This window comes from Neolamprologus multifasciatus, chromosome 7 (genome assembly GCF_963576455.1).
Source record: "Neolamprologus multifasciatus chromosome 7, fNeoMul1.2, whole genome shotgun sequence".
Classification (NCBI taxonomy): domain Eukaryota; kingdom Metazoa; phylum Chordata; class Actinopteri; order Cichliformes; family Cichlidae; genus Neolamprologus; species Neolamprologus multifasciatus.
Window position 1 is genome coordinate 39,335,266 of NC_140445.1, and position 288,358 is coordinate 39,623,623.

The 288,358-nt window shown below is 43.5% G+C and overlaps 3 protein-coding genes, 5 long non-coding RNA genes and 1 pseudogene across 8 annotated transcripts in view; 4 read left to right on the plus strand and 5 right to left on the minus strand.

Annotated features, from left to right (window-relative positions):
- The first annotated feature begins 9,570 nt into the window (after positions 1–9,570).
- Positions 9,571–14,946, plus strand: LOC146514850 (E3 ubiquitin-protein ligase TRIM21-like; annotated as a pseudogene).
- Positions 14,947–24,299: 9,353 nt separating this feature from the next.
- Positions 24,300–160,281, plus strand: gfra2b (GDNF family receptor alpha 2b). Its single transcript, XM_085168821.1, has 10 exons — positions 24,300–24,832; positions 28,484–28,783; positions 91,665–91,742; positions 112,993–113,192; positions 116,194–116,381; positions 139,992–140,101; positions 141,263–141,403; positions 146,000–146,184; positions 157,586–157,633; positions 159,967–160,281. Exons 1-10 carry the CDS (start codon positions 24,760–24,762, stop codon positions 160,108–160,110), a joined length of 1,467 nt encoding a protein of 488 aa, XP_085024947.1. The 5' UTR covers positions 24,300–24,759; the 3' UTR covers positions 160,111–160,281.
- Positions 45,994–48,472, minus strand: LOC146514852 (uncharacterized). Its single transcript, XM_085167830.1, has 3 exons — positions 47,992–48,472; positions 46,918–47,852; positions 45,994–46,209 (listed from the first exon to the last, which is right to left on the minus strand). Exons 1-3 carry the CDS (start codon positions 48,470–48,472, stop codon positions 46,009–46,011), a joined length of 1,617 nt encoding a protein of 538 aa, XP_085023956.1. The 3' UTR covers positions 45,994–46,008.
- Positions 81,298–88,511, plus strand: LOC146514853 (uncharacterized). The gene is made up of 3 exons (XR_014875415.1): positions 81,298–81,555; positions 81,827–81,898; positions 86,725–88,511. It is a non-coding gene; the product is annotated as an uncharacterized LOC146514853 (long non-coding RNA).
- A 7,480-nt stretch (positions 160,282–167,761) lies between the features above and the next one.
- Positions 167,762–171,809, minus strand: LOC146514854 (uncharacterized). Its single transcript, XM_085168824.1, has 11 exons — positions 171,674–171,809; positions 170,554–170,640; positions 170,071–170,211; positions 169,811–169,950; positions 169,558–169,694; positions 169,359–169,452; positions 169,119–169,218; positions 168,742–169,001; positions 168,465–168,651; positions 168,166–168,293; positions 167,762–168,079 (listed from the first exon to the last, which is right to left on the minus strand). Exons 1-11 carry the CDS (start codon positions 171,792–171,794, stop codon positions 167,762–167,764), a joined length of 1,713 nt encoding a protein of 570 aa, XP_085024950.1. The 5' UTR covers positions 171,795–171,809.
- Positions 171,810–184,144: 12,335 nt separating this feature from the next.
- Positions 184,145–288,358, minus strand: part of LOC146514855 (uncharacterized) — a 133,847-nt gene continuing 29,633 nt past the window's right edge. Inside the window, exon 2 of the long non-coding RNA XR_014875417.1 lies at positions 184,145–184,209. This is a non-coding gene — a long non-coding RNA (uncharacterized LOC146514855). The remainder of the gene's footprint in view (positions 184,210–288,358) is intronic.
- LOC146514856 (uncharacterized) lies at positions 192,059–195,617 on the plus strand. Its single transcript, XR_014875418.1, has 2 exons — positions 192,059–194,186; positions 195,137–195,617. It is a non-coding gene; the product is annotated as an uncharacterized LOC146514856 (long non-coding RNA).
- On the minus strand, positions 207,136–211,663 carry LOC146514857 (uncharacterized). The gene is made up of 3 exons (XR_014875416.1): positions 211,077–211,663; positions 210,212–210,364; positions 207,136–210,072 (listed from the first exon to the last, which is right to left on the minus strand). It is a non-coding gene; the product is annotated as an uncharacterized LOC146514857 (long non-coding RNA).
- Positions 217,199–219,964, minus strand: LOC146514858 (uncharacterized). Its single transcript, XR_014875419.1, has 2 exons — positions 218,846–219,964; positions 217,199–218,714 (listed from the first exon to the last, which is right to left on the minus strand). It is a non-coding gene; the product is annotated as an uncharacterized LOC146514858 (long non-coding RNA).

Genomic DNA, 288,358 nt, shown 5'->3' on the forward strand with positions numbered 1-288,358 from the left:
CCCAACACTGCACACTGCTGTTGAATTACTGAGTTTTTTTGTTTTATAGCCGGAGATGGTCACTATACACTATTAATGCTCTCCCTGTTTCAGAGTACTAATCTGTCATTTACAGTCTCATTCCACCGGTAAAAATAAGAGACGTCATTAAAACAAAGGCAACTTTTCCAAGTGCAAAACACTTTCAAGCAAACTTTCAAGCAATCCCTCAGCACTTAATGATGCTCTGAAAATGTATCCACGGATGAACAAACAAAGTTAAGACAGTTAAGACAAATCAATCTCAACATCATACATATTCCTCTGGAGGAAGCAGTTTATACACAACAGCAGAGGAAGAAGTTATCTTTACTTTTTAAAACTTACACAGCAGCTCAAATTGATATATTTTTGAACATCATTCTTTATAAATATTTATGATTCAAAACCTTCTGGTGACTGATAAATTCATGAGTTTATGTAATTATAGACTACATAAATGATGATATCAGAAGGCAGGTTACTGATGAAGAAGCCATAGGTGGGTTTAAACCTATATTAATCTCCCTTTGAGTCTTTTAAAGGATTCTCTTCATTCTTACATTGAGTGTAACGATAAGTAAATAACTAGGCACAGGAAACTTAAAAGAAGATAGGAGGATGCAATAGAGACAACAAGGAAGACAGGGCTATTTATACAAAAAAATGGCAAAACCAAAAAAATGAAACCCAGCTGAAAGTAATGTAGTTAAGTAGATTTTGGGGTAGGCTTTTACGTGATGTCCGTGAATGCAGCTTTCCAGCTGATAATTAGAGGCCTTATAAGAAACAGCTGCGCTTCACTACCACACGGAGGCATTTGGCAGTCCTTTCCCATCCAAAGTGGTGAAGAGCGTTAAGCGGTTAAGCATTGTAGAGCGGTTTGATTTCTCCAGGAAAGCTGCTCATTTTAGTATTGTCCTTTAGAGAGTGGATTGTGCCACACTGATGTAGCCATGTTGTCATTTTGCAAACGTTTATGGACTGGCCTTAACTGACTCCTGGTTTTATGGTCTTTTACTCTGAATTGTTTGATATATTTTAATCATGTTTTTATAAACTATAACTGTACCTTAGGGAGTATTTGTTTTGTTTATATCTCTTTTACTGATTTGTTTAATGTTTTATATGTTTTGTTGTTTTGTTGCTTTAGTGGAGGTCATTTATGTCCACTGTGAGCGACCATCTTTGAACAGAGGCGGTGGCCTACGACATCAACTATCCATCTATAATCCAGTTTTGAGATCCCTTCCCAGACGCCTTAACGGCCACTCACATCCTGGGCCATCTGACCTCAGGAAATCACATTATAGGGTGGGGCCAGGCTTCACAATGAGCTCATCCAAAACCCTGGCTGATTGTGACCTACTCCCGTTTTCACACCATGGCTCATGTGATTAGGTAGAGGATCATCAGGAGTCCTTTTGTCCCTCTTTGGGGGGAAACTCCCACGGGGTTTAAATCTGGGATTCTTCACCATTTGACCATTTGAAGAAGCTTCTTGGATGAGAGGTGAAATGTCTTCAAGCAACTTAAAAAAGTCCAGATGCTTTTCTTTCCAAGCTCCTTAGACTACGATGACCTAGATGACTGAAAACCTTCACAGACATATTTCCTGGGGTGTAACTCCCTCCCCAGGTGGCATTGTCAACATCCCTTAGTCACCTTCACTGGTTATCCCTCCTTCGCGCCACCACAGTAATAATGACAATCACAGCAGGGGTCTAAAGCTCAAAGAAAAACCTAAAGGGCAAATATGAAACGCAGAGGCAAGAAACTCACACTAAGCCATGATACAGCCAAGACAGTAAGCATAGTTGTATAGTTCAGTATGAAATGAAATCAAAGGAAACAGAAATCCAAACCCAACCAGCCAAATGTAAGAATTAAAACCTAACCAGACCCATAACTCATGCAGACAAATTGGAATCCAGAAGTTCCATAAACATCATCAGCCCCAGAGATCATGAAGCATTCTGCTTTTGGTCAGTAAGCTGATTTATTTGAGTTGGCAATGTAGATAATATAACTGGCTATCATCTGCATAGAATAGAAATTATTTGGCTTTAACACTGGCAAGCTGCAGTACAGTTATACCTATATGTATCATGAACTTGGGTGCTTGCATTGTTTTTCCCAGGCACCACTTTAGATCATTTTACATACCGTATTTTCCGCACTGTAATGTGCACTCTACATCATTTAATTTTCTCAAAAATCAACAGTGCACCTTATAATCTTGTGCGCCTCATGTATGAGTTCTAGTGCTTACTGCCCTCGAACTGATTTTTACTTGGGCTAGCTGGTATATAATGATGTGCTATGTGATCACTAGCAACACAGCTATGTTAGCATCACATAAACACAGTGAAGCTGGAGGAGGAACGCTAACTTTTTTCCACTCCATAAAAGTTAATGTGAGGGTTCCCTATGGTTAGGGACAAATGCAATCGCATGGCAGGATGCTGTAAACGGACCAAACTTCAGTCAGGAGAACAACTGAGATAATCCATCAACAATATGAGGTTAGTCGTTATTATACTGCAACAACATCGGAATAGAGCAGCTGCGAGAGAATTCAACATTAATGAATCGGAAGTGGAGGAAGCAAGAAGAAGGAGTTGAGTAAAGTTTGACTTATCTGATTTTGTTTCGCTTAATGCGCTTTATAATCCAGTGTGCCTTATGTATGAAAACGGACCTGTTCGTGGACAGTGCGCCTTATAATCCGGTGCATCTTATGGACCGAAAATTATGGTATTTAAATTGTGTTCTCACTACATCTTCCAGAAAGTAGTGTAAGCAATCCCAGCCAGGTTTATCTGAAAACAGCCTAAGAGCCATGTTTCGGGTTTAAATAGATAAAGTATTATCAGTGTCATGAAAACCTGTTGTTCCTGTTCTGACAGCACTAAGAATCAACATGTCAGTAAGACAACACTGATACACCATTAGCTGCTTTTCTGCTCCACTTCCTCACTGATTTTGTTGTATGGCACCATAAGTGACTCCTCATAAAAAGCTGATGACTATGTGCAGGCAAAAGCATTCAGACAGTTTAATTACAGAGTAACGTGCAGCTACAATACATTCTGTATGTCTTCAGCCTGAAAAAGGTAAGACTCAATGAAGCTTTTAAAAGAGTGATGATGCTGAGTGTCTGGCTCTACAGTGGTCCACAAGCACTGCACAGCAGACATTAAAGAGACACGATGCCTTTTCTTATCTGGACGGCTAATATAGGAGAGGGTTGATGAAACTCTGAGTGAAATTTTAACTTCAGGAGGGGATGACCAATACCGCTCATTCAGTGTTGATATGCTGCACACACTGGGGACATTTACAGCTCAGGGAAGCTGTGAGGATGAGTTGAAGCTCCAAGTCTGGTCCTCATCCATGACTCTGGAATCTAAGAGTCTTCTTCACAAGTGAGGGAAGAAAGGAGGTGGGGCATCTACAGTTACGTGATAAAGAGAGAGTTGAGCGTGAAGGTGAAGCTGTTGATTTACCCTCACTGATGGAGCTCTGGGTAATGACCAAAAGAATGTATCTGAAGACACAAGTGGCAGAAATGAGTTTCCTCTGATGGGTGAAGGCAATCGAGTACGGCTGCTACTCCTCCACATCAAAAGTGGTTCCACATCTGGAAGCAGCAGGATGCCTTCTTGGACTTTATTCGTATTTCAGCAGACATAGTCACCATATATTAGGTAACAATACAACACAACAGTCTGTTATCAACATTGATGTAGTTTTTCTGTTTTCAGAGTCACCTTTGGCCTGGAGTCACACAGCTTCTGATGAGGGGAGAGTGATTTGGGCCGGATTTGGATTCCTGTTGATCACATTGTAAACCTCTGGCCTTGCTTTCCCCACAGCGAGCGCTGATTCCTCCTCTAATGACTGTGGGTGTGATTCACTTCATAGCTCGCCTCCGTAATTGTCCCCCACTAATGTTGTCCAATCACTCTATCTCGGATGTATCCTCTGACTTCACCTCATTAATCAGTGTTAATTATAAATGCCTTTTCTAGTGGCTGTTGTAATTGAATTAGTGCCAGGAGACCAAGGTAAAAGAGGTCAGCGTTGCAGCAAGTTCGGGTTTGTGCTGCTGCACAAGAGGGAAAAAAGAGCAACAAAAGAGAGAGAGAGGCAGAGAAGAGCAATCAGAGAGATGAAGTTTTAACGAGAAATAGGAATGAAGGCGTGGAGTAGAGGGCATGTAACAGGGAGGGAGATGAGAATGGAAATCATGGCAGACTAATCCTGAGAGCTTGTTGTAAAAGTGATTTCCCAGCAGACTGCATCTGGTTTGAATTGTCACACTTTCTCCACTTAATTTTCACACACAGGAATATTTCTTTTTACCATCCAATATTTGCCTCTTGCTTGAGTCTGCGGCACAGAGCAGTTCCTGTTCAGACATCATGATATAGATTCTGTGGGTTTCGTCTTAGTTTATTTCAGTCTGTTGTAGAAAGAAAATGCAAAGCTTCTTTGTAGGAGCTGTTATCTCAAACGCCTCTTGTGCCTTGTGATGTGAGGGTAATTGTGTTGCAGCCAAGCCAGTGCCACTGCAGAAACTCCTCCACTGTTTGTGAAATCTGGCGTTGGCCAGCATTCTGCTGCAGGCTGCGATTTCAAGCACATCCAGACAGCATGCTCAGAGAACTTCTAATGAACCCAGCTCACTACTTTAATGTCGCAACAAGTCAATGAGATCTCTGATAATAGACTGTTAATGGCTGCTAATCAACACAAACACCTATTTATATATGCATCTGTCCACCTCTCTGTGGTCATGGTACTCCAGTCATGCCTCTGCCTAACAAAACCCAGGACATTTCAAGTACAAACAAAAAGGATAATCTCCTCACTGTGTTCTGGGTCCAGACGATGCCTGGAAAAGCATCAATGAAGGGGACTCAGGAGTACCTGAACCATCTCAGAAGGGTCCTTTTAACACAAAGAGACTCAGCTCTGAACTCCCCTCTGGACATCCGAATGATTACACTCAGACCTCAAAGAAACAGAAAGTTCAAAGCTGCAACACGTTGTCCTGGAGCAAGAGCTCACATGGAAAGATAGACAGAAAAAAAAAAGTAACCTCCAGGGTTAAAAATTAAGCCAACTTGGAAGTGCACTCTGTCAAATTACCTGTTGTGGCTGGCTCCAAAACGGAGTAACGTACTTGGATTTAGAAATGATCAGATTAGATTTTATGGTCACAGGTCAACGTGACTGCAGGGGCCTCTTTCAGCATGATAATCAGGAGTGTTTTAGACATTTTTAGCAACATTTTAAGAAATCAGATCCTTCAAATTTCTTCAGATCTTAATCTTATCTGGGCATCTGTGGAGTGTGCTGGAAAACAAGCCCAAGCCACAGAGCACCAACCATGAAACTTCACATCCAGCAGATTCCACTCCCTCTGGTTCCGATCTTTGACTTGCTGCCCTCAACAGATGAGACTGTCTTACTCTGAGCAAATTCCACTGGAGGCAGAGTTTTTACAGTTCTGTGACTAATTACTTTCCCTGATGAGATTCATATTTTGTGACAGAAGTCTGCTAATTGCTGTAATCCTCCCTGCAGGTTTCAGAGTAAAATTATAAATGCAGAGTCTTCGTGTTTTGATCCATGTCACCTGAGGTTCACAAAAACCAGGACAGCAGCTTCAGCTCCTGCTCTGAAGGAAAGGCCAACCGAGGGCTAGTCTGAGGAAGCGATACTGGTTGTTTGCTCCTTTTCCATCTAAATGAGTTGTATTTTTACCGGCTGATGCAGAGCTCCGTGTTCCCTCTGCAGCTCCTTTGATCTGTTTTGGCAAATTTGACATAATGAGGGGGCTGCATGCTGCCCTTTGTGGCAGTGTGCTGGTTGGGTGAACACATCACAAATTGAATGCATTATTTAGTTTATTATAAAGAAGAAGAAGCTGGACATATCCTTAGCTCAGGCTTCATACTGCTGCTTGGTCCAGTGTTTACATGCACTTCATACTAAAGCACAAATTACCCAGTAGTCTGTAACTTTACTATGAAGAGAGCATCCTGGAGGAAGAAACCTGCATAATTTCACTCGAGATTACAGGGAAACTAATATGAATGTTTTTGAAGAAAAACAAGCAAAAAGGGAGTTTGATCATGTAAATCTTTTTGATCTAGATTTTTGATTCACTACAATTAAATCTGGATGCTTTTTATTATTGATAGTTAATTTTTTTTTTTAAGTGAGCTGTGACTTGTGAACTTTGTTTAGATTCTGAAGTGATGCACTAAAAATGCGAGAACCATTGACTCAAACCACTGACTATGGACAGGAGCTAAAATACCTTTTTACAGATAATTGTGTTCTCACTGAGAACCATTTGCTGGGAGTAAGGGCGCCCTCCGTTTGCGAGGTGCGCCTGCTGCTCGCGGCACAGGGAGGAGAGGGCGGGGCGGCGGGGGATTCTCTGGCTGGCTGGAGCAGCATCTAATAACCTCCAGGGTTTGATGTTTGATGATTTAACGTCTCACACACAACCTGTCGAAAGGGGAGGGGGGCCGGCTGCTTCCAAATAGAGCACATTTCCTTCATAATGTTATAAATCCAAGCCCATTATGTATTCATGATTTGAATCCTGGGTTGTGCGAAATCCCAGAAATAAACCCTAGACAAAGCATATCTGTGAACTAAGGTGTAGGTCTATTAGGTTATGTTGTGGTGATCCTCAAGTTGGGGGATTTGGGTTCATACTGGAGTGCAAAATTAAAACCAATGGAAGATGGACAAGAAAAGTTCAAAGCCGTCAGGTGATCAGTTTAGAAAAAATAGAAAAGAAGAGGGAGGGAGTGTTTGCCCAGGGCGCCAAACAGGCTAGGACCGCCACTGATTCTGAGCTATCTTAATGTAATCTGACATTGCATATTTACCTTATATGTTTAATATATATGTTTTATACATTTAGCTGTTGAATAGAAACTAGAAAAAGTTGCATTTACTGCAAAAATACTGTGTGAATGCCTTGTTGTGGAATCTGAAAAAAGCAGAAGAAGAACTATCTGCTGAAAACACTGTGTGGAAGCTTATGTCTTTGTTGAAAACTGCTTTATTTGAAAGGGTAGAGTGAGTGCAAGAGGAGAAGACGTAGGGCATCAGCTACAGGTAGGATTTGAACCTGCGCCACTTGGTCTCAAGGCGGCTGCTTATCTCAACGAGCCAAACTGGTTCTCAGGTGACGGAAACGATATGAAACTGAAAATTGTCCTTAAAAGAGGTGAAGATTCTTAAAATTCTGTTGAAAAGAGCAGAAGAGGCTGAGATTTGTGCTGAGAACAGGTGCAAAAGCTGAAGGTTCTGCTGAAAAAAAGTGAACTTGTTGAATTTTATGGTAAAAAGAGTTGAAGAAACTGAGAATTCTGCTGTAAACAGGCCAAGAAGCTAAAAATTCTGCTGAAAAGACTTGAACTTTCACTGCGATTTTCATAGCTCTTTGTACCTCCGTCGCGGAGATATGACGAGAGAAGAAACTGCTTCATTTCCAGAGTTTGAAAACTGAGAGAAGGACAGATTTCCGCCCCTCAAACAAACGTAATTCATCGCTCAAGGGTAAGATAATTGTATAAACTGCTTCCACTGTGAGTGTCAGCAGTGTCTGGAGATATATTGGCACAAGCCTCATGTCTTAACTTTGCTTTGTTAAGGAGATATGACGATTTGAAAAATGCCTCCTGTTACAGAACTTCAGCTCTGAGTTTCACAACCTCCTCATAGAATTTGAATGGGGAGTTTTCAGACCTTTTTTCACTTTGAGGCAAATTGTGAAAAAAACGTAACTCACACAATAATGATAGTGACACTGTCTTAAAGCCAACAAAAATACCTACGTTTTGATGTATAATTTGTGTGGGTTCAGCGAAAATTGAGTAAGCAACAGGAGTTTGTTCCTACATGAAGAAGGGTTTCAGAGCTTAGAGTGCACGCACTCTAACTCTCAGTCCATAGCAACGATAGCAACCCATGCAAATCCTCATAATTCATACAAAAGTTAAAAATTAATTTAAGGGAAATGGTAGAACTTATGGAAAAGCTGAATTAGACTGTACAAAAACTTAATGTTTCATTGTATTTCATAATACAATATATAATTGCATTATCTTATTGTAATAATAATATAATAATATAGCTTCATAATGATTACAGGACATCAGACTACTTGTTCTTATTGCTTAATGATGCAGAATTATCATATAGAAATAAAAAACCTGAAGTTGTGCACTATTTGAGCATGTTCCCTGCCTGCAGCACTAAAGGACTCCGCGAGAGACGTCTGTCTTGCCCTAGCAGTACCTACCCCTCTCCTCCTCTTCAGTTCACCTCAACATAAGCTCGTCATATTCTGTGATATGATTTACTCTGAGGTCTTTGACGAGGTCAGTGGTGTTGCCACAACACCTCACTGTCTTGCCACATGTATCACAAACTACGTCTCGGCCGTTTGTGGAAGTAAAATACGTCCGCACATGACTCCATTTATGCTCAGCCATTGTTGTGAGTGCGCACACCAAGCGGCTGCAATGCATTTCGCACATGACTACGACAGGCAGAAGAGGAAGTAGTTCCTTCCAATGTAGACAATCCAAATAATATAGTTTCTTACCACTGTGTTCCTGTTAATGATAAACTACAAATTTTCCCTAAATTACTAAAATATCAATATTTTAATATGAGAATTGATTCTAGAACATAAATGACTGGTATCGGAGGAATCGATATTTCAGTATCAATCTGCACATCACTAGTCCAAACTGCAAATGAATCGCGCATGAGTGAAGCCGCTGCTCCCGCACTGACTGTAACGCAATCAGTTCTTCTTTTACTGTTATGTTGTTTTGTGGATCACAAGGTTTAAAAATACTTAAACACACACACACACAAAGTGCCTATTTCGGGTCACTTTTGCCGGTCCAACCCAGATAAAGGAGTAGGGATGGAATTGTGACATAAAAAAACCCAATAATTGCTAAAAGAAATGTAATTTGTAGTTCTAAATAAATTCTAAATGCATTTAGGACATTTTTTTTGCTCACTTTATCTCTCTTCTTTTTTTCTCTCCTACAACGTGGGTTACAATTACATTAGCATGACCAATTATGCAAATTAGGCGATGCCGTCATTTAGCGACTTCTAGAGACTTTTAGGATAGCCAATAGCGATTTTCCTTACTGAGGAGTTGGCAACACTGGCCAGGGGCTGCGACCCATTTATACAGCCGTATTTCGCATATGACTATGAAAGGCGTAAGAGGAAGTAGTTCCTTCCAATTTAGACGATCCGAATGATATAGTTTCTTTCCACTGTGTTCCTGTTAATGATAAACTACAAATTTACCCCAAAATACTAAAATATTGATATTTTAATATGAGAATCGATTCTAGAACATAAATGACTGGTATCAGAAGAATCGATATTTCAATATCGATCCGCACACCACCAGTGATTTGTTTGGAAGCGTGGGTTCGGCGCTGACATCCGTCGGCTTTCCGGCCTGTGGCCCGTTTCGGAGCAATGTGAGAGGAGCGGAGAGTTCTGCTGGCGGGCAAACCCGCTGGTTTTCGCTAAAGTGGTGGGCGGCCAGAGTTACTTCATAACTGGATTTAGCGGAGATAAGACGACTAGATGGATGGACATAGCAAACCGTATGTCAGGTGTCGAGAAAACTGCTAGGAGGTCGTCAGCATTCGGTTTCTCGAAAGCGCCGCTGTGACGTTCGGTGTGTTTCTGGGATTGCCGGAGGAAAAGTGATGGATGCTGAGCCTGAGTAGTTGTTAGTCTGACGTGACGTCTGACTGAGAATGGACCCTGTTTGCACATAAACGAGAATGAACAGATGATAGAACTGGGGGAACCTATATAGATGACAACCGGAAGGAGATTTTTGGAGGTGTGGTCCCGCTCCTGAAATTCCAATACATAATCTCCAAAAAATGAAATTTAAAGTGAATTTTAAATTAAATGTGTTTCTTGTCTTTCTCCGTCAGAGTGCAGACATTTCTGCTGTCAGCAATCTACGATCTGAAGATCGGTTTCTGTGCTGCATCTGTCTGGATGTGTTCACTGATCCAGTCAGTATACCATGTGGACACAACTTCTGCAAAAACTGCATCACTCAGCACTGGGACATGAATGTTGTGTGTCAGTGTTTCATGTGTAAAGAGACTTTCTACATTAGACCTCAGCTGAGGGTCAACACTTTGCTCTCTGAGGTGGTCGCTCAGTTCACACGTGAAGTTCAGCAGAAAGTCAGCAGCAGCAGCTCAGAGCAACAAGCTGCCAAACCAGGAGAAGTTCCCTGTGACATCTGCACTGGAACCAGACTGAAGGCCCTGAAGTCCTGCCTGGTGTGTCAGGAGTCCTACTGTCAGACTCACCTCAAAGAAAGGTCTGAAAAGACATCAGCTGATTGATGCTGTGGAGAACCTGGAGGGCAGAATGTGTAACAAGCACGATAAACCTCTGGAGCTGTTCTGTAAGACTGACCAGACATGTGTCTGCGTGCTCTGCTCTGTTTTAGACCACAAGAACCACGAGTTTGGTCCTCTGAAGGACGAATATGAAGGAAAGAAGGCAGAGCTGGAGAAGACAGAGGCTGAAATTTAGCAGATGATCCAGAAGAGACGACTGAAGATTCAGCAGATCAAAAAGTCAGTGAAGATGAGTAAAGGTGCTGCAGACAGACAGAAAGCAGAAGGTGCTCAGGTCTTTACAGCTCTAAAGAAGTCTGTCAATAGAGGCCTGAAGGAGCTCATAAAGGAGATCAAAGACAAACAGGAAACAACAGAGAAACACGCTGAAGGTCTGATCAAAGATCAGGAACAGGAAATCTCTGAGCTGATGAAGAGAAGATCTGAGGTGGAGCAGCTCTCACGCTCTGAAGACCACCTCCACCTACTCCAAAGCTTCTCGTCTCTGAATGCTTCTCCACCCTTGGTGGGTGGTGGGGACTGTGGTGAGAGCTGTGGCTCAGCTGGAGGAGACACTCAGGAAACTCAGGAAGAAGAAGCTGTTTAAGGCTGAGCTGAAGAGGGGCCAGCAGTATGCAGTGGATGTGACTCTGGATCCTGATACAGCAAATTCTAAACTCATCCTGTCTGATGATAGAAAACAAGTGCATCATAGTGATGTGAAGAAGAAACTTCCAAACAACCCAGAGAGATTTACACGTTATTGTAATGTTTACAAACTCTGTTTTTAATCAGAGTTTCTCTTCAGGCAGATTTTACTTTGAGGTTCAGGTTAAATCCCACTGTGTTCTCGGGATGGTTTCTGGACTGTGTGGCTGAGAAATGGAAATGAATACAGAGCTCTTGCTGGTCCTCCAGTCCCCCTCTGTCTTCAGTCTGGTCCTGAGATGGTGGGGGTGTTCGTGGATTATGAGGAGGGTCTGGTCTCCTTTTATGATGTAGGTGCTGCAGGTCTTATCCACTCCTTTACTGGCTGCTCCTTCAATCACGAACTCCACCCATATTTCAGTCCCTGTGACAAAGATGGTGGTAAAAACTCTGCACCTCTGATCATCTGTCCTGTCAATCAAACTGAGTCGATCAACGACTGATTTTATTTGATGAACTGATTGATTTTTATTGAAGGGAACAAATGAATATATCCAGTGTAAATACTCTACAGTCTCCATGTTTTCTAATAAAATATGATTATCAGGACTCTGATTAACACTTTGATTTGACTTTCATGGAATTTGATGCAAACAGAAGAAAAGTTAAATCAGGAAATGTTCCCAATAATGGAGACTGAAGCTGAAAACCAAATAACAGAGAATAAATGTCAAAAAGCTTCATCAAGTTTGTTAAATGCTTTGACTGAATATAGAAACATGTGTCTGTGTTATACAGAGCAGTCAGGGTTCAGCTGAGGGGGAGTTATGCTGTATAAAAAGTGGTTTGGTTATTTTGGGTCTGTTAGGATTTTTGATCTGTTCACTGAAAACTGATAAGACAGGATAATATTAAAAAAAAAAACTTTGTAAATATTCATACATCCATGTTCTCTACCTCTTCCTATTAAATTCAGAATTTAATTCAAAATCCTGCTCCTCACATACAAGGTCTTAAATAATCAGACCCCATCTTATCTTAATGACCTTATAGTACCGTATCACCCTATCAGAGCACTTCACTCTTACACTGCAGGCTTACTTGTTGTTCCTAAAGTATTTGAAAGTATAGGGTGGGCCATTTATATGGATACACCGTAATAACATGGGAATGATTGGTGATATTAAAGTCCTGCTTGTGGCACATTAGTATATGTGAGGGGGCAAACTCTTCAAGATGGGTGGTGACCAGTGTTGGGACTAACGCGTTATTAAGTAACGCGTTACAGTAACTACGTTATTATTGTGGTAACGAGCACGGTAACTAGTTATTATGCCAAAATCAGGAACGCGTTAGTCGTTACTGGGATTTAGATAGGGTCGTTACTCGTTACTTCGTGTGGTGGCTATCGCGGAGCTTCCGCCACAGATTCTGTAACATTAGCAAGTGGTGGAGGCAGCAGGTGGATGAGGGAAAGGGGACGCAGAAGGAAAAGAGACCCGAGGCGGCCGCCAGTCCAAGTGTGAACTGAACTTCAGGTAAGAAGTTGTGACCTGCAGTCTATCTGGGTCAGATATAAACCAAGTTTAGGTGCAGTTTATTTTCGTTATTCTGACTTTTTCCATACTGCGTACTAGCTAGCATGACGGAGTTTCTATACAGCTGGGTGGGTGCTATGAAGTTAATGATGTTGAACTTTATTTTGTTCATAAGTTATTAGAGTTGCCAACCGTCCCGTCTGGTATTCAGAGAAAATATTACGCGTTTCTTATTGAGGCGAAAAGGAACAGTTTGTCCCGTAATTCAGCTACAATGAAAAAGGCACAAAGCTGGAGTTATTCTGTCTTTACGCTGCACAGCTGCCTCTTCTTCTTTCATTCTCCCCCCCTCCCTCTCCCGTTTCTACTTCAATCATGAAAACTGATCAATGATCAGCTGATCGGCTCTCTTGTTTGTTTATCGCCCACTTTGCGCCAGAAAGAGGAAACCAGCCGATGTCACGCTAAACAACAGCAGCACTTTTAAGCTTGATCAGCTGTTGTTAGAATTGATTTAATATTAATTTCTAGTATCAGCTGATGTTTGTTGGAGCCACAGCTGCAAAAAAGCTGCTGGTCATGATATCGGTTTGGTTTTCTGGTGAGAGGGAAACATGAAGATGAAACCAGGAGATGTCCTTACTGAATTATCAGAGCTGAACAGGTGATGGAGAAACAGGTTTACCTTTTAGGTGACATAAATGAGTTGAAGGGAAGTTATGAACTGTTTCTGAGAGACAGATAACCCCAGGATCCTTTTTTAGGTAGTTGACAGCTGGTAACTGTGCAGGTGCGGATCTAGCAAAGTTTTGCCAGGGGGGCCAGGTAGGGCATTAACAGGGAGAGGTGGGCACAAAGAAATACTTTTCTTTCTTATTCTCATTTAAAATGTCTACCTTTTAAAAAATAATTATCTCAATCTTACAACAAACGATTGATGCATATATACCATCAAAACAGTGAACATCACTGTCACAACAGCGTTTGTTTTCATTCAAAGGCTTTATGATTTTTCCTATAATGGTGGGCCAGTCTCTAGTCAAAATGCCCGGGCCGATTTTTTGTCCCCGTCCAGCCCTGTATGCAGCTCATCTGCAGTCTGGTGTTACCTACATCTTCCTATTCAGAAGGCAGAATTTCCGAGTTACAGTACAGTAAGTTGAGTATAATCAAAGCATCACGACTGCAGTTTTTGTGTTGGATGTAAAAGGCGCACATGACGCTGTGACGTAGGCTAGAATCATGGCAGCAGTCAATGACGGTCCAGGCGTGGGATTTCTCTCGTGGAAATATGCACATTATCTTTTCCTTTCTATTGGTAGGTGGCACAGTGCACTTGTGGCAAGTAAGCAAGCTAGAAGACTGACAAAGTTATGGAAGCAACACATTAACAAGAGAATTCTGAATAAAAAAGTTACTTTCCCTAGTAACTAGTTACTTTGAAAGTAACGAGTAACTTGAAGTAACTGAGTTACTTTTGATAGAAGTAACTAGTAATGTAACTAAGTTACTATTTTAAAGTAACTTACCCAACACTGGTGGTGACCATGGTGGCCATTCAGAAGTTGGCCATCTTGGATACAACTTTTGTTTTTTAAATAGGAAGAGGGCCATGTGACACATCAAACTTATTGGTAATGTCACAAGAAAAACAATGGTGTGCTTGGTTTCAACGTAACTTTATTCTTTCATGAGTTATTTACATGTTTCTCTTTGTTCACAGCCATTGGCATGTCGAAGAGGTTAACACATGAGGAGCGGATCAAAATTGTGTTGATATCTGGTGAAAGCAGTAACCGGGTCATTGCAGCAGATTTCAATGCAAGACACCCTACAAGACCACCCATCTCCCATGCTACAGTCAGCAAACGGCTTGCTAAGTTTCGTGAAACTGGTTCAGTGTTGGATTTGCCAAAATGTGGACGCAAGAAAACCGTCACTAATGAAGAAACATCAGTGGCTGTCCTAGCTTCATTCAACAAGAGCCCACAGCGTAGCACTCGCCGCATGTCACTGGAGAGTGGCATTAGTCGAACATCCCTTGGCGGATATTAGCTACTCACAAATGGCACCCTTACAAACTCCAGCTGCTGCAGCATCTCAACGAGGATAACCCAGATCGGTGCACAGAATTTGCAGAATGGGCAAACCAAAAATTGGAACAGGACCCTCAGTTCACGCAGAAGATTTTGTTCAGTGATGAGGCAAACTTTTATGTGAATGGTGACGTTAACAAACAAAACCACTGCTATTGGTCTGACACTAACCCACATTGCATGGATTCCTCCAAGACTGTTGGACCCAACAAAAGTGATGGTTTGGTGTGGTATATGGGGTACAACGATAGTGGGTCCATTCTTCATCAGTGGAAACCTCAAGGCCACTGGATATTTGAAATTGCTACATGATGATGTGTTTCCCTCTTTATGCACTGAAGCTGGCACGTTCCTTGAGTTTTTCCAGCAAGATGGTGCACCACCACATTATGGGTGCCAGGTCATTCCTAGATGAACAGTTTCCTGGAAAGTGGATTGGTCGTCGTGGGCCAGTTGAATGGCCCCCAAGGTCTCCCGATCTGACCCCCTTAGACTTTCATCTTTGGGGTCATCTGAAGGCAATTGTCTATGGTGTGAAGATATGAGATGTGCAGCACCTGAAACTACAGATACTGGATGCCTGTGTTGGCATTTCTCCTGCGGTGTTGCTATCAGTGTGTGAAGAGTGGGAGAAGAGGGTTGCATTGACAATCCAACACAATGGGCAGCACATTGAACACATTTTATAAGTGGTCAGAAACTTGTAAATAACTCATGAAAGAATAAAGTTACGTTTAAACCAAGCACACCATTGTTTTTCTTGTGACATTACCAATAAGTTTGATGTGTCACATGGCCCTCTTCCTATTGAAAAAACAAAAGTTGTATCCAAGATGGCCGACTTCTAAATGGCCACCATGGTCACCACCCATCTTGAAGAGTTTGCCCCCTCACATATACTAATGTGCCACAAACAGGACTTTAATATCACCAACCATTCAAATGTTATTACGGTGTATCCATATAAATGGCCCACCCTGTAGAATGGGAGGGAGAGCCTTCAGCTTTCAGGCCCCTCTTCTGTGGAACCAGCTTCCAGTTTGGATTCAGGAGACAGACAATATCTCTACTTTTCAGATTAGGCTTAAAACTTTCCTTTTTAAAAAAGCATATAGTTAGGGCTGGATCAGGTGACCCTGAATCCTCCCTTAGTTATGCTGCAATAGACGTAGGCTGCCGGGAGATTCCCATGATGCATTGAGTTTTTCTTCTTCACTCAGTACGTGTTTATACATCTCTGCATTTAATCATTAGTTATTATTAATCTCTGGCTCTCTTCCACAGTGTGTCTTCGTCCTGTCTTCCTTCTCTCTCCCCAATCGGTCGCAGCAGATGGCCACCCCTCCCTGAGCCTGGTTCTGCTGGAGGTTTCTTCCTGTTAAATGGAAGTTTTTCCTTCTCAATGTCACCAAAGTGCTTGCTCAGAGTCTGATTGTTGGGTTTTCTCTGTATTATTATAGTGTCTTTATCTCACAACAGAAAGCATCTAGAGGTGACTGCTGTTGTGATTTGGTGTTGTATAAATAAAGTTTAATTATGTTAATAGAGGTGAGGATAAGTGAGATTCATATACCAGGACATGTGAGTGTATTTCATTATCCTGCCATGGTCTCACTCTGGATGTTTTATAGTTAGAAACAACACGTAACTCTGCCACTGATCTCACACAACACTATGATTACATGTATGAGTGAGTTTTTCCTTTCCAGTCACCTTTCTCACTCACTATGTGTTAATAGACCTCTCTGCATTGAATCGTACCTGCTATTAATCTCTGTCTCTCTTCCACAGCATGTCTTTATCCTGTTTTTCTTCTCTCACCCCAACCGGTCGCAGTAGATGGCCGCCCCTCCCTGAGCCTGGTTCTGCCGGAGGTTTCTTCCTGTTAAAAGGGAGTTTTTCCTTCCCACTGTCGCCAAAGTTCTTGCTCATAGGGGGTCATATGATTGTTGGGTTTTTCTCTTTATCTATTATTGTAAGATCAACTGTACAATATAAAGTGCCTTGAGGCGACTGTTGTTGTGATTTGGCGCTATATAAATAAAATTTAATTTAACTTAATTGAAATTCTCCGGCTAAGCCCCTCAAAGTGTCCACTATGGAAATAAGCTGACTGTCATGAATGCTTTTTGATGCTGCATGCTCTTCATTTTTAGATGTATTAAGCGTATTGTGCTGCAGTGGTTTGAATCATTTTCATCCAACAGGGTATAATTCTTTGTTAATATAAAGAGTCTTCTTCACACTGGAGTTCGTTGGGGTTGTGTACTCAGACTCTGAAAACTGAAGATGTTTAAGGCTTTAAGAGCAGGCTGTTTGAACAGGCTGTTAGAAATGATAGACTAACCCTTATGACCAAAATTCTGAGTTTCCAACCTCACCTTTACAGGTTAACCACATCTACAGTTCTTCGCTTGCCTGGTCATGTCTTATTGCTGTCTGGCTTTTCAGTCATCAAATCAATAGTCACTTCAAAGTGTATTATACTTTAAGATAAAGACCCTACTATAATAAAGAGAACACCCAACATTCAGACAGAGGACAATGAACTGGAGGCTGAAATGTTTCCATCTGTGAGACTCTCAGCACATGAAGAGGAACCTCTGCTTGTGGTGCATGAATCAACCTGCTGTTGCAGAGAGAGCAGAACCCCTTATAACAGGGGTGGGGGAACTCCAGGCCTCAAGGGTCGGTGTCCTGCAGGTTTAGATGTGTCCTTGATCCAACACAGCTGATTTAAATGGCTAAATTACTTCTTTAAATTGTCTTGAAGTTCTCCAGAGGCCTGATAATGAAGTAATCATTATCACCTAGGGTGATATCTAAAACGTGCAGGACCCTAGCGCTTGAGGCCTGGAGTTCCCCACCCCTGTCTTATAGCATAAATGATGGGAAAAAGCCAGAAGAGTTATCCAATAAATGATTTTCAGAAAGTTTGTTTGATGATAAACATAGCTCACACACACCTGTTGATTGCGCATTGAGCCCCACTAGTTTCACTATGTTTAACATAGGGAAGGAATTCCTTATGTTCTGTCACTAGATGTGTGAAAAGTGATGGACAGACTTCCTCAATTTGGGGGAGTCTGTCCATGCTTTTTAAAGATAAAGCAAAATTTTACACCTGTGTTTGCTCACCATGTGTCATTTGGTATTTCTCCCACAAGAAAGCGATGACCATATTAAAGGCCCACGATTAACAGCAACTGACAGGGACATTCGAAAACAGTAAACAGTTAGTTAATCTTTTAAATGTCATTTAAAAAATCTTTTAAAAAAATATGAACCTATCACTATAAAATTATTTTTGTTTCTCGGGTACTTATAAAGATGTTTGTTTCCTATCACTAGTTGGATGTGTTTTTGACCCCCCCTCTTATTTCATGATTTTGTTTGTTCCACGTGCACGTGCTCCTGGACTGCAGTAGGACGACTCCATTAAAAGTGAAGGCTGGGTTTGAAAAAATGAAAGAGGGAAAGGTGGAACTTTAACTAGTGGTGAAGTGAAAGAAACTGCCGCGTGTCCCAGTGCTAGCTAGCTTACTTCATCACTAACAGGAAGCATGTGGTCGGTGAAGCCTGACCCTTTGTACACGTGTGCACTACGTTACTTACGTGGTGCCACACAGATCACACCTCTAGCTCAGGCTCAGCTGTACCACTCACATCTCCCTACAGCCACACTGCTAACACTGAACCAGCCCACTGACACCTGAAGAAACAGGGGAGCTCTTTTAACTAAAAACGTGTGTCTGACTGCAGGAAGACCTGTGGGAAATGTATTTTTATTCTACACGCTATTTATTTCATAATAATAATACATTATCCCTATAACCCACATAAACAGAGCAGTTATGGAGATGTGTGTGTTGCTCTGCACATATTTTGCACACAGATTTACTTTGTTTGAACACTAAGATCCAAAGTATTATTTAAGTTATATTTCCCAATACTTAATATTACAAATACAATGTTTTAGCAGTAAAAATACTTTACACCATTTTATAGATGAGAATGAAAAATTATTTCTGTTCAAAGGTTTATGTATATTTAATTTGTATTTTGTGTAAGGTACCAATCAATGGAAATAAAATTTTAAAAAATTAATAAAATTATGGTATGGTTATCAATAAAATGATTAAAAGCATATATCTCATCAACCTTGCATGAAATCATTAATTCTATTTATCCATTTTTCATGTCTGCACAGTGTTTGTATTAATGGGTGGTGCCCAAAGTGATATTATTATTTATGTCCCATATCTCTGGTGGCACCCCTGGTGCTAAATGACAGAAAACAGACACAAAATGACTCATACTCAAATTTATTCAGTTACTCATAAAACACTCATATATCAGAAAATATCTGGACCTAGTTATGTCAGTCAGCGTGACCTAAAATTCTTGATCCGGGCTCGGTTAAAACATGTTTTTACGGTATTGACTCACTGAACAACACCCTCAGTCCAAATAGAAATATGACAACAACAAAAAAAGAGAATAAATGATGCACTGAATATTCACACAATAAAACGTGTTTGATACTCTTGTATAGTCTGGTCCAGGGGTAGGCAACCTTTCTGATGGCGAGTGCCATTTAAAATTTCCTCAGAAGTCAGTGTGCCATATGATTGCATTAGCAATAAATTTAATAACGCTCTATATTAACAGTTACACACTATATAGAACCACTTTATAGAATTATATTTGTTCGCAGATGTTCGCAGATGTTGGCAGCTATCAGCGAATAGTTATCAGCTATTTTGAAACAAAAAAAGACACTTTTTATCCATAACAGCAAATGAACTGCACAACAGAAAATACAAATGCTATTTATGGTCTCCTCAAAACAATGATAAGAAAAATAAACTGGGCCAATATGGCATGTCTCTTAATACAGAGACACACATGTTAATGTGATCTCTGGTCTCCCACTCAGAAACGCAGGTCTCCAAGTGTCCAGCATTCAGATGGCTACCTGAGGACACTCATGTGAGAGAAAATCTGCTCACACAGATATGTAGAGCCAAATACTGTCAATAAGGCCTCAGCAATGTTCTGAAGACAGTTAAACTTGACAGGTAGTGATGTCCAGCAGGTGAAAATGCAAGCTCCATGAACACGCACAGCTATGGATTCCAGCTGCTTTGATGTTGCATTAACTGGCATTAACTCAGCCAGTTAATGCGAGACAAATCCAGCTGCTCATTAAAGATTTCTGGTTTGATCAGAAAATAGAACATTGGTCCATACACCTGAAAGTCCCAAAAATGCATTGTGTCTCGAGTCTACGGATGTATCGGTGTGTTTCCGTGGTGCTGATGCTGTGCTGAGCGGACAGCTCCTGAAGCTTTTGAAGTGTCAGAATGTGGAAAGTTAACAACGTCCCTCTCACCAGTAGGCTAAGTTATTTTTAGCCAATTACAAGTTGAATCTGGTAGTTGGGTTTGTTAGCTAAGATACCGTCATTAAGAAGAGGCACAACTAATGTGTCTATGCGAGCTGATTTGCGATGTGCACCGCTGGCGCGGCCATTTATTTTTTGATGCACCTTCTCAGATTAATTCACTGCGTGTCGTGCCCAGGGCTGGACTGAGACAAAAAATCGCCCTGGGCATTTTGACTAAAGACCGGCCCACCAGGTATTAAAGCCATAAAGCCTTTGAATGAAAACAAATGCTGTTGTGACAGTGATGTTCATTCTTGTTGGTATGTATGATTTCTATACATTTTATGTCAGATAAAAACTTTGGTTGTAAGCTTCAGATAATTATTTAATGACAGCCAGACATTTTAAATGAGAATAAGAAAGAAAAGTATTTCTTTGTGCCCCCTTTTCCCTGTTAATGCCTGGCCCCCTGGCAAAACTTTGCTAGACCCGCCCCTGCACAGTTACCAGCTGTAAGCTACTTAGAAAAGGATCCTGGTGTTATTTCTCAGAAACAGTTCATAACTTCCCTTCAACTCATTCATGTCACCTAAAAGGTAAACCTGTTTCTCCATCACCTGTTCAGCTCTGATGATTCAGTAAGGACATCTCCTGGTTTCATCTTCATGTTTCCCTCTCACCACATATCCAAACCGACATCATGACCAGCAGCTTTTACAGCTGTGGCTCCAGCAAACATCAGCTGATACTAGAAATTAATATTAAATAAATTCTAACAACAGCTGATCAAGCTTAAACGTGCTGCTGTTGTTTAGCGCGCCATCTGGCGGTTTCCTCTTTCTGGCGCAAAGTGGGCGATAAACAAACGAGAGAAAAGCCCATATTCAGAGAAATTATTACACGTTTCGTGTTGCGCTGAGAAAAGCAGTTTCTCAGCGAGAAAAATCAGTTTCATGATTGAAGTAGAAACAGGAGAGGGGAGAGAATGAGAAAAGAAGAAGAGGCAGTTGTGCAGCGTAATGGTAAATGGCCCACTTTTCTAGTCCCTAAGGACCCCAAAGCGCTTCACACTACATTCAGTCATTCACACACAAGCGATGGCAAGCTACATTGTGGGCGCACTGACAGAGACGAGGCTGCCGGACACTGGCGCCACTGGGCCCTCTGACCACCACCAGTAGGCAAACATGGGGTTAGTATCTTGCCCAAGGATATTTGGCATGCAGCCAGGAGGCAGCCTGGGATCGAACCACCGACCTTCTGATTAGTGGCTGACCTGCTCTGCCACCTGAGCTACAGCCACCCCGTAGTAATGACAGAATAAATCCACCTTTGTGTCTTTTTCCATTCTAGCTGAAGTACGGGACAAACTGCGTCCCTTCTCAGCTCAACACGAAACGTGTAATAATTTCTCTGAATACGGGACGATTCCGTTTTTTACGGGACGGTTGGCAACTCTACTAACCTTATGAATAACATAAAGTTCATTATCAGTAACATCATAGCACTCACCCAGCTGTATAGAAACTCCGTCATGCTAGCTAGTACGTAATACGAGTTATTGTAACTGACTGTAAAACGTCAGCATAACGAAAATAAACTCCACCTAAACTTGGTTTATATCTGACCCAGATAGACTGCAGGTCATAACGTCTTACCTGAAGTTCAGTTCACCTGACACTCGGACCGGCGGCTGCCTCGGGTCTGTCCTCCTCCTGCCTCCCTTCTCCCTCATCCACCTGCTGGTCTCCACCACTTGTTAATTTTACTGAATCTGTGGAAGCTCCGCCATAGCCACCACCAAACAACTGAGTTATTTTTACACACCGGCCAGGATCTGGCCAATCCACCACCTTTCATTGTTTATACCGTTACAAGGAAAAAAAAAGGTCACCGGGCCACCGAGCAAATGCCCAGTATGCCCGATGTCCAGTCCAGCTATGGTCGTGCCATCAGTTAACCAGGGGTCGGCCTAGGGTTGCCGACCCCTGGTCTGGTCTAACCAAGTGACCTAAGTGACCCAGCATTAGGTGATATTTTAGCATTTGTCACTTCTGGCTCCAAAAAAACCCAAAACAAATGAAAAACAACATGGTGGTTGCCACAAGTCCAGAAGCTTTGTTGTTTATGTCACAGAGACCACATCTGTCTGTGTATAACATCTGGATGCCAGCAGCCTCCAGGCTGTACTCAGGGTTTAGACCGAAAATAGGTTTTTAATTGATTTTGTCTACAGAAAGTAAAATTAAAATGATTTTTTATAAGAATGAACTCTTAAGTTTGCCCTGTGTTTTCTTTGTTACACTTCCTCATCTCTGGAAGCACAAAAACACATTTTATCATTTGTTGTTTGTTAAAGTCATGCTGACCTCACGCTTCTACAGCCAAATAATCTGAGATCAACAATGAGCTGGAGTTAGGAGTGAGCCCTGTGATGCTGCTCATTGGGAGTGTATTTCAGCTCCTGCTGATATGACTGATCACAGTGCACGCTCTGAGAACTCAGTCTGTGTATTGATAAGTCTTCTTGAGCTCTGAGCCTCTCTGTTTTTTTCTTCCTGGGAGACCTACACCTACAGGCGGTGAATTTAAATGTGTCGGCCAGGGATGATAAAGGCCGACTGTCCATCCATCTTCACTGCTCAGCAGGACGAGTGCTGCTGCTGCTGCTGCTGCTGCTGCTGCTGGTGCTGTTGCTCGACCACAATCAGAAGCACATCCTGAACCAGTATCAGAGCGACGTCTGTGAGCTGAGACACAGAGTCCACAATCTGCAACTATCAGTCAGCCACACACACACACACACACACCTCTCACACACACACGCACACACCCACACACCTCTCACACACACACGCACACACCTCACACACACACACACACCTCACACACACACCCACACAACTCACACACGCACACACGCACACACCTCACACACACACACACCCACACACCTCTCTCTCTCACACACACACACACCCACACACCTCTCTCACACACACGCACACACCTCACACACACACACACACACACACCTCTCTCTCTCTCACACACACACACACATACACACATGCACACACCTGACACACGCACACACCTCACACACACACACACACGCACCTCTCACACACACGCACACACACACACCCATACACCTCACACACACACACACCTCACACACACACACACGCACACACACCTCTCACACACACGCACACACACACACCTCTCACACACACACACACACACACACACACATGATTATTTAAAAAAATTAAGGCAAATGGATTATCGGGATAAAAACTATAATTAAAATAAATGTATTATGTAAAAACATTTTACTAAATGCTTCAAGACCACATAAAAATAACTCTCTAAATCAAAAGTCCAGAAAATAATAAATGTATATATATAAATAAATTATATCTGATTACTCCCCCTAAAAAACCCGAATATTAAAACAATATTAAATAATTACGTACACAGATTAAAAATATTTTTTTAAAAAGCAATAATTAGAACAAGAATCCTGAGAAAGAAATAAAATTACAACAGCATTATGGAGTTGGAGAGGAATTAGAAATTAAAGACATAATAAATCTATGTGATATATTCTAAAATAATAAAGGTAGATCAAAAAAATATGTTAAGATGAAATCATAATAAAAAATGTATTATAGTTATATGATTCTAAGTTTAATTTAATTTAATTATAAGTTTAACAAAGGGAAATAAGGAAAAATATAACTACAGCACAAAAAGGTAAATAATAAAACGAAGAATAAAAATAAATTAATAATTAACAATGGCAATAATTAAAATGTAAAATAACAAAATAATTACACTAAAACTATACATTCATATGTAAATAAAAAATGAATATAAATAAAATGTATGATTAAAATATAAAATACCTGGGACATTTTCAATAATAAAAGATAAATAAATAAACAGTCATTACAGTAATAGCAGACCGTGTCTTTCAGTCAGATGACGTTGCTCTGAGGTCACACTCCGGGTCAATGTAAGGAGTAAACGCGCGTGCGTGGCGCTTGTTTGACGCCCGGAGAAAGGGAGAAAGAGAGAGAGAGAGCGAAAGAGAGTCTGAGTTTCGGGTGAGGAGGGGGTGAGGAGGAGGAGAAGGAAGTTTCGAGGTTTTCCTCAGTGCTCGCACGCGCTGGGCTTGCTGAAAGACGCACGAGGCTGCTACTGGAGTGGATCTAACCGGCGGGAGACGCGCGTGCCGTTACGCACCGGGCAGCTCCGGTGTGTGTCTGTGTGTGTGTGTGACAAAGAGGAGGAAGAGTAGCGGACAGAGTCACATTGAGCTCGGAAAGTTGGAGTACAGCTGCGGAGTGATCGGGGGCAGCTGATGTTCTTCACCGAGGACAGAGCTCCATCTCCGGGAGAGCCGCTCCGGAGCATGCGCTCCTGCCCGGACTCCCAGTCTTCTTCGTCTTCTTCTGCGTCCCTGCCGGGGCTGCTGTGAGCCCAGGACGGCGGGGTGGGAAGGGGGGTCCCACCGTGTCCGGGGTTCGTGCTCGCGCCACTATGTCGGTGGCAGTCCGCGCGATGTGCGGAGAGAGAGAGTGAGAGACCCCGACGCTCAGAGCGAGAGAACCATGACTTCCTGTGGGATTACAGCAGCACGCGACATGATCCTAATCGGCGTCGTCTGCCTGCTGCTCGTGCTCGGTGAGTACACCTCCGCTGCCCGCGTGCACGCGCACAGGTGAGGGCAGAGGCTCGGTTTGCGCCTCTGTCAGTCAGCTGGGTCTAAAGATGCTCTCGTGCTCTGAAACACCGAGTAACCGTCAGCAGGAGTACTCGGATACTCACTGAGATACTCCATTACAAGTGAAAATGTTGCAGTGCATGAAGTTAACTTTTAAATCTACGCAGACAAACAGCGCGCGCCCTTACCCTCAGACCCATGTACCACCCGTGACGTGTTAGAATAGTACAGAGTACTGTGTTTACAGTACTTGGTGTACAGAGTACTGTGTGTACTCTGCTGTACTTTCTGTTTGGATTTCTATTATGTTTCTATTCAGTGTTTATTGTTCATCAGAGCCATAAAGAGCATCTTTGTTATGTTGAGTAAATGAAGTATCTTCAGGTGCAGGTGCTCTCTGAGGTACTGCCATTTTGTCCCTGACAGGGTGTAGTTATTTGTACTCCCAGGGGTTTGACTACTTCTACACCTCTGCCTTACTGTGAGCTTCTACTAAAAGATGCTGTTACCGTGCTTGATACCAGGACTGAGGACAGCAGGTCTCGGGAACCTTTGTTCTGATCCTGAATATTTTAATCTGAACTTTTTACTGCTGCACAAACATCCACGTACCCCTGAAAGGTCACATCGTTACCCCGAGGTCCAGTAATTAGCTCTTTGTGTGGCCCTCACCTGTGGGAGCTGTTCCTCTGCCCCTGGTTCTGAGCGCTGGTCTGATGTGTTGCAGCTTGTTGAGGTGGAGCTGTGGGGTGGGTGACACAAGCTCGTGGTGCTGGAGCATTTCTGTCTGCAGTGGAGCAAACAGAGTGCGGAGCCGTGTTTTTTCGTGCCACCTTTTTTTTTGTGTCTCTGCAGACTGTAAATGCACGTTTCATGAGAGCAGCACAGGATTTTGTCCCACTGTTCCAGCAGGGGGCGCCTGGTGCCCTACTGACCTAGCACTAACCACAAGAAAGTCTGGAGAGTCACCCAGGTTATTTTTTACAGATACAATGTGCAGATGTCCCCTGCAAGCATTGCGTCAGGCGCTGATAAAGTGTCAGATGAGGGGAGCCTGCAGAGTGTCCCACAGCTTCCATCAGTTACTCATCATAGGAGACTCAGTGAAGGCCAGCTCAGGTCTCAGGCGTCAGTCCCGGTCCAGTCAGCTTAAAGGTGTAGCATTGTCCAGCAGCTCCAGCAGCTCCACTAGCTCCGGTTCTGAGGTGGCTATGTTCCACAGTGCTCTCCTTAGACCAGGTGGACAGGAAGAGCCTCCTCGAGTGATTGTGAGGGTTAAGGAGGACTTCAGGGACCACAGCCTGTGTGGGACATGAGTATTCACTGCAGACCATAGAAAGCATATAAAGATGTGGATGAACCCACAGTAACAGCCTCGTTCATGAATTTTTTCACACGGATTACAAAGAGGTTAGGTTCATGGTTAGTTGAGAGTAACGGGTTAACGGTCCACCTGGCTGTAACAGTCAGCTCACCTGTAAGAAACAGCTGCCTCTTCGAGAGGTGGGCTTTGCTTTGGTTTTTGCACTGCTCTTCACGTCATCATTGCTGATCTCACCACCTCAAACTCTGGGACGGCCGTCAGCTTTATGAACTGTAAAGCCTTTCAGATGAGAGCTCAAACATCTGCAAGGACAAAAACAATTTCAGCTCAAGCACCTGATGGTCTTCTTCAAATCCCAGAATCAGGAAGCTCTGAGACACATCTGACAGTTAGAAATGGTCCAAAGATGTTCTCCAGATGTTCTGACCGAAGGATTTTCCTGCTAGAACTTTAGACAGAAAGAAAAAACTGAACAGCAGCAATATTTGGAGGGCAGGTTGAGGTATATCAGTCGTTACCTGCAGAGCTGTGGTTAGGCTCGTATGAACACAGAGAAGATGGAGGATAAGGGTGAAAATCTTCCTAAATGAAAGTTCACTTTGAGGTCCCTCAATGGGCAGAAGGCACAAAGAAGATGCCAAACGAACCAAACTTCAGCCGAGAGAATGGGTGAGATGATCCGTCCACAGCATGAGGTCAACCATTCATAGTCTGGATTACTCGCTGTGAAAGCCATGATCCCCGGCTTCTGGTCCACATGTGAGGTTTCAGGAGCCAGGGATGAGGAAAATGGAAGGAGGAGCGTGCTGCAGCGCTTCCACTTTTACTTTGAAGGAGAACTACAGCTCTTTGCACTTTTATTTTGAAGAACCGCAGCTCTTTGCACTTTTACTTTGAAGGAGAACTACAGCGTTTTGCACTTTTATTTTGAAGAACTGCAGCTCTTTGCACTTTTATTTTGAAGAACCGCAGCTCTTTGCACTTTTACTTTGAAGGAGAACTACAGCGTTTTGCACTTTTATTTTGAAGAACTGCAGCTCTTTGCACTTTTATATTGAAGGAGAACTACAGCGCTTTACATTTTTAATTTCAAAGAAGGACTATGGTGCTTTGCGCACTGAAGGACAAAGATCTGAATGTGTGTTTGTTCCACATCGTGTTTCCTCTCTATAACACAGCCTTTATATTCATTCACAGAGTTATTATATGATAATGCTTCTGGTTATCATAGGTAATTTTTGGGACTGTGAAATGTCAGCGGCATGTAACGTAATAGTTTACTTTTACCCTCTTGCCTGGTTTTGTGCCGGTTAACCGTCAGATCATGTTGTTTGTTGGGTTCAGCATGTTATGTCTCTAAAATAATGACTCCAGCAGCTCACACACACTTCCTGTTTCTGAAAACCCTCAAAATCCCACGAAATGCACACACCTGCTATCTGCGGCTGCCGACAGGTAAACATTCATTTATCTGGTCCCTGTGATGCTCGCTTAATTGGATTCACCCGCATGTTATTGTCTCTGCTGGATGGAAGCTGTTGAACTGCCTGACAAAGGCCACGCTCGGCACAGATGGAGCTGAGTCTGTGCGCCCTGGAGGAGATGTGGAGCCGGATTAGTGTGGGATATTTTCTTGAGGACATCCGCGCAATGCCTTCTAATGTTTCCTATTTCAGTTTCATATGTTTCTGTCACAGCTAACGGCCGCTGGAACAACAATAACCTACAACAGGAAGACATATATGATATGATGCTCTATGAACACGTGCTGGCTTTATTCTCAGCTTCTTATCAGGAGATCACCTCATCTCGATCCGAGATCCATCACTGAGCCTTCAATCTGCAATCCTGAGTCACAGCCGAGAAACTGAGGCAAAGCATACAGACACACCTCCACCTGCACCAGAGGAAAAGCCTGCCTGAGTCTGCAGAGACACACATTTATCTGACCAACAGTCCCATTAATATTTTGACATTTAGTTTTAAACGAGCTCTGTTTGAACTGATTAGTTTGCTATGTTAAAGAGATGGAAAAAGATCACAAAGAAGCAATAAGTGACAGTAAACAGGCGCCAAAAACTACAAAGCGACAAAAATATTGGAAAAATATTTAAAAAGACCATAAGCACACACAAAAATTTAACAAAAAGCAGAGCAGAGACACATGGTGACTCTAATGAGACACAAAATGACTGCAAATAGATAAAATGATCACAAAAGTAAACAGGAAGTGAGTGAAGCTAACACCTCTGTGTCTAACTCCCGCCTTCTCCCTGTTTTCCTGCAGATGTGTGCGTTTGTGACTCGGAGCTTGGCACCCCCGGCTGGAGGGAACCTCTAGACTGTGTCCGAGCCTCTGAGCTGTGCAACCAGAACAGCCAGTGCAGCTCGCGTTACCGGATCATGCGCCAGTGCCTGTCGGGCGGGGACAAGGAGCGCAGCGCCATGCTGGCCTCCAAGGAGTGCCAGGGGGCGCTGGAGGTGCTGCAGGACTCGCCGCTCTACGACTGCCGCTGCAAGAGAGGCATGAAGAAGGAGCTGCAGTGCCTGCAGAACTACTGGAGCATCCACATGGGCCTGACTGAGGGTAAGCCTCCTATGCTGGGCCCTGTCCAGAGCTAATAAAGCCTCCTGCTGCCGCTGATGGAGCACAGCAGCTTGCTGGTGTTTTTATGTCAGGTCTTCTCTTCACACGCTGAGGTCGTCTGTTGGCCTGGAGGGCAGACAGAAAGTAGAGAAAGTTTTACTCAGTGAGCACTTGCAAACAGTAGGTAAAGACGTGAGAGAGTGCAGGGGAGCAGCCTGAAGTCTGATGTGACAGGAAGTGTGTTTATTCAGGAGAAGCTCAGACATCATCACCAGAGTATGAAGAGATTTGACAGGAATGGGGAATGGATGAGTTACACTGTGTCTGCAGTGCGAGCCCTGCTGTTTTTCATCAGTATAATTTGAATTGGCTGGATTCTTCATGCTCCTCTGGATTGTCAGGGAAGCATCACTGATCCCTCAATCTCTGCAGGTTCTGCGTCCTGGGCAGAGTTGTTTTTCTGGCTGTTTATGTGTGATGGACAGTAGACGTAGTGAAATTCTCAGCAGCACGAGCCACCCTGAATCTAATGACAATGGGATCGTGTCTGTGCAGTCAGGTTTGAGGGAGTTATTACTGATTGTTTGACAAAATTGCTGCAATCATGTTGATTAGTGGGTGACCTTTAACCTGGGCCAGCTGCTGGTTCAGATCGACTCATGTTTGTGCTATATTTTTAAGATTACTCTTATTTCACCAAACTATTATTTCATTATTGATGCTGGAGTTTTAAGGCCGATATTGATAACCATCCCACCATCTATCTGTCCGTCCATCCAACCATGTGTTCATCAATCTTTGAAGGCGAGCGCCTGGTTTTGGGTCCATTAGGCTTGATTGGACACCTCCTGAATAACATGGATCTGCTGCTCAGTGAGCCCACTGCCCCAGAGGGCCTGGGGTTGGGTGGAGTGTAAGCTGGGCTGTTGACAAAAGTGCGATTGGTGTTTATGGACCCCCAGACTGGACTCAGTGAATGAGTTTTAAAATCCAGATGGTAGTTAGCTGTAAATACATGAAGTCAAAGAGTATTGATTTCATCTATCGGTAAATCTCGTGTAAAGGCTCAGAGTAAAGATGCTTTACTACCATTTAGTTTCTATAATAACAGACAGCTAGCTGTAGCATAGCTTCACAGCATGTATTCGACATGTGACTTCATCACATCCAGGTCAGGTGTATATGAAACACAGTTCATACAGCAGAGCACTGTACCCCAGGCGGCCTGCAGACCTCCGTCAGGCGTCCCTTCCTCTGCCATGTTTCACTGAAATCTGCAAAACCCAAAAACTCTCAGTCCAAATAAACCTGCAGCCACGCTGAGGTTCACCCGGGGCTGTGTTCCAAACTTTGTCAGCTCTGACTTTGTGATTTTACAAAGGGAGGGCGGCGTGTTTGTTTAGCTGTTTGGTTTTCTGCAGAGGAACCTAAAAATGATTTTGATCCTTTTAAAGTGTCCATCGTGAGCGCTCCAGCGGTGCGCCGACAGACGAGCCTCTGACGAGCCTCTGACGAGCCTCTGACGGCTTTCCGAGATGCTTCTTTGGGAATTTTAGCACAACAAACGAGCCGCTCACATGAAACGCTCGCTTGCTGCAGAGCTGCTGTGTTCTCAGTCACCTGGATAACGTCCGTGGCTCATTCACATCCCACTGCCACACACACACACGTGCACACAGCCCGTTGGCTGGCCTAGTTTAGGTCTCGGCAGTGGCAGAGCTCATTAAGAGCCTTTGTCTTTGTTCTCCTTTCCATTGAGGATGTCTCTGTAGTGCCAGCAAAGCTAGCAAAGCCTCCACATCACACACACACAGACGCTCACACACACACTCAATGCTGTGCGGCCACACACAGGCCGTGTGTTTAAGCCTGACAAAGTTGTAATGTACAGAAACACAAACATGCTGTCTGACACGCAGCAGAACAAATATCTATACCCACTAACACTGCACGTGCTCACACGGCTTTCCTTCGTGCTGTGTTCGTGCGTCTGAGCTCTGCAGTGTGTTTCAGAGTCTTTTTGCATTAAAGCGTCACATCTTAACCTGGCGATCAAACATCTCGGTCGCACACAGCTGAAGGTGGACCAGTGAGAAACGCTTTGACATCCAGAGACAGAGTCATGTGCAGTTCTTAATGATCTTCCAAACCTTTATTATTTCCTCTGCACTGATCTTGTTCACTAAAATCTCTCTTTTAGTGACTTTTAGCTCAAGCTAAACCAACAGTGAATGACTTTTAGGGAGGGGCAACGGGAGCGTTTCGTTTATTAGACAAAATCAAATGAGCTTGCCTTGTTTCCATCGTCTCTAAAAGCCAAATTATAATCTGATCAATCCTCCAGCCCTGCTAGAGGCTGATGACCAGAAACACTGAGTTTATTCAAAGGCAGGACCTGAGCGTGAAAATTACGATGCTAGCTGTCACAGAATATGTCCAGTTTTGACCCTGAGAGGAGGTGGAACTGAAAGTCAGTCCTCAACTGGGCCCAACTTGCACAAAAGCAGAGGAAAAGGAAACAGGAGCCATGACTTCACACTTAAAGGTAAAGCTTGCAGAGTTCAGAAACCATCAAGCTCCCAACACGGAGCCTCAGTAGAGGTGACTGTGCATCTGAATGACTTGAAAGTATTTGGCAGAAGTTGCTGTCCTCTTTCAGAAGAGCTGGAAGCCTCTTGGGGAGGTACTGAAGATGGGTGTCCAGGTTTGGTGAGATGTTTGAGGATTACCTGGTTACTTAGCCTGATGATGGACACCTGGATGAATTAGGGTTGGGCGATTGGACGAATATATTGACTATCGTTTTTACAGGGGAGATTTATTTGCCCATCAGTAAGTTTGCTAATAATGATGGAACTAATAGAAGCAATCAACAGAAAAAAAAAATAATAGCGCTGTTTTAACAGCACCCTCTTTCATCTGTGAGCAAATGCACCCTCCTCAGACTGCACCCAAATGCTTGTTGATGGAGCTGCAGAAGCTAGTGATCGCCACATACTCAGCCGGATGGTGGACACGTACATGCTCATGCAAATTAGTTGTGTTTGAGTACTTTGCTCGCACTATACGTCTGCACAAGCGGCACACCACTTTGGTTACATCCTTAGGTTTACCTCTTTCATCTGGTTTAAAGCCAAAGAAATCCCAAATTGGCAACTTTATATTTCTTTAGTGCTGTCAGCGCTAACTAACGCGATTAACAATTAACCCATCTGGAGGGTTAATTGTTAATCCAACGCTACTGAGTCAAAATCCATGAAATGTCTCTGTCAATGCATTTCGGGCAGTTTGTCCAAAGTTTGTTCATTCTGCGCTCCAGATGGGTTGAGAGTGTTAAAAATTTTAATCGTGATGACCACGTTAACACTGCATTAACGCGTTTCTTCCTGTCAAAAGGGAGTTTTTCCTTCATGTTGTTGCCAAAGTACTTCCTCACATGGGGTCATGTGATTGTTGGGATTTTTCTGTAATCCTGTAGGGTCTTTACCTTACAGTATTAAAACACCTTGAGGTGGCTGTTTTTATTGGTGCTATATATAAAATTGAAAATAAAATTGAATTGAATCAATATGTTTTTTTAGTGGCTATGAGGGATGATGATCAGTGCTACAAAGCTGTCGCATCAGAGACTACAGTCCTTTCCAAACCTTGAACAAGGTGACAACTCAAAGTTAAAAACTCAAACAGTGTTTGTGCACTTTCAGCTAATGAGCAGGATTTCAAGGGTGCAGGTAAATGGCTTGATGTGGCGCGCAGCCTTGAGTCACGAATCTTAAAAATGATTTGAACATGGCAGCAGTCTGTGCAGATTGCTACGAACATCAGCGTGACTACAAAGAAGCTTTAAAAGGTTTCTCACAGGAAAGTTCATCTGCTGCTCGTTTAATTACATCCTGCTTCTGATGGGTTTATAGAAATTGTGCTCCTGTAGTTTTGGCTTCCAGCTATATTTTTCTTTCATGTGACACTGAACAAAAGATTTTCTCTTGCACTGTTTGTCTCGTTCATGCATGACGGGCAGGAGGGGATGTGTTGGCTTTTCAGCTTAAAACTTATAATAGAAGTCAGGAGGAAGAACAGGTGAGACTGAAAAGACTCCGAAGTTTCTCCCAGTACGAGTTCAGCCTGTGTTTATGTGCCTGGAGAGCCTGGATTTAGGAGACAGGTTCAAAACTCAGAGCTGTGGTCATCAGAGGAGCCAGTCTTTAACTACATAATGATAATAATAATAAGAACAACAACAACAACAACAAAAATGTCACTAAGAAATAATGATAATAATGATAGTAATAATAATAATACAAATTTTTCAATGACTGTTACATCACACACACAGAAAATCTACAAACACAGGAGTGAAACTAAAGTGTGCAGCAGACGTCCAGTTTGAGATCTTTAATCTACTTTTAGGTTTTTAATCTGATTCATGTTAAAATTAGTTCTCGGTCTCAAACTTGGTCTTTAGTCTGATTTTCATTCTTACATGTTTAATCCAGTCTAAAGTTTTTAGCCAAGTCTTTATGTGTTATTCTGGCCTAAATCATCATCAGTAAATTCCAACCTAATCAGGATTAGTCCTGTCAGATTATTGGATTTTTGGCTGCTAATAAAAAATAAACCTTGAAACTAACACACAACGAAATGTCTTTTGTTTTGGAAATGAGCGGTTGGGGTCGCTAAGGGCCTCACATAGATCATCTAGTCCTTAGTGTTACATTTAGACCTGAGTCTTGTCTTTAGGCCTAATTTTGTAAATTTCAGTCTAATCTCTGCTCACTGCTGGGCTCAGCGCTGTGTTCAGGAGACCGTCCAGACATTTCTACATATTTCCGTGAAGAGTTTTCCTCTCGAGACTGCAATGCTTCCACCACGGAGGTTATTTCTGTGTTTTTAGTCAAAGATTTACTTTAATTGTTATTAAATTTTATTTGTTGCCTCACTGTGGTTTTGGTTTCTGTAACGTGCCCACCTGCATTCCAGCAACAGCCAGTAATCGTTTCTTTTCTTGCAAATATTTTGTCGATCCTTTTGTTCAGAGCACAGAAAGAGAAAAGAGTCACAAGTGAAATGGTCTCTGAAATACCAGCATGCTCTGGAAATGTGTTTAAATTGCTAATTACGCGTAGTTCACTCCTGCGTGACGCTGCTTTTATAGTCTGATACAGAGTCTTTCACTTAGTCTTAAATATGGTCTTTGTGAGTCACTTGAGTAAATCAGCAGCCTGTGGCTTAATTAGGAGAGCTGTGATTGACGGCAGCATCCAGGTTTCATTTTGCAGACTCTCCAGTGAGTCTCTCTGCCCGGCAGATCCTCCGAGAGCTGCTGGGAAGGTGTTGAAGGGAAGGGTGGAAATGAGTAATGAGCTGAGGGACAGAAAATTGGTTGTGGGTGGAGAGTGCTGAGTCCAGAGACGGAGGACTGGAGTCTTTCCTGAAAGCTTTTCCTCTGGCATTCTTTTCATTATTCGTTCTTTGAGGGCTGCAGAGGAAACACTCACCCAGGAGGAACAAAGTGGGGTGACACAGACTCTCAGAGGTTTCCTCCCACCTGTTATTATGTTCACTGTGAATGTGAAGGAGGTGAGTGGAAGCACCTTAATAGGAGAAGGAAACTTACAAATTATCAGAAAGTGAGGCACAGAATAAAAACCTGGATATGGTTAGAGATGCTGAATAAATCTATTACCACAGTAGCTATGATGATGACGACTGTGATGTCACCATGACTCACCTGTGGAAAGACCTGCATCATCTGTTGGTTTAACATTTTGCCTGTCATTTTGTTAATATATTTCTTTATTTTATTTACACTGACTTAAGGTGGACTGATGATTGAGGATTTCATCACTTGGCCTGCAACACACATCTGTTCGCAAGACATAGCTATAGTTGCACACATTACAAAACCATGGCAAAGCTAATCCCATTACCAGGAATGGGTTTGGGGGTTGGGGTCACAAATCCATCTGTGAGCTCTTGCTTGTCAGGTGAACGTGTAAAGCACTAATCTACGGAGGCCTGATGGTATCAGATTTTTGAGTAGGATTATTTCAGGTAGTTAGGTATGACTAGAAGGTGAAATGTGATTTAATTCTCTGAGAGCTACAAGAGCATCCTCTTGGTGGGTACCTGTGAGTGGACCCACAGTTGTTCTATCATAAAGGTAATATAGAATGGTAAACAATCATCACGTCTTTAAACAGAAAACACCATTCAGCTTTTCCATCTGAGATGCAGTGATGATGACTGTAAGCCGGGGCCCGAGGGCAGAAGGATAAACACCATCGAGGGCCTTAAGAGCAGCTGCAGAGGCATGGCCATAAATCATATCGCCATAATCCAGAACAGAGAGAAAAATGGCCTTAGCTACTTTTTTCTGTAAAACACAAGGAGGTTAGTTCTTTACAAAACAACACACGTCTGAGCTCCATCATTTTATTTTGTTTGCTTCCCTCATTGCTCTTATGGCACTTTTGCCTTGGACCAGACATTCACAGATTTCTTTCTTGCAGACCTTTGCTTGACCCAGAATAATGTCCTGCTCATTGGTAGTAGCTTGAACCGGATTGGCTAAAGCATTGGTTCCCAAGGTGTGGGGCCCGCCCCCTGGGGGGTCGCAGAGCTATTGCGGCGGGGGGGGGGGGGGGGGGCGGTATGAAAAGAGAGAGAAAAAAAACAATGCTTGGACACTACTAGCATAATGAACAGATTTTTGACGGGGCTCCCACACAAACGCAAAGCAGGAGACGAAGCATTGCCAAATATGTTTCTAAACCAACCTCCTTCCAAGCCAAAGACTAGAAAATATGATGAAGCATATCTTCCCTTTGGCTTCACCTGTACAAGTGCCAAGGTAGGTCTCTGCGATAGAATTAGTTTTCCCTGCATTGGAAGCACGCGCTGGGCTCTCCAAATCACAGACAAACAGTATCCCACATTTTGTATTTTTAGTTCACAAACACCATCCATCCATCCATCCATCCATCTTCATCCGCTTTATCCGAGGCCAGGTCGCGGGGGCAGCAGCCTAAGCAGAGAATCCCAGACCTCCCTCTCCCCAGCCACCTCCAGCTTATCCGGGGGAACACCAAGGCGTTCCCAGGCCAGCTGAGAGATATAATCTCTCCAGCGTGTCCTGGGTCTGTCCCGAGGCCTACTCCCGGTGGGACATGCCCGGAACACCAGCCCCAGGAGACGCCCAGGAGGCATCCTTGTCAGATGTCCGAACCACCTCAGCTGGCTCCTTTCGATGTGGAGGAGCAGCGGCTCTACTCTGAGCCCCTCCCGGATGGCTGAACCTCTCACCCTATCTCTAAGGGAGAGGTCAGCCACCCTTCGGAGGAAGCTCATTTCCGCCGCTTGTATCCGCGATCTCGTTCTTTCGGTCACTACCAACAGCTCGTGGCCATAGGTGAGGGTAGGGATGTAAATCGACCGGTAAATTGAGAGCTTTGCTTTTACACTCAGCTCCCTCTTCACCACGACGGACCGGTGCAGCGTCCGCATCACTGCAGCCGCCGCATCAATCCGTCTGTCGATCTCCGGCTCCCTTCTCCCATCACTTGCAAACAAGACCCCGAGATCAACCACATCATCTGCAAAAAGCAGAGACGAGATTCTGAGGCCACCGAAGTGAAAGCCCTCCGCCACTTGGCTGTGCCTAGATATCCTGTCCATAAAAATTATGAACAGAATCGGTGACAAAGGGCAGCTCTGGCGGAGCCCATCACCCACCGGGAACGAGTCCGACTTATTGTCGGCAATGCGAACCAAGCTCTTGCAACAGTTGTATAGGGATTGAATGGCCCGTAGCAATGGGCCAGACACCCCATACTCCCGCAGCACCTCCCACAGGACACCTCGAGGGACACGGTCGAATGCCTTCTCTAAGTCCACAAAACACATGTAGACTGGTTGGGCAAACTCCCATGCACCCTCAAGTATCCTTGAGAGGATGAAGAGCTGGTCCAGTGTTCCGCGACCAGGATGAAAACCGCATTGTTCCTCCTGTATCACACTTCTTGTAATAAATAACTACTCCTGACATTTTGGAGATGTTCACTCTTTATACAGTAAAGTTACAGTGGGATACAAATAATATCAGGGCGACCCTGCCACAATTTGTTCTCCCTGTCCAAATCACAGTATCCCACAGTTGTTTATGTTTTTAAACCGATTTTGCACAGAGAGGCATTTTTGAAAAATTTATTGATAGCAATGTTGAATATTATCACACAGGAAAAAACAACTACACGTAAAATAATGACACCGTGATGCCTCTGCCTTTCTAAATGGAGGGACAGTAACTGTGTGTGTGTATTTGTAAGCATGTAAAAACTGAAGATAGTAAGATTAACAGTAACAGTTTTTTGTCTCTATCTGTCATTGTAGAAATTCATCTCATGCAAACAATAATGTGGCGCACAGCGTGACGTGATAAAAGGCACATACCTTTGACGTTTGCGTGACGAACTCTGTATTCCTCGTCCACACGTAACGCAAAAACTGAGTTTTAAAACATCGCCGTTTTCGTTTATTCAAAACGCCGTTTACGTGTGGACGAAAGGCCCAAACGCATAGAACCAGCTGCAATACCATGTAGGTGTGGACGTAGTGTAAAAGAATTAGTAGTTTATTTCATTGCTACGTGTAATTTATTGCAGTTTACTTGTATTTGCTACTTTTTGACGAGAGGAGCAATGTAATCATGCACGGACTGATTTCTGTGTTTGGACAAACTAATTGCCAAATTGCACACTGGAGGAAAAGGCTCAGATAGAAATGAACCGTTATCTCAGTGAGGAGGTCATAAACGGAGAAGACGATCCACTGGCTTGGTGGAAAAGGCATGAAAAATGTTTCCCATTGATGTCACACATGGTTCGGAAATGTCTGCATATACCAGCCACAAGCAAACCTTCAGAACGGGTCTTTCAATACCACCTATTGTTAACCACCTGCACACACTGCCAAAACCTGATAAAGTAAACATGCTCGTTTTCCTGTCAAATATGTCACAAACGGTTGCGGGGACACAACGGGCTGGAGAGCACTGGCTTGACCTGGGACACATGAAACACGTTATGAATGCGCATGTTGTGCGGTAACTTGAGGCGAACAGACACAGGGTTAACAATGGTGTCTATGGCAAAAGGGCCAATGAACTGGGTTGACAGTTTTTTAGATTCGACCCATAGTGGCACAAAGCAAGTAGACAGCCATACCTGTTGTCTCACAGCATACGCCGGGGCTGGCGTCCGACGGTGGTCAGCGAGCGCCTTGTTCCATTCTTTAGTGCGGAGTAGGGCGGCTCGAGTCGCACGCCAGGCACGGCGGCACCTACGGCCTGTGAGCCTGCACAGAAGGAACGGTGTGCTCACCTTCGATAGCAGGAAGCAAAGGCGGTTGAAAAAACTTGCAGCTACTAACAAAACTGGAGGAAACATTGAGTGAGGAAACCAGTGCATTTATGAAGTTCTCCAGAAAAAGCTCTAGGTGTAGGGAGAAATCTATCTAATAGAACAGGTGTAGGAGCTGGTGGTGTGGCACTTACAACTGGTGCTGGCGTCTCCTGTGGGGGTGCGGCAGGTGGATTCACCGCCAGAGGTGTTTGCTGGGCCACAGCCTCCGTGAGGTTTGCAAGCTCACCTCGAATGTGGATAAACATTTGCTCCTGACGCTCCAGCATCGCTGCCAATGTGGCAAGAGTGGGGGTCGAGGTCGCTGAATCTGCTGAGTCCATTTTTGTGGCTGGATGATTCTGTCACAAACTGTTGCAGGGACTCAAGCGCAGAGCGGGTTGTCAGTTCCAAACATTTATTTTATTCATTTATTTACAAACACCAAGTGCAGAATATATACAGTGGGGGGAAATCCGGGGTTCTCAGGGTCCAAGGGAAAGGTCCAGGGGAAAACTCTCTTGCACTCGTTCTCTTCTCCTATACTCCAACACACACACGTCCACACAGCGGGGAGGTCACGGGTCCGGGGGGGGGGGGGGGGGGACTATCACACAGGAAAGGCAGGTTACACAAAGTCACGAATCTTACACAAGCTAACGTTCACAAGAGCTAGAGAGGATTACTAACGTGTATCACACAATCATCCAGCGACGAGAAGTCTGTGTCCCAGCCTTAAATGGTAGACACATAATGGCAACATAATAGTGAACAGGTGTGTGGGCCAAGAGCGGGAGACCGCAGTGAGCTCTGCCCAGGCAGAGCGGCGAAGGAGAGAGAGAAAGAGTAGTCAGTCAAGTGTTTGTGAACTAAAAATCAAGAATGTGGGATACTGTTTGTCCATGATTTGAAGAGCCCAGCGGTGCTCCCGACTAAGGGAAAACCAATTTTGCAGGGGAGACCTACCTCTGCACTTGTGCAGGTGAAACCAAAGGGAAGATATGCTTCACTATATTTTCTAGTCTTTGGCTTAGAATGAAGTTGGTTTGGAAACATATTCAGCTATGCTCCATCTCCTGCTTTGCGTTTGTGTAGGCGCCCCATGCTAGCAGCATTGTTTTTTTGTTTTTTTTTCCCTTTTCATGCCGCGCCCCCCCTGCAATGGCTCTGCGCCCCCCCTAGGGGGTGGGCCCCACCCCGGAAGGTCTGGTCTATGTATCACTTTCATCTTACTAGTGACATGGACAAGATGACAAACAGAATCTCATGCTTAAGATCATTGACTGTAGAAAACATGGACGACGCGACAGCTCCCCCAAAATGAAGCCAAAACATCTCTATCGCCCCCTGGTGTCTGGCTGCAGTATAGGTCATAAACCCCGCCTCCTCCATGTTAGCTTTTGGGACTGGGGTCAGACTAAAATAAATTAATTCTCCTTAGATAATTTTTTTTCCAAAGATTCTTTCTTTTGTTTTCAATAGTTCTCATCACGCTGATTGATGTTCAGTGGGTCTCCTTTCCCATAAGTTTGATTCTAATTCCTACCGTGGTGATGTTAAATTGGGGTGAAACGTCATCATAAGAGCTTTGACTGACAGCTGCAGTCACGGAGAAACTTGCGTATCTCTGTCCGGGAATAGCAGTTAGAGCGTAGGCTCTGAGAGGACGCCCAGCGTTTAAGCTACGAAAACACGACCGAGTGATTTAACCTGACAGCCTGAGGTGTTCTTCAGTAAACTGGACTACCCGATAGAAGTACCCGAGGCCCCGCTGCACTTTTTCGGTAAGTTAAACGTGTTTGTAAGCTAATCCGTAACTACCGTCCTTAGCTAGCTCCTGAGACCTAGCTAGCTAAAATGAGGTGAATGAATTTACTAAAGAAATCAAGAGAAACGCCCCGGGCTGAACAGTCACTAATTACTGTTACTGTACTTTTATTACAAGTATTATACTGTAAAAGCAACAGGCTGCACCCTGCTTCAGCTCCTGTGCAGAGCTGAATATTAAATATGTGCAAAGAACAGCATGTTTTCAGTCTCTTGCCACATCTGTAAAGACAGTAACATTTTTTTAAAACCTTGTACTTCAGTAACTCCTCTTTAATCAGGAACTATGGATTAAAGTACTGTAGTGTACTGTAATACTGAAAAAAATGTAAGAGAAGAACTTAAGATCCTGAGTGTGTTAGGACAGAAGAATCAGCTTTATTTCAATATTGAGGGATAAAATTTATATCTGAATTTGATGGTTCTGTTGTCTTTGTGATTACAGGAGCTGCCCTCGGATTCAGACCTCAGACCTCAGTTAACATGTTCACATGTTAACTGCAAAATGAACTGATGAAAACAGTACAAAGGTTAAAGTACCACATGTGCTGTAGTGAAAGCTGCAGCTGTTTTATTGATAAAGTTAAAGACAAAAAACAAAAGGATTAATCACTCATGTAACTGTGTCACTATATATCAGCATTAACAGAACCTCAGTTTGGTGTTTCACAAAGCTGCTGATCTCAGACCTGCACAGCTTCCGTTTTAAACACTTGATGTACTCAGCTGCATGAAGAGCCCGTTTGAGTTTCTCTAACACAATTAAATAAAACCAGATGAAGGTCAAAGGTCGTCACTTGTATGTTGAACTACAAACTTGTCATCTGGAATTCTTTCACAGTTTTTTGCAGATAGTGTGTTATTTACCATAAAGTGATTCAGAGTTATTCATACCGGAGTAACCAGAGAGGATCACATATTTTTAAATATATAACTTTCTACAGGACTGAATATAATATCTTTATGTAAAAGTCCGGAGCCTCTGGGGAGTATCCGAGTATTTATAACATTACACAAACCAAAGGTCTCATCACAGTGTTCATGAAATGCTGGGTTTATCCATCTCCTGGGGCGGGCCTATGGAGGAGTGCTGAAGATTTCCCTGTGAGGGAGCTGCTGGTGAAGATCATGAGTCCTGCTCGATCAATGCGATGAGCTTCAGTGTTCCTGGTGTTTCTTAAATGATGCCTCTTACAGCGGGTCAACAGAACTTATGGCACAGGACAGCTGTGATGAAAGAATAGGAAGAAGTTTCTCCAAACCTCTGGACCCAGGAAACCCAGCTTGGTCCTGATGGTCTCCCTCACTAGTTTCTCTCCAGGGTGAATGTAGTTGTTGATATAATATGAACTCTATTATTAAATGAAAAGAACAAATTAGACTACACTACTGAAACGTTCTGCTGATGTTTTTAAAGTCTCCATGTTACCAGGCTGTAGAGATTTAAACAGTTTTAGATCCATTACACTCAGTCTTATGTTAAAATCTCAAAGGACAGCATTATATTTTTGATATTAACAGTAACTCTGGGCCTCTGTAGAGTGTGCAGCTGATCCCATCGCTGTCTAAAAATGGATTAAAAAAAAACATAAGTGTTGAAGACTATTAAGAGTAGCAGGTGTGTAGCATCGCTAACTAGCTAGCAACAAGCCTCCAACACAGTGCGTATGCTAGCGGCTAATCTAGCAAACGAATTAACAACAGAGTGATTTTAGAACTATAAGATGATAAGCTGTGTGTCTTTTTTATAACAGTGACATGGTTGTATTTACCTTAATTAAACAAGTCGTCAGTCGCGGTAAACCAGCAAAAAAACTCGACCAGCCGGGCTACGTAAAAAGTGTAGGGGGGCGTGTTTGCGGTCACGTCCAGCGGGTGTGTGGGCGGGAGCGTTACACAGTCGCTCCACCTCAAGTCACTACTGCGCAGACTCTGGCTCCAAATTTGCAAGATGGCAGCCTCCACAAGCGGGGTATTTTGGCTTCATTTTTGCACAATGGTAGGAGGCGGGGTCGCGTCGTCCGTGTTTTCTACAGTCAATGCTTAAGATGCTGTCTGGTCTTCACGAGTTTCATTGTATGTGTATATGCATGTAGGGTTAGTATAGTTAATGCATTTTCTGTTTGTGTGTGTTTTATGTACCTCTCTCATCACGTTTTCATTATTCTTATCACTGCTTAAAACAACACACATCTCTCTGTTTTTTTAACCCTCCTTTCTTAAAAAAAAAGAAAGTGGGGTTGCAGTTGTTTCAGGCTGAGAAACACCAAACACTCTTCATGTTATCATTCATATTTCATCCACACAAATATTTTATTTCTTTTGTCCACTGGGCAGGTGACCTGCAGTATCACGTCTGCCCCAGCTGGATACCTTTTCACACACACTGTGACGTCAGACACATTCACCCTCACTTTTGCTTTGCACACAATTTCACTTCATTCTTCAATGGTCTACACACCACGTGCTGCCCAATAAATACTTTACAGTGTATTTCATCCTCTTTCAAGACAGACTTAGTTTATTCTCCATTACAAGACAACAATCAGCCACACTCACGCAGACCACGTCTGGCCCGCACACACACAAAATAGACACATACAAGAGCTCTGACCTCCTTTCGGTGGAGAAAACCAACACTCAACGCCCTCAGCGGCGGAAAAAATCGTTTTTAATTCTCCTTCTATTCGGTGGAGAAACCTGCTTAGACCTCCTTACAACTGGTGGAGAAACCATCTTAAATCTCCTTACAAAAATTAAAAACACTGGCGGAGAAGCCAGACCTCCTTGAAACTGGCGGAGAAGCCAGACCTCCTTAAAAAAATTAAAGAAAAAACTGGTGGAGAAACCAGGTAGCTTGCGTCTACACGCACAGCTTGCGCACTCATGTACCTGCGTTTAACCACACGGTCACGTAGCCGCTCTCTATTGTTTTAGGTTTGCGTGAAACTGCGCAACCAGCGCTCCCCCGGACCCGTGTCTGCACGCGCAGTCTCAGTGACGCATAAGGCCTTTTCTACTCACTGTTCGTGTTGTTTTCGTTCATCGGAAAAGTTTCTGGTTTCAATCGCCATCCAACCCAAGGGGAGTTCAGACCCAAACTGTTCGGCCTGGTGACAAATTTAAGCACCAGAGCTTTCGTCAGGCGCTGGCTGCTAGCAGACTATGGCGGCGTCATCTCCCTCTCCTCGGTGGATGCGATGTGTTGGGTTCCAGCTCGGAAGGACCAAATAAATGTTGGGTCAGTGTTTCCACAAGCCCCGCTAGTTTAGAGACTTATTCATCATGAAGAAAACAAGACAGTCAGCGATCGATCGATTTACTTGCAAGGGAGGCCTTGTCGGTATCTCAGGAACGCACTTCGAATCCTACCACAGAATGACCCCAAATCCGGCCTCCGCTTGCTGCCTTTTATTGGGAAAACAGTTCACACAATACACATCACAGCAAAAGCACCTCCCACCGTAAAACCCCCAAATGGTTCTAAGACAAGGCACTATGTGTGTGTATGTGTAAACATCTGTATGCATGTGCAAGAACGTGTGTGTGTGTGTGTATGCATGTGAGAATGTGTGTGTATGTGTAGCCGCTAAACTGGTGGACCTAAATCTTAACCACCACGTCCGTATATATACAAGCGGAAAGGGAGGGAGTGGGTCAGCGCTCGGAGAACAGAAACTAAGCCAGCTTTAAACCCACCATTTATTTTTAGGATAAAACACAGTCCGAACCCCCAAATACAGGCTAAAATCCCCGCTATACAATAAAAATAATGTTCGCATCCCGCTAAAAAGCCCTGCCGGCAGGAATAACTATACACTAAAAGCCAAAACTAAATGAATGTTGTTTGTATGGTAAAAACTTCCCCCCCAGAGTCCTATATTCCCTCTTGTCCAGCCACACACATGCGGGCAAATGTTCCTTAGCTGGAAGAGACAGGAGAGGAACTCCTCTTCCGGGATGGTAAAACTCGCCAGCAGCAGACCAGGGAGGAGGCTCCTATCTCCGCCTGACGGTACGCGGCCGTGCAGTCCAGCCACTCTCCGCGCCTGCACACGGCCTCCCTCGCAGCCCCGCCCTGAAACAACAGACACGGGCCAGCAACGTTGTCGGCGCAGCCGCTGTTACCCTCCCCCGGCAAAGCTACGCCTAGCGCCCAACAGTGGGAAAGCGATACTCACAAATGCAGGCAGAGGCGTCCCCCTGCCCTACTGTGGATTTCACGCGTCGCCTCCCACTGTTGCTATTTTGTCCGTCTGGACTGGATCGCCGGGTTATCCTGGCCGATCGTCGGATATCTCGTGACGCCCCACAGGCAGGCCGGTCTTTCTTTGCAGGTGCTGGGCTGCACACGTTTGGTTTCCTGCTCCTTGCTTATCGCGTGTCTCTCCTCTGCCGTCTTTGTGCTCACTATCTCCCTTAAGTCCGTTTGGCGGCTGATAGGCCACCTCGGGGAACTCCCCCACCTCACAGGTGCCTACAATTGTCCGCTTAATACACAGTGGAATAAAAATACTATACAACAACACCAAACACACACTATAAATATGGGGATAAAATCATGCAATAGGAATATCAATAAAGAAACATGCAATATCACTATTACAATAAAAACATGCAAATAAAATCGACACTATGTACCAACACACAGTCTGATCCAAAAATATAAAAACACAATTTTCCACTGTGTGACACCCCCTCACATTTTACCTGTGACAGTCCCTGTCACACTAGTCAAGCGACCTGTAACGGGCGGGTGGCTGACCAAAATTAGGCCTCGTCGAGCGGCGCACCTCTGACAACTCTCCCGGCTGCTGGGCTGGAGCGCTAGGCGCAACACCATAAAATGGAGGCTCAACTAGCATCTCTCCCTCAAGGCTGACTTCCTGCTCCTCTGAGTGGTAGTCTGCTGCCGGGGTAATGCACAACTTTAGTGCATTCCGATGGAGGACCTTCTCCTCCCCCCCTTTCTCCGGCTGCACCCTATACACTACACCTGTATTGCCAACCTCTTCCACTACCACATACGGCTCTGAGCTCCAACCTGGGTGCAACTTGCCTTGTCCCTGCCTATTCCTGTCCCTTATCTAAACTCTCTCGCCTGGCACCAATGTCAGGGCCCGCGCACTTCGGTCATAAGCCCTCTTGTTTTGGGTGGCTGCTGCCTTCATCTTCTTCCTAGCCATCTCATAGGCAAAAGATAGTTTCTGGTGATGGTCCTTAACCCACCCTCCCAGGTCGTGGCATGGGGATTCCCGCTCAACACCTAGGTTTAAATCCATCGGCTGTCTCAAATGCCGCCCAAACATCAGGTACGACGGCGCATACCCTGTGGCACTATGGACAGTATTATTGTATGCTTGTAAGAGCTCTGGGAGATATTCTGGCCACCTCTGTTGTCTCTCCGACTCTAGGGACCGAAGCATGTGCAGCAATGTCTGGTTCATCCTCTCAACCCCACCATTTCCAGCCGGATGGTATGGGGTGGTCTTGCTTTTTGTAATGCCATAGCACTTACACAGCTGGTACATCAGGGCAGACTCAAAACTACCACCTCTATCTGAGTGTAGCCTGGTCGGGCAACCGAAGGTCTGAATCACGTGAGCCCGAAGACCATGCACCGCAGTCTGAGCAGTCTGGTCTTTGGTAGGAACTGCCCAGGCGTACCGTGTGAAAAGATCAGTCATCACCAGAATATTCTGGTACCTGTCTGTGGGCCTCCCCAATGTAAGAAAGTCCAGGGCCACAACCTCAAGGGGATATGACACAATAATGGGATGCAAAGGGGCTCTAGGCCTATTTCTATCTCGCAGGCTACACACAGCACACCCTAGCTGGAATTCACGCACCTCCTCTTCCATGCTGGGCCAATAAAAGAAGCGACATATCCTGGACAGTGTCTTTTCCACTCCCGCATGTGCTGCTGCCTCATGATACTTTTCCCACACCTCCTTGTGTCTCTCTGCAGGGCATAGGATCTGAAGGTACATTTTGTTAGTGTTAGGGTCCCTTACCTCTCTGCGTACCCTCACAAACCTGCAGCCTTCTCCATTGCTGTAATAACTTCTGTACAGGGCTAGGCAGGGCTCTCCTCGTTGGTGCATCAGGGGGAATTCCCTGTCCCACGTACTCCCTCAGGATGCGCAGATCCATGTCCTTTTCCTGCGCCTCCTTCCAGTCATTCATCTGCGGCACCAGCCCCTGTGGATCCAGACGTGGAGCACTCGTGACGTTTATGTAGGCTGTTTGACAGTCTGTGGGAAACCTAGAGAGAGCATCAGCATTAGCATTCTCTTTTCCAGCCCTGTACTTAACCTCGAAGTCAAAGGATGCCAGCTGTGCCACCCAGCGTTGCTCTGTTGCCCAAAGTCTAGCATTCTGTAAGTGGGCCACGGGATTGTTGTTGGTATACACGACAAACTTGGCACCTGTCAAGTAATCCTTGAACTTCTCAGTAATGGCCCATTTTAGAGCTAAAAGTTCCAGTTTGAAGGAACTATAGTTTTTGTCATTTTGCTCGGTAGGGTGTAGGCTCCTGCTGGCATATGCAATCACCCGTTCCTTGCCATCTTGCACCTGGGCTAACACAGCACCTAAGCCTTGATTACTGGCATCAGTATAAAGTGCAAAGGGCTCCAGGAAATCTGCATAAGCCAGAATAGGGGGCTCGGTAAGAGCATGTTTCAAACTGTCGAAGGCTTCCTGACATTCAGCAGACCACTGGACCTGCATGCTTGACCTGCTAGAAATTCCCACGAGCAGAGCATTTAAAGGTCGAGCCAACCTAGCAAACCCTGGGACGAATCGCCTGTAATAACCTGCCAGGCCAAGGAAGGCTCTGACCTGACGGGTGGTAGAGGGAACAGGCCAGTTCTGGACAGCTTGGATTTTCTCAGGGTCTGGTCTTACCCCTTGTTGGTCGACAAGATGCCCCAGGAACTTCACCTGACGGTGAAACAGCTTACATTTGTCCAGCCTCAGCTTCAGCCCATGTTGCCACAGCTTCTGCAGGACATTCTCCAACTGCTGTAGATGAGTAGAGAAGTCAGGTGAGTAGATTATTATATCATCCAGATATACCAAAACAGATTCAGAAAGGTGACTACTTAGACACCGCTGCATCAGGCGCTGGAAGGTGGCAGGGGCATTACAGAGTCCAAAAGGCATGCGATCAAACTCAAACAAACCCAGAGGAGTGGTAAATGCAGTCTTCTCCCGATCCTTAGGATCCATTTCCACTTGCCAGTATCCACTGGCAAGATCTAGTGTGGAAAACCACTCAGCTCTGGTCAGACATGTTAAAGTCTCTTCAATTCGGGGGAGTGGGAACGCATCTTTATGAGTTACTGTGTTTAATTTTCTGTAGTCTACACAAAATCGCCAACTGCCATCCTTTTTCCTCACCAACACAATGGGGGCTGCCCAGGGACTGCTACTCTCCCGAATGACACCTTTTTTCAGCATATCTGCTAGAAGTATCTTAATCTCTTTGTACATCAGTGGTGGTAAAGGGCGATATTTTTGTTTAATGGGTGGTGCATCACCTGTGTGGATCTGGTGTTGGACCAAATCAGTTCTGCCGTAATCCTCCTCATTCACAGCAAACACCTTTCGCCACCTCTGCAGCAGGGTCTGGAGCTCGGCCTTCTGTTGGGGGGTCAAGTCTATGCTGTTAATCAGTTGACTCACCTCCTCTTCCGGGATCGCAGGCTCTTCGGGCCCAGCTGCTTCAACTACGCCCACCTCGATCACACCATCGGATCCCATTGTCAGGCTAAGATCACTGTCCAACTCCACATCTGACACCTCCACCTGATACAACTGGCCCATTTCCTGGTAGCGTCCTATTAGTCACTTCGTATGGATTAGGGTTACAGACCCGGATAGGGAGCCTCCCTCCTTTGACTACTGACAGGGTTCGGGCTACCCCCCAGGGTCCAGCATCAGGTAATGCTTCCACTAGTGCCAAGCGTTCTGTCCCACCCTTGCCTTTACACGTCTGGCCCCAGACCATCACTTCACAGTTTGGGGGCACCTTGACTCCTCTGCGGCTAGCAGGTCGAACATAGCCTAGGAAGCCATCAGTCTTGGTGGTAACAGTCTGTTGACAGACCTCAAACGCCTCTTTCCATGCTCTGCGGGACTTCAGCTTTTGAGGGTGAAAAGCAGACTTGCCTTTGGCAAAAACATCATTCCAGCATGCACTAATAACATTCATACCAATAATTAAAGGGTGCGTGGAACAGTCATTTCTCACAACCACAACCCCTTTTCCTAGCATCTCCACCCCTTCTACCTCAAAATCCATAACCGCATAGCCTGAGTATGGTATCTCAAGTCCATTGGCTGCCTTTAAGGCGAACAACAGGGGTGTGTCAGTTTTATTCACTTCAGGGAAATGGAGATCCATTACCTGCTGCTGCACCAGTGTAACCTGAGAGCCTGTGTCTAAGAATGCCGTCATTTTAACTCCTCCCATACACACCTCAATAAGTGGACATTCTCCCACAAAAGCTGTACTGGCCCCCTGATTGTTTGAAATGTCCCTTGTCCCCACCGCCTGGGCCTCAGCAGTGGGGTTTATTAGTTTAAAGGTGGTTGCTGGTCTAGTGTGCTCGGACAGAATCTAGCAATATGCCCAGGTTGTTTACAACGATGGCAAATGGGTTCTCCCTCTCGGGTCCAGTTATTAGCATACCCAGAACGCTTTGGCTTAAACCTTGATTTATTAAAAGCTGAGCCGGCTGGGCTTTGCTGTGGCAAGAGCGGTTTAATTTCATTAACAACATCTTTGACAAGATCTCGCATTTGACCCTTGACAGCCTCCATATTTTCTTTTTTAAATGTCTCTTTCCAGTCTGGTTCATAAGGTGGTTTAGCACACCTGGACTCACCCACTGCCAAGCACGTAGTTTGTAATCCCTGGTGTCCCAACTGTTCCTCCTCTAGGAGCAACGCCTCCCGATGGACTGCGACCTCAGAACCGCTAGGGAGGTATTGTCACCATATAGAGAATCTAGATATGCGAATATTTTCCTAATCTGGTCTCTATCTTTTTCTTCTAACATGCTTACTTGACACTTTGCCTCACCGCTTAAAGCCCCAATTAAAATTTCTACTTTCCGGGCCTTAGCTATTTCTTGAGCATTCAATAAACCTTGTATTTGTTCTTTCCAGTCTCCATATGAAAGATCTGCTCCCGGACCCTTGTATTTTGGTACCCAAGGGGCACCCGGATACACTGGCATCATCATCTCTATATCTGCACTCCAGGCGCTGAACACTGCTCCCCAAACTTGTATCCTGTCGACAAACGCCAAAATTATGTAGCCGCTAAACTGGTGGACCTAAATCTTAACCACCACGTCCATATATATACAAGCGGAAAGGGAGGGAGTGGGTCAGCGCTCGGAGAACAGAAACTTAAGCCAGCTTTAAACACACCATTTATTTTTAGGATAAAACACAGTCCGAACCCCCAAATACAGGCTAAAATCCCCGCTATACAATAAAAATAATGTTCGCAACCCGCTAAAAAGCCCTGCCGGCAGGAATAACTATACACTGTTGTGGAAGTTTTCCACTTAAATAAAGCCTGCAGACGAGCGGTGAGCGGTAGCTAACATTCTTTAATCCATGCACACAAAGACAACATACAAACAAGCTTGTGGAGCCCCCATGGCCGCGGGACAGACGGTCAGCAGAGTCTCCCTGAGCCTAGCATGGCTCTCAGTTAAATACCTTCTCCGGGAACAAAAGGCAGTACACAGCTGTTTCACACCTCAAGGTTCACACTCCCTAAGAGACAAAAGACTGGTCCTCTGGAGTTCCTGTTTTCCCCCCAACATCCTTGCTACACCCCCTACCATTTGTCTTACAGTATGAGTGTCAGACATGTTAATACAATAAAATAATGTCATTAATACCTTAGTGAAAGAAATTCCTATACAACACTAAAAGCCAAAACTAAATGAATGTTGTTTGTATGGTAAAAACTTCCCCCCCCAGAGTCCTATATTCCCTCTTGTCCAGCCACACACATGCGGGCAAATGTTCCTTAGCTGGAAGAGACAGGAGAGGAACTCCTCTTCCGGGATAGTAAAACTCGCCAGCAGCAGACCAGGGAGGAGGCTCCTATCTCCGCCTGACGGTACGCGGCCGTGCAGTCCAGCCACTCTCCGCGCCTGCACACGGCCTCCCTCGCAGCCCCGCCCTGAAACAACAGACACGGGCCAGCAACGTTGTCGGCGCAGCCGCTGTTACCCTCCCCCGGCAAAGCTACGCCTAGCGCCCAACAGTGGGAAAGCGATACTCACAAATGCAGGCAGAGGCGTCCCCCTGCCCTACTGTGGATTTCACGCGTCGCCTCCCACTGTTGCTATTTTGTCCGTCTGGACTGGATCACCGGGTTATGCTGGCTGATCGTCGGATATCTCGTGACGCCCCACAGGCAGGCCGGTCTTTCTTTGCATGTGCTGGGCTGCACACGTTTGGTTTCCTGCTCCTCGCTTCTCGTGTGTCTCTCCTCTGCCGTCTTTGTGCTCACTATCTCCCTTAAGTCCGTTTGGCGGCTGATAGGCCACCTCGGGGAACGCCCCCACCTCACAGGTGCCTACAATTGTCCGCTTAATACACAGTGGAATAAAAATACTATACAACAACACCAAACACACACTATAAATATGGGGATAAAATCATGCAATAGGAATATCAATAAAGAAACATGCAATATCACTATTACAAAAAAAACATGCAAATAAAATCGACACTATGTACCAACACACAGTCTGATCCAAAAATATAAAAACACAATTTTCCACTGTGTGACATCTGTGTTTGAGTGAGTGTGTGAGAATGTGTGTCTCTCTGTATGCGTGATTTCCAACTGTTTCTAACAACATCCTTAGTCATAAAATGGTAATCTCCCCCACACCCAATATATGGTTCAGTTCCTGTATTGGTTCACCATGCACAACACATTTGAGCCACAGAAGGGCAGGAAGCTTACCACACAAGAATCAGATCTTTCAGATAGGATGTATCTGCAATAAAACCTCCCCCAGTACAGAGTGGCTGGAGAGGTGGTCAGAAACAAAGGAATGACTTTGATCCTACTGCTTGAACTAAGACAAATTTAAGAACCACAATGACACATTCACCAATTTGACTTAACAATGGGGACCATGACAGTACCTACCCCTCAACTGGAGCATCCTGGCGACCCACCAGGCTTACCTGGATGCCTAGGATGGAATAATTTAATTTAAAGTTTTGTTTGGAGGGAATATTTTACCTTCTTTTCTTGTTTGTTTCAGTATTAACATAGCTACTTTTTGGATTATTCTTTTATTTGTTTGATATGCGCCAAATTGCACAAAAGACTTAACTTTATATCAGAGATATTTTTTTATGTTCACTGGAAGAGACATTTTGACTTTTAACATAGTTTTTATTTAATTTTGTATTTGTTGTTTGGCAGAGTGTGTAAGACAGATAAACAATGGAACAGCCTGTAAACACAGTTATAGTGGAAAAACAAGCCAGTTTCTATTTGTTTCCTTCACCACCATTGTGTTTTTTTATTTAAAAAATTGGTTTTGTTCTTTCTTAACATAGGCCACTGCCGTTCTTTCTTTCTGTTATGAGTTTGAGTAAATGAATTGCTGCTGCATTTGGGCGCAGTCTGAGGAGGGTGCGTTTGCTCGCAGCTGAAGGAGGGTGCCGTTAAATCAGCGCTGTTAATAATTTCTGATGATTGCTTCTGTTAGCTTCAAGCAACAATAATAGCAAACTAACTAATTAGTAAACTAACTAACTAATAGCAAACGGCAAATAAATAAATAAATTGCCCTTGTAAAAACAATCCTATTGTCTATAGTGGATATATTTGTCCAATTGCTCAACCCTAGGTCCCACCCACTTTGCGCCACCAGCGGCTGTTTTGCCCAGAATCACATGATGTTGTTGAATATGGCTCACTTTCTAGGTTCAAGGGTTACTGCATGGCTGTGAATCACTTCCAGTTTTACAGCCACAAAGACCGCACCGCATCCCAGCCAGACGGGCCGTGGTTCACATCTCCACCCCTTACAGTAAGATTCGCCTGTTTGGCAAGCCCGAATGTTTTTACAGGAGAACCACACGAGAACTGATGTGAATGCTAACGTCCTGGAGTTTCTGAGACATTGTTAGTTCAACATGTGGCTAAAAAGCAACTAAGTGGTTCATGATGACTTGATGGATCTTGAGAAGCACTGGTAGAAGGGACATCCTTTGACTTTGTTGGGAAACCCAACATGTCCTGGGTCTGCCCTGGACATGCCCAGAACATCTCCACCAAAGAGCCCTCTTTGGTGGAGATGCCTGAGCCAGTCAAATGAAGTTTCATTCATTCTGACCTCTCAGTTTTCCTTCCATAGCTTTTTTATTTGGCTTTTCCAAATAAGCAGAAATTCTACAAACACAGGTGGACTGTGACCAACCCCAAACCCCAAAGATTACAGCTTTCATTGGCTGAAACATGGACAACACCTGGCTGGAGGGTCTGTGTGAATGCAGCCTCTGACCTGCAGTTCAGAGTGTGCTGCGTTTTTAATTTACTGCAGTGTGAAGATGAAAACAGTGCAGACTCTCTCACACCTCTCTGCTGTGAGACAGTGATCAAGATCAGAACCTAAAGTTTGAGCTCTGGCTGGTCTGTAGAGCTGATATCTGAAACATGCAGTGCACCGTCTTCAGGACCAGACGTCTATGCTGTTTGTCTGATGGATCTATTAAACATGTTGCTGTTCAGCAGACATTTTATTTTGGTCCTAATTCTGGATTCACGGCCTCCTGTGTGCCAGAGAGATTTTCCGCCCTCCTGCAGCACGCGCTCACTGAGGTAAACAGGCCGAATCTGTGACATCTCAATTAGGAGGCGTGAGGCGCTCTGCTCTCCTCTCCACTGGCCTACTTTAGACTTCACACTGATAAAACGGCTGTGTTTGAATACCGCTCGCAATTCGGGTGGCTCAGAAAGCTCATCATCCATCCTAATTTGTGTTGTTTGTGGACTTGATGATTTCAGACATTATTCAGCAGCCTGCAGGTGAGGGCAGCAGCAGTCATGTTATTTATCACGTCAGCACAGACCACTGTGCTTGTATTTATTTTACCCTACTCAAATTCAATTTATGATACATTTTATTTTGAAAGATTTGATAAAAGATAAAATGGTTCTTTAAAGAACCACTTAAAAAAGGTTCTTTAAAATGTTTTTTTAAAGAACCATTTGAGGGACCTTTTTAAAAATGGTTCTTTAAAGAACCATTTTAAATCTTTCAAAATAAAATGTATCATAAATTGAATTTGAGTAGGGTAAAATAAATAAGAGCACAGCATAGACATATATTAATGGTTTATTGTCATTTTGTAGTATACCAAAAGACAAAAAGGCATTTTAACCCTCAGCACAACATCACTACTAATACATGTCACATATTAGTCATTTAAACAGTAATAATTAAATATATTTGCTATACTATAAATAAATATATATAAATACTATATCTACAGATAACACAACAATTAATACATGTATTGTTTAATTAATAAAACATCAGAAAGTGATAAAACACATTAGAAATAGCAATTGCTTCATAACAGACCAATAAATCAACACATTTTCATCAGCAGATGTTTGCATGTTCAGTAAAAATATTTCAAGTTTATGATTAAAATTATCAATGAACTTCAGCCTTACGCTATGTAATGTACATTTCATGTTGTACTCACGGTCCTTTGTTAGTCCAGTTTAGGACAATGTCTCTGACATATGTATCATATCAAATATATGTCATATCAAAACAAGCCCACACCTGCAGTTGTTTCAGTTTTTCACAGGTGTTTCCTATCAGCTGGTCAACCTCACTCAGGTGGACATCCATATCAGCCAACCAAACGACAAGCTCCTCCCTTTGTGCTTCAAATCCCTCCCACTCTGAGACAAGGAGCTGAGAGAGAGAGGAAAGAGTCAATTATAAAGAAGAGAGAAAAGTGAAACCGTCCTCAGAAGGTCTGACTCGCCGGCTCACTGGCGTTCAAGTCATCCCTCGCCGATGCCAGCAGCTGAGTCTGCAGGGTGCCCTGGAAGATGAAGAAGTTAATGTTCGACTCCTCCTGGTCAGGCTCTCCAGCTGGATGAGCTGAGGTCTCCCCTCTCGCTGCTGCCTCTGAACACAGAAACACAAATTGCATCTGAAGCAGGAGGTGCAGATTTTTTTTGCTATTCTTTTCTAAATCCAGGCTAGATCACGTGGAGGTATTTGGAAAACGTTTTTGGCCAGCGGACGACTGTTATCTTGCAGAAAGTCAAATCAAACATACGCGATACACAATCAATTCACAAGAACACATTATAAAAAACAAGTCCAGTTCTTGCCTGATTTCAAGTGAATTCTTCATCAAACAGGGTAAAACGAGTGTTTGCAGCAAATGTGAGCACAAAGCCTTACTTTGTACAAGCCTGCTATTAAAGTTCTCCTCTATGCAGACGACTTTCCTGTTTTCAAGGCACAACTTGGATCTGCTGTACGAATCTTATAGATACACACTAAATGAAACAATAGTGTGCACGACTCCAGATTCTAATATGGTCCCAAAAGGCTCACAAAAACCAACATAGCAATAGCAATAAAGCAAATGTTGAGGCTTCAAAATACTAAGTCCATAAACCAATGGCTGACATGGGTTTTATCATAAGGGTGATAAATACACAGATTTCAGTCTGTCTTAGAGATTTGATGTTCATTTACCTGCAGATGCACTATACGTGCTATAGCATAGCACTATACGTGCTATGCTATAGCACTATACGTGCTATATAGTATATACTATACTATACCATTTGACGTTAGAACTGAAGAAGCTTCTCGGATGAGAGGTGAAACGTCTTCAAGCAACTTAAAGAAGTCCAGACGCTTTTCTTTGCAAGCTCCTTTGAATACTGCTGGGTGGTTTGTAAAGTTTACAATAACTAGTTGTATGCTATATTTTCAAAAATATATAATAATCTCAAAAGTAATGGCTTGAAGCAGAAATTAGAAGAAAGAAAGAAAGTATACTTTATGGATCCCCGTAGGGAAATTCCTCTCTGCATTTAGCCCATTCACTCAGTGAAGCAGTGGGCAGCCATTGGAGCAGTGTGTATGGACGGTACCTTGCTCAGGGGTACCTCAGGGTAGCTGTTCAGGGGAATCGAACCCCCGACCTTCCGATCATGGGGCCACCACTATACCTACTGAGCTATCCCTGCCCCAAATTAGTAATACTTTATTTATTTATTTATTTAAATATTTATGCCATTTTACACCATCAAACTTAGATAGCTAAGGATGAAGAACGTTTTGTTCTTTAAAGAACCATTTGTAATAGCTGAAGAAACATCCACAAAATAAAAATGTTCTTTGACGTATGATGGTTCTTTAAAGAACCATGAAGACATTTGAAGAACCATTTAAGAACCATAATTTTTCTGAGAGTGTGTCCCAAAACGTCGGCTGCATCCTCCGGAGGCCGCACTTGAATGTCACAGCCAGGCGACGAAGGCTGTCCCAATTCGTCGACTCCTTCAAATGTGGCCGACAAATCTGTCCTTAATTTCCCCAAATTTGAAGGATGGGTCGGGTGTGTCCTTCGTGGCCCACCATATCCCAGAATTCATAGCGCGGCCCAGCCAAATTTCAGCTGCCAACAATGGCGGCCGCTACTAAGTTTTAAAATTACTCTTATTAATCTTTCTGGGTCACAAAATAAACTTTTAACATATTTAACGAGAAAGTAGCTGTGTAAACTTTAAATATCTACTTGGTTTATCAAGACATCGCATATTTGCAAAAGTGCGCCAACGTTTTCTGAGACGTCTGTTACCCACCCGCTCGATAGCTAGCCGGGGGGTTCAATGGTCACTTGAGCCGGCGAGAGCAGCGGACTCGCTACTCAGGTTAAACATGATATATCACTCGGATAACTTAAAAATGTAATTGTTTGGCTTTTGTTTTATTTGTTCCGGAGTAAATTGTTTTGGCTGAGATCAATGTTATTAGATTATTAGATTAAATAAAACTTTATTAATCCATTGGGTGGGTTCCTCCGGGATTTTCACACAGCTGAATAAACGTCAAACAGAAAACTGATTAAACAGAAGTGTGAGACTGTCGAGAATTTATGCCAGTGTCCTGTTATATTTTAGATAGCAAGTAGCAGACGGCTGAATTTATTAAACTCCACCGACACAGCAGTGACGCAAATCTGAAGGCTAGACCGTCCCATTTCACAGCCTCGCACTTCCGGCCGCCTCGGCCTTCGAAGGACCCAGCCCATGTAGACTGTGAAGGCCGGGTCCTTCTACTATAGTCTCTCTTTCACACACACACACACACACACACACACACACTATAAGGAGATTGCTGTTTTATGTTTCTGTGTATTTTATATTTTTGTGTTCCAAGTTCTGTATGTTCAATTCAATTCAATTCAATTTTATTTATATAGCGCCAAATCACAACAAATGTCGCCTCAAGGCGCTTCATAGATACAGAGAAAAGCCCAACAATCATATGACCCCCTATGAGCAAGCACTTTGGCGACAGTGGGAAGGAAAAACTCCCTTTTAACAGGAAGAAACCTCCGGCAGAACCAGGCTCAGGGAGGGGCGGCCATCTGCTGCGACCGGTTGGGGTGAGAGAAGGAAGACAGGATAAAGACATGCTGTGGAAGAGAGACAGAGATTAATAACAGATACGATTCAATACAGAGAGGTCTGTTAATACATAGTGAGTGAGAAAGGTGACTGGAAAGGAAAAACTCAATCCATCATGGGAATCCCCCGGCAGCCTACATCTATTGCAGCATAACTAAGGGAGGATTCAGGGTCACCTGGTCCAGCCCTAACTATATGCTTTAGCAAAAAGGAAAGTTTTAAGCCTAATCTTAAAAGTAGAGATAGTGTCTGTCTCCCGAATCCAAACTGGAAGCTGGTTCCACAGAAGAGGGGCCTGAAAACTGAAGGCTCTCCCTCCCATTCTACTTTTAAATACTCTAGGAACAACAAGTAGGCCTGCAGAGCGAGAGCGAAGTGCTCTAATAGGGTGATATGGTACTACAAGGTCATTAAGATAAGATGGGGCCTGATTATTTAAGACCTTGTATGTGAGGAGCAGGATTTTGAATTCAATTCTGGATTTAACAGGAAGCCAATGAAGGGAAGCCAAAACAGGAGAAATATGCTCTCTCTTTCTAGTCCCTGTCAGTACTCTTGCTGCAGCATTTTGGATTAACTGAAGGCTTTTCAGTGAGTTTTTTGGACATCCTGATAATAATGAATTGCAGTAGTCCAGCCTGGAAGTAATAAATGCATGAACTAGTTTTTCAGCGTCACTCTGAGACAGGATATTTCTAATTTTAGAGATGTTGCGCAAATGGAAGAACGCAGTCTTACATATTTGTTTAATATGTGCGTTGAAGGACATATCCTGGTCAAAAATGACTCCAAGGTTCCTCACAGTGTTACTGGAGGCCAAGGTAATGCCATCCAGAGTAAGAATCTGGTTAGATACCAAATTTCTAAGCTTTTCAGCGCCGAGTACAATGACCTCAGTTTTATCTGAGTTGAGAAGCAGAAAGTTAGTGGCCATCCAAGTCTTTATGTCTTTAAGACATTCCTGCAGTTTAACTAATTGGTGTGTGTTATCTGGCTTCATGGACAGATAGAGCTGGGTGTCATCTGCATAGCAGTGAAAATGTATGCTATGTCTTCTAATGATGCTGCCTAGGGGAAGCATGTATAATGTAAACAGAATTGGTCCTAGCACTGAACCCTGTGGAACTCCATAATTAACCTCAGTGTGTGAAGAGGACTCTCCATTTACATGCACAAATTGGAGTCTATTAGATAGATATGATACAAACCACTGCAGTGCAATACCTGTAATACCTACAGCATGTTCTAATCGCTCTAATAGAATATTATGGTCAACAGTATCGAATGCTGCACTAAGGTCAAGAAGGACAAGCACAGAGATGAGTCCACTGTCAGAGGCCATAAGAAGATCATTTGTAACCTTCACTAAAGCTGTTTCTGTGCTGTGATGAGCTCTGAAACCTGACTGAAACTCTTCAAATAAACCATTCCTCTGCAGATGATCTGTTAGCTGTTTGACAACTACTCTTTCAAGGATTTTTGATATGAAAGGAAGGTTGGAGATTGGCCTATAATTAGCTAAGACTGCTGGGTCTAGAGATGGCTTTTTGAGTAAAGGTTTAACTGCAGCCACCTTGAAGGCCTGTGGTACATAGCCGATTATTAGAGATAGGTTGATCATATATAAGATCGAAGAATTAATCAATGGCAGAACTTCTTTGAGCAGTTTTGTAGGAATGGGGTCTAAAAGACACGTTGATGGTTTGGAGGAAGTAATTATTGACGTTAACTCAGAAAGATCGATTGGAAAAAAAGAGTCTAACTTAACATCAATGGAACTACAAGTAGCTGTAGATAATATTACATCTATGGGATGATTATTGGTAATTTTTTCTCTAATGATAAAAATTTTATTTGTGAAGAAGTTCATGAAGTCATCACTAGTTAACGTTAAAGGGATGGTTGGCTCAAAAGAGCTCTGGCTTTTTGTCAGCCTGGCTACAGTGCTGAAGAGAAACCTGGGGTTGTTCTTATTTTCTTCAATCAGTGACGAATAGTAAGCTGTTCTGGCTTTGCGGAGGGCTTTCTTATAAAGCAACAAACTATTTCTCCAGGCTAAATGATGATCCTCTAAATTTGTGACACGCCATTTCCTCTCCAGATTACGAGTCGTCTGCTTGAGGGTACGTGTTTGAGAATTATACCACGGGGTCATGTACTTCAATGTTTGTTTCTGTTACTGGAGCAACAGTCAGTGATATGTTATACATTTCTATTTGTACTGTATCCTTTTATCATGCCCCCCCCCCGTTTTTGTTTTTTTCAATCTGGCTCCAATTACAGAGCCAGCCCTCCTCACCAGTTTTTCCACTCTGCTTGCATCCGTTTTTTGAACACAGTGGGTGTGAAAGGGTGAATGTGGCATGTTGTATAAAGCGCTATATAAGACTCCGACCATTTGCCATTTTTGATGGCCCTTGATATTGATAAAATGTCACCAAGCAAAATATTGGATGGATTTCCCCCACCCCTGTCTCTTCAGCAGCGTGCACAGATCCTTTGCATATGAAACTGCAGCGGGTATTGCAGGTATCTGTCATGATCAGGCTGTGTGCAGGCAGGAGAGGACCCAAACGCAAACTCACGGGAAAACAGGACTGAACTCAAAATACAGCTTTATTGCTGACAGAGGATAAAGGCGATACAAAATAATATGAAACTAAACTGGGAAGTACTAAGGAACTGACTCACGAGGAAACACACGGAGGGGCACACAGTCATGAGGGAGAACGCGACACTGAACTGAGGGAGACGTGGACATAAATGCACAGAGGGTAAACGAGGGAAGTGGGAGCACATGGGGAACACAGCTGACACAGATAATCGTAACAAGACAGGGCAGGAGTGAACACAACATGACACAGACTGTCAAAGTAAAACAGGAAGTACACAGAGGTTCAGACAGGAGGAGAGAGAGCACGGGACAGAGGGGCACACAGGGGGTTACTGAATAAGGAACATCTAAAGTAAACAACCTAGGAACCAAGGCATAAATAACAAAATACAAGAAAACATGAAAACTAAGAATAGGACTACCAGGACCATGACAGCCCCCCCCCCCCCTCCCCCCCCACAAAAACAGATCAAAACATGGAAGCAATGTCCAAAGAGGTCAGAAGGTTAACCCGGGGGACGATAATAGACACAAAAGTTCACAGTTCAGCTATTCTGGGGGCCGGCCACGTGAGAAGTGGCAGCAGAACAGGTCTGGAGGCCGGCCGCGTGGAAGACGGCGGCGGCTACAGAGCGGGTCCGTAGGCCGGCCGCGTGGAAGATGGCGGCGGCTCTCAAGTGTCGGGTGTACTGGTCGAGACTTGGTGGGCATAGGATCAAACGAGGCAGGACCAGGCGGTGGCGTGGCAGCTACAGGCGACGGAGCTGGACCAGACGGTGGCGTGGCAGCCAAAGGACCAGGCGACGTTGAAGGCGAGGCATAGGCTGGACCAGGCGGTGGCGTCTTGGACCATCCAGCGGAGACGAGGAGCTAGCCGGGCTGACCAGAGCCGCCAGTGGAGATGAGGAGGTGCTGGCCGGGCTGACCAGAGCCGCCAGCGGAGACAAGGAGCGGCTGGAGAGGTCCTCCTGAACCCCCAGCGGAGACGAAGAGCGGCCGGAGAGGTTCGACTGAACCCCCAGCGAGAACAGACGCAGAGCCAGCAGGTGCGGAGACTTCTGGCTTAGGGGACTCTAACTGTAGCTGCACAGGGCACGCAGTCGGCTTGGGATGCAACGGCTGGGGCTGTGCAGGGCAAACAGTCTGTCCAAAGTTTGTCAGTACCACGCAGTCCTCAGCTGGCGGAGAAAGCTCACAAAGGCTTCCAGCTGAGGTTGGCAGTATCTGAGTGGGTTGCTGAGCTATTAACTGGGCTGGTGATTGAGCTAACAACTGAACTAGAGACTGAGCTGGTGACAAAACAGGGAACTGGGCTAATAACTGAGCTAAGGACTGCGCTATGGACAGAAGTGCAAGTTGTAGTGGTGGTTGTAGTGATGGTGGATCAGCAGGTAGTTGAACTTGTGATTGAGCAGGTGACTGACTCTTGGCTGCTCTCCTCTGGGGAACAGGAACGGGTGTTGGGCCTGGCCGAACACCAGCCGTCCCCACCCGAGGAACAGATACGGGTGCAGGGACGAGCTGGGCTCTGGCTGCCTTAACTCTGTGGGCCAGTGTAGGTGCAGGAGCTAGCTGGACCTCTGCCGCTCCCACCCGAGGAACTGAGACGGTTGCAGGAGTCGGCAGGGTCACAGCTGACCTCACCCGGGGAACCGGAACAGGTGCAGGCAATGGCTGGGTGTCAATCAACCCCACCCGAGGAGCAGGTACGGGTGCCGGGATGAACGGAGCCTCTGCCAGGCTGGGGACAGAAGCAGGGACCAGCTGGACCTCAGCCACCCTCACCCGAGGAACTGATACGGGTGCAAGGGAAAGCTGGGCCCGCGCTGCCCTGGGTACAGGAACTGGAGGTGGCGAGCGGAGCACAGGAGCAATAACAGTCACTGGGTAAACAAGTTTAATGGTGCCAAACACGGTTTCAGCAAACCGCGACTTATGGTGGGCTGGTTCTAGCAACTCTGCTGTACTTAAGTTGTCCATGTCATAATTAGCAGTCTTAGGAAGAGTGAGTTTAGGAGCAGTCACAGGTACTGGAGAACTCATACAAGCAGCGTCTGGATAACCTGGATGTGAAACAACACTACACACAGTTGTACAGGATGTAGCCCGAGACGTAGTACACACAGAGTCCATGAAACTTGGCCGAAAAGCATGGCGCACAGAGTTAAACCGACATGACCGGGGAACAGAAAAGTTAACCTGTGCAACCAGCTCTGCAGTGCTCAAACTACAGTCTTTTGCCAGTCTATGTATAGCAGACGAACCCTTGCGGCTCTTAACCTTAGCAGGCATTGCATACACAGTTTCAAGGAGTCCACGAGGAAAAACAGAAACGGTCTCCTGCTTAGCAGGCACGGGAGAAGGTGAGGTTACACAGGTAGCGTCCGAGTTAGCACTTTCAAGTTGTGGCACAGAAAAAACCACAGCCTGAGAAACTAACGGAGCAACACTGGGAGTCACAGATACAAGAGCTGGTTTAAAGATTAAACTGTTCATAGCAGAGGAATGGCTAATAGTCTCTGTGTCACCTGGCTCAGGCAGAACGATGGGAGTAGACGTTAAATTGGCTTGCTTAGCAACACAGGTCTCATTCTCAGTAACTCTTTGAGGAGCTGAGAAAGCAATGGCTGGTTGAGGGGTTGGCTGAGAAATATCAGAAATGTCTAAAGACAAAACAGGCTGGAACATGAGACAGTCACTAGAAGGAGCATCACCTAGAGAACACTCAGTCTCAGATGGTTTGTGCTCCTCAGCATGCACTGTTACGTCTAGAGCTGATGATGGTGGTGGTGTGTGGCTGAGCTCAGACTGGGAAACCTCAGAATGTACAGGCTGATTAAAACAGTTCTGCGGGGCTACCATGCTGGTAGCAGTATGTAGGTGAGTCTGGTGTAGGATAACAGTCTTTGGTTCAGCTAACTCTACAGGTGAAGCATTCATACTGGCTAACTCAGAGGAAACACTGCGAGCATTACAAAAATCTGAGGGCTCAAAAACACAAACATCACTAGTGAGAGCAACTTGTGAATAATCTGACACTGAGGTACCTCGCTGAATACTGTCTTTAGAGTCAAAACACAAAATGGCAGAATTGTCTGAGTTAGGCAGCACAATATCCACGGAGGGCCAAACAGTGCTACTCACAGTGGGGGATAAGTCATGAAGTCTGGGATCAGAAAGCTTGGGCTGAGTGTGTGAAGCACAGTCACTCTCTCCCACGGGTGCAGCCTGCTCAGCTGTACTGAAGCGACCACGTCGCCGAGAAGGGGGAGGAGACAAGCCAGGCCGCGAATCCTCCAGCGGACCGGGCTGAACATCCTCCGACTCTTCATACTGGAGAGGCAGCTCCGGGCGGATACGTACGGTGGAGACGAGGAAGTCCTGAATGAGGGGGCGTAGCGTGCCGAATAGCCAGGGGAGTCCGGAAACCATCCTCTGTAAGTGAGTGGCTAACAACTCCTGGTATTCTGGAACTGGCAGCGCTACCCACTGTTGGCAATGATATTCCACCGTGTAAATTAAATCTGCCCGGAGCTCGGCGGAGGCATTGTGAGCTGCTGGGTCCATGTCGTGGTCGCGTTCTTCTGTCATGATCAGGCTGTGTGCAGGCAGGAGAGGACCCAAACACAAACTCACGGGAAAACAGGACTGAACTCAAAATACAGCTTTATTGCTGACAGAGGATAAAGGCGATACAAAATAATATGAAATTAAACTGTGTAGTCATAAAGGAACTGACTCACGAGGAAACACACGGAGGGGCATACAGGCATGAGGGAGAACGCGACACTGAACTGAGGGAGACGTGGACATAAATGCACAGAGGGTAAATGAGGGAAGTACACAGAGGTTCAGACAGGAGGAGAGAGAGCACGGGGAGAGCACGGACATAACGGGCTGGGGAAAACATGGAATAAAACACAAGGAGGGGAAACAAGGGTTCACAGATAGACAGAGGGGCACACAGGGGGTTACTGAATAAGGAACATCTAAAGTAAACAACCTAGGAACCAAGGCATAAATAACAAAATACAAGAACACACGAAAACTAAGAATACTGGGCCAACATGGCCCAGGACCATGACAGTATTACTTCCTGTTGATCTCTTTAACGTTATGATTTTTGCGATTCCTTTCACTGGATGCTTCTCTCTGTTTAATTGGTTGCTAGTTCACGATCATTAGAAGATGAATTCCAACTCTTACTGTGGATCTTATGCAGCTACATTATTAAGTGTTATTTAATTGCTTACACAATGCATACAAATATTGTTTGACAGCAGATTAATGTGCACAGCTGTCTGCAGTCATGGAGTTAAAAGAATGAGTCTGCAGGCTGTTTGAAAGGAACAAGCTGCTGATTAAACTGCAGCGTTTGTGTGAACAGCAGCGAGACGGCGGGGCTGAGGGTAACTCAGAGGATCAGCAGATCAAAGACTGATACCCCGGGAATCAGATCAAAGTGTGATGACAGCAGATGACAGACAAAGATGCAATTTGAGGACAGGGAACAGAAAGAGGAGGAAATGGTGCAGAGCAGGGAGAGATCAGAAGGAGGAGTTCAGATAGACAAGAAGGTGGGCGACACAAACCTCTATTTCTCTGCTGCTGGTCGTTAAAGGAGTCGGACCGGCAGCTTGGGTGCAGGTTAAGTCTCCCTGTTTACACGGCTCACTCTGAGGAGGGTTTGCTGTTTTTTGGTGGCAGGAGCTGTAAAACGCTCCATGAATCAGTGGCTGGCTGTTTGATTACGGCGTGTCGAGCTGCTGAGGTGATGTATGGAGACTTGATTTCTGATTGGCCTGCGCAGATCCATCACCGTGGCACCGATGCGTGGTGCCTGCCCGCCGTATGGTGACGTGTTTGTGCCGCTTGCCGGTCCATTAAACGATACTGAGAGTGACGACCATCACAGCGTTTCTGTGTCCTTGAGCACAAACAAAGAGAAGAGAAGCACTTAAAGGCAGAAGCAGAGAAAAATGGAAATATTCACAAACATCTGCAGCTGATGAAGAGCTGCAGAGGGCCTGGATATCCAATGCTAATAAAGAAAGATTATTTGGTGCACTAATGTCTGTACGCTGGAAGACAAATAGCTTGGGTGGTTTTTTTTTGTGTTTTTATCTCAGCCCGTTCTCACTCCCAGGGCGTAGCATACCAACGTTTTGTCATGTCCCGCGGTGTTCCTGAGGAACGCGAAAGGTGACCTTCGGCGTGAACAAACATGCATAGGTTGAGTCCAAACGGTTCGTGTTTTCTCATTTTTCCGATCTCGTCATTTAGGAACGTGTTGGGTACCCAAAAGCGTAAAATGTTGACGATTTGTCACCTAGCATAAAATATTACGCTTAAGGAGTGAGAACGTGTTGTTTATCTTCATGGCAAGCATTCATGTTACAGTTCTGTGATGAATGTGGGGTTAAAGGGCAGAGGCTAAGCTGCAGTTTGAGGGGTAGAATAAAAAATGCTGCATTAATCACTGCAGAGAAACCACAGCCATTTCTATACACAGATCTTATTGTCCTCACAGATGATTATTATTGGTGCCCTTCCACTTGGGAGTAGGGATGGATTTTATCCGATACCGGTGCCAAACTGCTACTTTTGAAACGGTGCCGGTGCTTAAACGGTGCTCAAACCGCTGCTTAAAGAATGGAGAACACAAAATTGGTCCAAAAACAACACGTTCTCACTCCCAAAGCGTAACATTTTACGCTAGGTGACAAATCGTCAACATATTACGTTTTCGGCTACCCACCACGTTCCTAAAAACCTCTCATGTTCAGCTGTTTTTTTTGTAAAAAGATAACAATGTTAGCCTTTTCTGCAGCTATGGGGTATATATGGTATCACTTTTGGCTGGAAGCAGTGCTTAAACAATGGAAAAAACACAAACTTTGTCCAAAAACCTCTCATGTTTAGCTGTTTTCCACTTTTTCTTTGGTCATTTTAGCCTTTTTGGCCAGGGTGAAGGGAATATCTGCCATCAAACAAGAAGACAGCCGCATGTAGCTATGATGATGTTTGCTAGTTCACCTTACATGCATTAATTTAATAACGTGGTTAGCCTACTCAACGTAAATTATACACGAACAACATTAAGCTACTCACGCAGAGAAGAACGGCTGCTGCTGCCATCATCATCCATCATCATTTCTGCTACACTGGCAGGGCTAGGGGCCAGGACTCTACTCTTCGGGTTTTTGGGGGATGTTGCTAACTCTGGGTCCGATAACAGGCACCACACCTGCGGTAGATGCGCTTGGTGTGAGGTCTCGCAGCAAGCTATCAAATACGGCGCATTTTTCGGCTTTTAACAAAAAACGCTATGCGTCGCCAGGTGTTTCATCGGATTTGAGGTGTTACATCCTTTGACAGTATCACCTTAAAGCACTTGTTGCAGGCTGCTGAGTTTGCATCTTTTGCTGTGAAGTACAGCCAGACTTTTGACCGCTTTGCCTTGGGTGTTTTTAATCTGTAGCTCTGCTCTAAAAGAACGTACGTACCTGGACCTGCCTACTATCCTCGGAAACGTAAAATGATTGGCTAGAATTCAAAGTGTATCACATCTCAGGAAAAAAAAAGCACCGAAATAAAGCACCGAAATGTGCGCTGCTTTTCGGTCTGGTTACTACCGTTTATGTCAGATGGCACCGGATACCGGTACCCATCCCTACTTGGGAGTAAAGCTGATTTGACCTTAAATAGTCTTACTGATGGCAGACTGGTCACTGATGACCTGCTGTATTAGTCTAATGGTGAATGAGCGACTTGTCGTCCAGTCTTGGTGCTTTTGGCTTTTTTGCTCTGGATCGATTGGAAAATGGAAAATGATTGTCATAATGGATCGCTTTATCACAGAGTGTGAAGATAAAATAAGACAAACAACACAATACTAACACATCTAAATCATTTAATTATTGTAGAAGAGGATGATTATGGAAACGTTCAAATGTCCTTTGGATAAAGTACAAAGCAGATATAAAAACAGTTCTAACTGTGAAAGATTGAACTAATCACAAAAAATAAAGCAGCCTCTGCTGACTGGCTGCTTTGGTCCAGGTTTGACTCTTCATTTGCTCCGGACTCTCTGCTCTGTTCAGCTGTGTTATCCCCGCTGCTCTGCACAGCAGGATCTCGCTTGCTTCATATATCCGCAGTCCACTCTGTTACAGTTCAGTATTCCATCTATGACTCATTAAGCCTCTATAATTAGTCATCTTTATCTAACTACAGTTTGCTAGCAGCTACGTTAATCGGGTAACCTCTAATAGTTAAACAGCTAACGCGTTCACTGGCCAGGTTAACATTTCTGTTTAATATTTCAGTGCTGTTGAAACAGGAGCTCACTGCCTCTCATCCATGTTGAGTGTGGCCTGCATAGACTCTTCTCCATTTAAAGGGATTCAGTGCCTTGCAAAAGTATTGGGCCCCCTTGAACTTTTCCACATTTTGTCACATTACAGCCACAAACATGAATCAATTTTATTGGAATTCCACGTGAACGACCAATACAAAGTGGTGTACACGTGAGAAGTGGAATGAAAATCATACACGATTCCAAACATTTTTTACAAATAAATAACTGAAAAGTGGGTTGTGCGTAATTATTCAGCCCCCTGAGTCAATACTTTGTAGAACCACCTTTTGCTGCAATTACAGCTGCCAGTCTTTTAGGGTATGTCTCTACCAGCTTTGCACATCTAGAGACAGAAATCCTTGCCCTGAACTCATTTTGTAGAGCTCAGGACTACTTTATCCAGAGGAGAGCGTTATGTTCATCTGCACTGATTCATATTTGGTGGATGTGGTGTGATCTCGAATAATCCTCCTCTCTTTAATGACCAAAATCAGAACTACTGTGAGACTCGAAGGGTCCACGGTGACCCCCAGCTGTGGGGATTGCTTTTATCTGACACAGGAGCTGCTGGTCCACAGCTGCCACGCTCTGTGACTTTGGTGTTTTGCCTTCTAAGATATTAAAGATGAAACGTGTTCTGCTGTGTGGATGGATGCGATTGGATTCAGGTAGCAACATGTCTCAGGTCCAGTTCTAACCCACTGGATGCTGAGCTGCCATTAAAAGAACAAATCACCTTCTTCTGCCTGAAAATATACAGAGACATAAATGCCAACAAAGCTGAGTGGGTAGTAACAACAGATGGCCACCTTTACAGAAAATAAAAGCATGAAGCCAGTGACAGAAGCACAAACAGCTGTTAGAGGTGTGATTCAGCCTTTTGTTCTCACAGAGTCGCAGCAGATCGGGGTGAAATCAACACGTCTGGCGTTTCTCGCGCCTCGGAGGAGCACATCCAGGCGAAAGTACAGCGAAAGAATAACTCACTTTGTCAGACTGAACCAAGAGCTGAAGATGAGCTTTGAATCCAGTCTTCTTCCACACATTTCTAGTCCCTGAGAGATGAAGCACATTGGGACTCGTCACACTGTGACAGACTAGCACACAGAAACATAAATGGATATGAGAGGATATGAGTGGACCAAAAGAACAGAGTTATTGTTTTATCTGAGCGAGTGTGGCTGGGAGTGGAGTCAGGGTGGAGGGTGGAGGGTTTGGGCCAGACTAAGCTGTCCCCAGAGGGAGTTGGATAGAGGAGGGGAGGCATTAGTCAGCTCTCTGCATTGTCAGTTGATTCCTTCAGCTCCGCTCCGAGCTCCCACTGCAACTGATCACCTCCATCTCCTGCAGCTGAAACATGCAGAGGGGGCGGAGGTAGGTGAGGCGAAGCCACCCGTGGAGGTAGCAGGTGCTCTATTGGAGCAGGTTTGGATGCGTCATACCTGAACCACACCTCCACACTGCCACCATTGCCATGGTTGCCAGATAGAAACAAGGACTGACACCTCATCAAAGAATGGTATTGGCCAGATGTTTCCTTGTGACATCACTATCAGTTCTTAACGGTGAAGCTTGAGGCTTCAAGACTGAACCCATGGGTGCGGTCACAGCTGTAGTAGTCTGAAGTAGTCTGACCACAAATGTTACACACGGGGCTCAGCATGCACTCTGCTTGAAATAAGCCAGTCTGAGGCTTATTTCCTCTGTTATAATCGTGGAACACTGTGACCACAACAGCCTCTGAGAGCGCTGCTTCCTCTGTCTTTGTTCTGTCTTTCTGTGATCTTCACAGTTTACATGGAAATGCAATTAAAAAGTCATTAAGAGAGTAATGTGGGAACGGCAGAGCTCGAGTAAACAGCGCTCTCATTATGTTAATGTGATCAGAGGAGGCAGAAACACTGAGGATATACAGATATTCTCCCCTCAGCCATCTTTCTCAAATGTATCAGCTGACTGTGAGTTTTACCTTTGTGCACAAAGGTAAAACGCATGTGCAGCTTTAATGGTTTTATGTCTTTTGTGTTTGCCTCAGTCTCACTGCTTTCTTACGATTACAAGAAAGTAACCCATAAGTCATAAAGAGTGACAGATGTGCGTCAAATCCAGATGTTTTTAGAGTTGAACACATGGTGCAGGTTCTTTCACTGCCTGGCAGTGCTGCATAAACCATACACTTTAAATTAGACTTTCAGATAAAGAGATGCTGTTTTTAACATTCTTTGAATTTTACCCAAATTTGTTTTCATCTTTTTTTTGTGCCCATCTGCCTGCGAACATTAATGATATTCAGATTTACGGAGCTCTTCTGTCCTGGAAACAATTTAAAGGACTCACATTTAAAGGATGTGAGTGCCTCAGCTTCCCGTGATTCTCACCCAGCGGTGCTGTAATCCCAGAGGACGGCTCAGCGGTTTCCTGCAGGCACGAGGAGCTAATGTGGAAATATGGAAATTATGATTTAATATTAAAAATATGTCCATACTGAGTTTAGGAAGAAAGTAATGGATCCAAATAAACTTAAAACAATGTGCTGCCTCAGAGAGGCGGCCATGAAAACTCATTAACAAGCAGCCAGAAAATCCCCAAAATAAGAATCTTTCAAACAGCAGATCATTATGAAAAGTAACGTATAGCTAAACACAGGGCATGCAATATGAACAGTCACCTGAATAATGGAGGATAAAAAGGATGTGTTTTTATATTGTACACATACTGTATAATATACATTTGAAAAGGCTGCCAAAAAAAACTATTAAATATTCAAAATGCTGAAATAAGATTCAGAGCGGTTATTCAAAACTAAAGAACAAAGCTGAATTTGTTTAGAGTCAGATGTTTGGTAGAAATTGTTTTTGCTTAATAAATAAATGATAACTGGTACTTATATACTTATATAGTTCCTCTATACTCAGTTTGAGCACTCAAAGTGCTATCTTACTACAAGTCTCATTTACTAAATCATGCATCCACTGGAACACTATTGATATAATGTCGTTCTCAGACCTGAGCTGGTTAGTCTGTTTTATCATCCTGTTATGTTCTCCTGAAAGTCCGGGGACGTGGGAAAGTAACAAAAAGGAAAATGCTATCACTTCCATCCAGTCTGCAGGGCATGAAGGCTGTGCTGCTGAGCAGGACAAAAAGAGCGAAGGCAGGCCCCTCAGGGCGAGTGTGAATGAGCAAAAACCAACTGCAGAAGGCACATAACAGAATCAAAATACTACAATACTACTACAACACTACCACAAGAGGCATGAGTTTCTCAAAATGGGCTCATTGAGTCAGCACAGATAAGATCTTGGAGAGGCTACGGCCGCTGTGAATACTCAGAATAAGATCTCTGACTGCAGACTGGATACATCTCGGAAGGGCTAGCTCGGAATAACATCTCTGGGCGCAAAATTGGATGACATCTCGGGGAGGCACACTGCCGTGAGTTCTCAGAAATTGGCTCCTTGAGCACAAGAAATGACAACATCACAGAACGCAAGGATGGCGAAGCTCGCGGCTCTCCAACGGGAGATTGAGAGACCAGTGTTGGACTGTAGAACTGCTTTGAAATTCATATGAGCTGTTCGCCCTAAAGTAAAAACACCATCACTTATGCGGATACCCCTTTGGCGCCAGCTGCGGTCGCAAGGCTGGAGCCGACAAAAACACCCTGATAACGACTGTGTTTAGTCTGTTCCTTCCCATTCCCTACAAGGCCACCTGGGTTGGCTGGAAGACTGTTTACTTAGCCTAGCAGGGCGAAGGACACTGTCTCAGCTGAACTCTGGACACGCACACACATACATATACACTGATATGCACACACTCATCCCCCCTCCCTTTCCAAACGCCTTTGATGCTTATTCCCTTCTGATGCTGCACCCTTTACCCACCCCTGTTGCTTGTCATGTGTTTCTTTGGTGTATTAAGAGTTTTTTCATGTGCTATGTGCAGAGGTGTTTTTTTCTGTTCTCAAACTGATCTCCCTGTTGGAGCTCAGTCTGGTGGGGAGTTATTTTTTCTCCTTATCTTTCCTCATGTGGTGCATTTTCCATTGTTATACCTCTCTGACCTGTCTTCCCCATGTGATGTTTTGTGTAATGTATGTATGGTAAGATGGCGCCGCCATTGCGTGCAATAGGTCGGCAGCCTTATGAAATTTCCCCTTGTGGGTATATCAAATTTGTCACGGTTCTGGGTCAGTTTCTACCCAGTATTTTGAGTTTATAATGTTTTGGTTTAATTTTCCATCAGGGATTGTTTTCTTGTTCTCTTGTTGTGTTGATGATGACGATTATGATGTTTATTATTAGAGTTTCATGTTTCTGTTTATTTGTGTTTAGGATTTGTTCTTCGGTTGTGTCTGCTTAGTATATGTCTAGTTCCATGTGTCATTTTCTGTCTGTCTCTCAATGTCGAGTCTGCGTCTTAGTGTGATGGTTTCTTCTTCCCGTTTTATTGTGAAGGTCTGCGTCTCATGTGAGTGTGTTCAGTTTTACCTCTCGTCTCGTTTACTCTCCCAGCTGTGTCTCCCACCTGTGTGTAATCTCCCTGTGATTTTCTGAGTGTATTTAAGTCGTGTCTTCTGTGTTTGTAGTTGCTGGTCCGTCTGTGTTTCCACCCTGCTTCATCTGTGTGTTTCCCTGCAGTCTACCGTCATCTGTTTCCGCCCGCTCTCATTCATGTCCAGGTTCGTGTTCTGTAGTCAGTTTGTTCCCAGTTTAGTTTAGTCTTTGCTCCGTTCGCCGTTTGTCCATTTCCTTTTTGTGTTTAATAAACCACCCTCACACCTGTACAAGTGCCTGCATTTGGATCCTCCTTTATTTTCCACACGGCTCATCTCACTCGCCGTGACAAAATCAAATCAATACTGCTGAGGCTTTCAGTAGAAGAGCTAACGAGGGAAACTTGAAATGACTCGATATCAGCCATGTACACAGACTGAGGTCATCAGGTAATCTCATATTTCGGACAGATCATGTTCCTCAGTTGTAGGTGATCTTATATAAGCTGGATGAAGCCAAACATCAGGATCATGTTTAACCTTTTCACACAAACAGAAGAAGCTGATTGTTTCACAATAAAGTTGTAAAGTTCATTTTGGGAGCAGACTGAGGCTGAGTGACTGATGTAACCCACAGTGCTGTGGAACAAGGCTGAGAACCTTCACTGTGGAGTTTACACATTGTCCTTGTTCAACTAAGGTTCATTTAAATATGACACTGAGGCCTCCAGGCTGTTCACCTTCCGTCTAAAGCCCTAAAGTAATGTCCTTCAGTGACACAGGTGGTGTCCTCCGGTGCTATTTAATGTAGGGTAAAGAGCGTACAATAACACTTTATATAGAAGTCTGTTAATAAGGGTGTAATTTCCCTGTAAGTACATGTCATGTCAGCATATTTTATTTTAAATCACAGTGTAATTATATTTACCTACAAATACTTAAAGCCAGGCACACTGGAATAAGGAGTTATCAAGTCAAGTTCTTACCGACCCTACAGTATTAGAAAGAAAACCCGATAATTACATGACCCCTAAAAGCAGCACTTGGTGACAGTGGGAAGGAAAAACTAATGTTTAACAGGAAGAAACCTAGGCAGAACTAGGCTCTCTCTTTCTACTCTTTCTACCCTTGATTAATTTGGCTCAGATACTGAGCCAAATTAATCAAGGGTTAATGTCACGGCCGGCATGCTGACACAGGCGGAAGGACTCAAGTGCAGACACCACTCGGAGGCACAAATAAAGTTTCGGATATTTGCATTCGCTTCAGAATGCAAATATACGAAACTTTATTTACAACATATAACAGAACCGACAGGGTGACAACTCAAATAAACACGACACCTGGTGTGATTTATGCCGGGCTCACACTGTGCGATTTTGTCAGTCGCGCGATTCAGCTCCTGCTCAAACTGTACGATTGACTCGCAGGGGTTAGAAGTTCATAGGTCATGATGCAGGGTCTCACACTATACGACCCGATGCTCTGATGGGACCCGAGTGCTCACACTGTGCGTCCATAAAATGAAGGTTATAACAGAAATTCTGTCGCTCGCTCTCCCTCTCTGTCTTTCACTCACACAGACACGCACACCACCACCATCAACTTTGCTAAATTGCTAATGAAAAACATTGATCAGGCAGCTGTGATTGAGCAGCAATGTCTATCCAACTATTTTCACGGTTGTTGTGGTGGTGATAATTTTGTGAGGCCACATCGAAAAGGCTCGGATGAGCTTTCCAAAGTTCTACAAGTGCCTCCATCGCTTGTGTCAAGATCACACGCTGCACTGCCGTGCTGCGCCGTCTTTTTTGCTGACATTATTGTTTGCGCATGCGCAGTGTGAGAAACTGCGGTGACACCCTCACGAGAGCTTTTGAGTCGATTTCAAACAGGTTTGAAATCCTCGCGACCAAGCGACTCAAAAATTGGCTCAAAATGGGCCAAAAATCGCACAGTGTGAGCCCGGCATTACTAAACCCTGGGGATTAATTAAATTCAGACCAGTCACTGTAAGTTCAGATTTAGCTATGACTTCAAATAATGAAAACACAACTAGTTCATCTGATTGATTATCATCACAACAAGCTAATAAATCCCTGCAGCAGAGAACAGAATGCCACTAGTCACACTATGAAGGTTAAACTAAGATTCCCTGGAATCTAGGGAAGTTACACAAGCTCAATACAAAAACACTCCAGGTGAATACTATACAGGGCTTACTGTGCTGGTTGTTTCTTTACACGACAGTGAGGAATAAACAGTCTGCAGGCTTGGACTGGGATGTTTTACACTGTATAACCTCCTTCAGTTTTTCTAATGATTTTAATGGTTTGATGTCTTTGTGTCTGCATTCAGAGTGAGTGAATTGTCCATAAAGACGAGAGTTTTGTTGGCCACAGTAAAAATCCTTTTAGTTGTAGCAGGGACCTCCTGTGGAGCTGCCTCTGCTGCCTTTGTGTAGATATGAATAAAAGCGTTTGGGAGTCGTGCAGCTTGCTGCAGCCCGAGCTGCTGAAAGTGCAGGATTTCCTGCGGCTCAGGCACACAGTGACCTGACAGTATTTAAGTAATTGCTCGGAGTAGATTGCCAAATCCTTTAGCTAATAGATCAGGGCACTTAGTATTGACCGAAGCCATTTAGCATGCATGCTAATGTGCCGGGCTTTAAGTATTCTGTCCAGTGACTGGCTCGTAGCAGCAGCTAATCACAGAGGTGCTTGGAGTTCAGCCTGCTAAATGACACATTTAACACTGACGTTGGTATTTAGCATGTAGTCAATAAATGGCTAATTTACCAGTCTGACTAATGACTGATGTGTTTAGCATGCAGGCTAATGAGCGAGGTATTTAGCATGCGGGCTAATGAGTAAGCTGGAGGCTGATTAGTATTGCTCCGCAGAGAGACACCACTGTTCGCTGTTTACTCATCTCATTCTCAGCTGCGTGTCACACACACACACACACACACACAGAGTCGGAGTGTGTGTGTGTGTGGCGAGCGTGAGCAGGGAACGACTGCAGACGAGGTTTTTACTCAGATTAAATCCACACCCATTCCTTCTCCTCACAGGAACCGTGAGAAAAAACCAGGGCTGGGCAGTTAATCGGAATTTAATTTGATTTTAACTTTCACCAATTATGAGACCATAAAGAGGATAAATCATCCATTTTTCCAAGGTAATTTTCCACAGATTTCTTGTGCTGTAAATGAAGTCCACCTCTTTTCTGTATAGCTGTGCATTTCCACCTCTGCCTAAAAGCCGAGTTTAGTATTGAGAAGACAAAATCATGACAGGTATTTGTAGGTGAACCTATGCAGGGCGACCCTCCCAGCCCAAGAAGTTAAAAGTGCATGGAGAGCTAATGCTAACATGCTGGGATGGCAGTAATCTGAATCCTGGTGATCGAGCAGCATGAGTAAAAAAAGCCTGTCAGTAATCTGTAATGTCTGCAGGAGATTGAGGGCTCCGGTCAGTGTCTCAGCAGAAAATGTCCCTGTTTGTGTGCAACAACATAAACCCTCCTGACGTTGTGTTTCACATCTCAGCAGAAGTTTCAGCAGGGACGCCGCAAACAAAACAGCTTTTTCTAGCTTCATTTCCTCAACTTAACACTAACTCTGAGTCGTACTCTGAACTTCACACCATCACTCAAAGAGAGTGCTGCAGAACGACCGTGTGCAGTGGAGCTGCGATCTCATTGGCTTTTAAATGGTCACTTTGAAGGCGGGGACAGGTGACACTGGTTTGTCTAAGGCTGAGTCGGTCTGTCATCATTCTGTAAACAGGGTTACGTTGGTAACTGCATGCAGTCTGTTCTTAATGACACTGTGATCAGCTGTCGTGGATTGAACACAGAAAGAGTCCAGCCAAACGGTGCAGACACGGTGACGCAGTGTCTACACAGCGATATGGGCACGGCAGCAGAATATGACGCTGAGCCGAGCGCTACAAACACAGATGAACTGAGCTCATCGCTGCAGACCAGCTCAGTGTGGTCCTGTTGTGTTGGCATTCTGTGCGTGTTTAAATGATTTAATCTTCAGCAAACAGAGAGCGACCACAGTCGGTCCAAGTCACACTGTGATCGTCAGACACGGGTTGCCTTCCACCAGGTTCCTCAGAGGTTGTGGGAGTTGCATGCTTGAAGTCTGGGTAACCAGTAAAGATCGAAGCAGCAAGTTGCAAGCTGCAGTTTCACAACAGAAGACAGTTTAGTGGAGCTTTATAGCAACAGCAGAGCTCTTTGGAAGCTTAATTATTTATGAGTAGATGGTCCGGCTCTAATGCCACACAGCGGTACCAGACACGGCACGCCATCGATTATCTGAAAGCACAGAAAGTTAAGAAGGAGTGTGCCTGCGTTTATCGGCTGCTTTGGGATGCTGCTGACTGCACAACTTCCCCAATCGGCAACTAACGTGTGTGTGTGTTTTAGTGTGTGTGTGTGTGGGGGGGGGCATCAAGCAACTACGCTTCACAGCACACACAGAGTGAACAAAGAACCACAGAATATTTTAGAGATCTCGTAGTTTTAACTAGACTTACTGGCTTTAGCTCAGCTTTGACAAAAAAGTGTCATTTGTCTTTAATGTTGGGCAGAAAAAGTTCAGGTGCTGAAGATAAACTGAATAAAAGTGAAGCTGAAGCTGGATCTGAGCACGCTTCTCTGGTGTTAGATGAAGCCTGACTGTATGGACGTCTTTGAGAAACCAGAGCCCTGCACTGCAAGCCAGGATTTAGCCCTATCCAGGTAACTTCAGGTTAACCCTGGGCTCTGGGCACTAAAGGTAGTTCACTGAGGTATATCACCATGGTAACTCATGCTGCAGGTTAGAGTCCAACATCATCATCTTGATGTTTTCAAGAAAATATCCCAAACTAATCCAGAACCCTTCTGGCTGCAGGCACTCCTGTCCATGTTGAGGTCTGAAGTCTCTGATTTGCGTGAAATTTGTCTAAGAGCAGCGTGAACAGACCAATCACAGCTGTTCGCCATGTGCAGGTCTCTGTTTGCTCATGGGTAGCACTATGAATGAAGCAAGATGATCTTAATCTAAACCAGAGCTCACTCCAGACTTAACTGAGTCCCCGCATTGCCTCTGAGCAAACACAGCTATGTCCCCACAACATGAGGAACACACACACACAGAGTAATTACAGTGATTAGGCCTGAAATGATTCTCACTTTCTTATTTGGCGACGCTCACTCGCTCGCTCTGTGTTTACTCATTTACAGACACACACACACACACAGACAGACACACACTCGACAGGAATAGTAACAACAGCGTTTGAGGCGCTCACTAATCGATTGAAACATTTGTTGTTGGAAAGCAGCGGAGTCAGACTGGACTCTGGAGGAACACCTGCACTCATCAACCTGCAGCTCTCCTGAGCTGTGACCGTCCAATCAGAGCACTGCCACAGTCTCATCACCACACCAGCAGGTGTGTCTGTGTTTGCCCACAGGTGGGAGTGCTGTGGAGATGCAGGCTGCGTTTGGACAGAGCTGAAACTGGAATTCCAGCCACATTAAAAACCTCATTAACTTTTCAACAATTTAAGCAGAAACCTTCAAACCTTTCTCCGTGCGGGGTCATGAGTGTGATAAGTGTGTTTAAATTGTGGTTACATTTAAAAACTATCCACATAGCCCACGTGGAAATGTTCCAGCAAATGAATGAATAACTCCTGCATGGGGATTCAGCCGCTGACCTCAGCTACATTTTACTGAAGTTTGTTTGTGGTTGGGTGCAAAGTTGAATCCTGCTGGTATGGCTTACCAACAACCCACACAAATGATTTATTATTAATCTGACTTCTCATACCAAACACTGTTAGGACCTGCAGACATCTGAGTGAATATGCGTGTTTAGTTATTCTACTCAGAGGTTTCAGTTTCTACTTACAGACAAATATTAGAGCCTGCACAGGAAGTGATATCATGACCTTCCTCTCTTACTCTTTGAATGAGGTACTGGTACTAATACTCTTTTATTAGAAGAATTCTCCTTCTCTGTCTTAGTGTTGTATTGCTCCAAGCAGTCTGATTATGATTCCTCAGACCCCCAAAACAGATCCTGACCACAGTGCGTATGACAGGTTTGAATGTCATCAGTCGGCAAACGTGAGGGTCAGAGTGGACGTCTGTGCGCCTGCCTGGTTTTTGTGAACTGACTCGTAACAGGAAGTTGTTGAGCGTCGGCTCAGAGTATAATCTGGGCTTTAATCTCAAAGATTTCAGTTCCTGGTTAAAAAAAGGGTTTGGTGTAAAGTAAGGACGTGATTTCTGGGTCTAAGCTTGTTTCACATATGAGGAACTGAGTGGCTGCATAAAGAGCTGCATGATGCATAAATAAAGATTAATTTAAATGCAATGGAGAACCAGAATTAAAATATCCCCACTCATCTTACATCGTACTGTACCTTACGGACTGACAGGGGGCATCTGCCAGCTGCTGAGGGTGAGGGCCCTCCAGCTTCAGGCTCAGAGTTTAGTCTGAGGGTTGAGAGTCCAGCGGCTGTTTAGATGGCCGTTAGCTGTGAATGATAGTAATTATAGTGTTTTAATGCAGCAGCTGATGACAGGACCCACAGTGAAGAGGTGGTGAGTTGATGCCGGAGTACTATAGATGAAGCGTTTGACAGAAAGTAGAAGATGTGTGGCGGCGATGGTAGCCGCAGAGGGCGGACACGCTCTCCCTCCTGTCAGGAATAATTAAACAAGGGGAGTGAAAGGAGAGAGGAGTAGCAGGGAGGAGTGCAACTAAGCACTTTGAGATTCTTCAAAATCAGCGTATTACATACACACACGCACAGGCTGGACAAGAAGCAGGCGTGCAGCTTCACACAGGAGCCGCAGCTCATCAGACCAGCTGCTGACAGAGTCCTTGTACCGCCATCACTCCTCATCATCATCAGGCATCATCACTAACTAAGTTATGGGGGCGGGGTTAGACAGGCATGCATCTGAAAACAGCAGTGCAATTCACACTGGAGCCTTTCAGCACTCAGAGTGATTCAAAACATCTGCATCCAAACATCCATTACTTCAATTCAATTTTATTTATATCACACCAAATCACAGCAGCAGTCGCCTCAAGATGCTTTATATTGTAAGGTAAATACCCTTACAATATACCCAATACAGAGATACCACAACAAACAGAATAAGCGCTTTGGCGACAGCAGGAAGGAAAAACTCCCTTTTAACAGCAAGAAACCTCCAGCAGTGCCAGGCTCAGGAGGGGCAGACAGTTGGGGGAAGAAGACAGGACAAAGACACGCTGTGGAAGAGAGCCAGAGATTAATAATAATTTAGGATTACATGCAGAGATGTATAAACACATAGTGAGTGAAGACGAAACACTCAGTGCATCATGGGAATCCCCCAGCAGCCTACACCTATTGCAGCATAACTAAGGGAGGATTCACGGTCACCTGATCCAGCCCTAACTATATACTTTATTAAAAAATAAAGTTTTAAGCCTAATCTTGAAAGTAGAGATAGTGTCTGTCTCCTGAATCCAAACTGGAAGCTGGTTCCACAGAAGAGGGGCCTGAATACTGAAGGCTCTCCCTCCCATTCTACTGTTCTTGGTCATCACATTTTTTATATTACAATTTTTATATGTTATAAGCACAAAGAGCACCTTTTCAATTTCAGTTGTTTTATTTTGTCTCGTGAATTCTTGCTTAATGTCCTTTTTTGTTGCTGTGATATTGTGTTTGTTGAAGGTCTAATGTTGACCAATGCGAAATGCGTTGACAGAGACATTTCAAGGATTTTGACTCAGTCTGCGCTCCAGATGGGTTAATTGTTAATCGTGCTAGTCGTGATGACGGCGTGTTAACGCTGACTAAAGACTATGAAGTCACCATTTTGGGATTTCTTTGGCTCTAAACCAGATGAAAGAGGTAAACCTAAGGATGTAACCAAAGCGTTGTGCCACTTCTCCAGATGTATAGTGCGAGCAAAGTACTCAAACATGACTAATTTGCATGAGCATGTACGTGTCCACCATCCGGCTGAGTATGCGGCAATCACTAGCTTCTGCAGCCCCATCAACAAGCATTTGGGCGCAGTCTGAGGAGGGTGCATTTGCTCACAGATGAAAGAGGGTGCTGTTAAAACAGCGCTATTATTATTTTTTCTGTTGACTGCTTCTATTATCACTGTTAGCAAACTTACTGATGGGCAAATAAATAAATAAATCGCCCTTGTCAAAACGATAGTCGATATATTCGTCCAATCCCCCAACCCTAGTCTAAAAGACACATTGATGGTTTTGAGGAACTAATTACTGAAATTAACTTAGAAAGATCAATTGGAGAAACAGACTAAATGAATATCAATGGTACTAAGAGTAGCTTTAAATAATGTTACATCTGTAATTTGTTCTCTAATGGTTACAATTTTACTTGTGAAGAAGTTCACGAAGTCTTTACTAGTTAACGATAAAGGAATGGTTAGCTCAACAGAGCTCTGACTTTTTGCCATTTCCTCTCCAGCTTACAAGTCATCTGCTTTAAGGGAGACGGGTTGCCTTCCAGCATTAAATGGTAAAGTAACAGGGAGTTGATGCAATCTTTGGTTGCTCTAAGGAATTAGGGGTGGAGTTCGTCAAGACAGAGCGTTATCTGTTCTAATTGTAAAAGTACTGTTCTATGCAGTGAGTTTAATTACACAGCTGTAGTTTGAGGAATCTGTGCTTCATTTTTGCAGTAGTTTGTGTCAGGAGTTGCTGTGTGGATGTGGAGAAGAGGGACCCAAACGCTGGACTCGTGGTGAGAATTAAGGTGTTTATTGGAGTGGCAGGATGAACGGATGAACAGACCAGGGAAGAAGGCAAGCAGGCTGACTTACTGAACTGAAAGGCAAACACGTGGAATAGACAGCAGTGACAACATCAATGACACGACACTGAACTGATGAAACTGAGGGACTTAAGTACACGGGCTGAATGATGAGTAAAGCAGCGAACATGAACTGAAAATACTGGGTCAACGACCCAGGAACCCTGACAGTTTGTTGAAGTGAAGAAAACAGACATTTGAATTTTGTAGAATCCGAGCAGAAACAAAGACTCACAGGAAACATGTGTGGAAGTTCTGCTAAGCGTGACACAAACGAAAAGTCTTGTCTGCTTGAAACTACAAGGTGTTGATCCTATGAGAGTATTTACATTAGTCAGTACGACGTACTGCAGCTCACACCAGGTATTCATAATGTGTACAGGCAGTCATTGGACACGTGCATGCCACTGCAGGTGTGTGTGCCTGTGGGCTGCTCTGTTTACACACGCGCACACACACACACACACACACACACACACACACACACGCACTCTTCATTAGAATATGATTCTACTTCCTCTGCTCCTGACACACTCTCCTGGTTTCGAGGTGGCTCATCATTCAGGAACACGTTGCTGATAATTAACCTTCAGGTGGAGACAGTCGCTGTGTTATCATTAACCGTATGGCTGAGCGGAAAATTTAAATGAGGACGTGCGTTAAAATGATGTCAGTGCTCCGTAACCACTCATTACGCCGCCTTTTTAGTCTTAAGGTCACTGCATGTATTTGTTGGCTTGCTTTAAGGCTGCTGCGCATCTGTTTGCTCGGAAGCTCGCTTTTTATTTCAGTGTACGTGTCACGGCTGGGCAGCAGTCGTGTGGTGGAATGAAAGAGGACCCAAGATGCAGATGGCAGTGGAGATACAGGTGGAGATTTATTTACAGTGAAAAACCCAAGGTGAGGGCAGAACTAAACATAAACCTAAACTGGTGAAACTAACACAAACAGAGGACAAAGCGAAGAACAGAGAGACACGGCGATATACCAAAATGATGCAGCGAAATGCAGACGACGCGACGAGAAGCACAGGCAGACACGCAGTATAAATACACACATCAGGTAATTAGGAAATGGCACACAGGAGGGGACACAGCTGGAACTAATGGGCATAACGAGACACAAACCTACAAAGTAAAACAGGAAACTCACAAACTGTTTCACAATACCAACTCGGGGACACGAACAGAACACAGACGAAGGACACAGGTAGGGATGATAGAAACACTAAACACACAACTCAAACGATAAGAACAAATACAAAACAGCAGAAACTGGAAAATAATAACAATAAACTCACAACACTGGGTCGTTGACCCAGGACCATGACAGTACGTTGCTCTGTTTGCAGCAGGTCCAGTGAAAAATGGGAAGAATGACAATTAGAATATATAAAGCTGTGTGAGAGCAAGGACAGACAAATTGTTTACAAGGTCCAAACCTGAGCTCAACTCCTTTCCTCTTTTATTAAAGGTGAGCGTTAGCTATGAGCTGGTAAAGAGTCATTAAGACATCAAACCGAGCCGTGCACACTCTGAGATTATGTCAGCTAACTCAGTGATGTTTTAGATATGCTCATAAAACCAAATATAATTATTCTGACTCATATTTTTACTGTTTAACGAGTTTTTTGTTTCATTGATTCAGTTAATTGTTTTCAGTGTGTGTACAGTGATCCATGTAAATGCTCTAAACACTCCGTTTATTAAGTTTTTTTTCTGCTCGGGTCTGTGTGATGTCACAGAGGCATCTGAGGAACTGCAGCCCCTCCCAGAATCATGCAAAGCTACTCTAGAATGACAACACCCAGATGGAGGTGAGCTACACCACAATGGTGGAGTAACTGGAGTTTTGTGGTGGTTGATTTAAATATGGGAACATTTTTTGGTTTTGCCCTACATTTCCAGCTTCTCTTCCTCACATCATTACCAGAGTAGGTTATCCGGTCACAGTAACCTTTTCTCTGCTGTTTCTTTGTAAAAATGCATTTTTAGGATGCAAAAGCCGCTCGTGGCAGTAATTGCAGACACACAGCGGCACTCTCTCCTTTCATCTGCTCTCAGTACCAATCTGTGGACAGAAATAGGCAGCATTTATTTACAGAGGCTGCCGGATCAGAAATCCTTCCCGTACGGGAGTCAGCATTTCTCTTATTTCCTCATGAACACAGCGAGCATCTGGTGTCAAAGCCTCGGCACATGAAACGAGATCAGACGGGCAGGTGAGGCGCGGGAGTGTTTCCCTCTGTTTATTGTTGCAGCAGCTCGGTTTGTCTCTCTCAAACTATCATTTTACTCTGTGAGAGTAAATTAGCTGAAACTCGGTGGGATGTGATGATCTCAGCTATGTAACTACAGGCAAGAGCGGTGCCAGCGGCATGGCAGGGGGGCGCGGTGCTGCTAAATGCCAGACGAATGCTCGCGGGTGGAAAACAATTGTGGGGGGGATTCAGCATTAATGCGGCAGTAAATCAGCCACTGAGGTTTCCGGGCTCAGTGCAGACCTGTAAACAAAACAGCAGCAGAAGAAGAACGGGAGCCGGTGGTTTGGAGGTCCTGGTTCAGCACGCTGTGAAATGTCACATTCACCCAGCCCTGCATCTGAGGGCTGGCTGAATGTGACATTTCACGGAATCAGCCGCTCTCCGCTTCAACTGCAGGATGAAAGCTCTTTGATCGGCGGCTGTGTTGCTAAGCTCGTATGTCAACATCACACTCAGTGTTTGTGGCGAGCAGCGGTTAGGTCAGTGTTTCAGGAATGATCATACGGCAGGAAGCACCGTCCTGCTGCGGACTGAGAACGTGCACACGTGACCCACGCGACGTGACGTGAGGAGCATCATACCTGCTGTATGTAGAAGAGGGGATGATGCACCTGACACAGCCTCACATGAGTCACTCACTGGAAGTCTTGTTAAGCCCACCTGCCAGATGGCTGAGGTCCTGGCGAGATCAGGAGCTGCCCTGGGCACCGGTTCCTGATTAGGGTTGGTCCTGAGACAATGTTGCTCAAACACACATGCATCATTAAAAAAGCAGAGTTTACCTCATCAGGACCATCACACAATGCAGTTAAAGTTCAAAGTTCGCGACATGTTTATTGTTTTAGAGTAGTCTAAATAGAAGTAGTTTGATTTGTATGATAACGAGGACGATGGTGAAAACTGTAACAGTTAAGTCTGTAAAAGAATTCCTAGGGATCGGAATCGAGAACTGGTTCTTGTAGCGAACGGTTCCCAGTAGTCCAATTCCTTGCAATCATCAGTTTCCCGCTTATCTTCTCGCTATGATCAGCTGATTTCAGTTCGTGTGTGAGGAAAATAGTAAGTCAGTCTCCACCGTGGATATGAACATTACTTTTATTTTTATTGCACAAAAGGATGAGAGCGCAATTGTAAAGTGGAGACTGCATTATACTGTTAGCACAACTTCGGCTCTTCGCAAGCACCTGCACAGACAGCATGGCAATGCTAAGCTAGCCAAGAACCCAGAGTGATGGTGAAGCTGAGTTTAGCCTTTTCATCTTTGCTTTGTGTTATCGGCTTTGTGTTCATACCTAAACACTAAGAGAAAGATCACGTGTGTCCTCATTAGGACAGGGATTTGTGTTGGTGTGTGGGGCTGTAGTCTGTAGGTTTATATTGTTGATTGGTGATAATGAGACAGTGTGTTTCAGATTATTTTACAGAGTAACATGAAAGTAACGTAACAAGTAGTGTAACAAATGTCTTTATCCTGGGTGTAATTAAGTAATGTACTGCATTACTTTTAAGAAAGGTATTCCGTATAATATGTGCAATAATTAATTTTCTGAGTAATGACCCTAAAACTGATCATAAAAAAGAGAAGAAATACCTCCAGCATGTGCGCATTTAAACATGTGGCATGTGATTAATTTTTGATAAGAAATCGAACTGATAACTGATATTGATAACAGAATCGGATTTGCTACACTGTTATTAATTCCCATCCCTAAGATTCCTGTATGAAGTGAATGGGCAACTTTAAGGTTAACAGAGTGTGAACCTGCACAGGTGGAGCTGCTCTCTGTAGCTCAGAATCAACTCTGAGCTACAGAAATAACTAAATTCAGCAGGTTCCACTCAGACTTCCAGCCTTCGTGTGCTGCAGGCACCGGTGAGCTCATATCAGCTGCTGCAGGCTGAGCAGCGGAACATCAGGATGTAAACATCACGTAATATGTCAAAGGCAGCACACTGATATCACACACACACACACACACACACACACACACACACGTTTTTAAGCTGTTTCCTCTTGGTTTCAGTTAACATTTCTGTGACTGGAACCTGTGAGAGCTGCTAGCAGAGGCCTGAAACCACGGCTTCTGTAGCCGGTTACGTTTCTATCATTAACTCATTAATAAAGAAATCAGCTCAGCTTTCGAGCACCGGTTGATGTGGACATGTCTCTTTAACAAAGACAGGTGTGCAGTGAGGAGAACAGCGCTGTGATGCAGCAGAGATCCAGCTTCCTGTTTGGATTGTCCTGACTGAGGAAGTGTGATCACATGTGGTGGTCGGTCTGTGAGGTGTTAGTGCACAGTGTTATGTATATGCTGCAGTGAAGGAACAGCTGCTGGAGACTCGCTGACAGCCCAACACGTTCAGATGGAAACAAAGGCGCTTGCATAATTACAACCCACCCGCCGCCTCATTGCCTGTCATGTTGTATGTTTTATGTGGGAGAGAACATGCAGCTTAAAGCTCAGGTATAAATATATAGGACGTGCTAATGCACGCAGCCGCATGCAACACTCCACATTCTTCAAACGGGGAGTCAGCAATCCTCTTCCATCTTTTATGAGAATACCAGATTCACACTGAGAGGAAATTTGTTCCACTTAATTCGATCAAACTGGAATACACGTTCCAGGAACCCACCATTCTGCTTTGTAGTCCTTCCTGTGATCCCAGCTCCATTAACCTCCGATGCAGCGTCCTCTTTATAAACAGTTTACCCAGTGACATCCAGCAGGACTCGCGCATTGGCTAGAAAAGGCTTCTTTTACCTAGTCAAGTGAGGTTGGCGTGGTGTCTTCAGTCGCCTGTAGGCCTGTGTGACCCTGCAAAGCCTTACTTGTCTTCTTTGGTTAGGTTTAGGCGTTAAAAACTAAAAGTGGGTCAGGATTAGAAAATCAAGCTGCTGCTGTTCTGCTTTCCTCCTCTAAAGACCCTCCAACAAGCAGCAGACAGATTCTACTTCCTATTCAAACACGCTGTTTCAACGTCACGCTGAGAGTCGATGGAGTTGTTTGTTACTGTTTCTTAAGGTTTCCCTCCACAGCGGCCTGACACCTGAAAAATGTGCTCTGCAGCTATGTATTCGATTAAAATGTGGAGTCAGTGTTAATGTGTGCTAGCAGAACACTGACCTGAGTTAGCGGGCTTCATAGCCATGGAGAAACAGCAGCAGCGCAGCAGCTTCTGATGGAAGATCAAACTGGAAAGCCCTGAACTCAGTAACCCCAAAACCCTCCAGGATGTAGCAGGCTGTTTGTTCTTGTGAGGCAGAAACAGGAGCTGAACAGGTTTTCAGAGTTAAGTCATTCAGTCTCAAGATGCTGGTCACAGCTGGTTGTTAACAGGTGTAAAGTTCAGGTGAAGAAGTTTGGTAGGAGTTGGTCTGGCCCTCAAACCTCCCTGATGATCCAACAGTGTGGACTCTCAGACTCTCAATGTCTGTGGGTTTCGTTCTCTGCTCTGTGAGCATTTCTGCAGCAGAAAGTGATGCTGACAGTGTTGCAGATCATCGTGACATCACGTTCAGTCTTTCCCGTGCTGCGTTTGTACCAACAGTATGACGGGAATCTCTGATGGACCCCGCACAGCACAAACACAGCACTGGTCATGATGTTGTAAAGGAAACAGTCCCTTCAGAGAAAGTCTCAAGTTTTTTCTGTAATTCCAATTTTATCCAACATCACAGCAAATTAAAGATGTACGGCAGATGCAGAGTTATGGCAGGAAGTAAAATAATCTGAAAGTTATGCAAAGTAACTGTGAGAGTATAATTTTACGTAGATCATTGCTGCGTTAGCCTTCACACATGGTTGTTTGTGTCATTCATGTTTTGGATGTTCTGTTGCAGGTAAGGGTTAGGCATGAAAAATGGCTCTGTTAGTTTTAGGAAAAGATAATGGTTTTGCTCAAAGCTCTCACAGCTGAAACATGGCACATGGGAGTGACGTGTCAGGAGAGACCGAGCATTCTCACAAATGCAGAAACTCAGGAATGAAAACAGATGTAAAACTCGATCTCTGTGGGAAACTCTGTCTTTCCAGGCGCCGGCCGTGCAGTGGTGCACAGTGTTCTGGGAGGATGAGTCACACAAAAATCTAAATGATAGTTTGAGAAGGTTGTATAGACGCTACTGAGAGAGGAGTGAGGTGGGGAAAGCTCATTCCATAAAAAACAATAAAAACATTATCCGCTTTAGTGGAAACAAAGTCTTCTTTGGTTTTTGCTGGTCGACAGACTCCATCATCAGCTGTCAGCTGTACCTGCACCTACTCAGACAGCAACTTTCAGCCTAAAAAGGCCTAAAATATTCTCAGTGATATTATTGAGGAATCTGCCAAACTTAATAAAAAAAAAAAAAAAAAATCTTCGATCATTTTCAGAGACGGTGCTCGTAGACGGCCACTTCATTGCTGGGCCTGAAGAGGTTAATGGAGCTGAGAGCTTCAGCAGATAAAATCCACTTCACCTTGAGCGGACCTCTCCTGGGCGACCTGCTTCTTCATGCAGAGGAGGGGGCCTCTGCATGAAGAGGTGAAGGGATTTTGAATGTGTGCTGTGACACGCAGTTATTTAAGGACAGATCCAATTTCTTGGTGTGTTTGATGACTCTGGCAGCAGCCGTGTGGACGAGCTGCAGCTGTCTGAGTGATTTTTTTCCTCAGACCTGTGAAGACACAATTAAAACTGTCTCGCCTGCTGAAAATAAACGATTCCACAAATTATTTCCATATGTGGCTGAGACGGGAATCCTGTCGCTCCTGCTCTGCTCTAAAGGCTGAAGGAGGACTGTTTCACTTCAAGTGGATGTTAAATGAATCGGCTCACCTGCAGCTCTGATTTGTACATTTTTGTGTATTGGACTTTGAGTGAGTGACCTTTTGATTCTAATTTGTTGTGTGGTGATAAAAAACAATGATTCCAGTTCCTCACAAAGGCCTGGCTTTTTTAAACTGATGATTCATGTTTCAATAACAATATCAGGTCCTGTGTTAGCAAAACTCATTTCAGCATATTTCACTGATAGTTGCAACAACACTCTGGATCTGCTGGGATTTATTATATAACCATTAAAAGCATTGTTACAAAATAAATATATATCCTCACTGTTACATTACATCCTTTAACATTAATCAACACTTTTCACTCACACTGGCTGCGAACTGCTTCCTGAGCACTCAGAGCGGTGACGGGAGATTGGTGTTTCCTGCACTCACTGAAATGGCAGCTCAGGTGACTCCTCACGGTGCTTGTGTTTGCAGGTGCACAGGGGGCGAATGCGGCCTGTAACGCTCTGCTCTGTCATTTCCTTAGCCGTGGTCTTTATGGGTACTGCGTGCTTTTACACTCAAAAATGTCTGCCACAACCCACCATGGTCACGGCATACGAGTGTCCGCCTGCACTGCAGCTGCAAACCTTTCATATGAAGCACAAGTCACAGGAAGTGATGGGTTTCATATCGCTGCAGAATGTAACCATGGTCCTGTCCAGCTGGTGCCGGTCTCAAGATTAAAGATTCTAAGTCACTGTTTTCCTTGATTTGACTCAGACGGGTGGATCTAAAATACGTCTCGGTAAACACTGGTCAATTTTAATTTGGAACAGACTCGATGTATATAACCTTTATATATGTATATGACTTTTAGGTCACTATGAGAAAGGTGATCAAACTTCAGGTTGAAATAATGAAATTTAGGGTATTTTACTGCTGTCAAAGGTCAAAATGTGTCAGATCTGACCTGAACAGTATGTAAGGGTTAAACAGAGTTTTGTGATGTAGAGAGTACAGAAACTTATTGTTGTGTTTTAGTTTGTCCATGTATATACGACACATATATAGATTTTCACCATATCATATACCATATCAGTCATATGTTCAGCTCTGATGTTAGGAGACTTTATGAAGCAACAAGCATGAAGATGAAGAGGCCCGAGAACGGACCCTTGAGGAACACCTACAGATTTTTGTTCAGTTTTCAGTTTTATTTGTCATATGCAAGTTAGCACAGGGTCAACATTGCAATGAAATGTGTTTGACGAGCAGCAGTCACTCAGCAGCATGATACAGTAGAAGAAAATATAATAAAATAAAATAAAGTAATAAAAAATAAATAAATAGAAAAATAGTAAAGAGCAAAATATTAGAGAGACGTGGTAAAAGAGAAAAGATGAGTAAATATATGTATCTATAAATATATGTACACTAGTGATTAAATAAGAAAATCTTGAAAAGAAATATGACGGGAGGGCAGATGGGATATTGCACAGGAATGAGCAGCAGAAAATTACAGTATTGCACTTTTTAAATATAATTATCAATGACAATAAAGTGAAGTGACCAGTGCAGATTATACAGAGTACTTGTGAAGCTGCAGGGTAGCTTCTAAGTGCTGTGTTGTGTGTGTTTAAGTGTTGTGGTTGAGGTGTCGTATGGCTTGATGGTAGAAACTGGTTTTAAGTCTTGTAGTCCGAGCAGACAGACTCCTGTAACGTCTGCCAGATGGTAACAAGGAGAACAGCTGATGTGCTGGGTGGCTCTGGTCCTTGATGATGCTGTGTGCTTTACGGAGGCATCGCTGGAGGTAAATGTCCAGAATGGCAGGAAGCCTCGTGCCAGTGATGTGCTCTGCTGCCTTCACCACCCTCTGTAGTGCTTTACGGCTGCTGGCAGAGCAGCTTCCGTACCAAACTGTAATGCAGCTCATCAGCAAGCTCTTGATTGCACACCTGTAAAAATTTGAGGTGATGTTGGCATTCATGCCAAACTTCCTCAGCCTACTCAGGAAATAAAGTCGTTGGCGAGCTTTTCTGATAGCAGTGTCTGTGTGAAGGGTCCAGGAGAAGTCCTCGGTGATGTTGACTCCAAGGAACTTGAAGCTGCTGACCCTTTCGACCTTGACACCATTGATATGGATGGTCTGGCGTTCCCTGACTGGTCGTTTCCGGTAGTCCACTATCATCTCTCTAGTTTTGCTGATGTTGAGAGTCAGGTTATTTTCCAGACACCACTCGTACAGTGCCATCACCTCCTCTCTATAGGCCGTCTCATCATTGCCTGTGATGAGGCCTATGATAGTTGTGTCATCCGCAAACTTGATGATGATGATGGACACGTGTTTAGCAACACAGTCGTGTGTGAACAGGGAATATAGGAGGGGGCTAAGCACACAACCCTGTGGCGTACCTGTGTTTAGGATGAGTGGTGAGGAGGTGTGCTTACCAACTCTCACCACCTGGGGCCTGTTTGTGAGGAAGTTTGGTGTTCCCAGCCCAAGGTCGACGAGCTTCGTGGTAAGTTTTGAGGGGATGATGGTGTTAAATGCCGAGCTGTAGTCGATGAAGAGCATCCTTGCATATGTATCGACTACATCTGTTCCTTCAGATTTCTGAGAGAAGAGAACAGCAGCAAATAGTTTTCTCCAGAAAAAACTTTTCAACAGTTCCAGGTGACTGATTCGTGAGAGACAGATGTTTCATCCAATTACCTGCCGACCATAGAGACGCAGTGCTCAGTAGTTTTCAGTCAGTTTCCAAGAAAGAGTTCAGATGTGCCTCTGTCGAGCAGTCCATCTGCTGTCAGGCTATCAATTCTGTGGGTATTCCCAAAAGACGGCTCAAACCATCTGAAGAAAAAGCAAAGATGTCCATCATCTTCATTCTTTATTTTTGAATTCAGAAACTTCAGTGTGAGTCACATCAGTCACAACTTTATTTTTACATAATTTATTTTTATTCTTGTAAGCTTCTCTACGCTCCATACATGCTTCACTGCACGATGACTGCGTGAACGGCTGTAGAGCTGAAACAAGAAGTGGAATGATGTCACAGTAGCTTGTTTAAGCCTTAAATTGTTTATATTTCAGAAGATCAGGTACACCAAAGCTGCTGTCAACAGTTGTTTTCTGTGCTCCTGTGGACTGAAACTGCTACTGAATTGCTCTGAATGTTCTCGGAAGCGTGATATGTAGATTGCTTTGTAATCAGCCATGTTTGTTTTCTGTCTGATTTAAATGAGCTGCAGTGATGATAAGTTTCCAGAATGATCCGGATCCAGCTCTTTTCCTGTTTGAGTGTGTGACTCAGTGCTGCAGGCCTGGTTTCTCTGTAGCGCTCTGTTTCTTTTGTCTGTAGTCCTCGCTTCATTTTAGACATGTGAACACGGCGTTCTCTGACAAACAGAAACCTTTGGCGGTAAAGCTTCAACAAAATTAGAAACATGAGAAAGGATGACAGTCGGGTTCGGCTCAGTGTGGAAGTTCCATAAAGAAAAAAATTACTGGGGATATGATCGAGAAGAGAAAATAACTGTCATATAGGAGCTTTTTTTACTGTTCCCACAGCAAATTCTCACATTCAATTTCTCTTTCATTCTCGAAACAACACAATATTCAAAAAGGAGACAAATGATCATGCTTTTTTTAATGTTTAACAGGCTCAGTGTTAGAAAAAAGGCACGCAATTTTGTACATAGGTTTTAGTGTTTCAGCCATCGCCATTTTGAGTTTTTTGGACTATATTTGTGTGGTTAATAGTCTGCGTCCCCAAATTGTATAAAAAAACCCCATCTAAATTGAAGCTCTGCCTTCGTGGACGCTCTGTTAGTACAGTAACTTCACAGCAGCCATATTATTGGTCGCATGATGTCATTAAAAGGGCTCCAAAAGGCTCCAAAAGCACAAACACAGACCAGAGGTCGAGTTCAGGTGAGTCCTAGTAGACAGCTAGCAGCTACAGCTGCTTGTGTCACCATCCACCTGTCAGTCAAAGAGGCCACGCCCCTTTGACTGACAGTAGAGGATCAATGACGGAGCCCTGTGGAATACCATGAGCTGTAAGAAGGCACTCTGTGGTGGTTTTTGTTGCTCACAGTGATTTCTGATAGTTACTGCTTCCAGTAAAACTCTGGTTTGAATGTAAAATACTTCAGGTCAGACCTTCAGAGGCTCATCATACATGCGGACTTATGTTTCTTAATACAAACATTTCTGTTAAGTTTATTGTGCATTTTTAATATATATACAGTATCATTAAACCACAGCACTTCTGCTTCTGTGTGAAACTAAAGGCTATCGTCAGTATTTTGTCTGACACTGACACCAGGTCAAATGTTTAGATGATTTACCAAAGTTACAACAATACAATTTAAACAGGCAAGTTAACATGGTTAACTGCTGCCTGCGCTGGTCGTTAGGTTTGGGTTTTTGGCTCTGGAGGTTGAGAAACATTTTCATGCACAGACAGGAGACCTTTGAAGGTTGTGCGCAAGTAGATGCAGACGGTTGGGACTGTACACTGAACATGCTTCTGTTTCCTGTTCCTCAGGGGAGGAGTTTTACGAGACGTCTCCATACGAGCCGATCCACTTCTCTGAGGAATTCAGACATGCCTCCATCATCTCAGGTAATGCCACCGTGTGTGTGTGTGTGTGTGTGTGTGTTTGTGGGAGCAGACTGAAGCAACGGACACACACTCATCTAGGTTGGTGTGGGTGGAGGAGGGGCTGATTAAGCTCGGGCCACTCGCTCCATCTGTGAGTGCGTGAATGAATGCGTCTTTGTAATTACAGACGTGTGAGAGAGCGTGCAGCTGAAGCAGCTCTTTCATAAAAACCTATTTTCCGTCCAAAATGCGTTTGTGCCTCTACATACTGCGCTCATTATTCAGAGGGCAGAGAGATAACCTCTGCTCCTTTTCATTACAGGCTGTCACATATCGTTGACATCCCACATGGATCAGTGTGGGGGTGGAAATGTGCTCAGGGCTGCAGCTAATTATTATATTTTCATTATTGATTAACCTGTAGATTACTCTTAATGAAATTATGAAATATTAAGTTTATTAAATGCAGAAAAAATGCTGCAAAAATGCTCATAAGTATTTTTTGGAGAGATTAATGTGACATGTTTCGAGTTTTTTCCCGCTGTTACATTTCTGTTGCTTTTCACTGCACCTCTGTGGAAACGTCTGCCGTGGAAAGTTTAAAGTATTCACAGTTTTGGAACGTCATGCAGTCTTTTGTGTGTGTGCGTGTGTGTGTGCGTGCGTGCGTGTGTGTGTGTGTGTGTGTGTGTGTGTGTGTGTGTGTGTGAAAGAGAGTGTGTGTGTGTTAGGAACAGAAAGTGTCAGGTGTGGGTGGTGTGGCTCGTTTAGTGGCCAATTACGTGTTGTTTCTAACTATAAAACATCCAGAGTGAGACCATGGCAGGATAATGAAATATACTCACATGTCCTGGTATATGAATCTCACTTATCCTCACCTGTATTAACATAATTAAACTTTATTTATACAGCACCAAATCACAACAGCAGTCACCTCTAGATGCTTTCTGTTGTGAGATAAAGACACTATAATAATACAGAGAAAACCCAACAATCAGACTCTGAGCAAGCACTTTGGTGACATTGAGAAGGAAAAACTTCCATTTAACAGGAAGAAACCTCCAGCAGAACCAGGCTCAGGGAGGGGCGGCCATCTGCCGTGATCGATTGGGGCGAGAGAAGGAAGACAGGACGAAGACACACTGTGGAAGAGAGCCAGAGATTAATAATAACTAATGATTAAATGCAGAGATGTATAAACACATACTGAGTGAAGAAGAAACACTCAATGCATCATGGGAATCCCCCAGCAGCCTACGTCTATTGCAGCATAACTAAGGGAGGATTCAGGCTCACCTGATCCTGTCCTAACTATATGCTTTATTAAAAAGGAAAGTTTGAAGCCTAATCTTAAAAGTAGAGATATTGTCTGTCTCCTGAATCCAAACTGGAAGCTGGTTCCATTCTACTTTTAAAAACTCTAGGAAAAACAAGTAGGCCTGCAGTGTGAGAGCGAAGCGCTCCAATGGGGTTATATGATACTATAAGGTCATTAAAATAAAACTGAGCCTGATTATTCAGTACCTTGTATGTGAGGAGCAGGATTTTGAATTCTGGATTTAACAGGGAGCCAATGAAGGGAAGCTAATATAGGAGAAATCTGCTGTTGCTGCAGCATTTTGAATAACTGAAAGGCTTTTCAGGGAGTTTTTAGGACCTATCCTAGTTTTGTATCATGTGTCACATGACTGTTGGTACCACCTGGTACCAAGTGCAAATGGCAGAAATTTTAAATGAGTTTCAATAAACTGATTTTGGTAAAGTATTGGTTTTTCTTGAGGCATATGTAACACATAGTTGCTCATCAGGAATGTTTGAAGGATGAAATGAGAACAGTGAAGCGGTTAGGGTCAGGCACTAAATCTACCCGGGTCATGTAAGGTGCTGAAAGCTGCTTATGAGGTTCAGACGCCCTGCAGTCACTGAGTGAAACTGTTGGATGTGTGTGTTCAGTCTTCTCCTTCATACATTCCAAAGAACCTCCTCGCTGTTGATATCACTGCTGCTGATGACTCAGTTATCATCACCACAGGATCCCTGCAGAGTTATCTTCTTTATCCTCATGCAATGAGCCAGCACCAAAAAATAAAACATGGAAAGGATTTGATGTTTTTGGATGCCATCGATGGAGGATTTCATGAAAAGATGCACTTAAATGAATCGATGTATTAAAAATGTGTTTTTCACTCTCTGTCAGCATGTTAGCAGGACTCCATTAAAGCTGTGCATGGCTCTCCGTCTTGGTCTCACACGTTCCTGAGGAGTGTTTAAATGTCAGACGCCCTGAGCGATACAGCGTCATTTACACTTTCTTTCTGTGTGTGTGTGTGTGTGTGTGTGTGTGTGTGTGGTCAAACATCTGTGAAATAGACTCACAGCTCCTTAAATTGGCTTCTGCTCTCTCAGATTAACACGAGTACAAACAACACGGTCAACGCAGGAGTGCTGCAACCAACACAGCTTCAAAAGCACTTTCTGCTCCTAACACACACACGCACACACACACATACGCACACACACACTTGTCTTCATATCTTAGTGAGGACATCTAAATGACATAACCCTTTCCTTAGCTGCTTACCCTAAACATCAAAAATGAATGTCTAACCCTAACCATAATCCTAACCTACCTGTAACCCTGACACTGGAACCACATTTTGAGTCTCAAAAATGTCTTCAGACTCGTGAGGACGGGCACTTTGTCCCCATAAGTTGCAACTATAGTAGCAATTTTTGGTCCTCACAAAGTCATGTAAACATGGTGCACACACACAGACACACAGAGGACACTGGTGCAGGTGTTGTGTAAAGTTTCCCTTATTTCCTCTAACACGGCGTCACCAAACACAACATTAATCTGTGGCCGCTCCTTTGCATGCGTGCAGGACAGGAGCGTGGGGGGAGGGGCCGGCTTGCAGTCCAATCACCTGTCATCAGGAGTCTGACTGCATGATGTGAAGATGTGCAGCGAGAGAAGCTCGAATGCTCCATGCTGATAAAATAAGACGGGGGTGGGGGGATAAGAGGATCATATAGAAGTGTGTTAAACAGCAGTGGCAAGAAGAAAGAGCCCTGGAACATTAAAGTACGTTTCAGACAAGAGTGTCGCAAATTGATTGGAGGGAAAGGCTAAGCGTGACAGAGTTTTTGTGAATACGGTGTGTGTGTGTGTGTGTGTGTGTGTGTGTGTGTGTGTGTGTGTGTGTGTGTGTGTAAGTGTGTGTACTCGAGAACTTGTTAACTGTTTGCAGACTCGAGGCGCAGTGAGAATACTTTAGCGTGTGCAGCGAATTAGAGCTGTAATGATTCAGCTCGTACAAGCAGCTGCAAACCTGATTATAAAATTTAAATATTGTTATCTCCTCTAAACAAACTCTCTGTTTGCATTCTCGGAGCGCCGCCACCAGAGGCGGAAAAAATGGGCAAAGCTTGTGGGTCTGCAGACTGAAGCGCCTTAAACCTGAGTTCCTCCTGATGCCCAGCAGGGGGCAGCTCCTGTCATGTCAGTAGAAACATGAATGAAGTCAAATTGTCCTTTGCAAGCAACTGATGTACTTGCAGCAGTCCACAGCAAATGTAGATATGTGGTCCATCCATCAAGTTCTCGGGCCACCCTGAGGTCACCTCCAATAAAGGCCAAGCCCACGAAACCTACATGCATGAAACATGCATGTAGGTAGCCATCCACTGCACAGTTGTCTTAAACTGGCAATTTCTCTGATGGCCAGCAGGGGGCGACTCCTCTGGCTGTCTGATTGTATAGAAGTCTTTGAGCGATTGAGCCTCCCACTCCCCTGATCTCTGAGCTCAGTGAACATCATCCTGATGAGTTCATGGTCTCAGTCACTGCTTTCAGGTCTCACTGAATAAAGCATGAAGCTTATTTTGAAGATTTGGAGAGTCAAAGAGGCACCATAGGGTGGTGTCCCTCAGTCTGTCATCATTCATCACGTTTGAAACATGGGACAGCAAAGTGCCCCAGAATCACAAAATCAGCACAGAGTGGAGGTCAGGGTGGAGGGGTGTGTTAGCAAAGCAGTGATGGTATACTTTATTCCCAAAATTTGAAAAATTCATGTGCAACCTATAACAGAATATTTAGGTCAAACTCAGCAACACAGTCTGACAAAGTAACCCAGTAAGGTAAAGTTACTGAGACAGAAAAAGTAACAGAGCTTAATAAGTAAATAACCCGAGATTTACAGAATTTACAAAAAATGTAAAATTTTTGTGATATGTATTGTTGTCGGGATAATAAATGTCTTATATCAGGATACGAGATTTTGGTCATATCGCACAGCCCTAATGTGTAGATGGATGTGCAAATGGATGGGCGGGCGGGTGGGTGGATAGATGGGTTGGTAAACTTTGAGTTTCGATGAAATGTTGTGTTCACAGACACAAAAAGTGATAAATTGACAGCAGCTCAGAAACTAAAAGGTGTCTTAGAAAGTAAGGTAGTCATTAAGCAGCAAGAGAGGCGGCACTGTAACAGGTATGTGATCTGATATGAGACAATACTTTAGTGAGCAGCAGGTAGTGTTACACTGTCAGGTGTTGTAAGTGAAGCTGATGCTGGCTGCTGTCAGACTCAGTTTACACAGCAGCCACTGAGCTGAGAGTTCATCCTCCCAAAGATGGAAATGTGCAGAGCAAAGCCCACAGAAGCAGCAGCTGGGATTATAATGCAACAGAAGCAACTTGAGAGTTCGTCTGAGTCAAACTCTGTTAGGTTCACTCTGATGGAGGAGTTTGGTGTTAGGTTGCTTAGGTTGGGACCCAGGGCAGAATTTAAGTTTACCAAAACTTGCTTTGACCCTCAAACAATGAAACTTCCTTTGTAATGATGTAACTTGTACGTTACATCACCTCACCGGACAAGCACAAAGCTCAGTATTTTAGAAAATATCTAATTAAAAATCCTGTGAACAACTACAACTCCCAGGGTGCATTTCACTAACTTATAACACTCTGTTAAAAATTATAACATTTATAACTTTATAACATCCTGTAATAAAATTTCAGTTCTTCTCCTTTAGCTATCCCAGCATCCTCCTCTGTCTCACCAGCCCTCTTCATGTCCTCCTTCACTCCTCCCTGCAGCTCCACCTTAATCCTCTACCCTCCCTCCTCTGCACATCTTCAAACCATCTCAGCCTCTGGGACTCTAATGGACTCCCAGTGAACATCTGAACATCTGCAGCTCAGCATCATGGATAACATTTTAGCTCAAGTTAACTCTTTTAATTATCTTAATGATAAATGAAATACTGTAGTTGTAAATAAAGTGTTGCATGTATTCAACTTTTAATGGTTTTTAGATGCACTTGCTGTGGAAACTAAAAAGCAGCAGTTAGTCTCTGTGTGGTCACTTAAATGTTGGATTTATTGTAATGTTTTACTTTGAAAAGCATCCGTATACGGTCGTGTGGTTTAAATACAGCTTGTTTGTTTCCTCTTTGTGCTGATGATTCAGAGACGGCATGATTCACTTAATCAGACACAATCACGCTGCAGCTGATGGCCAGGCTCATCATCACCACTCACCCAAATAAAGGGCTCTTCATCTTCTTCATGTTCATCTCTAAAGCCCCTAATCTGCATTCATTACACCCCTCTGCATGTTTTCAGAGACTCTACAGCTCCAGATGTTTCCCCTTATTCAGCTGTCTGACCTGATCAAGGTCTGAGCCTGTTCAGAGTCCACATTTACATCTGAAACAACAAAACAAAGACACAGCAAGGATGCAGCTGTCCTCACTTCAACTTCAGCTTGGGCTCAATTATATCTGGAAGAGATATGAGAGGGACAGAAAGAAAGACAAAGGAGGCGAGACGAGAATATGAAAGGATAGATAGAGGAAAGGACATGAGGAAAGGAAAGAAATGGTGACGCCAGCGGTCCGGAGGGAGCAATGGGAGGAAAGAAAACCGAGAGGAGTGGAGATGATAAGAGAGGAGGAGAAATGTGAGACGAGAGCTTGGAAAAGCAGAAAGCGAGGAGAGTTGATGGCAGCAGAAAGGAGAGCGGAGCAGATAATTTAACCACAGGGGAGGAAGACGTTTCCTCTGACGCAGCCATGTCTGTGCGCTCGCTCAGGACACCGTCCGCCCAGCGTCCTCCACGTTCAGAGGAGGCAAGTGGGTTTTTCTGAGATTCACTCTGACTTCAGACACTTCCCTGCAGCTGTTCACTTCATCATCACAGAAAAGTGAGAAATTATGTTTAGTATAGAGGGGGTCACTCACTGTTAGCCAAACATATACCTGAATGGAGCTGAGGTCAGAGGACAGCCAGGTAAGGTGCTGCAGGGATGTCAGCATGCAGGATCCTCAGGCTTAGCGCTGCGACTGCTCTCCATCATGGCTATTGGTAGTGGCACTAGCAGAGAGCAGGTGAACATGTTGTCCTCAGAGTTGATATTAGGAGAAGATTTTGGGTGCAGTTTGGGTCAGAACATCTCCAAACCTGCAGCACTGTTGGCGTTCCTGGTCTGCAGGGGCGGGATCTATCAGAATGACTCAAGGAAGGAACAGCGGTGACTCAGCGACAGGGTCACGGGCGTCTCACTGATGCACATAGCGAGTGAAGGCTGGCTGTGTGGTCCGATCCAACAGACGAGCTGTTGGACCTCAAACGCTTATGCAGACTCTGATAGGATGCACAGAGCATCACCTCTGACCCCTGTCCACGTCTGAAAGCTCCAACTGTGACCTGGACCCCAGAGCTCGTCTGCACCACAGCACCGGATGGAGACCAGTGGAGTCTCGAGTGGAGTCTGATCGCTGTCACCTGACTCATGATCTCAGCTGCTTACATGTCATTACTCCATCAGCACACAGCTTATCCACTGAAGTCCCTGCAACATGCTACATCTCACCTGCACCTGTACCTTTCACCATCATTTCCTCAGCTCTGGTACATGAGCTGACTCCCGCTCCACTGTGTCTGGATTTCTTCTTTCACTTCAGCCTAATTTCAGCTTCTAGTTTCTGCTCCACCTAAACTTATCTCTGAATCCCTGTTTTGACCTTCATTTCAACTTTTTCACTAAGTCCTTTAATCTGTGAGTTCCTCTGCTTTAAGTGATTAAGTGCTCGCACCCTCCTCGGCCTCTGTTTTTAAGAAGAAAAAACTTGTCTTTAACAGTTAGTTTTAGAGTTCAATTCGATTCAAGAGCAGTTTTCTGGCTGCCACTTCTTTCAGTGCTTTAACAGCTAAACTTTTATCCTCCCGTGTTGTTTATCTGCTTTCAGAGGTTACATTTCAGTTTATTTCCAACATCATTTGACACTTCAAACCCCTTCAGGTTGTTTTTAAGGAAAAGAGATGAAATGGCTTCTTTCAGCTCTTCAGCTTCCTTCCCTTTGTTGAATTTGCCTGACTCGTCCCTGTTTGATGCATCACACCTTGTCAGTTATCTGTCAAACCAACACACCAGAAAAATTCTGTTTATGTGCATTTTTCAACCCCCTTTGGGTTTTTTTTAGTAAAAACTTGCCAGAGTAACCATATTTCCTGTGTTTTGCTCTTTCACATTCGTAATGAAATTAGCAGATTAGGTTTAATCTCACTGAACGTTCTGTGTAGCAGCAGCAGGCAGCTGGACACGCCGCCGTCAGGTCAACACAACAACAGCATGAACTAATAAAAAATGTGTGAGAAGCACGATAGTTACAGAAAGCCATTTGATTCTGACTTTAATGGGGACATTAGGATTAGCACTGGCATTAGGATTTGGATTAGGATGAGGATTAGCCCGGTGCTACACAATGCAGCACAGCTACTCTTTGGAGACCAGCAGCCCGAATACAACACGTGATATTTAAATATTTACAAGACAAAATTAAAGTGTTCTTCATTTAAGAGTTCAACACTTCCATAATTAAAACAGAATTTCTGAGTGTTATGTAATGAACCACACATTTTTACTCATTGGCTTACAACGAAAATATGGTTGTTGAAATTCTCTGTGATTCGTAGTTTGCTGGTCATAGTTATGTCACACAGAGCCTCACAGAGGCTGACTGAACACCAAGGCAACCAGTGTGGAGCTGTCAGCTCCAAAGTGATGCTGGCTGTGAGAGATGAGAGGCTCATATGCGGTTGGAGGCCGCAGTTATAGCAACCAGAGGGGCCTATGGCGCGATATGGCAGCCTCGCTTCTGTCAGTCCGCCCCAGGGCAGCTGTGGCTACAACTGTAGCTGCCTCCACCAGTGTGTGAATGTGAGAATGAATGAATAGTGGCATTGTAAAGCGCTTTGGGTGTCTTGAAAAGCGCTATATAAATCCAATCCATTATTATTATTATTAACCGTTGCCTTTGAACCGGGGACCAGGTGTGTTGCTGTCGTGACTTCACTCTGCTCTGGCTGATGATCATGTGACTGTACTCTAATGGAGCTGCCACGTGTTGCATCTATCTGTGCCCAGCTCAAAATTAGGACGTTTGCAAAGCAAGTAATCCAGCAGATTAATGACAGACCTCCTGCTGTGGATGGATCATCTCGTATGTTCTCTCACCTGGTTTTTGGCATTGTCTTCCTGTCATGTGACGATGTTCGTCTCTGCCCATCAGGGACCCTGAAGATGAACTTTACTGAGTAACCCTCATCCTCCATTTTGCAGGTAGCTAGCCAGCATTTAATCCATTCTTATATAATCTAGTTTAGGCACAGCAGTGCTGTATGTTGTTTGTTAGTTCAGTCAGGATGAACTTTACTGAAACAGCTGGAAGCACAGACACTCATCATTTAATTTTTTAACTCAGAGTTATTTTTAGGGAGTGAAGGAGGATTTAGACTCGGACATGGTTAGTGGTGTCCGTATGAAGTTTGGAGAACTTGTTGTGATATTCTGTCACATGTAAAATGATTAAGTCTTGAGAGCCTGCTAGCAGGAACCCTTGAAGCTGTTTGCTGAGCTGCGAGGTTTCTGTTGTATTTCAGGGTGCTTAAAGAACCACATGCCTGGGTTTGTTCAGAAGTTAGTGCAGCTACACTCACAAAAACCCGGCAACTCTTCAAATGGTGCTCAGACCACGTCTTCACTCATACATCTGGAGGTGTGAGAACTCTTCATTAGGGGTACGGACTTGTCACTAGTGATGTGCGATACCACTGATTTTCTTTCCGATTCGATACCAAGTAATATTCAGGGTGGTATCGACGATACTGATCCGATACCAATACTTTGTAGAAAAACTTATTTTATTTATTGTATTTCAAATTATAGCGTCATAATGATTACAGGATATCAGATTACTTGTTCTTATCACTTAATAATGTAGGGTTCATCATATAGAAAAAAAAATGAAGTTGTGCACTATTTGAACACCTTGCCTGCCTGCAGCACTAAAGGACTCCGTGAGAGACGTCTGTCTCGCCCTAGCAGCACCTGTCCCTGTCCTCCTCTTCAGTTCGCCTCAACATACGCTCCTCATATTCTGTGATATGATTTACTTTGAGGTGTTTGACAAGGTTAGTGATGTTGCCACAACCATACATGCCAACCCTCCCGATTTTTCCGGGAGAATACCGAATTTCAGTGCCCCTCCCAAAAATCTCCCGGAGCCACCATTCTCCCGAATTTCTCCCGATTTTCCACCCGGACAACAAAATTGAAAAACCATATCGCAGAATTCATAGCGTGGCCCAGCCAATTCCAGTTTCCAACAATGGCGGCAGCTACTTAGTTTTAATATTACTCTTATTTCTCTTTCTGGGTCGCAAAAAAACTTTTAACATATTTTCAGGTGAGAATGTAGCTGTGTAAACTTCAAATATCTGAGCCGACCGACACATCGTCTTCAAACCCCCGCGGTCTTTCGCTACTCGGGTTAAACATGATATATAAGTCACTTTGATAACTTAAAAATGTTATTGTTTGGCTTTTTCAGTGTTTTATTTGTTCATGAGTAAATCGGTTTGGCTGAGATTAAAGTTATTAGATTAGATTAAATTAAATGTAACTTTATTAATCCCTTGGGAGGGTTCCTCCGGGGTTTTCACACAGCTGAATAAACGTCAGACAGAAAACTGATTAAACAGAAGAGTTTACGTCAGCACCCGGTTATATGTTAGATAGCAAGGAGCAGACAGCAGAGTTTCACTCCACTGAGGGAGCTCGTGACGTATACCCGGCTTTCTTTAGACCGCGAAGGCCGGGTCCTCAGGTGGAAGCAGCCTCTGAATTTGGACACCCCCGCTGTTTCCGGGCCAGCCAATAATAACGGTGACATTTAACGTATTTTATCTGATAAATAAACCCTGTAAAATGTATCCCCCCCCCCCAACAGCCCTTTTGAATGTCTCCCTAGTATGGCCACAACACCTCACTTTTGGAATACTTTTTTGCCACATGTATCGCAAACCACGTCTCAGCTGTTTGTGGAGGTAAAATAAGTCCGCACATGACGCTCAGCCATTGTTGTGAGTGCGCGCGCCAAGGGGCTGCGAGACATTTATACAGCCGTATTTCGTACATGACTATGAAAGGCGGAAGAGGAAGTAGTTCCTTTGAATGTAGACAATCCGAATGTTATAGTTTCTTTCCACTGTGTTCCTGTTAATGATAAACTAAAATATCGATATTTTAATGTGAGAATCGATTCTAGAACATAAATGATTGGTATCGGAGGAATCGATATTTCAGGATCGATCCGCACATCACTACTTGTCACATGTCGAGTTTAGAAAGTCAAAGAGCTAAGCCAGTCAGACTCAGTAGCTGTGACTGCAGGTTGTTTGTGTGGGTGGTGGATCATTCCTCCACCACATGAAGTTGAATGCAGGTGTGAACCCCCCGGTCTACCACAGAAATGCTCCTCAGCCTGTTTGGGGTCACCTGTGAAAGGTGGAGCTGACAGAGCTGCAGGTGGTGTGGGTGTGCTCCATCCTGCTGCACTCACGTCTTCCCTTCTTGTCTTCATCTTCTCACTCTGTCACAGCTCGACCTCTTTTCCTTTTCCCCTTCATCTCCCCGCTCGCTCTCTCTCTCCTACGCCCACATCCTCCCTCCAGTTCTGTTTCTGACCTCGTTAGATCGTGTCTCCGTGGTGTGTATATATCTATAATGGACACTGGAGCAGTGTTTTAATAAAACATTATGTGTGTGTGTGTGTGTGTGTGTGTGTGTGTGTGTGTGTGTGTGTGATTGTGTGTGTGTGTGTGTGTGTGTGTGTGTGTGTGTGTGTGTGTGTGTGTGTGTGTGTGCGCGTTTAGCCCTGAGCGGGGCTCTGTGTGTATATCTGTTGAGACTGTGTGTGAGGAAGATAACAGGACAACCTAGGGCAACTCTCTAATTGGCCCGCACTCCTGCCCCGGATACTCGCTCTCTTTCTCTCTCTATATATCTGCTCTTCTTCAAACATTGCGCTCATATCATTCCTTCTTCTTCTTCTTCTCTGCTGGAAGGTAGAGAGAGCCAGGTAGAGGGAGGAAGACGCCGCGGGTCGAGAGGGTTAAACAGTGAGACAGACTCTAATGAAACAGTCACTCTGAAGGAGGAGGAAGCGGCTTTGTTATGTATTCAGCTTGTGCTAGCACACAATCAGAGCTCTGCAGCGCTGTGGTGTGAATGTGCTGTGGTGTGAAGCTGTTTGCAGTGAGGAAGGATTTAAACGTTGTACCTGAGTCAGGTTTGGAAATCTTTTCGCCTGCAGTAGTGGCAAAAGTGCTTTCCTGTACATCTTTAATTCATGGAGCTTTTCTCTACTCTTAGTTCAGAGCTGATGTTAAAGTCAAGTTTAACAAGAAAGTCCAGTTCATGAATGGCTGGCTTTGCTGACTGGTATATATGGATGGTATATAAAAGATAGACATAACTGAACTGCACACTAGTGTATGATGATCTGTTCTAAATGCCCATCATTTGCATGGTGGTCACCTGCTAATACCTACTAATCAAAGCCTCACCCCCCTAAATTGGAGCTCTTCTTGCATGGTCTGTTAACACAGTAAGCTCATAGCAGTCATACTATTGGTCACATGATGTCATTAAAAAAAACTCCAAAAGGCTCCAGCAGCACACACGTGGTCCAGAGGTCCAGTTTAGGTAAAGCCTAGCAGACAGCTAGCAGCTACAGCCACCTTTGTCACCATCCACCTGTTAGTTAAAGAGGCCACGCCCCTAATAATGCAAACTTTAAGCCTTAAAACAGGTGAGTTATAAAAACACTCTGCCCCATAACGTTGTTACAAAGGAGGAAACATTTTGTGCTGTGACAAACAAGAACATGATTTAAATGTGTAAAAAGTAGAGGATCAATAATAGAGCCCTGTGGAACGCCACGGCCCCAAGAAAACACTCTGTGATGCCCTGTTCTCTTTTCTTGTGACTCACGGTGATCTCTGATGGTTACTGCTTCCAGAAAACCCCTCATTTATATGTGGACTCATGTTTCCTAAAACAAAAAATGCTGCTATTTGAAGTCTTCAGTCTCTTAATACATATGGCAGGTCTAGTGCTCATTTAACCACAGCTTTTCTGCTTCTCTGTGTGACACTGAAGGATGCCTTCAGTATTTGACACTGACACCATGTCAAATATTTGGATGATTTACCAAAATTCATGCAATTATACCACAGTGCAAGTTAACAGGTGAGTTATAAAAACATCCTCCCACTGTACAAGTGATATGAAGGTGTTAGAATTATCCACAGAGACCAAGAAGTTTGTGTATCAGGCTGTAAACATGTTTATTTTTACTGTAAAGATTTAACATGGGAGTCTATGGGGGCTGGCTCACTGCTGCCTCTGCTGCTTTTCTGTTTTTCTTCTTTGTTATTGCTCCATAATAAATCACATCCACAGCTTTTCATCATATTCATGTCCTCTCCCCAGTCTGTGAATACTGGTGTCTGCAGCTTCCATGTTAAAAAAAAAACAAGAAAAGAAAAGAAAAAAAGTCCCTAAAAACAAAAACTGTTGTCAGTCATAAAAAGCAGCTTTCAGAGTTTCTGTTGAAGTGTGCAGCTGTTATTTCACAGTTAATGAAAATATCCCAGCAGCTATTTTTATCACATCCAAGTGCAACATGCACAATGTGAAGCACTTTTACACAACAGTCAGTGGAAATCTGGCACCCTGCTGTAGTCTCATAATTTATATTTTAATAGTGCATAATACTCATTTTAAATAACTTTTATTTTTATGGCTCAAAAGTTTGAGGCGACCCAGAAAAATTTCTTTCAAACTTTTATTTAACAAATGAGCAGCATGAAGAGGGAGTGCATAAAAAGTACAGCGAAGACATTAACAAGGATCTTTATGATTTTTTCTCATAATGACGTTCTTGTGAGAAGAAATGGAAACATCCTCCTGTACACCTGTGTAGATGTCCCATTAAGATCACTAATGATTAGTGATTTGTGATGTCATTAATCATTAAAACTTCTGATCAACTTTATGCTGTTTTGTGCCATCCTTTGAAAACAAACGTGGCCTTTTATTGGTTTTATGCAGCTTTTCTGTGCTTCCAAACTGAGTGTTTCTTCAGTTATGGAGCATTAAAGAGGATTCTGCAGTTCAAATTGATAATAATGCATTCCCTCAGGCTGATGTAGAATTTAGTGTCATATTAACAGTGACGGCCTAACCAGGTGATGGACTCTTTCTAACCTGGACAGAGGGAGCAGCTGCCTCTGCTGTGCACAGCCACAAAATTAAGACGAGTGCGTGTGGACCGGAGGAAGCCTGCTTCATTTCTCAGAATCGATATAATCGGGTGTGAGGAGATGTTGGCTGCCCCTCAGAGACCAAACACGCCCATTTAACTAAGCGCGCTATGGAAACATGCGCTAAAGAAGGCTGCATAAATTCAGAAATTATTCATGGGCTGGAAGCACAAGTTTTTTGTATGTCCCTGAACGTGCCGTGAAACAGTGTGCATAACGAGCGCAGCACAAACCTCAGCGACACTGAGCTACCTTCATTTCGATTTCTGGACATAAGCTGTTAAATCCTCGTGCATGTTCTCTCGCTGTTTTGTCCCACTTCAAAGCCGGCGCTGTTTGGATGTGGAGAATGAGAATGTTCCGGCTGTCCTGCAGGAATATAAGCACATTGTGGCTTTATCTGTGCTGTCTGTCAAGGATGAAGATGTCGAGTTTTTCGCCATATTCAGCTCAGCGAGAACGACTCCAAACTGCTGAACTTTAATGAAACCAACCAGGCCAGCGAGCGTTTAGCTGCTGAAGCTGCTGTGGAGGCAGAGGTGATATCAGGCCAATCAGGGTGATGAAGCAGCTTCATTAAAGCTGGAAAATGAGCTTCAAGTCAAAAAGGTTCAAACAGCCTCGCTGTCCTCAGTTATATTTGCATACTGGCTTTAATGCACCTGATTACCTCATCAGCTCATTAGCTGCCCAGCATCACTGGTGTGGATATCTCTAGTAGGTGTGACCAACACCTGGTTGTAGGCTCAGTCATCTGTTTTCACCTTATTAAATGGTGCTGATGTCGCGCTGATGAAGTGGCTTTTAGGCCTTAAGTGGCTGTCAGCTCAAGGACAAAGACTTATTTTAGAGGTTTTTTTGCATAACATGCACCTCCCAGTACCTTTAACTGCCTTTATCTGAACTTCAATCAACTTTCAGCTCTTCTTCTGCTTTACTGCAAAAAGTTCTGCATGTCTTCCACAAGGGAACCAGTGACAGAGAACAGAGAACTGATGTTGTCTGACAAAGACAGACTAATTTTATCAACAGCACAAAGCTCTGTCATGAGGAAATGAATCTAATGGTATAAAAAAACAAAAAACTTGCATGAATAACAAAATCAAAGCAATTGATATAGTGTATTTTAATATTTTGAGAAAATTAAAGTCAAATTTATGCAAATGTTTATTTTTGCATCAGAGCAACTTCATGTCACATCTGCAGCTCAGCACCATCAGCAGGCAAAGCAGCAACCTTCCAAAATGAGTCAGACATCTAGCTGTGTGAATAACTGGGCAGCCAGATAATTAAAGTGTTAATTTTTCATGAGAATAGGAACGAGTCTTAGGGAGTTGCTCCGAGGTAAGACATTTACGGAGTTGGAGACACTGAAGCCGTGCACAACATCATCTACTACAGTCAACAACATCCTACCCAATTGACGGCCTTCGAGTGAATCAGCAGCCCTCTCCAACATCTTTAAACCCTTCAGGAGGCTCTGAAACATCCTCATCATCAGCTCTGCCAGCCCGGTCAGCTCATTCATGATTGATCTGGTAGAAAGATCTACCAACCCAAAAGTATGATCAAAGTTTGCTGTTGGAGACAAACAGAGTTACAGCTCATCGCTCTGCATTCAGCGTACTTCTCTTCCACCTCCACCTCCTCTCTCTGCCTGTCAAACGTTTTCTGCTCAGTTAGATAAAGTGAAAAGTTTGGATGCGCTCGACGGTGGACGGCTCCATCATTTCCAGACGATTCACTCTCTGCACTCAGATGATGGGCAGACAGAGTTTTTGGGGAAAGTGCTTAAAACAAAAACTTTCTGCAGATCATTAGCATGAGCGAGACACCTGCTGGGAATGTAGGACGCTGGCTGTTGTGCAGTTTATGCATGAAGCAGCATCACTCAGTGACAGCATCTCTGCCTCTTCACCCTCTCAAACATTATCAGTTTCTGTCGAAGGACCTTATCATTGATTCTTTTCCTCATCAAAAATCAGTTTTCAGTACATCTGTGGTGGGCAATGCCCAAACCTTAAAGCCTCTGCAAACCCAAACCCACAACAGCCTGCTGTGGGTTTGGGTTTGCCTGACATGCTGCTGTGGAGGTGTCGGGGTAAATATTCAGCTAAGACCCTTTGAACCAAAACCACAAGCTGACCAGCAAGTAAAAGCACAAAATAGAAGCAGAGTAGAAAACAATGAGAACAATTAAAAAACAATACTCCCGCAGGATAACATGTCCAATTTCCCCATGCAACTTGATTGCTCTTTATAAGTAACTTACAACTCACTCCAAATAACTCATCCTGAGTCCTTCACATGTGAATGATTCCACAGGCTTGACAGGAGAGTCAGGGAAGTCATTTAAAGAGCACCTGGAACAGATCTGGGTTTAACCTTTCTTCTGGTTGTTATTTTTCTGCATCAGATTTAACAAGTGTGAGAAAAAACTCAAAGTATGAGAGATGTTTCCTGAAAGACGTGTGGGTGGTGAAGACGTCTTCACGATGGCTCGACTTTCTGCTTTCATGGAGCCACAAAGCAACACCTCAACAGCTCGAGCTTTCCTAGAAACACACAACGGCTAGTGTGTGTGTGTGTGTGTGTGTGTGTGTGTGTGTGTGTGTGTGTGTGTGTGTGTGTGTGCGTGTGTGTGCGTGTGTATTGTACTCTGTCAGTAGATGTTTGAGGTCAAAGAAGAACATGTTCCAGAGGGCCGACTCTGTCACTGATAATAAAATGTTTTAAACCACCAGAGAGCATCCCATCCTGTAAACTTCTACATATGTAGCATACGGAGAGCCTGAGTGTGTCTGTGTCTGTGTGTCTGTGCGTGTAACTATGTGTGTGTGTATGTTCGTGTGTGTATGTCTGTGTATGTGTGTTTGCGTCTGTGTGCGTGTGTGTTATCTGCAGTGTGAAGATGCTGATAGGACCCTGCAGAGGTGCATTGATGGTGACCACATTCATATTTAATTAGTGAGGCGTCAGTCAGAGGTGATGGCAGCTCACAGCGGTGTCCTCTCTGTCACCTCGGCTCACTCTGGCCGTATCGACACAGACGTGGTGCAGAAGTTCAAAGGATGAAACGATGCTGCTGCATAGCTGCAGATCTGAGCAGCAATCACAGGTTGAGAGTCTTCATGGAAGCAAATGACATCAGCGTGTTGACAGAAGCATGTTGTTGCTGTATAAAATACTGACAGTGGTTTTTGCATAAATATGAAAATCCAAGGTCACTTCTTTCTGGAGTTGTAAAAACTGGACCTCTGACCTTGAGGTCAGAGTTGGAGGTGAAGTTGTCTGAAGGTCTAGGATAGATAAATGTTCCCAGCTTTGAGGCTGAAGACCTGCAGGGACCAGCTGTTACCTAAAAACCCACCACCTCCACCTTTTCCTAATGAATTTGAATCATCTTTAAAGAAGTGAGTTTTAAAAGGTTTCGGTTTAGCGCACAGCATGTTAGGTATTTGAGATTGCAGTATTGACATCATCCCCCACTCTTCCAGAGTGGATGAATCTGCATCCGGTGTCCCGTGCTGCTCTCAACCTGAGGAGGTTCAGCTCGATGGTTTTTGTGTAAACAGAGAAACCGGCTCACTGAGCTCATACCTCCACCGAGGAAAAGCCAATTTAATTCATATTTCTGAGGTTTGGAGGCTCCACTCCTTCGAGGACTCTCTGCATGAGATTATATTTTCTGGGGTTTCATTGATCGTGCCCAGTTTTCTGCCTCACAGGAAGCCTTTGATTTCTCTGCTCATCACTGGAGGGCATGAATCTGGAGGTGTTGTCAGTCACTGATGTAAATTTGCTAAAACACTGAGGGAAATGTCATGATGCCACGCTTCATGATCTGTCCCTGAGCCACAGATACAGCTGTCTTTTCCATTGGAGTTGTGTGATTGGATGTGTTAGGCTGAGACTTAATGGTGTCCACACGTGTGTGTTCACACTCGACATGCTGGTGTGACATTCACAGGCGTGATTGGATCTCACCGTAGCCCTGGAGACAAGGAGGTGTCGTTGTTCTGTAGATCCTGATTGTGTGTGAGGGCAACAGACGTGCTCAGCTCTGCTGCTGCTGCAGGTAGAGCCGCAAACATCACGACCCACCCACCCAGTCTCTGAGCACACCATTAAATACAAAATCACCGCCCATTTTATTAGGTACACCTGTTCAATCCGTCATTAACACTGATGTCTAATCAGCCAATCACACGGCAGCAGCTCAGAGCCTTTAGGTGTGCAAACGTGCTGGAATTCAAACTAGAGATGGTCTCGTCCAGGTATCGATAGTATCAGATCGATGCTTTATTTCTATCCTCTATGTGCAGCTCACTGAAGCGTGTCAAATAAGTTATTTTTTAATAAAATTCTACACCCCGAACATGAGCTATGAAACATGTCTGTTCTGACTGTCTGCTTTATTTACAGCCTGCAGCACAGAGAAAGAAATAGTTAATAATATAGTTAAAAATATCACTATTGGCATCGATATCGGTATCAGTGGTACTGGCCCTGTATTTACCTGGCGTTGGATATACACCAATCTGCAGAGTGGCGCAGCACGAGTTCAAACTGAGCATCAGAATGATAAGAAAGTTGCTTTAAGGGCCTGAGGGCGGCGCTGTTGTTGGTCTGAGTGTTGCACAATCTGCTAATCTGCTGCGATTTTACCACCAACCACCATCACAGACATCAGTAGACATCAGCTCTCTGGGAGGAAACGCCCTGCTGAGCTCAGAGGTCAGAAGAGAAACAGCAGACTGCTGATAGAAAGGTACTCATTACAACCAACTGGAGAAGAGCATCTCTGAACCTTCAAGCAGATGGGCTGCAGCAGCAGAAGACCACACGGTGTCATTCCTGTCAGTAAGAACAAGAAACTCAGACTCACAAAACAGTCTGGTTTCTGAAAATGACGACAAGTTCGCTGCACTCAGTCCAACAGAGCACCTTCACCTTCATCACAAAGGCAGCAACACACCTGCAGAAACTGTGTGATGATGTCATGATGATGTCATACCATGGAACAAAATCTGAGGAACGTTTCCAGCAGCTTGTTGAGTTAAAGCAGCTCTGAATGAAAAGAGCCCATCCACATCCTAACAAGGTGTAACTAATAAAGTGGCCAGTGTTTAATTAAAGTCTAAGAACACATTGGCGGCATAAAGTAAATGTAAAGAAATGAACACACACACTGTGTCCTGTCCCTCAGTAGGCTTCCAGACGTTGGCCATCAGGGAACAGGATGATACAGAAGGATGATTCTTAACTGTGAATCATGCAAAGCCACTCTGATAAATTTCATGAGTGAAAAATGGAGCAGGGCGCGATCAGGGAGTGCTTCATTTAAACCCACTAAACTCAGGATGTTCAGTATTTGGATGAAGCCACTCAGGAGAAGAAACCTCAGCCTGTCAGTCACATTTAATAATCAGCACTCAGGTAAAACAGATCAGACTCAATGAAGCTCAGCTCGTTAACAAAGAAGCTGCACTGATGCTGATGGTGTCTTACCACGTTGCTGATGATATCGTTTAATCAGCACCTCACAGGCCGTCAGCTGACCCCCTCTCCCTGTAATGTTCTGTAGCCAGTGAGCAGAGACCTGTCAGACATGCCGCCAGTCCTTCGGCCTGCTTCTGCTCCACTTAAGACTATTTGCCTGTTAGCAGCTGACCCAGGGTCAGCCAGTCTGGGCGTGTCCCTGTGTATCATGAGCTCATCAGAAACGTACACAGCGGTGGTGGTCAGAGCAGTCTGCCTCACAGGCAGGAGATGCTAATCAGCACAGCTGTACATGTGAATGCAGGTAATCACATGTAATCACATGTGGGTACATGTGATTGCAGCACTCAGACCTGACATGGACACGACTACAGCACTTTCACTGCTTCTGCAGCGTGCTCACTGTTAAACCCTAACACAGTTGCAGGACACAGAACCACTTACACTGCCTCCTGTTACAGTCCTAATTAGGTCACATGGTGAGTGCACTGATGGAGCTGAAGGTGTTGATGGAGGAAGGACAGACTTCTGTGCTGCTGTTTGTTGGGTGGATGCGAGCAGGTGGATGCTGTGCTGTTTAGGATTGTGTCACAGTGAGCTGGCTCTGAGAGCAGGGAGCCCTGACTGACGGAGGCATGTTCTGTGTCTGTTTGTGGGTCTGTGTGCGGCGCTGATTGCTGTTTTGTGTGGTTTTCTTTCTTCACAGTCTGAGTTGTTAAAATGTTTCTGTGTGGATGTTGAGTCTCTCTATTAAACACGTCCAATATATAAAAGTAGTTTTATATATTTGAAGAAGGATGCAGACTGATTGACTCTGAATCATGGAGCAAACTTAAGCAGTAACTGGTTTACGCAGGATTACAGAGGATTAGTCACATGAGCTCGTACAGTGTACCAAAGACAGCTCTTCTTCATTTAAGTTTATCTGAATTCATCACAACAACTCAGACATCCTGATAAAAATCTCATTTATAAAATCTCAGCTTTGTATTTAGAGTTTTCTGTTTTAGGAAGAAACACAGTTACAATGATGACCTTTAACCTGTCCAATCACGATGATCTGTGATCACTCTGCTCTCATCCTGTGATTATTGGGCATGCGGGTGCAGGCTAGAGGGCTGACGGAGCAATCAGTCACACATCGTTTGTGTGATTTTAATATGTTATTCAGTACAAACATGTCACTGGGTTTACACAAAGATCGCAGGTTAGATAAATCAGAGATGTTCCTGGCAACTAATTTCTTAGGCTACTAAAAAAAAGATTCTTCAACAATGAACCATGCCGCTTCATTATCAACATTACACGTTATACTCCAGACAGCGAGGCAGAAAAACACTTTAAATAAAATGATGTTAAATATTGTATGAAAACATGTTAGTACAAAAGTTCATGTGTTATTAAAACTGTGACTGAACAATGTGCCGTGCATTATCAAAGCTGGTTGTTGTTCATCCACTTCAATAAAAGTTCAAATCTAAAATAACACATTAAATCATTCATTTATTTTCTTCTGCTGATCTGAAGTTGGGTCTCGAGCAGCAGGGAAGCCCAGACCTCCTTCTCACCACGTCCTCCAGCTTATCCAGAACCATCAAGGCGTTCCCAGGCTAACCTCCTCTCTGGAGGACAAGCCCGGCCAGAATAGATAGGAGGCGAAATGTTCACTTTTCTACAATAAGTGAAGCTTCTCTGTAGTTATTATTCAAATTCACCTGTCTAATGGTGCATGCTGTAGTAGTGTTCTTATTATTTCGTCAAAGGTGACTTTCTGTTGTTCCTCTGAGTTTTTCTTTGTTTTTGTTTTTGTTTGACCTCCGGCCTTCGGACTTTTCAAAGTAAGTGGAGAAGCAGAAAAACAGAAATCGAAGCTTTCAGTCTAAAAGTGTCTTTTGGGAGACGCGAGAGTGCCGCGAGTGGAGTGATTACAGCCTTGCTGATTGGAGCCTTGCTGAAGTCAAGTCGCTCTCTGAAAACGTTCAATTATCTTTCAGCAGATTATTTCATTAAGCGCACAAATTAGTGCAAGCTCGGGCACAAAGACGTGTGTGAGTCTCTTTAATTTATCTTTTATCTCTTCTCTCTCTGCAGATTCATCTCTGACCAAGATGAGCCCCTGCTCCGAGGCAGGGAAACCCTGTAACCCCTGTCTGGATGCAGCGAAGGCTTGTAACCTTAACGAGACGTGTAAACGTCTCCGATCTGCCTATAACTCCATCTGCAGCAAGACCACGCCCCCGCAGCCCTCTGCGGGCTATCAGGAGCCGTGTAGCAGGAAGCGGTGTCAGAAGGTGGGTGCAGCGCCTCAAGTTTGAGGGGAAATCCTGAAGCAGTGAGAAAACTGCCCAGCGTCCAGCTCAGCTGCATGGAGCTCAGCTTATTTCACACTTTCACACAGCGTAGATAAAAAAAAAAAAAAACTCCGAACCTCTCCACAACAGCATCCTGCTCCAGCGTCAGAGGCAGGGAATGTGGGAATGTAGCAGGGAGGTAGTTTAAAGACAGGGAACATAGCTCTGACCCAGACTGCAGGTACAGGCTGCAGGTTACAGGCAGGGGATGCTTAATAAGCCCTGTTTTATGCTGAAGGTCCTTCAGGCCTCATCCTCCTGGTCACACAGGCACAATTTTCTGTATTGAAGCAAGTGGTTTAACTCACACTCACTCTGATGGATGCACCAGGCTTTAGTATCTCGCCCAACATTTCACTGTATGTTATACTTGTATAACATGTGACAAATAAAGAACCTTGAACCAACGGTACTTCAACATACAGACTGCAGTAGCAGGGGGTCAAACCTCCAAACCTCCAACCTTCTGATTCGTCAATAACTGCTCAGGGTGGCAGTTGAGCTCAGTGCGTTAAGCCGGCACCCACGTGCTGTACGGCTGAGAGCGGCCGGCCCAGGTTCAAATCTGACCCGCGGCCCTTTGCTGCATGTCTTCCCCTCTCGCTCTCCCTCTGCTTTCCTGCCAGTTCTTCACTGTATCTGTCAATAAGGCCAACATAAAAATTTAATAAATAACCGTTTTTCCTTCTGAGCCTCTGACTGAAACTAGTTCATGTAAATTGAGAGCATGCAGCACTCACTCACAGACTGATCTGTTTATCAGGTCATAATACCTGCAGGTGTAAATTATGGAATTATTCTCAGATGATCTTTTAGTACAGTAACCTCATAGCAGCCATATTGTTGGTCAGATGATGTCATTAAAAATGCTCCACCAGCACAAACATATGCACATGTGCAGTTAGCACACAGCTAGCACTGACAGCTGCCCGTGTCTCAGTTCCCTTCACAGTGATTGAGCATCATTTACAGCATTTGTGGCACCCTGAGGCTCAAACCTCACGGCCTCCATGTTTAAACCGTCCGAGGTTCTCTCTGATGATGGTGATGATGTGACGGCGCCTGGACTGCAGAGCTGGTGTTATGGTATCAGCGCTGTGCAGGCTGTGATGCTAAAAGCTTTCTAAAGGCTAAAAGGTTATTAACGTTTCAAGTTCCTCCTCGCTTTTGCTTTTATGTCAGTGGCAGAATTACACAAACTGTTTGTTGGAATAAAACCTTTAAAAACAGTCAAGTAAAAGTGCAGCATTTAAAATGCTTTTTTAATATGATTATTTTCCACCTGAGAAAGCATCTAAATTCAGCTCCACAGCTCCGAGGCTGAGCTGAACACCCCTGGGCTCCATGGATCACAGACTCCTGGGAAAATCCAATAAGTCTGTGTGTCCTCATCACCAGGCCACAGCCAAACACCTGCAGAAAAACTGCCAGTTTTGCTCCCGGCTCAGAGTAGTGAGGAGTTTTTACCAACTGTAAGTCAGTGACACTGAAGATGCTCAAACACAGATTCAGTGCAGCAGATTTTACTGTGAGGATCCAGAGCAGCCTCTCTGAGCGTGTCAGGAAACATCACAGCTGAAGTAATTCTAGACTCGTCGTGTTTCAGCTTCAATATTGCCTCAGGGTGTTTTATATTGTACGGTCACAACCCTGCAATTATAATAATGCAAAAGGTAACATCCTGTTTGATTCAGTCACACCTGACAGGAAACAGTTAACTGAGCTCAGAGACCAGTCGAACAGGACGCTCAAACTTCTCGAACAGACTTCTATTCAATCAGACCTGAGGAATCACCCCCTGATGGACATGAGAAAGACTGCAGGCAAAGTCCATCTTTTATCTACAGTTTATGTCTTCAAATGACGACGCAAGCAATTCTGACAAGTCTAACAAGCAAAACAAATGAGCTGCTTCCAAAGAAGTTTAGGCCTTCACCGGGATTCTAACAAAAACATTTAGACCTATTGATCTTTGAGCCCAGATGTTTCAGACCCGTTCACACCGGTGTATAAGACCAGCACCTCGCCTCTACAAACATTAGTGAAAGAATGACTCGTCACTGTGCTGTAACGCTTTAAAAAGTGTTTCCTCCTGGTTGTTCCTTAATCAGCTGTCAGTGAGATTAGTGGAACGCTATGTTAGTACTGGGGTCACTGCGGCGCTCCAGATCTCCTTCAGCATTAACATCAGCACAGAAGCTGTTTGCCAGGAAGTTCACGCTGAGGGATTCCTGCAGGTGTGACGTGAACAACTTTTATCCGTGAACAACCCCAATCCTGACAAAGTTTTCATGCTGAATTAAATGTGAATAAAAAGAGAATGCAGTGATCTCAGAAATCTAGAATTTATTCTCAGTAGAAAACAGAAAACATGTCACGTGTTTAAGCTGAGGAAATTCAGTTTTAATAAAAATCTAAGCTCATTTTGAATCATTCAGATTTCTTTTTAACATTTTACTCAGCGTCCCAACCATGTGGATACCTGTGGACACAAGTCTCACTGGTTTGTCATAAAGCTAGTGAGGATTAAATCAAAGGGACCAGTGATGCTGCAGATCCCTCCTCAGTGAAACAGACCACTTTGCCACTTTTCTCTTTCCAGATATTTTTTCCTAATTTGGGAATTCCTAGTTTATATTCCAGATAAATGCAGACACCAGTCCCGGTCAGGCAGTTGTCTCCCTCGGCACTTAGGAAAGTGATATTATTATTTAACAGGCTGTGCTATACTGTTAGTGCAGGCTTCTTTTCTCATTTTTTTATTTTTTATTTTTTAAATTTTATTTTATTTATTTATTTATTTATTTTTATTTTTATTTTTTTTATTCTTTTCTCATATTAAGAAATAATAGTTTAGTGTTTTTAGCTTTTTCACTGCACTCAATCACCTGTACCACATTCCTCGTTTTGTTGACCTTTTTCTTTGCGCCGTGTGTTTCAGGCCCTGCGACAGTTTTTCGAGCGGGTGTCATGGGAGCTGAGCTACCCCCTGCTGTTCTGCTCGTGCCCGGACCAGGCGTGTGCTGAGCGTCGCCGTCGCACCATTGTCCCGTCCTGCTCACACCAGGAGAGGCACAAAGCCAGCTGTCTGGAGCTGCGGCGCACCTGCCGCTCGGACGCCCTGTGCAGGTGAGCCACCCTTGTTAGGCCTCGTTAGGGCTCCTCAGCATGATTTCCGCCAAGCCTGGGGAGGAGCTAATCAATGAAATCAGCAGCTCAAGAGCTTAATGGGGAGAAATCTCACAGCCTCACAGGTGCAAATTACACATTTGATTGATAAGCACCGACTTTAAAGGTGAGAGAGGCTCAAAGTGGGCAAGTCAGCATTTCACACACACACACACACATTCACATACACAAACACTCACGCACACACGCCTGCCCCCTTTAGCGACTACAGGCCAGGCATCCTTGAGAAGGAAGCACTGCCGGGAAAAGGCTCACACATGATTGGATGGTTTTCCCTGCGTGAGTATGAGCTGAAACCACTGATGGAGGCAGCACCTGACTTGAGACAGAGCTGTTAGGTCATGTGACTGATGCTGCAAAGGTGCCACACACTTAGAGGAATCATCAGAAATAACGCTATGCACAGTTTCAAACCCACAGCTGCAGGAAATATTTACACTCTGAAACAGAAGAAATCCCTATTTTTCCACATGTGCAGGTCGGGTCTTCTAAACATCTGGATTTATGCTTCTCAATTGAACTAGCTGCATCTGAAGACAGTCAAGCTTAATCTCATCATCACCTCAAAAGCACTCACAGTGCATATGTTCCTATCCCTCAGTTAGAAAAATCAAGTTTATCTTAATATAATAAAGTTCCAAATATGAAAATGTGAGAAGAAAAGAGCCAGAGTGGTAAGAAAATATGACGAAAACTGTACATCAGAGACTCTCTACCCCCCTCCCTCCACGGAGGGGTTAGTAGTTTGCTTACAGAGCAAATCGGTCCATCGCCCTTCACAGAGAGCGCTGAGCCATCTGGAGAACAGGAAGAGCTACGTGAGGATGCTCTTCATAGACTACAGGTCAGATTTTATTTATATCCGAGAGCTGTGTTTGGATTGATGACCATTTGAACCTGAACCTGTTAGTCGAGCTCTGGGAGCAGATCTCACGCTGGAATCAGGCCTCCTGTTCCTGTAGGTCAATTTTATCGCCACCTTCAGTCCGTCAGTCCCTGTTTGGTTTTTTAATTTCCTGCTCCACATTTTCAGCATTTTCATTGGTTCAGCCTGGCTGTTGAGGCTGAGCTCACAGAGCTCACTGCCATCATTTAATGATGCAAACTGTTTCCTTTCAGCACCTTCATACATTCAGCACAGAGTTGGGGTCAGACTCATCTCATCAAGCTTATTCATGTATGAGTGGGGAGTGTGTGTGTTAGTGTGTATGTGTGTGTTAGTGTGTATGTGTGTGTGCGCACTCAGCCTTGAGGGTGGAGGTTAAGCACTTGATGGACTTGTCTGATTAAAGTGAGCACTTTTCGTGGTTTTGAGTGATGAAGCTGCTTCAGCAGAGAAACAGAAATATCAGATGTGCAGTCACACAGTGAGGCCGGTGTTTCCAGATGTTTCATACAAATAAACACAGACATTTGTAACAAGGACTGATTACCTGCATGAGTCAGGCTTACAACATGAAGAGGAACTTGAAGTTAGAGTAGGGCGAGCCGTCACAGCGGCACGAAGATAATGAGTGAACACAGTGGACATACAGTCAACTCTGACACATGTTTATCTGTCATTGATATATCGATCGGGTTATTATTGATGCTAACAGACCACCTGACTGCTGCCAGGGACCACACAGCCAGAGGTTATGGCTGCTGCCTTATAAAACGTGGTGATCCTGCTGATCAGTGATAATTTAGGGCATCTGTTCTTGATGTTCATAATGTGCCTTCTATCAGTCCCTGTCCTTCCATACCTACTTATACCGGTATATAGTTTCTATAGCTATTAACAATAATGATAATAATAATAATAATAATAATAATAATTATTATTATTATTATTATTAATAAGTATAAAATAATAATAATTATTATTATTATTATTTAAATAATTTTACAAGCGCCTTTCAAGACACCCAAGGACACTTAACAATAGAATAAAACATGTAATAGAGATGACAAAATGAAGGACAATAAAAACAAAAACAAACAGTGGGTTCACAGTGAATATTCAGATTTGAACAGATGGGTTTTGAGTTAAAGATTTAAACAGGGGGAGGGAATCAATGTTTCTTAAATCTGGGGGTAGAGAGCTCCACAGCCTGGGAGTAGAGCAGCTGAAAGCTCTCCTTCCCACTGTGGTGAGGTGGAAAGAAGGCACAGAATAGAAGAAGAAGATTGAAGTGAGCGGGCAGTAGTAGCGGGTAGGTAGTGCTTAACAGGTCAAAAAGGTAAGGAGGAGCAAGGTTATGAAGGGTCTTGAAGGTAAGCAGAAGAAGTTTGTATATTATCCTGAACTTCACTGGCAGCCAGTGAAGTTCTTGAAGAACATGGGTGATGTGCTGGCAGGAGGGGGTTCTGATAATAATGCGAACAGCAGAGTTTTGAACCAGTTGAAGCTTATGGAGGGATTTTTGGGGTGTAAGATGGTGTAAGTTGATGTACTCAGTCTCGTCCTGTATGGATTTCTGTCGATCGCTGTTTTCCTCAACTAGTAAATCTGCCCTGGATTGTTTTCAGGTAGTTCTGAATGCTAATACCAAGGCTGCTTACTTGCTCGAGCAGACAGAACCATTCAATCACTGTGACCGCTACCGTCCTTTCACTGGTTCTGTGTTAGTGTCGGGTGCAGTTCAAAGGTCAAACGTTTGTTTCGTGCATGTATCTGATGACCGGGAGTGCACCCTGAGCTCCGCTGGTGCGGTTTGGTGGAAATTCAAGCTCTGTGACATGAAGGTTAACGTTATGTACAGGTACGTTTCATAAATAAGTCTTTATGCTTTGGAAATATATAACATTTTAATTTAATATGACATTTTTAGCTGTGTATTGTTCCAGATGCCAGGCCTAGTACACTTGGTGCCTATAGTGAAACAGTAAAGTGAACAAAGTGAAGCTTTGGTCCAGATAAGATTTATGCAACCACCTCTTCACGTGGACTTCAGTTTCAGCCTTTAAAGAGGAGATCAGGTCTTTTTTAAAAATGAGCTGATAATGAAACAGCGGTAAGCAAACAGCCAGAGGGTCCTTGTGTGGATCTTCTCCCACTCTTGTCCTGGTCCTGGATTTATTTATGTGTGATTACAACTGATAATGTACCGTAGTTTTTGGACTATAAGGCGCACCGGATTATAAGGCACAATATCAATGAATGGATCTATTTTCTTACAGAAGGCACACCGGATTATAAGGTGCATTAAGCAAAACAAAACTGTCACATAATTCAAACTTTATTCAACTCATTCACAATAACTCTCAACATTGTTCAGTTGTAACACATAAAATACAGAATTCAATTCAATTCAATTTTATTTATATAGCGCCAAATCACAACAAATGTCGCCTCAAGGCGCTTAAAGAACAAAACATTCACTTTTTCAGTTCATTCTTCGTCCAGAAATCCATCAAATTCTCGATCTTCAGTGTCTGAGTTTAACAGGTGGGCGATTTCGGCCCGTAAGCATGTCTCTTAACAGGTGCCATTTCGCGTTCCTTATAATCACACCATAATATTATGTTGAAGCAGATTTTTGAGCGCCGTGTACCACAAAAAATCGGTTTGAGGTCAGTAAGCTCAACCAGAATTGATACATAAGGCGCACTGTCGATTTTTGAAAATTAAAGAATTTTAAGTGCACCTTATAGTCCGAAAAATACAGTAGTTTGGAGGATAACCTCTGAAGCAGGTGTAGGAATCACAGTGACTCACATTGAAGTCACTTGGCTGTTTACATGTAAATGCCAGGCGACCTTTAAAATCCCCAGAAGGGGCTCCAAGCTAAAGGTATTCCCAGAATCCAGACCTCAAACCATCTGGATGAAACAAACAGCGATGCGGGTGGGACGGTTTGTTAATCTTGAGGAAAGGTGCAAACACCTGAAGGTTGAACTGAGATCCTTTGTTAGTGCACCAGACGGCATATTTAATTCTCACACGGTGGCTGGAGAGAACTCATCCCGAGGTTGTTCTGCCAGTTTTCCGGGGTTTACCGTCTCTGTCCGTCCTGCTGTCAGCTTTCAGTCACATATTCTGTCCTCCATGTGGGTATCAGTTCAGCGGGTTGAGCATGCTTAGAGAGAAGCATGTAAACAGCTGACCTGCCTGCTGGGCTGAGCTCTCTTCCCATCAAAGGTTGCTTGTTGCCTCAGCAGCAGCGATGCTCCTCCACAGCAGGCTGGATCTCATCACTGTGAAGAACCTGTAGAGGTGATAGATTGATGCTCTTATTGCTCCCACATATGCAAAGGTTGTTTTTAAGAATGTGTATTTCCAACATATGATGCAGGAAAGCTCCTCCACTCTTCAATCAGCTGATTCAGCAACTCAACTCCTCGATGACTCCTCGGGGCCTAACCCGGGCTGCTTTCAGGACTCACTGAGAAACCTGGCAGAGAAGTCCAGAGTCCAGTTCGGGCAGTGGCTCATGTTGGGTTGCCCACATATGGAGAGGTTATGTCAGCTGTTGGGTGGGCGCGGCATGGCCCGAAAGTCATGACGTGGTTATTGGTGGAGTATTTAGATGATCCTTTGCCCCTGCAGACAGCTCCCAGGTTTTTACAAGCTCCTCTCGGTGACAGCAGCAGGAGGTTTCTGTGGTTTCGGTGTCTGAGTGTGACCTATGGAGAAGCAGCAGATACATCAGTGAGTGGGAGTTGGAGTAAGACCACCAAAAGAACCTCAGCACTGAGCTGAGAGCCAGAAGGCAAAAATCCAAATAAATGTCCCCAGGACCCCCCCCCCCCCCCCACGAGTCCCCTCCCTCCCCTCAGAGTGCACTCTGCAGCAGGTGACGGCCGGTATCACACATGGAGCATGAATCGTGTTTGATTGCCTGTAAAAAGAATCCGGAGCAGGCTCGTTCTTTTCCTTTTAGCCTCCATTAACCCCGGATGGAGAGCGGAGAGCTGCATAATCACGGGAATCCCGCAGGTCCTCCGGGTCTCGGCGGCCTCGGAGGGTGGCTTGCCTCCCGCTGAGGCTGAAAGCAGCCGGGATGAAGCGACTGCTGGCAGAGGGACTTTGAGTGACAGAAGGAGTAATTAAATATGGCCTTTGCCACAGGTAATGTAGGAGAAACCTACGGGGTGCTCTAAAAGGTTTTTGGACTTTATTTGCATTTCAAATAAGAGCACAGTCAAACCTACTGTTCATTTTCACTGAGCCAAAGACGGCGGCACCTCTCAGAGCTCCCGCTGTGAGCACACACTCACCTGTGTGCACTCAGGCTTCACCTGCAGATCTCTGCACGGAGTCATGGTATACACCACCTGTTAATTTACACGATTTGCTGTCCTTGTGTCCACCATGGCTGCTGAGGGTTTGTCCATATACAGGTGTGGACCTGTTCATGCCTGGTATACATAACTGTACTTATAACACCTGACTTGAAAGGGAATCATCTTTTAGACTTGCAGAGACTAAAAACATTCTCTCATCTGCTGACTTTGATGAAGTAATTCATGCTTTCACTTCGTCCAGGCTAGATTATTGATTCCAGCATCTGCAGCTCTTCTCCTGACAGGCGCTCGTAAACGAGATTGTGTTTCCCTCTTTTTCACTTTAGTGCGCTTTAGAATTGATTTTAACATTTTATTGTTTGTTTTGAAGTCAGTACATGGATCAGCACTCTTACCTTTCTGAACTTTAACTAAGCACAGTGCTAACAGCTCGTTAAGGTCAGCGGCTCAGCGGTCTGGCTCTTCAAATTATGACCTCTCCAACACTCAGCATCTTTAAAATCTTTGTTTGAAGTCTTTACATATTTAGTTTCTGACACTTTTCTTTCTTCTAGTCTTCAGTATTTTCTTGCTCTGCTTTTTTCCAGCTAGTTGTGTGGCACGCTGGTCCACCATGCTCATGAATAACTTGACGTGACTGGGTTTTAGAAACTTGTTTAGCATGTGGCTGCAGTGACCTGGTGGATGTTCTCTCTTCAGTGCGTCCACAGAGGTGGTGTTTGCGTCCGGTATCAGAGGTGTGGTCTCTCTGAGGTGGCCATGGCGGCGGTTTGGTCCGAGGGCTCGGGCGTAAGTATTTAGTTGGGCCTGTGGTTCCGGCTGTGGTTCTGGGGCTGAGAACAAAGCAAGGCACTGAAGCTGCTCTGAACTCCAAACAGCGCTCTGTGGAGTGATTTAGATCCTGGTTTGGATCTCATTACGATGAGCAAACATGGCGCTGTTTGTTCTGAATATGAGGGCGAGCGGCGGGTAGGGGCTGCTCTCTGATTGGTGGCATCACCGTGGCGCTCCTCCTGAATGTTTAACCTGGCTGCACACAATTTCCTGTCTGTGTCTGGTGATCTTGCTGCTTTGTTTTCTCTCGCTGTTTCTTTAATTAAGAGTCCCTGAGTGGGAATGCTCATTTGCACATTTACATATTAGCATAGCTGACGAGCCAGCGTCTGCATCAGGATGGCTCGCCCTCGGTCACACTCATGGTTATATTGCTTTCTGCACCATCTTCACAGGGTGAGCTCGTCTTACTGCCCCCCCCCCCCTCCCCCCACCCGGAAAGCAGGCTTCAGACGAGTGCAGAGGAAATGAGATGAATCACAAGCACGTCGGCGCGAGCGGACGGGCCTGGTGCGTGTACCGGCGTCCTCTGTGACCTACAGAAAAGAGGCAGCTATTTCCATCACGGCACCACCCCACCTCACTGACCGTGTAATGGAGCGCTGCCGCTGCTAGATTGGCTCGCTCGCCTTAAAACAGCACTGAGCCGCCGCCTCCGTTGCTGCTGGCGGGTTTGGGGAAGCAGTTTGGTGCCATGCACCTCGGCACATGAGTGTGTGTATGTGTTTGCATACGCCCCGCTGTCATTACAGCGAGCGTTCTCAGTCTGATGGGGGTCACAAGGAATCTGATGCACATAAATCCTCACATTTGCCAGATGTGTCCCGACGGAAAGCTCCAACAAGTCTATCACAAGTTAAGTTAGGAGTTATTAAAGGATCAGTTCACAGAATTTAGAAAAAGAAATTCTTCTGCTTTTAGACCCGTAACAGCTCCAAATACTGAGGAGGACAGGAAGGAAACACACTGACATCATGAGCTAACTTACCCTCCCAATCATTTATGAACCTCCTTGCTCCAGTCTGTAGTTACTCACCTTACAAAGGGTAATGTCAGAGTAATGGCTCCTAATGAAATTTGAGTAGTGTTGGAGTTGCAGAGAACTGCACAGTTAATCATCAGCAGGAACTTTACAAAGACAGGGACCTTTATTACTTTACCTTTAGTTACCTTAAGTGACTATTTCAGTTGTTATCACTATTAACTCAGTGGAAATGAGAGAAAGCAAGTATTCTTACAATCACACACATGAAAAAAAGGAGGTCAAACTTTCAGAAGGCATTCATTGTTTTAAAAAAATTAAGTAGAGAAGAAGAGAGGAAGAGGAAGAGGCTGCAGAGTTCATCTGTCTGAGCTCTTCAGATTTCAGGTGAAGCTCAACTGTGTGAGAGGATGACTGATGTGGAGGACAAAGGACAGCGCGGATGACCTGCTATGAGTCAAAGGTCACCCTGAGGTCACGAGGCCCAGACAAGAGGACAGACAAGCGGTGCTTGTGCTGGGTGGGATTATTTTGCACCATGAAGCAGAGCGAGTGTGTGAGTCATCAGAGCTGATGGGCTTTAACAGGACACAGAGACTAGGCAGCCAAGGCCATCGCTCTGCACGATTAGCCCTAGGGCTAGCATGGTGATTAACATGGGACCCAAAATGGATCCCTGTGGGACCCCACAACACTTTACCTCATATACGTCCTCAGATTCATGTGAAATAGACTCTGTTCAAAGCACCACGCTGCTGTTCAGGAGCTCTATTCATCTAAATGAGTATACTCAAGTGATACTCATATACTCAAGTACTTATATAATATATATGGATTTATGATCCACTGTTACAGCTCAGTGTTACTGATGTGAACATCCTGCTTGTTTTATAGTTATCTGATTTCAGTTACCCTCATGCTGCGGGCCTTTTCTCTGCACTTTCTCATGCACTAAATCTTTTTCTAATTATATCTACGTACGTGCGGCGCCCGGCGGTGTCACATTCGTGTCCTGAGGTCTTTACAAGGGCAGGGACAGGAAACGTGCACACGAGAGCTCTCTGTTGCTCCTGGATTTCTGGATTTAGGAACACGCTGCAGCTGGAAGGATTAAAGGGACAGTCCATCCTGCTGTCAGACATTTCTGATGTGAGCACTAATTGCGCTACTGATTGCTTCTGAACATGGAACCTGATGTTGAGCTTCACTACTCTGCATCCACAGACTTTTATTCAAGTTTTATATCCTCTCATCAGTGAACATGTGGAGGTTCTGCAGTGGTCCAGGGACCTTGAAGTATTCACACGTGTAATGTTGAGCTGCTGAAAGCTGAACTTGTTATAATGTCAGCAGTGATGGGTGTGATGATGCGATTGCAGTGCTCTGTTTTTCTGCTGCTCTTGATAGATCGATGAGCTTCACTGCATCTTGTTGTTGTGTGGAACTTTTATTCCTGTGTTTTCTCTGTGCTGATGAGTTGATGGGGTGGTTCTTTAAACAGGTGTGACTCTGCCGTGTTAACCTGTCTATTTTCCTTGGAGTGTCTGCACTTTAATTTTTCATGCACAATAAATCTCATAATCAGATCAAAAGTTTGTCGAGGCATGTGCACCAACAAGTACTCAAATCATAAATCATTTATTACACATGAGTGAATGAATGAACTCACTCGCAGGTTTCAAACTGCGTGCCTAACTCATGACGAGATGTGGAGCATTTACACACCGTAGATGACTAATCATAATTAAATGGCCCATCACAAAATCTGCATTTCATATTCATCAACCATGGATTTGCGATCACTTCATGATCGCTTGCTTATGACATGTCACATTGATTATTCTCTAACTGATAACAAACAGTTCTGCACACAAAATCAGTCTGAGACATGGCTGAGTTAAAAATGCTGAAAGGCTCCAATAACAGGATTAGCACAGCCGATCGAGGCGTCCCTGAACGAGAGGATTCAGGTTCAGCTGAGTTATAAAGTTAGCAGCAGCTTAGCTGTTTCATCTGAAGGTCATAAACTGTACTCCTTCTCCAGACGTTCCCAAGTCAGCAGAGAGACGTAATGTCCTGGCGCTGGTCACCCAGGCGCCATGCAGGCCAGATGTCAAACCAGGCCAGCTGTGGTCGGCTGTTGATGTGAAGGAGCAATGGCTCTTCTCCTATGGACAGCCCTCACACTCCTTCAGTGGAAGCTCATTTCCACCTCAGTCACCGCCCACACCTTGGTACGGCAGGTGAGGGCAGAACATCCTTCACACTCTCCTCAGTCTTCACCCCAGCGCTCTGCTTCTCTGAACCCTGGCCTCAGACTTGGAGGTGCCGATTCTCACCCCGGCAAAAGTGCCGCAGTGGAGTCATTGCTTGGTAACACCCACAGAAACACATCAAACAGGCTGTGAGGCCCACCCATCTTTCCATTATGGTGATGCAAACCAAGCACGTCTACAGGGGCTGCAGTCAGATTTCTTCTCCAGGTCCAGAAACCACGAGCAGACTGTCTGGAAAAACTCTCACACGCCCTCGAGGCTGCAAGGAGCTGGTTCAATGATCTGCACTGCTCCTCTTGGGTTCTTGAAGGATGGACCCGCCTCACTGTAGAAGAGTGTGAGCCCCCTAAAGCTGAAATACACATTCTGTTCCCCCACTCACGAAAGCTTCTCCAGGTTTGAGGAAGTTTATTTCCACTGGTGTCCTGTTTTTCTGCCACGCCACACAGGTCTGTTTAGTGAGCATTAATGTGCGCTGAGTATTCACATAGGTGTGTCTGTGTGTGTGTGTTTGTGCTTTGTTTATCCCCGTTAATGCAGACCTGATAATCGAATAACTCTTGAGGGATCTGTGAGTCTGTTACACCATGACTGACAAGTCAGGGTCGGGGGGGGGGGGGGGGGGGGGGTCGATGATGAAGAGGAGGAGGTGGAGGATAAGGGAACATACAAGCTGCATGGACGGCTGATGGAAGCTCTTATAAATCACCATATACACTTTTAATGTGTGTTTGTCAGGATGTACAGCAGAGCTAATTGGATTCATTCGTTCCAGCAGGGCCTGAGTGTGTGTGTCTGTCACTGCGAATACATCGTGCTGCTGACAGTCAGTAATGAGGGCATTTAGACTCACTCAGCCTCGCTGTAATTTCATTTTAATATTCTTCACCTTCACTTGCACACACACACACACCACCGCAGACACATGCACACACAGACCCAAACACACTGCACAGCGATAAATGAGAGCAGGAAAACAGACGATCTGATTTATCGCAGAAACACTAAATATTAATGTGTGAGTGTGTGTGCGTGGGTGTGTGTGTGTAATAGTGCGTCCTGTGTGAATGTGTTTTTATTTATTAGTTTTATTTATTAGTTTATTAATTTATTAGTTGGGAACAAGTGATGCATTCAAGCTCCGTGGGTATTTACAGTGTTGATGTTGTCATGTCTGCACACTCTCGATCCTGATTGGTTATATTTTGTGTTTGTGTCGTGACCTTAGCAAGGAGAAAAACTCTCTGCTGAAGAGACTCTGAATTTCAACTTCACATTGAAATTCTCACTTTTTAATTTGAAATTTTCCATATAATTTTGTAAAATATAAAATGTTCTGCTCTAATTAAATTTACTCAACTGTTACACATTCATTTCTCACTGAGCACATTTTAATTAAAGATTAATTGTTTGAGTAAATAAATCTTTGATTTTATATACTTCAGTTGCATTGTACTCAAAAAATTGGCTTCATGTTCATGAAGTTGAAGAGAGAACCCTGCCTGTGGACATAGCCCGTAAAAATTCAATGTAGTATAATAAAATGATCGAACACAAATCTGAACAGATGGTATAAAAGGCTAGCTACAAGCGCAGCTAAAGATATTGCAGGGCAGACGTGACTCATGGACACTTGCTGTCTAAAGTTCTAATAAAAATATTAACGTTTATTAAAGAAAATATGGAAAAATATTTTAACTAATGTTACAAATAAAAGTGGTATCTAAACAGAGGCTAATGAGTTGAAAATGGTTCCTTGATGGAATAAATCTCCATGAAGTGGAGCAGCAAACCGAGGCCTCGGTTGTCATCTGATGTAGATGGCTGAGTTCAGGACTTCTATGATGGCTGGTGCCTGGAGCGTCTGAGCGGTGGCTGTAAAGCCGGTACCTTTAAACCAAAATTCAAAGAGCGTGCTAAATGTAATGACCGTAAGAAGAAGTTCATACAAACATGTCTGAACACGAGACGATGGAAACACATCAAATCAAAGAAAGACTTGAACGCTCGGGAACTTCCTGCCGCTGTTACATGAACGCCTCCGCGCGGTAACCTGTAGGCATGACTTTTTCAAACATATTTTTTCATGCATGTTGTTCCAGAGTCCTGGTATTACGAGGGTCTGAGTCTAATTCAGAGGAAACATCTTGGGTCAGGCAGCGTACAGTACATCTGCTCCATCTCTCTGCCGGTTGATGATTAGTGGAGATGAAACTTTAACGAGCCCTGCAGGGAGATGAGTGCTCGGCAGGATTTGATCAAGTGGTTTCTGAGGCAGCAGACTGCACTCCTCAGCTAAATCTGCCCCAACTCCTCTGCTGTCTTTGGCTCTGCCATCATCGCTCTCTGACCTTCATTTGTCACCATACTTCCTGCACGGGTAAAGCGCTTTGTTTCAGGGTAAAATACTCTGATTTTAGTGGTGGTGGTAGGAGCTTTGATCTCAGAGAGTCTGGATATGAACCCGTCAATGCCTTTACTGATGCCCTCAGGTTCCTGTCATCAGTCTTCTCAGGTCTCACAGAGTGGAGGAAAGAGTCTGAAACATCCGGTCTCAAAGACAAGTCAAAACCAAACTTGTGCCTGCTCAGTCTTTCTGTTCATGAGTAAAATATTAATTAAGAGATTAATAAGATGTTCAGTGTTTAAAGCCAGGTTTAAAATTTGATGTGAATCCACTTTTCTGGGTCATGGCTTTCATGCGTGTTGTATTAAGTTTGAAGAGCTGATTAATTTGACTGAGCATCCTAAACTTCAGCAAATATTCAGTAAGTAGTAAGTAAGTACTCCAAGATGGCGGCGCGTGAACAACGCGAGGCTCAGTGTCTCTCCAGAATCTGCTATTTAGCGGTTTTTTATCTACTTTTGACCGGATTATTCATCCAGAATTGCTGTGCGTTGCTGACCTACAGCAGACAAGAGCTTCTGGACATCTGGACTCATAACTCCAACAGTTTTATCGCCTATCTCCGACTCATCCCAGAGATCTCCAGAACACCGGAGGCTGCCCACTCTCCCCAGCCGGGCGGAAGTGCACGCAGACGGCGCCGAGATCGTAAACAAAGGCGAGGTAGGCGCGGAGGGCTACGGGCTAAGCTAAAGCTAACACCACACCGGCTGCCTTTACCCAGTATCTTCCTCGCCAATGTCCGTTCTCTGGCAAACAAAATGGATGAGATACGGCTCTCCATCACTAACAACAGACGAATTATGGACTCAAATGTCATGTTTTTCACCGAAACATGGTTGAACAACAGCTGCCCGGACAATGCTATCGAGTTAGCAGGACGCCACACACACCGAGCCGACAGGCTAGCAGATGACTCCGGCAAGACCAGAGGTGGAGGTTTGTGCATTTATATTAACAATGCTTGGTGCATGAACTCCACTACCACTGAGAGTCACTGCTCACCTAATGCGGAGTTTTTAATGGTCAAATGCAGACCTTATTATCTCCCCAGAGAACTCACTTCGATCATACTCACTGCAGTGTATATCCCCCCCGACGCTAATGCTAGGTTGGCCATGAAAGAACTTTCTGCAGCCATTAACAAACACCAGAATAAACACCCCGAGGCTGCTTTTATTGTTGCTGGCGACTTCAACCACACCAACTTAAAGACAGTCCTCCCCAGATTCCACCAACATGTCTCCTGCCACACCAGAGGAGACAAGACTTTAGACCATGTGTATTCCAACCTGGCTGGAGCCTACAAAGCAACACCCCTCCCCCACATTGGACAATCGGACCATCTCTCCCTGTTCCTCACACCTCGGTATTCACCACTCATCCAACATGTGAAACCTGCTGTGAGGACAATTAAAGTGTGGCCAGAGGGGACAGACGCAGTGCTCCAGGACAGATTTAAAAACACAGACTGGAATATGTTCACCCACACAGACCTGGACCAGTACGCCTCATCTGTACTGGATTACATCTCCGAAACCACAGACAGTGTCACCACCCAGAAACGGATCACCATGTACCCCAACCAGAAGCCTTGGATGAACCGGGATGTTCGTCTCCTCCTGAAGGCCCGCAACACTGCCTTTAGGTCAGGAGATGCACACGCCTACAGTACAGCCAGGGCTAATCTAAAGAAGGGCATCAAAAAAGCCAAACACCACTACAAAAAGAAGGTAGAAGAACACTTCTCCAACTCCAACCCCCAACGCATGTGGCAAGGACTCCAGACCATTACAGACTACAGGACCACCAAACCCTCCCCCGCATCCTCTGATGTCTCCTTCCTCAACGAGCTCAACAACTTTTATGCTCGTTTTGAGCGAGGGAATCCAACAACCACAACCAAAACAGACATGACGCCAGACCACCAACCTCTGACTCTCTCCCCCACCGATGTAGGAGCGGTGCTGAGCAGGATCAATGTCCACAAGGCTGCAGGTCCTGATGGCATCCCCGGGCGTGTTCTCAGAGCGTGTTCTGGGGAGCTTGCAGGAGTGCTCACAGACATATTCAACCTGTCCTTGGCCCACGCTGTGGTACCGGCCTGCTTCAAATCCACCTCCATCGTCCCGATACCCAAAAACTCCAACCCATCTTGCCTCAATGACTACCGCCCAGTAGCACTCACCCCCATCATCACTAAGTGCTTAGAGCAGCTGGTCCTAGCACACTTCAAATCCTGTCTCCCCCCCACCCTGGACCCCCACCAATTCGCATACCGCCAGAACAGGAGCACAGAGGATGCAGTCTCCATCGCACTGCACTCTGTCCTCTCACACCTGGACAACAACAACACATACGCCAGAATGCTGTTTATAGACTTCAGTTCAGCATTCAATACAATCCACCCCTCACAACTCATCAGAAAACTGACAGACCTGGGCATCAGTTCCCTCATCTGCAAATGGTTACTGGACTTCCTGACCAACCGCCCCCAACATGTCCGGCTGGATAACCACTGCTCATCTACAATCACAATGAACACCGGTGTACCACAAGGCTGTGTGATAAGCCCTTTCCTCTACTCCCTCTTCACCCACGACTGCAGACCTGCTGATGGTTCCAACACCATCATTAAGTTTGCAGATGACACCACGGTGATTGGCCTCATCAGTGACAACGATGAGGCCGCCTACAGGGAGGAGGTGGATCGTCTGGCTGAGTGGTGCGACAGAAACAACCTGCTGCTTAACACAGAGAAGACCAAGGAGCTCATCGTGGACTACAGGAGGAATGCTGACCCACATCCACCCATCCACATTAAGGGGACGGCTGTGGAGCGTGTGAGCAGCTTCAAGTTCCTGGGAGTCCACATCTCCGAGGATCTCATCTGGACGACCAACTGCTCCAAGCTGGTCAAGAAGGCTCACCAGCGCCTCTTCTTCTTGAGGACTCTGAGGAAAAACCACCTGTCCTCAGACATCCTAGTGAGCTTCTATCGCTGTACCATCGAGAGCATCCTGACCAACTGTATAACAGTCTGGTATGGGAACTGCTCTGCCTCGGACCGGAAGGCGTTGCAGAGGGTCGTGAAAACTGCCCAGCGCATCGCCGGAGCACCACTTCCTGCCATAAAGGACATCTACAGGAAGCGGTGTCTGAAAAGGGCTGGGAAAATCATCAAAGACCCCAGTCACCCAGCACATGGACTCTTCACCCTCCTGCCCTCTGGGAGGCGCTACAGGAGCCTCCGGACTAAGACCACCAGGTACCGGAACAGCTTCTTCCCCACAGCTGTCAGACTCCTGAACTCTGCCTCCTGACATCTGACCCACGTTAAACTCATGGACTGGACATACACACACCCACAACCACCTACACACACACACAATGGACAACCGTACCCTCAAACACACAATAATAACACGGACTGAACCACCATTCACAACCACTAGCACTTTATAGCCTCTGTAGAAATTATCCACATATCTCACTTATCTTAACTGCACTACTGTATAGCTCTGTGTAAACAATCATTCTGTACATACGATAATTTCTAATCCTACAACTGTTTATAACTTGCATAGTTCACATTTCTGTATAACTGTATATCTCAGATTTCTGTATAGTTTTTTTTATTTCATATTTATATCCTGTTCATAGCCTGTACATAGCTTGTACTCACTACAGCCTGTACATACTTATAGTTATAGAATATTCCTAACATACTTCATACCGTGTACATTATAACATACCATAATAGACCCATTTCTGTAACATACTTACATATCTATATTATTGCTAATATATATTGTAATATATCTATATCACTAAAGCACTTCTGGATGGATGCAAACTGCATTTCGTTGCCCTGTACCCGTGCATGTGCAATGACAATAAAGTTGAATTCTAATTCTAATTCTAATTCTAAAGTAGTACTTAGACTAAATAAACAACCTAAAACTGACCCTGAAACTGATCAATAAAACAAAAAGGTTCACAAGAAAACCTGGAACTCAAACAGTCCGAAACAAAGGCCCACGAAAGGCACAGGAGCCCAGGAAACAGTTAATAAACATTTCAGGAGCTGACCCTGACTCCAGGTGAACAAAGTCCAAAAGCACCACTCAGGAGGTCAACCCGGAGGGTGACAGCATAACAGTCCATGGTTTATCAGTTCAGGAGGCCGACCGCGGAGCCAGCGGTGGCGACGAAGTAGTTCAGGAGCCTGACCACGTGGAAGACGGTGGCGATTGAGCAGGTCCACAGGCTGTCTGTGCTGGTGAAGAAGTCCAGTCAGCGGCCTGGAAGGTGGCCACTGACACCAAACCAGATGTGGACGAGGCAGGACCAGGTGAGGCAGGACCAGATGGTGGTGCTGCAGGTGACAGTGTGGAAGCCGCAGGTGGTGGAGCAGGTGGTGGCTGAACGGACTCACTAGAGCCGTCAGTGGACACAGAGAGGTGCTGGATGGGCGCTCCAGAACCCCCAGCTGATGTGGTATGAAGCTGGACGGGCTCTCTGGGCCCTCCAGCTGACGTGGCAAGAGGCTGGAGCGGTTCTCCTGAACCCCCAGTGGACGAGGAAGGTTGCTGGAGGGGCTCTCCTGGGCCTCCAGCAGGAACGAAGGCAGGGCCAGCAGGTATGAAGACCTCCAGCAGAAGGGACGCTAACTGTAGCTGCACGGGGCACACGGCCGGCACAGGATGCAACGGCTGGGGCAGTGCAGTGCAAACAGTCTGTCCGGGATTTATTACTGAGATGCAGTCCCCTGCTGGCTGAATGAGCTCACCGGAGCTTCCAGCAGAGGATGGAAGTGGCTGAACAGGTGGCGGTGACTGAGCTGGTGACAGAGCTAATGGGTGAACTGGAAACAGAGCTGATGCCTGAGCTGAAGACTGAGCTGAAAACTCAGCAGGTAACAGAGCTGACAACAGCTAGTTCTCCTAAGCCTCCAGAACACGAGAAAAACTGCTGGACGGGCTCACCTGAGCCTCCAGCGGAAGCAGGAACGGGTGCAGGCACCTGCTGGACACTGCTGGACAGGATTGTGACATATTTAACAGGGTTGATGTGAATTCAGTGCCCCGTAATAAGCCCAAAGCCCAGATAAAAAGTACAGATCTGAAAATATGATTATTTCAACAAGCAGGACGTTGGTGAGAAAACTGTGTTGCTGCAGCAGAGTTCGACCACGACCAATGTTCCCTCTAATTTTTCATGTGTCTGAGCGAAACACAAACTCCCTGAGCGGTCCCTTGGACCACTGTGAGCGACAGCAGACGTGTGCACTGTGGTCACGCCAGCATCGAATCCATCCAAGTTACATGGTTTATTACAATAATCAAATTACAGCATTTACATTTATGTTAGACACTTTTAATTAACTATTTTAGCCCACTACACTCTTGTTCATGACCTGTGTAGTATGTTAACACTATTGGAAGTTAATTATATAGTTACTTATTCAAAAAAGTAACTGAGTTATGCAAACAACAAAGTTTTTTGCAGCTGTTTACCTAAAAATAAACATTTCAAACTATTTACAGAACAATCAGCTGTTCTGCATCAAATCTGATGCCACACAAATTATTTGTGCCACTCCAAAAATAATTTCTGTCCACTATGAGATAAAGGAGAAGAACAGCCTGATACCTGCAGGCCTGACAACAGGAGATGTATCACTCCTGTAACACCTGTAACATTCAGCAGTCGCCTCATTGTTCTGACACACACAACAAAACTATTGACTACACTACACACTAACTAGATTTGCGCTAAACGTCGCAAATCTCTCACATCTCAAAACACTGCCGTCACTCATAAAACTTCCCCCCTCCCTAAACAACTAAATGCCATGTTTTGATTGGTCGACATGGTACTTTTTTCGACGAATAGGAAAGGGCGGGGTTTTTTGTTTTTGCTCACAGGCTTTTGAGTGTTTTCCTTATAAAACGCCGTTTTTACCGTTTCTTCCCGCACTAAATATAAACAACACTAGTATTCAGGAAGGAAACCAAACATTACATATATTTTTATCATAACTCTAGTTTTACGTGGCCTATCAACACAATTTAAAAACTGGTATAAAGTCCACACTTTTTCCGTCAACTGTTCCGTCTGTCCTGCTCACATCTCCAAAGGTTGTACATGTTGTCAATAACGTGGCTTCACTCCACATCAGCCACTTTGCTAGCTAAAACACCGGTGTCGGCACATAAGGACGCTGTCATAGCCTGTCAACGACGTTGATTAGCTGCATATATACGAATGTGAATCACATTATTGGCTGGACTATGGGATAAGGTGGCATCATTCTAATCCCATACGGGAGCAGCCAGTCACTCACTGACTAACACTGCAAAACAGAATTGTTAAAGTTTTCATTTTAATTTCAATTCAGGTTAGATTTTTTTGTGCGCAACACAGATTTTCTGTGCGCAGAGACCGTGCCTGCAGTGTGCAACTGCGGACGCGCGTAGCTTAGAGGGAACATTGCTCACGACAGTCCTTGTCCTTCTGCAGTAACGAAACACTGAGATGACGGTGAGTATGCAGGCGTGGTGTTTGACGTCAAACTTAGCCTAACTTGTTCCAAACTGCTCCATCAGAGAGACAACTCAGAGTCAGAGAGGCTGCGATGGTTTTGCACATGTGCAGAGGAGGGAAGGTTGAGGATGAAGATGGAGCTGCCAGGCAAGAGGAGAAGACAGATGGATGCAGTGAAGGAGGACATGCTGAGGACTGGTATGACAGAAAGGATGTTGCGATAGAAGGAGACCGAGGTGCTAGAGTTATGAATCTGTACCGGTAGTGTAACTGGTGCTGATGTCAGACACACACCCAGGCCACATGCACGGCCCCCAAATTAACCAATCATAAGCTACAACAACAGTCACCGTGGTGACTCATAACAGGAAGCATAACTGGTGCGGATGGTGTAACAGGCTTTGGTCGTACCCGTGCATGTACGACCAAAGCCTCGTACGTGCACGCACGTCTGTGACTGTGTGATGACAGAAGGAGGCATAAATGAAAGCCCTTCATAAAGCCCAAAGCAAAAGGCACTATAGAGGTGCAAGTTTTCAACAAGTAAACGTGAAGGTTTGAAGTCAGACTGATGGAGCTGATCCTCAGGTCACTCGAAATAATTATTAGTAGGAAAACTGCAGGAAGGTCATGGGCTGATGGTGATGATGTCCTTTAAAAACCAGCCTCGTGTTGTAAACCCTCTCCTCATGCATCCTTAAGACTAACAAAGAGCTCGACGGCAGTTGGCTCATGCCTCACATGGCATCTGCCACGACGAGACAGCAAAGGGTGAAGGGGCAGGTGTGTGTGAGTGTGTGCGATGGTACGGTGTGTGTGTGAGTGATGGTACTTCTGTCTCTGGAATGAGCAGTTTGAAGGTTAGGTGAGGTTTGAGGGCGCAGACTCAGTTTAGCCGCAGGTCACTGGCTGGCTGGTTTAGGTCAGGATGGTCCTCCCATAAACACAGCTCTGGTTTCTCATGTGAGAGCAGGTGTGTGTGCTGGTATGTGCAGGCGATTCAAACACAAAGATCAGATTTAACAAAGACACAAAAATAATCTTATAAACTAGTCTGAGCCTCAGTAAGGTCTCATGTTTGTGCAGTTACTCACAGACCCACACTAACCAGTCCGCACCATCATCACCGATCTCTGCCTGTATTCCAGCATAAAGCTGTAATACAGGCTCCAAGCTTACTGAGGATTTATACTTCAGCTGGAAATCTGCGCCATAACCAGCGGTGTAATCTGACCTTTCACTTTCTTAGAGATCTACAGCTACTGTCATTGGTCTGTTCAGCACCAACAGTTCCTTCTGTGACTCTATCAGTTAGAGAGAAACGCTCATCATCTTAGCATAAAGAAAAATAATCATAATCATCAACAGAAGGACTCACAGATGTCAGCAGTTTCCTGGAGAGTATAACGTCCCCGCATAGTTTCTATGAGCTGAACTGGCCGGGACACGAGCATATGGGACTCAAAATACAGAAATACAACAACATCATCACACACTCACAGAGACAGTCCTGCAGTGGATGGACGGATGAAGCACTGCATTCCTGTGAGTTTTATTTTTTTGGTCCAGCCTCCACCAAGTTCTGGAGGGCCTGGTTCTGCTGAGGCCCGGAAACTTGAGAAGTTTAGCAGCAGGTCGGAGAAAGCTGAGATCACTTGACCTTCATCAGTGACAGCCTTCCTTGGAGATGCTTAGAGGATGTGTTCAAGTGAGTGAGTTTTGTCATAATGTCCCTGCGTAAACACACATGCACACACAGACACGCAGACCCACACACAGACACACACTCAGTGGCCTCTGTTTGAAAGTCACTCTGCAGTCGGCCTGTCACACCCGATCACTCTCTACAGCCGCCACACAGTCATGTCTTCCGTGTCATGCTCTCGTGTCCTCTCTGAGGACATGATGCAGTCCTGCGATGGCGCCCAGCTAAAGCTCGGCGTAAACACAAAGCCTATCACGCTGTCTCAAACAGCGACAAGATCACATGTCTCTGTCACCACACGCCACCTTTCACCTCACCTGTCTGTCAAAAATTTTCAAGAGAGAAGAAGAAGAGCGACGTTAAAGAGACGAAGCAGGAGAGAGGCTTTAAGAGGAGAGCGAGACAAAGGAAACCAAGAGGAGAGACGGGATGTGAAACACAAAAGTAGGACAGGCAGTAGATTAAGCTCAGCAGCTTTACTCTTATTGCCTGTGACAGTTTCTTGTGCATTAACATATGCATGATGTAGTGGATACTGCAGGACATGCACGCAGGAACAGCAGATAATCTCCCAAACTACTGCATGAATCAGGCGAATATTTCCACAAGGATTTTCAGCTCTCAGGAGAGTTTGCTGGGCATCTGTTCGATCTGTTTTAACACTGTTTGCATTTCTGAAGGACTTCGACAGTGCAAATAACAGCAGTCTGAGTGCTACATACCCACTTTATACTCCATTCACAGCACTTAAACAGCATTAACACTGAGGCGTTGTGTTGAAATCTCTCTGCTCAGTGGATAAACTGGGCATGGCGTGAATGATTTGAACTGGTTGACTGGGAGATGTCTGTGTTTTTACCTCAAGAAGAACTAAATCCAGAAGAGCAGACTCTTTGAAACAGGACTCTGTCCTCTCCCTGTTTTCAGAAAATACTGGAAGCATATCAGCAGATTAATCTGTCATCGAAATAAAGTAAATTATGTCCTTACAAGCTGTTTTGGTTGCCTTCCCAGTGACAAATCATCAGACCCCTATAGCACCTCATCCGGGTGGTGGGAACACTGCAGGGCAGGCTCTTTCAGGCAGGGTCTCAGCCACAAGCCCATCTGTCTGGGGAGACCCTCTGCCTTTGTTCGATTCACAGCCTGGTCCAGTTTACCTGATGGTGGCATTATCAGATGATCCAGACAAAAGAAATAAAGCTTCCTTCAAAGCTGTCTGTGCTCGGCCTGAGAGGCAGGCTCAGAGTAGAGCCGTTGCTCCTCCACATCGAAAGGAGTCAGCTGAGGTGGCTCATCACCTATCCAGACAGCGGGATGGGATCCTGGAACAGACCGAGGACAAAACAGATAGAATGTGTCTCTCCACCTGATTGGTTAAACCCATGGGCTAGTCTGTCCACATGTCAGCTGCTAAATGGTTCCTGTCTACATCCGGCCATTTTAAAAAGCCTGCTCCCAGCAGCAGTGTTTTGGTCCTTTCCCCGATCTCCAAACCTCTGATAATTCAGCGTTTTACATGGAGAAACATTAGCTCTGCTCCCTGCTCGTTAACTAAATTGTGTAGTTTATAAATGGCTGCTCTCTCTCACCGTGGTTGTTTTCCCCTGTTTTCAGTCAGTTATGGAGTTTGGTGTCATGTAGGGATGCATGTTTAATGCATCTTTGGTGTGCCGCCCTTCCTCTTGACTAAACATGTGTTGATAAACTGCACCTTTAACTGAGAGTTACTGGTTGGTTTGTGGGCGAGGCCGTGGACTGTGGTTTAACATTAATTTGGTCCTCATAAATAGCAGGAAGTGGAGGCATGCATGGACAGTGACACTTACTGCAAAGAGTCCATCAGAGTCTGGCCCTTCTCTCTCTTTCTTCAGTCAGGTCTGAATTTTTTACACATGCACAAAACCTGACTCATCAGTTTGTTTTGAGGGCCAAACCGGACTCGGCGTGAGGTCCACACTGCAAGGCAGTGAGAGGCAAGCCCATGAAGCTTATTAAACACAGTTTGTTCATCTCTCATAAGCAGCCAACTGTGGCACTGCCGTCGCCCATCTTTCATGAGGGGAGGATATTTTTCCCCCAGTGTCTCATTAGCATCCATGCTGCTGCCAAAACAACCCGTCTTCTTTCAAAGGAGTCCAAATCAGCCACTTTTTGTCTTTGGAAATTTTGGTGTGAAAGACTTCAAACATAATCTGTTGGATTTACTTCCACTCGTCTGTGAGTGTGGGACAGGTCTGTATGATAAATGTAGAGAGGAGAAACTGTCCCCTTCACATCTGCGATAGTCGGCTCCCATTCATTTCCATTTCTGTAGCTGTTACAGCGTATGATGCCATCTGTGAATCATTTTCAGCTGAATAAAATTGCTCTTTTCTTACTTTCTTTATGTTAGTCACTCTGTAAATCCATCTGTTTTAGTTTGCTGATCTGAGCGAGATGCAGGGTGAAGCCCAGCGATAATCAGGGCGTGTCCTCAGCATCGAAACTGTTACACAGAGCTGAACGTCATGCTTCCCACATGCCTCCATTGTTGTCGCTTTGACAGGGGCTTTGACGTCACCTCGCCACATTCTTTTCTTCTTCTGTGGTTTAATGACACCTGCTAAATCACCTCCACCAGCTGTTGTGCTCCATCAACCGATGATGAATCCCATAAAAAAAGTCAACCCCAGAGGTTGTTTGTGCAGCTGCTGCTTATTACAGTCCATTGTTAGGCTTAATTACTAAGGACCACTCAGTGTCATGTGACCATCAGTCCTTCCTGCAAAACCCCCCAAAATGACACGTGTTTGCTTTCAGTGTTCACGGGAATGATTCTGCAGACGTGACGAGTAGCATGTAGGATTTAAAAACACACTCTCATTGAACCACCCACAGCATTACACTGCCTGTCCATTGTGCCTGCGGTTCAGCTGGGGGCACACCAGGAGGCGCTCGATGGAGTGAATAGAACAAAATGTTATTTCCATCTGATTGTACACAAAAGTCTGTTTCATTTTTGCTTCCATAAGTCCAGCATGAAGGAAAACTACTCTTCTGTCCTTTAGTTTTTCTCACTGTGATTGCCATAAAATGCTAGCACTCTGCTAATGTGTGCTGATTGGCCGGTTCAGGATTTAGGGAAGGTCTTCCGCCCTCAATGGTGTCCGTTTCGAAGCGATGACTCCAGCAGATGTTAGCAGCGTCGTTAAAGCCCAGCAGAAGCTACCATGTGTGTAGAAGCAGCAGCTGATTGTGGTGGTTGAAGGTGATGCTAACAGGGGGCTGCTGCTCGCTTTACACCCCAATTCAAGATGAGGGGTGCTGTTTTTGTAAACTGACAGAAAGGTCTTTTATGAACATCTAAAAATAGAAGTGTTTCGATTGTCTCAAGCCCTTTGGGGGAGGTTTATTCTCCAGAGGCAAAGAACCCCATTCACTCTAGGCAAGCTTGACAGCACCCCCCCCCCCCCCCCCACATACACACACACACACACACACACACACACACACAGGGAGCTGGTAGCTGTTGGCCAAATTGCATCATGTTACTGATGTTTTTTTGTTGTGTTGCTTCCTGTTGCAGGTCTCGGCTCGCTGATTTCCACATGAACTGCCAGGTGACACCTCACACCGTCACCACCTGCCCTCACGATAACTACCACGGCTGCCTCATGTCCTATGTCGGCCTCATTGGTAAGTCTAGCCTCCACTCGGCTAACCTTCTGATGTGTACATCATCGGTGGTGATGGCCCCAACCCTAACCCCAAATACTGGAAACAGAATTAAAGTGTTTGATGGAGTCGGTTAGACTGTCATTACAATACTGCTTGCCTTTTATCACAGTTTGGGTCACACATGCTGAAAACTGACATCAGAATGACTTCATTAGTACGGTGGCCCTGAGAGGCCAAACGGACTGCAACTTAAGAAAACACCAGCAATAAGAAAAACGCTGCAAAAACACAAAACACAATGGAAATAGGAAAAAACAAAACAGAAATAGGAAGAACAAAAACAGAAATAGGAAAAAACAGATTTCCAAAAGCACAAGGGAAGTGCTTCTGGGGAGACAATAACCCGACGGACCAGTTGCAGAAACCCAAAACATGGTAGGTGTGTTTTATCATGATTCATATAATACTGATGATGGATTTTTAGGCTAATAGTTAGGCTAACACACTTACCTCTCATCTTTTCTTTCCTCACAAAACAATTAGATCCTCCACTTCTTTTAAGTGTCTCCCAGCGCAATTCTTAGCATATTTTGATTCCTGCAACTGGTCCGTCGGGTTATTGTCTCCACAGAAACACTTGCCTTGTGCTTTTGGAAATCAGTTTTTTCCTGTTTCTGTTTTTGTTTTTCCTATTTCCATTGTGTTTTGTGTGCATTGGGAGCGTTTTACTTATTGCTGGTGTTTTCTTAAGTTGCAGTCCGTTTGGCCTCTCAGGGCCACCGTACATTAGTAATTAATTCTGCTTTCTAAATCTTCCTGTTTACAGTAGAACCTGACCTAACCTGTGACAGGTGTTTGGTACAGAGATCCTCCAGCACAGAGTTAGTTGTTTAGATGTAATGAGTTCAGGTAACTGTGCCTTCCTCTAACTTTACCACATGACCTGTTTAGTGAAGCCAGCCTGTTCGTTTCTGGCTGTGATCAGCAGCCACTTGACCGTTATTTAAATCTTTCAGTTGAGAATTGAGAGCAGACCAAAATTCTACTGGTGACTCATTTCTTCTCTGGAGATCATCCAATGATTCAATTCCCAATTTGCAAAAATCCTCTTTACCTTTCTTCCCGGCTAATCTCCACCCTAATTCTTATTCCTCTCCTCCTCCCCCCTCCCTGCCTCAGGCTCGGATGTAACACCAAACTACAGCGACAGCAGCCCGTCCAACATCACTATGAGCCTGTGGTGCACCTGCAGGGGCACCGGCCACCAGGAGCACGAGTGTGAAGCTTTCCACCGCGATTTCACACACAACACCTGCCTCAGTGAGTGTTGCATGCCTGATCAGGAGGGTCAGAGCTGTAAAGTGCTGATCCTCTCCAGTTAGTCTCGAGAATATTTACCTAAATAATCCAGAAAACAAAATTATTAATCAAACAGGTTATAAGCCAATCAGCCGTCACACTGCTGTAACACCATGTGAACATACCTGCAGGTAGTTTTATGCCGTGTTTTATGTTTGTTGTCTGATGGATTCAGTCATTTATGGATCTGAGTTAATGAAGCTGCTGCTCACAGAAATGTATCTTCCCCCTTTACACTGAAAGGGTGGAAATTCATGGAAATTCAAAATTTCAGCTCTATCATATTACAGAACTCAGAACAGAATTTTTCATTTCTATGTTGCTTATCAATGATGTTGCCTGTTTAAGTTATGCATTTTCCAAAAACTGTTAGCTCTGATCTACGACCACAGGTGGGAGGGGTGAAGGATAAACAAACAATTTCCCAAATTCTGGAAACACTGAAGTTTGAACGTCTCCAGGTGTTACTGATTGATTAGATGCAATAACGTTATTACCTGTCACATGACCTGATCTTTGCTGATCCATGTGGGGCAAGGGGGAGGGGTTGATGTACTTAATATTCTATTTGATTATCAATGTGTTTTTCTGTCAGTGGTGTAATTGATTATTCCATAAAAGGAAAGTGATTTGGGCGCTAAAATTCAGTTTACAAATATGAAGCATAGAAAAGCAGAAAATATTCACACTGAATAATTTCTTATTTTTAAATGTCTTAATTATTGATTGTAGAAATTATTACAGAGAAAATGAGATAATATTCACATTTAAAAGTAGGCGTTCATTTTGGGAAACCATTAAATGGTTCATAAATAATGAGACTTTCAGACTTTAATGGAGAAATGTTATCAAACTCTAACCCAAGCTGTGCAGAGTTGTGGAACTGCAGCATGAGGTTAAATCGATGAATAAAATCATGATACATGTTACTGTTACATGTGTCGTCTCATGAAATGCTGAAAACGTTGGCATGGTTAAAGAAACAGAGGTGTGAGTGAGGCGGATAATTGAGGGGAAAGGTTAGTGGAGGAGGAAAAACAGAGAAGTACAAGCCGATGTGTTGAAGATCCCCAGATACCGTCTTTAAATAACACTGACCCAGCTCCAACATCACCTCTGTGCCTCCTCCATCACACATCCGCTCCTCCTCCTCCTGCTGTGGATGCAAACATACATATCCATGTGCTGCAGGCAGCAAAGAACACAACCATGCCGTTACATTGAACTTCATACATTCATATATATGTGAAGGTCAGTCAGTTAATGAAGGATGAAGCCTGTTTATGATGTACATGTCTCCAAATGTTCAAACCCAAAAGTACTCAGATTACTGGACTGTGCTCTGATCAGGCTCAACACTGTGAGCTCTGTCAGGTGACGGGAATAACACTGATTATCTCTTCATCACGGCTCCTGTTAGTGTGTGGGAGTTATCACGGATCAGGTGAACTGCGGACCCACAGTCCAATCCATGGAGGTCCACCTCCCAGGTGGTGCAGATACCTGAGCACAGCGTCAGGGCTCAAGTACTCTCTCCATGATCTCCCGGTCTGTCAGAAGACGCGGTGGCACGTTAATGTGTAACAGGGGTGGTGAATGCTCTCTGCAGTCGAGGTGTAGTCAGACCTGGACAAACACGTTTTGTGTTCAGATGCAAGAATAACCTTCACTTATCTGAACGTGATTTGCTGCACTGAGGCAGCAGCAGCAGCCTCTGCCTTGTGTTGAGTGGGTTGCATTGCAGCGCTGTGTTCATTAATCATTCTCCAAACAGACCACCATGGATCCTACCAACAGACTCCACAGACCAGTGTGCTGGGCTTAAAAAGTTGTTGGTGTATCTCTGCTGGTCTCAGTATGAATTCCCATAAACACACACAGTTCAGCCAGACTGTGGTGTAAATACTAACTTGTATATTCTTTATTCTGTATTCAGCCCTCGTGAAAATGGTCGATAGTCATTCGTCTTCTGTTTGTTAGGTTATATTTTCATCTCCAAGGCCAGTGGATCCCCGGAATGTAAAAAGGACTAGAAAAAACAGCCATAAAAGCCATAAAAGAAGGTTAAAATTTGATTTTCAGTGTGCATTATTCATATGTATAAACCAGGATTCCTGCAATCCATAAAAGGTCTTGAATTAATTAAACTAAAAATGACATAACTGGGGTTAAATCAATCTTTTAAAAGTCTTTGCAGTGAAAGAAAACACCTGTGTCTCCAACCCTGTGTCTGTTTGTTTCTTCAGTTTTATAGTTGTCATGCTGGCCTTGAATTTCATCATGAGTTGCATTTTTAACTCTTAAAAGTCTTAAATCTAATCTGAATCTGGTCTGAAGACATAGTGTCACTTATTACTGTGAAGGTTTTTCAGGTTCAGTACTCAAAAATCCCATTATTCAGTGCAATAAACACCAAAGTCTTTGGACTCCTTCAAATGAAGAAACAGCAGATAATAACCAAGTGATCCCAAATTATCCTCGGGGGATCCTGGGTGGACACAGAGTTAACAGTTCACCCAAAACTGTAAATGTTAGATTACCAAAATTCCCCATCCTCCATCAACCATGGGTATCTGCACTAAATGCCATGGCTGTCCTTCTAATTATTGGTGAGATACTGAGGTATTTGGAGGAGGCTGTGAATGAAGGAGAGGTGGAGTGAGTCAGCATCTAACTGGTAGACAGATGACTTTATTCAAGGCTGCTCTGCCTCAGTATCCCCCGGTATGCCCCAGTATCTGGCTAAACTGTACCCATACCAAATGCCAGGTTAACAATGACCACCTCGGCCTCTGTTAGCTAACAGGTTGCTGGTGGAAACTGTGCTCCTGTTGGCCATAGAGCAGAGGGGGAAGGCATATTAGAAGGCAGTGAGAGAGAAGGAAAGGCGGGAGTGAGAAGGTGGGAGTAGGGATGCTAAATGTGGGACTACGATGGTAAACGGAGAGAAAAGACCTCAGAGAACGCCCATGGATGTTGTAAAGGAGGACATTCGGAAGGTTGGTGTAACAGAGGAGGCTGGTGGGATAGATGGAGGCAGATGATCCATTGTGGCGACCCTTAAATGAATCAGCTGGAAGAAGAAGAACTTCTGCAGACCTTCACAAAGCAGCAGCAACATAATCAACATAATCATAATCTTCTCTTCTCCCAGTCACCACACCTGTGTCTATGTTTGCCTGACGTCTGCAGACAGCAGAGGTGATAAGCTAAGAGTGTAGCATGACCATAAATGATTGCAGAATCTGCAAAGACTCTCACAATATGCTCAGATGAAACAATGACACAAAGATGGCACACACTGGAAACACTACACATCCTCCAGTGTGACACAAATCCAATGACTTTCTGTCGATAAAAAGTTATTTTAGCTATTTAGATTTGTAGTTCTTCGAACTGAGCATTAGATTAGATAGCATGAAGAAACTGGTTCAGTGGTTATGAATATGACTTCAGGTATGTATTATATATAATATAGCAAAGGTTTCCAGACACCCAGGTGACCAGCTGAATTAGGTCACTTCAGGCTAGACTTCGGCACACTTGGGCTGGATTCTGACAGGTGTGCCTCAGTAATAATTGTCTAAGGAGCTTGGAAAGAAAAGCGTCTGGACTTCTTTAAGTTGCTTGAAGACGTTTCACCTCTCATCCGAGAAGCTTCTTCAGTTCTAGGGTCAAATGGTGGAGAGTCCCAGATTTAAACCCCGTGGGAGTTTCCCCCTAAAGAGGGACGAAAGGACCCCCTGATGATCCTCTACCTAATCACATAAGCCAAGGTGTGAAAACTTCTGCATCTAAATGACAAAGGTCACTCTTTCGAGGATGTCAATGTTCACATTTTGGACAGAGAAGACAGATGGTTTGAAAGAGAAGTGAAAGAAGCCATTTATGTCCACTGTAAGCGACCATCTTTGAACAGAGGCGGTGGCCTACAACACCAACTGTCTGCCATCTATAATCCAGTTTTGAGATCCCTTCCCAGATGCCTTAACACCCACTCACACCCTGGGCCATCTGACCTCAGGAAATCACATGATAGGGTGGGGCTAGGTTTCACAATGAGCTCACCCGAAACCCTGGCTGATTGTGATCCACACCCGTTTTCACACCTTGGCTCATGTGATTAGGTAGAGGATCATCAGGGGGTCCTTTTGTCCCTCTTTGTGGGGAAACTCCCACAGGGTTTAAATCTGGCACTCTCCACCATTTGACCCTAGAACTGAAGAAGCTTCTCGGATGAGAGGTGAAACCTCTTCAAGCAACTTAAAGAAGTCCAGACGCTTTTCTCTCCAAGCTCCTTTGACTACGATGACCTGGACATTCATAGACATACTCGGTAATAATTACCAGTTTGATTGAGCTTGGAGTGTTTGGCTTGTTTTGGGGGGAATTTAGGACCCAACAGTGAACCATGTGTGCTGATCTAAATTTGGGATACAGACCAGCGTCAGATTCTTGTTAGAGAAAACAGTAATTGGTTGTCAGGTCAGTGTGGTTCTCAGCAGGTGTAGAAAGTTCTCGCTCTTTCTCTGACCGCCCGTCTCCATCTCCACACAGAAAATGCCATCCAGTCGTTTGGTTACAGCTCGGAGGGAGGGACTTTTCTCGTAACCGAGCCATCATCCACTTTCCTGCCCCCTGCCGGGCCTCCAGTCATCGCCAAACCTGCTCCCTCTCTGCATGGAAATGCAATCAAACCCCTGGACAGTGCTTGTATGTTTTCCACTTGTGCGAACCTGCAGGTGAGTTTGGATTAGGCCTTAGTAATCGAGTATTCTAGTGATTATTTCATTGATTAATCAAGCAATCGGATAAGGAGTACTTTTGTCTTATTGTTGAGCAATAATAAAAACAGGAGGCAGAAAGAGTTGTGACAGCATTTTATCTCCTGGATGAGGTGGATTTGCTGTGTGTTTATGTTTATGAGTTTTTGTGCGTGTGTGTCTGCATGTTTAACTATGCTCGAGAGTGAGTGAGTTTGTATCTGTAAGCCTTTAAAGAAAAGGCTTACAGATAAAATGTGGTGGATGCGATGAAGAGAAATGTATCAGCATTGTGAAGTGTGTGCTGTGCCTTTCTGTGCTGCTGAAAACAAGATGTTATTATGGTGTAGACCTTAATTAATATTAATAATAATTCACTGTCCAACCTAACAATCCTCAGTTTTACTGGCCCATGTACATTTTTAATGGTCTTGCATTTATATATTTTTACATTTTTTAAAATATTTATATTTTGAAATATTAATACAATACTAGTACACCCAATGTCCCTCTTTAGACTCACCCCTGCTTGCTGCAGGTATCAATTCCATGTAAAATAGGACGGCTGCCGTCAGCTTTCAGCGAGCTGTATAATTTAAACACGTATCAGACCAAGTTAACATTTCATCTGCAGATTTTAATAAACGTCTGGAGACTCACTGCAGATTTCTCTGTGTGAAACAAACCTCCTCCACGTTAAACTGTACCTGCGTCATCATCTCTGCTGCTCTTCTGTTACCAGTGTTTTTGTTGAAGACTGGGGCCTGTGTGTTCTTAATGGGGTTTATTCACTCACTACTCCTGAATAAGTTTCTATCTCTGGCCTGTTTATGTGTCGCTCACATTTACATGGTAATGACGGAACGAAGCATTGAAGAAATAAATTTGCTGTGAGGATTTTTTTATCATCGAGTTATTTAAATTACTCGATGAATATATGAGAGGCTTGGTCTGGATATAGTTTTTTATGGTTTCTGCCTGATCTACAGTACATGGCTGCTGCCTTATTTATTATATTCTTTACAACAGGTAAGCTCAGTGAGAACGAGATCTTTTTTCAAGAGAAATGTCAGTACAAAAAAAATTCAAATATTTAGACAGTTGGCTACACAATAGAACAAGCCATCACACATTATCACAGATGAAGAAAAACCTACTCAAGTAGTTGCAAATAAACAAATGCAACCCTTTAAAATGTTCCTGTGAACTCAGACAACACCATTCTTGGGTTTGTTTTTAGCTTATTCCATTTATAGACAGTGAAGTATTTAAATGCAGTTTTCAAGAGGCACAGCTAATGATAAAATGTCCTGCAAACTGACATTGTAAGTACTGTGTTTAAATTCAGGAAAGGAGCAGAGGTAAGCAGCAGAGCCTGGAAAGACACATGATTCAGTGCACAGAATACACAAAATCAAGAGGCGTCGAGGTGGATATAGACGCAAGCATATGAACAATATCATCGTTAGTGTTCTGCTTATAATGTGATGGTTGACACATTTGCATGGCAAGCAAAAGGTCCCTGGTTCTCTACAGACACAGGGCAGGAAGGAATGGAAAATCTGCCAAATCAACCACATTACCTTCCAAGGCACAATCCTTTTGGCGTGGCTGTAGTGCAGGTCATCTGCTAACTGGAAGGTTGGTGGTTCAAGCCCTGGTGCTCCCGTCTGCGTGGAGAGTACTAAACCCAAGTTGCTGTTTGATGCATCCATCGGAGTGTGAATGTCATGATTGAGGCGAGAGACAAACGACCGCAGGTCCAAGTGCGTCAAAACAATGATTTTATTAAACACACATGTGGAGGAGATGAACACCGTCACACAATCGGCGTCAATCTCCCCCGAACAATACACCAGCAGTTGTTTTTATACTATCAGGGTATCGTTTATGACGCCTGTTGTGCATCAAAGCAGATAGATAACATGCATCAGTTACAGTAACCACAACCTTTGACACATTCAAAAAGAACAGTTCCTTCCTCTGTTCCTCCGCCAGATGCTTCCTGTTGATCTTCTTACTCTCGCTTATTTCTGGAACTGAAACTGTCACTTATGCAGGTACAACATGCCGTTTGATTCTTCACTACTCAAAGCTTAATAAAAAGAATATAAACGAATAAAAGATAATAATGAATAACCTGGTTATTCAAATAGCCACATCCAGACAACTCCTCAAAATAACAGATTATATGTGGTGTATATGTATTATAAGCATGTATGCAATCTTCCATAGCTCTAGGCCACTTTACTCAATAGATCGGCCGGACATCGCGCCGACCGAAGCTTCTGACCATCAATTAACTGACCGAGCTTCAACTCTTTAATAAGCACCAAAATGCAATGTGTATAAAATGATTACAGATGCACCTGCAATGAAAGATTATTATGTGATTATGACCTGATTATGATTATTAATGTGATTAACACCTGAAATACAGACTTTAATGTAACATCAACAGCTTCAATAAATGCTTTGATGAAATGATAATTAATGCAATAGTAATGATAATGGTTATGAATAGTAACAGTAAAATAATTTCCTAATCTCCACAAAAGCACTTACATAGAAAAAGTGCTTGTGTGAACGGGTGAGTGAGTCAAGTTGTATAAAGTGCCTTGAGTGCTCAGGTACAGTAGAAAAGCGCTTTGTAAGAAGCAGTCCATTTACCAAGACTGGCAATGTGCTTGTGAATGAGAAACAAGATTTGTTTCTATGTGAAACTCTAATCTTCATCTTTAATTTTCCTCAATAGTGGTTTTTAAAAGTGAGTCTAACTTCCAGCCAGAGTCCTAAATATTTATAACAGAGAACAATTTTAATGACCATGCTGAGTTTTAGTATGGACTGTATGCTGGATATTTTTAGTTGACCTTAAATGCATTCATGCATTTTGTTTTATCAGAGTTTAAAATAAGATTATGTGTGATCAGAGAATTTTGAAATGTATCAAAAGCAGACTGTACATTTGCAGTGGCCTGGTCCGAGGAATGGCCAGTGGCATATAAAACAGTGTAATCTGCATAAAAATGTATGTGCAGTTTTAGGTGGCAGAGATTATGCCACCATATTTGTCAGATGTTTGAAAATTTAAGCCCAAAGCACCTAACTTTTTTTTCAGCTGGATTATTAATTACATAATGATGCAGGAGTATAGAGGCTGAGGTGGTAAAATGTGTTATAGAAGCTGTGCTATTAATGGTTGTGTTTCTGCTGAGAGGACATGGTGAACTTGGTTTGAGTTTTCAATAATTGAAAGCTTAGTGCAGTTTACCCTTAGCTAACCAAACACTTCCAGAGCTGACTGAGACACCACAGACAAACCGTTCTCATTACTGTATTTTTCAGTCCACTCCAAGGATGCATGCATAGTTCCCGCTTCAAACTTACATTCTGATACTGAAATTTACACCCATCCATCCAACCCCAGTGGACCTTCACCTCAGTAGTGTGATTCTTACAGACCTGTTGACTTACCATGCTGGCAGTCTAAATCCATAACCAGCCAGGTAGCTAACTACTGTTCATTTTAAATCTATATCAAATATAAGGAGCATATAACTATCTAGTTTCTCTTTAAAAACAAATATTCGGTTGTATTCAGTCCACTATAATCCACAGGAGCATGCCTCTCATACTTCCCATTCCGGGGCTCAGTAAAAATGTGTTTAAGCTTAGGACATGATAGCTCTGTCTGTGTGTTTTCAGTTCAGTCTCAGAACTCTAGCAGGTAGGCAAACAGTGCAGCTTACTCTGTGTGGAGAGGAGATCTGGAGCTCAGTCACAGGTGTTTTGCTGGCACACCGCGGATTATAAATCTGTAAATCAGGTGGTGGTTAACCGAGGAAAGCTGATAAAGAAGCAAATGAAGATTCCCGGCTGAGTATTCATATCAGCCCCACGAGTTTGGATGAATTAACTGACCTCATCTATCCACAGTAGCATATTTTTATCTTTGAGATAACTTTCAGTTTTTGGAAAATTAAACCAGCTATTAGTAGGGATGGGTATCGAAAACCGGTTCTTGTTGAGAACCGGTTCCCACTGTTTCAATTCCTTGGAATCGTTTGCCAGTTTTGCAAACGATTCCCTTATCGATTCCAGTCGCCCCGAATGACGTCACCACGTTGCGGAGCGTCATTTACCTGGCAGGAAACACGGCGCCTAAGCGGCTCAAACGCTCAAAAGTTTGGTTATACTTTATGAGAACGGATGACAACGGGGCAACTTGCAATACTTGCAAAGTAGATATTTCATTTAAGGGAGGAAACACTACGAATATGAAAAAGCATTTGCTCACAAAACACGCGATGACCTTAAATGAATGTTGTGTTTTTAATTCCGCTCCGGACTCGTGAATCTCAACCCAGCAGCAGCGGTAACGTTTGCACGTCCTCTTCCGTTAATGCGGCAGATAAATAATCAACTAACAGTGCATATTATGTTAGCGCGATCTGCCTTATTACAAAACCTGCCATTACTGTGCATTTAGGTGACCATGATGAGAGTAACAGACAGAGTCTGGCTCAGATGCTGGCAGTTGTCGCTGCAGTCTACCGGTAGCGTCTCCTTTCAGGCCAGGTTAGACGAATGTCACCGAGCAGTGACTCAGTTTGTGGTAAAAGGTTTGCACTCATTTGCCGCAGCAGATGCCCCGATTTTCGGTAAGTGAATGTGTTTAATTGTAGGCAGGGACATTACTGGATATTCTTGTGTAATTGCTACAGAATATTTTATGTTATACTTTGTTATTGCTACAGAAGAATATTTATTTTATTATTTTACATTTACAATGTTTTTTCCCGGGGACCCTGTGACACCCCATTGAAGAGCCGTAGGCTGTGGATCTCTTAAGATCTCACTGCTGGGTTTGTAAGGCCGTGTTACTCCCAAATTTCTATCTTGTTCAAAGAGAAGATATAAAACAAAGTTCTAAGCTATTCGACCTTAGTGTTCTCCTTTTTTAAAAAGAATCGATAAGAGAATCGATAAAGAATCGAATCGTTAAACAGAATCGAAAATGGAATCGGAATCGTGAAAATCTTATCAATACCCATCCCTAGCTATTAGTAGGAAGCAAGAATCGTGGAAGGTCTTGTGTTATTTTCTTTCTTTAAGTTAGTCTGTTCATTATTAGCAATAAAAAAAAACACATAAAAATATATGTTTGCCCTCATTTTGTTTCTCCTTTTGAAGATGTTTCACAGCCACAATTAAACCACGAAAGCAGGAGAACGCGTACCTTTTGAGCACTGTGACTAAAGTCAAACTGTGTGGATCGCCTCAAAAAATAAAGTATGAATATTTGGTTCTAAAGGGATAAATCTGAAAAAGCTCATTTTTTTATAGCAGTATAATAAAAACGGTGGTTATAGAAAGAGAAATGCAGACAGCAGGTATGACTGAGGAGGTCTGAGCACTCCAGCTTTATGTGCTTCGCTCTTCTTCACCTTCACACACATTAGCGTCATCCTGCCTGCATTGTGGGAAAGTGGAATTCCATCCATTATGTACAGAGAAGAGGTGCAAGGCTGGAGGTTATATAGGCCAAAATAAATTGCTATGCATTATGAAAGAGATTTGAAGCATGAATTATAGAAAACTTCATCATATAATGGGATGGATGTGACATTTTACTGAACTTTTACATTTTTAACCCACTTACATACACATATAACTTTTAATGATGAAAGAAATGAAAACTCTACAAAAAATACCCAACATTAGTTTTGCTGATCATGAGTGTGCACGTTAACCAAGTCAGTGTGTACTGAGTTTGTAGCTTCATTTAATGTGGGCTCAAATACAGAAAAGAGAGAATTCTGCAACAAACCAATGAGTTTAATGAGTTTCTGAGATGTGTAACAATTTACACACCTCAATGAATCAGTGAATCTTCTTATTTAAGCCTGGACAGCTAAACAACATCAGCATGCTCAAAGACTGCACCACCCTCAGGACTGAACTAAATGACCAGTCCATAAATGTCACTTCCTGCTGTTGGCTCTCAATTATGACATGGTATCATATACTTTACCATTCCAAAAATACTCTAAAAAACATGCAATGCATATTTAAAACCATATACACACGTACACACAGAAAAGTGTAAAGTGTAAAACTATCTGTGTTAGACTGGAGAGGCAAAGCAGGAGACACAAATGGACCAGTGAACCCAGCACACACTGACTGGTACCGCAGAATGTCCTCAACACATTTCCAGGGCCATGATTTAAACTAGCTGCAGAAGCTGATACCTCTCTTTAGTTTGAAACAGACATGAGGGCTACTTTATTAGTTTATTTATTATTATAATCTAAATGTTGGATTCTTTATAGAGTTTATGTTGAGTCTTGAAGTCCAGCCATCCTCTGTTGGAGGGTTTTGGCTTCAGCTGTTTCTATGTGATGGTTTCCTCACATGCAGCCAAATGTCTAACAGATTTTTTTCTTTCGGTCCGTCTGAGCTCTGTGTTGGCAGTCTTGTGCCAATGTGGAAAATTAATGTTCTTATTTTTTTAAGCACATTGCCAGCATTCATGCCATCCCGGAACACCTGTAATACATTTCAGTTTTGCAGTCACAAAATACTGAGTTAGTATCACTGAAACTGGAGCTGAAGCTGATGTGTCTGTAATAAACTGCATCATTCACATTGTCCTTGCAGTTCTGCAGACTGGAGTCTTCTTCCTATTTGTCTGCTGTGGAGCAGTTTGTGGATTTTGGCATTCTGTTTTAGATCGTAAGCCTTGAATATGTGAAGACTTTCATTTATTTTGGTGCACTCGTACACCTAAACATATGGGGTTTTTTTATTCTCTTTGTCTTTGTAGTAGAAAAAGAGTTTTACAGTTAATATTTTGTGCAGAGGAGACACTAAACCCTCTGGGGTTGAAGGAAGAGCATCCAGTATAAAATTCTGCCAAATCAAACATACGGAGGTCCGTAGGAGGAAGGAGGGAGCAGCTAAAAGTAGCAATAGCTCTATTTTGTGCAGATATCTCAGGGATTTCTGGAAATTGTGCTTAAACACCAGCAGCTTTCCAGTGGTCAGAATTCTCATGATGGGACAAAAACAGGAAATCAGCTGATATTTTAGTAAAAAAGAACACCTAAGGTGGAGGTTCAGGTTGACGGGTGGCTCCACGAACCTTTAATTAGCAGTGTTGTTCCATCTTCCAATGACAAAGCCATGCATCCCTGACTGTAATAATCAATGTCTGGTAACCCTAACCAAAGGCTGGTGTACAGCACCGCCTGTAAAGGTGACACTTCTTCAGCCTGTTTCCACTGCACTGGACTCAAAGGCTCTGATAACTGGTAACAGCTTCAGTCACACTGTAAATTCCACACATAATCCCAACAACAGAAGCAGAAGCAAGTTAAGCCATGCTAGGTTTTGAAGTTCTGGTTACGGCTGGGTGAGCTTGGAGCTTTGTCATTGGAAGGTGAGTTCACCTTCGAGTGACATGTGGCCTCCAGCTTCTACCAAACTTCACCGAGACTACAATGTACCAGCTACCATGTCAGAATAGCATGGCTTCATGCCAACCAATGTGCCCATCCACAGTGTCTACAAGCAAGTATACACCTCTACTACTACCTCTATTACAGATCTTTGAAACTGAAGGATGATTTGTCCTGTTAGTGACAGTAACTGTGGTTTCCAGGTGGTTGCTGATTGTTGTCAAATAACTGGTGGTGATTGGTTTGAGAGGAGAAACCCTGCCTTGCAGTTTTATAGAGTTTCTTAGAAGTTCTTACCCTGGAGTACCCTTTTCCCCCCCTGTGCAGTGCGTGCTTTAGTGACGTTTAACCAGAGGCCCTTTTAGCAGATTTGAGATTACATATCATTATCATGCACTCAGTTGACCTACTCGTTTGTGAGGTCCCAGTTTGAAGGCTCGAGATGAAAGTTTCCACTGTTGACATGTTACCATGTCAAACGACATGTGAGGAGAACGGGGTGGGGGAGACTATGAAAGTGAACTCTCATTGGCTAATGATTTAGGACTGACAGTTAACCAGTGCATGTATCCCAGATGAACCATTCTGAAACATCAAACGACCAAAATTTACTAAAGTGACTTTTTGTTTTATTCAGTATGACCTAAAATAAGTTATTGAGCATAAAATCAGAGAAGTGTTTGCAGAGGGTGTAGATTTGTTTTGCATATATCACCCCCTGTGGCTGCAGTCTTTAGACCCAGAAGCTCCGCCCACCTATGATACTGTTTATAAATTTTGGTGTTAGAAATTGATGGCTGCATCTGCCAGTTATTGCATTTGTTGCAGTTACTTCTCACATGGCCTCTGATGACTGTGGTTCCAACTTTAGGATCAGCAGCTTTATGGTGACAGTGAGGTAAAAAAGGTCCCACTAGGGTGGTCCCTGTGACAGGAAGTGCACAAAGTTCTGGTCCTCTTTTCCTGAAACAGTTTCTGTAATTCTAATTCTTCAGTGGAGCAAGAATGAAGACCAGGGTTTGCAATTCTGGGACCTTTACAGGTTGGATTTGTTCGGCTTAAGATAAAGAGCAGATGACTCAGTTTGTTCCTCCTCATGAGGATTGTCCCTGCTTTTTGGACCATTTTTATTTCTTTCTGTTTAATTCTTTTGCTGCACAGAGCACAGTGTTTGGATGAATCAGAGCTCATGTGTCTGTTTTCCCATCTCTCAGTCCAAAGCTGCAGCGTTGATCACTGTGATGGTCGTCTGAACTCAACCAGGCCTCAGGGTCGATGCTTCCCTTTATGTCCAGCCTGCAGACATCCTTGTAGCACAGATATGAGTCTGCATCCAGTCCACATACAGCACAGCACATCGTGGCCAGCATTTCAGCTGTAATGTCTGAGTGGGTGCAGAGTGCTGCAATGGATCATCTTTATGAAGACGTGTGTGTTCAGAGCTTAGTGTTTTCATTTGAAGTTCACAGACTGCCAAGATGGAAGCGTTAAGAAGGCAAACAGATGGAAAGTAAACTCTGGCGTGTTAAATGTGGCTTTGAGAAACCGGCTGGAAGGATAAAGAGCCGAGGTGAAAGCAGATCATCACAGGAAGGATGAGTTCTTCTAAAAGTCAGAAAACCAAACTTAAAAACGACAACACAAACAAAGATCATGACCAAAAATCAGTCTTTCTGAATTTCTGTTCAGTGTTTCCCACAACCCCTGGACCTCAGTTGGAAAACACTACATCAGGTCACAGTGACGGTCTGCTCAGACCCAAGTTTTCATCAAGTTTCATGATGTGCAGAGTCCCACCTAAACCTAACCCACTAGCTGACAGTAAGGAGAACCACTGAGCAGAAGTGAGAGGAAACAGGGTTTTTTTTAAAAAAAAAAAAAGAAAAGTGGAACAATGTTCAAATCACAGAGGTCCAAATGGGACGTGACCTCTGGCTTCCTGTAACCTGTAACTAAATTCACTTTCACCCTCATAGCAGCGATCTGCTGAAGGCTACCGCTGAAGAACGGTGGATGGATGGATGGTTTATTTTCTCCATTCTTCAACCAACCCTTTTATGCCAGAGTGCCTACAGAAGCATTCTGAGCACCTGTAAATGCTCTGCGACCACAGGAGACCAACCCTGAGTCAGATGATCCAATTTCACGGCACCTGTACTGCACGTTTAACATAGTGTGACAGTATGAATTCACCCTGCAGCCCTCCATCAGGTGCAGAGAGCTGCAGACGGCTACCTGTCAGCACTTTCAAAGCCTCTTTCTAAAGACCTGCGATGTCAGCGTGCATGTTTGGAGTGGGTCTGAATGCTCTGTGGACAGTCGGCAGTGCAGATGGAGTTACATCTGAAAAACAGGCAGAAAAAGAGAGAAAGGGATCGGCAGGAATGTGATACTGCTGTGCGCTGCGTCTCTGTTGATGCTGTATATCGCCTCATGCATACTGTTCTGAATTTGCTTTGTGAATGGTGTCTTTTCCCCAAAGCTCGTGAATACAGTGATCATTTTCAGCTCTTTTAAAGGAAGCAGACGTGCAGAGGCGTCCGGCGTCGGAAGATGTCCATATGATAGCAAATCATCTGCACGCTTTAATGATCAGGATAAATAAGCCTGTGCGCGTGCACATGGATGCCTATTTGTGGCTCTGCACATGTATATTTCAGGGAAACGATAATGATCCGGCCACTTGCGATGATTTCCCCGACGCTGAAAAGAATTTTCTTCCTCCTTGCTGAGCGATAAGATCTGATTGGCTCACCCACCCAGGCAGCGGGAGGAGATATGCTAATGAAGCACTGACAAAGAAGCTGATGGAGGCCGGAGATAAATGCTGGCATGTGTGTGTTTGAGGACAAATAAGTGTGCATCTTTGTCATCATCAGCACTCTGCATTTTAATGAAGGTGGAGCTCGATTTAACAACCCGAGGAGGCTGAAACGTGGAGTAGCTGCTTCCTTTAGCGATCTCACAGAAGCAGTGGTGCAAACACCACATTTTACTTCAGGTTTTGACCATCTGCTTTAATTATTGATGATCTGTTTCTGAGGAATCTGTTGTTTCCACTCAGTTTGACAGACATCTGCAGAGAACCCGAGAGCCTTTGAAAACACTGACTGTAATTTTTACCTCTGAATTAAAGCTGAAGTGTGCATGCTGCATTTCAAACCTCTGTGGGGTCCAGGTATTTATGGACCTGACTCTGAGTACTTTTTGGAACTAAATCCTTTTGTTTTAAGCAAGTGAATCATTATAAGATTGGGGAAACCTGTAGTCAGCTGAGACTGAAGAAGTCACTTGGATGAGTGACGAAACGTTTCTCCTCCTGAAAACGCTACGTCCAGATGAACAGAATCAACTTTTGGAGATTTACTTACCTGGATGATTGAGCATATGCATCAAAACCTCAGTATAAGTACAAAAATCATTATGATTATTAGTCTGTGGTCTGTACTGTGATACAGGGTTTGGACTTTAGGGAGGTTTAACCCTGGGTTCACAGCGGTTACACCATGATTAAGCCCCATGCACTGGCCAGTCAGTTCTGTGGAAAATGGCGCCACCATTTATTGAAAATATTGTGGAGGTCTTTGCGTGCACCATGAGAGAATCTGAGAGTTTTTACTCTTAGATCAACTAAAGCCTTCAGCTTTCTCTGACAAGCTTCTGCACGATATTACAGATGAAGACTCTCAGCAGAGGGAGATCACACTTCAAATTCCTGCAGGTCTCAGTCCAGCACCATGGCTTGATTTTTCTATTGAAACTCATCAGAAAGCACCTTGTTCACTCACACATTGTATTACTGATCTGGATGGATGGATGGATGGATGGATGGATGGATGGATGGATGGATGGATGGATGGATCTTATTCAATACTCAGCCTGATACTTTCTCACAGTGAGCTCTTGTTTTACAGGATGGAGGACAGAAGTGCATCCCCTCTGATGACTTCGAGTGCGAGGAGGTGAGCAGCTCTGATCAAAAACGATGGTTGAAGTAAAGGGTGGAGGGGTCTCCATCTCCCCCATCACTTGGACCAGCTGATGTGGTGTTCAGGTTGTTTATATGACGCTGACGTGCATCATCAGATCAGACGATGAGATGAAAAATGAACAGATGATTTTTATCAGAGACAGACAGCTTAGAGCCCTTTCACTAAAATCATCTGAGCAAGTTCATTCTGGACAGACCTGAGAGCGCCCCTTATGGAACAGGAAGTCCAGACAATGGAAGTTCTTGATTATACTAAACCAGGGGTGTCAAACTCCAGTCCTCAAGGGCCGGTGTCCTGAAACTTTTAAATGTGTCCCTGCTGCAACCTTTTATAAAATTAGGTCATTAGCGAGACTCAATAGAACTTGACTGCATGCTGAGGTGGCGACCCCTATCCCTTCTCAAGTAATTTTAAATAAATGTAAGTAAATGTAAGTGTTTGGAGATTTTTACTTCTAAAAGTACTTTTATTGCACCTTGTGCTTTCACTCATGAGCTGCTGTAACATGAATTAAATGGCTGAATTGCCACCTCACCAGCCCTCAAGAACTGAAGTTTGACACCTGTTTACTAGACGTTTTCTGATTGTGTGTCTGAGAGGGCCACTATTACATCACAGAGAAAGCTTTTATTATTGGTCAACATAATGGAAAAAAGTAAACTTAAGTGGTGTTTTATTACAGCATGGGCTTTTTGGTCGAGTGAGATTATGAGGAGATCATTCTGAGGTGAGATGTGATCTTGAGGAAAGACTGTTAAAGGATGGGTGAAACTGCCTCTGGCTCTGAGCTCAGGAAACTCTTTCCCATTGAGCTTATGGTGTCAGTCGCTGCTTTCAGGCCTGATTTAAGCACCATGTCCATTTTGGAGTTTCAGGTCCTGTTACTCAGAAAGGACCAGAAAACAGGTAAGGGTTTAGGGCGGGGCTACCTGTGACTGACCGTATGAGTGTAGTGTCTGTAGTCTTTTAGAAACGGTGTATGATGGGATGCTGTTTGTACTCAGCTCTCAGTTTCACAGCTGGCACATTAAAAGGCAAGCAGTAGAAGTTTTCAGTGTTTTCGCCCACTCTCATTTCTAAGAGAGATAACTGCCAGACTTCCTGTGTAAGCCTCCCTGTGGCCGGTTCACTGAGTGTCCTCCATCTGTTTTCGGGTTAAAGATCCACAGCTGAACTGTAAAGTGTAGTGTGAGGAAACAAATTGAGGCTCCCTCCAATAAGCTGCTCTGTATTAATACTTGATCACCACACTAATATCTTCATCAGCAGCTGTTACCACCCCGGGTTGGAGAGGAGAGTCACATGACAGATGGAGAACATGGGAGCACTTTGTTGAATTTATTGATATATTATTGCCAAACCTGAAGCTGGAGATGAACTTCCAACATGAAATATGCGCGAATAAGAATCGGCAGAGAGTGTGGCGGCAAAGAAAAGGAGCGGCTGCGCCTCGGTGGAGATCTGTCTGTAAAACAGAGAGACACAAAATGAATTACCTGCTGAAACTCAAGCAAGAGAGTTAGACTCAGATATTTAGCAGCCCATAAAAGCTCAGCTCTGTGACTCACTTTACCTTCCTGCAGACACCTCTCCTGCTCGGCCTCCACACACCATCTGTGCTGAGGGCGGCGACCACAGTAGGATACTGCTCCTCCTGCAACAAAATAAAAATAAAGAATAAAGGTGCAGCGATGTTACAAATGTGCAATACCACAGATTTTACGCTTTATGTTTCTTCTTCAGCTGCATTTTCAGAGGTTCACGCTCCGAGTTGCTTGCTCTGGTTAAGTGACGCCACCATCTACAGCTGACAGTTACAAAAGAAATAAATCAATTATTGATAACAAAATTCAATTTGGGATATCTGAGAGTTTGACATGCAGTCAAGATTAAATGGTACACATCTGAAAAAGTAAGAAATTATATACTGATGAAGAATTAATATTTAATTGTAGAAAACTTTATCTGAAGCCAGATATGAGGTATGAGGCGTTCTAACACCGCCCACAACTGAACCCGCTCGATAGAAAAGCTTTGTTTCAGAAATCTGCAGTCACGAGTGACACACGAATTTTGGATTTATAATATTAGTACTGAAGAATGAAATGTGGCTGTCTGTAATTAGAACAGGAGCTGGTCAGAGGGACTTTATACAAACTTTCATGGATATATTCACAGGTATATTGATTTCCAGCTAACAAGCAGCTTCATTGTTTGTAAGATTTTCAGGACACCACAGAATGAGGCGTTACAAACACATGTGCACTAATGCTCGTGCCTTTGCCCCCCCCCTCTGTGCTCAGGCTCTGTTGGCCCAGGGCTCGATAGACTCTCAGGACTCTGCAGGGCCCAGAAGCAGCAGCCGGCCATCAGCCCCACTCCTCCACCTCCTCCCTGTGACTGTGTGTGTGTCCATCCTGCCAGCGTTCCTGTTCCACGTCTCATAAATGTGAACTAGCATACACACACATTTACACACACACACACACACACACACACACACATACACACACATTTACACACACACGCACACACACACACACACACACACATACACACACATTTACACACACACGCACACACACACACAGACACACACATACACACACATTTACACACACACGCACATACACACACACACACACACACACACACATTTACACACACACACACACACACACACACATACACACACATTTACACATACACACACATTTACACACACACATACACACACATTTGCACACACACACACGCACACTCCTAAATGTCAGCCAGCAGACGTCCAGCATCAACAACTGCCTTTCAGAGGAGGAGGGAAGTTATTCTGGAGGACGTTCGGATTAGCCAGCTCTCTGCACCACACACACGGTGCACACACACCGTGAGAGGGTGTGTTGTGTGTTTGAGCGAGGGTGAGAATGAGAGAGGCAGACACAGAGAGACTCCTGGGATTTTCGATCACATTGACTTCGTTTCCAAAGCTCCGTGTCTGCAGAGTTTGTGTGCAGCCCGGCTCAGACTCACTGCCTCCAGCTTTCTGGGATCCGAGACAGCTGGGCTCAGAAACACAGGGACTTTGGCTCAAGCTTGGAACTGCACACACACGCACACAAACACACACACACACACACACGGAGAACAAGTCTTAAAGTTGGCAGCGCGATGGTGAGAGAGACGACAGAGCTGGACAGATGGGATGGATCATTCCTCTGTGTTTGTCAGCTCAATTTATCACTTCCCTGGACCTCTCTGGTGGCAAGAAAGCTATACTGCATACATTCAAACGCACACGCTGTAACCCTCCCCTTAGACCTCGTTAGCGGGCAAACAGGGTCCCCACAAGGACACAAACACTCATGCTGTACACCAGTGTGCTTTTCGCAGGTCTTTCTCTTCATTTTGTTGTTGACATTCTGTAAAAACTTCATTTAATGTGGAATATGAAAAAAGAGTGTATATTTCACAAATGTAAGTGTAAAATTGTGCGAGTGTGTGTGTGTGTGTTTGTGCATGAGTGTCGGTGGCTGAATGTGGATGTACAGACATGTGGAAGCAAACAAAGGAAGAAGGACTCAGCTGCAGGACACACAGCGATGTGTGTGTACTCTCAACCAAACAAATTTAAAATTTCAGACTCTTAAATTTGGGAGTTTTAGGTTTTTTCCTCCTCTTGTCTTGATTGGTTGTAGGTGTATTGCTAACAAAGCTACAGCTGTTATCATGGTATTAGACCACCAAGCCCCTGTCAGTTTAACACAGTCGCAGTTTAAATGGGTGCTGCTGGTGCTGCAGTTACAGCAGGGCAGACAGTGGTGGTGGACACAGACCCACCAAAGTTGTAGAGACCAGCGCGCTGAGACGGGGAACAATGCTGTGACCGCTCACAATCAGATCCAACTTTGGAGCAACTTTGGAGCACCAACACAGCAATACAGCCTGCAGTCCTTCTGTGACTGAACAGGTCAGGTTGGCAATTAAATGCAAGCTGTTCCTAATAATACGGCAAAAAAACATGTTGATGTCTTCAGTCACACAGTCCAGCCTGAATCTCAGCGGCCTGAAACAGAAATTCCTCAATAAAGAGTGACGTCGTTTCTGCACAACAGCGATAAATCTGCAGAACTGGTTTTTCTATAAGAATAGAACCAGAGACCTGCCCATCGATTCATGTCTGCTACGCAAAGACGAGCCACTCTGTTCAGCACAGACGGACTCAGGTTAGAAATGACAGTGAGAGTGACTGCAGTCTGGGGCGAAGCACAGTTGTTGGGTTGTGTCCCACCAGACTTGTCGTCAGTGCTCGCCGCTTCACCAACGGGTTTTTGGATCCCGTTGGTTTGGGTTAGGGGAACAGATAAAAGTCTGTCCTTTGTGATGAAAGTCGGACCTATATTAGCTCATTAGAAGATTTGGAGATTTGAGTTGTACTTCTTCACACACGCATTGGGCGGTTAAAATAGGTGATTAATAGCAGAATGGGCAGGGAAAATGTTTACTCCCTGCTTGCTCCCAGAGTCTCTGTTTTATAGCTACTGAGCTTCCTCACACAGTTTCTGGATGATCACCAGCTATGCTCGCACTATCAGAAAAAGTGACTCCCACCACCTGTTACAGCTGCAGTCTCAGACAGCTGGGTGGCAGCTGACACCTGACATATTCACAGCAGCTTTATGTCTGCAGAGTTTCTGGTTTCAAATGTACCGTCTCCAAGATGCACCAAAGACTCAACTATATTCATACCTGTATGAAACCATCCTCTGTCCTGGCAGCTCTTGGGGCTGTTGACAAAGACTCTTCAGTTCAGAGCATAAAAGTTGTTTGTGTTCTTACGTTGCTTCTTATCATCAGCTGTTCAAATACGATCATATGAAGTGGTACCTGCTTCAGAGCCACCGTGTTTCTAAGTAGACCACATTTCTTTTGGATCTATGTTTAGCTTCCAGACGTCGAGTGCACTTCTTTGGCACCATGTTAGCAGGCGATGCTATCAGGCTGTCGTCACTTCCTCTGGTAGCGGCTTCAGTCACTTAGAATGGAGAAAAGCTGAACTTATCACTAGCTCACCTCGAGGAGCTGTTTCCTCTATTGTCCCTACAAGTTGGTCGATTTTATTTCGCTGTAGGTTTTAGGCTTTCTCTTTTTAGCCTAAAAGCACAAAAAACATGTAAAACTGCTTCAACTATCCAAGAGCAGTCGCCTCAGGGGTGTTTATACGACCCTGTATATCTATATATGTAAGACCCTGCAATTAGACAGAAGCTCACGGCAACAGTGGGGAAGAAAAACTCCCTTCTGAGAAAATGAAAGTTCCAAGAGAACTAAGTGACTGAAAACATCAATAATTCAAGGAAAGGATTTGTCACTAGTGTTAGCGTGTTAAAGGGCAGGGTCACTGTTTCCAGCAGACTGGCTCAGGTTCTTCTGCAGTCAGCCCAAAAAAACACGTGTACAGCCGGATACAAACTGTTTGGTCTCTATAGATAATTTCCCCTTCATAATCACTCTTTATGATTCACCTGTTTAAATTGTATTAAAGTTGGCGTTATTAGAGGCGTGGCCTCTGACTGACAGGTGGATGGCACACAGCTGTTTGTAACATTTGGATCACTTCCTCCTGCGTTTGCTTTCCTTAATGTGTTTAATATGTGAGTGTGTGTGGGGTTCTCAGTGTGTACGGTACCTCTGGCCACTCTGTGGGGTATTTTTTATGTTTCATAGAAGCTACCAGGATGCGGAACATGAACTGTTGTGCTGCAAGGTTGTCACCAGTCAAAGCTTGAGGTAGTCGTCACTTTGTGCCATCCGTGGGCTGGAAGACTTGAGATCAGTTCCAGAGGTGCTGGTGCGTCCTTACTTTAGTGTGATTATTACTGTCGTCCCTGCTAGCGGTCAGGAAAACGTATTACCGTGTCCGTGAAGGGTCATTACACAATTGTCCAAATCAGTGAGATTGCTATTAAATTTGTTGTAAACATTGTGATATTTCCCCTCAGGCTTTCAGCAGTATCATTATTAGGACAGATTTGTTTTTGTGTCTGAAATTGGACGATGAAGTCATATATTTCTAATCACCTCGGCCTTCCTCTTGTCCCGTAATCATGTTGCTTTTTTCATCTACTTTTATTACAGGAGCATTTTTCCCTGGAGTTTCTTACACCTTTTTTCGCTTAAAATGTGAATTAAAATGTGATTTTCATTAAACTCAGTGTTAACATAACTGTGGCTGTTCATGATGCCCTGCACATCGGGATCCTGAGTGTTTCATTAGCAGTGTGAACATTCATGGTCCCCAGAGGGGCGGTTCATCCCTCCACTGCCTTAGTGCTGCTGAAGCTTCAGGTTTTATTTCAGAATTAAAGTGCTAGTGTCGACATAGTGCAGAACTTTATAAATAACAAAATATTAAAATCGATTTCCATAACTTTACTGTAACTTTTCATGATCCCCAGAAGATGATCTCTGGCAGGCTTGATGGTCCCCTGTTTTACAAGCACCATCAACATGAAAACATTCGATTTCAGCAGCACACAAATCACAAAATTATCTGTTTAATGGTAGAAGAATTCAAATTTTGGGAGAAAAATATTTGAAATGAATGGCAGAATTGTCACAATGCAATATTTACAGTAACTTCTGTTAATGTTGGCAGGCAAGTTTATCTTTCACATTTGTACTTAATTTCCCTCCTGTATAAATGTGGTTATCTCCAAGGAATAGGATGGTATCGTCAGCAAAAACTAAAATTAAAACAAATCACTGACTCAAGTGTAAAATTTACGTTTTTTAAATTTAAGTCCAACGATCGATCCCTGTGGAACACCATGATATCTGATTCATAACAATTCATTCATTACTAATTGTATTTGAAAACAAAGAACTGTTTGTTCAGGATGGATGTCTGATTTTACATTGGTGTTGAAGATGACTGAACAGGGCTTTGTGCTGGTACACAGTAAAATTCGGAGTGTTAAAATAACACTTAAAGAGTTAAATTTAACACTGGTCCCGAGTCTATTTGGTCCCATTCGGAATTGGTGTTAAATCGACTCTTTCTATAGTGTTAAAATTTTAGAGTAAAATTAACTCTAAATAGAGTAAAAATTTAACACTGAGTAACACCGCAGAGTGTTAAATGAACCTAACACTACTAGTAGTGTCATATTATTTACTCTATCATAGTGATAAATTAACTCTATTTGTGTAAAATTCCACTGATTTTTAACACTGAATTGAGTTATTTGAAATTAACACTGGGGGTTCAAATAACTCTGATGAGAGTTGATGTTACTCTATACTGTGTTATTCATACACTAATCTCTAGTGAAAAATTAGCTCTCATAGAGTAAAATTTTAAATTAATTTTACACCAAGTAGTGTTACTAAAACTCTTCCTGTAGTGTTACCTTTACACTTAATTTAGTGTTTTGCAGCATAAAAACCTGGTTTCTAATAATGCTTTAAAATATAAAACAAGTAAGCAAAAACCACAACTAGATAATACGTTTAATGGCTTTATTTTGATGTCAGGCTCAAAATATTAAAACATCTCATGTAGTGTACATAAAACACTACACACACAAAAACAGTCATAAAACACTTTAAAACAATGAATTTAGTTCGGCATAAAATGACAATATGGAACCACATACAGGGAGGAATCAGAAGTGCCATACTTCATTTGAAGATCAAATGGTTTGAAGTAACACAGCTCTTTTATGTTCAACACCTTCAGCACCATATTGGGGTGCATTCTGACCTTAAATGCATGAAAATGGTCATCAAAACACAAGGTTTCCATCAGTTTTCCACAGAGCAATACAATGTCATCTTTCACAACAATACTTTTGATCTTATAAAACACTGGAATCTCAGACACTACCTCTGTACAGATGATAAAGTCAGGGCGGTACTCTGTACCATGATGCTTTATCCACTTAGCTGAAAAAACACTGGTAGACAACGCAGCTTCAAATTTTAAGGCAATTTCTGGACCTTCTTTCAGCTCTCCAAGTGTCACCATCTTTCCTGGTCCTAAAGCTAATCTTTCAAGGCTAAAAGACTCCCAATACATGGCCATACAACTTTGGTGTTTCTTGGCCAATGTCATTGTAATGTTTTTAAAGCTTTTTAATTGCTTCTTAAAGAAGTTATGTTTGGCTTCGTAACGCATGCACCACATGTGCAGAATTGGGCCAATATTTCGTATACTGCGAGGGTAATGTATCATGAAGTGATGCTTTGGTAGGAGACTGAGTGTGGGAAATAACTGCTTAAAGAGCTGATGATGATCAATAATCAAATGTTTGAGGTAGATGGTCATACCTTCTGACAGCACTGGTGAAAACACAATATTGACAATTTGTAGAAGCAGAAGTAGAAGATGCCAGTAGCTATCACCCACCTGTACTAAATCGCCAAACATCAAAGGTACATTACGCAATAAGCACCAAGATTGAATCGCATTTAGTCCTAAATCATTACTGCCATCAAACAACTTTACCCTTGGTGGGCGATTTCGCTGCTGATTGAAGCCATAGTCAAAGGCATGTATTCTACCAGCAAGTTGTTCAGCACTTAGGAAGTTCTCCTGAATGTACTGCAGCACAAGTTTCACCTCTAACTGAGCAACTCCCTCCAAAATGTCATGCATGATATCTACAGAAAAATTGTTGGCTGTGTTGAAATATTTAAGTGAATTCAAGAGACAAGTGCGTTTCACACCACATACATGAGGTAGCGTAGGATCTCTTTGTACACTTTCACAGTGCTGCTTATGCATATCAAGAGTTCTTAGTGCAACACCAGAATCATCTTCACAGAACACACTTTGAAAACAATCCTTCTCAAGCAGACAAAAGCGACAACAATATCGAGCTGCAAATGACTCCACGAACCCAAACAGACTATGCAAACCAAGATTGTCCCCAGTGACCTGGATTACAGTGCCATGAACCAAGTGTTTAAACATGGGAAGTTTCAGTCCCTCTGTCTCAAGAACTTTCAGATCATTGACAAGTGGCTCAAGGATTGAATTAAAGCCATAACGCTTTGAGTCTTGTGCATGAAAAAGAGCACACAAATGAATATTGACCAACAACGAATTAAAGATTGGAGGAAAATTCCTTAGTGTAAAGTATATTGCACCCAATTTATGTACACCCTTTTTAGAGCCCAGGGGATTTGCAGTTTCAAAGTCATCATAAAACAGTTGAATTTGTAAGGCATCTTTTTCTGCAGAAAATAGGGGACATCTTTTAACATAGGCAGCATCGATTAAGTCTGCATACACACCTTCTCTGGACATATTCCTTGACTTGAACATGTCGACAACATGGTGGTTTTGAAAGATAGTTTTCAGTGTTTCCAAAATAGGAACATATGCAAACCTATCAGTTACAATGACTTGATCAAAAGTCCCTGTGATCTTGTTTCTTCTACTGTCAAATCTTGTGCCAAGCACCATTTCAACAGGTTCAACAGTTGCCCATTTTTGTTTAAAGTGCCTATTTCGTTTAGCTTCTGAATTTAACAGTGTGAATGGGTTTTCAAAGTTTTTGAATGACTGCTCTAATTTCTTTTTACTTGTTGTGTCCTGTGAAGGTAAGCTCTGTAAAGCTGCATCTTTAGCCTGAGTATGAATCTCAAAAAACACTTCCTCCATTGAGGAGACAAAACTATTCACAGTAGATTGGCTTAATCCAGCTGCCCTGAGCTGTGCAACAGTAGAGGCACACATATCCAAAGTGCTCTTATTTGAATTTTTCAACATTTCAGATGTTGTGGGTGTTTCTTCTACATTAGTTGACACCACCTCCCCTGTAGTGCTAACTTCTTTAACTGCCACATCAGGCTGTAAATTAACATCAGTGTCAGCCTGTTGGTCGAAATAGTTAAGGTGTTTGGTATTTAAATGTTTTCTAAAACCTGAAAAAGTGCCAAACACACAGCCACAGTCACGCTGGGCACATTTAAGGCGAAGATTTCTTCCAGGTAAGTAACCATGGACTAACCGTAAATGCCTAACAAGCATGTTTGAACCAGTGAACTCAGCCTGACAGACAAAACACTTCATGATGGAGAATTAACCTTCAAGCCCTAATGAAGCAACCTTGCCCTTATTTCAGCAACTCTGGGACTTTCTTTGACTTTGCCAACATCTATATTGTACACAGTGGTTTGGATGAACGTGTACATGTTGTGAAGCATGGTGTTGTAAGATGTGCCAAACACAAAATGTGCTTTAAACAGTTCATCAAAAGCACCAAGTGAAGAGGTAGACTTGCATGGTATGGCATTCTTGTCAAGAATAATGAAGAACTGGTGGATGTCATTCTTTTTCACCCCAACAGCCAGGAGATAGGGTTGAGTGCTGGTAGTGATGGCATCAAGGTGCTCTTGGATATTTGTTCCAGTCTGAAAAGACAAATACAGACAGGGAATAAGAATCAAGTGTTTCTTAAACTGGTAATTCATACCATAAAAATAGAAAAGAAACAAACCTTCTTGAAGACCACGAGATGCCTTTCTGCTTGAGAAGCTGACACCTTTCCTGGTCTCTTCTGACCCTGACCAGATGGTGGAATCAGATGTAATAGCAATAGAATCGCTGAGAGGTCACTGTCCCAGCCTGAAAAAAATATTTGTTTTTAATAAAGTTGAATCATCATCATCAATAACAAATTTCAATGCATCTGCATTGACAAAATGTTTGAGTAGACCCAAAATACAAAAGGACAGCTGTTCTATGACAAACATTATATATGCTGTGAATGTGCTAATCAAAGAAATAACAGCTCACCAATGTCAGCATTAACTTCAGTGGCATCCTCAGGAGAGTCAGCTGCCAGCAAGAGTTCTTCCAGGTCACTGGTAGAAGGAAGCTTTCTGCCTTGTTGGATAATCTTTCTTTTGAATGTTGTTGGCCACCTCTCCAGCAACCTGCCTGATACATCCTCACCAAACATCAGTACAAAATCCTGTTCGATCTGTAACAGGGATAGAGAATAGAGAATTATATCTGCTATCTGCAAAAAATAAAATGTGTTTACATTGTCAACGTAATGAAAAATACTCACCAAGCCTTTGATATCTTTGAAACGTGGAAAAACAGATAGTATGTTGCTTGACAGCAGGGGGTCAAGGACCATGTTGTGTCGATAAACAAATGTCAACTTCATCTTCTTCTTGACTGTGTCTTCATCAGCTGAATGTTTCATCAGAGAGATTGCTTCCTTACACTCATCCTCACTCAGCACGTTCTCTGTAACAAACTGCAACTCTCGTCTGACAGTTGGTCCACCACACTGGTCTTCACCCGATGATCCATCTCCTGGTGCTAGACAATATGAAATACAACTTTATCAAAACTAATAATAACATTTAATAACCATTATTAATACAGAACCGCAATTTGGAACTGTATTATATGTTTCCACTTAATTATAAATGTTACCTCCAGATGATAATCGCCTCTCTTTAGCAGTGCATCTCTGTATGGTTTTAATCCTCCAGGCCAAATACCCAGTGCCACTCTCGCTATCATAATAATGTTCCTTGGAGAGTGACATATACAGACATTTTGTTTAATTTATCAGTAAGTTATGTAACCATGAACAGTTGATAAGGACATACATTTTGGCAGGATTTAAAATTTTGATTTTAGTTGTATCAGTTATTACTGTTAGCTACTTACATAGCCATTTTTTGAGTATGGGTCACTGAGGTAAGGGAAAAAGGTTACAATTCCTCTGGCATACATTTCTTTTACCTGCCGTGGTGGTGATGTACTGCAAGATCAAAAGGAAAAGAACTAGTCAGCTTCCCTGGAATTAATAGAGATTTAAAATAATTTGAAAATGATAGTAAAAATCACAGGGCCAGAAATAAATTACCCATTTTTTTCTGTCATGTCAGCTACCAATATGTTGACCATTTTTCTTCTGGTTTCATCCACCAGGGACTTGGTCCGATTGTACTCATTTATTATACGTTCTCCACCAGGTTCGCTGGTGAGAATGGATTCCACCAACTGGAAAAAACAATAAAAACATTCTACATGTTGATATAACCACTACAGTTCAGAACACTTAAACTACAAACAAAAAAGACACTATTAGAAGAATGTGGAAATCTGTTAACTCTTACTTGCTTAGCTTCTGCATCCAGCTTCTGACGTTTCCTCAAAGGGCTGTCTGAAAGGATGACAGTATCCTGTGAATCTGATGAATGTGGCGATGATAACTGGAACCGCTCAGGAGACACTTCTGCAACAGATGTTTCCAGACCTCAAAAATAGGAGCAAAACAAATCAGTTTAGACTCATTTTATACACTCTTTGAATAAACAATGTAATAATGACACACACAAAAATGACATTCAATGAAACACACATCATTCAAACAAACCTGTTTCATATTTGATGGTTAGTACTCCGGTTGAGGGATCTGTTACTATATCCTTAAATACATCCTCATCCAACTCAGTCCCTGAACTATCAAAAACTTTCACTCCTTCTGTTACGCCTGGCACACCAAACTTTGCAAATGCTGGAAACAAGCACACAACTTTGTGTAAACAAAAAGATTACATGGCATCTAATGTTTTGTAGCTTAAAATGAAGATAATTTCAAGATACTTCTTCAAAAGTGAGTCAGATAAATAAAAGCTAAATTATTAAGCGCCACTAACATGCTTGATAAGTGGTAGATTAAAATGGGTGACACTCACATTATGCAGTTTTTTCCCCACTAAATATACATTCATAACTAAGATGCTTCCAAAACACAGATCATTTTCAATTAATCATAAAATGCAGTTTGAAAAGACTAAATAACAAAAAGAACTTAAAGCCCCTTGTACACCTTTTTTATACAATGTTGGTTTCTTACCTGCAATCAAAAACTCCTTAAGGCTTGGCTCAGATACTCTAACAAATTTCTGCACACCTCCGAGTTTTGCTTTAAGCAGCATGCTTCCTGTAGACAGTAATTTCTTATAGTCAGTGCTCTTCATTGAACTACAGTAAACAGAAAATGTGAATATTAAATCAGTCCAATAAATACCAGCAAAATAGCCTTGCAATGTTATTTCTTACTGTATGTTACTTTTATGTCAGTGTAACAAGGTGTTTCAGCTCTTTGGCGGTAGTTTTTAGCCCTTTACTAAATGAGTATTTCATCTACAAGCGATATAATCCTCAATACAAAACTAAAGTAATTACTACTACTTTTTACCATTTGTCTGATCTAACTTAGTACTAGGGAGTCAGTATTTTGTCATCATTAGGTAACATACTGAACAGTCTGGTAACCAAAATGGAAAAAGGAGCGGGGTAACTTTTGTCAATACCATCAACTCACAATAAATACAAATGCTGTCATCTTAAATTCAACCTACTAAAAAAAAGCATTAAAAACTGAATCCTGGACATTTTGGATACTTTATCAAGCTTATAACACCTGCTGGTTGTACTCCTGTAACTGTAAAATCGCTGAAGACAGCCAAATTAAAATAAGACAATAACCTTACTGAAAACGACCTCTATATCTGGTACATAGGTATCAAAAAAAGAAAAATGTAACATTTAGTGTAAACCTTTAATTAGTTAATGCTTGGGTTATGTAATTTAAAATTTGACGATAGCGAATTGCCCGCGCACTGAGGTTAGCCAAAATGCTAGTTAGCTAGCTAATGTTAAGATGTAAATCCCAACACATGGAGGGTTTAATTTAATGGAATTTCGAACATACTAGAACACAACACAATCACCACTACACACTGAAATAAATTTTGATAACAAGCCTTACAGTCCAACACTGATATCAGTCAACTTTTTTTTTTAGCTAATTAACAACCTTACATTAGCATACAGACAGTGTCACATTTGCTTCTGGTACAAAATGAAATATATAATAAACATGGACAAAAGGAATGTAACCTTATTTTAACGTGCTATCTGTGCTTAAAATGTCGAATTGTTGGTTTAATAAGTAAATATGAACAACTTACCCTGCAACTGATGTGAAGAAAATGGCGTCCTGAAAAATCCTCTTGGTTTGAAAACGAGTCTGTTGTGGGAGGAGCTTTCTAGAGTAACGTTGACACTGCCTCTTTTAACTCCACGAATCATCACCCACACTGGGGGGCGTTTTGCTCCAGCTGTTGTTATAATGACTCTATTAGAGTAAATACACTTTAACACTGCTGATTTAACACTGGGAAATTTACTGTGTACGACCGTGTGTTGGGAAAGAGTAAAATGAGGACAAAGGTGACGGTGAGGAAGGTTGTAAATTTGCTGATCTATTTGTAAACTTTAACAGCGCTCAGCAGTGTAATGAAATATGTGTCTGGAAATAAAAGTAACATCTGTAACAACAGCTGTCCACAAACATTTCTTCTTCAAGTTCTTCATCCTCCTGAAGCCTTTCTGAATGATGACCTCTGCCTGAGTACCTGACACAGTCTACACTTGTCTTTGTGGGTGCTGAGTTAAGGCCACAAACATGTCACACAGGTGTTCAGTAAAGTGCTGCCCCCAGCCTGATGAAATCCCTCTGTGTGGTCTTACAGTTTGGTGAAGGTTTCCTCGGCATCAAACTAACCTACATGTGTGCAGCCGAGAGGGAACTATGGTGGCTGGAGGCTGAAATCAGAGTGAAGCCATGCTGTTGGCTCCAAACACATCTCTTCAGGCTTCTGCTTCAAAAACCAGTCTCTCTTCAGAAACAGTCAGCATGGCTTTAATCTACACATTTAGGCTTTCTGTCCCATGTGGAAAAGAAATAGAAAAAAATTATAAAAGTCTTGCATCAGATATGGCCTACTTCATATAGTGAATCATATAAGGCTTATATGATTTACTCATGAAAGTGGCCACTTTCATATATTGTTTTAGTAAGTATCCAAAACATACAGACCTCTCTGCATTGAATCATATCTGTTATTAATCTCTGTCTCTCTTCCACAGCATGTCTTTTATCCTGTCTTCCTTCTCTCACCCCAACCGGTTGCAGCAGATGGCCGCCCCTCCCTGAGCCTGGTTCTGCCGGAGGTTTCTTCCTGTTAAAAGGGAGTTTTTCCTTCCCACTGTCGCCAAAGTGCTTGCTCATAGGGGGTCATATGATTGTTGGGTTTTTCTCTGTATCTATGAAGCGCCTTGAGGCGACTTTTGTTGTGATTTGGCGCTATATAAATAAAATTGAATTGAATTGAATTGAATACAAGTTTCATTTATATAATTTTTCAAGGGATTTTATATCTGTTTCCACTTTTGTATGCTTTTCATACAAGTTTCACACAAATCAGATACAAACTTTATAGGATTTATATATATCTTTTCCTTATGGGGTGGCTCATTTTGTAAAGTGTTGCTCTGTTAACAACATTCGAAAGCTTTGGAAACTCTTCAGGTATCTGACTCGAGCACAGCTCTGCAGATCTGATGTGTTTGTGGCTGTGAAGCTGCACTAAAGCCACACAGTTTGTACCTGTAATGTTAGTGTCGAACGTTAGCACTAACATCTACTGCATGATCCTGATTACGAGCTATAGATGGACATCAAGCTTGATTTTATTTTTTTTTAAATTTCCTGTACTTTTTAGTCCCGGTGTGTGATCCTGAACCTGCAGCTCCTTATTTCATCCTCTGTCTGAAATGAGCTGTTTTAGCTCCTCCCCCTTTAACCAACCTTATTCTGATTGGCTGTCCCTCGTAAACGCAAGGCAAAGTTTCAGTGCTCACACGGGGATGCTGTGTCCCTGACATAGTCATATAAGGATAGCCGCCCTCACTGACATCATAAAAATGTGCGAGCAGAAGAAACTGTGATAGCCGGAGTGTTTGGAGCTTCAGGCTCACAGTGTTTACTGACCACATTCTTTATTAGACACTGTCAGTTTAACTTGAGCGTTAGCAGGAGGTAAATGAAGTGTTTCTGTGCTGATGCGTCTGAAGGTCACAGTCTGAGGAGGTGATGCAGACTTTATGTAACGTGTTTTGCTCGTTTGGAACTGCAGCTCATCAGAAACCCTTTCCCAGTTTAGCTGAACCTCTCTGCGTTGTTCAGCTCTCAGGAATAAAGTGAGAGGCACCCTTCCCCCGATGTACTCACAAGAGGCTTTTTAAATGTGAACTTTGACCTGACTCTTGCTGTTCCGTATTTTTAGCTGAGCGTGAGGAAGCCGCTGATTGAAACGCCGTGAGACAGATTAGTGAGCAGACGGGAGAATAAAAAGAAACGATGTGCACGTGAGAGTTTGTGTCTTTGCTTCTCTGCTCTTATCTCTTACTCGTATGCCTTACTCTCAGCTCTGTCACATCTCCTCCTCTCTCCCGGCTAATCCTGATTCTCTCACTTTGATTCAGACGACACTGATAGCAGGTTGTGTGAAATCATCATCCTTCCATCCATCTCCATTCCCTCCATTTCCACACCGAATCCGCCTGTCACGTCTGCTTCAGTCTCCTTTATGTCTTCATTCCTGAGATCCATCTGCCGGCCCTTTCCTCATCACTTTGTCTTTCCCTCTCATTATCCTCTCATTGCTGGCTGTGCTTTACTGCGTCCTTCAGTCATACCTAACCAGAAAAATATCTGGCTCTGTTAGATGAAGCAGACGCTCAGAGTTTGTGTTTCCACTGCAGAGCGTTCAGGTCCGTCTCAGGTGGATCTAGTTAGGAACCTGCAGGCTGACGGCATCAGAACAAAGTCAAACTAAGCATGGAGCTGTGCAGCACTCTGTGCACTAGCCGGGATTGAAACCGGTGACAGTGGGCATCAAGTCATACGTGACAACCAGAACATGCTCTGTGTGTATGTGTGTGTCTGTGTGTGTGTGTTGCTGGTTTTGGCTGATTAAAGCAATTACACACAACAAGGTGAGACAAAGTTACTCAGAGATCCTCCAGGTTTACGTCAGGCTGTGCTTTTCATTAAAAGCCTCAAACCCTCACGCTAGGACAGCAGGATCTCTTCAGTCTTTTAAACTAAATGACTGAAATATTTCATCCTGAATCCAAAAAATCTGTAGCTGCTGCGCAGCGTCCTCGCTGCTCCACCCTGCTGCGGCAAGTTGGTGGTGGGTGAGGTAGGAGTTTAACCATGTGGACATTCACTCTAACTATTAATGTCAGCTGAGCTCCAAGCGACAGTGTTACCGCTCCACCTCCTGATGGAGCAGCCATCATCAGCCACCAGACAAGGTCAGGTAAGCTCAGGGAGAAGAAGTCCGGGTTGAACTTAAGGAGAGCCGACACGCCCTCAAACAGCCCACCTCCACCCAGAATAAACACATTTAAATCAGTGTGAAAACAGTGAAGAGCTTCCTGAGACACACAGTGTGCCTCTCAGCCCAACAACCCGCCTTCAGCCTTCACACATCCAATCATCTGTGTGTGTGTGTGTGTGTGTGTGTGTGTGTGTGTGTGTGTGTGTGTGTGTGTGTGTGTGTGTGTGTGTTTGTGGACTTCTCTCAGGATCTGTGATCTATGAAGCTGATGCAAAGGTTTTATGTGCTCCTGTTTCTATGGTAACTGTGTGGATGCCACCATCTATGAAACAGACAAATAAGATGGTGTGTTCCTCCTCCAGGAGCTGGGGTCCTTCAGTAGCTTTCCATGGATGACTACCTGGATGGCGTTCTGACGCAGGAACAGATCTTTCTGGAGATACTATAAATCTCATTTAGTATAAAAGGATCTTCCAGGAAGAACCAGGATAAAGGATTTGTGTGTGGCTTTGTAGTCCTGCAATAAGTGAAGAGACTGGAAGGACAGATGGACAGCTTCCCTCTTCCCCTCATTAACTGAGACAAACCTGAGTCCAAGTCTGAAAGGCTCAAAGCAAAACGAAACAATCTGAGGTTGAAGAACAGGAAAGGAAGCAGAACAATATCCTGAGAAAAATATATAATCACATTAATAATAAAATAATTTTCACAAGGTAACAAGCTGAGTGCGAAACTTTAATATCATGCTAATATTCAGGAGGTGCCACTGAGGACAGGAAGTCATGTTCTCAGGTTTACATCCCACATTTACTGGGAAATTATGCGTGATTCTGAAGGCTGATTACAATTTTAATTAGACTCGTGCTCATAAACGAGCAAAGGTCCTTATGATACTATTGTGCACTTTCAAAACAGAAGAAAAGCGGTGACCAGTCAGCCTGAGAAAACCTCTAATTATATCAGAAATAATCAAATATTTGTCCACATTGTTACACGCTGAACGTGAAACTTTGATACGGCGTCGGGGGCTGCAGCTTCCACCACGGACAGGAAGCCATGTTCTCAGGTTTACATTTGCATACAAATTATGCATGAGGACTGATTACAATGTTCATTAGACCTGCTTTCATTAATAAGTTGAGGTGCTGGTGGGGTGTCTGTGGTGGATCTTACCACGCTTTTGTATAGCAGTGAACTCAACAGACTGGGCCTGAACGATGAGGGATCCAGGTTCAAATCAGAAGCAGAGCCGAGAGCCGTGTTCACATAAAAATGAGGTCAGATCCATGTGACCCAGTTCTGTTCATAATCAGACACCGGGATTGGTCCACCACTGGCTGCCTCACAGTTTTATTTTTATATCACAACAACAGTCCCCTCCAATGCTTTTTATTGTAATGAAACGTGCCACAGTAATGCAGACCCCCCCCCCCCCCCTCACAGCATTACCTCGGACCTGTAATGCACTACACCTCCTGTTAAAGGTGGACTCCCTGAAAGAACCAGGTAAACACATGGGAACTGTGGCTGAGTGTGCAGTGCCCATCAGGTTTCACATCACATCTGGAACATTTACAGCAACGCGGTACTTTCTGGGGCTCAGCCAGGCTGTATTATGGAGCGCCTGAACTTTGCCTAATTTCAAGAGGTTTTATGTTCATAATCGAGCCAGTTTTTTTATACAGTTTCATTTGTGACTCCATCCCTGTCCAACAGCTTGAAGGTGAAGCCGCTCCATAATTCAGCATATTTAAATGTAAGATGAAGAAATATTGTTTGTTTTTCCACAAAATTACCAAGAAACTACACAGAAATTACTCATGCACTACATAAAGTTACTAACAAATGTCTTCCATTCAGTTACAGCATCATTATTTGGAATTTCAAATAAAATACATTAAATTCCACTTTAATACAGGCACACAAGGGCTGTATCACAAAGCATAACATTAAGCTGGAGACCAAACTGACCAGCAGGCGACATCCATCTTAAATTCAAGTGTGTGCACCTCAGAGACTGTGAGCCCAGATAATTTATAGCATATTACATATTTTTATTTTTTTCTTTGTTAAAACAGTGAAACAAAAACTGAAATCTGTCACTGTCGCTGAGAGAAAGTGTCTGACCTGTAATAAAAATCAGAGCTGCTTCAGTTATAAAAGATCCAGAGACTCAGACGACATGTACAGTAATGTGTGCCTGTGTGTGTACAAGGGTGTGTGTGTGTGTGCGTGCGCGAGTGTGTACGTGTGTGTCTGCGTGAGTGTGTGTGTGTGCGAGTGCAGGTGTGTGTCTGTGTGTGTGTGTGTGTGTGAATGTGTGCCTGTGTGTGCAAGTGTGTGTGTCTGTGTGTGAGGTTTGGTATGTCTGAAATATCTGGGAGTAAACACACTGTTTTTGCTGTCACTATAGCAACAGGTGTGTGAGCATATTTAGCTTTCTCGCTCCTGCCTCATTAAGTCTGAGCCCAGCGGTTCAGCTCGTCCATCTGTCTGCAGCATCTTCTGTTCTTCTCGGTGTGATGTGCCAATCAGACGGCCAATCAAACACTTGAATGCAAATGCAGGAAGGAGATGAAGATATCCTATTGGATGGCACAGACACAAACATATAGGAGCTGCAGGTCTGCTGAATCGTTTTCAGGCTCTTAAAAAGAAAATTCGTTCTTTCATCCAGCATCTCCTCGGCTATCAGACCAACGAGTTCTGGGAGGTTTGTGCACAACTCAAATTAGAGAAAGTCTTCTCTGCTAACACAGCAAGATAAGAAACAGATCATGGAGCTGAGCTCTGGGACTCGCCAGAGACTGTTTAAACCTACAGAAGATTTTGGTTGACCTCTCAACCATCACGGAACTGCAGAAGAACCTCTGAGGCTTAATTTGACCTTAGAGTTCTTCTGCTATAAGACTGCCAATTAGGAGAAACTTCAAATGTGAACACAGGCAACCACAGTGAGGACCTGTCTCCACTGAGAGGTCTCCAGTGGAGACAGAGGTCCTCCACCAACTTCTGAGGTCTCCACTGAAACTCAGAGACCTCTTGAAATGGAAACAGAGGTCTCGGAGGGCTCTAACGGAGGTCTGTGGAGACCTGTGTCTCCACTGAGCTGGATCCACATCTTTCCAGCTTCAGCAGAAATATCTCTGCAGCTGTCTCCATCTCTGGGATGTTTGTGCTCTTACAAGAAGTCAAATCTGAATCAAGAGCAACAAAGTTCAAATTAAACCAAGTCTTCACAGCACTGATCCATGAACAGGAAACTAGACATGAACCTTTTTATTTCTGATTCTGATTATTTCTGAACATCCAGCAGGTCACGGGCACAGCAGGGGTCATTTTCATCATAGAGTTCAGCTGTGTTCCCTAAATAAATAACTCAATAAATAAAAACAAACGCACAAGGACAGAAAAGCAGTGTAAAAAAGGCAGGGTGAGTTTGGAAGCTATCCAATCAGGGGTAGGCGAAGGAGCTGTGGTTCACAGGTACAGCTGTACATCAGACTTTATCAGACGATGCCTCCAAATCGCACACCTCTGAGTCTCACAGGTCTGACATGTTTTTGTGAGATTTCCACTATGCAGATGAAGTGGACCTGGAGCAGGTGACCTTCAGAGCAGTAACATGTTGGCTTATGTTCACTTTACTGTTTTGAAACTTTTCATTCCACTGGTGGGCATCACATGGACATAGCTGACCCACAGTGACTGACGCTGGCAGTGTGGCAAAGGAGGTGATGTTTCAGGTCACACCCACCAAACAAACTCTAAACTTAACATTTACAACAACTCACCACGTGTTTTACCTTTAAGAGCATCCAGTGGCTGCTCGTGCGCAGCAACCACGCACGGCAACCACAAGCTGCTGTTGACACAGTGAAATTGGAAAGGAGGAAGTGAGAGGAGGCAGAGGGGATTAAACGGTTGGAAATAGCAACTAGACAGGAAGGAGCAATAGGAGGTGGAAGAATTCCTAAATACTGCAGTACCATCAGAACACACACTCAGGGACACACAGAGACACACATACAGGAACACAAACATCAGAGGGATTGATGACCTGAGCAAGGGTCAGAAAGAGGAAATCGTGCTTCAGAGTGAGAGATAACTCGTAGATGTCAGCAACAATCATGGCGGCCGCTGAGATGCACACACTCGCCATCAGGCCGCTCATCACTCCGACGGCAACGTGTGGCTGCAGGAAGGTCGTCGTTATTTGTCTGAGAAATACCGACGTAGATGTGTGAGGGTCGTGTTTCCCGCAAAGAACTCTGCGCTGTGAAATGTGATGTGGGAGCAGAGCCTAAAAATAACCGTAATAAATGAAACCTCTGAAACATTAAATATGATAAATCAAATGACACGTGTTCAGCTCCTGCTTCATTTACATCACAATTTAAGCCCCGCTGGGACAGGATGAGTGCTAGAGCGGGAGGCGGGGGAGAGATGATCTGCAGAGGATTTTAAGCCTTGTTGTCATTTGTCACATCATCACCAAAGTCTAAAAATATAAAATTTCAGATATTAAGTGTTTAAAAACATAGTTTGACAACATACAGCTGGCAAAATGTGAGTGCATTTAAACACTGAGAACATTTCTATGATTTTTTAATGTCAGTAACATTTTCCTCCTAAACACTAATTTGGATTCAGACACATGCAGACCTTTACTTACTTTGTGTTTCTCCGTGAAAATCCTCCACTTGGCTTCACACAGTTTTTTCTACTGTTACCTCAACGTGACATCACAGAGAGGGATATAACACACTGGCCCCACCTACTCTTGATCAGGAAAGGCAACCAGTCAGAAGAAAGTTGCGTGTTTCAGCTGTAAATCATAAGAAGCAGTGTGAGGAGAGTCCAGAGTTAAAAACAGATAGAGATGAGCAGAATAAAGTCTGCGTTAAGGATTTAGAGTTTGGGGTTGGTGATTAACTCGTTTGAGAGTCGAGAGAACACAGAAAGCAAACATGAATGCATTAACATGGCTCTAACTACCCATACATACCCACTCCCCTCCGACACCCTGTAATTATTTACATCACGCCTGCTGTCAGGCATGTTTCTATCAGCCGTCGACCCGAAAGGAGAGAAACTCCACAACAGGCTCTGAGGCAGTGTTTTCTCACACTGAACGATGACGATCAGAGAAGTGATGAGGTTTGGTGATTTAGGAAGAAGCTCGATGCTGAACACACGGCACACACTGACGTGAAGCCCAGAGCCTCCGACTGCAAATACTTCCTGTAGATTGACTGAAGCCAGAAAGAGCTGCAGGACCACAGAGATGCAAACCCACAAATCAGAAGGAAAATAAACAGAAAGCGATGCAAAGGCTGAAAAGAGACTCAAAGACAATTAAGATGAATCTCAGATGACTACAAAGAGGCACAATCCAATAAAACAGATGAAAGCAGCACAGAGACAAACCTGCATTTCAAAGTCTGATTGGATCCAAGTGTGAGAAATGAGCCCACTGCTCACCTTCCTGATGAGTTTATGGTTCAGTTCCTGGTTTCAAGTCTCACTGAATAAAACATGAAGCTCATTTTGGAAATTAAAGTCCAGAAAACAGAGTTTCTAACGTGCACCTACAGCTCCACTCGTCCTTCTTTATTATATGTTTTAGTGGCACCGGGAGGTGCAGAAAAGGCCAAACCAAAACACATTTCAGCTGAACTTATGGAGCTGAGTTATAACAGCTGTGAGACAACACTGGATGAACGATGCCTCGATACAGGCTCTCTCAAAGCTGCAGGTCTAGTTAAGCACCGAAAAGCTCAAGGAGGAAGAATCCTGAAAAACACAACAGCACGTAGGGGGCTTCGATGATTTACATGGGCGTGTGTAGGTCGGCAAGGAAAAGGGAAGCCCCAGCATGAAACCTGCAGTCTGTTTAGTGACCAGCAGGGGGCGACAGCTGTGGTTGCAAAAACAGTGAGTAGTAAAGAAATCCTGACCCTTGACCCCTGACCCCTGGATCCCTTTTGTCAGTTCTGGTCATTCTAAGAGTCAAAGAAAGATGATCCAGGGGATCCTCATGGAAAAATGAGGTGTGACTGCCAATAATAATAATAATCATCATCATCACAACAACAATAATAATAACAATAAAAATAAAACTTTAAATGCAGGAAAGCAGTTAGCAATGAGTGAAATGCAGTGTCAAGTTCGAGCATGTGTGTATATGACAGTATCATCAGCATAAAGTGATTATTACTGAAATCACTTAGAAAAATAGAAAGTAAAATAGAAACGCTGCAGATTTATATTCCTCTGCATGAACACACTGATTTTGATTTACCAGATAATTTCAAAACCATTTAACATGAAAATCAGCATAAATACTTTTTTTAAACATATGATCCACTGAGTAACTGTCAACATCTTTGACAGATGTTTCAATTCATTTCAATATAAAATTCCTATGTTAATACACACGTAAAGTTGTGCAATGCTGTTTCCTGTCCAGGGCCAACTATCACAGCTGTAGTAATGGTACTGTGCCCAGTTGTAACTTGAAATTTTAAACTGCTTTAACTGTAAATTTACCTCAGATTGAAAGATTGTAACCCATGAAGCTGTCATGCCTGCCATCTTGGAGTAAGTAATCCATAATCTATCATGATCTGTGGAGTTAACCAATGACTGTGTGTTTCACAGTCAGATCCAGCCTTGTTCCTCACATCAGGTTTAAGAACACTAAGATGGTGATGATGAAAAACACTCAGCTCAAGGCCGCCATCTTTCATTCTGTCTGAGACTGAATTGGGGTCTGGCTTGCCAGGTTGTGGAGACAGATTAGTTCAAATTGTGTGGGTTTTGTTGACGAACTAGTAAAATTGCATGTAGTAAAATATTCATAATGAAGTTCAAAGTTTGTACAGATCACTGGAGTGTCCCTGATAGAGCAGGAAACGCAGAGGATGCTGGTGCAGAATGCAGAAGAAGAAAAAAAGAAAAACTAAGAAACCTCGCCATCCACATGTCTGATCGCTGTAAATGTAAACGCAGCTGAACTGTCTTTACTAGTTTGTCAGGATCCTTAAAGCTTAAAGCTTTTAATTAAACTTCCTCCTGTGTCACACAGAGCGCCCTGCGGGGAAGCTTTGAACAACATGAAACCCTGGACAGCCCTGCAAACTCAGCATCTGTAATGTATGCAGCGTGTGTGTATGTGTGTCTGTGCGTGATTGTGCATGTGTGCGTGTGTATATGTGTGCGTGCAAGTTTGTATATGTATATTTGTATATGTGTGTGTGTGTGTGTGTGTGCATGAGATGTCTACGGTGGGAGCAGCTAAAAATAAAATGCTCCGTGCTGAAACGTAATAAAAGCAGGAGCCAGGAGACGATGCAGAGCCTGGAGGGGAGCTGTGATCACTGCTCAGCGTCCCGTCTCTGTGCCTCTCCGAGTCCAAGGCCAGTGGAATCACTCAGGTGTTAATGAGACAGGCCGCGAGCCTCAGGAGGTCACCTGCCTTCCCTGTCTGAAGCCAGCGCTGTGAGCCACAGACCTGTGCCGGCACAAACAGGGTGAAAGCACATGCTGTGGGTATTCTTTACAGCTTTAGATCTGCAGTAACTGAGTTTATGTCTAAGATGGTTTTAGCTCTGGTTTTGGTCTCCACCAGCTCAGAAACACCACTCCTTTGAGCTTTAGCAGCCAAGCGCTCCATAAAAGCAACTGATTTCAAAGAGTGTTTGTGGAGCAGCTCATAAATGAAAGCTTTTAACTCCTTCTGTCTGCCTGGTGTTAAGAATAAAAAAATGGAGGAAGGAAAATCATCCACCTGTTAATATCCAGGGCACCCTCAGTGCACTCCCTCAGTTCATCCTCAGTTCTTTCTCTGTATGGATACCCCTCATCTGGAAGCCTACCAAGGGGCAGCAGTGGGTTTTAGGTGTGTCCTGTGTAGTGTAGGAGAAAATAATTGTACTTTTGGTGTTGATGAGCAACATTTTAGTGTCTTATTGAAGAGACATCAGCACTAGTGCCTTCGCTAACACCAGTTACAACCAACGACTGTAGAAAACATGGACGACGCGACACCGCCTCCTACCATTGTGCAAAAATGAAGCCAAAATACCCCGCTTGTGGAGGCTGCCATCTTGCATTTTTGGAGCCAGAGTCTGCGCAGTAGTGACCTGAAGTGGAGCGACTGTGTAACGCTCCCGCCCACACACCCGCTGGACGTGACCGCAAACACGCCCCCCTACACTTTTACTAGCCCGGCTGCTCCAGTTTTGAGCTGGTTTACCGCGACTGATGACTCGTTTAATTAAGGTCAATACAACCATGTCACTGTTATAAAAAAAGACACAAAGCTTATCATCTTATAGTTCTACAACATCTAAAATCACTCTGTTGTTAATTCGTTTGCTAGATTAGCCGCTAGCATACGCAATGTGTTGGGGGCTTGTTGCTAGCTAGTTAGTGATGTTACACACCTGTTACTCTAATAGTCTGTGTTATTGAAGGATTCAGCACTTCTTAGTTTGTTTTTTTTTGTTTTTATCCATTTTTAGACAGTGATGAGATCAGCTGCACACTCCACAGAGGCCCAGAGTTACTGTTAATATCAAAATATAATGCTGTCCTTTGAGATTTTAACATAAGACTGTGAGTGTAATGGATCTAAACTGTTTAAATCTTCAGAGCCCTCTACAGCCTGGTAACATGGAGACTTTAAAAACATCAGCAGAACGTTTCAGTAGTGTATTGTGACTTGTTCTTTTCATTTAATAATAGAGTCCATATTATATCAACAACTACATTAAACCTGGAGAGAAACTAGTGAGGGAGACCATCAGGACCAAGCTGGGTTTCCTGGGTCCAGAGGTTTGGAGAAACTTCTTCCTATTCTTTCATCACAGCTGTCCAGTGCCAGATGTTCTGTTGACCCACTGAGAGAGGCTTCATTTAAGAAACACCAGGAAGACTGAAGCTTATCGCAGGGATCAAGCAGGACTCATGATCTTCACCAGCAGCTCCCTCACAGGGAAATCTTCAGAGCTCCACCGAAGGCCCATCTCAGAAGATGGACAAACCCAGTATTTCATGAACACTGTGATGAGACCTTTGCTTTGTGTAATGTTATAAATACTCGGATACTCCCCAGAGGCTCCAGACTTTTACATAAAGATATTATATTCAGTCCTGTAGAAAGTTATATATTTAAAAATATATTATCCTCTCTGTTTACTCTGGTATGAATAACTCTGAATCACTTCATGGTAAATAACACACTATCTGCAAAAAACTGTGAAAGAATTCCAGATGACAAGTTTGTAGTTCAACATACAAGTGACGACCTTTGACCTTCATCAGGTTTTATTTAATTGTGTCAGAGAAAATCAGCTGCTGTAATCACAAAGAGAACAGAATCCTCACAAACTGAAATATAAAGTTTCTCTCAAATATGAAATAAAGCTGATCCTTTTCTGTCCCACACACTCGGGATCTGAAGCTTTTCTCTTACCATTTTTTTTCAGTTATACAGTTTAATCCACAGTTACTGATTAATGAGGAGTTACTGAAGTACAAGCTTAAAAAAATGGTGTTACTGTCTTTACACATGTGGAGACTGAAAACATGCTGTTGTTTGCACATATGTAATAATCAGCTCTGTACAGGAGCTGAAGCAGGGTGCAGCCTGTTGCATTTACAGTATAATACTTGTAATAAAAGTACAGTAACGGTAATTAGTGACTTATCAGCCCGGACGTTTCTCTTGATTTCTTTAGTCGGGGTAAATTCATTCACCTGCAAGGATTAGCTAAATGAACGAACAAAAACAAGTTTCCCCGACAGCTGAGTGCTCATTTTAGCTAGCTAGGTCTCAGGAACTAGCTAAGGACGGTAGTTACGGATTAGCTTATAAACCTTGAGGATAGACTTTAAAGTTCTGATGCTGGTCTATAAAGCTCTGAATGGTTTAGGACCAAAATACATCAGTGACCTCCTGACCCAGTATGAGCCTTCCAGATCCCTCAGGTCATCTGGATCCGGTTTTTTATCAGTTCCCAGAGTCAGAACCAGACATGGAGAAGCTGCATTCAGCTTTTATGCTCCATATATCTGGAACAAACTCCCAGAAAGCCTCAGATCAGCTGAACCACTCAGTTTATTTAAATCCAGGTTGAAGACTCACCTATTCTCAGCTGCATTTGAATAAAGCACCAAATCCACACTTTTAAGCTTAAATTTCAAAACTTATATTTTAACTATTTAATCAAAACACTGATTTTATCAAGTGTTCTGATTTTATCTACTGTTTTTTTAATCAATTTTAAATCATGCTTTGTGTTGTTTTTGTTTTTTAATGTCTCTGTAAAGCACTTTGAATCACCTTGTTGTTGAATTGTGCAATATAAATAAACTTGCCTTGCCTTCTGTCAGGTAGTCCAGTTTACTGAAGGACACCTCAGGCTGTCAGGTTGAAACTAGTGATTTGCGGATCAATACTGAAATATCGATTCCTCCGATACCAGTCATTTATGTTCTGGAATCGATTCTCACATTAAAATATCGATATTTTAGTAATTTAGGGTAAATTTGTAGTTTATCATTAACAAGAACACAGTGGAAAGAAACCATATCATTCGGATTGTCTACATTGGAAGGAACTACTTCCTCTTCCACCTTTCAGTCATGTGCGAAATACGGCTGTATAAATGTGTCGCAGCCGCTTGGTGTGCGCACTCACAACAATGGCTGAGCATAATTGGAGTCATGTGCTGACGTATTTTACATCCACAAACAGCCGAGACGTGGTTTGCGATACATGTGGCAAGAAAGTGAGGTGTTGTGGCAACACCACAAATTTGTCAAACATCTCAGAGTAAATCATATCACAGAAAATGACGAGCGTATGTTGAGGTGAACTGAAGAGGAGGAGTGGACAGGGACAGGTGCTGCTAGGGCGAGACAGACGTCCCTCACGGAGTCCATTAGTGCTGCAGGCAGGTAACATGCTCAAATAGAGCACAACTTCAGATTTTTTTTATTTCTATATGATGAATTCTGCATTATTAAGTGATAAGAACAAGTAATCTGATGTCCTGTAATCATTATGATGCTATAATTTGAGATACAATAAAAGATACTTTGCACAAAAACTTATTTTATTTATTGTATGGGTATCGGATCAGTATCATCGATACCACCTTGAATTTTACTTGGTATCGGATCGGAAAGGAAATCAATGGTATCGCACATCACTAGTTAAAACACTGTTTTGGCTGTGTTTTCGTAACGTAAACACTGGCCCTCCTCAGAGCCTACACTCTATCTGCTGTTCCCGAACAGAGATACACAAGTTTCTCCGTGACTGCAGCTGTCAGTCAAAGCTGCTATGATGATGTTACACCCCAATTTAACATCGCCCCGCTAGGAATTAGAATCAAACTTATGGGGAAGGAGACCCCTTGGACATAAATCAGCGTGATGAGAACTATTGATAATAAAAGAAGGAATCTTTGGAAAAAATGTATCTGAGGAGAATTCGCTAACATGGAGGAGGCGCAGTTTATGACCTATACTGCAGCCAGACACCAAGGGGCGATAGAGACGTTTTGACTTCATTTTTGGGGAGCTGTCGCATCATCCATGTTTTCTACAGTCATTGGTTACAACATTCATATTTTACTAACATAACATACTAACATACTTACACACCTCTGTCTTTGTGACAGAAAGCTGTCAACATGGTGGACGAGCTGTGGCTAACTCATCTGCAGCAACACAGGTACTCACCTGCTGCTCTTAGCAATGTTAACGTTAGCTCTGCGAATGAGACTGAGACACTGGGAGTCACGAGCCACGCTCTGAATATGTTAAAGTCATGCCCACCGCATGTTTGTGCGTCGGTAAATTGCGTTTTTAATCAGAGAACACGAGTCACGCCCTGGCTTTGCCTGCCATGTGACTTCCTGTCGCTGCATGAGTCTGAAGCAGATGAACCACTGTTCACACCGCTCACATGCAGGCTGCAGCGGCTTCCACTACATCGAGGACCCCAGTGAGGACACCGGTAAAATAATTTGAGAATAAATCCAGAGTATGTGTCTGTGTGTTGCGGGTGTGTGTGTGTGTGTGTGTGTGTGTGCGCGCGTGGATGTACCAGATCCCCCTCTATTGATACAGACACGCTGGGCTGATCTCCACCATTATTCATGGGAAACGAGGAAGTTTGGAAGCTGTAGTGGTGTTGGTGGGGGCTGTACTTATTGTTATTAGCCAAGTGGATAAATGTGTGGAACAGTCATGCTCTCCTTTCATTTCTATTCTTTGTTCTGCTCCATGTTTTTTCTGCCTGCAGACTTCAAGGCCGGCGTTCTGCAGCACTGCATTTGCTCAACAGGTAAACATCTCCGCTGTCTTTAAAGGTGACATTTTCTACAAAGGACGTGAAAGGAAAAGAAGAAAAAGACCTCCATGGCTTTGTCGACTCTAACTTTGTGGAGGTGTAATCTGTTTCCCCTAGATTTTTTTGTACATTCAAAGCGCCGCCTGCTGCTCTCAGAGCAGCGTTATCTCTGTGATAAGGGCCTGTGTTTAAAGGTGCCAGTATCAGCTAAATCTGCAGTCGTGGAAGAAAGAATAAGAGCATCCGTCACCCACGCGATGCATATCTGCTGGATAAGAGCTGAGCAAAGGGAAGCAATCAAGTGGGAGGAGCAGGAGAGTTGGAAGCGCTGCGCTCCAACAAGCACACTAACCGCTTCGTCTGTCCAAATTAAGACCTGATTTGTCCACGACGGCCCGTCCCGCCTCATCTCTGGACCCCAACCAGATTTTGCTCCACATGTTTATTTCCTCTTTGCGTCACTGAACGTAATGAAAATGCTCAGAGACTGAACTATATTCAGTGAGAGCAGAGGAGCGTTCTTCTTTTTTTATGCTGTCTGAAGTGCAGCTGTGAACATGATCAGTGCCGTCTGACGACTCCTTTAAACCTATGTCACATTTAAAAACATGAACGCTGTTATCAAAATTCATATTTAAAGCAGCTCTGGTTCCCATTCATATTTAAAAACAGAGAGGCAGAAGTGAGGGGAGCAAAATCAGAGCAACCAAGTACAGATGTTTAGGACAGGATCGTCCTAAACATTGAAGACTGCACACGAGATGAGAGAGTAGAGGCTTCAGGCTCAGCCCCCCCCCCCCCCCCCCCCAAAAAAAAAAAAAAATATGGAGACGGTCAGCTGTCCATTTGTCTCTGTGCATCTTCAGTTTGGTTTCTTTCTTCTCTCTCGCAGTCTGCAGAAAAAAAGGAAAGCCTCTGGCAATGTAAACACTGCAGAAATGCACCTGTGGATGTTCAAAAAACATAACTCTGTTATTTTCTGCACCATTTAGCTGCTATGGCCACTTACGTTTAGCAGCTCCTGTAAACTTGCTTTAGACCACACAGCTCGCTACTGTTTTCCTGGGGTTCGATACAAAGACAGCAGCGCATTAAGGATTAAATATGTTTGCTTGGAGGTGCCGAGTTGCACCACTTGTCAGCGTCACCTTCAGGCCCGATCCCTGACACAGGAACAATGAGGCCAGTACGTCCTCCTGTGCCGGAGGATGTTTGTGTCGGAGACGTTGCCCGACGTGCATGTTCACGCTGCTGCTGATGAGCTCTCGGCCAGTGTTCACGATTTACATAAATGATTATATCAGAGCATGTCCCTGCCTCAGCTCACAGGACGAGTTTGTTTAAATCACATGTCCATGGTGCATCGTGGACCTGAAGCAACCCTGAAGTTTGACTGAGAGCGCTTCATTGCACACAAACAGTGCACAGCCCCCGGCAGGAGAATATGTCTCCATCATTTTTAATGCAGATATAAAGGTTATAGGGCAGACTCTGCATCAACAGCATGTTAAACATGAACATGTTGGTGATGAAGATACACTGTTTAACATGGGAGTCTATCAGCTTTGCAAAGGAAAGGTTGCTGGTTCGATTCCAACTGGAGATGATCATGTCCTTCATTTGGAAGGATGTCCAGCAGAAATCTGTGCCAAGGTCAAACATGCTGAGCAAGCTGCTGTGGTGCCCCCAAGAGGGAAACTAGCCTTAGCCTCTGCAGGGACTGACCAATGACTGTAGAAAACATGGAAGACGCGACAGCTCCCCAAAAATGAAGCTAAAACATCTCTATCGCCCCCTGGTGTCTGGCTGCAGTATAGGTCATAAACCACGCGTCCTCAATGTTAGCGGATGGGACTTATCTATGAAGCGCCTTGAGGCGACATTTGTTGTGATTTGGCGCTATATAAATAAATTGAATTGAATTGAATTGAATTGACTGGGGTCAGACTAAAATAAATTAATTCTCCTCAGATACATTTTTTCCAAAGATTCTTTCTTTTGTTTCCAATAGTTCTCATCACGCTGATTTATGTCCAAAGGGTCTCCTCTCCCATAAGTTTGATTCTAATTCCTACCGCGGTGATATTAAATTGGGGTGAAACGTCATCATAACAGCTTTGACTGGCAACTGCGGTCACGGAGAAACTTGCGTATCTCTGTTCGGGAATAGCAGATAGAGCGTAGGCTCTGAGAGGAGGGCCAGCGTTTACGCTACGAAAACACGACCGAGTGTTTTAACCTGACAGCCTGAGGTGTTCTTCAGTAAACTGGACTACCCGACAGAAGGACCCGAGGCCCCGCTGCACTTTTTCGTAAGTTAAACGTGTTTGTAAGCTAATCCGTAACTACCGTCCTTAGCTAGGTCCCGAGACCTAGCTAGCTAAAATGAGCACTCAGCTGTCAGGGTTCGTTTAGCTAATCTGTGCAGGTGAATGAATTTACCCTGACTAAAGAGAAAGAGAAACACCCCAGGCTGCTCAGTCACTAATTACCGTTACTGTACTTTTATTATGAGTATTATACTGTGAAAGCAACAGGCTTCAGCTCCTGTGAAGGGCTGATTATTAAATATGTGCAAACAACAGCATGTTTTCAGTCTCTTGCCACATCTGTAAAGACAGTAACACCAAATTTAAAAAAAAAAGAAGAAAAAAGCTTGTACCTCAATAACTCCTCATTAATCAGTAACTGTGGATTAAACTGTAGAACTGAAAAAAATGTAAGAGAAGAACTTCAGATCCTGAGTGTGTGGGACAGAAGGATCAGCTTTATTTCAGATTTGAGAGAAACTTTATATTTCAGTTTGTGATGGTTCTGGTCTCTTTGTGATTACAGGAGCTGCCCTCAGATTCAGACCTCAGCACCAACCAGTGACAGCAGACAGATCATCCAACATGTTCACATGTTAACTGCAAGATTAACTGACAGTACAAAGGTTGAAGTACCACATGTGCTGTCAGTGAAAGCTGCAGCTGTTTTACTGATAAAGTTAAAGACAAAAATTCAAAAGGGTTAATCACCCGTGTAACTGTGTCACTATATATCAGCATTAACAGGACCTAGGTTTGCTCAAAGCTGCTGATCTCAGACCTGCAGAGTTTCTGTTTTAAACACTTGATGTACTCAGCTGCATGAAGATCACATGAGATTTTCTCTGACAATATTACATAAAACCTGATGAAGGTTATTCATCAGTTATTCATATCAGAGTATACTCTAATATCTTTATGTAAAAGTCTGGAGCCTCTGAGGATTATTCAGGTATTTATAACATTACACAAAGCAAAGGTCTCCATCACAGTGTTCATGAAATGCTGGGTTTAGTACGGTGGCTGGGAAGTGCAAATCGCAAAAATTAAAAAAAATGCAACAAATTAAAAACCCGCAACAAATTAAAAAACCCCACAACAAATTAAAAAAAAACCTACAACAAAACAAAAAAAACTGTCACGACTGGGGCAGCAGTCGTGTGATGAATAAATGAGGACCCAAGATGCAGACGGTGATGGAGATGCGAGTGGAGGTTTATTTACAGTGAAAATAACAGAAGTGAGGGCAGGACTGAACATAAACCTAAACTGGGTGAAACTAACAAACAAACCTGAAACATAAGGTCAGCGGGAGAAACTCAGAGCTGGCAGATGAGGACGGCAGAACAGGGAGATATAGAGAAACATAGGGAATGAACACAGACGACGCGACGAGGAGCACAGGCAGAAACGCAGTATAAATACACACACAAGGTAATTAGGAAATGGCAGACAGGCGGGGACACAGCTGGAACTAATGGACATAATGAGACCGGGGCCAGTCACGCGAAAGGCGGCGGCGGCGGCGGCCACAGAAGTCCGGAGGCCGGCCACGCGGAAGGTGGTGGCGGCGACAACCTTGTTCAGGAGGGCGTCCACGATGGTGATGACGACCAGCCAGCGGCCGGCGATGATGAGGTGCCAGACGTGAACCGGCTGGCGGCGTGCCAGCAGCAGAACCAGGCAAGGATGAGGAGAAGGATGAGGCAGAAGCTGCTGCTGAAGCCTGACTAGGCGGGGCTGGAGCTGATGCAGAGGCCGGGCCAGGCGAAGCTGAAGCTGAAGCAACAGGTGATGATGAGAATGAAGAAGCTGCTGCGGCAGGCGAGGATGATGAAGCTGATACTGCGGCAGGCGAGGAGGGCGAAGACACGGAGGCTGGACCAGGCGAGGAGGGCGAAGACACGGAGGCTGGACCAGGCGAGGAAGCAGAAGACACGGAGGCTGGACCAGGCGAGGAAGCAGAAGACACGGAGGCTGGACCAGGCGAGGAAGCAGAAGACACGGAGGCTGGACCAGGCGAGGAAGCAGAAGACACGGAGGCTGGACCAGGCGAGGAAGCAGAAGACACGGAGGCTGGACCAGGCGAGGAAGCAGAAGACACGGAGGCTGGACCAGGCGAGGAAGCAGACACGGAGGCTGGACCAGGTGAGGAAGCAGACACGGAGGATGGACCAGGCGAGGATGAAGCTGATGCCGACGCTGGACCAAGTGTGGATGAAACTGAAGCTGAAGCTGGACCGGGCGAGGCTGAAGGCTCTGAAGCTGGACCAGATGAGAATGTCGCTGCAGGCGGTGGCGTGGAAGCCGGAGACGAAGGCGCTGCAGGCGGCGGCGTGGAAGCCGCAGGTGGTGGCGTTGCAGGCGATGGCGGGGGAGCCGCAGGTGGTGGCGCTGCAGGCGACGGCGGGGGAGCCGCAGGTGGTGGCGCTGCAGGCGACGGTGATAGCTGGATGGGCTCCCCGGTCCCCCCAGCGAAAGCAGCAGGCTGAAGTGGTTCCCGAGACCCCTCAGCGGAAGCTGCCGATGACGGGGCAGGCCGGACGGGCTCCTCGGTCCCCCCAGCAAAAACAGGCTCAAAACCAGTAGGCATGGGTGTCCCTGGCACACACAAAACAAAACCAGCAGGCTCGTGGGCCTCTGGCACACATAAAGAGGGCTGCAGCTGCGCAGAGCACTGACCCTGCTCAGGCAGTGACAGCCGGGTGCAGTCCCTAGCTGGCATCTTGGCCTCCAGGGGTCCAGAGTTAGCTGAGGGTTGTAACCCAGCCTCTGGGGAAGCCCTGGAGTGAGTAGCAGTTTCAAATGTAGCCAGCGCTTGAGGAACAGGTCCATTGTGACACAGTGTGTCTCCCTGCTCAGGAACAGCGGCGGGAAAACAGTCCTTTAAGGGGTGTATGGGCATAGCTTCCTGTAGAGGAGCGAGTGAAGATTGTGACTCAGCCATTAACTGAGCTACTGACTGAGAAATATGGGTTGCAGTGATGCTAGTGGTGATGGTAGCTGAGTGGCTGACTGAAATGGTGGCTGAACAGGAAATGGTGCTCTTGGGGGGGCTAATGGCGGTGCTACTGACTGGGGAGCTAACGGCTGAACACAAAACTGAGCTGGAGGGTGGCAATAAAGTCCAGGCTCGGAAGGAGTGACACAGTCTTTAGGTTTAGCAGACTGTGTATAGACACCCACTTGGGAAGGGTCCGTTACCACGAAGGTAGGTAAGCTATACATATTGTCTCTCATCCCGCTCTGGATAGCCCCAGAAAATAAAGTCCCGGAATCTGGGGGAGCCAAAGCATCCCACTCACTCACCACATCGGGCTGCTCGAAAGTGAATGCTGACGGGGGATGAAGTCCTAAATCCAAAAGGAGAAACTCCTGCTCCCACGAGTATAGCGAGCCCAAAAGCCATGGGAGACCGGTCACCAGACGCTGTAGCCGCCTCTCTATAGCGCGCTGGGACTCGTCATCCTGGCTTTCCAGCCACAGGTCAATGAGCTCCTGTGAGGCATCGATGAGATTCTCCCGTAGCTCCGTAGACGGATTAAGTGCTGCTGTGTCCATCTTGTGGTCGCGTCGTACTGTCACGACTGGGGCAGCAGTCGTGTGATGAATAAATGAGGACCCAAGATGCAGACGGTGATGGAGATGCGAGTGGAGGTTTATTTACAGTGAAAATAACAGAAGTGAGGGCAGGACTGAACATAAACCTAAACTGGGTGAAACAAACAAACCTGGAACATAAGGTCAGCGGGAGAAACTCAGAGCTGGCAGATGAGGACGGCAGAATAGGGAGACGTAGAGAAACATAGGGAATGAACACAGACGACGCGACGAGGAGCACAGGCAGAAACGCAGTATAAATACACACACAAGGTAATTAGGAAATGGCAGACAGGCGGGGACACAGCTGGAACTAATGGACATAATGAGACACAAACCTACAAAGTAAAACAGGAAACACACAGATTATTTTACGCAACCAACTGGGGACACGAACAGAACACAGAGGAGAGACACAGGTAGGGATGATAGAAACAAACAACTTAAACCCTAAGAACAAATACAAAATCAGCATAAACTAGAAAAATGATAATAATAAACTTAAAGTGCTGGGTCACCCACCCAGGACCATGACAAAAACCTGCAACAAATTAAAAAAAACCCACAACAAATTACAAAAACCCACAACAAATTAAAAATCCTTGACGGAAAGGGATTGTCTGAAATACTGGAAGTGACACAACGATTAGGCTTTTGGAGCGTGATGTCACGAGAGGGGGCGTGGAAAGGATTTTTGGTTGAGGCGCCATGTTTCTGGGCCAAACAAAGCGCTAGCAAAAGAGGAGCGAAAGTACATGGATAACACCAGCTATGGTTTGTACTTGCTGTGCGGCCAGTTGTAAAGTTAGATCGCACGACCGGCAAGGGAATAAGGTTGAAAATGGTTTATCTTTTCATTCTTTCCCCACCTGGAAGCAACATGAGGCAGCTCATGTATCGGATGTTACCAAAAGAAGGCGTCTAGTCTGGATAGCAGCTGTGAGACGAGCTGATATCCAGTTCTCTTCCATCTCCAAATATCTGTTGGTGTGCTCCAGACATTTTCATTCCGGTAAGTTATAGATATGTTCATATCACTCTTTATCCGGTCTTTAAGTCTGACGTCACTAGCCGTGTCTGGGCTCAAACGCTGCTGCAGGTCCATAAATCTAAAGTCTTTCATCTGTAATAAATTGTTACCATGTGTAACAATTGAGTTTATCATCCAGGCAACCATGAAAACAAAACGGAATTTATGACATTTAACAGAGTTAGAAATTAGCAGGAAGTTAGCTCGCTAGCTTCCATCTAAATGAGGGATTTTGGAAACAAATTCAAACGTACAGCTCTGCTATCACTTCCAACATAAATGGAGACAGAAAACTAAACAGCAGTGACGTTTGTAGGGTTACTGAAGGTTGGCTAGCTGGTATATAACGATGTGCTACGTGACCGCTAGTTACACAGCTATGTGAGCATAATATAAACAGGCTAACTTTTTTCCACTTGATAAAAGTTATCGTGAGGATTCTCGGTGGTCAGGAACAAATATAATCTCATGGCAGGTTGCTGTAAACGGAGCAAACTTCAGCCAGGAGAACAACTGAGATAATTCATCCACAAGGATGAATAGGATTAGTCATTCTTATACTGCTGCATGGGCTGGGCTGTAGCTACATCGTAAGGTTTTGAAAACTGAGCTTTCAAATGATTAGTGGTGATAAAAGCAGAGGGAGGCCAACAGTGATCATTTACTGCTTTTAGGAGCTTTTTGAGATTAAATAGAAGACAATACAAAACATTAAACATGTTAACAACACAAAACCCATATTAAACGCAGACTACTTTAAAGTAGTCTGCGTTTAATATGGGTTTTGTGTTGGCCCGGAAGCAGGATTCGTCACGCCATCACTTAAAGACCAGATAGCCTATTAGTTTTATTTTCGATGCACTCTGAGGTCATAGCAAATTAGAAAAAAACATTCTATTTATAGACTTACTAATTATTTGGCATTATTGCAGGCAAACCAACCTTATGAAATGGATGAAACATCGGGACTGGGTTCCAGCGCTACACAAGGGACCTACTTCAAACAAACCACCATGCCAATCAGATTACTTCTTCCATGTGAGGGTGAAGAGGTGACCCTTCTGGATAAGACGGTGAAGGTTTGCTGCCGTTTTGGTGAACAGTGTGGTAGTAAAAGCAAGGAAAAATGAAACTTGCTCCTGTTAAATATTAAGTCTTGTGCTGTATGAATAGTGGTAATTTTTCAAAAGATAAATTGAAGTAATTGATAGTAAATAAAATAATGTTAGTAGTGGGTGATATCGTGTAAATGCTGTCATAATTTTGTGTAAACATTTTGTCTTTTATAAACTATAAATGACATGAATTCTACATTGTAACTGATGTGATGTTCTATAAAGTGGTTTTAATAAAAAAAATAAAAAAAGAGGCAAAAATTAGTTTGTTTCTATATTCAACTTTTGAACAGTGGGACTCAGTCAGTACATATTCAGTAAATGCAAATTATTTACATGGCAGTGCACTTCAAGCATAAATCTAGACCCATATATAAAACATTATGGGTCATTCCCACAACCCACAGCTTTACTGTGTTCCAGCAAAGTATCCAATAGCAGTGACAATTCCTCCACATTAGCAGGTGGTATTCTTCGTTTTTGGGGACGGCTCCTTTTACCTTTCTATATGGATGGTCTGTTTATGTTTTGATCCAGAGCCGTTTTTGGGCAGCTGAAGAGGAGAAGTCTATCTCATGGCCAACCACTGACTGTATCTTGGTCATATTACCAGGCAAAACCCAGTATGCAGGTTCATCTGTAACAGTCCTTGTGCCACGGACCCACACTGTTGCTTCTACTTTAAACAGAAGAGCAGTGATATGGCTGCAGGTCTCCACGACTCCGGCCATACAGGTGCAGTGGGCGGCTTTAACCTTCCCTGTGATGCTCACAATGACCCATGGCTGCAATGCTGGTTCATTCAGTCTTTGAGAGTGCAGTACCTGAAACATACAAAGTTAATTTAAAGACAAAGACTCTAGTGAGCCAAGGCCGACATAAATGTGTTTTATCTACTTTCAAATCCATTTATCATAAATGTAACAAAGTATTTAGAAAGTTAGCACATACATGTAATTTTTCATTTTTTTATGTATCCATCTATAGAACGCTGCATGTTATATTCCAAATTTGCCTGTTCTCTTTCAGAAACCTGCCTTCAGAAAATGAACCTAAAGTATGTAATGCAAGGATGTAATTACTTTCAAGATGGAGAAAGCATAAAGTTTGACTTTAGATGACAATTATGGACACGTAATATGATAAGGAGATTCTGCAGGTCATTAATCAATGTATTATAGTAAAAAAAAATATTTTTTGTGACACAGGACACAAACATGGAAGCAAGATATGTAATTAGGATTATTTCTAATAAATATGAATTCATGAGTGCAATTTCTTTAACCATTGAGAATAACTAAATCCTTCAGGACAATGTCACATCAGTGCACTGAACTCACTATGGCTACGTTCACATTGCCATGGACTGCTTGTTCACCTTACAAATAAAATGTGACAGCAAACGCGCTCCTTTGTGAACCCTCAAAGTGGTCCACATGCGCAAAAGCAGACCTCACACACAACACGCCCTGTTCAGACCCAGACCAAACAGTATTGTTTGACTGATGGCCCTTAATATAAAGACTTGTTTCAGACTTTGCGTTCTCCAATTTTGCTTTAAGTTATTTTGTTATTTATATATGGCCTAATAATTATCCTTATTGCTGTTTTAGAGAGGAGCGGTGCTTCAAAGGATATGCAGATTTCTGTCAGAATCTGCAGATTATAAAGTATAAATAAAATGTTCACATTGTCTTCCCAACAGTTTCACTAACATCTACACGGAATGGACACGGAGCGCTCATGTGTTCTCAATGTCTTCTCAGGCGCTTCTCCAGCGCTGATAATTGGCATATGTTTTGTGTCAGTGACATAAAAGACGGATTTAATGCGACATGACCGTTCAAACAGCAGTTGCTTTCTAAAACATCAGATATGTATCGGATTCAGTACCACTTACGAAAGTGACCCAGATCAGATTTGAAAATATCGGATTTGTGCTGTTTTTACACTGTCATACTATGATTGGATATGGGTCGCATAGGGTCAAAAAAGTCAGATTTGATGCGCCCCTCATAAATGAATTTATGATTGCACTAATTTGAATGTTCGAGAGAAAATCAAAAGCATTTTACTCACAGTACCCTACAAACGTCATTGCTGTTTAGTTTTCTGTCTTCATTTATGTTGGAAGTGATAGCAGAGCTGTACGTTTGAATTTGTTTCCAAAATCCCTCATTTAGATGGAAGCTAGCAAGTTAACTTCCTGCTAATTTCTAACTCTGTTAAATGTCATAAATTCCGTTTTGTTTTCATGGTTGCCTGGATGATAAACTCAATTGTTACACATGGTAACAATTTATTACAGATGAAAGACTTTAGATTTATGGACCTGCAGCAGCGTTTGAGCCCAGACACGGCTAGTGACGTCAGACTTAAAGACCGGATAAAGAGTGATATGAACATATCTATAACTTACCGGAATGAAAATGTCTGGAGCACCAACAGATATTTGGAGATGGAAGAGAACTGGATATCAGCTCGTCTCACAGCTGCTATCCAGACTAGACGCCTTCTTTTGGTAACATCCGATACATGAGCTGCCTCATGTTGCTTCCAGGTGGGGAAAGAATGAAAAGATAAACCATTTTCAACCTTATTCCCTTGCCGGTCGTGCGATCTAACTTTACAACTGGCCGCACAGCAAGTACAAACCATAGCTGGTGTTATCCGTGTACATTCGCTCCTCTTTCGCTAGCGATTTGTTTGGCCCAGAAACATGGCGCCTCAACCAAAAATCCTTTCCACGCCCCCTCTCGTGACATCACGCTCCAAAAGCCTAATCGTTGTGTCACTTCCGGTATTTCAGACAATCCCTTTCCGTCAAGGATTTTTAATTTGTTGTGGGTTTTTGTAATTTGATGCGTTTTTGTTTTTTTTAATTTGTTGTGGGTTTTTGTAATTTGTTGTGGGTTTTTGTAATTTGTTGTAGGTTTTTGTAATTTGTTGCGGGGTTTTTTTTTTAATTTGTTGTGGGTTTTTTTCAATTTGTTGTGGGTTTTTGTAATTTGTTGCGGGGTTTTTTTTAAAATTTGTTGTGGGGTTTTTTAATTTGTTGCGGGTTTTTAATTTGTTGCAGTTTTTTAATTTGTTGCGATTTGCACTTCCCAGCCACCATAGTTTAGCCATCTTCTTGGGCAGGTCTACGGTGGAGCTCTGAAGATTTCCCTGTGAGGGAGCTGCTGGTGAAGATCATGAGGTCCTCCTTGATCCCACCACAAGCTTCAGTCTTTCTTAAATGAAACCTCTCTCAGTGGGTCAACAGAACATCTGGCACAGGACAGCTGTGATGAAAAAAAAGGAGGAAGTTTCTCCAAACCTCTGGATCCAGGAAACCCAGCTTGGTCCTGATGGTCTCCCTCACTAGTTTATCTCCAGGGTGAATGTAGCTGTTGATATAATATGGACTCTATTATTAAATGAAATGAACAAATTAGACTACACTACTGAAACGTTCTGCTGATGTTTTTAAAGTTTCCATGTTACCAGGCTGTAGAGGGCTCTGAAGATTTAAACAGTTTTAGATCCATTACACTCACAGTCTTATGTTAAAATCTCAAAGGACAGCATCACATTTCTGATATTAACAGTAACTCTGGGCTTCTGTGGAGTGTGCAACTGATCTCATCGCTGTCTAAAAATGGATAACAAAAACTAAGAAGTGCTGAATCTTTCAAAAATACAGACTATTAGAGTAACAGGTGTGTAACATCACTAACTAGCTAGCAACAAGCCTCCAACACAGTGTGTATGCTAGCGGCTAACCTAGCAAACAAATTAACAACAGAGTGATTTTAGATGTTGTAGAACTATAAGATGATAAACTGTGTCTTTTTTGTAACAGTGACGTGGTTGTATTTACCTTAGTTGAACGAGTCGTGGTAACCCCATTAGCAGATAAACTGGAGCAGCTGGGCTACGTAAAAAGTGTAGAGGGAGGCGTTTGCGGTCACATCCAGTGGGTGTGTAGGCGGGAGCGGGACACGGTTGCTCCACCTCAAGTCACTACTGCGCAGACTCTGGCTCCAAAAGTGCAAGATGGCAGCCTCCATAAGCAGTGTCACTACCCGATCTGTACCGGAAACCCGATCGGTACCACACATGCGCAAATCTTACGTCACTTCCTCTATTTGCCAACATTGCGACAGTTAATGTATTTGAGTGACACGGTTAGCGCCCAGTTAGCTCCTAGCATTTCTCAGCAGCTCTGCTTCCTTTTCGACTGCCCGGGACATTTAAACAATGGATAATCCATATACAAACAAATTCATGCTTTTCTCCTCAACAGAGAGTGTTCCCCAATTGAACATCAGCGCCGTAAAATAAGAAGAATGGCGCCGAATTACAGACTTAATAATACTGACTTAGTAATGTGTCACAGGAAGATTCATCAGCCAGATTAAGTGTTTACTGAAAATCAACAGTGATAGCGGACATCATCATCACTATTCCAACAATCCTCTTCGCACAGACAAGCATAAACACACTCGACTTTCACTAAATCAAATTAAACATGCATTTGTAATGATGCTACTTCAGTTTACAATACGGTTCATTCGCTCGGTCAGCAGGTGGCGGTATCCTCGTACACTGGGGAGTAAACTGCCATTAAATGAAACAGAAGAAGAAAAAATCTGCACATGCGCAGTACGGATCGGGGAGTCCTGATCCGTAACTATCTTTTTATTTTTCGTTTTTGTCTACATTATATTGAAATGCTTCATTATTGCAAACATTTTAAGAGATACTTGTTATTCTTAACAGATTCTCTGACCTGTAACTATCGTAAAACGCTTCGACTGGAAGTAGACACCTTTCACACATGCGTGGTACCAATCGGGTTTCCGGTACGGATCGGGTAGTGACAAGCAGAATAATTTGGCTTCATTTTTGTACAATGGGAGGAAGTGCTGTCGTGTCGTCCATGTTTTCTACAGGCATTGGGACTGACTCACTCCTGGAGCCTCTGGTGGTCATCAGAGGAACTGCAGGTTTTGGCTTCATTTTTCAGCACTTAAGCACTATAATTATTGTGTCATCTGAATAAAAACATCAGTGACCGAACCAACAGCCAATCACTGACACGATGAAGAAGAACTGACTCTTTGTTGTTTCTGTCTGCAAATATCTCAATGTGATCTCTCACGTCAGCCAATGAAATCCACCTGTTTGATGCTAGAGACTTCTAACTCTTTAGCCTGTGCCCATGACGCTGTGTGGATCGTGACTGAGCTACCCTTTATAGTACCTGGAGTAACCTGGAATCTTTTATGAACATGCTACTCGTGAGTATTTATCCATCTGCATTGTTACTAAACCACAAAATTCAAAGGACAGACAGGTTGACATCCACATGTTAGAAATTAATTGGAAATAATCAGAAAGATGAGATCTGCTTGTTAATAAAGCAAAAGCATCAGAGGCTCATGGATGGTGGACTACACTGAGACTGAAACTGCCTTATAGCTATAATGTCTGAATATGAGTACTCAGCCTAATATTCAGTTCCTATTAAATAAACTAAAATTACTAATAGAATGAATACGCATGATTAAATATAGAATAATGAATTTGTCAGGGCCACGTCAGACTAAGAAATAAAACTCACATCAAAATGACACCTGTTCTTAATGTGTTGACTGTGTTATTTTGTAATAATGATGATATCTACCACATTCTGCACACAAACAGGAGCTTTTCACCTCTGCAGCAGGAAGATGAGCTGCTGCCTCATTCGCACTTGGTGGTTCAATAATAATGCTTTTATAGTGGAGAGAAGACAGGAAGTGAAGATAATGAGATGCATCTGTAATCCCTTGGTGGATTTAGGAGACTGAGGTTACGGTTCACGGTCAGCTTGTTAAACCCACCGGTCAGATCCACCTGGGCGACTCTGCTGGCAGTCGGGGTTTATAATAAATCCACTGGCCAATCAGGAGCCAGAATTATACACAGAAAACACACACCTTAGATCACATCAGCATGTCTTTGCACAGTGAGATGAAGAGGTGGAGACTGAACCTGAAGTGACACACACAGGGAGCCCGATGATAACTCTGTCATTCTGGTTCTTTGTTTATCAGAGATCTGCCTCTCTGATCCAGTCCTCCATCCACACACACTGATAGCAGTAATTCAGGGCTTCGCGTCCTTGGACACGTAGAGCTGATGATCACACCTTCGACCTCGTCATTAGTGTGTGAGCTGCTCCACTGATGATCAGACATTGATTCAGAGTGGATCTTGGCTACATCTGCACTGCATGATAACACTGTGGAAGTGGTGGAAGTGGAGGTCTGGCTAGGCTAAAGCAAACCTCAGCGGCTCTCTACTGTTAGTTTCATCCAAGCCACACAACAGAAAGTGTGTACTGAGGGCAGATTGGAGGTCACGGTGGTTATTGTCACCTCTTCAGTGATGAAGTGTTATAATGAAGGTGGACAGGCATGCTAACCTCAGCAGAGAGCCTGCAGAACGTGTTGTTACATCTCTGCTCTGTTATCTTTGAGGCTCTGCTGGTTTCGGCTTCATTTCTCAGCCTCCGCGGTTGATGCTTGGCCCCGCCTTATCCTGTTCGGGCTCACGTGTATGTGCCTGAACTTCCTGTTACTGAAGCCGCGGGATGTTTTCTGCCGAGCAGAACGCTAACATTAAAATCTGCTGTGGGGCACTCACGTTTCCCGCAGACCTTTAATGCCTCTTACGTCCGCTTTCCTGGCAAACGAATGTTTGACGCAGTGCCTCTGAGGTACAACACAACAACTTATATTTACTGAGGGGGGTCTGCACCAAAACCCACTGCTGTGTGGGGCTTTACGCTCTTCTCCTCCCTCCCCTCTCCGTCCTCGGGCAGCACGCCGCATCATAGCTCTGTTTCTGGGCTATTTCAGGAGCAGCAGCGTCATGTTACTGCACTTTTATTTCCCAGCAGCAGCCTTCAACAGGACACATGCTTTATTTGAGGCACACTGAGCGCTTAATAGGACACCGGGCACAGCGGGCTGGTAATCTGGCCCCGCGGCGGCGTCACCCGGCTCAGATCACACCGATATCTGCAGCTGTCCTCACAGGCTGCTCAGCAGCACAGACACCACGTCAGAAGTCTTTAACACAGCTTGGAGTTTAATTTCACAGTGATTATCATCGAGCTGTGTTTTAAACAACACACTCCACAGTAAACACACACACACACACACACACACACACTAACAGAGTCGTACGATTAAATTCACGGATCTGTCATGAGTAAGTTCAGTTTATTGTGCTGAACACAGAAAATTTAAATCATGTTAGTTTTATTTCACAGCCTCCAAAACAACAACATTACACACACACACACACACACACACACACACGCACACACACCTATCTCACTTTTATAAAGCAGCATTTTAACTGTATGACTTAAAGAGCTTCCAGTTTATCTGCTTCAGATATGCTGCAGTGTAAACCTGCTGATCACGGGCAGATTCCAAGGTCATCAGTTCAACAACTGTACTGAAGTACAAGTTAATCACATGTAAAAATAATATATAAATATATAAAATAATAACTAAAATAAAACTGAATTGAATGACGGGAGACATGTTTATGTGAGTAAAGGTGAGGCTGTCAAGCACGGTGGTGGTAGCATCATGCCCTGGGCTGTAGCTGCAGAAAGTAGACGGGATAATAAAGAAGAAGGACTACCTCCAAATCCTTCAACTTCACCTGAAATCATGAGCTATCTGGGTGAACCTTGGACTCAGTCAGGTTCTCCAACAGGACAGTGACCCCAAACAGAGAACTGGTTTTGGATAAAGCAGGATAACATGAGCTTCTGGAATAGCCTTCCCAAAGCTCAGACCTCAAACCTATTGAAGATTTATGGAATCTGGTTAAAAGCCAGCTAACAGACATCTACCCAAGTAACAGCTGGAACTGTATTTCTCAGGCACTGCACTGGCTAAAGCTGTGCAGGCCAGATGTGAGCCAGGAGTTACAGGACATATGGACCAGATGTGGCACAAATGTCAGAAAACACCTGAAATGTGGTCAGTACCTGCAGCATCCAGACTCCCTGAGTCAGAGCCAAATGTGACCAGTAGAAACCTGTAGGTGTGCAGGTGTGGGCCACGATTGGTCCAAAGATTCATTCCTTTCTGCCTGTCAAGCTTCATTTGGGGGTCTGAGCACATATTCTTTAATTTCAGCTACATTTCCATTTACAAAGATGCTCAGAGTGTCAGAGGGACAGAGTGTCTTTCATTTATTGCCTGGCGGCCTCGGTCTGTGGAACAAAGAGCAGGAACAACAGCGCATATGTGCAAACAGCTCGTTTACGGGCGCTGCTGCTCAATGAGCTGAACTGAAGCGTGACGAGCACGGCGAGGGGAGGTCAGCCGCTCGAGCTGAGCTGGGAGACAGCACATTTCTACGAGTAAGAAAAATAAAATCCTGAAACTGAGCACTGAACGTGAAGCCATGCAGGAAGAGCTGAACATTTAATTATTCACACGAAGCCGCATGAGTCACATAATTAATGGCACTTCATGTTTTTCAGTGATGAAATGAAGAATGGCTTGCATTTATTCCCATCATTCAGAAGTCTTTTATTGGATGACCCCCCCGCCCCCCCCAAAACTGCTACGCCACACCACATTGAACTGACACAGACTTAGAAGCTGAGAAAACCTGCTGAAGCTCATAATGTTCACCATGTTCACAGCTTCTCCAACATTTACTCATCCAGCCCCAGTCCCAGGTTTGCAGATACGTGATTAGAAGTCAGAGACTGGACTGCATCCCTAATGGTGCAGTTCCTCATTTAAATGAAGCCCATTCCAGACTTTCCATTAGTGTGAACCAGCCGATGATCAGAGACTGCCATCAACTCCGGCTCTTTATTCTCAACATTGGTTTGTGCCAACACGACAGCCTCCTCCATTAGACCCAAACAAAGTGTGCATGGTTTGGTGCCTGATGTGGCTGTGTTAGTTTCTACAGGGAGCTTTAATTCATTTGGGGAGCTCATGGACTTAAAATGGAGTACTCATGGAAGGAGAGGAAGAGTTACTCAAATCAAGGCACAGTGTAAAGTCTCTGTGTGGCTTCACTCAGTGTGCACAAAGGGCTCTGCAGCATCACATGTAAGTACCTGTAAATACATGTATTTACCCTGTAAAGTCAAGTGGATCACATTTGATGCATAAGTTTCTGAGACCTCTACATCACCTGTGTGATTTATTTTACTCTGGAAAACCTAAACAAAATGCACAATACATCCTTTATAAGATAAAATATATAAATTACACAAAAATGCAGCTGTAGCAAATATGATAAAAATTAAAACTCCTGATATTTAATTTCTTTTTTACATTTTCAAGGTTCAATAAACACTCAAATTTTAAAATATTTGAATTTCCTAGCAATAATTTCATATTTAAGGCTTCAGAGTTTCGTGTGGATGTTGTTTGATCAGTCACTCATTCTTCATGTCCGCTGTTAGCAGATTACACTCACAGCTCCACTTAGTAACTCTGTGTCATTAGTTCCAACACAAACTGCTGAATTAACCCTCTTAATGTGACCCTACAATGTCAGCTCGAGGCACTTTAAGTAAAATCTCTGCGGTGTTACAGGGAGATACTCAGCAGCAGCAGCCTGGTGCTGTACTTCACCAAGTACAAGAACAAAGCTAAACAGGAGATAGTCAGGGCTCCTCCCCCGGGGTATGAATTACTCGAGCCACGTTTGGTTATGAACACACAACTAGCAAAACAAAAAAGTAAAACTCAGTTAATAAACCCAAAATGAATCTGCTTGTGTTTCCATAATCACACAGTGTTTTGCCCCTCCTGGGTTCTCATCTTCAGAGCTCTCTCCTCATGACTGAGCATCCTGGAGTTTTGAAGTGTTCATCAAAGACGGTTTGATTTCTCACTGATTACCGTCGTTTCATACGCAAAACAGTTCAAAGAAATAATTGGAAGCCTAATCGATGATGGAAATAATTTGGTTTTATTTGCTCAGCTGGGCTGAAAAAAAAAGCTCCTAACGGATCTGAGGCGGAGCCGGTTTGTGCCACAAATAGCAGCAGAGTCGCTATCGAAGAGGAAAACAAATGACCAGCAGCAGGAAATCAGACAGCAGGTAAAGAGGGAGCTGAGGCAGACTGTAATGTGCACAAAATAAATTGGTCATGTCTTCACCTAAATATGAGACCGCCTGACATTGGTAAGTAGGTTGCTCTAAAACTAGCGGGCCCTGAAGGAAGGCAGCGCTGTGTCCCGCCGCTCGCTGTCTAAAGGAGGAAATGAGGGAAGTCCGGGGAGACGGCCGAGCAGAGGTGCGGCATAATTGGCTGACTGGTGGTTTTTATAATAGAAGTGAGAAAGCCTTTGTGCAACCTGTCTTTGAAAAATACCCTCTGATAGACTCAAAGTAAAGATGTGGTGGGCGAGGGGTGATCACGTCCCCATTACAGGAAACAGGAATGCACGTTTCAGCTCGAGTCTTCATGTTCTTTCTTCTGAACAACCTAAAGAGTCCTCGGAGAACAATTAGGACAGCGAGCGTTCTGCATGTTAGGTTTAAAGCTTCAGGAAGCACAGAGACTTTAATCTACTGAAGAGCTGACACCATTTTCAGCCTGCCGGCACTCGCTCGCTCCAACCGCTCCTCCTGTTAACAGTCAAGATCCACAATGGCTCCAGTGCAAGCAGTGAAGGGCACAGTCTGCAGCCCTTATGAGGGTTTTATATGGAAGTACTCTGACTCTGAGTCCAAATTACACAAATCTGTGTTTCTTAATAATAATAATAATATCCAAAGAATGAAAATATGAACCAAATACTGGAAAAAAAATCTAAAAGATAACATGAGAGGATAAAGAAATGTTAAAATGATGTCACAAAGATGACACAGGAGTAGAAAAACAATTTCTTTCTTTGTGATTTTACACATTTATTTCTTACCCTCAGACATGCTGACAGATTTATTTCATTCACTGAAGAAGCATTTCAGTCTTTTTAAATATTGTTTTATTATTTATGTAATTTGAAATGTATTTTATTCTTTATGACATGCAGCTGAATTTCTGTATCATGTAGAAAACCTGAGATGTGCTGCTGAACTGTCGAATATCTCAGGGATTAAATGTGTAGTTAAAGTTTGTGACACTGATTAAAAAATGCTCTGTATGATGTAAATGAGTTTGATGTTCCTGCTTTAAGCGAATCATCTGCATCCACCTCCTCTGTCACGCCAGCCCTCTGCATGTCCTCCTTCACTACATCCATGAACCTCCTGTGCTGGAGGGTTTGAACGCGAGGAAGACCAAATGCAACAATAAAGGGGCCGTGAGAGAAGAGTGAACCTTTCCTTTAAGAAATCCTGCTGTGTGGAGGAAAGCCAGCTCTATATTCCTGCCTTTTCCTCCGATGATGATGATGTTTCACTGTGAGCCACATGAAGAATGTCTTCAGCTCTTCTGTTATGCTTGGAGAGGACTTCACAAAGGGAAGACAGATTTATAATCACCAGCCTTCAGTCTGTCATGAATGCGCACTTCAGGCTCTTCAGACTCATTTTCCACACACTCCGTCTCCCTGAGGCTCAGAGGACATCATCACATGTGGGGATGTACAGTATTTACACTCAGATGTGGCCTCGGCATACGGCTGCTGGTACATTAGGAACTCAGCGTGCTGCTCGTGTTCTGGCACAAACTCCCTGGCACGGTTTCAACTTCACTTAGAAACGACGGTGAAGGAAGTGTCGTACTCGTGTTTCCTGCTGCACATGCACAAGGTTTAGTCAGTTATAGGACCCCAACAGCTTGCAGTCATCTCTCAGTCTTCAGATACTGTAGGAGCTAAAAATACGCTGTTTAATTTAAGAGTTTCTGTTCAACGTAGGCATGATTTATACTGTGATCACTAACAGTGCTGTATTAGGGCCGCGATGAGTAAGAAATAAATAACAGAGCCTGCAATCACCAAGATTATAAAGTCAGATATTTACTAGAAAAAAAAAACAGTTTTTCAGACTGCGGGTTTTCAGACTGAGTGCAGACAGTGTGACAAAACATTTCAGGTTGCTTCAGTTAAACTTATTTAATAAGGAGCAGGATTTTAAATTGTCGATTTAACAGGAAGCCAATGAAGGGAAGCCAATATTCGCTCTAATAGGATATGATGGTCAACAGTATCGAATGCTGCACTGAGGTCTAGCAGGACAAGCACAGAGATGAGTCCACTGTCAGAGGCCATAAGAAGATCATTTGTAACTTTCACTAAAGCTGTTTCTGTGCTGTGATGCCAGCTTGAAGGGTGCAGAGACGATTATTAGAGACAGGTTGATCATATTTATGATCAGTTAATATCATCATAATTTGGGGCTTTTCCAGCTCATTACTGGAACCAGCAGCAAGATCACATTGAGCTTGTTTTCATGGAGACTTTCAGTACTTTTAAATATTGATGCCATGATTCTGCTGTGCTTCATATTCACACTCTGTCTGCTGTAATTCTGTTAAACCAGCAAAGATAATGTGTCGGTGGCATTATTCACTTTCTAACCAATCTCCAAACAACATTCTCCTGCATTTTAGCATGAGTTTGGAATCACAGCATCACTTCAGGCTCTTTAAATATCTCCTACCTGTGGATACCGAAGCTCTTTTTTAAAGTTTAAACTTCTGTGGTGAGACAGCTGAACAGTAATCCTGATGCTTCTCCCTGATCTGCTAAAAAACTCTGCATCGACCTCTAACTGCTGATACATTTGCCTGCCTAACTCCACCTGCTCTGACAGGATCTGTAGAGATCATCGTGGCAGCTGAGGTGATGTTAAAGCACAGGCTTCAGCCCTGGCTCCACATGGACACAGCGGGCTGGGGGTCTGATGCCTGCAGACAGCAGCTTGATGCAGAGGAAAGAAGACGAAGAGGATTGAATAACATTTTTTTTTTAAATCAGGTAACTCAGTGTTCTGACTAAAGTAATCACAGAAATGACACGTTTCACTCGGGTGTTTTATTTTTGTTCAGGAGCTGTTGACGTGGCATGCTGATGCAAATGCAGACGCTCATCTTCAACCGAGTGCACCTCGCATACCCTGACACTGCAGCTGAAATGTGATTTCATCCACAAAAAAGAGACTGAAGCTGCCTGATGGAGCATGTTCGGGAGGCTGTATGTTATGGATGGGTCTTACTTTGCACTGACAATAAAGTTACACTGAATACAAAATCAGACTCACTCAGGAAAACCTTATTAAGACTGACTATGTCAAGCATCACAGCAGCAACAGAAAACAGAAAACTTTAATATGGAATCCAAATCAAACCGTATAAATCATAAATGATCTTCATGCGTTCTCCAAAAATACCCAACCTTGAAAACGCCATGAGATTCATTATAAACAAGTAACAACCATAATAAATCAAAATGAATTATCAGTCTCTATGGGAAAGAGTGTGTTACCTCTCAGTTACAGCACTGACAAGTCACATAGAGTAAATCCCAGCAGCCAAGCAGTTTAAATTCTGCATCCACAGTGTGTATGTGAGCCTCACTCAGACACAAGTACCTGCTAATCATCAATATCTAATTAAAATAATCAAATTTCACTCAGCAAAGCTGGAGCTCCACCTTATTGGACAATCTGTTAGAACAGTAACCTCACAGCAGCCATATTACTGGTCAAATGATGTCATTAAAAATGCTTCAAAAGTCTCCAACAACACACACAGTTCAGAGGTCCAGTGCAGGTGAAGCTAGCACCTGCAGCTGCTTGGACACCATCCACCTCTCAGTCAAAGAGGCCACGCCCTTAATAATGTAAACATTAATCCAGATGATTTTTAAAAACATCCTCCTGCACAGGTGTTGATGATGAAGAAGGAAATTTCTGCTGTAAAGTTATAACATGGGAGTCTATGGGGACTGACTCACAGCTGCCTCTGCTGGACATCAGAGGAACTGCAGAGTTTTGAAGTTTCAGTGCTATGCTTAAACACTAACTGAGGTAACGGGTAACAGCATTCTCTCTAATGTCCAGCAGGGAGTGGCTCCTCTGGTTGTAACAGGTCTGATTGTATAGACTTGTTATGAGAAAATGGGCCTCCCGTTCAACTGATCTGAGCTCAAAAAACTCTTTCGTGATGAGTTTGTGGTCTCAGTCACTGGTTCCTGGTCTGATTGTATAAAACATGAAATTATTAATTATTAAAGTAATAAAGTCACAGGAAATGGGGATGTTGAGCTGGGGCGGAGCTATAGTGTGACTGAAGTGATGAGCACCTCCCTCAGTCTCAGGCATGTCCACCGCTCACTCCTCACAGAAAAAATTGCTCAAGGTTTCAGAGCAGGACGAATCACTGGGTGACGTTCCGGTGGCCACATGTGCAAGTTCAGCAGGAATGTGTAGAAATCTGTCTGCTGTCCAAAGGCAGGACTACACTGTAAATCCACATCTCCTAACAGCACTGTGTCTTCCGGCAGTGATGTTGCAGCCGTTTTCTGACTTTACTCTCATTAAATCACATGGAAACGACACCAGGCTGCTAAAAAGTCACCTGACAAACCTCTGCACTGCCTCACAGGTGTGTGTGAAAGCTGAAAAGTCTTCCAGGAGGAGAGCACTGTGCTCTGCATGCAGGCAGAAGCATAGTGACCTGTGGATGAGTGTGTGCACACACACTGAGCCCGTGATGGCTGAACAGCTGAGCTTATTGAACAGTTTATGCTGACCATCTGCAGCGCAGCACCCTGGGAAATTAAATGAGCAAACACTGTTAATTAGAGGAAGACAAGTACACAGACTTGTCTGTGCTTCCTGCCATCTTCCATTGTGGAAAACACAGAAGAAGACAACACACTCATGTGATAACTGCTGCAGGATCCTTACATCATGAAGAGCGAGTCAGAGACAGGACTCCATGTCGTTAGGTGAAAGTGGAAGATGGTAGGAAGGTTTTGGCTGGTTCAGGTTATCCATTTACTCTCTGAGCTGCACATCTCACAGACAAATCACTGCAGGCTGTGTTGGAAAGGCTCCATACTCTGGATAGATAAACAGTCAGGCCTGAAACTGAGAGTACATCACATGCATGTGACCAGCTAACGGCCAGCTTTCCCGTATGTGTCCAGTTTATCCAGAAACACGCCCACTTTGAAATATGCTCCATGTTTTAGAAATGTAAATACCCACAGGCAGTCACTTATGTCTACCTGCACACACTCACAATTTCTGTAATATTAAAAAGGTTCACTCTTCAGTTACAGATTGTGTTTGAGGTGGAAATATATCTGTCCCATGAACCTTGATATAAAGGTGGAGGTCAGCTCCCAGCTCAGCAAGGGTAGAGGGAAGGGAAGGTGGAGGTTGTAGGGATTGGTGAGGATGTTTAATGTCAAACACAGGAAAAGGAATCAAGAGATGACTTCGAAGCAGTGGAGAGAAACTGCAGGGACAGCAGGACCTGAGAGAGCGCCGAGCTAACAGAAATCAGCCAAATCCAGAGCAGCAGCACCCCGCAGCTGATGTGAATCAACACAACAGCTTGTGTGTATGCACGAGTGCATTTGGATGTGTGTGTACACCAGGCTCAACCCCAGGCAGGAACCAGCACCTCAAGCACAGGATTAACCCTGCCTGCTACCTGAGCTCAGCCTTACAGGCGGCTTCAGCACACTGGGTGCCCTAACCGTCCGCTGCTGAATTTACAAACTAAAACTAGACTTTCACAGAGTCAAAGCTGAGGATTACTCACACTCAGCCGGGCTTAAACAGGGCCTCTCTCAGGTGGATCCACCAACAAGTGGACTACACTGGGCTCCTAACGAATCAGCAGCAGGTGCAGCCAGGAGGCAGAGTTTCACAGGGCCAATCACAGCAGAATCTACATTTAACCCAAAACACTGGCAGTCAGCACATGGAGGGGAAAACAGGCATGTCTGAAGCAGAGGAGAAGATCCAGTTCACTATCCTTAAATTTGAAAAACAGGACACTGTGCTTTCTGTATGCCTGATATCGGCCTGAATTACTGCTGATTAACTCACTCATGTTTGACGAGTTTTCGAGCCTACACGACTTACTCTTCATGTTGGAAATGAGAAATAAACCAGCCCACTCTCCCACTTTTGAAATAAGGAGTAAGCAAGTACCAACATCTAATCTAAGTGCTGGAACCACAGACGGTATAAAAGGTGGATGTAGCTACATCACCTGCTGGTGAGATGAGCTGTCGCCATTTTGATGACAAAGAAATGGATGTGATGAGGAACAGAGGGTCTGACTGAAACTGCACGCTCATTGGCTAATGACTTATGGCGGATGATGAGTGAATGATTTCATACTACAGATAATCCTCCACTTTGAAATATGGTATGCCTAAGACTTAAAAAAAAAAATCTAGTTATATATTCAGTATGGCACAAAACAAAAAACTGTAAGTAAGGCCGGTACCAGAAGAGCAACACTGAGCAAGAGACACTTCCATTTAAAAATACACATCTGGAAAAGATAATATGGCAAATTTTCTGGAATGTGCTATTTCATATCTTTTTAAGAGGTTATAATGGCAAATGGGAACCAGCTAGTTACACGGGCCTAGAGACCACATGGTAATCAATGGGTAACCACTAATTGCTAGGTAAAAAGCATGAATTCAACAACCAGTTGATGAGTGGTTTATGAGGATGCTGCCACTCTTTAGTGTGGAATTCATTGGAAAGAGGTAAACAGTGCTGCACTGAAACTTTGCAGTTGCTTTGGTTGCTAGCAGGTTGCAACAGTTACCTTTAATTTGCATGGAAGAGGCCATCTTTTCTAAATTCTTCCAAACTTTTCTCTGATTGGCAGTAACTGAAGACACAACCTGGAAATGAAGATAGTTTGCCTTCAAAATATAAGTTGTGCCTTTTTACTGCAACCAACAACGTTTTAGTTTGAAGGTAAAAATTCTCAATTTTTTCAAGTCTCATGATCCCTCTGGGAGTAAATTAGAGGACAGTGTGACTGAGGCCGTAACCTAATCTCTGTAAGCTCCAACCACACGACACTCATTCCATCATGACTTTATCTGGTTTTACAAGCAGAGGCACAGGCCATCAGGACATTTATGTCTCTGACACATGCCTGTACTTTCACCAGATAATCTGAATTACTTCTTTTAGACAAATATACTGGGGTATCATCTGCATAGCAACGAAATCTACATCAGTCAGTTATGTCGTTTATGATCACTCCCTAATTAACCAGAGAAATCAGCACCGACCCAAAGTGCACTGAGAACCGCACTAACCACAGAGCAGCTGGAAGGAAGACAAACCTTCAGCCATAGTACTAGCTACAGTATCAGCCAGCACACCACTAAGCAAGCTCATGAAAAGATGGATTTAATGTGTTTATGGAAATGATTTCATTCACTAAATAACTCCAATCCTGATGAAAATTATTGTCCGTCTCCATTTCCTCACACTTTTCCTCCACACTGCCCTAAATGCTGATGCCTTTATCAGAAAATAGATTCCCTGGCCCGACATATTGAATGCAAATGGTGCAGAAGTAAGTTAGATGACCATCGAATGAGGTTTGGACCAACAGCCCCATTTCTATGACTTCAACATGCGAGCAGATAGACTGGCTCCATTACAGCATTTTGCCAGGTCACATATCATTTTATGACTTTTTATTTTGTTCATCTTCTTCTCCATAATGTAGAAATACCCTGTGACACTGCTCCCTGTGCAGATGATGACATGACCATCCATCCTGACCAATCATGCTGGCACCACTGTGACATCTCATTCCCACATAAGGAAATTCTTCCTGGTGCCTTTTTAAACTCTGTGCTGCTGTCAGCCTTCTGCTTGAGTCACACCCACCCCAACTCATTTTAAACACAAAGAATCACATGAAGCCAAGATGTGTGTTATTGTGAGTTAGTCTCTCAGTGCTGCTACTATGTATGGGAGGAGGTCACATATGTGAGGAGGTCACAGGTACTTCTTCCACAGCAAGTTTGACTGCTTTAGCAAAGAGACAGTTCCATGAATTTCCACTAGCAGGATAAAACTGGATGTTTGTTAAAGTGGCCGCAATAAAGTGGTCAGATTTGGAGTTAGCACATCCTTTTCACTTTTAGGTAAAAAGACTGTACTAGGTTTAGGTGCGTGAACTACAACACTCCGGGAAATACATCAGCTGCTACGGTTAGATTTTCATCCAAATCAGGCACAATGTTTGAGAGACTTTTAATCTATTCATTCTACAGCTGGTGCTATGGAACAGCTGGAGGAGAAATGGTGTCATTTAAAGGATAATTCTGCTTTATTTGAGCCTGCTGTACTTCCTCATGGATCATACTCTACACACACCACTTACAGGTAGGTGGACTCATGGCCAGGTAAAATACTTGAAATTGGTAAGTGAGTGCATACTGAGTCCCATTTAATGGCCTAAGACTGTTCATTAAACCATATAAAGTCTACAGCATGACACCTAAGACTGTGATTAGTAGTGAGGATGAAAACAAAGTTTAAAGGGGTGAAAATGTGTGAATCAAACTGCAAATAATCATCGGTATGACACCAGCCAAAGAAACAGGAACAAGACAAACCAAGCAAACCAAGATCCCCCCCATGCCAGTAAGTAAGTTACCTGCCAGGAGTCAGCTGACTCTGAAACCCAACTATTTCTCAGGTCTGATCCTGCCCAGTCATCCATCCCAAACTCCAGACCAACAACTGAAGGTGGCACAGGTCTCACAGCCGTGCCCCCCCCACCCCACACACCCTGCAGTCTATGACCTGTGAGCTTATTCAAAGCTCAAGACTCACCTTTACAAACATTTATGAGGTCCTGATGTCATCACTGCAGGTGCTTTTACAGCTACATTTACAGGTATGAATAGAGGCATTTTGCTTTTGTAAACCCCCCTTTTTTGCAAGTTCATTAGAGTTTCTTCTTTCTGCACCTTTTATCGCTTTGATCTGTGTGGAAGTTATTTTTATTTTATATATTTCAACCCAAACAAACTCAGTAATTATTAATGTGAAGTGCTGTGCTGCGTGACATTGTCTACAACCATCATCAGAAGAAAGAAGCTGTGCAGATATGATTACAGGTCTGCCACTCAAATTGAAAAACACTGAAACAAAAGACTCACATGTGGCGCATCCTGCGGGCATGGACCTCTGGCTCTACTTTAACCACAGCACGACCAAACGGTGCTGATAAATTATGAAACTGAATTCATCCCCAGGAGAGAGCTCAGTCCATGAGCTTAACCTCTTAACATCCTCAGGGGCAGGAACAAGGTTAGGCTGCACTGTAGCTGCATGCTAAATAAAGAAGCTTGGTCCTGGTGTCCTACTTGAACTCTCACTTTCCATCTCTTTCTACCTGCTTAGGTTAGCACTGCACACAGGAACAGATGTGAACCAGGCGAGAGTCGAGAGGTTAGTAGTGAATAATTTTACAAACACTGAACTGAAATTCTTTGATTTAATTTTCATTCCTTGAAAACTTTGAAAGAAGTTCTGCTTGGTGATGATCTGACCTGAAACCACGACTGAAAACTTTTAATGTGCACAGCAGGAAGCAGAAATTGAAATAGCACTGTTTCTTCTCCAGTCTCCGCACTAAACTGTGAGCTGAATGAAGTAAAATAGCAGAGTGTAAGCTGTTATTAGTCTGCTTTTTCAGGCTTTCTGAAGTGAACTGAAGGTCAGCTGTACCGCTTTTTGTTTGGATCCTCTCTTTGTTCCCTCTTGGATGACACCAAGCATTCATGCAGCCTTTCGCAGTTTTACACCAGATTTCAGAGTGTAAGGTGTGTGTGTGTGTGTGTGTGTGTGTGTGTAATATGTTCCTGCTCAGCAGAAAAATGGCTGAGAGATGAATGTTGCCTCTGACCTGATCTGAGTTTCTGTGGACTAATACCCGAATGGCTAATACACACAATCTGTTCACACAGGCACTTTCCTCACACACACACACACACACACACACACACACACACACACACACACACACACACACAGAGGCAGGTTATTTATACAAGACACACACTTATATGTTTCCAACAGCAGATGCTCGAGCAGTCAGCTGTCAGATCGGTGTGATGTATAGTTGCTGCATTCAGCCTGCGAGCTGCTGTTCATGGTGACGCCGTGACGGTTTGCAGACATGCTATGGAGGTCAGTGGATCGCTTTCAGTGTCAGTGAGTCTGGAAGTGTATCACACCATTGGTTGGTTACTGTCTCCATTAAAAACAAATGTATTACGAGCTAATTAAGAGCAGTGGCTCGGATTCACGGGGAGGCATTAGTGTGAGTGGGCATCAGTCAGAAATGATGCCTGAAGGTGACCGTGCCCATAAAAAAAAATGGGCGGTGCTCCAGTGATGTCACCCACTGGTTTTTGTGGTCTGGTACTGAAGACCTTCAGAGTGGCTGAGCCTGTAAACTCAGTGTTTACTGAGGTTCTTGCAGAGCGCCATTTCCCCACAGGCTTGTTTAGGACAGGAAGTCTGCGGCCACAGCTATCGCCCCCTGGTGGCCTATAAAAATATTTAAGTTTAAGGCAAATCCACACTGGCTTAATTTTTCAGACCCTGCATCTACGTGGATCTTTTCTGCCACCTGTGGTCATGCACTAACTACCAGGAGGGACTCAGAGACTGAACTGCACTCAGAAACACTACTGTCTAAGAGCATCGGTGCACGGTCCGAGCACAGCGTGGAGGAAGGTATGAGCAAAAAGTGCGCCAAACAGTAGTAGCTTTAATTACGCCACAGACAACAATGATGCGTTCACTGTCAGCTTGGCTCTCTCACGCTCATCCTCTCCTCATGTTCAGGTTAACACTTGTAGTAAGAAAACTTTTAGTGTCTTTAACTTTTCCCTTTACTTGTCTGTGTGAGGAGGGGAACTCACGTGACAGAAAGGAAAGGAGCTCGACCACAGCGTAAGCAGCAGCAAAGACTCTCACACTGAGCTGAAACTAACAGAAATAAATTAGGTGAATAATGTAAATACTTTTGCATTGGATGTTTCTTGCTCTTTTTCTCCTTCTGCTTTCCAAGTGAATTTAAGATGAGTCTATGATTAAAATCACATCTCCAAAGACGATCCTGCAGACACACTTCCTCTGAATGCAACACCTGCTCCACAGAGTTTGTGACGCCCAGCAGTACAAACATGTTCACTGTTGTTCTGTTTCTGGTGACATTTTTCTTTCTTTTTGTTTCCCTTTCTTTGCGACAGGAGGACTTCGGCTGTGTTGTGTGTAATGAAATGGTGACCTTTTGATAGCGCACGTATAATTGGCCAAATCAGCAGAGCTTTCTCATGCTCTACAAAACACAATTCATTTGGGTTTACTATCAGTGATTATACACACACAGTCCTTTATGTACACACACACACACACACACACACACACACACTTATATATTTGCCAACAGAGGACTGTAGGGCATCAGTCCCCAAATGGGGACCACGCTTTCTTATTTTGAAAAAACAAAATGAATTTAAAAGAACAGAAATTCTCATGTTTACTAAATCTAGTTCTGTTTTTCTTTGAATCTAAAAATGATTAAAGCAGCTGTGTGAAATGTCCGTCTCCCCCTTCTGGCAGCAATAGAAATTACACAAGCACAGTCAGTTCATGGTGGCACATTTCACATGTTCAAATCTGTTTCTTTACACAGTTATCCGGCCTCCAACTTATTTATTTTTCAAACTCATTACTAACTTCCACCAATAATCCATCAGCCAATAATGGCAAAATAATGGCACACCGTCATTACTCGCCGACTTCCAGTATATTTGTACCAGTGCATCAGTGCAGGAAGGCCTGCACATATACCCCATTTAAAATTTCAGTGTGCTGCAAATTAAAGAAATAATTTCATTGTACAACTCATAGTTTTTGGCTTCACATCCAGCTGGAGGGCTGAGAGGTTTTCCTCCACTGCTTGATGTTTTATTATGAGGTTAAATTTATTGAACAACAGTTGTCTCTGTCATTTTGTAGTAAAATCGCAGGTCGTGCAGAAACTATGTCCCTATTTGCGGAGGAATTTCTAGTAGCTGATCCATGATTGTGACTCATATAGTTAATCTTTGTATTTTTATAGATTGCATCAAACTCCATCTTACTGCTCTCTTGGTGCACCAAAGTTGCTTTAAAAAGTTCAGATAATGTTGTTCCTGCTTTGATCTCCAGCCACTGTTTGCCCTCCTCTCAGTGTAGCATGAACAACCTCTGGACTGTTGCTGGCTAAGCTAATGCTGAATATGCAGCAATCACAATAAAGTATATGGCCTTCACGCTGCAACATGATCAACCCCTGTAAATTAAATAGATACATATAATGTATTACCCTTTGTACATGATTACATTTTGAATCTGTGGGATTCGCCACAGCTGAATGTAATATGCTGCTGAACTAGAGCTCTGACAGGGTCGATATCAACATGATATCTGCTGAAAAATCTACCAAAGGTGATCTCATGCAAGAGTTCCCAGAATATTACTGAAACCAGCCGGACATAAATGTTCATATCCAAAAACTTCAATGATAAAGAGGAAATTAGAGTGTAAATCGCCCCTCGTCACTGCCTGAATGCTGGCGCTGCCGTTTGGTATTAGACTGCATAACACAGGTGTGCAAGTGATGATGCTGATGTGTTACTGGATAATTTCAGCTCTACATGTTAATAGTGGGGGTTTCCTGATCCCTGTGCTCATTCTTGGAGGTTTAATGGTGAAAATGCCTAAGAATATGAAGACACTGAATTTGTGCTTCCTCTCACTGCACTGTTAATTTACGTTTCCGTCTCGGAACTTCCAAAGGCATCGGTGTGATCCACTTAAACAGCAGCAGGGAAAATGCTTATGTCTACTTCCACCATGAACATCCACCCACTCCGCAGCAAGATAAGTCTGATCAGAGTCCATGTTCATCTCACACAGAGCCCTGCTGGGAGTAATCACATTATACACCTGCACAACCACCAAGAAAAGGTTAAAGAGGGGAGAGTAAAAGTTAATGCTATATTGATCTGGAACAACAGTGGGAGTGGGAGGGAGGAAGAGAAAGGAAAGGGAGGACAGAAGGAATCTAAATTTAAGAGAAGAGAAGGAGTGAGTTAAAAGAGGTGACGCTTCAGAAGCTGAAGGTAAAATAACGAGTTGGCTGCAGACTTAAAGTATTTATAGATCACCTGAGGAGGAAGAGCTGCTGAATGCATAGCAACAAAGAGTCCAAAGAAATCCCAACGTCAGAACTCCGAGATCGGAGCACCGGCTTTCTCTTCATACACCAACGAGTTTCCAGCCTTATGTTGTCTTACTTGAGCCAGATGGAATTGGTGAGGTTTCTGGTATCTAGTGTCTGTCCAAATAATGCACATTTATAAATTAGGAACATTCTATGAAGATAAATATTAATAGATGTGAAAACATCTGGAAAAGCGAAGTGAAGCTGTTTTGGAGGAAGGTTCAGAGGAGGTTGGAGATTATTACCATCATAGGCTCATCTGGTCAGGATGAGAATGAACAGTCAGCAATCACTTGCAGGTTTTTCCATTTTATTGAATAATGAGCAAAAGGAAAGACACACATGGACTGCCATCTCTGAAAGGAAATAAAGTATGATTTAAGTAACTCAGTAACTCAAAATAATACATGAACTCAGGAGACTCAAACAGAAACTCACCTCAGCTGCCGCCCCATGTGTGAAGAAAGAGTGAGCTGTAGGTGAGTGCAGTCCTTATATAACGAGTGACAGGTGAGTGCACTTAAGGGCAAGCACCACACCCAATCAAAGGTGAGGAAGAGAAACAAGGTGCATATGTTGAAGTGAGTGTGCTAAAAGGTGAGCCTTCACAACAGAAGCGATCATTGAGGTCACAGATCAACTGAACACAGACGTCATAGTTTTTAAAAGTAGCTTTGCATGAATCAAACTTAAAAATCATTTTATATGCAGTTGGTGCTCACAGCAGCACCCCCTGCTGTTGTGGAGGGCAAATTTAACATGTTAGAGAAAATGATGGGCAGTTTGTAAAAATTACATTTCCAAAGCAAGAAACGTTATTATTATTATTATTGTTATGACGTGATGATAGCGTTCAACGCTGTGGTAGCCAGTGAGTCGCACGGAGTTTGTAACAACCATGTTCTGATTATTATGTCGGGGAGGTCAAACACGGGATTCAAACCAACCCCGTGGATGTTCATTTTTCTGATCATTTTCACAGTTTTACAACATTGTCACTAACAGACTCACTCACAGTAAAGTACTACCCCAGCGTTTAAAACTGAGGGTCCACTAGAAAACAGGAAAGTTCCTTTCAGTGTGAACCATCAAATATCAGAACTTCATGTTTTTAAGTATGTCCACAGTAAAAAAGGATTTTCTGCAGATTAACAGAAAATTTCTCATTTAATTATGGGACAAAAAGCAAATAATGAGCTGCCAGTGTAATTTTACTGATTTATTTCTGAAAGCATGGTTAAGCTATGCTGACTGCTTTCTTTGTTTTACTAAAGCAGAATTTAATGTGATAATGTAATGCAGTGTAATGTTGAAATTACTTAAGACATTTTTGGGTGTTAATCACTTTAATGAAAGTGAAATTTTCAGAATGTAAACTGGTTCATAAATCAACCAACTGAATTATTTTATAGGTAAAATTTTGCAGGCAGTTGTTTACTGGTCCTGCTCCCTGAGAACCGCCCCGAACCTTATGCCTGCCCTGGTGGGTAGTGGGCCACATGTGGCAGAATGATATTATTTTGGGGAGGCAGCACTTTAAAAAGCCCCACAGATTAAGGTCTGGCTACCAGACGTTCCCTACGTGGCACAGTTGCCCCAGACAACGACGCTACAGTCACCAGGACCAGCGGATTGGTAAGGAGTCAGCAGTAACAGACTCGAGAAATTAAGGAAGCACTGAGCTGGAAGTCAGACTCGTTCCAGCCCTCACCTATCGTCATAAGTTCTGCCTTATGGTCATAAGACTGAAAGAGTCAGGTCAGGAATATTAGGTTTGAATGAGTTTCCTCCACAGGATAGCTGGGTTTATACTTTCAGAGAGATCTCAGCTGAGTTTGTGACAGTTGAGGTGGTTAAGGTAAGGTTTTCTCAGGTATGCCAACGAGGAGGAAACCTCAGGGCAGACCTATATCTCATCCTGCCTGGGAATGCCTCCGGATCCCCCACGAGGAAGGAGGCAAAATGTGTAGAATACCACATTTTTCCTGCTGCTACTGCAACCCACCTTTGGAGAAGTGGAAGATGATGGATGGATGGATGAATAAACGAATGGCTGGATGTGATTTACTGGTTTAGCCCATTTATAATCAAACACTTGCATTTGACTCAGACATCCATGATTCAGATGAACACTCCCCTCTTCTCCTTTTCTTGCCTCCTCTCCTGTCCTCACCTGCTCTCTCTTGTTTTAGAAGCATTTTGTTTATAACTCTCCTTTAGCACCCCCCTCTCCTCCCCACTCCTCCCCGCTCCCTCTCACCCCTCCAGCTCTGTTTCTTAGCTGATGGAGGAATTCAGGCTTCAAAAGAACACTGACCTTTTTCTTCTGCAGCACACACAGCTGTAAAGTCACACACATCGATGTGCAGAGCGCCGCATAGCGCAGCTCTCACACTAATAGGTTGTCAACACACACTCCAAACATTCACACACACCCTTGGTTTATTAAGATGCACAAACACACGAGGTAATGAAATTCAACCTGATGAAAACAGCCAGCGTTACCATGGAGAGAGTAGAGACGTTTTCCTCCGATGAAATGAGGGAAGGGACAAATCCTGAGGGAGAGGAGCGGAGGGGGCTAACAAATCTGCAGGCTGCAGATAAACACAGAGGTGAAGAAGAGCAGAGAATAAGGGAGTGGGAGAGGTGTCTATAGGAGGACAGAGTGAAAAGCTGAGCTGCCGGATTTACAGGCTCTGATCAGACTTTGACCTGAAGCACGAGTTGTTAAACCCTGAACACCACAGCACTTGTGAGGAGGAGGAGGGCGAGGAGGAGGATGAGGAGGACTGGACACAGCCAAAACTAAATCCAGAGTGTAAAACCGGAAAGCTGGACAGACTTAAAACAAATCCCCTAACAAAGACTCTGATCCGAGCCCGGTCCTAAAATCCTAAATCCTGATACACGAGACAATAATCCAGCAAAAATCTATGAACTTCATCTATGAACTGTAATTGGACAATAAGCGATGAAGTTTAACAGCTTTTAGGAGCCTCTCATTTGTGTTTCTGAGCCCATTTGTGGATGCTGATTCACTGAATGTCTTCCGAAAACACACATTCTCACACTTTACATCACAAAAGTGGTTGTCTTTCATTTATGGAAGGGCCACAGTGTTTCTCCCTCCCATCTCACTGATGACCTTCATCAGTGCATTAAGTCTCCTGGCAGGTTGGTCAGGGACCGGGTTTGAAAGCCTGAGCAGCACATATCAGGAATACAGTGGCTCAAAATCTGGATGTGGCTGTGACTTTTTTTTCCATGCATGGTAATCATCTCAAGTTTCATGCTCCTTTTAAATTCCAAAAGGCTTTCATGGCTCGAACCCGTCCTTCTTCCTGTGCCATCATGCTTTAGTCCATCTAAACAGGCAGCATGGTGCTTTCATCAGGCTGCCTCTCCCAATGTTCTCAGCTCTGTTCATCACTGTTTGTTCTTGTCATTGTCAATGTGGATTCTAGTCTGTCTCATTTCGTTTTAGTTTTGTTTTTGTTCAGGCTTGCTCAGTTTTTAATTGTAGTAATATTTTTCATTTATGGTTTCTTCCCTGAGTTTCAGTCATCTCTGTATTCACCGTGTCCTGTTTTGGAATCTCCATCACCTTCTCCATCATTAGATGTTCACATGTTTAGTCAATAGAGTTTAGTTAATAAAGGTTCATTTTTGGTTAATTTCATGAGTCTGCAGTCGGGTGCAGAAATCTACATGATCCATAAATCAGCAGAATTCCTGCACCAAGCTTGTCATGCCTCTCATTTTCTGAAAAGCATATTCGATGTATACGTTTGTTCAAATTTTGAAACGTTTTGCATGTGGCAGTAATTCTTTTTCCATGTATAGTAATCATCCCAAGTTAGAAGTTCCTTTTAAGTTCCAAAAGGGTTTCATGAATCCAGTCTTCCAACCAGGCTGTATTCCAGCCATCATGCTTTCATCCAGCTGACCCGGTCATACTTGTGTGCTGCTGCGCTTTGGTCAGTCCAGTGAGGCAGGTTTCCTGTACCGTCATGCTTTCATCCAACTATCTGGGCTGTACTCCTGCTCCCTCCTGCTGTGGTTAATCTGAACAGGTTGTATTCTTGTGCCTTTATGGATTCATCAGTGGAACCAGGCAGTAATCTTGCCCTGCCATGTTTCAGTTTCTGAGAAACACCAGCAACATGCTTCATGAATAGATTTGCTTGAGAGGGATTTGGATGTGACTTATACCGAGTACAGTAATCATCTGACTTTCAAGTTCCTTTTAAGCTGTAAAAAGGTCAGCTTTCATGTTTCTGACCAGGTCATGCTCCATTATTGTCGTGTTGTCACAGCTCGCAGTTTGTTAAAAGCACCAGAAACATGATGAATACATCTTGTTTGCCTTTAATATATTCCAAGTACCCGACAACTCAGTTTCCTGCTCACTCTGACAACCATCCTCTTGTTTTAATTTAACATGATGCTACTATTATCACTAGGACTGAGCTCAGAATGTGGAAAAAGGCCTGTGAGGTTGAATTTGTCCTCAGTATTACCAAACTGCTACAGCTGACCACACAGGCTTGAAGTCTGTGTTGCTGTGGGATACATTATCAGTCATGACAAATTGAATCAGCTCCTCACACTCTCCTTGAAAGCACAGCACTCCCCACCATGACACACTGATTGATTTGTAACAGGCAGTGACAGACAGTCCAAACCAGCTTTCCTCCAAAGCAAATGGATGCTCTTGTCTTCAAATACAGAGTCCAGCACCTGAGAAGCAAATAAACCCCTGAAAGTGGCACACAGCATTTCTGTTCTCACAGTTTAATCAGGCTTGAAAGGCAGAAACTCGCCTGCTGCTCCAGTTGCCTGTCTGTGTTATTTAAAGTGATTTATCCATTTTAATTGTGCAGTTTGTTAGGCTGAAGCTGACAGTGATTTCCATTTTCAACTGATCTCTCAATTATGTCTCGTATATATATATATATATATATATATATATATATATATATATATATATATATATATATATATATATATATATATATAGCTTAGATAATGTCACTACAGAAAAGAATATAGCCCATATGGTTTTCACTGCCCTATGCATAGCCAAGAAAACAGTCCTCATGAACTGGAAAAATAAAAATAATCTTAATTCTAACCAATATAAAAATTATCTATTAGATTACATTAGTCTCAATACAGCCTCTGCCACCACATCAAATCAATTGCTCTGGGCTCTTTTGATCAGCTCCATCACCTAGTGGGGGTGGGGGTCATAGTTTAGTCCCACCTTCGCTGTTGTAATGGTAAATGGTAAATGGACTGATTCTTATATAGCGCTTTTCTACTCTCTCGGAGTACTCAAAGCGCTCTATACAACATGCCACATTCACCCAATCACACCCATTCTCACAAGCACTTTATCTATACTTAGTGCTATCTAACTACATTCACACACATTCATACTCCGATGGATGCATCGGAGAGCAACTTGGGGTTAGTATCTTGCCCAAGGATACTTGACATGCAGACTGGAGGAGCCAAGGATCGAACCACCAACCTTCCGATCAGTAGGTGACCTGCTCTACCTCCTGAGCTACAGCCACCCGCTGTTGTGATTGGTGTGGGGGTAGGGACAGGCTTAGGGCGTCAGGGGGTTCCCCAGGAGCATCTTCCTTGGGGGGCTCAACCTGGGGTTGCGGTCATGGCCTATTAAGGGCTCTGTTGGGTCTTAGGTGACGGTTTCCTCGTGGCTGCGTGCAGTGGGGCTAGGGGAGGGTCTGCAGAGTATGGGGGTGCCTACTGGGGCCAGCTTCCCTCCCCATCTCCAGCTGCCTCCCTCTTCCCGCTCCACCACAATCACCCACACATGCAGGGCCTTGGGGTAAAGATGTCTCACCAGGGTGCAGGGGAGGCATGAAGACGTGTATGAAGATGTGCGTGTGTCATTCCATTCACTGAGTGTTCAGGAGTCTGGCAGCTTGAGGGAAGAAACTATTCCTCAGTCTGGCAGTGAGGGCCCGGACGCTCTGGTACCTCTTTCCAGAAGGCAGCAGGGTAAAGAGTGTGTGTGAGGGGTGTGTGGGGTCCTCCACAACGCTGGTGGCTTTGCAGATGGAGCGGGTGCTATAAGTGTCCTTAATAGAGGGAAGAGAGGCTCCAATGATCTTCTTAGCTGCTCTCACTGTCCATTGTAGGATATTAAGATCTGATAAGGTGCAGTTACCATACCAGACAGTGATGCAGCTGCTCAGGACACTCTCAATAGTCCCTCTGTAGAATGTGGTGAGAATGGATGGAGGGAGATGGGCTTTTCTCAGCTTCCGCAGGAAGTAGAGACATTGTTGAGACTTCTTAGTTGTGGAGCTGGTGTTGAGGGACCAGGAGAGGTTCTCCGCCAAGTGAACACCAAGGAATTTTGTCCTCTTGACGACCTCCACAGAGGATCCATCAGTCCATTGATGTTAAGTGGACAGTGATCTCTCCGTGCTCTCCTGAAGTCAACCATCATCTCTTTTGCTTTGTCCACATTCAGAGACAGGTTGTTGACTTTACACCAGTCTGTTAGCTGTTGCACCTCCTCTCTGTATGCTGACTTGTCGTTCTTCTTGATGAGACCCACCACAGTCGTGTCATCGGCGAACTTGATGATGTAGTTTGAACTGTGCATTGCTGAGCAGTCGTGAGTCAGCAGAGAGAACAGAAGTGGGCTGAGTGTCCGTGAGGACATCTGTCAGCTGGTTCACACATTTCCTGAGCACTCTTCCAGGAATGTTTTTTGGACCAGCAGCCAGACCAGCAGGTTAACTCTGCAAAGAGTTTTCCTCACATCAACAGAAGTCAGACACAGAACCTGGTTGCTGTGAAGTGGGGTGGACTTCCTCACCAGCACATCATTCTGAGTGTCAATCTGTGCACAGAAGTTGTTCAGCGCATCTAGTAGGGAGGCATCACCATCACAGGCAGGTTTTATCTTATTGTAGTTGGTGATGGCCTGGATACCCTGCCACATGCACCACATGTCACTGCCGTCGTGGAAGTGGCGGTGGCCATTAGAGCGTTTCGCTGCTCCGATGGCTCGAGACAGTTTGGCTCTTGCTGTTCCCAGAGCCGCCTTGTCACTTGTTCTGAAGGTGGAGTCTCGAGTCTTTAGCAACTCACGCACTTCTGCAGTCATCCGTGGTTTTGGTTGGAGCATGTTATGATAGTCCTGGAGTCAGTGACATCATCGATGCACTTGGTGATGTAGCTGGTCACAGAATATGTGCACTCCTCCAAGTTGGTGTGCTCAAAACAGTCCTGAAGAGCAGAGAGAGCTCCTGCAGGCCAAGTTCTCACCTGTCTCAGAACCGGTTTGCAGCGTCTGACGAGCGGTCTGTATGCTGGAATTAGCATAACAGACAAGTGGTCTGAGTGTCCAAGATGGGGGTGGGGCTTCGCTCGTCACCCCCATCTTGGGGGGTTTATTTTTTCCTTCGTTGTTACCTTCTTTGTTACCTTCTTTGTTGCCTTCTTGGCTCTCGCAGCAGGTTTCTTCTTGGAAATTCCATGCGTTGATGGAATTTCAGAAACACTGACTTGAGATTTGCATGGTTGAAATCTCCGGCAATAACAAACAGTCCATCGGGGTGTGAGCTCTGGTGCTCGCTGATCTCCCCGTACGGCTCACAGAGTGTCTCTTTGGCATTAGCGCTGGGTGGGATGTACACTGCTGTAATGAGCACAGCAGTGAATTCCCAAGGTACATAAAAAGGTCTGCATCTAACAGTCATAAACTCTACCAGCGATGAGCAGTAATTAGAAACTAGCACTGAGTTCTTGCACCATTCCCAGCTGATGTAGACACATAAGCCACCACCTCGAGCCTTACTACACAGAGCTGCATTTCTGTCAGTACGAAATGAGGTGAGCCCATGTAGCTGAATGGCAGTGTCCAGAACTCTGTCACTGAACCATGTTTCTGTGAAAACAAAGATGCAGCAGTCTCTAAATTCCCGCTGTGTGGTCCGCTGGAGTCGAATGTAGTCCAGTTTATTGTCCAGTGAGAAAATGTTTGAGAGCAAGATGTGTGGAAGAGCTTGGATTTGCTCTTAGTCTTAGCACAGACCCCCTCGTGCTTGCCGCACTTCCGCTTCCTCACACACCACTTTTGGCAATCCTTCCCCTGGCCACGGGCAACAGGCAATGCCAGGAACTGAAGGCCTGATTTCCGTAGCAACCTGAGGACACACAGCGCTTCCAGCAGTTCCTGGTCAGTTTTTATATGATGCTTGTAATTTAGAAGTGTTTGCCGTTGGTAAACACAAACACCTATTGTTCTGGTGTCCAGGCTCAGGAGTCATGATGAAAAGGCGATAGAGAGCGCAAAAACAGCACCATTTTGGTCCAGAGTGGCTGCTGCATGCTGCTGCCGTCTCACCAGAATGCTGGTCATCTACCAATCAGAAGATTGGTAGAATACCCGTTCTACCACTTATGTGAGTGTTCCACCTTGTGGGTGAATAGGGCGGACCAAAACAAAAGTCCAAATGAGGTAGAAAAGTCCAAATGAGCTGAAGAAAAATATGAAATAATCACTAATGGAAAGTTTTTTTCTCAGTTCAAGGTGATTTTAGTTTTAGTGAGAAGTCCTCATAAATAACTGGTCACACTTCCTGGTGTTCATGCCTACAGTATCACCATCAATGGAACACTACCCACAACATTTCAGCTTCCTGCTGGTGGTTTTTCAGAAGCAAATCAGTTTCTTCGTCACAGCTCTGTCACAGCATCGTTGCTCATGTTAAAGGAAAGCAGTCCTCCCCATCACATCCTGTTTCCAGCACCATGCCAGGCACACAAGACCCACAAAGCTCCAATAAAATAAAACAATCTGTTACTGATGTTCAGACCAGTGTGTGCTGGTGTGGAGCCAAGACTTCACCTGCACTGCACTGCCATCCAGCCTGGCACAGCGATATGCACTAACCTGTGTGTGTGTGTTTGTTTGTTTTAAATCCATGCATACAATACATGCAGAGGGTGTGCAGCAGTGTGTGCAGAGCTGCACTGTGGTCAACAAAGAGTGAGCAGAGTGATGATAATGCCATTATTATGTGTTTCTGTTGACTGAGCAGAGACATGACGTTCCTGGAGAGACTCGAGCACTCGTGTAGTCATATCTCTGCCTGTACAGGTGCCTCCACAGGACAAATTTATAGAGACCATGGAAACAGGTGTGGTGATTCATTTCTAAAATGATTGTGTACTGTGTGATGACTCCACACGGTATAACTTATTTTATAAAGAAGCTGTAATTAACAGATTTTTATTATGTAAAGCTGTGTCTGACGTTTCCAACCATCTTTGAACTGTTGTTTTTCCAGTGCAAAATGATTGTAAAGCAAACACTCTAACGACTTTTACAACCTTTTAATAAGTGGTGCTGAAGGTTCTTACAGTATCTTTAATTTAACATGGCCTGTTAACTTCTCATTAGGGATCACGATTGATTATAGCTGGTAGTTTCTGCTTGTAGCATGAAAGGATTTGTTTGAGCACTGACTGGACTGACCAACACTCAGAACAATGGGAAAGTCCCACTGACCCAAACTGCCTCCCTCAGATGAGAGGAAACTGGTTCAGGAACAATCCAGGAACCACCAAGGTTCAAACCTGACTGGTTTGAACCTTGAACTGAAAGCTGCTGGAACACCAGCATCATGTCCACAGTACAGTTTCACATCTCCATGGACCAAGAGGGTACAGCTGCCCACAAGGACGAGCCAAACACCTTCTGGAGAAAGGTCTGATGATCAGACGAGACAAAGACTGAGCTGTCTGGACACGGCGATAAGAGGTATGTTTGGAGGAGTAAAGGTGAGGCTTCCAAACCTAAGACTACTGAACATCTGTCAAGCATGGTGTTGGTAGTATCATCCTCTGGGCTGTTTTGCTGTCAGTGGCTTGAATAATGAATGAAGTCATCAACTTAACCTCAAATCAGCAGCTAGACATTTGAAATTTGGACATCATGTTCCAACGGGACAATCACAAAACAGAACTGGTTTAGGATGAAGCAGGACAACATTAAGCTTCTGGAATGGCCTTCCCAAAGCCCTGACCTCAACCCTGTGGAAAATGTGTGGACTATGCTTAAAAGCCAGGTCTCAGCCAGGAAATGAACCAATTTAAATGAACTCTACCAATTAAGGAGCTTGGAAAGAAAAGCATCTGGCTTCTTTAAGGTCTTTAACAAGTCCAGACACTTTTCTTTCCAAGCTCCTTTGATTACAGTGACCTGGATCACTGAGTACCTTCACAGACAACTCTACCAATTTTACCCAGAAGAGCGGTCAAATATCAGCCAAATCAAAAATCAAGACAACCTTCTCTGGATAGAAACTTCTGACCACAACTGTAGTTAGTTCAAGTTGTGACAAGTTGTAAATAAGTGATTGATTTTTAGTTAGCCATGTTTCTGTCTTTAGCTGTGTAGCCATTTTTCTGCAACTCTGAGTGCAAAAATAACCTGCAGAAGAATAATTGTCATGAAGTTACCAGGCAGAGGTTACATCCTGACTTTGATCAGATAGCGCACTACAATAAAGGTTTTTATCTCTTTAAAGAAGGGTCGTTTAGTGGACCTCGGGGGCCATGAGAGGAGACCATGTTAGATCTGTGATCATTTTTGCCTGTCACTGTCACCTGTATGTTATATGGTCTTATATAACCTGCACAGAGAGACCACAGATGCTGTCATGTTGCCTTCATTTACACTGTTGCTGTTCAATAAATCAAAAAATAAAGAACTGTTGCCAAAAGAAAAACCACTTAATCTGCATGACAGCTGTTAACTGCTCATATAAAACATGACAGCTGCCAGTGAGTCCGTTGTAACTAGCAACGCCTCCAGCTAATAAGCCACAACATCAGACTGGATGATGACGAGGAAAGAAGCGGCCGTCAGTCTGTTTAAAGGTGGCCTTATTACAGAGCAGATATTCAGACAGTCATGATGGCACTGATGTTCTGGAAAATCTGCAGGAAGTGCCTCTCCCTGTGAAAGGAGGAGTTTAAAGGAAGCTGTTAAAACAAACAGTGACCCGTGTGCTCTTGTGCTTCCAGCGTTTTCATGTGAACCATAATGCCATCGCTGCCACCCTGGGTAAGATTAATACTGCACACAAAGAGGCAGACACGCTGTGAAATAAGACACAGCCTCTTCCAAAAGGACGTGTCCTTTACCTCTAGCTAACACACACACATACACACTGTCTTTTATAGAACAACCGTGACAGAGGAGAGGACAGATAGCCCCAAGCTACAATCCTGTGAAAAACATTCAATAAACAGCTGAATCTCTCCTCCATTATCCTGCTGCCAGGGGACCGCCGTTTACCCAGACACTATTTACATGTTGTAATTTGTCAGCAACATTAACACGGCGCACAATAGCAATTCAGCTCTCTGTGAATACAGCAAGATCAGCCGGCGAGCAAGAGGACAGGAGGGAAAGAGCACGAGCGAGGACTGAAGGGGGAAACTGATTTACAGAGAGAATTAAGCAAACCGGGCCGACGCACAATAAACACAGAAAACCACACATGTGCACACAGTGTGCAACAACGTGATAAGAAATACAGGATCATTTATCTGCTTGCTGAAAGTCTCCGTCTCTCCTCCTTTATCCGTAGCCTCTTTTCCCACATTCCTCTTCCCTCCCTTGCCCTTCAGCCAGGGCTGGTGATGCTGCTTTATTTGTATTGCTGCTTTCAAACACAGATGATTCAAACCGCTCCACATCAGGCACAAAACCCATGATAAGGACATCTAGACACGCCGAAGCCACGCTGCCATCCACCTGCTTCTATTTTGAACAGCCTGAATGGAGATGCTGAACACTGAAAACAGTCTTTAGCATCACTGTGGGTGTAGATTTTAGGGTTGACGCCGGGGACAATATGTGCATCTTTCCCTTCAATGAAAACGTGAAAGCAGTGCTCAGAAAAGCCGACAGCACATGTTGTATCATCACCTGGTTCCTGGGTCAGGATCACATCCACCTGAGTGAGAGTTTGGAAGACTCAGATATGAGAATAGAAAAAGTGTAGTCCCAGCACAGGTATGAGATATCATGTAAGAGGTATCGTCATCATCGTCATCACGAGTTGTGTGTGCCATGGTCCCAGGCCGCCCTGAGGCTTTTCTCCACTTTGCTGTTTCTGGAAGAGATGGGCAGGTTCCCGAGTAGTCCCGCCTTTGGGTGGCGTCCTCTGTTTCCCAACATACCTGTTACTCATCTCCTCACCCTGCTGGTATTTGGACTGAACCACCACTCACAACCACTAGCACTTTATATAGTCTCTTAACTGCACTACTGTATAGTTCTGTGTAAATAATCATTCTGTACAATACAATAATTTTTAATTCTACAACTGTTTACAACTTGCATAGTTCCCATTTCTGTATAGCTGTATATCTCATATTTCTGTATAGTTCTTTATTTCATATTCTGTATAGTTTTTTTTTCATATTTATATCCTGTTCATAGCTTGTACTCACTACAGCCTGTACATACTTAGGCTGTTATAGCATATTCATAACATACTTCATACAGTGTACATATTACATACCACAATAGACCCATTTCTGTAATATACTTACAAATCTATATTATTGCTAATATATATTGTAATATATCTATATCATGGCTAAAGCACTTCTGGATGGATGCAAACTGCATTTCGTTGCCCTGTACCTGTGACATGTGCAATGACAATAAAGTTGAATTCTATTCTATTCTATTCTATTTAAGGAGCAGCTCAAGCCACTACCCTCCACCAGGTTGTCGTCTACGTTCGCAGTAATTAAGTTTTCTGAAGCTTACCTGTGCCAGCGATCTCTGTTGTTCAGAAGCCGCCCTGGAACGGTTACCTGGAGCATTCTCTCACTCACCTGCTGCTTCCCAGCTTGGTCCGCTCTCCTCATGAAGATGCTCACCTGTCAGATCCACCTGCCCATCCACTGTCTCTTGACTCCCTAACTTTCTCTAAGTGCTGCTGAGACAAACACAAAGCAAAGGTTTTGCATGAGCTGACTCTTCTCCAAACATCCAAACACACAGATCTGTGAACCCTTGTTCTGCTGATTTGAATCAGCTGGAGGCACCATGACCTGTGGATTGTGCCGATGCCATTAGCTATCAGAAAAGAGGATGCTGAGATTTTATGACATATATAGACTGGAATGATCTGTATACTGTGAAGTGCTGGATTTACTCAAGCTAACATTTCAGGCCTGGGAGCCCTGTACCTTTCCATCATACTCCCTATACTTCACACTTTATGCATTTACACATCTTGTTTTATGATTTTGTCATTTGTGCTAATGATGAACTTAGACAGTTTTAGTTCTCATGATTTGTAGTAACGGCTGACTGTGAGGTTTTACACCTCAAATTGGCAGATTTGACAGTACAAACTGCCCTTAGTCATCAAAGTTTCAATATTAATTGCAGCGGATTGTAAATCTGTCATAACAGGTGATTGTTTGTGACCCTATACGTTGACCTTGACTATAAACATGTCAAAATGACTGTGCTGATGAAGGATGATGGGCTCTGTGAAGACTGCCAAGAAGTGATGTAATTCAAGGTCAGGGTTCACAGCAGAAACAGCAGAGATCATAGATCATAAGCACATAGAAATGTGGAACTGATTCTTTGTTAAGATTCAGACACAGATTGGGAAATAAGTAGACTTGTAGTCAAGACCACCTAAACCAAGACAATACCAAGACCAGAGGGTATCGAGACCAAGACAAGACCAAGACCAAGACAAAGTCGAGACGAGACCAAGACCGAGACAAAAAAGTCTTTAAACTGCAGCCAGATGCTGCTTCGGGTGTCAGGCATATTTATGTGTTTTTGCACTCGCACAGCCCTCCTCACCGCTGTCTACTGTCTCACTCACTTACTGAGAGGACAGACGCACGCTCCACTTGACTGTCACATCTCTCAACCTCTCTGTTTTTCACATAATGATGGGCTGGAAGAAGCCACTTAGTGAAAGAGTTAGTTTGGATTAATTAGGCTGAAGCTGTGTGAGGTACTGGCCTAGTTAGCGCATTACCTCCAGCAGACAGCAGCTAACACCCCCAAAACAGACCAAGACTGCAACTACTGCACAACCTGTTTAATCAGGTTAAAATGACATGATGTTTCAGAAGCTTTTATTCATTTACCCTCTCACATAGAGAGCTGAGGCTCTTCTGGTTACCTTCTGACAGTGTAAATATCTCTCTGGAGTCCTCATGTCATATGCCGGCCTTTTACTCGTCTGCTTAATTTCAGCTTCGTGTCTCCTTTCTGATCCGCCGCTGCTCTCCACACTTATCACTCTACTCTGTCTGGACACAGTCACTGCCATCAGCACGATTCCTCCTGCTCTCTCAGAAGAGCAGCGACGGCATGGGAGATTTATTCTAAAGAAATTCTAGTAGTGTTCCATTCAGAGGTACAAGCGGCCACTGAAGAAGCTCTCAGAGTCCTTTCAGAGGTTAAATTGAATCTGTAAGAAGTTCTAAAGTCTAGAAAGCATGTATGAGATTTAATGGTCCTGCATGCCCTCAGGGTCGATTTTCCAGAAGTTTTCCACTGCAGGAACCTGTGGGCCTTATAATCATGTCACACATATCAGGAGTATATGTCATCCTCTACTGAGCAGGCTGTTTTTATCCATTATAAGCAGCAATAAAGAGAACAGAAATCAAGCATTAATGGCACAAGTAAAATCTCTGGTGGTAAATGTAGTTGGAGCTGACATGTGTTTCCTTCAGTGGGATTTGAACCCAAACCACGATCTTTTCTTCACCTAACCCTGAGAAAAGCACTCTTGGTGTTGAAACCTTTGCCATTTTTTCCTCCAACCCAGACGCCCCCCAGATCATCTCAGACTCTTATATTGCGTTAATTAAACCCCCACCCTACCTCCTCATGACAACTTCCATTCAGCAAGCTGAAATGACTTCCAATGAATGTGACGACAAACTCCTAACAGTTGGAAGTGGCCTCTTACTGTATGTGTGGAAGTGATAACACATAATCACCATTCAGCAGGTTATCATGAAACTGGAAATGGTAAATGGACTTGCTCTTATACAGCGCTTTATACAACACAACTAATTCACCCCTTCATACAAGCACTTGTTTCTATGCCTTTTCTACCCAAGTACTTTCTCCATGATCCACTATGAGCTTCTGCAGCAAAGGCTGTCCTTGGATTTCAGGTGAGTATCACACCAAATCCCAACTCCAAACAGAGGCAGGAAACACTTTGTACACAGTTACAGACTGTGTACAAAGTTCTAGAGTATTTAGAGCGTCTGACAGTGTGAGCCTGCTATCTGAGCACTGATTGGCTAATAGCAGACAGCAAACCTCTAGTTAGAGGTGTGTTGGATTTGTGCTTTGCTCACCTATGCTGTGGTCAAAAGAGAGCACAGCTGAAACAAAACAAGTGGAGATGAAGCAGCGGGGTAAAGCACGGATTGAGCTGTTTGAGCCCGATGCCGATCATTACCATTAGAATCTTGTTCTTTAAGCTACTCCCTGTACTGGGTGCCACAGCAGATCATCTGACTTCACCTCCTCCAATCCCAGCATCCCCCTCTGTCATGCCAGCCCTCTGCATGTACTCCTTCACTACATCCATGAACCTCCTCTGAGCTCTTCCTCTGTTTCTCCACCCTCCCTCCTCTACACATCTTCAGACCATATCAGCCTCTGTGACTCTGCAGTCCCCCTGATGGGCTCATTTCTAACATCTTCAGCTCAACCTCCACAGTCTCCAAACATCCCAGCAGGTCTCAGTGCCATCTTTAACCCCCCCCCCCCACACACACACACACACACACACACACACACTCCTGTTGCTCTCCTCCTGTCACAAATCAGCCATTAGGATTTGAATATGGGATGATATAAACTCCTTCTCCTGTTAATAAAATATATTAACATACTGTCTGCTAATCCTGATTAGTTTTGTATGATTTCGAGGAGACATGGTTAGAACTTTTGAAGACCTGCAAATATCTCAGCATATAAATAATTCTGCATGACTGCTGGGATTTGTTTGTTGAGCTGAGCATCACAGATTGTGCGGTTGACTGGTGGGCAATTAAAATTCCCTCGGGCTCTTCTTTAACCTTTATTTAAGACTGAAAGCCTGTTTCTCTCCCTGGTCTGTTTGCACTCTGTGTATTAATGTGATTTAAAATATTCAACTAATCTGCTCACTTACTTTTAATGAGACACCCAAATATAATTACATGTAATCTATGCCATCAATACATCTGAAATCTTCTGCCAGTAACAGTGGACCTCTTCTGCTCACTTCCTGCTCCAAGTTTTTATTCTTGGACTCTACCAGGGCAGCTTTGCATGATTCACAGTTCAAAATAATCCCTCTTTATCTGATCCTTGGCCTCGGTGCAGCCCCTCAGTCCATCCCCTGTTTTTTAGGCCAATTTTCTTTTGATTTGCTGGCGCTTAAACTGAAGTAAGTAATTAAGTAATAATAATAATACATTTTATTTGAGGGTGCCTTTCTAAAACCCAAGGTCACCTTACAAAGAGGAAAAAAAATATATCAATACAAAAAGTAGATTAAAATAAAGTAAGATAGAAAAAACCAAAAAACAAGATTTGACAATAAGTAAGATCTGTAATAAAGCGGGTAAGCCAGTTAAAAACAAGTATGTTTTGAGCTGTGACTTAAATTAGGGAAGGGAATCTATATTTCTTATGACTGGAGGAAGTGAGTTCCAGAGCCGAGGAGCAGAGCGACGGAAAGCTCTTTTCCCCATAGTGATAAGATGAGCAGAAGGAACAACAAGATGAATTGTACATGAAGATCTGAGAGAGCAGATAACAGAAATAAGGAAGGGCAAGGGTATGGATGCACTTAAATGTGAGAACTACAATTTTAAAGTTTATCCTAGTTTCTATGGGCAACGAGTGAAGCTGTGTCTCTCACGGGAGTTATGAGCCAAGCTGTGGAATTCCGAAGAAATTGAAGTTTATGGACGGACTTATTGGGGAGACCAAATAAGAGGGAGCTGCAATAATCAATCCAGGAAGTAATAAGACTATGGACAAGGATGGCAGCAGCATGGGGAGAAAGGAAGGGACGCAGTGAAAGTGAAAGTATGCAGACCAGGTTATGTTATTAACGTGAGACTGAAATGAAAGAGTACAGTCAAATATGACACCCTCTTCCTGAGGGGTAGGAAGGATGGGGGGATTTTCAATATTAATTAAGAAACTGAGATTTGGTTAAGGTAGAGGTCGTGCCAATGAGTAAAACTTCTGTTTTATTACTGTTAAATTTGAGAAAATTGGAGGAGAACCATGATCTAATCTCAATAAGACAGTTTGAGAGGGAGGTAGGTGGAAGGGATGAATTAGGTTTGGAAGAAATGTAGAGCTGATTGTCATCAGCATAACAGTGAAAATTGATATTATATTTTCAGAATATATGGCCAAGAGGGAGCATGCAGATAATGAATAAAAGAGGCCCTAATACTGAACCCTGGGGCACACCAGCAGAAACAGGAAAGAAACTTGAAGAGTGGGATATAAATCGGATAAACTGAGTGCTGTCTGAGAGATATGAGGTGAACCAGGCAATGGGGGTAATGACTAACACCAATGGATGCTAATCTGTTCAAAAGGATTTTATGAGAAATGGTATCAAAAGACCAGAATCAGCTGCCATCAGAAGGTCATTAGTAATCCTTAAGAAAGCAGTTTCTGTACTATGATTGGGGCGGAAACCAGACTGAAATGGTGGCTACTGAAAGTGTGGCTACTGTGTTTGATGTGACCTTATTTGGAATAGCCACTTCCCATGACATCACGAGGATCCAAGAGTATTAAAAAAAAAAAAAGGTAATAAACTGAGTGTTTGGAAATAAAAAGAAAAAAGTTGACTGTTGTTTCAGGGTGTTCAGAGTCTGTAGAACCACTGCAGCAGTGGGTGTTTGATTTTGGCTCTACATAAAAGGAGGAGAGTCTTTGACAAAGAGGGTCTGCTGATGTGGTCCTGAAGGCTTCATCAAGCTGTGATTTCTAGCTTTGCAGGTGAGTGTGAAGCACATCGAAGTCTGAGGCCATGGGTGGAGCGCCCACTACAGGTTTGGGATGAATTGTATTCTGGAGTGGAGGAGTTCCATTGTCACCAGTTCCCTGGTGTCTTTTTCAGGAGTGAAGGGAAGAACAGAGCGGGAGAGAGGCTGGTGTGTTCAGTGTCTGTAGTGATGTGGATGCTGGTCCAGACTGGTGTGGTGAACTGAGAGCTGTCGATGTATTGCTTAAGCTAAATTCCTACCCTAAAAAATGTCCATGACCTTTGGGATTGCAGATACATGCAGCAGAAATGAGCTTCCTCGGAAACGAGCCTGATGCAGCTGCGAGTGGAGCTGAGGGGGTTCAGCATCTGACCAGGATGCCTCCTGGAGATGACCAGGACTCAATGGCTATATCATGTCTCTTTAGCTGTGGTGAAGAAGGTCCAGGCATCTCTGGCTGCTGCCAGCACCACCAGGACAAACAGTAGATTAGGGGTGGGTATGTTTATTCATCCCATGGAGAACAGCTTGTTGTGGAGGCTAAAAGCTAAAATATGATGATGATGACAATGATGAAGATAACCTGCCTATATATACACACACATATGTATACACATACACACACCTGCTTAAACAAAATAAACAAAATTTCAGTGACAAGAAATAACCGCTCAATTATCAAGTCCAAAATGGAGTAGGAGCAAGTATGTACATGCACCTCAGTCCCTTCTCAACTCTGTTTATTTACCATATTCATTATTACCCCCACTTCCCCGCAGAGCTTGTGTAATCTTGCCCCACAAAAAAGTAAAAAAGTGAAATCTATGTATACATTTAGAAACAATGACAGTTATAATACAGATATACATTCACATATTTATATATAGTATCAGTCATCACTTTTATTAGTTTCACACTCTTCCAAAAGCATTTTTCAAATGTTTTTTTAAACTGAATAATACCTGAACATTGTTGTAGGTCCACAGTTTTACTCTGACAAAAACATCCTCTGTACATAACTTTGAAATAAATTTATTTCATATTTCATATGACGCAGTCAGGATAAAGCACCATACGTTCATAAAGACAGAGGTTTACCTGTGCAGGTGTGTAGCATGCAGAGATAAAGTACCATACTCCACCCTGCTCTGCACCGTGGAAGCAGTCAGCTGTAAGAATGGACTGAGAATAAGGAGGGATTACATTCTGCCTAATAGTTCACAGATTATTCTTCGTTATAAATTGAATATAGGGCAGACAAATAGAGCCACTAGTATTCTAAATACATATTTATAAAGCTGACTGAGTGGTGGGATTTGCTCGACCACATATACTAAAACTGCGTGAGCTTGCACACAATGAGTGAGAGAGTGCGCTCTGGCAGACATGACTTTATTGTGGTAGCTAAGACTCTACAAATGAATTTAATCTCTCGTCACATTCAAAATCCATCGCTTTGTGCAGCAGAAACGTGTACAGCAGAATAAAAAAAACAGTTTATTGTCATTTTTGTTCATGATCTAAATACAGAGCGAGGAAACGAGTTCATACACATTCAGGCGAGTGAAAATTAATCTCAGTATATGCACTGGCACGTGCAGATTTACATACATGGACACAGAAATGGGCAGAATATTAATGAATTTCTTTGTTTGACGAATTTCAGCTCGTAACTGACATTTACACAAAGAATGTATGCTTAAATTCAAAGAGAATTTGAATAGTTTTCTTCAGTCTTTTAACACAGGTTCTCTCCTTTAAAATACAACTTTTTAAAAACCTATATACTAATAAGTAAGTATACACTAATATATAATATGTATTAGTGCAGTCAAACAATTAAAATGTTTAATCAGAATCCTCACAGGGTTACTGTGGATTAATTTTGATTACTTACGATTAAATATAATTAATTTTTATTGTATATTAGTCACAATTCATTTTGCATGAGCAAACAGACTCTCTGTGAAAATATATGCACTTAATATGTTTATTGAACATCTTGAACATTCATGTCAACAAAAAGCTCTGTAAACATTTATCCACTCTCTCTCTGTCACTCTTGGGGAGCCACTTCCAGTCCTTGAAATAAGGAACCAAAGCTATGTAAAGCACGTGTTCTTAATAATATTAATAGGTCTGCAGTTTGTTGCAGTCCACTTGGCAATGGTGTCAGTCAATATTTCCAAGGTAGACTTACTGAGTCCCTGATGCTCTGTGAGTGGTTTGTTGCAAGCTGGGTGATACGTTAGCCAAAGTGCTAGCAGCATCCCCGACTAACGTATGCTTCGCGTCAATGTGATATTTTAAGCTGGAAGGGCTTCCTTCTTGCACAATGTGCATAAATAATACTTTGTGTCGGTCGACTGTTCCATCTTGTTATTTTTTTAATACTCAAATTTCCCATCGAGAGGGCCAATGTGTGTTTATCATCTTCCATGTTGAGTTGATTGGTTCAGCTGCCTCTCACTACCAGATCAACTGTCCATTTGCGCATGTGCGAAGGTAACTCTACTTGGACAAACAGCCGAAATGCATTGACAGAAACATTTCAGGGATTTTGAGTCATTCTGCACTCCAGATGCGTTAATTGCGTTAAAAATTTTAATCGCGTTGACCGTGATGGCGGATTAATTTTTGTTAATGTGTTAATTTTGACAGCACTAATTTATATTCTTGTTACACCTGCAGCTCACCTCTTTAAACTCTATTAAGGCTTAAGGTTTGCACAATTAGGGGCTTGGCCTCTTGGACTCTTGGATTGAAATAATCATATTCATGGAAACAACAAAAGAAGGAAATTTGTGTCCAGAAACGCAAGTAAGAGGATAAAAGTTAAAGATAAAAGATAAGAAGTTACTGAACATTAATGAGAGAATCCAGGCTAATCTCCAGGAAGCAGCTGCTGTAGGAGTGCAGAAACAGCTGTGTGATGTTCATCTTTAAAATGAGCATAAACAGGAAAACATAAACATTTGAGCATTACAACACGCTGCAAAGGTGATCTCTGCAGGCTGTAACATGTGCTGACAAAGCTTCCCTGAGCTGCTGGAGATGTGGCCTCTGAAATATCTTCGGTAAAAATCGGAGCCTCCAACAGAGAAACTCTCTCCGCGTCGCCATTTGCTTGTTGAAGCAGAACAAGCAGAAAGCACCTGCCTGGAGCAGGCTCTGCTGAGCTCTGCGAGGGTTTTTTCGAGCTCTGATGGAAACTCGCGTGTCTGATTGCCAGTACATCTCCAGGCAGGGCCGGGCGACAAAGTGGGGCATGTTACAGTGTGTAGCAGTCATGCTCCAGTTTGCTGTAGATGTGTATTTAACATGCTCTTTATAAGCAGGAGCTGAGCTCAGGCCCAGCTCACACACCGACCCACAGCCTCCATTTGTGTCTGTTTTTGGTCAAAGCTTGTTCAGCTGTGATGACCTGCATCTTCCACCTTCATTATCAACTCCTTAACTTTGATTTTCCCCTAATCTGAGCTCCAATGTCGGGTCACATGAACACTGACATGATTTCTATGTTGGATTTAACAGTTAATACCATTAAACAACATAGCGAACCATAAAACACTCTGACCTTAATGCTCATCAGTCCTTAATGCTCACAGATACTGGTGGGGGAAATTTTGGGAGGGACTCTGTCAGGCGTGGTCGCGGAGTGGAGGCGAGGAAGAAGGAACCCAAACGCAGGACTCACAGGTAGGTGAAGACTGGTGTTTTATTGTGATGGCGTGAACAAACAGAACAGAGGTAGGAAATGGCTGGCTGGCTGGCTGGCTGGCTGGACGGCTGACTGAATGAATGAAGGAAGGAAGGACGAACGGACTGAGTGGCTGGCTGGCTGGCGGAAACGACGACATAACATCAACATCAATGACACGACAAAGAACGAGTAGAAACAGAAGACTTAAATACACAGACTGATGAGGATGATAATGAGAGACCGGTGAGTACACAGCTGAACATAATCTGGCTAATGGCACGAAACGAGCTGACACGGGGAACAAACAGGAAGTGAAACAGGCAGTGGCAAAATAAACCGAGCATGAACAAAACTGAAAGCGCTGGGCCGATGACCCAGGAACCCTGACAGACTCCGAGCAGAGCCACTACTTCTACACATCAAAAGAAGTCAGTGGAGGTGGTTCAGCCTTCTGATTAGACAGGATCCTGTGCAAGGTGCTCCTGGCATGTCCTACTACAGGGGTGGCCAACTCCAGGCCTCGAGAGCCAGTGTCCTGCAGCTTTTGGATGTGTCCTTGATCCATCACAGCTGATTTAAATGGCTAAATTACCTCCTCAACATTTCTTGAAGTTCTCCAGAGGCCTGTTAATGAACTAATCATTTGATTCAGGTGTGTTGACTCAGGGTGAGATCTAAAACCTGCAGGACACCGGCTCTCGAGGCCTGTAGTTGGCCACCCCTGTCCTACTAGGCCCCTGGGGTAGACCCAGGACACACTGTACAGTTTATGTCTCTTTCAGCTTTCCTGGGAATTTCTCACTGTTCCCCTGGAGGAGCTGGAGGTTGTGGCCAGGGAGAGACAGGTCTGGCTTGTCTGTTTAGGCTGCTGCCCCACGACCAGACTTTGGATAAGCAGAAAAAGATTGACGGACAGATGGATGGACCAATCTTGTGGCCCTGAGACCTCTGCTGGTTCCTGTGCTGTCTCAGTCTTTCAGCAGATATTTTCGGTCCTGTTGGAGAGTTTGGGCCTCTGTATTGTCCAAGCATATTCCACAGGTGCAGATAGGATCTGGATTCCCCTGGAATCCTCTGCTCCTCTGGCTTTAAAAAGAAGTGAGCAATGTTCCTGCTCAGCTGATGTCATGGTTTCAGCTGTCACTTTCAGATCTGACTGAATAAAACAAAATGTTCATTTTGAAATTATGATCCTATTGAAACACTTCTATTGATTTAAAATTTTTTATCTCTGGACCCACCATCAGCGCTCAGCTTGAGGGTTCAAGACAGGACTTTGCAAACCAAAGGAGGACGTCCGTCTGAGAGCGTGCATGTGGGGTGAGCATTGGTGCGATGCTGGGAAAACCGCCCCCATCAGGGCGTGCTATGCTCGGACTGCAGCGGTGTTTAGCTGTCTGTGCTACAGGTCAAAGCAATATCCTTACAGAACACAAGGTCGACTGTATCAATTCAACCTTATGTATCTAGCCCAGAATCCCAACAACTGTTGCCTCCAGATGCTTTATTATGTATCATATCTTGTATCAGAGAGCACTCAATGCTTTATGATCATAAACATGTCAAAATTCATCATTTGTGGCCAAACATTTAGTTTTCTCTGGATGAAAATTTATTTGAGGTCATAGAAAAGTCAGAGCAATCAGCAAGTTAAAATGTGAGTGCTCTCTACGTTTGTGTGTATTCTTTTATTCAATCATCATATCATTTTGACCCAACACTTAATTTTCCTGCTATTAACTTGCACAAAGCATCCTGTGATGTTTGACACTTCACGCTGCGTCTGAATCACTTTCTATTCTTCCCGGAGGACTGTTTTCTTCATCTCCTGCCATTTGAAATTTCCAGTCTCTTGTTTTCAAATTTAAACATTAAGTCATGTTTCCGCAGTAGGACCAACACAAAGAGCAGGTCAGATCCCCCACAATGTGTCACTCATGTTGATGTTGATGTCAGCCGACATGCATGAAAATCATTGTGTAGTGATGATTTTCCAGAGCAGAAAAGGAGCTGGGAAACTGGAAAATATTTTAATATTCCGCTAACATTTGGTTTACTATAAGTAGAGCTGATGAAGACGTCTACTTTCCCCCTTGTAATGGGTTTGCTTTGAGCAGTTCATTCTTAAAGAGTTGTAAGTGGGCCGTTGGATAATTAAGCTTGGAGCACCGTCCTGCGTTTACCTGCTGAACACGATGGCAGAGTGTTCACTCACTGATCCTGTGTGACAGATGTGGCTCAGCAGCACTAACAGCAGCGCTTATGTTTCAGCAGCCACATTTTCAGGAATAGGACATGTCAGAAAATGAAAAACCAAATGTTTGTGAGCTAATTAGAGAAATATTTCTGGCATGCCAACATGTTCAGACAGATCCAATTAGAAAAACACAAATTCAACATCTGACAGACCTGAAAGGTCTCTGCAGTAAAGCGAGCAGACTGTTTAACAGCAAAGGAGAGTAACAGAGAAAGTTTGTCAGAGTATGATCAGTACCGTGTGTGTGTGTGTGTGAGTGTGTGTGTGTGTGTGTGTGTGTGTGTGTGTGTGTGTGTGTGTGTTAATATCCCTGAACAATCATTAGTGATATCTGGGGCTCGTTACTGAAACTGCTTCGTTACAAAGTGCCGTCAAATGTGTTGTTTTATTCATGTTTCTTCTCACACTAATTAATCACACCAACTAGCAGTACTCCACAAACATTCCTGACCCACTTCCACACACACGGATGCAGGAACACACACTCGGTAAAAAGGCTTGTTTTGATTTCCCGTTTTTTTCCCGGATTAAAATGTTTAAAATGCGGAGACGATCCTGAGAAAGCACAATGTTAGACAGAGACTCATTGGAATGCAACGCCTGCAGAGAAAACACGAGTGAATTAGCATGCACAAGTGCAGCGAAAGACAAACAAGCGTAGTGTACGCAGAGTGGCGTGAGCAATGGAGAGAGAGGTAGCAATTACTTCCCTGCCGAGGTTGTTTAGTATGCTGTTGGTTGGAGGACAGGAAGGAAGAAGGAGGACGGACCAGTTTTATGTATAAATCTGGCTGCGTACAGTATTTCATGTTTTAGATTATGACTTAAGGATGTAACTATACTGTGTGACTGTGAGGAATTATCCCATTGTTACCTGACATACTGCTTCTCCACAATCACAAAAACAAGATATCTGCAGCAGATCATCTGACCATGAACTGTCAAGTCTGGGGTTTCATGAAGACATAGAAGACACTGGGACAGCTTAAACCCACTGAGGAACTGTGCTGAGTTCCTCAGCATGCTCCAAAAACAGTTACAAACCAACATTTAACTACAATCCCCAACAAAAAGGATGCCAAGTTCTTCAACATGCTCCAAAAACAGAAAATTAAGCCCAAAGTTGGAACAAAGACTCTCCGAGGTGCTAAAAAGAAAACAGGTTCATTTCCAGAGGATGTCCTTTACCAGCTGTTACAAATAACAACAACAACAACAATGATAATAATACACCCTGCAGTCGACTGGAGAAATGTCCATGCTGTAATGGATCAAAAATAATACTTTGGTAAAAGTTTCAGGCATCATTCATTGCTCTCTGTCCTTGTCAGTAAATCTGCTTGCCGGGTAACTGAGATGTAATTCATAGAAACACAAACCCTCTTCAATATCGTCACATCAGCTGATGACTACCTGCCAAATATTAATTTCCTGAACCTGAAAATTATCAGTGGCATCTCTCTGAGGACCGCACAGCTCACAGGATCCTGGCTGGAAGTATTCTGCACATAAATAAGATAATTTACTAAAATTATTAGCTCCATATCTCCTCCTTTGTCTTCTGGGGAGGCTCTGTTCTGCCCCTTTCCATCCTGTGTCTTCGCCGCTTCCTCCTCCAGTGTAACTGAAAGAGCCACAAACTTCATTAACACTTGCACAGACAGAAGGACGAGGCCCCTGGAGAACCCGATCTGGAGCTCATCAAAACCCCCCTTATGCATGTATGCAACAGCAGCCACACACAAACTTTCATCACTTCAGGAGACAATGCGTTCATTTCCTGGAGACGTACCCGAGCGCAACCTCAAGCATCCTTATTTTCTGTGTTTTCTCCAAAAGAAAGATGAGTCACCGTAACATGACTGCAGATTCACATCCATGCAACACAAATAATACCAGCATGAAGACACAACATACAAGTTTCCATACTTCATTTAAATTTGTTGGTAGGTCATCCCCTTCTGCACGTCTGGGACAGACGGTGAGTCCACAGCTTCCTAAAGGCGTCACGTCACACAATCATGCTCATGACGTTCACCTCTGACCTCTTCTCATATAGGAAAATATCAGAATCAAGCAGCAGGGAGTACCTGTTCACAGGTGAGAACTAAACAGGTGGCTGGAGAAAACTTGGCTGGACTTGAAAGAAGTCAAGCACACACACAAAGAGCCGCACAGTGATCACAAAAAAAAAAGAAAAACAGGTTAAATGAACAAATATGAAAAATTCAGGCAGAAAACAACACACCTGACAAATCCACACAATAGGGGCGGGGGTGAGGCACAGGTGAACTTAATCAGACTCAATCAAATTAACATCTTGGATCCATGACCAGGAAACTGTTTCTTCCATCCAGAGTCTACAGTCAGTCCTCAAAAAGCAGGGGACCCCAAACTGAGATCAGCCTGGAGTTCTGATGTGGCAGGAATCTCCATCAGCCCGGAAACTGGGATCCAGTAGAAGTCACGAAGTGGAAGCGTGAACACGTGATTACTGACATCTCTGATGGTTCTTCTCTACATCAGAGAAACATGTCAGATATAAAACTTACCAGAACCTGGAAAGGTGAAAACTGAAACACAAAATATGAGTCCCTGAAAAAACCAAGTCTAAGATCTGACCACCTGACCACCATGGGTGGCACCTGGTTATTAGTCTGCTTTACGGGACCATCACGCATATAATCAGTAACACCCAATCAAAATCCTCAAATTTTTAGATTTTCACTCATTAAAGTGGAGCTCTGCCGTCTTGGATGGCTGTAAACACATTTATTCCTGCTGTAAACTTTTAACCCTGCATCACTTCCAGCTGCTCATGGGAGTGACAGTGCCTCTCCTGGTGGTGTTTTCCTCCATTGTTATCAGCAGTGCTGACATTTTGGCTCCTGCTTACTGCAAGTGTTTCTGATGAATGCTTGCGGTCACATCAGTGTCCATGCTCCGCCTCCTTGCCTCTGTCATCACTGCCTCTCTGCCTTTTTCCCAGCTCTCTGCTTTCCCCTTCACTCTCACTTCCTGCCAACCTGTAATCATCACTGTCAGATACGGAATGTCATCCTCGCCGTGCACACACACACACACACACACACACACACACACACACACACACACACACACACACACACACACACACACACACACAGTACACACAGGTGCATAGACATACATACAAGACGCAAGTGTCGGCTGGGTGGAATGGCAGCCATGGCTTTGATAGCACACCTCAGAAAGACACACTCTAGAAACTTCCTCTTCCTGTATTTTAAAGAGAAGCAGAGTGCTTTGTCACCTCTCTGAAAGAGCCGACCTGAGTCATCCCTGATGTTAGCTGACAGGCTTACAGTGATTATTGTGTTCTATCAGGTGTGTGCGGTGTACAGCGAGCGTTGCTCAAACACCCATCTTTAACCAAGCTTTATTCATAACCCCCCCCCCCCCGAAGTTTACAGCAGAAAACAACACAAAACACACATTATTACCCAGAGCAAAATAACCACAATTTTCAAGCCTTGTTTGTGAAGCACAAACAGAGAGCAGCTGCAGAAAGCTACACTTCATCTAACATTAAATTGACTCCAAATCTGAATCCAGTTGCTAAACTTCAGAACATAATACTTTGACCTCAGAGTTCATAGTTTCTACTAGAAAACTACAACGCTTGAACTGATGGAATCACAAAGAGGCCAAACCATGTGAAATGACCATGACACACCAAGCAGCTCATTTCATTTCGGTTTTAATCAAACATCAACCTCCAGGCCTGTAATATGAGGCGAGCACTGAACCATCGATACCTGCAGTTCCTCTAGACATCTCTAAACATCCACCAGAGGCTCCAGCACTGAGTCAGTACCCATCAAAGACTGTAAAACACATGGAAGCTATCCAATAAAGCCAGTGCAGAAGTGTCTGTAAACCTGTTGTCTATAGAACTCTGAAAACTGACCTCTGTAGTTTCCTTCTGAGTTTATGGGCTCACTTACTCGTTTGGGATAATACTAAATAAAATAAAACCACAGGGAAAAATAAAAATGTGGCCATGATTATTTCAAAATGGAGGGTTATCTGTGGTATAATCATATTCTCATTAGTTATTAAGTTGTCAATAACAAGTCGCTAGCCAATGAGCATGCAGATTCACAGTCAGCCCCACCCCTCCTCTTCACTTCTGTTTCAGCAGTCATGACAGTGATGGTGGACACGCTCATCTCAACGCTTCAATCGGGACTTCAGAAACCAGTGGGTGACATCACAGAAGGTCTGCCCATCTTTTATATTGTCTATGGTTCCCATCAGAGGAACTACACCAAACTTGCAGTTCTTCTAATGTACATCAGAAGCTAGGATAGGGTTAAGGCTAACCCCTTTTCCCTTTTGATAAAGCATCTAAATATTTGACATGATGTCAGTGTCAAAAAAAATGACTGAAGATACCCTTTAGTTTGGTTTAATGAGCGCAGATCTATTATATATACTAAAAATAGTGTTAAAGAAATAGTGTTTGTGTTAAAGAAACATGACTACACACATAACGAGCCTCTAAAGGTATGACCTAAGTATTTTACACCCAATTCAGAGTTTTTCTGGAAGCAGCATAGAGATCAGTGTGATTAATAAAAGTCAGAATGAGGCATCGTGGTGTCCCACAGGGATCTATGATCGGTCCTCTGGGGAGCAGTGTGTAGGGATGGTACCTTGCTCAGGGGTACCTCAGCTGTACCCCTGAGCAAGGGGTACGGCTGATTCGAACCCCTGACCTTCCAATCATAGGGCCACCAATCTACCTACTGAGCTATCCACATTTCCATTGTTCGGCAAAGCACAACATGTTTCCTCCTCCAGACTAACTCACCTCTTTAAACTATATTAAGGCTTAACGTTTGCATCATTAGGGTCGTGGCCTCGTGGAGTGACAGGTCGATGGTGGCAACCAGTGTTGCACGTAATGCGTTACAATGTAATTTGTTCCTGTAATCATTTGTTGTGGAAGTTTTCCATTAAATAAAGCCTGCAGACGAGCAGTGAGCGGTAGCTAACATTTTTTAATCAAAACACAAAGAACAGACAACCAAGTTGGTGGAGAGCCTACATGACCACGGGACGGATGGTCAGCAGAGTCTCCCGAGCCTAAAATCACTCTCAGTTAAATACCTTATTCAGGAACAAAGAAGGTACCTTAAGGTGTGACCTTAAGGTGTGACCTTAAGGACCTTAAGGTTCACACTCCCAGAGTCCTTGAAGAGGCAAAAGATTCTTCCTGAGGAGTTGTTTGCTTCCCCCCAACTTCCTTACTAGACCCCCACCATTTGTCTTATAGTATGAGTGTGAGACATGCTATAATCCAGTGGCACCAAGGCATTATACAATAAAATAATGTGATTAATACATAAGTAAAAGAAATTCCTATACACATATTACATTTTTTAGTAACACAGTAATGCAGTAAATACTTTACATTACAAAAGTACGTAGAAAGAAAGAAAATCATCAAACAAACATGTTTTTTTCTTCCTGCTACAATCAGCTGATGCCAGTTTGTGTGTGGGAGGAGGAAAATGGTGACGTGGTCCACACCTTTTCAGGAGTGGAGATGTGGATGTTACTTAGAGTTTTATTGCACAAAAGGACAAGGGTGTGATGGTAAAGCGCAAACTGCATCCAAGACACAAACCACCACGTTATACCAGTAAGGTCATTTTACACAGTAATGAAAAAGTAATATAACAAATTACTTGATGATGATGATGATGATGATGATGATAATGAAGCTTTATTTGTCACTTGCAGTTGCCTGCAGCAAAATTGGACCCCTTCCAACCATACATACATTACAGAGACATCACATTGGGGAGACAGGTCAGAACAGGCAGCATAAAGAAAAACAAGGAAATGTACAACACAATAGGGTTCTCTACCTCTCTCTTAAAAATCCCAATAACATTATTTCTGGCTTCAAAACAGTTGGTGGTGACCCCAAACTATGACTATCCATCTTTTAAATATAAACTGTTTAGCAGGAGTAGAAAAAGCATGTATGACTCTGATTGCATATCCAGGACTTCCCTGTGGTTTTCAGCACCAGTATGAATGAACCAGTAAATATGTTTCAGCCAGGACACGAGCTCTTATTTATCAGTCCACAACAAAAACATGCCAGAAAAGACTATCAGCAGGCATTAATGTCTGCTAGTTCAAGGCTAACTGCAGGTATCTCTGCTTTGCTGAAAGCTGATGAGTCCACAGACCTGAACACTAACTGCATCTTCAATGTCTTCGTCTGCTTCTGTGAAGATAATCGGCGAGTAGAAAAATGCAACACAGCACCTTGGTAGCAGCAAATTAAATACTGCTGAAGCATCAGCCTTCATGCTGGACCTAAAAAGATATTCATATCAAATGGCCTTGACTGGAAACACGTCATCAGTATTCAGCTGGACGGCAGTACAGCGATGAACGGTGGGAGGCAGGACCGGAGAAGAAACTCTGATGGTCCCTACATAGCTTCATTCAAGTCAGTGAAAAAAGATGTTATTAAAGCAGAGCAACAACAGACGCAGCAAGTGTGGGGTCAACAAGATGAGTTACTGGGAAAATATAAAACACAGATTTAATTTGTGATCTTCAGCGGTTCCATCTCACTCCTCTGGCCTCTCTGACATAGTTATTATAGTTTTATATGTGCCAAACTTTGCCTGAATATAGAAAAGAAATGATAAAGTGATTAGGGCGATATACGGATCCTATAATAAATCCAGTGAATGCAGAGAGATGAACCTGATACAAACCCTCCAGCAGAGAGCCAATACACCCAGCAAATGTTGCAGGGAGGAGAGAGTGATGAATAATTTTCCATCTCTGATCCCTAACCAGTTTCTTTCTCTGCCACTTTTCAAGAGATGAATTCTGGGAAAGGTACACAATGAAATTATGCAATAATAAAAATAATAATAAAAACAACAACTTAGATTTCCCAAGGACACTTTACAGAAGAGCAGGGAAAAAACCTATATATTGATTAATACTAGTTAATCAACAAAATGTCAACTAGTTTTTATTTCTGCTTCAATTATCTTTTGTCAAACAGCTCCGTACCACCCTGCAGAGCAACAGCAGGACCCCCAGCACAAATTAGAGACACTGATTAAGAGCTGGGCTGGAGATGGTTTGCAAAGCGGCTTGCACATGTACATCAACTGTAATTGATCATCTCAAAATCTCTGGTTCCCCGCATGATATTCTTCCTTCTCTTTTCTTTAAGGAAGCTTTACATGTTATTGGTCCTTGTATCTTATCTCTGCTGAATGCATCATTGTCATCAGGTTGTGTACCGTCTGTCTTTAAGCATGCTGTTGTGCAACCTGTTATGAAAAAGAAAAATCTTGATCCTAATGGTCTCACTAACTACAGGCCGATCTCCAAACACCCTTTTATTTCCAAAATATTGGAAAAGGTAGTTCTAAAACAACTTTAGGCCGTTTTAGATGCAAATGGTATTAATGAAAAGTTTCAGTCTGGTTTTAAACCTCGCCACAGCACAGAGACAGCCTTACTGAGAGTTTTTAATGATCTTCTTTTAACTGTTGACTCTGGCTATTTTAGTTTTACTTGACTTGACTGCTGCTTTTGACACGGTTAACCACATTCTTCTATCAAGATTGGAACATGTTGTTGGTCTCAAAGGTACGGTTTTAACTTGGTTTAAATCCTACCTCTCAGAGAGGTCGTTCTCTGTTGCTATGGGCAACACTCCTCTGCTTCTGCCCCTATTTATTGTGGTGTGCCTCAAGGGTCCGTGCTCGGTCCTGCTCTCTTCTCTTTGTACATGTTGCCGTTGGGATTAATTTTTAGAAAATACAACATCTCCTTTCACTGTTATGCTGATGATATCCAGATTTATTCACCTTTGAAATCCGATGTGTCTGCTTCTTTGCAACCACTGTTCAACTGTTTGCATGAAGTTAAAATTTGGTTATCACATAATTTTCTTACATTGAACAAGAATAAGACCGAAATCATAGTCTTTGGTAGTCACACTCCGCTAGACCAGTTAGCTGATGCCCTAGGCCCTCTCGCTAGCCATCTCTCGCTCGCTGTAAGAAACCTTGGAGTGTTCCTGGATGGCTTTTAAACTTGAGAAACACGTCTCCACTGTCGTAAAAAACAGCTTTTGCCAGTTGAGTCAGATATCTAAAGCAAAGCCGATCCTTCCTTTAAAGGACCTTGAAAAGCTTATCCACGCATTTATCACATCCAGATTGGACTACTGTAACTCCCTCTACTCGGGCCTCCAACACTCTTCTCTTTACCGGCTTCAGTTAATTCAAAATACAGCTGCGCGTCTTTTAACAGGTACGAGAATCTATGAACGCATAACTCCTATTTTAGCCCAATTACATTGGCTCCCTGTTAAATATTGCATAGATTTTAAAATTCTTTTGTTCACTTTTAAAATTCTGAATAATTTAGCGCCCAGCTATCTTTTTGAACTACTCCCCTTATACAATCCCAACAGAGCACTTAGATCATCCAATCACAGGCTCCTAGCACAACCTAGGTCTCAAATGAAGTCGAGAGGTGATCGGGCCTTTGCAACCGTGGCACCTGCAGCTCCTTCCTGTTGCTCCTTCCTGTAGCTGACATTACAGCTGTTCATTAATGAGCATCAGGGCTGCAGCTCAGCTCACATCCCTTCATCAGATTTTTACACAGCAGCTGAATTTGAGACTTGGTTAGGAGGAGGGGGGAAATCACTCATGGATTCACTAAAAAATACAAAAATGAGGCTTGAGATGGGATTTAAAGTGCCGGAGGTCAGCTCAAGGGTAATTATTAGTGAAGAATGACTGGATTGAAATCACCGAGCAGGGCAGCTGAGAGCAGAAAATCAGAATCCCATTTATTGACTAATCTGTCCTCATTTCTCTTAATTCACTTCCACCACAGAAACTTAACTTACATAAAAACTCAGCATACAAGTGCTCTGAAACAGAAGGGATACCTATGTATCCATGTATTGTATATATTATTGTATTATTGTAGGTCTTTACAATATAAAGTGCCCTGAGGTGACTGCTGCAGTGATTTGCTGCTGTATAAATAGAATCGAATTGAATTATGTATACATGCATGTATTTAAGTGCTGTAGTGATTCTGTAAATAGAGACAGTGAGAATAAAAGCAGGTGAATGCTGTAACTCTTTATCAGAGGGGCCTGTGGGAGGAAGCTGCTTGTTTCTGCTTTGGGCTTCCCTGGTGCTTCCTGACTGGAACCTCTGGGTCTTTTCCTGTTAGCCAACCAGTCCAAAGCAAACAGTGGTCTCTGCACAGAAAACAGCCTGGATTACTTCAGAGCTGAGCTGTCTGAGCAGCTCCTAAGGCTGAATGAAACTTCCTGTGCTGCTGCAGGAAGTTCATCTTCTTCTGGGAAATGTGGGCAATTCTAGGAGATGCTCAGTGTTTCCACAGTGTTGCTGAATCTGTGAATGTAGGACAGTGACTCTCATCTCCACTGTTTTAAAAAGTTTTCAGCTTCAGGATCTTCTGACTGTATCAGCGGGCCAGCTGTTCAAATACTTTCTAGTCAATCACATCCACGAAGAGACGTGTGACTGTTGCCATGTGCAAATTTAAGAAAGGAGGAAGGCGAGAGGGGACAACCATCAGCCAATCAGGAAGTTTGTGATTAACCAGCTGAATGAGCGTTTAAGAGGACATGAAGCACTACATGTATTAAGCTTAATTGACACCATGGAGCCCTGCTCCAAAAAAACTGTCACTGTCTGAAGTTGGATTTTAAAAATGCCGTTTTAAAGATAACGTTTTTAAAGCAGGGGAAACACCACCTTGGTCATTTGTTGGCTGATTTGTGGGTAGATTAGTCAGTGGGACGATCAGGTGACTGACCGGTACTTTGGCTGGTTGATAGGTTTGTTGGTTGGTTGGTCAGTTGGTTGTTTGATTGATAGGTTAGTTGGCCAGTATGCTGCTCAGTTGATTGGTTGGGCGCTGATAGCAGTTCTATATTAGTTTATATTAGCTTACAAGTGACACACTCAATAAGGAAAACAAGGAAATTAAAATTAAAGAGCAGTTTATAGAGGTCACTTTTGTGTTGCCTCATACTGCATCATGAGTTTTATGTTAAAAACAAGGAAAGACTGTCCACTCTTTGTCTCTTTAGCAGTAAGTAGCTCTTCATTGTTAGCTAACTGCACTGAGAATCCACTTGTTAGCTGTAATCTTCAGGCTTGTGGAGCACTTTATCAATGAAAACTGCGTGGAGGAGAGCCTTTTTGAGTCAGGTGCCCTGTTGTTTTGCTGGGCCGTCAAGCTGATGTTGACACCGTTCCCTCTGTGTTTGATTTTCCTTTGTTGGTTCAGGTGTGTGGACTGAGCAGCAAACAGCTGGCAGAACAAATGTTCACAAGATGATCAATTTGCTCTAAAAACATCCTCTTCCTGTTATCAAGGGGGAAATTATCTATAGAGACCAGACAGTTTTTGTACCAGTCTGTAAGTGGGAGTCTGTGGGGACGGACTTGCTGCTGGAGCCTCTGCTGGACATCAGAGGAACAGAGGATACCTTCTTCCCCACATTCCCTCTGATGTCAATTCTGTACAAATGGCTCATTTGGTGGCTCGGTGCTGAGTTTTGCAGCTATGTAAACAGGGAGTTTCCTTAAATATGTTGTGAAGTTTTGTGGAATGTTGATGGCAGCAGGAAGTATCTCTAAGCTGCTCAGGTTTATCCCTGGATATATGGACTGCCTACTTAGACTCCTTCCTATAATGCACGTGCTGGGACTGGTAGTGTCTTCGATGCTGTTGCTGCTGTGTGTGGTTATTGTCTTCATAACTTCTCAGAACAGCTGACTGAACCGCAGTTCAATCTTTAATTCACTGTTAATTTGTTGTGCGGGGGTCACGCTGACGCCACTCTTGCAGACGCCCCCTCCCTCTGAATGTACACCTGCATCCACACCAGAGGCCCGGTGAATCGTATTTTATTAAAACACATTACCTGAACAATCTCCATCTCCCAGAAGCTGTTTAATTCAGCGGTGCTCTGAATTCCTGATCTACAATCTGTTCTCATCACACTTACTCTCACACTCTCCCTCTCTCTCTCTGTCCTTCCTCTCCCTCCCTCAGGTGGATCGTGTAATTGCTGTGGTTTAACGGGTACTGTGTTTGATCTCACGCTTATCCTCTGAAGCCTTTCCTCTCACGAAAGAGATGAAGGGAGAAACGCATTTCCCAAGGAGCGCCTGTTGAGGGTGCGTCTTGAGTGGGAATTGCTTCAGTCTGGTCTGATTTTTGAAGTAATTCAATTATTGCAGCGGTAGTGGAGGAACTGCAGGCTAAAACACACAAATCACTTCAATCTAAAGCCAATTTCTCCCCATTTAACCTCTGTGTATTACACAGACACAAAGTCATTTTCTCTGCTGCCTTTCATTAGATTCTCATCTGCAGCCTACGGCGGGACAGGAGGAAGTGGACTCTGATACAGACGCTGGGGATGATTTAAAGATGTTTGATTGATCAGAGCTGCCTCACAAGATACGAGATATCTTTAAATAAGTGAGGATTGGCTCATTTATCAGCATCTCTAATTAATAAAGCAGCTGTGCAGATGTTCGTTTTTTAGCTTCGAGTGGTGATTAACTGTCTTCGGCTCCACTGAATGTGCTGAAATTAGATCAAATGGGAAGTGTTTAAATTCATGCAGAGGGATTTCAGTGTTTTACATAAGAGAGCACCTTCCTCACTATTTCAGCTTTTTACTGCATATAATGTTTTCATTCCATTCATGGGGAACATTTCAAATTCAGTTGAATAAACCTGCTCTGTGCAGCAATAAAGTTTTATTTTCAATAAAATCAAAAGATCGTGACATTTACTATGACATCTCTGGATGCAGAACCTGTCATCTAATAACTGAGGTTTTATATGGGACAGTTTGTAATATTTAGTCTGTAATAGTCTGTGATAGTCTCTAATATTTCATTACAGACTATAAAGTTAAAATATGTTTAAGAATCTACTGATAAACAATAATTTAAGGAAAAAATGAATCTTGGTTAGCGTGCAGTTTTAGTTTTATTAAGTATTTATTACATATCAGTCACAGTCGACTCTCTTTTTCTTTGTAATATGAATAAACTCAAGTCATGAAATATGAGATGCCAGCGTTTTATTTTAACAGTTACATGATTTTAAAATACCAAAGAGTCAAAATGACTCTCCTTCATTTGCAGGGTGGGATCAAGTGGGACCAGGTGGGATGAGGTGGGATCAAAATTGTTCTGGAGCTTCACAGGGATTCTGGATTGGATTAGGCTTTGTGCTATTTGATGAACTTCTCGGTGCTTCTTGAGACATTCCTCAGCAGTGTCTGTGTGGTTGATGATTGGTGTGGACAATGTTAACGTCACTAATGTAATATATTAAACAGATCTGTTGGGAATACATTTCTGAAAGTGTGATACACAGAGCTGTGCTCAGACTTGCACATGAGCAAACATCTGAGAGCGCCATGCCTCTTGCACTCCGATAGTGAAGGATGTCCATTCATTATGAAGGGCGAGATAATCTCCGCCCACTGTTTATCTCAGGGTTACAAATGAAGTAATTGCTTCATTCTGGCACGTGTCAGCAGAGGGAGTTCAGCGTTTGGGTAACAGCTCATTAACAGTCAGTCAGCTGCTGCTCCGCCGTCACAGCAGCAGTACCTGCTACTCACCTGTCAGTCATCTCCAGCCGCAAAACAGAAATATGATTGCATCCTGTCATCCTGGAGACGTAGATTAACTCCTGCCGGGTGGCTTGAGAACACTTTCATACCTGTGGAATACATTTTGCTGAAAAAATAATCATAGAAGAAATTGCTGTTTTCCCCAGGATATGTTTCCATGTGTTCAGAAGGGATATATCCATCATTCAGGCACATGAACGCGAGGCGTTTACTGACTGCACGTTTTCCACATCTCAACAGAAAGTCGGCTAAGTGTGGATGATGACGCACAGAGTCTCCTTCTGATCATTGTAACACAGGAAAGGCATCACATTTACTCAGTAAGAGCACATTTCCCTTTACACTAAAGTAGATTAAATTTTAAAACTATCCTGTCATGCTGTATTAGCACATCACTCTCTGCCTCTCCTAATTAATAAGAGGCTCCTGTTCTGAGGTTTTACTGTCTGCTCCTGATTTTTGATTTTACTTCATATTTGTCACACTCTCATGTTTTACATCAAATATCGGACAAAGAAAACTTTTTAAATGATGATGCCATTTATTAACGGACAGTTATCACAGACACCTGATTGCACTTCTTTCTGCCAAGGATACAACCAGTCAATAGGTTTAGGGGGCGGTTACTTTTGCACACAGGGCAGGCAGGTTTGGATACGTTTGTTCCCTTAATGAATGAAATCATGATTTAAAACCTGCATGTTGTATTTACTATGGTTATCTTTGTCTAACATTTGATCTAAGTATGAGAAAGATGACCCAGACACACAGCGCTGCATGCATGTGTTCAAAGTTTTTAAGTTAGTGAGAGAAATAACTGAAATATTCAGATTTGAGTGGAAAATCCTAAAGTAATTAAATCAGCCTGACAATGAAAAATACTGCAGGTAGATTAGACATGGAATCAGAGACATTGTTGTTATTAGTGGGATTTATTTTTCCTTCTTCCCGTCTAAAAGTAGCAGGAACTAAAAGAATTCTCTCATTTGGTGTGTTTCCTGTGAATTCAGAGAGCTTTCTGGGGTTTGTGCTCGTGTGTTTGCTCAGATAAACATTTGGTGTTGTGAGCATCACCTCGTCCCCAGAGAAGGAGTTGTGGCGTTTTTCTGAACCGCCCCCTCACAATAAGCGCTGGTGATGGATTGATCTGGGTCAAGTGTTTGACTCAGACTCTTTATTGTTCTTTGTGTATATGATTTGGGTTTTCCACTGTGCTTCTGCTAAAGTCAGGCACTGCAGGTGTGACAGGAGGTTCTGCAGAACGAAAAGCACATCAGCTGCTTCTAGAAAACATTTAAAAGGCGCTTCGTTGGTGCCATCTCTGAAAGTTCCAGCAGTAGACTCTGAAAAACACCTCCTCACTTTAATCATCTCCTCAGATTCACAAAGTGGCACACGCAGCAATACTTTGAAAGCAACACAGAGAGGGGAGGTGGGTACAGGTGGTGGGGGTATTAAGCAGAGAGGGGTCGGGGGTGAAAGTGATTAGACGGGAGAACAAAGGCAGGAACAGACGGGCCTCAGAGCAGAGGAGGAGACACCACAGCTCTCAGCCACGAGATAAGGAGGACCGTGGGGGAGGGGGAGGGCTGGGGTCCTGACACACCATGCTACACAGCAGCTGCACAAACACACCTGTTAATGGATACAACCTGCAGGGCGTCAGGAGACATCCACCACTTCCTGTTTATGTTTATGCAGTCATGCTAAGGGTCACTCCAGGCTTTCGTTGCCTTGGTTACCCTGCAAAAAAAAAATACAAATCTTTGCAAATTTTTAATGTGCCAAAAAAAAGTTTGCACTGAAGAGGAAAACTGCATCACCTTTCTGGAAATATATTCAGAATGAGAGATTTTTCAGAGCAGGACCTCAGGCTTCCTGTGGATAATGCTAGCATACATTACAGACAGCTAGCTACGGCACAGACGACGTCAGTTTGTCTGCAAAGACTTGCTGTCTACCTGCTAGTTTAGTAACTTTACTAAGTTTCTAAAGTAAAAGCTGTGCCTCACTGCCAATCCAGCATCACTATAAGAATCAAACTGGCAACACAAGAGGCAAGCACAAGTTTCCAGACACTGAAAGGGCTCCGAGTGGAGCCGCTGCTACTCCACATCAAGGTACCAGCTGAGGTGGCTGAGCCCCAGGAAGTATGCAGAAGCATGAGAACTATGAAATATGAGGCATAGCAAAAAAGTGATGCTCTCAGACAGTCTGTGGGTGCAATTTGTTCAAATATGGAAACATCAGTCTCCAGGAAACCAACATCGTGATGCTGAGGCTTCATATGTGCGGTCCTGAAAACAGGGGGTGAGGTTACGGTGCTGAAACCAGCTACCTCCCAATTGACACCTGATACCACATTGATGTTTCTGGTCTTTATCATGAACATAAATGATGTATGTATTTTAATTACAGCTCGTATTACTCTGTACACTAGTGTGAGGTCAGTACACGCTCATATCTACCTCACATATAAACTCAAATCCAGCTAAAAGCAAACACTGATTGCCGTGTGTGAGTAAGAATAAGCTCATGTCAGTGCAGCCTCCTACACGCTCAGGAAGGACCGCTACTTCCTGCAGACACGGCCAATCTCATTAGTGGGCAAGAATCAGGAGGCATGCGTTGAATTCCTGAGGCAACTGAATGACCTGCACACCAACACCTACATCAGCCATCAGCGCTGCTGGTTATATAACGCTGCACAGCGTGGAGATGGAAACACCGCAGTGCAAGTAGTGCACTCATACTCCTTCTGGCGCTGGCAAATTCTTCAAGCTTTAAACTACCTCTGAACGATGTGGGCGACAGAAGGCGACAAAAGTCAGTGAGCTTTTGTTTGCAGAGCTCACAAAACGTTATCCCGGTGAGGTTCCCTTTGTTCGCTCTCAACAACCAAGTCCTTATGGTCTGGTAAATGGTAAATGGTCTGTATTTGTATAGCGCTTTACTTGGTCCTAAGGACCCCAAAGCGCTTTACACTATACACAATCATCCACCCATTCACACACACATTCACACACTGGTGATGGCAAGCTACAGTGTAGCCACAGCTGCCCTGGGGTGCACTGACAGAGGCTCTGCTGAAGCATTTCATATCCTTGACGACTCTGTGTGTGTGTGTGCACGGTAAATGTGAGGGAGGCGGGTAGAGCATAATGCCAGATATTGATGCCTGATTTTATTGTGTGGTTCTGATTCAGAGAACAAGAGGAAACGATAACGTGGCTGTGCTGCAGAGGCTGATGACAGCGTATTCTTCCAACAGTCTGAACACTGTTCAGAGACAGTCTGAGTGACGCGACAACAGCCGGCCCTGAGAGCAAACAGAGCTGACTGTCAGATAACTCAAACAGCTCTCAGACTGAAGAGAAAATTTCATGTTGGTGTGTGTGAGCTGAGAGCTGCTGGAGGGAGATGAAAACAAAACGTTCCTTCAAGGACGGTTGCTTCCTGTTATGAGGAGGATGCAGGCGGTCTGAGCTTGCTGTTACATCACTTCAGTTTAACTAAAGCTTTAAACTTTTTAAATGATGATGCCATTTATTAACGGACAGTTATCACAGACACCTGATTGCACTTCTTTCTGCCAAGGATACAACCAGTCAATAGGTTTAGGGGGCGGTTACTTTTGCACACAGGGCAGGCAGGTTTGGATACGTTTGTTCCCTTAATGAATGAAATCATGATTTAAAACCTGCATGTTGTATTTACTATGGTTATCTTTGTCTAACATTTGATCTAAGTATGAGAAAGATGACCCAGACACACAGCGCTGCATGCATGTGTTCAAAGTTTTTAAGTTAGTGAGAGAAATAACTGAAATATTCAGATTTGAGTGGAAAATCCTAAAGTAATTAAATCAGCCTGACAATGAAAAATACTGCAGGTAGATTAGACATGGAATCAGAGACATTGTTGTTATTAGTGGGATTTATTTTTCCTTCTTCCCGTCTAAAAGTAGCAGGAACTAAAAGAATTCTCTCATTTGGTGTGTTTCCTGTGAATTCAGAGAGCTTTCTGGGGTTTGTGCTCGTGTGTTTGCTCAGATAAACATTTGGTGTTGTGAGCATCACCTCGTCCCCAGAGAAGGAGTTGTGGCGTTTTTCTGAACCGCCCCCTCACAATAAGCGCTGGTGATGGATTGATCTGGGTCAAGTGTTTGACTCAGACTCTTTATTGTTCTTTGTGTATATGATTTGGGTTTTCCACTGTGCTTCTGCTAAAGTCAGGCACTGCAGGTGTGACAGGAGGTTCTGCAGAACGAAAAGCACATCAGCTGCTTCTAGAAAACATTTAAAAGGCGCTTCGTTGGTGCCATCTCTGAAGATGGCAGATGGAAACACCGCAGTGCAAGTAGTGCACTCATACTCCTTCTGGCGCTGGCAAATTCTTCAAGCTTTAAACTACCTCTGAACGATGTGGGCGACAGAAGGCGACAAAAGTCAGTGAGCTTTTGTTTGCAGAGCTCACAAAACGTTATCCCGGTGAGGTTCCCTTTGTTCGCTCTCAACAACCAAGTCCTTATGGTCTGGTAAATGGTAAATGGTCTGTATTTGTATAGCGCTTTACTTGGTCCTAAGGACCCCAAAGCGCTTTACACTATACACAATCATCCACCCATTCACACACACATTCACACACTGGTGATGGCAAGCTACAGTGTAGCCACAGCTGCCCTGGGGTGCACTGACAGAGGCTCTGCTGAAGCATTTCATATCCTTGACGACTCTGTGTGTGTGTGTGCACGGTAAATGTGAGGGAGGCGGGTAGAGCATAATGCCAGATATTGATGCCTGATTTTATTGTGTGGTTCTGATTCAGAGAACAAGAGGAAACGATAACGTGGCTGTGCTGCAGAGGCTGATGACAGCGTATTCTTCCAACAGTCTGAACACTGTTCAGAGACAGTCTGAGTGACGCGACAACAGCCGGCCCTGAGAGCAAACAGAGCTGACTGTCAGATAACTCAAACAGCTCTCAGACTGAAGAGAAAATTTCATGTTGGTGTGTGTGAGCTGAGAGCTGCTGGAGGGAGATGAAAACAAAACGTTCCTTCAAGGACGGTTGCTTCCTGTTATGAGGAGGATGCAGGCGGTCTGAGCTTGCTGTTACATCACTTCAGTTTAACTAAAGCTTTGGGAAATGTTTGTATTAGGTCATGAGGGTAGGATCATCTGCAATAACACAGTCTACAGTATTTTCCCTGGTTCAGAGTGGAGCCTTAGGGGGGCCCTTATGCACATAAACATGATTAAGTCTGTGTTACATGACTTAGCAGAAGTTATTTCTGGCCCTTTAATAAACCAAAATGTTTCTTAAGCTTGACTAAATTAAACCCTAACAATAAAACTATTCCCAGTCCAGACTTGTCTCCCTTCGGTGGAAACTCAAAACCAATTTGGTGTGTGCCATAAAGGCACACACCCAGAATTTGGCCAAATTAATAATCCCAGACAGCTCCCCTGTGCCGGGTGTACCGCCTCCATCCCTGCTGAGATGGGCTACAGTCAGTGTTGGGGAGTAACGGAATACATGTACCGCCGTTACGTATTTAAAATACAAAATATGAGTAACTGTATTCCGTTACAGTTACCGTTTAAAAAGGTGGTATTTAGAATACAGTTACTTTGTTGAAATAAATGGATTACACGGCGGTACTTCCCTGTTTCATACTGTGGCGGGTCAGGCCTGTTTGGGTTTTGTTTGACAGCTACGTTCTGTAGTTCCAGGCAGCAGCGTTACGGTTGCCATGGTTACAGGGTGACGCTCTCTCTCTGCGTGTTTCCTGGGTGAGAGAGCGCCTTTTTGTTGTTGTGCTAAGCTAATCGGCAGAATGCTACAGGTATAGCTCTAAAGAATGTAGCATCATGGGCAGTGTAGTCCATGCTGCAGGGAGAATGGACTGCCATACACGTTATGTGTCTGTGAGCGAGGGAGGGAGAAAAAGGAAAAGTACGAGCTGTCATCGAGCAGAAACGGGAGCTGGAAGCATGTAAATATAATCACTGCAGCCAAGAAGAGTGCCTGACGAGCCCAGTTGTAAGGAAGCTATTAAGACTCGACTGTACACCGTGTTCGTGTTTTCCTCCGAAACAATAAGTTCCGTTGGAGCAGCCTTTCAACGCCTCTCTCTGTCTGTCGCAAGCAAAGTTGACCCAGACAACAAAGTAAAGCTAGTTTTCAGCTATGACACAGAACCCACCGTATTAGCCAGAGGTCCCTTTACTACGGTTCAGAGCCGCGGACCTTCAGTAACAGTAATAAATCACAGCAATAGTACATTCATGTAGTTGTAAACAGCATGATAATATATTAAGTAATCCAAAGTATTCAGAATACGTTACTCTCATTGAGTAATGTAACGGAATAGGTTACAGAATACATTTTGGGGCATGTATTCTGTAATCTGTAGTGGAATACATTTTAAAAGTAACCTTCCCAACACTGGCTACAGTACACATTTGAACATGGGAGTCTATGGGGACTGACCCACTGCGGCGCCTCTGCTGGATGCTAGAGGAACTGCAGGTTACATACACTCAGTAACTGGCTTCATGTTCCAGCTCTAACACATGACATCATATGTTGCATTTTCAGTTTTGTTGAGGTTTTTTTTATATATATAAAGCTCAAAATCACAACAAGATGAAGGTCCCTTCAATCTTTGAGCAGAAACCTCGACATTCAGATGATCAGTGATGAGCAGTGAAGAAACCTCCAGTAGGTCCAGCATCAGCTTCAGGTAATGATATTTCTGTGATATTCTCCAGGATAATTTATATACTTGTTTTTAAAATAACAAACCATGATGGCGCCTCTGCTGTGCTTCACAGCTGGTTTTATGTGCAGAGCTGTGTTTCTGCTAAATACAGTGTTTGTTTCAGATGTCCACAGAACATCATTCAGAACAACATTTCTGACATGCTGGATTGCTTTTTGGAGAGCAGTCGTTACCTCTCATGTTTTATTCCTTGTTCAGCACTTCTACAAACCAGCGCTTTGAGTTCTTGCACCTTGATGTTAACAGTGCTCAAATTTCTCCATTTGTAGACAGTTTGTGTCATTATGAATGGATGAACATGGAGATCCTTAGAAATCCTTTGTAAGCATCGCCCAGCTTCATGCTTCTTCTAAGGTCTTGTGAAGGCTGGTGTGTTCGATGTACAGTTTACAGCAGATTTCTTTAGAAGCACAGACTTGGTCAGTAACCAGACTTTTTTTTAAGGACAAGTGAACTTTTACAGCCCATATTTCCACTCTCATCTTCTTAACTCTAACATCTGACTCCAAGTGTCTTTTGAAGAAGTCGTTACAGAGATTCACTTATTTTATCCAGTCCGCTCCATGAAGAATTACTCCGTGATTGCCCAAACCTTCTCCTGTGACTGTAAGTCAAATTACATAGCAGTTACAGCTCTGAAATCAGAGAGAAGTTCCTAATGGAGGACAAAGCTATTTGGCAAAGTACAGGAAAAATGATATGATATAATAATAATAATCTTTTTGATGCTTTGAGGTTAATGTGGCCTCAGGCTGTCCTGTGACTCAGCTCCATTATACACCTTCCACTGCAGGAACATGTGGGTGTGTGGGGACAAATCGCTGCTCAGTAACATGAACAATGTTGAGCGGGGAGAAACTACAGAGGCCTGTGGCGCATTATAAACACTTGATCTGCTGCTATAAAACTACATATATTAAATGTATGGAAAGCCAAAGAGAGGAAGTGTACTTGTGAGATTATGTGTTGACCAACCTGGAATTCCTCTGATGTCCAGCACAGGCAGCAGTGAGTCAGTCCTCATAGACTCCCATATTCAATTTTTACAGCAGAAATAAACAACAATAAAAATTACAGCCTGAGACAGAAACTGGCTTGATCTCTAAAAATAATTTCCTCCTTCATAACACCTGTAACAAATGTACGGGGGTAGTATAAGTACTTTAACTGACACAAGGCCGGCACAAAAGGTGGACTCAAGGGCAGGAACCGAAAACAGCAACTAATTTCTGGCTGGGCTTGAGCGTCACAAGGTGGGCTCAGAACAGAAGTGCACGGGACAGGGGTCTTTGTAACATAAGAGTATAACTAGAGGGGCAGAGAGTGGTAAACAACACGAGGTAATGATAGGAAAACTAGAGATAAGCACTTACTTGAGGGTGGAGTGAACACAGGCTTCCTGGGGAATGTACAGGAAGAGTGAGCGGCTGATTGGAAAAAACACTCTGACAACCTGAGGTGAGAAGGTTTCCAAGGGTGGGCAGGAGGACAGGCAGGTGATGATTAATCCATTCCTGATTCTGGTTCACACACGACTGTGTTGCTAAACATGTGTCCAACATCATCATCAAGTTTGCGGATGACACAACCATCATAGGCCTCATCACAGGCAATGATGAGATGGCCTATAGAGAGGAGGTGATGGCACTGTACGAGTGGTGTCTGGAAAATAACCTGACTCTCAACATCAGCAAAACTAGAGAAATGATAGTGGACTACCGGAAACGACCAGTCAGAGAACACCAGCCCATCCACATCAACTGTGTTAAGGTCGAAAGGGTCAGCAGCTTCAAGTTCCTTGGAGTCAACATCACCGAGGACTTCTCCTGGACCCTTCACACAGACACTGCTATCAGGAAAGCTCACCAACGGCTTTATTTCCTGAGTAGGCTGAGGAAGTTTGGCATGAATGCCAACATCACCTCAAATTTTTACAGGTGTGCAATCGAGGGCTTGCTGACGAGCTGCATTACAGTTTGGTACGGAAGCTGCTCTGCCAGCAGCCGTAAAGCACTACAGAGGGTGGTGAAGGCAGCAGAGCACATCACTGGCACGAGGCTTCCTGCCATTCAGGACATTTATCTTCACCGATGCCTCCGTAAAGCACACAGCATCATCAAGGACCACAGCCACCCAGCACATCAGCTGTTCTCCTTGTTACCATCTGGCAGACATTACAGGAGTCTGTCTGCTCGGACTACAAGACTTAAAAACAGTTTCTACCATCAAGCCATACGACACCTCAACCACAACACTTAAACACACTCCACAGGACGCACTCAGAAGCTACCCTGCAGCTTCACAAGTACTGTGTATAATCTGCACTGGTCATTCCATTTTATTGATATTGATATTTATATTTAAAAAGTGCAATACTGTAACAACTGCCACAAAAAACAAAAACTTTTGTACTGTTCAGTTTGTACTGCTGCTCATTCCTGTGCAATATCCCATCTGCCCCCCCCCCCCCCCACATTCCTATTTAAGATTTTCTTTATTTAATCACTAGTGTGTACATATATATATATATATATATATATATAGTCAGTTAACTGAAAATCTCTTTCTTCTTTTACTACGTCTTATTAATATTTTGCTCTTACTATTTTTCTATTTATTTTTTATTATTTTATTTTATTTTTTTCTACTGTACCATTCTGCTGAGTGACTGTCTTCTGCTCGTCAAACACATTTCATTGCGATGTTGACCCTGTGCTAACTTGCATATGACAAATAAAACTGAAAACTGAAACTGATAGAGAGGTTAGATGAGAGGCCAGTGCAAGGGTGCAGACTGAGTAACGTTGAGAGTGGATGCAAGGCGAGCTGTAGGCACCATGAGACAAGGTGAGTATGCAACAATCAATAGCAGAATCACAAGGAACTGGGACAGTTGTCACCAGAGGTAGCTGACGGACTGGCGAAGAAGAGATTAGCGTACCGGGCTTGAATGCAGCCACGCTGATCATCACAGAATGAGGAACAGGTGGGTAAGAGTGACCAGGGTCCCACCCAGGGGTAGAGCTAGGAAAACACCAGCCACTCACTTGGACTTTAACATTAACTTTGGTAAAAAAAAAAAATCTGAATATTTGACACAGTGTCAAGTGTCAGATAAAAATGCTGAAGATTTTGGGTCATTTTTAATGATATCATGTGTCCAATACCATGGCTGCTGTGAGGCAAATGCACTCAGACAGTGGATATGTGAAAAATATATGCTTCCTCAATAAAATCATCAGTGCTGCTAAGCCAAAATCAGCTCCTGTTGAATACATGGAGGTAAAGAGGTAACATTAAGAAAAATACAGTTACATCAGCAAACATGCAAACAAAGCCCTGATGAAGGCCACAGGGCTGAAACATCAGTGTGTTTGCAACTCAGTAATTCAGCTCAACGCTGATGCATGAAAAAAGCCACAATATTAATAATGCATGTGATGTATGTGTATGACAGTTAAAGTCATCACAGTCTGATTTATTTTTAACTAATTTTCCAGCTGTGTGGTGTTTACAGTCAGTGAATCATTTATCCTGAGCCTTCCTGATGGAGCTCACACAGGATCTTCTCCCAGAAACAATCCGCCAATCCTTCGTTTGACAGCTGAATGTGTAGACCTCTACAAAATGAGCCATTATGAAGATCATAATATTTCTCTAATATGTTAGGATGTACTCAACCACACAGCCATTTCAAATCATATTATTTTTATTCCTGAGAATATTTCATGCATTCTGCTATTTTTTTTATCATTTCATAAAAAACTAAAATACAATTTAAAAAGGCCAAATTATTATAAACACTGAAGATTATATAATGAAGAAGTTTGTGAGCTGAACATCTGTGCAGGGTTAAACACTTCCATATAGACTGAACTGCAATCAAATTCATATTCCACATTCAGCAGTTGGTCCACAGAGTTTGAGGAGTGTCTGCTCCTCTTGGGAGGACACACCGATAAAAAACCCTGCAAACTCAGATGTGTGGAGCTCAGGCTGAGGTGAAGCAGCTGTGCTTTTATTCACCCCCCTGAATAAAAGCACTTAGAGCTCAGATATTAAACATCTGGCACACAGATTTAGGGACATATTCATAAATGTTTTCTGTCGCTGCATCTCTGAGCTTCACGCTGCTGTTAGCTGAGGAGATAACCAGAAGCATGTGCGTCGACTGATTCGTGTCCAGTCATTTGAAGCTCACAGAGCCAGGCTGGACCACCTGAGAGGTTCAAGGACGTTCAGGAGACACGATAACTCAGTGCTGGAAGGTTGAACGCTCCTGTGGAGTCTGGAGTTTAATCTGCAGCCAAACACGACAAAGAGCGTGACATGTCGCCTGCTGCTGAACGCACAACCCCACAAAGCCTCTGTGCAGCATGAAGCTTAGCATAAGTATCTGAAGCTAGGGTTCAAACATACACCTGAAACACCTTGAAATATTAACACGGGAACTTTTCTTTGCAGACAACACCGAAGCACAGAGAGTTTCTGGAGTGTGAACCATCAACAGAGGCTCTACTTTTAGGAGTTTAAGGCATTGCTCTGTGGATTGCAGTACTCAAGTCCACATTAGCAGGCTGTCCCTGTACAAGGCAAGGAAAGTGTTTTTAGCATATCTGTGGTGATCTGCTCCTTTAAATAAAACTTGTGGCACCCTCCCTGCTTCCCGTCCTTTCTGACTCGAACCGGACACTAACTACCAAAATGAACTGCATGTTTCATTCACACCTGAAACCAAAGAAGGGAGGGAATATTTATATCAAGAGCACACGCTCATATGCTAACATCTGTGACAATTTCCAGCTAATTTTGCAGCATTTTTGTATTATTTCAGATTATTTTCAGTGCTTGATATGGTGGCAGATGCTGGTGGTTCAACATCCTGTCACTTCTATGGCAGGAATTTCACAGCCTGCACACGTCACAGAGACAGGGCTGAAACTGTCAAAATTTCAGGACCACAGACAGCGCACTGTGCTCCCACTGTTTTTAGTGATGGACCTACAAACTCAACACGCACAAACACACAGACAGTCTCCATGTGTTACTAAAGAAATCCGCAGAGTAAATTGTACAGAGATAAAATTTATTGTTATTATGGTTCGTTCTTTTAAGTGATGTTAAAATGCTGCTGATCAGTTTAAAGTCTGACATCAGAGCCTGTGAGTTACTAAAGCATGTTTCCAATAAATCCACTCTGTCTGTCACTGCAGCCAAACATCTACACGTGTATGAACTTTGACCTTCATTTATATGCTTTTATGATTATGATTAACAATTAATTAGTAAATGACGTGCAGCTGAATATCAACTCTGTGTGATCACAGCTGGCAGCTGTAACCAGGGACTCAATGGTTATTTTGCCATGCTTAGTAAATGTGGCCCATGAAGGGTGGTAAATACATGTGAGGGTTATCTGCACAATCAGCTCTTTTTATACATCTGCATCGAGAGCCAGTCTGACTCTACATATTATTTCAGGCTGTCATGCATAAGTTGTGTGGCCTGCAGCATCCTGTTGGAGGGACTGGCAGCATGTAGCTAACTCCTGGAGGCAGGAAGAGCCAATCAGAGAGCAGATTTCTTCACCGCTTTCCTTCATTTATTGGTAAAGTCATGAAAACAAACTCCTGCTCAGTCTCGGGTATTGTACCTCAGGCAAGCACAGATCATGGTATTATCACAGATAAGCACGGGTCAGAAAATGAATATGCTGCAGGAGGAGAAATGAAAGAGGAGGAAAAAGGGCCATGAGAAAGATTTCATATCGTCCCTCTCCTGGGCTGAAGTGCACCCTCCTCGAAAAGAACTGTATTTATTCTAAAATTAACACAATGATCTATTCACAAACTCAATTTTAACTCAATTAAAGCCGCTCTCCCTGTCGGTCATGCCTTTGTTGCAGTAATTGTCAGTCTCTGCTTCTCAGACCACAGTTCTTTGAACATGAATCGCAGCGGAGCCCGAACCTTCAGCTGAGTGAGGGGGAGCATTTTAATTCAGCCACAGGAGAGGAGCCATGACGAGGAGCAGGTAGGAGAGGCTCTGAGTGCCTGCAGCCAGCTCTGCCAAGCACACACACACACACACACACACTTTGAGAGGAAAGTGAGGCTATGCAAATGGTTGAGCTAATGAATTTCTGAATTCCAGCCTTGGCTCCTGTGATGGTAATGAGCTTATTTTGGCATGAGCTCATAGAGGAGAGAGGAAGTGCACAAAATCCCACTCTCTCTCTCCCTCTTACACACACACACACACACACAGACACCGCAGTGATCTGAGCCAATCACGATCTCCTGCTGACATCATCACACCTCCTCAGTTGTCCTCTGCCTCGCTGCCTGCCGTCACTCCAGCCCTGTTTTCTTCACGGTAATGTCACCTGTGTAAACCCGTTTGCATGTTTGCGCGCCGCACACAGCAAAAGGTAACAGCAGAGAGCAGTGACCTTGTTTTTCAGACCGCATCACATCTTCTCTGCACACAGTCACAGTTAGTTTCCTGCTGGTGACTCAGAGCATGCACAGATTCCAAGCATGAGCAATGACAAATTCCAGCGAAGTAACGACACACGTGCAGAAATGTGCTGTCAGCTGTGATGGCATGCTAGAACCGCAGCGGGGAAAATATTCACAGATAGACAGTCTGAATCTGTAAGATTACAATTGGAAGAATGTTAAATTTATGATCAGAAACAGCTGCTGTGGGAATTCTAACAGCCCAGAGCTGAAGACCACCTCCATAGGCACTCTGAGGCCTTCAGCAACCCCACCGGGGTTTGGTCTTCTTGAAGCCGGTTGTAGGGAAAGCACCTTAAAGTGTGTGGAGAGGGATTCTTGGTGTGTCTATGAAGCAGGGTGGGGACTAATTGCAAATGGTCCAAAGCCATCTCGGTTGGTTTTGCTCTGAAATCCATTTGACGCATTTATGCAGTCAGTGTTTGCACGATTCAACCTTCAATGATCTGCCATCACTGTCTAGTGGCTCACACGTAAACTCCCACGGCTGAGTGGCGGACAAGCCCTGATATATTGAAAAAGACTGATGTAGTATCACAGGTCTGCGGTGGCAGACTTTGTATTTCTTTTTAGCGGACCCAAATGCAGGCACTCGAGACATGGACAGAGTTTAACAAATGGTGAGACGTTTATTTGTGGCACAAAGGTAGCAAATGGAAGGCAGGTAGAAACTAAAGGGAAACTTAACTGGAACTAAAATTAGAAAAACTAAAGGCTAAATGCAAGGGACAAAAGAACACCAAATCCTGAACATGATAAAAACCGGAACATGGGACAACGGGAACATAAAAACCTTGAAAGCCAGGAAACATGGAAGTTAGGAAACTCAAAGTGAACATAACAAATGACCCAACAATGAATGGCTGAAAACTCACACACTAAATACACAGAGAGGAGACAAGGGGAGTAGAAACACATGGGGAACACAGCTGAAACAAATAAACATGATGCCACAGGGGAAGCAAAACTAAACACACTAAAAGTGGACCACTGTCAAAATAAAACAGGAAATAGGCAGACTAAGACACTCTGACTTCATTTCATTTCATTTCATTTCTTTATTTATTTCACACATGGTTCAACAGTGTTTCTTTTCCTACATACTGAACCTCCTTCCCATTAATATGACACTGCACCCATGGGTGAAAAGGAGCAGGAAGAAGAATAAATTCTTGTTAGCACCTGCCCCCTATCTGCAATCCAAATATTCTTACAAGAGGGCGCCAATACCCCCCAAAAAACCCTCTAACATGTATCTTTATGTAACAATGCAAAACTAAACAACAAATCAATATAATCAGCAATATACAGCATTAAATGGCAATGAAAATTTTTTTCTTCCACATTTAGCCCAAATTACTTTCATGTTCTTCATACTGATTTATCCTTTTAAGTGTGTAACACATTTTAAAACGGTGCATGTTTGTACAACTCTTGAGATTATCTTGAAGAGAATTCCATATTCTTATACCTTTAACTGTCGGACACATTTGCCTTTGTGTGGTCTTAGCAAACGTATGCTTAAAGTCAAACTTCCTTCTACTGTCCCCACTTCCTGAACACAATACAAACAAACTTTGTAACTTAAGAGGTAATGTGTTATTTTTTGCCTTGCACATGAATAATAACGTCTGTAATTTCACTAAGTCTTCAAATTTCAACAATTTCGATTTTATAAACAAATTATTTGTATGTTCTCTATATTTAACATTATGAACCATTCGTACCACTTTCTTCTGTAGCAAGTATAGAGGATGTATATAAGTTGCATATGTATCCCCCCACACTTCAGCACAATAACTGAGATAGGGGAAAATTAGTGAGAAATATAAAATACGCATTGCCTTATAATCTAGTATATCTCTGACATTACCCAGAATATAAATATTTTTAACCATCTTTTTTCTAACATGTTCAATATGAGATTTCCATGTTAATTTATCATCCAATACTACCCCCAAAAAACGGAGTTCAGTAACTCTCTCAATCAGAACTCCATCAATGGACAGAGTTACTTCCTCCTCTTTTACCCGATTTCCAAAAATCATAAATTTTGTTTTTGTCAAGTTCAAAGATAATTTGTTTACATCAAACCATTTTTTTAGTTTTTCCATTTCAGAAACCATTAATTCAGCCAATTCTTTCAATTGATCCCCAGCACAATAAAAATTTGTATCATCAGCAAACAAAACGAAATTTAACATTTTGGACACATCACAAATATCATTTATATATAAATTAAAAAGTTTTGGTCCCAAAACAGACCCTTGAGGAACCCCACATTCAATTTTCAGTCTTTCAGAGGAATTGCCTAAATAATGCACATACTGGGTCCTATTTTCTAGATAACTACTTAACCAGTTTACAGTTTTTTACAGCACATTTCTCAATACTTAGGTCACTTTTGCAAAACTCTTCACACAATTCTCCTAACTGACCTTCAGCTTGGCAAAGCAGTTCATTTCACATTCAAAATGCACTACAACTACCAAAACACTTTATTCAGGTCTCAAATAAACTCATTCTTCCAGAACACTAGCAAAGGTTGACAGCCGACAAACACACTTTGTCACCCACAAAACAATGACCTAAAAAACACTAACAACATGTAGCATTACACAGTGTTTTCTTGTGTAAAACAAGGACACATCTCTGTTTATAATTTCAATATATGTTACTGGAATGAATCAGACATCATGCAGAATTTGTTAATATTTGTTTATGTATTTTTATTTTTTTGCACTACGTAATCCCAAAATACAAGAATTTGTATACACACCATCCACTGATACACATACAATAGTAATGCTAATCTACTCGGTCTTCTCCATTTGGCCACAGGTTCTCATCCACATCACATCTTATGTCATCTAGGGCAATACACCTAGGAAAGAATCTTCTGGCATGCCTGATCCATCCCTGGCAATCTTCTGCTGATATCTCCAGGCATCCAGCATTCATTGCATCCAGGAGGGACATTTGATCATGTGGATGATGGTCGTAAACCTTCCACCGCCATGAGGAAAAGAATTCCTCTGTGGGGTTGAGGAATGGAGAGTAAGGTGGGAGGAAAAGAGACTCCATTCTGGGATGGGCTGCAAACCACTCGGTGACTGCACGGGAGTGATGAAATGCCACATTGTCCCATACAATTATAAATGTTGGCAGATTCCTTCTCTCCGCATCCCTTTCCTCACCTAGCACAACCCTTCCATAGAGATCATGCAGGAACGCAAGGAGCCGTTCAGTGTTGTATCGCCCAATTAGTGGTCTGTGTAACAGCAGTCCATCAGTGGATATTGCTGCGCACATTGTGATGTTGGCACCCCTCTGGCCATTCACTGTGGCTCTCTTCCCAATCACATTCCTCCCTCGTCGCCGTGCTTTGGCCAAGTTGAAACCTGCCTCATCCACAAAGATGAAAATGTGGTGTGTTTGCCTGCCTTCAATCTCCATGACTCTCTAACATAAATCCACAAGGCAACATAAGCTGTTACAGTAGTAAATTTGTAAAAATTGTCTTTGTGTGCGTTTGGTTTTGTTCAAAAACAGATCTGTATTTTATTGTGATCTTACCTGGACATACTGGTTCCTGAGTTGCTTGACATGTTCAGAGTTCCTCTCAAAAGGCACAGTGTACAACTGTTTCATCCTGACCTGATGTTTTTTCAGGACTGTAGAAATTGTTGTTACGCTTACACTGTGAATATTTGCGATAGCAACGTTGTCTGCCAAGACTCTGTGTCTAATTTCAGTGAGTTTTATCCCATTGTTTCTGATGACCATATCAACAATGGCAGTTTCCTGCACATCAGTGAAAATCCGTCCTCTCCCTCCTGTGTGAGGTAACCGTTGAGTCCTAAGCAGAAATGCAACAACAATTACACAAAAGCCTATTTACTTCTGAAATGTGCAAATGCCCTTGCAGAATACAAGTTACCTGTTGGTTTGCCGGAAAACTCTAACAACAGATGCCACTGTAGAGCGTTGCAGATTTGGCTCTCTCTGACCAGCCTCTCTCATTGAGTGACCATGATTTACTACATGATCAATTACAGTAGCTCTGATCTCATCTGAGACTATAGCTCTTGATCTTCCTCTTATTCTTCTTCCACCACGCATACGTATTCCTCGCCCCCGCCCAGCCACTCTTCTTCCTCTTTCAGCCACTTCTCCATTTCTGGCTGGGTCCATGTTTACATCACAAAACAAACCTATTCAGCAGTTGTCTCCTTTTGTAATGAAATTGAAGGAGTAACACCTGTGTAGATGAGAATCAGCTGTGGCTGGTTAAACTGCATTTTTAGATTTAAAATATGTTTCAATAAAATATTGCTGTTGAATTTTGCTGTCTTATTCAGTTTTGCATTATGTTATTGTTTTGACCATAAGTTTAACAGTTTTGAAAACAGTATGTAAGTACATGCAAAATGTCCTGTACGTACAAAGATTTTTGGCAGTTGTTGTGTCTGAGTGAGAAAATAATTAATGAAATTTGAGAGATGTAGTCATTGAATGCATTTTGTGCCAAAACAATGATAACTGATCCTCAGTTTAGCCCACATAGACTTCTGTTGTGCTCACTGTGTGAGGAGTTTTGCAAAAGTGACCTAAGTATTGAGAAATGTGTCCTAGCGTCTGTAAAAAACTGTAATGCAATTCCTCTCACCCCATAAGTCAGGGATCTGCAACCTTTTACACCCAAAGAGCCATTTGGACCCGGAAAAGAAAACACTGGGAGCCGCAAATACTTTTTGACATCTAAAATGAAGATAACACTGTATATATTGTTTTTTACCTTTATGCTTTGTGTGAACAACTAAGGTGTGCTGCTTATGAAATCCATGAAGTGCTACAGAGAAAATTACATTTTATTTATGTAATCAACACATTTTGAACTCTTGAAGAAATATAACAAAAGGAAAGACACCAACCTGAACTAAAATGATCCATGTAGCAAACAAAAACTGTTGTCAGCCACCACCCTTATATCGTCTTTGGGCTGTTGGAGCCTTGACCTGACTTTTAAAAAATAATTGGTAAAAAAGCACTATGCTGCTGAAAAATTAAAAATAGATATTTGTAAAATTCTACCCAAATATGTATTTTACCAGGTTAATGTGTGCGGCGGGGCGTGGTCTGCAGCGCCGCTGCAGGGGAGGCAGACGCACCTGAACCACACCCGCAATCATGCCTCACTGCCTTTACGTCTGCGCTATCTGTGCTGTTGTGTTGTTGGTGGTGTATGTCGGGCTGTGAGGTGAAAAGCTACAGCCGGCTGTATGCGTACAGCAACCGTGTGTGAAAAGTGGTCAATAAAGAGATGCTGAAAAGTGTGTTCATGCAAACATCGTTGGTCTGCCGTGATATGTTTACAATGGGACTTCTGCTGCTGAACCTCTGCGCATAGCGTCTGCTAATCGGGTACTGTACAAAGTCAGTTTACGCAGGACTGTAAGCTGTCATCTGTCAGGCGTGAGCGGTGTTTGTCTTTAACATAGTTCACGGTGGAGAATAGCTGCTGACATAATGTGGATCCGAAGATCCATAATTGGCCTACCTGGGGTTGAAAGTCTTGATAAATGCACGGCGTTTCGGCGGGTATACCGGCTTCCGCGAGTGTGACTCTTATTTTGAGCGATGAAAAAATAATAGAATATAATTTTATTTTTATATTTCAATATCACAATAATCTTCCAATTTAGAACTACAAGTTAAAAAGAACTAACATAAATAAAATACACTTCAGCTAAATACTAATTTATTTTCCCAAACCAAGCGGAGCCGCATTATAAGGAGTAAAGAGCCGCATGCGGCTCTGGAGCCGCAGGTTGCCGACCCCTGCCATAAGTATTAAGCTTAGAAATCAAAATAGAATGTTCCCTTAACAAGGGAATAGTGAAGGTAAACTGGGAGGCAAGACACGAACATAACTATGGAGACATACAGAGGGCATGAGGGGCTAGGGAGAACACACATAACAGATGGGGGAGACATAAACAAGAGAAGGAGAGAGGGAGCGAGTGCGACATAAAGGGAGACAAAAACACCACTGAGACACAGAAAGAGCGAGAGAGACTTAAACACAGGGGATATGACATGACAGACTCACACACTGAAGACATGACACTATAACTAATATAGCGGGGAAGACACAGATATGGGGGAACCTAAAAAGACAAGAACTAAATAGGGGAACATAGAACTCAAACAAAACTGACATGGGCATAAAACTCAAAATGCTGGGTCAAAGACCGAGCACCATGACATGTAGCTATAATCACGTCCTCCACTCCAGGTAATGAAGCCTTAAAGTTATCAAGAAGTGACCGTTATCAGCTAGCTAACAGCTAATTTGGTTACTAGTCTGCACCCACAGAGGCTGTGTCCCAATTTAGCGACCGCACACTTCGGAGTATGCGCACTAGCGTACTACTACTATAAGTAGGAGTGCGGAAGTGAGAGGCTTGTGAAATGGGACTGTCTAGCCTTCGTTGCGCTGCTCAGATTGCCTAGCAACCATGATACTAACAATGAGAAACGTTTCATACAGCATTGTTTGACAGAAATATATATATATATATATATATATATATATATATATATATATATATATATATATATATATATATATATATATATATATATATATGATATATATATATATGATATATAACAGCAGTGAGCTTGAACTCTGTGTCAAAGATTCAAGTTGCATTTATTTATATTTCCTATCACCTTAAATCTTCACTCAAAGACAAGTATCTTTGACAGTGTATATATAGATGTATTATACATAAGAGACAAATATTGTTTGTTTAATATGTTGGCATTACATTACATTACATTTGGCTCAATGCTTACATATATGTGTAAAAAAATGTACAAGCTGTGATAACTGTTGGTGCTAGAATGAAGAGTCGACTGATATATGAAATATTCCTTTATTGGGTGAGAAAATCAGACCATGTTATAACTGCTTTAAGTCATACAGAATAGATATCAGAGCCTTAAACAGGCTGACTTCTGCTAAATGGGTCAAACTGGGCAGAAAGTATACAAACACATAACATCCTTATAGAATATGATGTAACACTATAGATCAACTTACCTCAGAATATATAAAGCATATAAACAATTACAGCAATATGATGCAACAAACACAGCAGTGCTACTAATCCAAAATACTCAAAGCTTCATAGAACTGAAACAAACATTTATTTCTAGGTCCATTCTGCTGCTGATACATACTTTAGGTTTCTGAATATTAAACTTGTTGCTGCCTTTCATAGTGTGTAACTTGAAGGCCCTGAGTACTTTCTCCCACACTGAAAACACTGGAATGATAAAATCATTTGAACATTACCTAATAAGACTGATTCAGGACAGACAATTAGTTATGTTAAACTTTTCTAGCAGTCCTTCACAAACAGGGAACAGTCTGTCTATTCTCTCCATCTATCAGCTGCTGCTGGCTCTTCCTCCTCCTCTTCCTCACACACTGCTGAGTTTGTCCTGGTGGATCATCAGGGGTGCAAAGCCTCACAGATGATGTGCAGCAGTGGGTCCCTCAGTCTGTCCTCACTCTGGACACTTGCAGTTGTGACACATGGAAATCAAATGTGTGATAAGCTGCAGGATTCAAACACAAGTGTAACTTATAAATACATGTTCATACATTTATTACACAATCAGAGAGAAAGAAACAGAGAGAGAGTGCAGGACAGACAGGTGACAGTCTCAGGTGTACACACTGCTACAAACAGGAGGATTTAGTGTTTGTGTTATTGCGAGTGCTAAACAAGAAGAGTTTCCAGATGGTAAAGTGGACACATGTGTGACTGCTGTGATTAAAGCATCTTTCTTTCAGCTTAACGAGTGAACCGTCAGCTCGTTCAAACACACGTTAAAGTCCGTTTGGCTCGACACCACCGAACAGAGGCAGCAATATAACTTAGCTAACATTAACAGTGCAGTGAATCCTGCTTGTGCCGTGATATTCAGGACTGCAAACCGAGCAGCATCACTGACGTTCAGCTTGTTGTGTTTGTGGATATATGACTGACTTTAATTATCCATAAAATCATCACATTCTCTGTAAGATTAAGGTCGACTATTGAACGGCGTATATTTTGAAGTACAGGTTTTAAAACCAAGTTAACGCTGAAAGTACAAACATCACTAATGTCACATAACTTTGCCACATGTGGCCAACAGTAATGTTTTAATGTTCTTCATTATTAAACATTCGCACATAAATAAGTGACATCATATTCAGTACTTACTTTTGAAGGTTCACTCTTCGGCCGCTCCCTTCTGCCGTACTTTGCGTCAAAATTATCCACACCCACCGCTGCGCTATGAATTGTGGGATATATGGGACCACGCTTAATATTTGGGGAAATCGACGGCGCATTTGGAGTACACTTCGAATTGGGACAGCCATCGTTGGGTCGCTGTGACGTAATAGGTCTCAAAATGTGTACTGGAAGCGTGCGTCGCTAAATTGGGACACCGCCAGAGTCTATGGGAACACTCAGATACAGAGACCTGCTAATCAGTGACATCTAATTAAAATTGTTGAATTTCACTCAACTAATCTGGAGCACCACCTACTTGGACAGTCTGTTAGTACAGTAACCTCACAGCAGCCATATTATTGGTCAGATGATGTCATTAAAATCGCTCCAACAGCACAAACACGGTCCAGAGGTCCAGTTCAGGTGAAGCTAGCAGACAGCTAGTAGCTACAGCCACCTGCCAGTCAAAGAGGCCACGTCCCTAATAATGCAAACGGTGAGCATTGAAAACATTCTCCCCCTGTACAGATGTTATGAAGGAGTAAAGTATCTGTATCATCCTGTAAACATGTTTATTTCCTCTGTAAATTTTTAACATGGGAGTTTGTGGGACTGTCTCACTGCTGCCTCTGCTGGACGTCATAGGAACCGCAGGTTCGGAGCTGGCTCACTGGCCTCATGTTTCAGCTGGAAGTTGTCTGTTGCTGAGATTTAACTGGGACCAAGTCAGGGTGAAGCTGCTGGTCTTGCCATTAGTGGCCGAGCAGCTCGACCAGCTGAGCCTCGGCTGCAGTTTCTGATAATGTTTTCCAGTCGTGGCTGCGCGTGCACGACGTGTTTTATTATCGCTCAATAGGAGAACATGTGTCTGATGAATATTAACTCGGCCATGGATGCAGGCAGCTGTTAAACACACATTTACAACTTGTTCCAGCAGATAAGCCGCCGGAAGACACGGCTCTCCAAATCAAGTCACACATCTGCTGTTTGTGTTTGTGAGGCTCAGGGAAACACTCGGAGGGCCGAGCACACGCACATCACAGTACACTGTTAACACCCGGGCTGAGCGACAGCAGCAGGCAGCGGGAGAGAGAGAGAGAGAGCGCGATCGATTCGCAGACAATGAAAAATAGATTACAGCAAAACCACTGCCACAGTCAAACCCAGCCGCCGCTGATGGATGATCGTTTCAATTAGGGTTTATTGGAGATAAAGATGGATGTGAAAATAAAAAGGTGAGGAGAAATACCAATAAACACGCGACTACACCGGGGATTATCTGATGCACCTGACGAACACCAGCTGAGCCTACAGATTTCACAGGTTTGCACATTTAACTCAGAGACTGATGCACAATTTAGAGGCACTCCAGGATGTCGCTGCTGCTTTAACCTTGTAGTCTTCTACCGTTAGGAAGCATTTAGTGTCCTTTATAAAGCACTACTAGTGTATACACTCCAGCTTTTATAATATATAATTATTAAATATAAATACAAGCAAAAAAGAAAATTTCATAAATTGATATTTTATTTGTTTTATGAGCTTTGAAAATCATTGCATTCTCCAGCAGAACCAGGCTCAGGGAGGGGCGATCGTAAGGGGATGAAGACAGGACAAAGAAACGCTGAGAGGAATAATAACTAATGACTGAATGCAGAGAGGTGCATAAATAAATAAATGATGCTAAATGCTTTTGTTTGAAGTCTTTTGATGTATTTATCTTTTATGATCAAAATTATATACTTTTTCTTTTTCACCTCTAAATTCCTGAGTTACTGTGAGCACTAATGTGTTGTGTTATATCAAAGAGTTAAAGCATGCTGCTGAAGCTCAGACAATGCAAAAATGAAATTTTCTCTATTTTTGTGGATTTCTTTGAGGAATTTCAGAGTTCGGCTCACATCGGGAGAGTCATGTCCTTTACTTTCTGTAGTTTCTGTCCACAGCCATAACACCAAGTTTAATATATTAGCTAAGAGTCTGTCATCATTGATATCCATGAAAATCAAAGAACTATTTGTTTGGTTTTCTTTTTGAGAGTGAAATTAAATATGAGGGAAAAGCCTCCTGCACTCCTGAGAAAGTCACACTCTCCTTCTCTTTTATGAGCCTGTTTTCTCTCGGATCATTTTCACACGGTCTCTAAACGAGGAGAGAAACCCGAACGTTGCTTTCACTTTATGGAAGTTTGAATTGGACTGCTGGGAGCTCGGCCACGTTGGTGATGTGTGTCTAATAAAAGGTGGAAAGAAAGGCGCTGGAACTCTGCACAGCTTGAACCAATCTGCAGGTAATGGGCAGCGAATGTGTATGTAGGTAATAAATGTTTAATATACTCCAGCACGGCCTTTTTACCCTCTGCAGCTGCCGGAGGTGCACAGAGCAGCCTCCATCTGTTAGCGCTCGCTGATGGTGTCTGACAAACTGCAGCGCACTAACAGCTTACTGAACTCCGAAGTTTCTTACCCAATAATCAAAGGTGTTGAAAACCTTTATTAACATCACTCACTCTGATCTGAAGCGTGAAACTCTGGCTGACCCAGCGGACTGGGTTCACCTGAACAGGGCCTCGGCAGAAAAACAGCAGTGATCGATTCTTAAAGCTGCTGCTGTCTGCTCTGCAACCTCTGCAGGCTGTGTGAAAAAGACATTCGAGGAACAGAAGAAGTTTGTCTGCTGAACGTACTTTAAGCTCTACATTTAGCACGACTGTAAACTCTGTTGTCCGAGGCTGAAGACAGATGGTCTGCAGTCGGGTCCTGGAGCTCTGCCCGAGGAAATTGGGTCAGCTGAGTCAGTGACCTCGTTTAAGTCACAAGTCTGCACTTCAGTTTCCTTCTACGTGTTTTTTTTTTTAAATTTTTGTTCAAAGGAACGCTAACGAGTAAAGAGACATGCATGTCTCGTTATATTAACACTGATGCTTCGTTAAAAAAAGAGTGCAGATGTGCACAGAAACATGCGACATGGAGGAAAACATGTCGGCTCCATCTGAATACGACTGAGGAGGTGAGAGCAAACTACTTAAACTATCATTTCAAGTCTTTGGCTTAATTTAATCTGCTTTCTGATTAATCCAAGACTTTGTATGTTTGTTGCTCTTATGAGGAAATTTGAGTTAAATTTGATGTGACTGAAGTGATCACCAGTGATAGTGAAACAAACCTCGGCTGTTTGAAGGTGAAAAAGTGTTGCCCACAATGTTGGAGGTGTTTGGAGGTGAACAGAGCAGTGCACTTACTGAATTAATGTTACAGTAGTTACAGTAGTTACGAGCTGCTGAGCTTCTCCAGCGTTGGATAGATTCACGCTGCAACCATCAAACCTTGCCTAATAAAGTACACTTCCTCCTTTACAACAGTTGAAATCTAACATGAGACGTGGCAAAAAGGCACATAAAAAGCTCTTCTCATGACATCTGAACAGGTATTTGTCAGCAGGCCGACCCTCCGAACACCTTCACACTTCCTTGTCTTCAGCTCTTTGTTTCCTGGAGTCTGACTTGTTCAGCAGCACTCGCTGCAGGACGCTAGAACCAGAAAAAGCCTGCTGTCACTTCGACTCCACAGATGGAATAAAGCTCCTTCCTCTCTGCCGCCTTTGAAGCTGCAGGCTGGATCTGGTCTCTCGTGTTTACCGCCCACGTCAAAGTTGCTGATCCCATCAAGGTCTTGTCAAGTATCATGACACGGCTCTCCTGCTTTCAAGGCTCACTTTCACTCCCCGCTGCGCCTCCCTGAGAGTCTACAACACCTTCATCCTCCTCTTACATGAGGCATCTACCATCTTCTTTTCTCTTCAGAGCTCTTCACTTGCAGTCTGTCTCTGCTTTGTGATAAACATTTCAGCTGAAGCGTGATTTGTCTCTCCTGCCATGTGAGCTGCTGTTATTTCAGCATGAACTCAGTTATTCCTCGTTAGTCTCAGACCTTCCAGATTACAGGATCCTATTCTTTGGAAATATTGCAGAACAAGTATGGCGCTTATGTGCAGAAGAAGCTACAGCTAAAGACTTCATGCGCTGTTAGATAAATATTTGTATAAAGACAGAAATAAAATCTAAACTTAAAAATTTAAATATTAAGCACTCTCTTTTAAATTGTCAGCAGGACCCTGGTGAAGGTGTAGAGGCTGAACGTGTCTTCTGATCTTGTTGGCCCAGAAAGTACATCCTAAAACACGGAGAAGTTTACACAGAAGCAGTTTATATTCATCAACATAACTAAAATATGACCAGAGATACAGCAAGGAGGTCAGACATCCAGCAGGAGCTCTGAGCTGCTCCTCCGTGTTGGAAAGGAGCCAGATGAGGTGGTCGGTCACATTGCATGTCTCCTTCTGGAGAGAAGTAAGTAAGTAAAATTTATTTATAAAGTGCTTTTCACAGATAAAAATCACAAAGTGCTTTACAACACAAAAAACTGAAATATAAAACAATGTAACAGAAAATAAAACAGCAATGTAAAACAATAAAAACAACATAAGAGGAAATTAATAAAATGCTTTTCTAAATAAAAATGTCTTCAGCTGTTTTTTAAAAGAATCAATGGAGTCCGTGCAGCATAGAGACAGTGGAAGAGAATTCCACAGCCATGGTGCCACTGCCTGAAAGGCCCAATCACCACGAGTTATAAAACGTGTGCGTGGTACCACCAGCAGTCTCTGATCTAATGACCTTAAAGCTCGAGAAGATGAATGTGGTTTCAGCAGGTCAGATAAATATTGGGGAGCTTGACCATGTAGGGCCCTAAAGGTTAGAACTAAAATTTTAAAATGAAACCTAAAACTTACAGGCAACCAGTAAAGGGAGGCTAAAACTGGAGTAATATGAAATCTTCTCTTGGTACCTGTTAAGAGACGTGCTGCAGCATTCTGCACAGTCCGAAGACGATTTAAGGCAGATTTGTTAAAACAAGTAAAAAGACCATTACAGTAGTCTAAACGGGAGGAAATAAAAGCATGAATAATTATCGCAAGTTCAGGCTTTGACACCATTAGTCTGAGTTTTGAAATATTCTATAAATGATAAAAACAGTTTCAGACCAGTTTCGGACCAGCTCGAGCTCGAGTGACATCGAGCTGTCAAATATGACACAGAGGTTTCTGAGGCTCGATTTTACGTAAGGGTCTAAGAAGCTGATATGCTGCCTAATTTCTGAGACCATGTGGTCTGGAGCAATAATTAGAGTTTTTGTTTTATCAGAGTTTAGTTGGAGAAAATTGTCATTTAACCATTGCTTGATTTCTGTCAGGCAATTACTTAAATTAGACAATTTTTAAAACTCGGAAATCCTGAAGGAACTGTATAGTTGAATGTCATCAGCATAGAGATGATAGGATATATCTCTATGCTGATCTATTTTTATAGTGCTTAATACTTTGGCCTAGGGGATATATATAAAGTATAAAGAGAATTGGACCGAGGACAGATCCACGAGGTACCCCACATGGTAAAACTGTTGATTCTGACGTCACATGATTCATGCAAACAATAAACGATCTCCCAGGCAAATATGACATAAACCATTTTAAAACAACACCAGTAATACTAAACAAGTTCTTGAGCCTGTTTGATACATGATACAGTATCAAAAGCAGAGCTGAGATCCAACAGGACCAGAACTGTGTACTCTCCAGTCTGCTGCCATGTAAATATCACTAGATACTCTAAGTAAGGCCGTTTCAGTGGAATGCAATTTACGAAAACAAGACTGGAAAGTGTCCACAACAGCATTTTTATCCAGGAAATAGTTAAGTTGTTCTCCTACTACTTTTTCTAAAATCTTCTATATAAAAGGCAATTTGGATATTGGGCTATAACTGTTAGGAAGAGATGGATCCAGCTGAGGTTTCTTTAATATTGGCTCAACAACAGCTTGTTTAAAGAAGCTGGGAACTGAGCCAGTATGAAGAGAAATATTTATCATTTCCACAATACAGGGGTGAGTGGAATCAAACACACTAGTGAAAAGTGAAGATGGAAGGACATCAAGATGGCTTGAAGTCTGTTTTATATGACAAAGCAGGACTCTGATGTTGTCATGGTCCTGGGTCGGTGACCCAGTGTTTTTGGTTTTGATGGTTTTGTATTTTCTAGGGTTTAGTGGTGTTCCCTCTGGTTGGTGTCTTCCCTGCTTGTGCATTCCCTTAGTGTAGTAGGTCTCTGTGTTTAGTCCGCGTCTCTGAGTCTGTGTCATTACGTGTATGTGTTTCCTGTTTTACTTTGAAGGGCTGTGTCTTATGCCAGCGTGTTCTGTTTACGTTTCCCCTGCCTCGTCAGTTGTCATGTATTCCAGGTGTGTTCCCCTCCTGTTTCCCATCCCCTGATTCCTGCCGTGTGTATTTATAGGGTGTGTTACCTCGTCCTCGTGCTGGTTCGTCTGTGTTGTTTCCCCTCGGTCTCCCTGCGTCTCTCCGTATGTATTTCCCCGAACCTCCCTGCATCTACGTTTCTGGTTTGTTTTGTTAGTTTGCCCAGTTTAGGTTTTCTGTTACACCTTCACCCACGCCATTGCTGTTGTATTTTCTTTTGTAAATAAATACTCATCTGCACCAGAGCTGCCGCCTTTTGGGTCCTATCTCCTATTCCACACGTCTGCCACATCGGACGTGACAGATGTCTTGTAATGTAACAGGAGTAAAAGAGGACCAAGTATCAGAGGTGAGCAAATTGTAAGTTTGATGGTGAGAAGATTATGGGGAGATATTTGACCTGGTGGCAGTGACCTTATATGTGAAATAGTTCATAAACTCATTGCATTCAGACGTTGAGTGAACTGGTGCACAAGGAGCATCAGGAGAAACAATACTCTTAATTGTTTTAAACAAGAATTTAGGGTCTTTCTTTTTTGAAGCTGTGAAGTGTGAAAAATACTCTGTTCTGGCATTTTTCCACATGTCATTCAGTAAGACGATAGATTCTTTAAGGTGTAACTTATAAACCTCAAGCTTGGAAGCCTTCCACAGACATTCTTGCGACAATATCTCCTGAAATTACGAATGTTTTCGTTTATCCAAGGACGAGATTTCAAACATAGCACAGTACTTTTTTTCCAGAGGTGCCACTATGTCTAAAATAGAATTACACTGATTATTAAAGGATGAGACAAGGTAGTCCAAATCATTAAAAGTCATTTCAGTGTCAAACATGGCAGAGAATCTTTTGGCGGCGTTCTGGTTTATAATTCGCCTTTCAATCATTATTTTGGGATCCAGAAGCTCCAAATGAAATGACAAGTTAAAATATATGCAGCTATGGTCACTCACATGGACATCTTACACACGAATGTCATTTATATTTAAACCCAAGGAGAAAACAAGATCCAATGTGTGACCCTTTATATGTGTGCAACCAGAAACATGCTGCCTAAAGTTAAAAGACTATATGATAGTCATGAAGTCAGCAGCCATTTTACAGGATGCATCATGAATATGAAGGTTAAAATCTCCCAATATTACAACTTTCTCTAATTTAATAATGGATGACAGGAGGTCGTTAAATTCAGTTAGAAAGAGTCCGGCAGGTCCAGGAGGTCGGTAGATTAAAATACAATTCACTAGCTGGGCCCACGTCCTCATTTTAGGTTTGACTGTGTTTTAGTAGGTAAAGGTGAATGCTTTGACATGAATTGAGCTGCGGTTTGGGGAAGGTCTCGAAGGGGACTGGTGACGGCTCCCAGGCCTGGCAGATCCCCATGTACTGAATAGGAGTGAAGAAGTTTGTGGCGTGGGTGTGGTCTCTGGCCAGCTGCAGAGGAGGGGGGACGCAGTGAGCTCCCGGGGCGGCGCAGGGGCAGGGTGAACAGGTGTTCTGGGATCTGACAGTGATTGTCTCTTTATATGTTGGCAGTGACAGTCGGAGGAGAAGAGCAGACGTGACAGCAGAGAGAGAGCGGGAGTGTCTGTTTCCCAGTAAACAAACCACAGTGTCGAATAAAAGTTCTGCTGTCATCATATTCGCTCCAGCGTATGTTTCTCGGGTCCGACATTACACAGTTAAAGACTTGAAAACAAGGAGGGAGGGAGGGTGGGGCACGTAAACGAGAATGAACAGTTTGCAGAACTGGGGGGAACCTATATAGATGACAACTGGAAGGAGCGTGTTTGGAGGCGTGGTCCCGCTCCTGAGATTCTGATACATAATCTCCAATAAAAGAATTGCAAAGAGCTGACCTTAATCATTTTCATCTCAAATGAAGTGAAGGAATCTGAATTCCTCAGTCTGCATGTGAATCTGTCCTGGTGCACAACAGCGAATCCTCCGCCAAGTCCCGAAAGACATGGAGTTCCGATGACGGAGCAGCCAGTCGAACAAATTTCCATCAAATGTATATAATCCATGTTTTGTTGCCACGTTAAACACATGAAGTGGAGAGATTCCTTAAATAAAAAGATCATTTAAAATAAACGATTTGTTTGTGATTGAGCGAATGTTGAGCAGGGCAAACCTGATCAATGACATTTGGTTGGTGCACTCAATAGCTGACTGCAGTGGCACTCGAATTAAACACCTGTGCGCACCTCTACACCTGTTATAACCCTAATATTCATGGTAGTGCAGCACCTCTGCCATCAAAACGGCGGTCGGACGACGGACGCAAGGTGAACTTGGAGCCATCAGACCATAGATTCCGGGCTGGGAACTCAAGTGTAGCATCGGCAACAGGTGACAGTAGATGAATTGGTCGTAGGCACCGGGAATCTTCCGACATCCAAGAACCTAATCTTCGGTACTTTCTCAGTTGCACCTGGACACCGGCCCTGGTTCCCCTCCTTCTCTTCTTCATTTTGAATCCCACCGATATGTACGGTAACGTGCACTCAGGTGAGGAACACACAAAAGGTGGAGGGAAAAATTTCCTGTAACTGTCCCAGCTGTCAAAGTAGCTCTCCATTGAGTCTTTAATATACAACAGCGTGCCCCGATCATAAATATTGTTGGCAGAGACAAAATCAAGAAAAATAATATTGCAGGCGACAATAGCGGCCAGTATAAAACTATACCGGCGAGCTGTACTAGCGGCACAAGCGGCGAAGCCAAACGCAGGCGCCATCTTGGACCCTCCAAAAACCCAGAAGAACATCTGGAATACCTGCTTAGCCTCCAGCTCCAACCACTCTTCAGGTAAATGGAATATAATGGGTGGATGGAAGTTAAAGAGAAGATGATTGACCAAATTTACATCACACTGAGTTTTTATGAACCTGTCCTCAGAACCTTGTGATCACACCTTTGTACAAGAGGACAGCAAACGATTCATTAACGCTGCACGTGCCAGGAGATGACCGCGATGAGAAGTTTCAACCAGCCGAGGCTTTTATTTTTATGGACGAACTTTGTATACAGTCAGAATGTATGCACACACACACACACATAGAGTGCATGTCTGAAATGCCTTCAGGAGGAATGATAGAAGTGCCCATTATGAGCCATTACAGATGATTTGAAGTCATTATGAGCACTCCTCGCTGTAAATGGGTATCATTGTGTGAAATGCTCTGGCATCTTAGAGACCTGTCCAACTGTCAGAAATAAGTAAAGAGGAGAAGAGGTGAGCTGGGAGACAGCAGGGGAGGAAGGACAGAAGAAGTCAAACTGAGAGCGAAAGAATAATCGAGGAAGAGAAAGAGCAGCAGCGTTACCGTCAATAGCCACCCAGGCTGGGTTATTGTAGCAGCGATCAATCTGAGATAGGACTGGAGTTCAGGTCAATCTCACACTCGACACCAAAAATAAATAAATAAAACTAAGCTCGGCACATATTTGAGAAATAATGGGAAATTGAGCGGCTGCACACGCTCTGAGAAAAATAAATGTTTCTTGTGTTTCTGAGAGGATTTAATGGGTTTGCAAGGGCAGACAAACCACAGCTGTTTGTGTCAGGTGAGTGTGTGTGTGAGCAGATATCACTGCTGCAAACACTCCAACACGAGTCACGAGGTCACAGAGAGTTAGATACATGCTGCCGGGGCTTTTATTTTGTAGAGAACATGGTGTAAAACGGGAGAATCTTGAAGAGCAGCTGATATCTGTTTCCACCACTCCGGTTTCATCACCAGCTTCAAGGATTTCTACACCAGCAGCCTTTAATGTGGCATATCTGCATATCTCAGCTCTTATGAACTGCCGTCATACTCAAAATTATGTTTTTATGTGATTATCACCACTTTCAACACATTCTGAAGGAAGGGGATTTTCTCAAACATGTAGTCCATATATTTGCCTTCATCCAACTGCTTTCATGCGCACAAATGCAAAAACACCGTTGACCCCCATTAGACTCACCTTAGGTGACTTTAGACAACCTGCTTGCTTTCAGCTCCACCCACTCCTCACTCACCTCATTCAGTTGTGCATGAGTCACGGTTCAGAGGCCTCACGACTCCCTAGGTTGTCATCAACCAATCACGTGACCCCTCAGAATGAACTTTACATAAATGAAGACATTTCTGCTGTAAACAGATGCTGGTCCTGACTCATGCTGCCGGGTAAAAGTATTCTCAGGTTTAGACCTGAGAGGTGAATGAGCTGTCGGTTTCGGTCTTTTCCATAAAGCGCCTCGCCACATTACCCATGTTCATCATCAGTGTCACAGCTGTGAGTTTGTCTCTGCAGATTTTTTTGGGCCCGGCTCTCTTTAAGTTCCCCTGATGAAGGAAGAGCTGCTTTGAAGCTCACACTCAGGTTACTGCCTGGGCGACACTTCAGTCATTCGAGTACTGAGACGGCAGTGAAGCCTTTATCTCCCTGAGTGTCCATGATGGTCTTCAAACGTTCCTCATCTTCAGAGCGGGCATGGCCATCAGTTCATCTGAGACAACCCATTGTCTGACTTCCTGTTTCACAAGAAGTAAAATAAATGGAGGTGCATGTATGTGAGAGGGGGGCTCGAGATTTTTACGGGCTCTGACTGTAGTAAAACTCCCTTCTGTTAGTATCAGGGCTGTCACAGCACCATGAGCTGCTTTACTGCATCCTCCATTTTGATTTGAGGTGTGAAGAGAGTACCAGCCTCCTGATTGAATTGCCTTCAACCACCACAACCACCCACACACACCACCCACAGGAAAGCTGCTGATGGGCTTATACATCGCATTTCTCTTCATGGCATAATCAGATGTTAACAGTTGTACAGCTGAACTGCAGGTGATGTGCACGAGACTCTATTTAGAGGTCATTTCTTCTTTTACTCGTATATGATCTGAAATGAGAGGACCAGACATGATGAAGTCCTCTTCAATACTGCATTAACCTTTCATTGTTTTTAAACCTGCATCATTCAGTCAGCTTTAGAGCATTGTGTTTGTTTTATGCCCTCTGTGTTAACTGGTGTTTTTGCTCGG

What these genes read in the sequence shown, in the direction of transcription:
- gfra2b (XM_085168821.1), top strand. Translation starts at nt 24,760, where the DNA reads ATGACTTCCTGTGGGATTACAGCAGCACGCGACATGATCCTAATCGGC. An exon ending in ACATGCCTCCATCATCTCAG is followed by an intron (nt 91,743 to 112,992) that starts GTAATGCCACCG and finishes CTCTCTCTGCAG; the next exon opens with ATTCATCTCTGACCAAGATG. An exon ending in CACACACAACACCTGCCTCA is followed by an intron (nt 141,404 to 145,999) that starts GTGAGTGTTGCA and finishes ATCTCCACACAG; the next exon opens with AAAATGCCATCCAGTCGTTT.
- LOC146514852 (XM_085167830.1), bottom strand. Translation starts at nt 48,472, where the DNA reads ATGACGGCATTCTTAGACACAGGCTCTCAGGTTACACTGGTGCAGCAG. An exon ending in CCAGACGTGTAAAGGCAAGG is followed by an intron (nt 47,853 to 47,991) that starts GTGGGACAGAAC and finishes AGTGACTAATAG; the next exon opens with GACGCTACCAGGAAATGGGC. An exon ending in ATCTTGTCGACCAACAAGGG is followed by an intron (nt 46,210 to 46,917) that starts GTAAGACCAGAC and finishes CTGGATCCACAG; the next exon opens with GGGCTGGTGCCGCAGATGAA.
- LOC146514854 (XM_085168824.1), bottom strand. Translation starts at nt 171,794, where the DNA reads ATGATTCGTGGAGTTAAAAGAGGCAGTGTCAACGTTACTCTAGAAAGC. An exon ending in TGGATGCAGAAGCTAAGCAA is followed by an intron (nt 169,695 to 169,810) that starts GTAAGAGTTAAC and finishes TGTTTTTTCCAG; the next exon opens with TTGGTGGAATCCATTCTCAC. An exon ending in GACATGACAGAAAAAAATGG is followed by an intron (nt 169,453 to 169,557) that starts GTAATTTATTTC and finishes TTGATCTTGCAG; the next exon opens with TACATCACCACCACGGCAGG.